We start from the raw sequence: 201,912 nt of genomic DNA, 5'->3' as shown, positions 1-201,912 counted from the left end.
TCTCACCTGTGACAACTATATTTTGTGTTGCGTTTCACACTTACATGAGATAATAATAACAAAGAATACGATCTGAATAGTGATTTTGGTTATCTGTCGAATTTACATCGGGAAAATTTCGTTCCTAATTTGTGGATTTACAATCGTAGGTAAGCATGGTGAATACTACTTGCTTCGAAATGGTGTTTGCCTGATTAGTCATGTATGTATGTCCATTATGAAATGGCAGTGTTCATATCACAGAAAATGATAACTGTTTTCCTTTTCCAAAAGCTGGGTTGGTATCACTTTCTCAATATATGGATAAATAAATTCTTATAACAAACAAGATAAAGCATCGTTTACCGAATGGGCAACACTTTTTGACAATATCACAGAATTCTTAAATCGTTCTCCGATCACGGTGTGTAGAAACTTTGCAGTTCAAGTCGGGACATTACAGTATCTAGCTTCACCCAATTTTTAGACTGGTTGTAAAGGTCTGAAAAATAAGATTAACCTTCTACAAAAGGATATACTGATTTTCAATAGTTTAAATATTTGGCCATTTCACGTGAAATAAGTAAATTGTTACTTGCCCATTCCTGTATGTCATGACAACGCTCAACCTTTTTTCTGCATGATTGCTTAAAATATGTATTTGAAAGCACAAAATACTTTTCGAAATAATGCAAATAATGTTAAGAACAGTAGATTAAATGTAGCAATGCATTGTAATCATAAGGATAGTAAATGGAGCAATATATTGTAACTGTATTCACATTACATGTATTAACACACTGTAACCATATCAACATTATATGCAGCAATACATTATAGTCATACTGTTATTAAATCTAGCAAGCCATTGTACCCGCATTAATATTAAATGCAAGACATTGCAGTCATTTTAATGTTACGTTCAACTAGACATTGTGACCGTATTAACATTACATGTAATAAGGCATCATAACCATCTTAAAATTAAATGTAACAAGATATTGTAATCATCTTAGCCTTCAATGTAGCAAGACATCGTTATCATATAAACATTGATTGTAGCAGAACACTGTATTCATTATTAATATTAAATGTAGCAAGGCATTAGTAGCATATTAACATTAGGTGCAGCAATACATTGCAGTTATATACGTATTAAATGTGACAAGACATTGTAGTCAGACTAATATTAAATATAGCAAGACACTGTAGTCATATCAATATTAAATGTAGCAAGACACTGAAAGTAAATTAATATTAAATGTAGCAAGACATTGTAATCATATTAATATTAAATGTAGCAAGAACCTGTAATCATATTAGCATTAAATGTAGGAAGACATATTAATAACATTAAATGTAGGAAGACATTGTAATCATATTAACGTTAAATAAACAAGACATTGTAATCATCTTAACATTATATGTAGCAATACATCGTTTTCTTATTAACGTTAAGTGTTGCAAGAAAATGTAATCATATTAATGACAAACGTAGCAAGACATTATATTCGTATTGATATTAAAAGTAGCGAGATATTGTAATCATATTAAAATTAAACGTAGCAAGACACTATAATCATTTTGATATTAAAAGTAGCAAGATATTGTAATCATATTAAAATCAAATGTAGCAAGATGTTGTAATTATATTGATAGTAAATGTAGCAAGACACTATAATCATATTGATATTAAAAGTAGCAAGATACTGTAATCATATTTAAATTAAATGTAGCAAGTCAATGTAATCATTTTGATATTAAATGTAGCAAGTCACTGTAATCATTTTGGTATTAAATGTAGCAAGATATTGTAATCATATTGATAATAAATGTAGCAAGACACTATAATCATTTTGATATTAAATGTAGCAAGACATTGGAATCATATTAACAGTAAATGTAGCAAGACATTGTTATACTAACGGGATGAAATATTGTTATACGTTGATCCATATTACTCGAGAATAGAGACAAATATGCACTTGATATTAACACATTATTTCGTTTGCTTTCTAGATTAGGACCTCAAGTATGCACTTATTCACCAGGTACATCTGCTGATCACATTGAAAAACATATTCGTGACTTTCCTTTATATTACCACTGTACATAATACATTGTTTAGAAACGTGCCCTCTTTCTATGTATAGTACTAAATCCGCTTTGTTTTCGTAACGGTATCCTATTAACATTCCTCATGCAAAAAAGTATACTTTATATACAACCATTAAACAAACGTCTGAAAACTAAATTACCTCAAACTGGAAAATTGATTTTGTTATATAATTATTTTTGTAGCGTCCTGTGATAAAATGGTGCTTTTGAAAACAGAGAAAATCCATTTGAGTCGTTTGTTTGATTATAACAATTAGCCATGACCTTGTTCACCTAGTCAATATACATGTAAGTTTCTGATTTCCCTTGTGATATTCAGATTTCTTTTTCATAATGGACAGTGTTGTGTGTATGGCGCAGGAAAGTTTACACATAGGATTGTGCTTAAGTGTAGGAAAAGCCATCTCTTGCACAAACGTCAGTTCACTTCAAAGGGTATTTATTTTCTGCCACTTCATATTCTGACAATTTATTGCTGGGTTTCGTTTTATTCAGTGGCACTATCAGTAGCATTAAAAAACAAACTGTTTATTTCTGTATGTGAAAATGACCTAAGTCTACATTCAAAATTTGTTTTAAACTCGGGTAATGAAAAGACATTCTCCAACCATTAGCTTTTGCCCGTCTCTAAACACCATGTATGCGGTTTGCACGTAATAGATGCTTCTCGATAAGGTCACTAGCAGACGATATTCTGCCTATTTTACCCGGACGAAGGTCAACCTAGCAGTTTCTCCTATATGCGATCGCTAAAATTTACCATTTTCAACAACATGCACTGAAGCAAAGGCAACGCAGAAATCACAAATATAGATACTAACAGAAAGGTTGATTTGCCTTCTGTTTATGTATGTAATTTTCATAAAAGAATCTTGAGATTCAATGAATTTATTTCAACTTTCAAACACCATGTAAAGTCAAAGGTAAATCTGCCTGCTAACCACAAATATGGCTGCTGCTGACGTCATTCGGGAACTATCTATGGCTAGACGGCATACGAATGCGTTTCATTCAAAGATTGAAAACGCGAAAATATTAAAAATAATATTGTCGACATTTCTAGATTCTAAACGTCAATATCGATTTTGAGTGTAAATACTTAACATTTACATTGTCAAAGAATGTTTTAGAATCGCCCCAGTAACTATACGGTATTATTTTGATCAGAGGTGCTTAGAGTGATTGTCTTACAGCTGTAATGAATTACGGACACGGTTATTTGTACTGCTTTCTGAATTGCCAAGTTTAAATGGGTTCTTGAAGCATCAGTTAAACCGATATCGATGATCATGGGTCCTTGCAGCATCAATTATACCGGTATCAATGATCATGGGTTCTGGCAGCATCAGTTATACCGGTATCAATGAGCATGGGTTCTGGCAGCATCAGTTATACCGGTATCAATGAGCATGGGTTCTGGCAGCATCAATTATACCGGTATCAATGAGCATGGGTTCTGGCAGCATCAATTATACCGGTATCAATGATCATGTGTTCTGGCAGCATCAATTATACCGGTATCAATGATCATGGGTTCTGGCAGCATCAGTTATACCGGTATCAATGATCATGGATTCTGGCAGCATCAATTATGCCGGTATCAATGATCATGGGTTCTGGCAGCATCAATTATACCGGTATCAATAATCATGGGTTCTGGCAGCATCAGTTATACCGGTATCAATGATCATGGGTTCTGGCAGCATCAGTTATACCGATATCAATGATCATGGGTCCTGGCAGCATCAATTATACCGATATCATTGAGCATGGGTCCTGACAGCATCAGTTATACTGATATCAATGATCATGGGTCCTGGCAGCACCAGTTATACCGATATCAATGATCATGGGTTCTGGCAACATAAGTTATACCGATATCAATGATGATGGGTCCTGGCAGCATCAGTTATACCGGTATCAATGATCATGGGTCCTGGCAGCATCAGGTATACCGATATCAATGATCATGGTTCCTGGCAGCATCAATTATACCGATATCAATGAGCATGGATCCTAGCAGCATCAGTTAAACCGGTACCAATAATGATCATGGTCAATACCATTGGAAAGAATGCTCTTCTTGATACTGATGGTAGGAAACTGTATAAAGTACACGTAGCTTCTTTCTTATTCCTTGTGGGTCATCAGGTTAACAATGAAAAAGAGCTAATATGTATTTTCTGCTTCTGGAACACAATGCAATGAATATATACGTCATTTGAGGCTTGAATCAAGCACCTTCCAAGTCTAGACAAATAAGCACTAGTACATTTTCTCTGTCATAGAATAGGACCTAACTCTGTGGGGCACACATGTTTCAAACACATCCAGTAACTTGTCTGGCTCATAATGTTTTCTCTATACATCAAGAACGTGTCTATACTGATAAATACAGGTTTGATCATGAGCATTTAAGAAATTTTTTTTGTAGTTTCATGGTGTTTGCATAGGTTTATTATGGGAGCTGAATTAGTGCCGTGTGTCCAATATCATCTTGCTACAGTTAACTACACATTTGTTATTATTACCACTGTATAAAACCTTCCCAATAATATTGGCACAACATGCAACTATGTTGGCAACTCTAAAGTATTCAGTAACAATAACATTGACCTTAACACATGACGGTTGAGAATGATCGAAAGATTTCAGATCATTGACATTTTCCCATGTACACAGTTGCATATAACTTTAATCAGTATGTCTCTGTATCCACATAGCTGGGGCCCCGGTTGACCGAGTGGTCTAAAACGCTCGACATTATCGATCACGGCCATCTATTCTCTGTCTGCTTGGGTTCGAATCTCGGACTTTACCAATTTGGGTATGTTAGAAAACTGTAAGTAGTTTCCATTGGGTAGGTGGTTCTTACAGGGATTTTCTCAGGTTCTTCCTCAACCAGTTATATTGGCCACCATACATAGCCGATATTGCGCTGAGAAATGGCGTTAAACTCCACAACCACAACAACAATAAATACATTGCTAAATAATTTACAAAATAAACAACCTGGGCTTATATTTGGTGATTACAATCTAAAAATTAATGAGCTGTTTACAGTCTTAGTATTAATGAGCTGTTTACGGTCTACACACGAATGAGCTGTTTACAGTATAAACATTAATGAACTGTTTACAGTCTAACCATTAATGAACTGTTTACGGTCTACACATTAGTGAGCTGTTTACAGTCTAAACATAAACGAGCTGTTTACAGTCTAAACATTAATGAGCTGTTTACGTCTGTCTAACAGTTAATGAGTTGTTTACAGTCTTAACATTAATGAGTTGTTTAATGTCTAAACATTAATGAGCTGTTTACGGTCTAAACTTATTGAGCTGTTTACGGGTTAAACATTAAGGTGTTTATAGTCTAAACATTATTGAGCTGTTTACGGTCTACGCATTAATGAGCTGTTTACAGTCTAAAAATTATCGAGCTATTTACGGTCTAAACATTAAGGAGGTGTTAACAGTCTGAACATTATTGAGCTGTTTACGGTTTAAAAAGTAATGAGCTGTTTAAGGTCTACAAATTAATGAGCCGTTTACAGTCTAAACATTAATGAGATGTATACGGTCTAAAAATAATGATCTGTTTACGGTCTACACATTAATGAGCTGTTTACGGTCTAACCATTAATGAGCTGTTAACGGCCTACACATTAATGAACTGCTTATGGGCTACACATTAATGGGCCGTTTACGGTCTACACATTAATGACCTGTTTACAGCCTAAACATTAATGACCTGTTTATGGTCTAAAAATAATGAGCTGATTACGGTCTATACATTAGTGATCTGTTTACGGTCTAAACGTTAATGAGCTGTTTACGGTGTACACATTAATGAGCTGTTTACGGTCTACACATTAATGAGCTGTTTACAGCCTAAACATCTATGACCTGTTTACGGTTTAAAAAGTAATGAGCTGTTTACTGTCTACACATTAATGAGCTGTTTATAGTCTAAATGTCAACAAATGGGGTTAAAATGTACCAAGAATTGTTTACGGTCAAAACATGAACCAACTGGATTCAGTATGGTGAAGAATTATTTGCTGTTTCAACATGAATGATTAATGTTCGAATTTGTGACAAGTTGCTTACGGTTTAATATTAACGAGCTGGTTTTAGTTTTCTAAAGTGTTGTTTGAGGCCTAAGCATAAATAATTGGGGCTCAAATATTGTAAAAGTTGTTTCCCGCCTAGACACAAACTACTGGGTCTTAATTTTGAGAAGAGTTGCTTACAATCGATGCATAATCGATTTCAAGTCAACATATGCTTCAGACTTCTAAAGAGTTATTTATAGTCTAAATTTGAACTATCGGAGTTAGTAAAGAGTTCTTAAGGTCTAATCAAAAATTTGTGTAGATCTACTTATGGTCCCAGCATAAACGATTGGGGTCCAACATTTGTGAAGAATTGCTGCGTTCTAAGTATGAGCGACTTATATTAAAATTTCTAAAGTGTTGCGGAATTAGGAATATTCTTAAAGCTACCAATGTTTCTACTATTGAAAGTGACAAGGACGAAGATGGCTTAATACCGGCCATTATACCCCTAGCTAACGAGGTTCAAAATAACGTAGCTGACATTAACCAGCTTCGTATCAGCATTTACATGTCATTAAAATACATCATTTTGACAGTTTCATCGGATAGTAAAATGTTTAATGTAGGTATCTATCGACATGAACATATGCAAAGACATTTTGAAAAGTAAACGAAGACTTCGGATAAAACGTTGATCTGTTAAAACCTTAGAAATTCCAGTCCTCTATGAAACTTAATATATATATATATATATATATATATATATATATATATATATATATATATATATATATATATATATATATATTATTGTCTACACAAGTCACTCCTTGTACTTGTAAGTTGTAATATTCGCATAGGCTGTATGTGCTGCGGCTTACAGCGTAGTTCCTAAAACGTTTACGCTTAATTTAGTTTGATGATCAACATGACATCCGGCTTGTATATTTTGGAGGAATTGAATTTCCGATGAAATGATTATGTTCCTTGTTACCAATACATCTTGGAGATTTTGAATTTCCGATAAAATAATGTTCTTTCTTGCTACCAATACATTTTCGTTTAGTTAATGCTTCCCTTACCAATTATTACCCAGATCCAAAAAGAACGGCGGATATCAGGGATCGCCGAACACGTGGTAGAACTATTATTTAGTTATAGTTTTTTTCCTGCTGATAAAATAGATTTCCGTTCACGTTAACTTCACATCTCTTATTACATTTACACAACACATTGTCAAACAAGAAAGTATACTTAAAAAAAAAGTTTTATATCATAACACGTTTCTGTGAAGACATCAAGAATGTATTGTTGAGACATTAATTGCAGTCTCTCACAGCATACGGGTTACTGCGGGGGGAGTGGAAATTTAATACTTACTAAAGGGATTTGATTATAGAATATTATTTACTCTTGTAAAAGCGAACGTCCTTATCAAGAGGGCGACAACGACTATGTGTTAATAAGACTGTTTAATGTGTCTTGAAAAAATGGCATATTGATTATATTTATTGTCTGCAAAGATTTGCAATATTTGCCAAATGTGATGTGCATATGACAGACTAGAAATAAAAACATGGATAGTAATGACAAAATTTAAGTAAAGTACTTAAAATGTAGACAATCAGAGGTAGAATATTGGTTATTGAAATGATAATTATGTATGAATATCCACTTAAAATATTTATACATGTTTACTCAATTTTCTAAGCTCTTAAATACAGCTGCTTCCCTATATTAATAGCTAAACGTAGATGTTTGAAGTCCATGAAGTGATTATATTTTTGTTTTCTTCTTGTGGACAGAATCTGAACTGTCATTGCATTTGCCTTTGTTAAACTGCTTTTTGGCAAACCTTGTGAAAATATAGTTTAAAAGCATTGAGTAATTCAAAAAGATATTGAGCGTAAGGGAATAGGCGACGGACGACGGAAATACATGTACATCACAATGGTACAGTCGGTACATCACTCAGCCATTTCTGTCAAAACAAGTAATAACATAGTATGTACGTCTAGAAATGTACGTAAATATGAAGGGTTTGGTGATTGTCCTCTAGAAACCAAGTATATTGCAAGAGAACAGGCCGATAATGTTTTAATTGTGACTTTGTCTCTTTTCGTCCCTATATTGTGTAGAATGACAAACTTTATATCAAATATTGTTCCAATTGTCGCGATTTACAGCAACGGTTTCTTACTCGACTTGACGAAGAAGACGATAATGTTCCGATTATTGGACCCGCGCGGATGACGTCTCTGAGTTGCGCGACACAGACTGTTGAACGAAACGAAATATTATGTTAACTGTAAACTCAAGAACTCGAACAATCCAAACTCTGACAGAAGCTTTTGGGCCCTCACCATCCTGTTATCTTAGTCTTGCTGATATGATATTTACTGTTTGTCTTTTCAGATAAAAGTAAAAGAATGATAGTATGTTCAGCCCTGAGGATGGCCCTGTCTCTGTGGAGTAAAGAAAGTTATACAGCCATGTATTTCTATTTGTTAATGGGACTAGCTTTCACACAAACAGCAGGTAGGCAGAACACTAATTCTTTTGCTAGCATTATTGGTATATAGAATTAGAACCGACTTAATATAATTTGCGCAAACTAGTACTAGGGAAACTACATATATTGTGAACAGAAAACTGCACTCACCACAGAGCTCTGTTTTGGTACCATCGTGATTCTGGGAATGGGGGAATGACAAAAGCATTAGAAATTTTAAACTGCTGATCGCACTGATATTTTATTCCTAAAAGATTTCAATATTTCATACAGCCAAGGAGTTGGGACTCTTTTACTTTTATTTTGTTAGAACAATTCATTAATTTCAATTTACGTTTCGTAGGTGTTGAGTATCATTGATCAAGGTACTCACAAGCTTTTTCCAAGTCAGAAAAATTAAAACAATAACCAGCTTTCAAATCGGATCTCTACATTTAAGAATTAATCAAAGAGTTATATATTTAATGCAGTTTAATGGCAAGGCTATTCTAAATTTAGCTAACACTACTACTACTACTACTACTACTGATGCTTGTTTGATGGAACTCTTTGCCACTTTAGGTGTGCCCAGCCTATGTAATGTTTTCATATTGTTTATTGTCTAGCTGGGTAATAGGCAATTTTAGCTGTGCCTAGCAGAGCAACATTTTTGACTCCGATGTGATAAATATGATCAGTACGTATTGAGCTAGTATTGATTTCTTCCGGAATAACATCAGATGTGATATGATGTTTATTGTAAATTGTTCTATTGCTTAACATGTCATTTAAACTGATCAAATGTTTACACTCTCCATAACATCCACCTTAAACCCACTCCTACGTGACAAAACTAAATAACTAATTGCTATAAACCATAGGTAAGTGCCCAATCGCACTTTTTCAAAAACTAGTATCCACTCCAACACGAAAAAACAATTTATATGTATACCAGACCAACCGCATAATACCTTTTTCATTGTTGAAAACACTCACCCTTATCTCAGCAACAAAAATAAAGTACAAACACCATGAACCGAATGTCACTTCCAAGTCTTTGTTTTAAAAACCAACAACCATAGAAAGTGATAAATTTTCCTTTGTATGTATATATCATAGCTCGAATGGTCACACTCCAGTTTCAAAATGAAAACAAAGCAGAATACGTAGTAGATATACTGATACGGATGGTACAACCCTTTCTATATAAATAAATAAGCCCTAACATTTTCTGTCTTGTGCGTGCAAAGCCAGCCACACATACCACTAGTCGCTCTTTGATTCTGATACTCCTATTGTTTTAATCGATGAACCAGAGTAAATAAAATATATTTGCCACCATCTCTGAGGCAATAACTATCTGTTATAATTAGCGTATCAAACATATAACAATAAATACAAATTCCTTGTGACTGTTGTGTGTGTGTATATATATATATATATATATATATATATATATATATATATATATATATATATATATATATATATAGGTTCGATGTATGAATATAATTTTATAAACCAAAAACAAACACGAGTTAATGTTGGAGAAAGATAAGCAAATCCAATATTATCCATTTATTCAGACGAAAAATGTATCTATTATAGAATGGAACTCTTAAAACGAGAATGTAGAAATATTTCACTTAAAATGAAACCAGAAAATGGGTTGACATTGCATCATGGTAATTGATGGATATGAGAATACTGAACACAGAATCAATTGTTATGCTATGAATGAACGCCAGTGTCCCTTCAAATAACTATAAAGAATGGATGTGCAACTTTCTCGAAGGCTCAAGTCGTATGAGCGATTTTTAGAGCCAAGCCAAAATAATGCCAATAAGTGGATAAAACCAGGCTCGGACGTAGGTTAGACACATCTCGTCTAAGCTATGACTTAACTTTGCGTATCTGATTACTAATACATATGCAACAAATAGCTGGATTGATTAGAATCTCAGGACTAGTGACTACAAACAATGTTACAGTTTTGGTTTTACACGAATGAATATAAAGGTATCAGGGTTTTTAATGATCTTTATATGGCGTTTCAATATAAGAATTGTGTTGTAGAAATCAGCAGTGTGCTTTTAGAACTGACAAAGATGAAAAGAGGGTATGCAATGGTAATTTTAGAAACAAATCTGTAAATAAAGTGATTATGTAATGGTAATAAAATTTAGTAATAATAGAGATTATGCAATAGTAATAAAAGTATTACTTGAAGTGAGTATGCAAATAGTAACGAAAATTAGCGATTTCAAAGATTATGAAATAGTAATAAAAATGTCAGTAATTAAAGAAATTATTCAAGAATATTAAACAAACAGCATTTAAAAAGAATCTAAAATTTTGAATATATAAAAGTTGATTTTTAACCAAACTATTAAAAACTAAGAGATGAATTTGATTAAGTCCAGCTGTCATAAAATATGCAAAATTATGTTAGATACAGTTGAATTAAGCTGTTATGAGGATAAGAGATATATAGTATATAAGAACAACACACTTTCATATGGTTACTTTGCTACCTATCCAATAAAACGTATATTCCAATCTAATAAGCAGCTTAATTCTTTTACTGTCTTTTTTATTTTGTCTTTTATTATATTCCCCAAACACATGTTCTAAATTATATAGACTTTTGTTTTACTTTTTAGCAAAAGACTAGTTTAAACCTAATATCTTCGCTATGATTGCTTATGAAATGATGGGCCTTTTGTTTTGCACCATCGACCATACATATATTTAATAATGCCTACAATAGTTTCTCGTGTCTCAAAAAGAAAGTATCACTTCCCTTTTATACATTAAGTCATTCTGACGATGTGTGTAATATATTACCATAATCAATTATAATTGTATTGTCGTCTGTATAACCTCAGTTTCATTTTAGGTCATATTGTAACAAATGTTAGATAATGACAACAATGTAAAAATAGGTCCCTAATCCGTATCAACCTAATGCAAGTTGTCTTTCCTTAATTTGGAAAACCGCATATAATCATATTATGAGGTACACTCATTTAAACACCGCCTGTTCTTTAAATGCAAGATATAATGTGCATGTGAGTATCAAACTTCGAGTTGATTTATCTTGCCTTTGTAAGTGACATATATGTGACATAAACGTTGTTATTGCATTTGTAATATACTTAATTATTTCATAAGGACACAGCTTGGTAGATGTCGACTCATCATATTTTAAGGTGAATAAATGTGTTGTTGACTTCTGAAGATTTTTTTTTCTTGCTACTTTAACACATAAGAAAACCTTTTTCACTAAATCTTTAATACATTCCAAATATCATGCATGAAACTCAATCATCATCCTTTTGTAAGAACTGTAACTTGATTAATAACTTTAATACTATCTTGACTGTCTACCTGAGTATCACATACAAAAAGAAAATATATTTTGTGAACATTTAACTTTTCTTTTCTCTAATCATCTGCACATTTGTTCCCTATGGAATATTAGTTAATTTACAACCGGTTCCATGTAATCTATTATCATATGCGCTTCCTGGATAAAGCCATAAACAATGTTGTTCCGGTTACAAATTATTAACACTTATGTGGCTAATTGAAAGGAAAAACAAAGAGGAGATACTAAACATTTTTATCATTTATGGAGGTAAATAATATGCGAATAATGATTTGGTACCTTAATAAGTCGTCAAGTACACAAATATGCAAACGTACTCTTCCATCTGACCAAAGATATCAATATCACTGTTGTCGAGAAAGACATAAGTCTCCATACAATATTTGCTGATATCTGACCAAAGATATCAATATCACTGTTGTCGAGAAGGACATAAGTCTCCATACAATATTTGCTGATATCTGACCAAAGATATCAATATCACTGTTGTCGAGAAGGACATAAATCTCCATACAATATTTGCTGATATCTGACCAAAGATATCAATATCACTGTTGTCGAGAAGGACATAAATCTCCATACAATATTTACTGATATAACTAAATGTATTTCCGCGACAAACTGCGTGTGAAAATTAAACAAAACAAAGAGATACCGGTTGTCTACTGGATTTTTGGATGATGTAAGATGTATGCAAATAGAGTCAACATGTAACTGAAAGTACTTATTTTACGTTTTTTGTTCATATGCAATATTGATTATGTCTGTGACATCAGTTACCTTGGTTGCAACTGTGGCAAAATATTATTGGCATTTACAACTTTATAGATCCAGTTTTAAAGTCATCAACAAAGGTTGTAAACCATTTAGATCCAGTTTTAAAGTCATCAACAAAGGTTGTAAACCATTATTTTCTTCTCATTCATTAGTTTATTTTGTACTTCTTGAAGTGAGATTAACAAGTATTCTAATTGTTTAGAGACGTTTAAATTTTTTCTGCGTCAGTCGTTAAGGCGGATGTTTCAGCATTTATGCTTTTTAAAATAGCATTGTTTGTTTAGTATTCTCTCTCTCTCTCTCGCTAGTACTCATTCATGGACTTAATTATTTTGTCTTGTACTAACCTTTTTGTTAAAGCTACGTTAAAAATCCAAATCACACACACACACACACACACACACACACACACACACACACACACACACGTACACGCACTCTTTTGCTATATGATAATCAGGTATAAGCTGAGATAATAATTTTTGTTTAGGAATAATGAACATGGTGACGTCGTCCAACATCCATGATTTTGGTGATTGTTTGCAAATTGTAAATGTCTTCTTTTGAAGAATTGGATTGTTAACTGTAAGAGTTGAATTTAAGTTATGCAAGTGTTAATTATGGAGACTGCCTCTCTTACCCTTAAGTTATGTATCAATTCAATCATTTTTGGAAATGTATTTGTCTGTTCTCTTGTACAACTGGCTACCACCTGTTATTTTTATCCACTTAAAAGTGTACAATGGCTAAAGCAGGTAGAGTGCAATTTGACATTTCTGTTCACGATCTGGATTATTGTGGGGACTTGATGACAAAGAAGAATATGAGGATGAAACTATGGATGTAAGAATTGGCAAATTTTATGCTGATAAATTATCCATAGGCTTTGAACTCTTCAACAATAACCAATAAAATATTGTCTAAGAATACAAAGAGAAAGAACACCTTGATAAACATAGACAATAACTAAATCTCATTAACGCATCCGAGGCTGAACACTGTAAAACTATGAATTAGAGAAATAATATACATTTCTTAATTGGTTAATCAAGGTAAATGTTTTCCACCTAACTATATAACTACATAAAAACATAAATTGATTTTCTCAAGCCTTTTGGTTGGAAATTAAAGATACATTTGGAAGACCTCAAACAAAATTAACGTTCCAGAAAACATAACGATTCAAGCAATTATAACTAATGAACCAAAAGATACAGAAGTTTGATAATGTAAGTGAATGAGCATTCTGATCTTAACAAATGATAGTTTATTGTAAGAATAAAATTGATAAACTAATACAGAATTTTTAAAAAGGGGTATTCTCAGGAAGGAAATGTTAATATAGTATTTAATCTACAAGAAGGAAATGTTAACATAGTATTTAATCCACTTGAGGAAAGAGAAGCAAGAGAAAATGTAATGCCGTTCATTTAGTAAATAAAAGAAATAATGTAAATGAAATCAGACATTGAAATGTACCGCATGAAAATAGTTAAATTATATATATATATATATATATATATATATATATATATATATATATATATATATATATATATATATATATATATATATATATATCAGCAATATAAACGATATTATGCCGTTCTGATTAAACTGAACAATAGGGTAGGTAGGTCGGTACAAACTTGTTTTTTGTTGTCCAGACAGATTGAAATGAAGGATAAGGTAGCAAAATCCGGGGCTATTGCATCGTGAATTTAATGTCAATCACAGTTTGATTCCTTTGTAAAACATATTTGCCAACTTTTATTTTTCGTTTTCCAAATTTTGTTACACCCAAGATGTAGTATCGGCATGAAAAATTAGGTTTGGTCGGATAACCAGAAACACATATACTGTTTTATTCTTGGCCCAATGAACGTAAAAGATAGCTACACGCTAAGCATGTGCCAAATTGACAAAATACCTTTAGAGAAAATCTTACCACCATTGATTCAAAGATCAAAGAAATATTACCAATAATAGAAAAACCATTTAAAGAAAAGGTGTAACAATTGCTATGCTTTTAACACCTACTGGTTTGGATAGTGTCAACTCTTGGTATAATCATAGCAAATTGCATAAAATGTTTGACACGTTGAGGCGGATGAACAAGCTATTGGTGGGGATGACAAAAGTAGTACAAACACACTGACAAAGTTAGTGTAAGAATACAAAATATTTTCAACTATTATTCGTAATAGCTAAAAGAGTAGTATCATTGCCTAGTGTTATTGGCCTAGTAATGAGCTAATAGTTTACATCAGCTGAAAAAGTTTCAATGAAGATATAATAATATTTTGATATTTATGGTATTAGTTAGATTTTTCTTTGTAATTGTACTTAAAAATTTGAATTTGATAAACAAAATGATCAGAACGAAAAATGACAACATGAAATGTACCACAAAAAGTTAATAAACCCCCAAAACAGAACCCCGAAAATGTACTGTTTCAAAAGTAAATTACACCAGCTCTTACAGCCATTGTGATACTGATAAGCACTTGTTTATTTGTTTCATATCCTATATCTTTCAAATCATTATCAGTTTCGGTTGTATGTATTGCATTCATCTTATTTTCTTTTTTTTTTTTTTTTGATTATCTATATGTTGTCGAATTATTCCATACATAAGCTTGTGGAATTTCATTTCATACCAACTGAGTGTTAATAGCAGTATTCGTTTTAAAATTAAATGTATCTGATTAGTTTTGTAAATTGCTATTATAACTGACCATAGCACTTATTTTCATCGCCATCATTTGGGCTTAAAATTTGACTATACTAGACCATACTCACGTCATCACTCGGGCTAACAAAACTGCACCATTCTCACCTCATCACTCGGGCTAACAAAACTGTACCATACTCACCTCATCACTTGAGCTAACAAAACTGCACCATACTCACCTCATCACTCGGGCTAACAAAACTGTACCATACTCATCATAAGCATATTTTAACCCAACTTTTGAATCTGAAATATATTGCTGAAATCTTATGGTATTGTTTATCTCTGAGTTGTAGCCTTGATGATCTAAATTTATATTTACACCTACCGTTCCGACAGTGTCTTGTACAGTACGAACAGAGTGCTTAGAAGATGCTGTTTTAGTTTATGACCATCTAGAATTTATATCACGTTCAAAATTATATTTATTTAGCCTACATATTCTCTCTTCTGTTAGCCGTTTGTCATCGACATGGATATATGGAGTCCATCCTATATTTTTTCACTTCAAAACACATTTGTCTAGTGTACCCATGTGTTCGAGCTCTGTTTGCAGATAATGCAAAATTGTTTTAGGCCTATACGTTTTGTTGTCTGATTAGAATCATGTTCAACAAAGATTTTTTTTTATATATTCTGACAATCGTTTTCTTTGACACCAAGCGTATATGTTAGTTTTGGTAACTTGATATGCTAAATGACAATAATGTCATCCTTGTGTTGCCATTGTTATGTAGATTTAATGTGTAATTGTTACTTTTTTCGCATTGATTATAGGTTAAGTTATAATTGATCTTGCCAATGTATAATTGATTTTGTCCAAATTAAAGTTCACTATGCATCTGACTATAGACCTTTAAGTGTTTTTTTTTTTTGTAAACAAATAATGCATAGTTATTTTTTCTCCAGGAATGTGGGTTATTCACTCTTGCGATTACGTCAGAAGCATAATCATTTATATTGTTGTGTTCATTTTTTTATTTGGGTGGAATTATGTATTCAAGGTATTGTTCTTTGGAACTACAAAGTGTTCAACAATATTCCTGCAGAGACAGATTAGTGTGGAACTATAGTGGATTCTGATAAGGACATATTGGATTATGGTATTGTGATTAATTGGAAGACTGTTAACGAATCATCACACTTCAGGCCACTGGTACATTAGTACATCTAAGATTTCAACAGAATCAATACAGACTTATTCCAAATACTCTTATTTCTAAGATGCCATGGTCACATTTATGTATTCAAAGCAATTACACTTGTTGGTTCAAACAAAGCCCAGCCTTATTTTATTATGGAGTAGTATGAGCCATCATGTCGAACGGTTCTGTATCACTCATTATTGATTCTGTCAATTATATCCCTATTAAAATTTTAAGCGACACACGAGCTTCTCAGAATCTTTAATTATCAGGTAGTTTGCCTTTTTTGCCTTTTTCTACGTAGCCTTTTTCTAATAAGAGAGTTATTATTTCGGGAGTATAGTGCGACTTTGCTAATGTTTCCCTCCACTGTGTAACTTTGACACCAGACTTTGTCTCAGGACCATGGCGGCCGGATCAGCATCGTCGTTGCCTATTCATTTATTACTAGGCAATGACCTACCTGAAGATAATGTGGTTAATCCACTTGTAACAAACAAGCCATGATTAGATGAGAAAGTTGATCTGATTGAAAAATAAATCCCTGATTTATTCCCAGCTTGTGCAGTTGCTAGAGCTATGGAAAGAAAGCGTTTGAGAATGAGGTTGATCAGGAACATATTCCTTTAGCTGACACATATATTGGACGGGCTTTTGCTCCTCTCTTGGATCCATCAACAGTTATTGATCACAATAATTGAAAGCAATAAATTTATAGGGTGAAACAAACCCAAGTTTGATTTTATTATGGAGAATTACGAGCCATTCATGTCTAACGGTTCTATATCGCGTATTAGTAATTCTGCTAATCCTATTCAGATTTGAATTTTAAGGAACACAGGAACTGCTAGTCTTAAATCAATGATTTTTCCTTTTTCTAAGACTCTTCTTGTAGCGAAAGTATTCTTATTCAGGGTGTAGAGTGCTGCTTTGTTAATATTCCTCTTCATTGTGTAGCTTTTACATAAGATTTAGGTTCAGAATTGTGACTATCGGGACAGTGTCGTATTTTACCAATATAGGGTATTCATTATTTTACTAGGCATAAACCTAGCTGGAGATAACGTTGTGGTAAATTTACTTTTAACTGACAAGCCTTGTTTGGATCAGAAAATTGATCATATTGTAAATGAAATCGCTGATGTATACCCAGCTTGTGCAGTTACCACTGCTATAGCAAAGACCGCTCTTGAGAATGTTGTAGATTTGGAAATTATTCCTTTTGGTGACATGTGTATTTGTCAGGCCTTTGATGAGATCACTTTTGCTACTGGTATGGATCCATCAAAATGTATTATTCACAGTGACCCTCCTTCTGTTCCTCCTTTTCTTTATTCTAATGAGGATGACAAAGGACAATGACTCATTGTCAAAGTGAGACAAAAAAGATCCTGAGATATCCCATTTGTTTCAGAGGGATATTAACGAAACTGAAGTCACAGAGGTACATGTTTGCTATTTCATTGGAGATCACCTGATGTACCCACTGGTGTCGAGTGGACAGTGATCTATCAAATTGTTGTTTCAAAGTCTATATACAGGAAATTATTAGCCTAGCCCAGGAAATTCCTTTGGCTGGTCATTTTAGGGTCAATACGACTTATCACAAGATCCTGAATCAATTTTATGGCTTAAAATCAAAAAATGATATTTGTAAATACTGTAGATCTTGTCACATTTATCATATGGTAGGACAACATAATAGGAAGATGCCTAAGGCTCATCTTCAGCTTGCTCCTGCATATGACGAACCATTTAGTAGAAGATTGTTAGACTGTGTCAGTCTCTTACCTATGACCAAATCAGGGAACCAACACTTTTTGACAATAATGTGTACATAAACACGATTTACAGAAGCAATTCCTTCGAGAAATATTAAAACTAAAACCATAGTAAAAATATTGACAAAGAATTTTTTTTACAACATTTGGCTCAACTCTGTCCAATCTTACCAGGGAACTATTTTTTTAAAACTGGAATTTAACAACAAGTTATGCAATAATTAGGCGTTCTGCAATTTAAGTCTTCTCCCTGTCACCATGACAGCCGAGGGGCTTTAGAAAAATTTCATCAAACTTTGAAAAATATGATTTTGTCATATTGTTTCGCTACCATAAAAGATTGTGACGAATTTGTTCATGTAATATTTATTTTGCCGTTAGGGAGTCAGTTCAATAATTTTTAGATTGAACTAGTTCTCATACTTAGACCATCGAAGCTTTAAATGGGGAAACGTCTTTCAAATGAAGATTCATAAATTAATATTCTCGACTATGTTTCTTATTTCAAATATAAGTTGTCAAACGTTTGTGAAGTTGCAGGAAGCAATCTTCATTCTGCTCAGTCAGAATAAGGGCCCCCGAGTGGCCGAGTGGTTTAAAGCGCTCTCCGTTACGGATCACTGCCATCTCACCTCTGTCTGCGCCGGTTCGAGACTCAGATTCAGCCAATGTGGGTATGTGAGAAAGCTTGCCAGTAGCTTCTCGTGGGTCGGTGGTTCTTTCCGGGGTTTTCCCGGGTTCTTCCTCCATCAATAATACTGGCCGCCATGTATAGCCTATCGTGTGCTGAAAAATGGCGTTAAACCCTACAACAACAACAACAACAACAGTCAGAATAAAAATAAGGTACGACAAAAATGCAAAGGAAATGAGTTTTCAGCCTGGTGATAAGAGTTATGACTCTCTTGCCCTTACCTCAAATTCCTCTCCATGTTATTTACTATGGTAGTCATACAGTTCAAAAGAAAGAAAGTGATTTGAAATTTATCATTTATACTCCTGGAAGGCGAGAACAAAAGCAACGTTGCCAAATAAATATGTTAATGGAGTATGTTGATACAGATAGCTTTTTTAAGCACGCAGTAAATTTAGCTGTGCCTACCCCACGCTGTGAGGGTTAAAGAGATGGAATGCAGTCGGACTGTAGTAACTTTACATTATGGGACATATTGCTCCAATTGTTCCGTAACTTGTGAATTTGTTGAGTTGGAAAACCATGTTTCGTTGGTCTGACAAATTTCAGGAGGCTTTTGTTAAGTTAAAGGTCATACTTAAGAGTACACCAGTTCCTTCAGCTCCAAATTTCAGACAATCATTTAAAATGTCTGCATATGCAATGATATTGAGGTTTGTGGAGTATGTTTCAAGGAGACAAAAACAGTGCAGATCATCCAATGTGCTTTCTTGCTACAAAAATTAAGTTAGCACCAGAGAAATTATTCCACAGTGGGTAAGGAATGTTTAGCTTAGATACTGGCTTTGCAACACTTTGAAGTATTTTCAAAGTCAGTTCCTTCTCCAATTATTGTATTTAATGATCACAATCCCTTTACTTTCATTGCTAAGATGAACAATAATAATAATAATAATAATAGTAATGAGGACTTTGTATAGCGCATAATCTTTAGAAGCTCTAAGCGCTTTACAACATTAGACAACACCTATAAGATATAAAAAACATATAATAATATTATTACAAAAACAAACACCATGAAATTAAAAAAAACACATTAAAAATAAAAAACATGCTGAGAATATTTCAGGTAGGAAACATTATTAGATCTTTAAGTTTGTTCTTGCAGTCAAAATAAGTGAGTTTTGAGAGCCCTCTTCAATGTGATCACTGTGTCTTTGTGTCTAAGTTCAGTGGGCAATTCATTCCACGTTGCTGGGCCTTGGTATGCAAAAGAACGCTGTCCATATGACTTTGTTTTCATAGTGGGAATAATGAGTATACGATTGTCAGAAGAGGAGCGTAAGTATTTTGCTGGTGTGTACACATGGGTGAGATCGGATAGGTACTTGAAGGCACTAATGAACACACAAGTGTTATAGTAGCATCAAGTGAAAGATATTTGCGAACTGAGCTGATACGTCTCAGCTCAAGATATGCAGCCTTGCATATGTTCATGATATGTTGGTGCAATGTGAGAGTACTGTCCAGAGTAACGCTTTGGTTTCGTACTGATTGTGTGAATTTAATGTTGGCGTTGCTGATATTTATTGTTTGAGGTAAAGGATGTGAATGAGAAAGTCTTTGTGCTGTGATCAGAATGGCCTCAGTTTTATCATCATTCATCTGCAGCTTGTTACATGTCATCCATGATTTCACATCAGAAATGCACCTCTCTACACCTTGGATGGTAGCATCAGCTTCAGTTGGGTGGCTAGATTTGTATATTTGGGTGTCATCAGCGTACAATTGGTGAGACACTGGATGATGATCTATGACACTTGAGAGCGGATGAGTGTACAGAATGAAGAGAACAGGTCCAAGAACAAACCCTTGTGGAACACCACAATATAGATCAACTTTGCTGGAGTGTATTCCATTTGCAGATACAATTTGTGTCCTGTTGACCAAGTAGGACTTGAACTACAGTAAGGCTGTATCATGAATGCCAAATACATGCTGGAGACGGTGAAGTAATATATCATGGTCTATTGTGTCAAATGCTGCAGACGAATCAAGGAGGTTGAGGACTGTAATCTTTCCGCTGTCCAAATCAGAGAAAATGTCATTAACTACTTTTAGAAGAGTAGTTTCAGTACTGTGGTTAGGGCGATATGCAGATTGTACATTGCTAAAAAGACTATTTGAATTTAGATGAGATACAAGCTGGGATAGAACAACTTTTCTAAGATTTTTTTTATATGAAACTGGGCGGTAGTTCTTTAAATCGTTATGGTCTAGTATTGGTTTCTTCAGCAGAGGCTTTACAATGGCAGTTTTGAAAAATGATGGGAATTCCCCGGATGAGAGAGAGATAATAATAACATCAGTTAGTGAAGGCAATACTAGATGTAAGCACTCAAGCAGCAGTGATGTTGTAATTGGATCAAGTTCACATGACTTTGGTGCACTCTTCATCAGGATTGTACGTACAAAATCCATAGAGACAGGTTCAAATGCTGCTAATGGTAATCAGAGAGTTGGGTTAAACTACACAAATCAGAGATTATTATAGTGGAGTTTGATGTTGCAGGAAAATAATGTTGACATCAGACACATCAAAGGAACGATATTCTAGATCCAGATGCACTATCAGCTGTATAGAAACATTGTATTGCTTCATTTATAGTTTGGTCATTCATAAAACTTTAACTTATGTAATTGGTATCACGTGTTTATTTGACTGATAGTTCCAAGAAAAAGGTAGTGAATAATTCTTTCTTTTTTGAGAGGAGCAGTGTTATGTATACTAATTTGTACTGGTTAGCTTATCTCCATTTAGATTATATATAATTGTATTTTTGGACTGGACCTTGTCCAAAATAAAGTTCACTGTTGTACCTGACCTGTGAAATTATAATTGTTTTTATTTTGGAAACAAATAATACATATTTAATAGTTCTCAACGGGTTGATTAAATATTTTAGGATCATTATCATAAAGACAAACGTTTGTTTGGGTCTGTGTCTAGGATATTGGAGTTCCCCCATGAAGAACATGCTATACTTGATGCTTTCCATGTTCTTTATGCAAAATTTAGTAACATGTTTTCTGTGTTCACAACTTAGACCTTTCTAGAAATGAACTTTGGACCTAGCTCTACTTTTGTGTCTAAGTTTGTTGTGTTTTTCTTTATCTAACCTTGTTTATTTGACAAAATTATTCATTCTTGTGTTAACTTCAGAAACAGAAATCTTTTGTATTGTCGTGTTCATTTTTTTTTTAATTCTCCGGAAATACAAAGGGCTCAATAATATTCATGGACCGAAACAGTAGTTTTGTAACTAGAGTGAATTAAAATAACGACATCTTGGATTCGATTATTGTGATTAATTGGAAGACTGTTAGCAGATCATCACACGTCGGGTAACTAGTACATTAGGACATACAAAACTAAAGGCACATAAACACCTTCAGCGGAGGATCTTAATTTGAACACCATTGGAATTTAATTAGAACTTAATTCATTAGAACTGGTGATAGAACCTTTTGGATTATTTGGGATTAATTTCGCAATACTGTAAGTTCTTTTAAATTTCTACATTGTGCTCTAGGGAAATAAATTATTTGTTGAACTTAAAAAATTTCTTGAATTTTGCTCTTTTCTGTTATTTATTATGAAACAGAATAGTCGTAGTCTTAACAATACGGCTGAGTTTAAATGTTCTTGCTATCGTCAATATCAAAATTCAAAGTGTATGTATAAACCAAGGGTGTACAGCTTTTCTCGACCAAGGGATATAATGTATTTTCTTAGACCATTCTGTGCTGTTTTAATTTGCTCTGAGGGCCGGACAGAACACGCTCGCGGGCCTGATCCAGACAGCGGGCGTGGGGTTGCGCACCCCTGTTATAAACATATTTAATGCTCTGTGCGTAAAATAGTCATTTTCTGCGTAATATAATTTCAATGCGTTTCGCATGTTATCCTGGACAAGGCTAGTTTGTCGACTTCATGTGTTAAACAGTCTTGCTAGATATCGGTAAGACGGTTCTTGTTAGTTTTTTAATCGTAAGTCCATAATTTGTTTTTCTTAAACTTTAATTTTGTTTTTGTTATGAAAACGCTATAAATGTGAAAACATAAAATAACTGGTGGTAGTCATGTATAACCAAAACATTATACCGTGATGGCTTATGGGTTAATACCCTGCTAGCAAAATGAATTTTAAATTAAAGTGTGACCGGACGGAATCAGCCTCACATTTGCAAGTTCATGGCGCTTAGATTGAAGTATGACTTATTTTTTAAATGTTATCTTAAGAAAGTTCTTACCTCGGAGTACATTGTTATTTATTTATTGTTATTTATTTACTGAGTTACTGATTAGAACTTTATTAATATCTTAACTGTAGATCTAAGAAGTTTTTGCGACTCGCTTTGTGCGTACCAAGGGGGGGGGAGTGGACAAGAGAAGATAGCACGATGGCAAGGTCATCTCAACGGAAGCAGCGGCGACAAGACATGACCAGCGAGATGTCCGCACCATTGCCAAGATTCTGAATCGTGAATGAAATCCCCAGTGCCCACAAATTATAAATAATTCTCGGAATGTCATTAAGATTCAGGAAAGAAGGTGCTAGCGCTGAGATGGCCATCTTGGTGAAATCCTAATCGACCTTCACCGCATGTGGGTGACTCAATTGTTGATGATTTCAGCATCAGGATATTGACCAAGCTATGCGTCTCCATCCAACCGTTTATCGAGACTGAGTTGGACAAAGTTGTTCGCAAGCTGAATAAAGGAATACCACTGCACTGATGCTAACAGCAGGTGGACGGGCGTTGACCATTTAGCTCACACCACTTCTCAACCGTGTCTGGCGTGGTGAGGTTATTAATGACTGGACAAGGGGCATCAAAATAAGAACTTTTACAGTCTAACTCTCATCTCTATGATGAGCAAGGTCATTTCTCTTTGTATTCTGGAGCTCGCCATGGTCGCTATAGAGCACAGGCAAAGAGACAATCGAGCTGGTTTGAGCCCCAAACACACATGTCCAGACAAGATTTTCACGCTACGAATAATCACAGAGAGTTCATTTGAATTTCAGAAGCCGCTTCTTTTGAACGTCATCGACTTTAGGAAAACTTTTGACTCTGTCGGAATTATTGGGCACCGAAGAAAGGAAAATAACCACAGTTTATCAACTTCCATCATAGCTGCCGTCAAAAGATTATGCATATGAAACCGAATCACGATGAAACAAAAAGTGGAGTGCCGCTAGGAGCCGTGATCTGGGTTCTATACAGAGGAAAGAAACGGAGAGTTAGAAAAAATGACTAGAAATTTAATAGGAATTGACATTACCTGGTGAACGGCCGAGGTCAATTGTTAAGACAGAGACAGCTGGTGTACATTTGTGTCTTGGTGCACCACACTGGTGTAAAAGGTTCGATGATGATGATGGTGATGATGATTTATTCTATAAAAAGTCTTCAGAGAATACCTCATTGTATTCATGTACAAAAGTAAAAAATCTGAATATACAGTCTTCTTCCATGAAAGTAGATCGACAACTTGTTCCATGACGTTGCATTTGTAATACAGTTTTGATCAATGGTCCCTAAATATTCACCATAGCGTAAATTGTCATGTAAAGCATCATTTGACGTTCATTGTGCAATGCAAAACTTATCACAGCTATTTACCAATCATAAATCTATTTTTCATGATCTGGAAAAATAATTTATTCGTACGTTTTCTTGTGCTTTTCCGATTCCATGAAGATGTGCGACTCCTTTACCTTCGGTGATCAATGCATTATAAAGCAGCGCAACTAGGAACATTTGTCATAAAAGGATCCATGATATTAGTGCCCATTTTTAGGATTTTTTCAAAGAACGATTAAATTTTTACGGACAAGATTTTAAGTCGCGACTTTGAGAAATACACACACATACACACAAATACACACACAAAACACACACACAGACAAAAACAAATGGGGTTTCAAAATATCTCATGGGGTTTCAAAATCTCTCATGAAAAAACTGTGGCAATCATATTCACCCTCAAACGAAATAACAACTTAGTTTATCCAAACTTATATATACAAAATCAATTAATCAAATACGTAACAGTAGTAAAATTCCTTGGAATGTTCTTCGACAACCACCTCACATGGAAACACCACATTGAACAGCTCACCAAGAATTGTAAGTAACATCTCAATTTGCTCAGGAACATCACAGGTACTAACTGGGGATCCAACCAGGAAACCCTCCTCACGATATATAAAACCCTAATTAGATAAAAACTGGATTACGGTTGCCTGGCATATAACTCGACTAATCACCCTGTACTACAAACACTTGACACTATCCAGAGAAAAGCCTTGCTATTATGCACAGGAACACTCCCCTCAACATCATTAGAAGAACTACAAACACTAACAGGAGAACTACCCTTAAAATTACGTAGGCAAGAACTGCTCCTCCGATACTCCATTCGATTAGATACCCACCCAGACAACCATCCCACCAAAATAGCTATAAATAAGTGTAAAGTTGTCTTCAAACCCAAAATCATACCTATCACACCAAGTGGCAAAGTAATCCTTGAACTAAGAGAAAAGATACCTCTACTAAAAAAACAGGTAACAAACAATACAGACCAGAACAAATCACCATGGTTACAAATACCACCAAGGATTAACATTGAAGCTACCAAATTAGGCAATAAAGAAGGACAAGAAAACTTACTAAAACCTGTACTGGTAAACGAAATCAACCAAAAATACCCGGACTCTGTTAAAATATATACCGATGGATCAAAAACAAACAACCCACCAAGAACAGCAGCAGCAATAGTCATCCCTGAATTCAATATACAAACGGGATCCAGATTACCTGACTATTGCTCCATTTACACCACTGAATTCTGGTCTATACTTGAATCACTACAATGGATCAAAGACAACCAAATACCTAAAGCAGTCATTATAAGCGATTCCTTAAGCGTTATCAAATCGATCCAAAATCGCAATACACACTCTAGGGAACAATTCCTCGACAGAGCATGCCAATTAATGGACGATATCACCACAGCACATCAATTAGTCGAGCTCATGTGGATACCGTCGCACATTGGAATCTCTGGCAACGAAACAGCAGACAAAGTTGCAAAAACCAAACTAGGAGATCAAAACTCTATCAAGCTTAACTATAGCTCTACAGAAGCAATAAGCTTCGCACAAACATACATAGACCAAACATGGCAAGATTTTTGGAACTCCTCCACAAAAGGTAAAAAGCACCATGAAATCCCCCAAAAAGTAGATAGGAACATACAGCTACCTAAGAGTACCTATTTAGAACAGAAAACCATAAACAGGATAATAACTGGAAAAACAAAACTAGCAAGCAGTTCTGGAAGGTTTATAGGACCCAAACCAGCAACCATTAACAGCTCTAACTGCCACATCACCGAAGATCTGCACCACGTATTCAATATATGCCCAAAATATCAACCCGCTCGGAAAATATTTATCAAAAACCAAAAAGAGATTGGATCACCACACACATACCCAGAGTTACTTATGGACTCTAATAAAAATAAACAATCAGCATATAAAAATATAAATCAATTCATAGACTCAGCAGGACTTAGGAACAAAATATAATTACTATCCCCACAAAACCAAAAGACCCAGTAACTAGCTAAATAAATTTAGAAGCCACCACATAAAAAAACCATAACATATCATTCAATTTTATAAAAGTATTAATAAATAATTCACTTACGAAGCACCTATAAAAAACTAAGGAAACCGCAAAATCGGATGTCCTAGATGTCCTTAACGAACCGAGTAATCAGCTAGAATTCCTGTCCTAGATGTCCTTAACGAACCGTGTAATCGGCTAGGACTCCGGTCTCTTGCTAAATAAAGTATAAATAACATTCAATCTCTAAAAACATCAATTAATAAATAACTTAAAGAGGTAATATCTAAAAACTTATAAATAAAATAACGTAGGAAACACACCCTAAACACCTCGACTAGTAATACCATAATAACCTTGAAAATCTCTCATCATGCATGATATCTACTAAGAACCTCTATAAACAGCATAGAACATCCCCCCTCGTTTTAGAACATTTTGAAGAAGAAAAAAAAATCTCGAAAAAAAACCCCCCAAAAAGCCACCAGGCAAATGCAACAAGAAACCAGAGATGTAAAGCAAGCAGGACCGTTCCCGAGCTCTCCTTCCCACTAATGACAGCCAACCATTCAAATGTAGGGACCTTTATGGACCCACAGATTGAGGCCAAATTATCAGGGTTCCTTGAATCCATAAAAGCCTGGGGGAGGTGGCACCATCCCCTTCCCCAGGAACAACTAGCAGGCTGCAGTGCAGTCAGAAAAAAGTAGCACATGCACAATTGTGAGAACGCTACTATAATTAAACTCAACAACAAAACAACGACAAAAACAAAGGATGAAAGAAATCAGTGCTTTGAAGAATATCAAAGAAATAAATATAAAAAAACAGGAACAAAACTAAATGTAAATATTTTGCATTCAGTACTTGAAACCGTGCGGCTATATAATGGATCGCGTTTGAGCGCAATTAAGTATAAATAAAACTGATAATATTGTTTAAACAGATTTCGATTTTTAAATCTGTAAAGTACATAATAAGCAAGACATGTTCATGAAGCACGAAAGCCCTGCCGCTTTTCTGAAGACTGACCTAAACGCGAACCGTGACCGTGTTTGATTGACGGACGGACAAAGATAACTGTAGGTGTGACTGATGGACAGACAATGGTAATAATGGGTGTGAGTGACGGACGGACAAAGGTAACAATAGGTGACTGACGAACAGACAAAGATAATAATAGGTGTCTCTGACGGACGGACAAAGGTGACAATATGTGACTGACGGACAAAGGTAACAATAGGTGACTGACGAACAGGCAAAGATAATAATAGGTGTCTCTGACGGACGGACAAAGGTGCCAATAGGCGTCTCTGACGGACGGACAAAGGTGCCAATTAGTGGCTGCCCAGGAGATATTTTGCTGATGAATTAAAACCCGCTTTGGTTTGGAATGTTCCATCTAAAATCAAAACTAAAATGTGCATATGTATTTATAAAATTCTGTTTTCATTCTTCATTCGCAAAAATGTTAGCCAAGTACAGATCTGAAAATTGATCTTCCCGTTATGCATGCATACATACATACATACATACATACATACATACATACATACTGAACTCTTAGTGTACATTATCGCTAAACTTGTTTTATAAAGATTACATCAGATGAAAGTTCATACCATATTACTTTTCTATATCTGTACTAATTGCAGTATTAGATATGCAGTATTAAGGCTCCTCAACTATTTCGACAAAAGAGACAGACTTATTAAACATTCTCTCTCTCTCTCTCTCTCTCTCTCTCTCTGGATAAAATTGGAACAAATTAAGTACCATATTTGAAAATATTCTGCATCAACTTAGTTATCATTTTGTTTGTCTAAATTGCAGGCTACGTCGTAGCAAGCCATGGCGAGGCAAAGGGAGACATGACAGACATGCAGGGAATGCTAAATGGCTCTTTGGATCATCTTTACTTTGAATCACTCTCAGTGCAGAACGAGAATGCAGGAGACAAACTGTCTCGCCATAAACGAGATTTAGCATGGAGTGATATTGAAAAGTTTTATGCAGACAAGAACAATTTTGCTATGTATCTTGTTCTCCCATTAATTGTTCTTGTATATGGCGGATGTGCTGTTATTTACTGCATTGCACGGCTCCGACGATTTCTGAAAAATAAGAAGAAGAAGCGTGACCAAGAGGATTTCTCTGAAGATGCGGTGAAAAATGAAGCAGTTCCACCAAGTGACCAGCAGTCGGTCATCAGTACAATAAGCAGCAACAACAATAATAGTCAACCGAACTCCATGCAGCGGGAGAGGGCGAAGACGTCATCAGAAGTAAGCATATCTTTGGATCATTCGGAAACACCGCTGCCTTGGCAAGTCCCAGATGAAAAGGAACCGCTCTTCGCCAAAGGAACCACGACGAGTGCAAGAGAGATGAGAGCAGCGGCCATGAAGAAAACGACGGAAGAACAGCAACAACCTTTGCCACAGCCTGGATACACCAATAAAGGCTTTGATGAGGACAGTATGCACTCAAGATCGAGTCCCCCTCCTTACGAGGCTCGACCAGTCTCCAAGCCTCCACCATACAGGCGGGATTCCGTGGATGAGATCATAACACTAAATGAATCTGAACCACAGAATAAGGATCGAAAGCGGAAACGTCCCAGTTCGCGCTCTGAAAAAGTCAGCACCCCCCTTGACGATGATGTAAGAGAACGCGCAAGACGTCTTGTGCGAGGCGATACTTCGAGGTACTTGCCGCCAGCATCAAACTCTGGACTTCAAAATCGAAAATCCCCAACACCAACCTTCAACCTTCAGACTAGGGCACTGAGCCCTAAATATCAGCCGCCTAAGGAAGACACTAGCTTCGATTCTGTGGCAATGGCCAAACAAGCTGCTCAAATTCTCCGACTGGATCACAACGGAAATCAAGGAGGTGGTAAAAAAACCAAGCGGCTCGTTTTTGTAGCGGAATAGTTATCCGATCAACAAAGATCGTCAGACAAGACTGATAGTGGAATCAACCGATTATTTTTACCCGATGTCACGTCGGTCCATGTATACCAAGAGTTGTTGTTTTTCATCTTCTTTTTGTCATTTTCAAGTAAGGCATGGAAACAGTACCAGAAGTAGTAGTAATATTAATAATAATAATATTGATAATAATAATAATAATAATAATAATAATAATAATAATACACGAAGGCCGTTTGGGCTCGAACTCACCATCGTCTGATACAGATATATTTATGGGTGACGTCATTACAAAGGACAATTCTTCTGACTCATGACCGACTGCATATACAATGTGCCTTTTATTCTCTTTTCTTGAAACCGGAGTCTTTTTTTATAAGAAAAAATCTCATCTATTATTTTGTCGATTGATTCATATAAAGTTTATTATATCGGTCCGTTTAATATCGACAGTAAACAATGAACAGTGTGTGTAATCAGAAAACAGAGGTTGTCTCAGATTATGGCTGAACAACGTGGTGATTCAGAATACTTTTTGCATTGTTGCGAATTCATTTGTTTGGGTTTATAGTTTTGTTTGTTCTTGTCAAAAGCAATTACATTTTTGTCCTTGCTTAATTTCTTGAACTCCGAGCTTCCACAGAAAAATAATGCGCTTTAGGATTTTTGAATTGGTGTAGCAACCACGAAATCCATGGATATTGCTCCCCATCCCACCCACAGAAATTAGTGAATTCACAGTATTTACAATAATGAAGAATAACCACGATCATATTTTTCAGCATGTCTATATTTTTTTCGGCAGGATCTCAGGGCAAAAAGAATTAAAATTAGCCTAATTGCTCAGATTACACATGTAATTAAATCAAACTCAATACCTCCCCCAATGTCCTACCCCCTCCCGCCTCCTCCACTATCAAAGGTGTACAGTTGATCGAAAGAAAGTATTGCCCGAAAGACCTTTATATATTTTTAACACAGCGGGTGCATTATACACATATCAAATTATCATAAAAAAATGATCGTCAACATCCATTTATCCAATGGAAATGGTTTTAAGAAATCAGACAGCATATTGTTGTACATAATACATGGTGTCAACTGAAATCAGATGAATTACTTTTTTTATGTAACTTTCTTGCAAACTTTGCTATGTATTATATTTAAACCTAAAATTATAATTATAAAATATCTTTTCTTGATTTCTATTTTCATAATATCCTTTGATTCTTTATTAGCTAACACAGTGTGACATTTCAGGTTGCAAAATATTTTTGGTATGTATTGCATTTATTAGATTATCTATTTGTTGACATTCGGAGAATTTGAGCTTTTCACCTATATTTCGTTCGGTTCATGTCGGAAGAAGAACATTTGTTACTTATTTATATTGATTTTCATTTATAGAGTCTATATCTCTTGTGATAACATCATAATTCTATGTTTGGTATTAGAAATAAAGTCTTTTAATTAAACAGTTCATTAGTCAATAATTTATAAGTATAATATACACAGTTCATTGCCATTTAGATACGACCATTGCTACAAATTATGCGGAAAAGAAGGAACTGCTTATACACGCACCAACACATGTATGGATGGATGGATGGATGGATGCATGCATGCATGTATGCATGTATGTATGTATGCATGCATGTATGTATGTATATATGTATGTATATGTATGTGTGTATGCGTTCGTGTGTGTGTGCGTGCGTGCATGTGTATGTATGCATGCAAGCTTTGTAAACTTCAAACTACAATTATTTCCCTAAACTATAAAATGGAAAATTCAAATATCCTTACCGTATGGTAAATGAAATCCTAAATAGTTATATCACCAATCCAAAATTATCGGGTAATCCAAATGAGTTCCAGTGGTAATCTGAATGAAGTTTACCCTGTTGAGCTGATATGCAAAATAGTCCTGATACATCACAATGATATAATCTTAAATGTCTCTAAACTAATTCACAGTAGCTCCAATACAGCTACTAAATCAGAGAATATGAGCACTCTGTAATTCTGATGAATAATCGAAGTCAATAAAATTCTCTCAAAATGATCACAACAATATTACTTCTCTGTGACTTATGTTTAATTTTCAGTAAATCATCTCTTATACAGAACACTAAGACAGGTTTTAAACCAGAAAAAGAGTCGAATATTTGTTTTAGGTCAATCTTATCTTGTCAACAAGATCAAGTATTTTAACAGCCAGCCAGTCAGGAACTAGATCATCCTGGCCTTCAAAGAAAACACAAGGCCTGAACTCGAGTCACATCGACATGTTTATGTCAATAAGAGTACATCTCACTATTTTGAAATGGCCCCATCGTAAAGTACAAATCCACGATCATAGAAAAATTTAGTGTTGAATATGTGATTGACATAATTTCCCTTACAATCTATAATCATGAAAAGTAACACGCATAAGAATATACATAACTCTGTCTGAGGTATTTATCTGTTTTGATCTTAGTGCATACACCTATATGCTGAGATCACTCACATCTCCATCCACGTGGGTTCGAGTCTCTGGCGAGAACAACGTGGGTCTGTGAGAAAGCTTGCCTCTAGCTTCCCGTTGATTAATAGATGCGCTATACGTTTCTGAGAAAAATACAAGAGATAGTCATAATCTTCAAAAACTCGTCTTTCTAAATCTAATACGTGTTGATGAAGAAAATGCAAGCAATATTGTTAAAACAGTATCGGATCCTTTTAATCTGACGTTATTGTATCGAGTCAATCTAGCATTGCTACTCGTAAAGTCAGTGATGTCGTCTTGCAGAAAAAATAATCCATAGAAATAAAAAGTTCGCACTTGTATCATTGTGAAAGTAGAAGACTACACAATAGGTTCCTGGACGATGAAGTTCATCTTTTGCACACACGAAAGGATTTCAAGAAGCTGTACACGAACTGTGAGTCAAAAAGTAATGCCAGGCCTCATATTTGTTTTTTTTTTTTTTTTTTACAGATAATGATAAGTCATCAATTCACACCCGACTTTTTCCTTGAAAATATCTGTCAAGTAAGTCGATGAAACATGGGTAGTATCTGTACTCTAATGGAAGAGAGCTTATAACCGTATGGTCTCCAGAGAAGTCAGTGGAGGTACGGAATAGTCACGCATGTCTTTATACCACTTTCTGAAACTTTTCTCTACGGATATGACCTCTCTTCCAGACACTCTTGCAACTTTTTCTCTTGATGCATTATGTTACATCATTTTGTCGTGTTGTGTCTGAATAGGATGATCTATTTGAAATCCATGACAATGTTCTCTGATGAGACCTGTAATTTGTTTAGCTAAGTCAGTAGCAAAACAGGAGATCAAATGTTGTTTTTGTTCTGGCCATCTTAACATCATACTGTATTTTTTTGTCTTTTATTTGGATGAAAAACTTCCTCATCAGCTCGGCTTCCAGAATATTGCTAATTCTACATGAAAGATGACGTTCGCTGTGTTGGCAAGAGCTATTGCAAACTGAAATTCCACGAAGCATATCCTTCTGTACGAAATACAGTGGTGCTATTGGTAACCAACTTTCATGTGGCTTCAAAAAGTGTCAGGTAAGATCTCAAGTATTTTTCTGGGCAAAGTTAGGTTCAAAGGGTCTGGTACACAACGTTTGGCAATCTCGAGTGACTTCTACCTTGGACACGTTGAAGTGTTGAAACTCGAAAGTATTTTGATCTATGGTGCCAGTGAGTAAACCTTTTTATACATGTGTATGGAAAACATGTTATCCAATCTTAGGATCAAAATGACAAAGATAAAGTTTTCATTTGCACTCGTCGTAACGGATACATGGCTGTAGTTCAGCTCAAAATTTGACAGATGTCTCGTTTAAAACTTTCTGGTGAAATAGTTGAAGACGTTAAAATACTTGGCTGCACCTTTGCAATTTTTGTCTGTTTTTTATTTACAAATCGGTTCTGTCCATCAACGATTGTAATTCTTCTTGTAAGCATGACATCTTTGTTAGAATAATATTCGGAGGCACATGATGTATATGTTGTTCGTACCAACGATGAAGTTATATCCATCGTTTGTATGGAATTAAAGTGGATTTGTATCCTTCTGTATGATTCAAAGGAAGAAGTATGATGTCTGTCCTATGTATTTTCTTTTTCTTCATACTTATTTCAAAACTCCTCCTAAATAGTCAATCAATCGACCCTAACAAGGGGTGGTCACTTTAAGCAAGCGGCCTATCAACACTGGTTTGAAATACTCCATCATTTTTTTCTTCTTGGACTGATGGGTATTTGTGTTCACCATTCGGCGATCAACGTTCCGATGTTTTCCTAATAGTAGTTTCTCTATCTAGGACAAAGGTACCGTTAGTTTCAAATCATTCAAGCAAAATTCACATACGGTATCAATGGTTTCTTTGGATACTTTTTGAATGATTTGTTTTTGCATCGGAGGACTGAATGTAGTCAGTATCGACGAAGCAATCAATGTTTAGCTTAACACCTAGGGGCTTTCTTTCCTTTCCCTTTTTATAGAAGGTTGTGCCTGATTCGGACGAGGAGAAGGATGGTGTGAACGTTCTGGCGACATCTTTTGTTTCAAGAGCCAAAACATTGAAGTGAATCGTATCTATCATTTCCTTAATATACTGGAATTAATCTCCAACTATCACCGGCACGCCATATCAACTTAATGATGGGCAGCACTTGAGAATGGTGTGTTTTAAAATTTGACAGAAAGATGATATTGAAAGATGTATTAAATACCGTTTGAAAGAAAAAGGTGTATGATGTTTTTATAGTATTTTTTTTTGCACTTCAGATAGACGTCAAAAGAGACGTGCAAATAACAAGACATCCTTCTTGACGCCAATGATGAAACAATTTTTTTTTGAAATCTCAGATAATAAGGTTGTGTTTTTTAAGATAAAAATCGATGTGTAAATATGCATGAGGTGTTTAAGTGACAAAGGCTTAAGGCAGTTAAAGTTGATTGCTTAAACTCACCCCTACACCAAAAAAGGCCCTTTTCAGGGCCACCCACGTCTCTCGAAAAGAAATAGACTTTCAATTGCCAACATCCATTCAAACTCAAAAAATATAACCCATTTTACCCCTATAGTACGTGTCTGTGTATGAGTGTGTGAGTGTACGTTCTTATTTTAAAATCAAAACCCAAAGACACTTACCTTTTTATACCTAATTTATTCTTTTATAAATATTTACAATCCAATTCACAATTCACAACTGAGTACTTTAAAAATTTCATAGACTTCTTCTGTCTCATTGTTTAGTCTCTCTGTTTTTTGAAGTTCTTCACCGTCACAGTCTTTTTCTCCTCTTCCTCCTCACTTTCTTCCTTTCTTCTTTTCTTCTCCTGTTTCTTTTTCTTCACCTGTCTGCTTTCTTCCTCCTCTTCTTCCTCTTCTTCCTCTGAAGAATCCCTCTCTTCTTCTGACTCCCCTTGTTTCTTTTTTGGGCAATCTGGAGACCAATGTCCTTTTTCTTGAAAATAATAACAGGTATCTTGACTTTTGTCTTTCCTAACATCTTTTTTTCTTTTTTGACGGTCTGGACACTCTGAAGACCAATGTCCTTTCTTCTGACAGATATAGCAAGTATCTTGACTTTTATCTCGCAAGGAAGGAGAGTAGTCTGTCGGCTGGTTTGAAGAGAATTTGCTAATGACTCCTCGCAAAGCTCTGATGAAACGTTCGATTTGTGTAGTCTATTCCATCGTTGTGCTCGGTTTGAGAGTGAAATGAATAGTGAAAGGACAAGACACACACCCTTTTATATACGCTGGTCTGCCACGACTATAAATTAGTCCATGGTGTTTAAACTTTAGTCATTTGACGTTTTGCTATCAAGATGAAACGATCTTATTCATTCGAGAAGAAAGAAGAAGAAAGTAAGAGGCAGAAACGTGATCTATCGCCTCGTACCAGAGCTGAAGTCTTGGCACAAATTCATGCCAGTGATTTTGAAGAGGACATGAGTGAACCAGAATCCAAACCCTCTAAACAAAGTTCACCACCCTTAGTCAACCCTGAAAACTACTATTCCATTCAAGGGAAGGAAAAGCGACCCTCTAGAAAATTTAGAACCACGGCTTACAAATACACGGTGAAGTTTAAAGAGTTGAAGTCCGAAGTACCGTTAGAGAAAGCAGAAGGGTTCATCACCGACATATGGGAATATTTGCTCACCACACTCAAGCGACAATGTCAACCCAAAGAAGACGATCGTTTAAGACTTTCCATACAACACGACGGTTTGAAATCCCCTGTTTGGATCGAGTTTAGTAGCCCTGCAGAATTGACCGCTTCCAAAGTCATGGACAAGATTCAACACGTGCAACAATCCAATGACCAGTTTGACATCACCGATGGAAAAGCCACACTGGACATGACCCACGTCTCTCCTCCTCCGAATTAACAACCCTCAAGACCAGATGTGTTTAGCCAGGGCTAACGTGGTGGGACGAACCTATGTCGACAAAAACGACACGGTAGAATGGAAAAGAGCCTGGGAGAACATTCGAAAATTGGACCGAGCCAAACAACGAAACGAACCAGAACTCCTGTTGAAACAAGCCGACTTGCCCAAAGACAAACCCTGTGGCATTCCTGAGATGCAAAAATTGTAAGATGCCCTAGCTCCACGCTACACCTTGAAAGTGTACCCTCAAGAAGTGCGCGGACCTCTGTTGTTTCGAGGCCAAGACTTTAAGGACGGAAAATACATTCATGTCTATTATCACGATGAACATTTCGATACTATTACCAGTATCACTGGATTCCTGGTTACAGATATTATTGTGAGAAATGTGACTATGGTTATAACAATCGAGAGCAACACAAGCATTGTGGATCGAAATGCTCAGGATGTTTGGCCTATCAACCCTGTCTGAGCGAAGGGCAAGAACCAGTGCATTGTTCAACTTGTCAGCGCACGTTTGTCAGCCCTGCCTGTTGCCAACAACATTTGAAGACGCAAGGTTCACAGAAGCAATGTGCTTGTCAGCTCCTGAGACTGTGCCCTACGTGTGGCCAAGGCATACGTACCAATAATGCCAAGGCACACGTATGTTCAGGAAAGAAAAAATGTCACATTTGTCACCACATCGTGGACTTGGAACACCAATGCTACGTGCAAAAATATCAATCGCAACCAGAGAAAAAGGATGGACACAAGAAGAAAGGCAATTTCATCTTTTTCGATTTCGAATGCATGCAAGAGACAGGTATTCACATTCCTAATTTCTGCGTGGCTCAGCGAGCGTGCGAGAAGTGCATTCAAGAACCTATCTTCAGTCATTGCCTTCACTGCAGCAAGATTCCCGGAGGGCGTGAAAAAATCTTTCGGGGACCGAACACGCTAGCCGATTTCGCTCGATGGGTCTTAGACCCTGTCGACAAGACGTGGAGCCAAGAGGACATCGAACGTTACGGAGATTGTCATCGTCATGCCACGGTGATGGCTCACAATTTCTCCGGATACGATGGACAGTTTCTTTTGAGATACTATACGGAACAAGGCACCGAGCGTCCTAAAGTCACTTTGAACGGAGCCAAAATCATTTTCATGCAAGTGGGACAATTACAGTTTAAAGATTCGATGAGTTACTTGGCCATGCCTTTGAGCCGAATGCCTAAAACATTTGGAATGACAGAAATGGCTAAAGGGTATTTTCCTCACTTTTTCAATACGGAAGCAAATCAACACGCCGTTCTATCCCATTTACCTAAGGCTCACTATTACGACCCTGACAACATGCATACCGAACAACGAGAAGCTTTCTACGCTTGGTACCAGGTCCATGCCTCCGACCCTTTCGACTTTCAGGAAGAAATGTTATAGTACTGTCGTTCCGACGTGGACAATGCTGTGGAAAATTTCGAGAACTGTTCATGGAACACGGAGGGGTGGATCCTTTGAAAGAAGCTTGCACCATTGCCAAAGCGTGTTCCTTCGTGTACAGACAACGATTCATGCCTGAAAACACAGTGGCTGTCATCAGTCATCAAACGACCAACTATGTCAAACGTCAATACTCGGTCAAAGCCCTACGCTGGTTACATTACTTGTGCGACAAGGAAGACAAATGGATTCAGCATGCCCGCAACGGAGGTGGCGAAAAGACCATTGGAACACATTAGGTCGATGGCTGGGACTTAGAAAACCCCAAGATTGTGTACGAGTTTAACGGTTGCTTATTTCACGGATGTCCCGTCTGTTACCCTGACCGTGGCACTAAAAATCAGTTTTTACAACGAACCATGGAAGACTTGTACCAGGCCACTTGTCAGCGACGCCTAAATTTAGAACAGGAAGGATACCAAGTGGTGGAAATGTGGGAACACGAATACGATCACCGTTTGAAAACTGATCCCGAATTTAAACACCTCGTGGAAAGTTACCAGTTCATGGACCCGCTGAACCCAAGGGATAGTTTGTACGGAGGAAGGACCAATGCCACCTGTTTGCTGTACCAAGCCGACGAAGAGAAAGGAGAAGAAATCAAACACTTGGACGTGTGTTCGCTGTATCCCTACGTATGCAAATATTGTAGCTTTCCTGCATGGCACCCACAATTGTTAACGGAACACATCGACCTGAAAAACATTCGACAATACGAAGGTTTGATCAAGTGCAAAGTTTTGCCTCCCACCGATTTGTACCATCTCGTGTTACCTCATCATTGTCAAGGCAAACTGATGTTTTCTTTGTGCCGTACTTGTGCCGAAACGTGCAACCAAGACCAGCCTTGTCAGCACACCCAGGAAGAACGCACCTTGACAGGAACCTGGGTCAGCATAGAATTGTTCAAAGCTCTGGACATGGGATACCAACTGTTAGAAGTGTACGAAATTTGCCACTTTCCCAAGACACAACAATACCACAAGGGTGACCCCACGCAGAAAGGCACTTTCGCAGACTACGTGGATGCCTTTTTGAAACTGAAGCAAGAAGCCAGTGGCTATCCTTCCTGGTGTCACACTCCCGAAAACCAAAAGGCATTTAAAGAGAAATACTGGGCACAAGAAGGTATCACTTTAGATCACATCGAGAAAAACGAAGGCAGGCGATCGTTTGCCAAAGTGATGTTAAATTGCTTGTGGGGTAAAATGGCACAACGTCCGTGTTTACTCAAGACGGAGTATTTGACAGAACCTTCCCGCTACTTTCAGATGATTCACGACAAAACCAAATTCATGAAACACGTGGACGTCGTTCGCGAAAATTTGATCTCAGTCAATTACGAAGAAGATCTGGACTTTGTACAAGACGACCCTTTTGGAAATGTCATCATTGCGGCTTACGTGACAGCTCATGCTCGCTTAAAATTGTACGAAGCTTTAGAACTGTTAGGGGAACGTGTCCTGTACTTTGACATTGACAGTTGCATTTATATTCATCACCCGAGTCAACAGCACCCTGACATCGAAGGAGACCGTTTAGGAGCCTGGACAGACGAGCACCCCGACGACAAGATTCTAAGTTTCGCCAGTGGTGGTCCTAACAATTACGGTTACGAATCCTGGGACAAACAAGGAGAAGTGCACACGCAGTGCAAAGTGAAAGGATTGACTCTGAATTATCGTACCAGTCGAGTGGTGAACTTTGGGGTATTGAAAGAAGCCTTGCAGTCTAGAGAAGATGAACACTTTAAAGTGACCACCTATGAGCCCAACAAGATTGTACGTTTACCCACTCACCACATCGTCAGTCGACCCTTGGAAAAGGTCTATCAAATCGTGTACCAGAAGCGAGTGCGACTGCCCAACCACTTTACTTTGCCGTATGGACATGTCGGTATAAAACATTGGCTGTAAGATGATAGCCACCAGAAGGATGACTTCACCACAATAAGAATCGAGTGAGAAATCCAGTGAGAACTCCAAGTTCAAACCCTACCATTTTCCGGTCTTCTTACCTGACTATTGTGATTGTGCCCGTCGATTGGACACGTTTCAAAAATGGCCTACGGATAGGAAAGGATTACCTTCTTCGCATGTTTTAGCTAGAACAGGATTTGTCTACTTGGGACCTGAGTCAGGATTAGGATACGAAGTACAGTGTTTCGCTTACGGACTGAAGTTACGAATGGATCTATGCATCTATAAAGATTCAGCTATTCTGGAACATACTCGATGGTCTCCGCACTGCCCTTACCTTTTTATGGCCTTTCCACCCATGACATTACGATACAATGATGACGGTACCTTAGAGACGATACGTTCCAAAACTAGACATAAAAAAGGAACGATGTACAAGCTTGAGACTGCATTGCGACTAGTATAAAAAGGGGCTATGGTCAAGATCGATAGTTCATTGTGACTACCAAGACCAAGTGAACAAGATGAATACTTTCAGAGAAGCACAAAACAAGTTCAGACAGGCACAATTGAAGTTTGGGGGCTCTGAAGTGGAATGCGATTGTGAGCCTTGCGATGGGAACGATGCTGTACGCTGTGATGCTGTAAAGCATCATGGGAACTTTGTTCTCAATACCCCTATCATGGAAAGTGATGCTGTACGTGTCAAACCTGAGGGATGCGAAAGCGATGCCGCTCGTTCTCTTGGACACTTTACTGGGTTTCGTTTTAAAGGTGGATGTTCACCTTCACGTCTACCCCCCTACGGATGTCATCCAGCCCTGAGCAAACTCCTGTCCATGTCACCCAACCCTCATCGAAACGAACCTGTGAAAGACGAATATTCGTTTCCTGTGCGTTTGTCGGAATACTGCGACTTTGAAAATCGTTTTCAATCGTTCAAAGGAAAATGGCCTAAGTATCTGGGAGGACCAACCCCCGAAGAATTAGCCAGAGCCGGATTGTTCTACTTGGGCGAAGGAGATAAAGTCAAGTGCTTCAGTTGCGGTGTGTCACTTCACCACTGGGAACCGCAAGATTCGGCCTACGTAGAACATGCTCGATGGTCACCAAATTGTCATTACTTACCATTAGTGGGACCGAGACATTGAAGTAACTTACCATGTCGTTGACGAAGAAGAAACCGGATTGGTTAGGAGTCAAATGTTGGACATCACCGAGATCAGTATTAAAACTTCATTTTAAAAACGATATTGAATCATTACCTAAAGAACTGCAAGAGAAGATTTACAAGGATGCTTGGCAGGGACTTGCCAGAGTGAAATCTCAATGGGTGACTGTAGAACTTTTGTGTCGAGAAATTCATAAGAGGAAAGTGAAAAAAGTCAACCAGTGTGTTAGATTTCTTTGGGTCAAGGGTGCATTCGTCCTATTATATTACTCTAGACCGTTTACATCAAAAGAGTTCAGTGAGATTCTTGGACGTTACCCTGAATGGCAATGGTCAGAAATGACTCACTATGTGGATTACTTTTGCTCTAGGAGAAGATTGTGAATTGTACTGACTGACCTATTCATGAATACCTTTCAAGAGAACATTCGTGCTTTGCCTGTGGAGTTGAGAGAACGCATTTACCGAGAGCTGGTCAAAATACAAGTCAATCGTAAAGAACAATTGCATCCGTTACGTCACCAGATCTTTAACCACTGGTACCTGAATGGTATAAGAGGACTGATTCGTCAGAAATTGTTTCAGTGGTCAGACCTTGTTCAAAATTTTCAGTTAGTGAATGAACTAAACGTTCATCATTTTGGTTACTTCGAGATTCACCTAGAGCAACGCATTGAAGAAGACGAGTTAAAGGATTACCAAAATATTTTACGTGGAATCTGCTTAGCGGAAGACGAAACATCTAAACAAACTCTGAAGTGTAGGTTACAGTATGCAAGATTTAGATTCCTCACTGGAGAACGAAGATGTCTAGTTAGAAAGTACCTTTATTGCTTCCGAAATAAAGAGAATATAAAATCAGGAATCCATGCCACGGCTTATGTCACAAGTGATTGAACAGATTCCGTGGAAGGAATTCAATGACTCTATTCAAACCGTGGATCATTACCATCAATTATTACGAGAACTGTATCCGTTCAATTTGGGACGACGCATAGTGTGTGTCTTAGTGACTTGTTTTCTGGGTTTTCGTTTACCAGCCGATTCCTTGTGGACCCTTTACGAACAGTATTTACCACCCCATTCAACATGAAAGTGGTGCCTTTAAATGTTCACGAGAGACTCATTTTGCTCAAAGCCTTACGTTTTCATCTGGATACTTCTCGACCTCTACGGGAAAAAAAGATTCGTCAACTTTTAGCTACCCAAGACGTGTATGACGATGTGTGTGTAGCTTGTGACTTACACCCCCACTGGACAGATGTCCGTGCCTGGAAAAAATGTCATTTTGAGGCTTGGACCTAAGAAGTGGCCCAGTATGCACGAGAGTTGTGATCCTTCCTTTCAACGTCCAAAGAAAAATGTTACTTTTCAACCTGTGTTAGTGACGGTGCCAGAAGAAGAACCCGTCACCCAGGACAGGACTGTCGTGGACATGCCTGAAAGACCCTTTCGGGAGGACACTTGTGTGACCTTACCCCCTATAGAACTGGTCAGAACATTACCCAAAACATGTTGTACAGACACTTGTTTTTATTCCACGTTGATGGTTATCATGTGCCTTTTATCGTTGTACTTAAGCCTTTGGCTTTTATGTATTTTTGTCTTTCGTGTTCATGTTTAAAACATTCAATAAACGTGTCCTGAAAAAAGTATGTAAACTCTTGTCTTGTTTGTTTTCGTGTCACAAGTGACATTCCTAACACTTTGGCTACCTCTGCTCTCTCTGCTCCCTCTTCCTCCACTGTCAAAGTCATCGACGAACACTTAGATCGTGCCAGTTGGGAGGCTTTGTATCTTCGCCATCCCTTTAACATGCTCATTGCTGGACCTAGCGGTTCAGGCAAAACCGAATTCGTCAAACGTTTGATCGAACATAAACATCATTTGATCGATCGTCCACCTCAACGCATCGTGTGGTGTTACAAAGAGTGGCAATCGGCCTACAGCCTCTTGCGAGAAAGTCAAGGCGATTCCATCGTGTTTGTGGAAGGCATTCCTAAAGAAGACGACGGCATCGTCTCTGACTCCCGTCAAACCCATTTGGTCATTGTTGACGACATGTTAGGAGAAGACGAAGAAGAAATTAAACTGTGGTTCACGCGCAAAGGGCATCACCGTAATGCCAGTGTCGTTTACATCACCCAAAATTTGTTTCAACAAAGTAAAACCCATCGCACCATCAGTCTCAATGCGCATTACGTGGTCTTGTTTAAAAGCCATCGAGATAAATCGCAAGTACAAGTCTTAGCCAAACAGTTAGGGACACCTTGGCTGACTCAGGCGTACGACGATGCCACCCAAACACCACACGCCTATTTACTCGTCGATTTGAAACCTACGACCCCCGATGATTTGCGATTTCGTACCCACTTGTTTCACCACTGGGGCCAAGACGGAGGGCCTGTCCTGTACACGTCTCCGTCCTCGACTTAATTTCACTCCAAAGAAAAGAAAATCTATAAAAACCTCAGACACTTTTCGTCTGTCTCACACAGTTTGAACATGACGTCCCTTCAGTCACATCTTCCCGTCAAATTGATTCGTGCCTTGTATGACATCAGTCGAGAAAAATATCCACAAATACGAGCTCGTGTCTTAGAAGCTAGTCTCAAAGAAGTCTTACGATGGTTCACGGTGACAGCACGTCAACTACTCCAAGGGATCATTCAGATTCCTCATCAAACCAAACGCTTTTTTGATCGAAACAAAGTCGCTTTGACCCAACTGGCCGATCCCCGCATCGACACTCAAACCAAAAAACAAATCATTTTGAAACCTGGAGGGAGCGGTACTCTAGGAGGGGTCATCATTCGCTCTCTCTTAAGATGGGATCCTAATACTCCCAAAGTTATTCCCAAGAAAAAGAAGTCAAACGAAGCTCGAAGAAGAAGAAAAAGAGCCACGGTGGCAAGACCAGGTTCCCAAGGAAAAAAGTGTCTCTAAGAACTTCTCCAGTGGCGGGACGCTCCTCTTACCAGACACCACCCCGCAAAACGAAAAGCCCCCAGAAAAAGAAACAGAGAAAAAGTCCCCAGAAAAAGAAAAGCCCACAGAAGAAAACTAGTCGCAAGAGAGGCACTTCAACCAGGACGCATCCTTACACTCGCAAACCACGACCTGTCACGACGGTGACCGCGTCTCCGGTAGCCTCAGGTTCAGTCACGTCTCCGTTGATGACACCAAGAACTGAAAAGTACTTGGAGACGTTGATCACACCAAGAACGTCTCCGTTGATGACCCCAAGAACTTCCCCAGTGGCAGGACCCTCCAATTTAGCGGCAGTGGCCGCTGCTCACAAAGTACCTTCTCCCAAAATCAAAGTCCAAGAGAGATCGGGCATGTTACAAAGTTTACTGGATTTGTCCAAGCAAGAACTGGCTCGATTTAGTCCGTTGCGTACCCCTGCACGACGTGTCATGCCTGTCCTCAAGTTGATACGACGTACAGAGAATCAGCGGCGACGCGTTCCAGTATAAAAAAAGTCTTTGACTAGGTAGGGGTATCAGTGTTTTTGGTGCTGAAGACTCAAAGAAGTCACCCTCCAGAAAACATCCCTCTTCTAAAACCCAAGGAAAGAAAAGGAAAGGACTGTCTCCTCGTTTAGTCAAACATGGGGACATGTTATCTGTCCTGTCCAAAGCTTCTCCACCCCTACGAAAAAGAAATCATCCAATCAGCCTCCAAAGAGGTCATCGATACCGTGTGCGAATGTTGTTTGAACGTGTTGAAAGGCACGATCCCTTTGTCCAAACACCAGAAACAATACTTAGGCAAATATCGTCACGTTCTTCGCCAAATGGTTCAAAAGAAAATTCCCATTCGTAAAAAAAGACGATGTTGGTCCAACGTGGAGGAATTTTACCCCTCTTGCTAGGCCCATTGCTGAAAGGAGTCTTGGGAACCATGTTGGGAGGACTGGTGGGAGCAAGATAAAAAGGCCCTCTGAAGTCTCAAGATCTCAGAATCGACCCATGACATCCCATGGAAGGACGAAAACTAGCTTTTAGTGCCTTACAAACGATGAATGGAATACCATCGTTGGCAAGAACAACGCACCCCACATTTACCTCCCAATCCCAATTTGAGCGAAATGTCTCAGTTACAAAACGAATTGCAGTCCTTGATGGATCGCCAAGATTTGTCCGAAACAGAAAAATCGCAAAAGTACGGTCAACTCTTGCAACGACTGCAACTCTTTCACCAGAAAGCTTTAGACGAAACAGCTCTACCCACTCTGAAAATTTTTAAGACCTTGATGAAAAGTCCAGCACCATCACCAGTACCACTAACACCACTACCAGTGACCAAGACAGAAAAAGGAGAAGAAGAGGAAGGGTTTCAAACTCCACCAGAAAAAGTACGCAAGTTAAGAACACCATCTACCTCCAGAATTGGATGGATTAAAAAGATGATGACCACCCCTTCTTCATCAGAAGAGGAAAAAAAGGTGAAGACAGAAGTGAAACAAGAAAAAATATCCCCTGTTCAGACATCCTCCTCCTCCTCCTCGACACCTATTGCCGGCCGCACACGCAAAGCATTACAATCCAAGAAAGTACCCCAAGAGAAAAAGAGTAGCATCTTCCAAGAGTGGGTGCCTTATTAACAAACAAACCAACAAATGGAAAAAGTCTTAGCCAGCATTTACTACGATCCCTCCCATCCTGCAGGTTACGCAGGAGTTCAAAAATTGTATCGTGCTGCCAAAACTCGACTGAAAAGTCTCCGTTTACCTCAAGTGGAACGATGGTTACAAGAACAAGCTACCTACCCTTTACACAAACCCATTCGACGCAAGTTTTCCGGAAGTCGCACCCGAATGGAAGGCATCGATCATCAATGGCAAGCCGATTTAGCCGATGTCTCTCATTTGGCCAGCTACAATCGCGGGTACAAATATTTGTTTTGTGTCATCGACGTCTTTTCCAAATTTGCCTGGGTCGTGCCGTTGACTTCCAAATCGAGCAGCGAGTTAGTGCGAGCCCTGAAACGGGTGTTGAAACAAAGCGGTCGTCACCCTCTTCGATGGCAAACGGACAAAGGTACCGAATTTCTGAACCAAGCTTTCCAAAAAGAATTAAAGAAACGTGACATTCATTTTTCTACCAGCGAGAATCATGAAACCAAAGCCAGCATCGTGGAACGTTTTCAACGCACTTTGAAAGAACGCATGTGGAAATATTTTACGCATCACCACACTCTGAAGTACATCGACATCTTACCACACCTGGTGCAAGCGTACAACCAATCTTACCATCGAAGCATTGGACGTGCCCCGCAAGAAGTGACTCCCGAAAACGAAGTGCTGATGTTTGAGCGCCTGTTTGGTGCGTCCCCGACGAGGGCTGTCCCCAAGAAAAGTGGAGTGTTGGACGTAGGAGATTGGGTACGCATTGGCAAAACCAAACGCACTTTCGACAAAGGTTACTTACCTAACTGGACCACCGAATTGTTTCGTGTCACTGGACGAGTGCATGGTCGTCATACTGCCGTCTATAAATTGGAAGACATGAACGGAGAAGTGCTCAAAGGAACGTTTTATTTGCCCGAGTTACAACGTGTGAATAAAAAAGAAGACGACGTGTACGACATCGAAAGGATTCTGGAACGCAGAACCCGTAAAGTGGGCAAACGACGTGTCAAAGAAGTCAAAGTACGTTGGAAAGGATATCCGCCCAGTTTTGATTCTTGGATCGACGCTTCGCAAGTCATCGACTATAAAAAGAAGTGACCATCATGCCCTTTCACACAGACGCAGCAACGTCGACCACTCCTTCACCCAGTTCTTCTCTGCAAGATTTACAGAAACAACCCTTGTGGGTGTGGTGTGGAGAACGTGTGTCTAAAACGCAAATCGTCTTTTTCTGCCAAATCTTCGTGGTGTATTGTGTCATCGGGGCAGCCATTGCCAATTTGAGTTTGCAACAAGGAGACAAACAATTGTGGACCATTTTATCAAGCAGTTGCATCGGCTACCTGCTTCCCAATCTCTCCCTGAAATTCACCTCGAACGGGAACCACGGGAACCTTGTGTCCAGTGCCAGTGTCAGTTACCACTCCAACAACAATAACAACCCCATTTTGGGCGGAGACACTCCCCTGACGTCCAGTAACCCCTCGGACAGCCACAGAACTCTGGAATTATGAACAATAACAAACAATTTTACTTAACCTTACCCAGTGACAGTTCCATAGAGGTGTTTCCCAACAACACGTTGTGCTGTTACACGGCCAAATTACCTCAGGCCATCCGATTAGATCACGAAGCCCATTGGGAAATGGCTTTAGTAGAAATGATTCACCAGACTCAAGTCCTCAATATCCTTCCCAATCAAAATGTTTTTGATGTGGAAGTTCATGACGAACCATTGCAACAGTACTTGGATACCTATGGAAAATATGACAAGAAAACCCCTGGCACAAAAAATCAAAAGTACACCACCTATCACTTGTTCATTCCCCCACTCTATTATTTTAGTGGTCAACATTTGGTCAGCACCATAGCCTCCAGGTTTAATGTCGTGTTTATGAAAGCTTTGGAAAGTGTCAAAAAAAGTGTCACAATGAAATACCACAAAGCAGCTCGTCGCTTCTTGATGAAATTTGACGGGAGTAAAATCGTGTCCATTTTATTTTGTCCTGAATTGTTTGACATGTTGGGCGGAGACATGGACATGAGAATGGCCATGATCATGGAAAAGGAATTACCAATCATTTATGACAACGAGTCTTTTACCAAGTTATTTCGTACCCCGGTAGAACTGAACCAAGGACTGAATTTGATGTTTGTGTACTCCAATGTGGTGGAGTATAACGTGGTGGGACACACCTCTGTGCCGTTACTGCGTGTCATTCCTTTCAAAGTGGATTCTGCCACGAACGCTGACGAGGAAGGTGGAAACACTTACCACGTTCACCGCGAATTTATACATCCTCACTATTTACCTGTCAGTAAGTCGTATTTGGACACGGTCAACATTGCTATAAAAGGAGATCTGGGACAAAATATTCTATTCACTAAAGGAAAAGTCGCGGTGAAACTCCATTTTCGAAAACGGTTCTCTCACGACTCGTAAGTCATGTATCCAGTGTACCGAGGGGTTGCTCGACAGCGAGGACACGGTTTAGGAGATATGTTAAAATCGGCCTTTCGTTCGGTGGCCCCGGTGTTGAAACCGATGGTGACACGCGGATTGCACGCCTTGAAAGATGCGTCATTGACGCAATGCAAATAATTTCTCCAAAATGTCATCATCAACAAACAAAACCCTAAAGAAGCCTTCATGAGGGCAGGCACAAATGTCTTGTTGCAAACGGGCAAAGACCTTTTGGGCCGACGAGAAACACCTATAAATGCCCTGCAGGGTACCGAGTCAGGCATTCATCAAGGACAAGGCAGAAAGAGACGACGAAGAAAACACCCTTTCACCAGACTTCACACTTCTTTAGCTAGAAAGGCAAAGAAAAGAAAAACCGTTCGGGACTTAGACGTTTTCGATTATTGAAAAAACAGAAAAAAATGATACACCGAGAGTCTTGCGCCTGTTCCAAGTCGGAACTGGATCTGTTTGCCATGCCCCCCACCATGATGACCATGCAAGAATGCCAGTGGGTGGAATTTCATCCCGTCTCCTCTTTGACGGATTCCGCTCCCATCGAGTTTGAAATCAAAGGACAACCCGAAGATTACATCGATCTGAATAGCAGTTACCTGTACTTGAAAGTGAAAGTGATCAAAACGGACAACACCAATCCAGGAGACGATGCTAGAGTAGCTCCTGTCAACAATTTCATGCATTACTTGTTCAGCGAAGTGGACTTGTACTTGAAAAACAAACTGGTCAGCAGCAGCATGGATACTTACCCATATCGTGCCTACCTGGAAAATCTCTTGACGTACGGAAAAGAAGCCAAGAATACTCATCTGCATGCTTGCGTGGTATGGAAACCTGACACGGCAGGTGTAGCCACGTTTAGCGACACAGTCCTAACAGAAGATGACAATCCTCACAATGTGGAGTTTAACGACCGTCGTAAGAAAATTCTGCAAGGGCGAAGTTTAGAACTGATGGATCGTTTGCATTTGGACATGTGGTTACAAGAAAAGTATTTGTTGAACGGGGTGGATATCCGTCTGAGACTGAATCGTAGCAGTGCCGCTTTCCATTTGATGGCCCATGCCAATGAATACAAAACTATCATTCAAGAAGCCCGACTTTACGTGCGTCGTGTGGAAGTGTTGCCTAAAGTGGGAAACGACGTCAGTCATACGTTGAGCAGAACGACCGCCAAGCATCCGATACGACGCGTAGAAGTGAAAACGTTCACCATTCCCGCTGGACAGCGATCTATGATCGAAGATCATCTGTTCCAAGGACAGTTACCCAAGCGTTTGATTGTTGGTATCGTCAGGAATTCAGCCTTCAACGGAACCCACGATCAAAATCCTTTTGAGTTTCAACATTACAATGTGTCCAAGATCGAAGTCAGTCGCGACGGCAAGACCTTGTGTACCCGACCCTTTGAGCCTAACTTTGGTGTCGCGAAGAATTATTTGAGATCGTACTTGTCCCTGTACGAAGCCACCGGACAGTTAGGAACCAACACCAGTCACGGTATTTCGTACTACGATTATGCAGGAGGCTATGCTTTGTGGGGTTTTGATTTCACTCCAGACCAAGGCAGCGACGAGGGACATTTCCACCCTATAAAATCCGGTCAGATTCGTGTGGAACTTCAGTTTGCAAATCCACCTCCAGATCAAACAGTGAACGTCCTCCTGTATGCAGAATTTGACAATACCATAGAAATCAACAGTTTGAGAGAAGTCATTCTAGACTATTAGAAGCCATGGAAGACTGTTATCCCTCTTTACCTAGTGGAGAAACTTTGGAGATGGAATGTGAGGAGACCGGGGAAGAAGAATCTCAAGACAAAGACGAAGAAGTTATCATGATGAAGTCGAGATGGCCAGAACAAGAAGCCCATTTAGTCTCCTGTTTTGATACATTCCTGGCAGATATAATGAAAGAATTGATCCAGGAAGAGTGTTATGGATGTCACAACGATCATCCCAGTCAAATTCAACACGACAAATGTCTGATATTAAGTCAAGAAGAAAAATTGGACGAATATCTGGACAAAGCTTGGGATCACATCGAAATAGAATTCGTGTTGAACGAGTGGTATAAAGGCCTGGATAAACATTGTTGTCCTCCATTAACGTCTCTGGAGTGCCGTCGCATCGAATCTCTCTTGGACCAGAGTAAGAAGTCGGAGCTAAACGCCTTTTACTTGTCAGACATTTTCAAGCAAAAAGTCAGGATCGAATTGATCACTTATCATTACCTGTGAAGAAAAAAACACACAAATCAATGGATACCTGGGAACTTTATTACCTTTTGAACCACAGCTCGTACACGGCTTCTTGGAATCCTGTCGTCTGTGCTAAAGATGAACTCCCTCATCGTAAACCTCAAGACCATCTAGCGTATGTCATCAACACGGACGACAGTCATCTCCCAGGAACCCACTGGGTAGCCGCCTACTTTCCTCAAGAAGGATGTGTGGAATATTTCGATTCGTATGGATTGCCTCCTTTGGAAGACGATATCATTGACTTTATGAGAAGAAATGCTCAGACCACCCGATTAAATAAATTTCAAGGCACAGATTCCTTGGTATGTGGACAATATTGTGTGTATTTTCTGCATCATCGCAGCCTGGGCTAGTCCTTAGAACATTTAGTGACTCATTTTGATCCTCGTTCTTCTTCTAGAAACGATGTAAAAGTAGATCGATGGTTTTGTGACCATTATGCTTATCTTTTGTCTCAAGCTAGGAAACGTAGTGTCCATCAATGGCCTAATGACTTCCAACAGTGGAAATCACAATTTCATTCACAACGTTGTCAGCCTTGTCCAAAATAATGTGTTAGTTGGAAAAAAAATATTTGTCATTTAAAAAAAAATGTTTGATGTTATATTGTTGGATTATTGTTAAAAATGTTAGAGCTGTTTGTTAGTGTTAAGTGATTTTGAATAAAAAATGTTGTTTTGAAAAAAAAATGCCTTTGTCTTTTTGTTTGGCTATAAGAATTTTGATTCATGCTCTTTGACTTCTTACTATCCCTCTTATGACACTCATTGAACGTTCCGACTCTAAAACCGTGTAGGGATGTTTTCCTTCACGTCCGCGCTTTGACATTAAAAACCGGGGTAGTTTCCAGTCTAACTATCCATTGCCGACTCATCCTCCTACGAAGATGTGCTCCAAACTAGCTAAGCTAAACGAAGCCTACGTGAATTTGCATAGGGTCAGACACAGTCTGATACCGAAGCCAGAAGAGATAGAGAATGTAAGAATGTTAAAAGTCACTGAAGACCTGATAGAAGAGCTCTTCAGAGAAGAAGTGAACAGGGAGAAAGAAGAATGGACAGAGAAGTACAGACTTCAGAAACAGCAGAGAGAGCAGCAACAGCAGCAACAACAGCAGCAGCAGCAGCAACCAGAATCTGACAGAGGCTTTGTCGATTGTCGTATCGACACCAAAGATTTCTTCTTCTCTTTCCGAAGAAGCAGACCTATCGTCAGAAAGTCTGTCGTCAGAGGACATCGCATTCTTAGAAACTAAAAGATCGCCCTAGCTTCAACTTCGCACACAAAAAACAGCCCTTTTGAGGGCTACCCAATACTCTAGAAAAGAAATAACAATCGATTTGTCAATGTGTGTATGTAGAGTAGTGTGAATATAAACACTGACTCTTTTGTGGTGTGAGTGTATGTGTTTGTGTGGATAGCAGATAATGATCATGTTTTTTTTTTGCTGTTTGACGTGCGTGGAGGGTAGATTTGGGGTTTGATTTGATTGCTTTGCGTATGTGGATAGTATATTGAAGTGATTAATGAAAATTTTTAAATTAGTAATGGGTAGTATAAAAAAGTGACTGTTTCTTTTAGGTCCGCGCGTTGTTTGGTCATGATCTCGGTAAGATAACTTTTGTCTTGGGGGGATGTTTTCCTTCACGTCCGTGCTTTCACTATAAATTAAAAATCGCTCGGCAGTCTAGCTACCCTTGTTGACTGATCAACAATAAAAATGAGTAGGAGACTTGAAAAATTTTTTGAACTCCAGATGCACCTGGAATATGCCAGATGCCTCCTGAACGAGCTGGCTGCAGAGGCCCTTGTGGAAGAAGCCAGGATAGAACAGGAGGAGGAATAGAGAAAAATGAAAGAAGAGGAGGAAAGAAAGAGAAAGATCAGGTGTCACCCTATGATGAACCCTGTGTGCAAGGTGACACCTGAGGCAAGGACATCTCCCCAACCTGTAGCTGCACCACAGTTACAACAGGAGGTAAGGATGCCGATTCATCCTAGAATTAGAAATAGAAGAAGAGAAAGGGAAGTCTTCACTATTCCAGAGACAGAAGATTGGAATAGTGAAGCCACTCAACCCGCCTCTGCGCTTACAGCAACAAGGGTGAATTGGCAAGGAGACTGGAGTCGAAGATGCGTGTGCGGTGCCAGACCAGGAAGGTACCAGCATTAGATAGGTGCATCTGAAGTTTAAAAAAAACAGCCCTTTTCAGGGCTACCCCAATCTCTAGAAAAGATATAGTAATCCATTTGCCAATGTGTGTGTGTAGAGTAGCGTGAATATAAACACTGACTCTTTTTAAATAGTGTGAGTGTATGTGTTTGTGTTTGTAAGAGCTCGCGTACGTTTGTGTGGATAGTAGATTATTGGGCTTTGTAAGTGATCACGTATGTTTGTGTGGATAGTAAATTTGGGGTTTCATTTTAATGCTTTGCGTGTGTGGATAGTAGATTTGGTGTTTGTTTATTGCTGCTTCACATATGTGGATAGTAGAGCATATGAAATGAGAAAAGTAGGGGATGTTTTCCTTCACGTCCGCGCGTTTTAAGTGATGATCTAGGTAATATAATTTTTGGGCTTTAGGGGGATGTTTTCCATCACGTCCGCGCTTTCACTATAAGAACCCACAGTATTCGTCGTTCACACCATTCTACAAAGAATAAAAAAGAAGATGGCTTCGAACCACCTTGATAAAATGAAAAAATTGCAAGACGTCCTGGACAATTTGGGCATGATGGAGCAAATGTTAGTTAGGCTAAACGAGGATCACTATTCTTACAGTCCCCAACGAGTGAAGATGGAGATTAACAACTTACGAAAACTAAAGGAAATCATGAGTGATCTGTTGAAAGAAATAAAGAAGGAGAAGGAGGATGAAGAGGAAAGGATAAGGATGAGAGCATGGAACGAAAAAATTGAAAAAGAAGAAGAAAATGAGAAGAGGAAGAAAGAAGAGGAGGAGAAGCAGAAAGAAGAGAAAAAGAAGAAAAAGGAGGAAGAAAAGAAAGAAAAGAAGAGAAAAAGTGTAGGACAGAAAATAAGAAGCTGGCGGAGAAATAGAAGAAATTAGAAGAAGAAGAAGAAAACCAAAGGCCCTTTTCAGGGCCACTCATAGGTCTCGAAAAGATCTTGACTTTCAATTGCCTAGCCCATTTTAAAAAAAAAAATCCCATGTTAAATTCCCCTTGTCCCTAAAGTAGTTTTTTTCTCCCATGTTAAATTCCCCTTGTCCCTAGACAAGCCCAAACTCTATTCCCATGTTAAATTCCCATTGTCCCTAGACAAGCCCAAACTCTATTCCCCATGTTAAATTCCCATTGTCCCTAGAGTGGCCCAGCAATTTTCCCCATGTTAAATTTACATAGTCCCCAGAGTGGCCCAGGGGTGTTTTTAATGGTAATTCCCATTGTCCCTAGGCAGTGGCGTAGCGAGGATATTTGGCGCCCAGGGCAAAACACCCAAATTTGCCCCCCCCCCCCCCCCGGCCCCGGCTGCCCGTCGCGCAGTTATATTACCTTGTTTCCAAAGTAAACATAATCATTATCAGTCATAATATAATTATTAAATTATTACAATTTAATCGCTAGCAAAAGTATAGCATAGGCTATAAAGCAATATTAGCCTGCTTAGAAAAAATAATATCCAAATAGTTAAGTATGTCAATCGGAGATTGCAAATATACATTACTTTACAAGTAGCGTTTTATGAAAGATTTATTTTCCTGGCCTTCACTGCTGAAAACTGATCAATAACATCATCAAAGTCAATTGTTTCTAGTGTCTCTCTCTCTACACTGAGCAGTGCTAGATTGCACAAACGGTCTTGTCCCATCGACGCTCGCAAGTATGACAGGATCAGTTTCAACTTGCTGAAGGAGCGTTCGCAGCTTGCTATTGACACAGAAATTGTTAGGAGAATTTGCAAGGCAATGCGTAAATTTGGAAAAACATCGTCACCATATGACACAATAAAAGAAAGAAGATCCAAAGGAGACAATGGTAAAGTATCTCTGTTAGCATCCAGCAGCATCTTACAATCGCAAATCTCAGTGCACAGTTCTTCCCCGTCAACATCAGTGGCATAAAAGTTTCCAAAATCTAAGCATTTTTGACGGAGGACATGCTGGACATCCAAATCATCACTCCTAAGAAGAGTTTGTGTGTCGAGCAGAAATCCAAATTTTGAATTCAGATCGTTCAATCTAGTGAATCGGGTTGTTGCTTCTTGTTGGAAACGATCTAAAACAGATTTCATGACACGCACAAGCTCTTCCTCTGCTGAAAGACCCGAGCCTTGTGCCAATTCTCCCGGCATTCTTCGCCTTCGTCGGATTCGTCTTTCAACTTCGATCCCCCATTCTGCACACCTTTTCTTGGCATTCTCAATAGCATCTCTGCACAGGTCTTCTCGAATTTTCTTAAATTTATTTTCCAGTGATTCAATATCTAATGCTGCATCTTTGAAGTTCATGGTGGGATCCTGTAGCCTTTTCTGAACACGTTCAATTTTTCCGAGAAAGTACTGCCAAAAGTGGAGTAAAGTTATGAAGTTAAAGCTTAGCATGTTTCGCAGTAAAATCTCTGCATCAGTTCTCGTATCGTTGGTCTGGCTCTCATCATCAGATAGCTTTTCAAGCAGCTCCACTAGTTCATCGAGTCCTTCATAAATTGCTTTAACAGCTTCTGATCTTGAACTCCATCGAGTTTCACATTCACGTTTAACTGTGATAGAAACTGCATTCTTTAATTATTCCCATCGAAGAGTTGAACCAGAGAAAAAATTATAAATGGTCTCGATCGTATCAAAAAATGTAATGACAAGAGGTTCATGTTTGGCTGAGTGAACTCCAGCCAAGTTTAAACTATGATTGTCACAATTGACGAACAATGCTCGTGGATTTCTGGCACAAATCCTTTGTTGAGGGACTGATATATGCCCACTCATTACAGATGCATTATCATAGCATTGAGATCTACAATCAGCAAGAGGTAAATTGTCAGATTCAAGTTGTTCCACCCTGACTTTTTCAAGGGTGGCCGCATCTTTGGCGTGTATTTCAATATAACCCAGGAATGACTCTTTGATGACTACTTTCTTCGTCACAAAATCAACATCAACAAATCGTATGACCTCCGACAACTGTTCCCGATGTCCTAGATCAGGTGTTGAATCAATTAGAATTCCATAATATTTATTGATTTTGATATCACTCAGTAACTTTTTTCTGAGAGTAGAAGCTAGAAGACATATAAATTCATTTTGGATTTCCGGTGATAGATATGAAACAGATCTTGGATTTTCTCAAATTTTGAGATGCTAAGAACTTTATGCAAGTAAGCACTCGTTTCAAGACATCTCGCCATCTTTGTTTTTCAGACTGTATTTGATGGCCTATATACCACGGACTAGATACGCGGTATGTGTTCAATTAAATCGTTTAACCAGTAGACCGCCCGCACGACTGTAATCCAGTCAACAGCTATATAACAGACGTTGGCCAAAACAGCATCGTTTGTATTGTGTTACTTAAAATAAGTGTGCATTCCAGTTTCACTAATGGGTTCAATATATAATCCAACAAATCCATCGTTGATACTTTGGGCCGCTTTGGGCGCCCCTTTGGCGCCCCCCCAGCCATTGGCGCCCGGGGCGAATGCCCCATCTGCCCTCCCCTCGCTACGCCACTGAGTGGCCCACTTCACTACTCTTGAGGTTGGTCTCTTGGACGTGTAAACATGACCACAGAATAGTCATGAAAACGGACGGTGATATGTGCTTTACAGTGCTAAAAATAAATGTTGTGTAATGTAAATCATACTGGCATTATTATGATTTTTGTATGTAAACCAAAGTTTATTTTTTCTTCGTATAGAACAACAAGTTGTGTTGGACTAAAGTCAGGCTTGATTACATCCTGTTCGCGATGATTGCCTTCTGCAAACAAAATGGATTATTCTTTACTTTTTTAAGTAAAGTGTAAACCGATTGCCACTCTTTGTAACATCGCATGATAAGTTTGGGTGGATCAAACCTTTGACAAATTTGGTTGTATCTAAATTTGTCCAGTAGTCAACATGTTAAAGGGATGGCAAAGATACAAGGATGATACAGTCATATATTTGGTGTTGAGAATTCTGAGATGACCATCGATGCTATGAATATCTGTATCATCGATTAATTTATAATATAGTTTATATAAGTCATTTGGGTTTATGGCATTTGTATTTCGATTTATTTAATTAATAAAAAAATAAATAAAATATTGGAAAACATCAAAATCAGAGGTTGGTATTGGAGCATCATTAAGAGGAAACAAGCAGGTACAATTATGTAATAACATCATGTCAGTGTTGACTCTTATAACTAATTATTAACTGAGTATATTACCATTGTAGAAAAGTGGGGGGGGGGTGTAGTGGAGTGGGAAGCTCATTGGATACCGTATTTGATATTTCGAGATCATGGTAGTGGTTATAACGTCAGTGTGGATTTTTTTTTTCATTCTGCAAGTTACGCAATTTCAAGTTTTGATTTTGTAAGGCCACAATTATCATGTGCCTACCCGGTAGGAGAATCTTAAATGAGGTAACTTTTAGCGAGAAATAGATTTTATTTCCCATTTAGTTCTATAAATTACGTGCATTAGACACATATTTAAAAACAAAAACAAAATGATCAAGAAGGAATGAAAAGTTCAGAAACTGTCCTTTTGACATGACATAATGCTTGGGGCATAAAATCACACGACCTACTTTTACGTCATCTATGACAGGATACCAAGGCTAGAGTTATCAATTCACAACATGTCGTTATATGTCATCAATTACAGGACATCAAGGCTTGGGTTATCAATTCACAACATGTCGTTACGTGTCATCAATTACATGACACCAAGGCTTGGGTTATCAATTCACAACATGTGGTTACGTGTCATCAATTACATGACACCAAGGCTTGGGTTATCAAATCAAAACATGTCGTTATATGTCATCAATTACATGACACCAAGGCTTGGGTTATCAAATCAAAACATGTCGTTATATGTCATCAATTACAGGACACCAAGGCTTGGGTTATCAATTCACAACATGTCGTTATATGTCATCAATTACAGGACACCAAGGCTTGGGTTATCAATTCACAACATGTCGTTACGTGTCATCAATTACATGACACCAAGGCTTGGGTTATCAAATCACAACATGTCGTTATATGTCATCAATTACAGGACACCAAGGCTTGGGTTATCAAATCAAAACATGTCGTTATATGTCATCAATTACAGGACACCAAGGCTTGGGTTATCAATTCACAACATGTCGTTACGTGTCATCAATTACATGACACCAAGGCTTGGGTTATCAAATCACAACATATCGTTATATGTCATCAATTACAGGACACCAAGGCTTGGGTTATCAAATCAAAACATGTCGTTATATGTCATCAATTACAGGACACCAAGGCTTGGGTTATCAATTCACAACATGTCGTTACGTGTCATCAATTACATGACACCAAGGCTTGGGTTATCAAATCACAACATGTCGTTATATGTCATCAATTACAGGACACCAAGGCTTGGGTTATCAATTCACAACATGTCGTTATATGTCATCAATTACAGGACACCAAGACTTGGGTTATCAAATCACAACATATCGTTATATGTCATTAATAACAGGACACCAAGGTTTGGGTTATCAAATCACATCATATATTTTTATGTCATCAACTTTCAAATATATGAGTTCATATACAGTTGAAGGTTAAATGTAATGTTCATACTTTTTTTTTTAAACGTCGTTGCTTACTGCGTGAAATCGGTCATTGAAAGTTTGAATTCTATTTAGCAACGGGTTTATACAGTTTTGATAATGGCTTTCATTGATTACATGTGATGATAACCTCAAGATAAATCTGTGCACTTGAACTTCGTTTTACACTAAAACTGATTTGTTTTTATTTTAGTTGATTCTTGCTATAAAACATCTTTATAAGATAGTTTTCTCGTACTGGAAGAAATAAAAAAATATATACGAATTTGAAGAAAACTCGTTTCCTACCATTTTTGGACTAGCCTCCGTCAGCAGGAAATCCTTGTTAAGTCCAGCCTCAGTTATTGACACTTAGTACAGATTTATACTCTTCATAGCTGGTGTAAATCGCATGAGTGTGTTTGTACGTACTTCTGTGTTTTCATGCATGAATATGTACGTATGTGTATGCGTGTATGTGCGTGTGTGTTACGTTATTGTGTATAAAAATATTCCATATTATCTCGTATATATGTATATAACATATCGCGTCGATGTAGATGAGTTCTTATTTATGTCTGAGTTATACTCTTTACATACATTTATTATTATTATTATTATTATTAACAAGATACATTTGATTTCCTTTTCATTCATATTTGTTTGCAACATACTTGAATAAATTTTTATTTGCGTTATATATTAACTGCTTTTCCCACTTAAATGGATAAGTTCAATTAATTTAATGTTTGTGTTCTTTAACTCGTGCCTGATTCTTGTTTTTTTTTTTTAACTTGAGAAATGAAACTGCAATATAAACCATTTTATTTTCGATCAGATTACATATTATAACGTGTTTGTATCATCCAGATTTAATAAAGTCATCTATCTATTTCACTTTATCTTTACAGTCCACAATAGAATGCACAAGTTTTGAACGAGATGCGGCAGCATTGTACTGTAAAATTTTGCATATGCGCTGTACCAGCTTTTAATACTAATCTTTCAATGGAGGCTCACGGTTTGCAACGGTTCTCCGTTATTATTATAAGGGACCAATATCATCATAACCAGACGACTTTTATCCAATCAAAATATTTCAGGATCGTCAGCTCGAAGAATGCGCGGGTTTTCTTTTCTTAACATTGTATTTAGTCGAGTAACTGTATCAGTGTAAACAGAAAACTTACCGGGATTCAGAGAGGACCTTTATATGCATTTAAATATTCAAATACTAACTTAAAAATCGGAAAACAGGGTAAGTTTCAGTTATGAAACGTTTCAATGGAGAAAGAAAAGTTTCCCTTGTTCCTGTGATTGGGAACGTATCTTCGTATAGTCCTTCAATGTAAGTGTCAAGAAGCTGACACTGATATTTACGATGGGAAGGTCGCCCCATTTCCCTCATAAATATCAGGGTGGACGTCTTATATTGTTGGACTAATCTTTTTGCGTATTTGTCATTACCACGGGCTTGTCAGGCCTAGAATTTTAAGAAATTTTGTTAAATTTTAGCCTGAAAAGAGTACATCGAGAAATTTACTTAGTACTATCACAGGAGTCTGACGTTTATCAATAAAGTACTTCGAAATTTCTGACAATAGCCGATTTTGCTAGAAAGGGATTTTGATCGTAGTGGTGAAAATAAAGGTTAATTCACCGGATTGGATTCAGGACATGGTCATTTAAGAGATATGCGTTGGTACGTTATTGTCTTTTGAATGTATATGTGTAGTTTTTCAGTCTTCTTGCGATTCTGAAGCGATAAAAGACGCGTGAGAAAAAGTCGAATAGAGCGAAGGGTTGTCATCACGCTTGCACTCTTTGTGTTTATTTATCGATAAGGGGATTTCATATTGTAAGAGAATTCGCCGTACTTTATTGATAAAACGTCAGACTCCTGTGGTACTACTAGTACCCCGCTTCTGTTTATTTTTACCCCCCTCCCCATTTTAAGAAACGAAAAGCATGGAGGATGCGAAAAGTGTACAATACTTAGTCATTTCTTGCAAACCAAACGGATGCAGTTGATTTAAACATGAAGGCAAAGTGCTCACTCCTTTTCTGGTTACTAGAACAGCCCATTTCAACAAAAAGTCGTCTGCATACAATATTTGCATTGTCTAGTTTTAATGTTTAGAAGATAAAAATGAACAAATATAAAGGAGGAAACTCTTAAATGCATGTGTTCAAAGATGTGCAAATCTTAAATTTAAGGAATGATTGAGATTATCAAAAAAATGATGAGCTGTTTGGCATTTGTTGCTTGAAATGATGACATCCAGAATATTTGTAAAATAATGCACATTGTTTACTTTTTGTTTCAAACTTTTCAGAGATTATAAATTGACGAATGAAATGACTAGGTTTTGGTGTACTTATACTGATAGAGAGATACTGTCTGGTTGTATTTATGTTTGCATGTGTTTGGTAATTATTTGTACAGTATGAAGTCCACCAAGAATTTTGGGTTTTTTAAGTACCCTACCGTAGTGAAAAACCCAGGCATTGAGAATGAATGATGAGTACCCGTTCACAAAAATAATTTGTCGACAACACTATCAGAATATCATATATCATCAGCAGTATGCTAGTCTGAGTTGCAGCTCCAGTCTATATTTAGGAGTAGGACCACCTGTTATGCGTCAGCGGCCCAATAAACGGCTGCTGCACGCTGGGCTTTGTAAACGGCTTCACAGTTCAAAACAATACTAATATAAACATGTAGACTATGCTTGTTAACATATCACTTACTCATCAGTCAGTGAACGACTGGCAAGCTGTGGCTGACTGACTGACTGGGGGGAGGGTGGAAGGGCCAACTAATCTACTGCTGCTGTAAGCACAGCTTATACTACAGACTCCCAAAGCCAGTCGATATGTTGGCTTTTTTAAGCAGAAACTGGAAATTTTGCAGGGGACAATGATCATGTACTTGTATACTAGGACAGACTGTTATTATTTAAATTCTTTCTTAGTTCATTCATATTTTAGTTTTTAATTCATAAAAATATTCAAAAAACGTATTTTTATTCTTGTTTGAAATTTTAATATTGTAATGTTTTGCTTACTTAAGTGTAAACCTCCTTTAATATTCAAGTTCTCAACCATAAGTTGACTTTCACCGCCATTTGCCGTGAGTAATAAATAACATGAACGCTGTGGAAGTTGTTGGAAGTTTATTAATAAGTGAAACAACATTGTAATATTAATTCATTATTATTGACAAAGCAAACAAAATATTATAGCACAATTTTTAAGACAATTTGAAGTACAACAGGAAAACAAATTATCTCTGTTGACAGACTATCATCTGTCTCGCATTTGGTGTGCGTAAAATGCAAAAGTGTGAAAAAGAGAATGCAAAATAGTGGATAAAGTGATGTAAACAATGTGCAAAATGATGTAATAAGATCGTTTGTTTCATCACCCAACAACAATCCAGGTTTGTGAAAATTTGCCATTGGGATAACTAGGGTTGTACATGTCTTTCATGTTCTAACGGTTACCCCTTAAATGGCTCAATGGGTACCTGGGTGAAGTTTTCCATGGTTTTTGACAGCCCTATTATTACTTAAGAAAAACAGATGCATTTTTTTTAAAATCAAATTTGAATTTCCAATTTTTTTTATTGGCTATATGTAAAGATAACTTATTCTTAAATGGACGTCACTTTTTTCTGGTCACTTGCAAACCCCCCTCCCCCCTTCCATCCTTTGTAACCTGTAGACACTTTCTGAATCTCAAACCCATTCCCTGACACTGACTGGGAATTATACATGCCAGTGGATACTAGGGTACCTGCCCATTGATAATAACCCTGGTAATAAAATGAGCCTTCGGACACCTGTTGACAAACCTTACTTGCTTATAAGTGTTATGACTCAAGGGTCATAAACTAAGTAATAGAAAGAAGCAAAACCAACAAGTTTTGTAAAACTTAACAGATAATTTAATTATCAAAGTTATAAATGAAATTATGAGAGAACTTAAAGTATTATGAAGTAATTTCAAAATAATGCTGAAAAAGTTATATTGAAGTCCAAAAGAATGAAATGTTCCATGTACATATCAGATCTGGAAATGTACTGGTCCTGCCAAGAATCATGACATAACAATGGTGTTGTTGGGAACTCTTTTGAATAATTCACAATACAACTCTCCCCTGATATAACTGCTTTGCGGTAATGCGATTACAGATATAACATGGTAATGCTCTAAACCCCAAAAACAAAATTATACAATTTATATTGTAAAAGAAAAATTGAAATAATTTTTGACATCTATCTGCTGAAACCTTTGCATCAAAACTACTTTACTTACCGATGTCTGTAATTAGTCCTAATTATGCTTGGTTAATATCAGCTGTTGTATTTGGCTAAAGTACCACAACTGTTGAATTTGGCTTTATCACTAAAGCTACCCCAGCAGACATGATCTTTGTAAATATTGCTCACCAGAGGTCTTGGAAACATTTAATCATGCAAATTTGGACACAATTTATTTATCTGGGACACAGAAAATCACTTAGTCGAGAGTCCTTTGTATGCATTTAATACCATATATGTTGGGACACCATAAATTAATTTTAGAAGTAATTTTTTTTGTGCACCATGTATTTTGGGACACATCTTTTTTTGTTTTAGTCTTAAGATGTGAGACACTTTTTAAATCATTCAAAACTTAGTCAGAAAATGTACTCCAACTGAAATTTTATTTTAAGAAACATAAAACTGTACTTGAGGTAAAACAATTTAATCCACTGCAGCAGCATCTCATCAATACAACCCTTCGGTACATGAATATGTTTTTTAGCTTTCTCATACCGTTAAAAATTGTTAGAGGCAACACATCACCTGAAGTGGAAACTGCAATGACTAAAGTCAGATTTTTTCAAATCTACACGAGTCTTGCTAATTCTTACACTTTTGACCCCCATTTTATCATCAGTCCATCTAGGAATGCGTTCAAAGTGCACTAGAATTTCGTCCATGATAATGATCATATTGTCGGTGAAATCATCTGCTTCTCTTCTACCCTTTATCAATTCATCACATGATTTTATTTGACAGATCTTCTGGGTGATGCTGGGTCATCGATATTCGTGCACGAAGCGCTATGTTGTATTACTTTAAAAATTGTTAAAAAAGTTAGCTTTCATATCTCGGCCATCTTTGTATATTCAAAAAATGTTTTTGAATGAATTCACAATAATCCCCAGATAGTGTCTTAATTCAAAATGTCGGTGGGCACTTTGTAATTCCAATGTTTTTTCCTTTCAAATTATATCTGAACACACATAAAAGTAATTTCACAAAGACTGATATTAAAATGGAATAAAAATTTTTGTTTACTTCAGAACCTTATATAAAACCTAAGACACAATAAAATGACTAGGATGTGGGTCATTTTTCTATCAAATTCATAAATGAGGTCAGTTCTGTTTACTGAACTGAACTGTTAGCAAACAACCTGACATAAAGCAGGTAGACGATATAGTTTTCAATGGAAAACCAATGTCCTGAACTCAAATCCAAGTAAACGTATTTTAACACATTAACCCCTGGAGGTTTTTGTCGTTTTGCCTGAAATTCGAGTAGGAAACACATTTTGAAAGCTATTTCTGAATAGATCCGAAAACACCAAATCCCAGGTGATCGTTCAGTAACATACCGCCTAGTTGTGTTAGAAACATTGTTTTTCATTGGCTATTTGGCTCGCACATGAGCAGAAGGGTAAAAGTTGGATTTTTTAAAATTATTATTTTTTTGCTAAATGAAGCCATTATTTTTGTATTGAGACCACTTTTTATTCCAAATACCCATCTGCAAAGGTTCATCTGTCTGTCTGCAGTTCATACCGGTTTGCCTTAGATATGAGACCAAAAAGTCGAATATCCAGACACAAAATCGAATTCCGACCATGGGTGAACTTTGGGTAGAAAAAAATCGGGTCCAAAAAATGAGGTTTTTCCCTCTGTATTTTGTAGTGAAACTAGAAATTCTAGATTATTTGGTATCATTGTAGAGCTACATCTGTCCTCCTTTCTTTGCATACCGGGGCCCAGCAACGTGGAATGAATTGCACACTGAACTTAGACACAAAGACACAATGATCACATTCAAGATGGCTCTCAAAACTTACTTATTTTGACTGCAAGAACAAACTTAAAGACCTAATAATGTTTCCTACCTTAAATATTTTCAGCATGTTTTTTTAATGTTTTTTAATTTCATGGTGTTTGTTTTTGTAATCATATCATTATATGTTTTTTATCTTATAGGTGTTGTCTAATGTTGTAAAGCGCTTAGAGCTTCTAAAGATTAGGCGCTATACAAAGTCCTTGTTATTATTATAATACCACCCACTTTAATGTATTATGCATGATCATGACGCTACAGAGCTCAGCAGTAGGCTACTACCTCCTGCCACGTAAACTTGTCGCTAGGGGTTAATGTGTTACAATGATGACATTAGTCATGTAGACTCAAACTCATTTCCTTGTTTTTGTGTTGAACAGATATGCATTGTAAACAGCTTTTAGTCATAGGTATGTATCCTTTCCATTTATTGTGTTTAATGGACATGCCTTTTGCAAACAGCCTGGAATTATAGCCACTGTATTCTTCCTTGTTTTAATGTTGTTGGGATATGCCTTGTGATTAGAGTGGAAGATAATGCTTGCTTGTATTATATTCTTGAATTATTACACTCTAGCAATGCTGCCAAAACTTTTTACTGTATATATTATGTTAACATACCATATAATTTACAAATAATATCTGCCAGATACTGAGTTTTGTGCTGAATTCACCTTTGAAAACAGAAAAAAGTTACCATAAAATATTGCTAAACTGCAATTTGTCTTTTCAGAGGAACAAATATGTCTAACTCTACACCTTCTGGCTCAAGTACACCCAAATCTGTTGATGACATTGATTTTGAGCGGTTCTGTCATGATCTTGGTCTTGTAGATGATGTCAAGAAGAGAGCACAGATTTTGTTTGCAGCCTTAACAAATGTAGAGGAATACAAGGTAAGAATAGATGACGAGAATGAGTCCAAATTTTTAAAAGTTTTCCTTTAAGAAAGACTACCAGAGAATGAAATTTAAAGATTAATCTATTAGCATGGAATCTAGATAAAGAAACCTATAAATATTGTGAGTAATTTTTCTTAGTTGTAATGAGGATTTACACATTGTTTTCCTAACAATACAATTTACATTGACCAGAGAGATTGCAGGTTGAATAGTTCTTGAACGGGAAATGTAGATATAAATTGCAAGTTGTATTGGTCTCTTCATGGGGAATGTAGGTGAAAATTCTAGACCCTAGATGTGGGTCTGGATGACCTGATCTTTTGGGTCAAGTACACTGGAAATTTCAAAGGATACACCCTTTCTCCCAGTAATACATCCCTGTGACACACCTCATTTTACTTCGGACACTCCCTTTTTTATATTTTGGTCAGCTATGGCTGATCTGCAGAATAATGTAATGCTAGACTTAAGTAAACAAACATAAAGCCAGTGTGACTAATTAACATTTTATCCATATCTCAATAATTAACTGCGAAAAGGGTTGTCTCTCTGAAAGCTTCACTTCAGATTTATGGCGTATGTAAGCACCTGCAGCAGCTAGGGAGGTAAACGTTGCTGTTTTTAGTGTTATGGTATTTAAATTAGTGACAATGCATATGAAAATCATGAAAGTAATCAAAGCTATTGCTGAGTTTGATTTTGGAGAATGTTGATCTCAAGGGCAGATGACAATGTATACCCTTCCCTCCAGATCAGGGGGTCACATTATTTTCGAGGAACAAATGAAAATATTACATCAAGCACTACTAGTATTATACATGGGAGATAATCTTGTTTGCTTTGACAGTGTTGCCACCATAACTTTGTGAACTGCACTGTACTATCATATCTCCCTCAAACACTTAATTGTTGCAGTGAAAGTTTTATCACAGCTGCAGTAACTCATTAGGATAAATGTGAACCTATGATGAGCTGCACGATAGATATTGCTCATTTAACTTATAGTGCACACATTATCTGCCAGCATTTATTATGATAATTACCTACATTTTCTGATATTTCTTCTTAACTAATGAATCATTACAGTACTTAAATGATAAATTGTGTATCTATGTAAATTTAGTCTCTTTAATAATTATTTCAACCTCAAAATAAATTAGATCTTTCTTGCTCACTTTATCCTCAAAAAATGTGTTACACTAACAGCTGTCAAACACTTTACATTGCATCTTGGCATTCTACCACAAACTTTGGATGCTTTCATTCTCTGATACATTGTTTTAAAATATATATTAATTACAATGCAACAATTTCATCAGCTTATGTGACTGGAAAATACTTGTGCCAGCAGAGACTTGGGTGGTCATCCAGTAATGAAAGGTTATAGGCTGATACTTTTTCAGTACTTTTTGGTGATGAAAAATTGTGCCAGGATGTGTGCACTGGGTGAAATTTTTGGAGTTCTGAGACCAGAGATTGCAGGAAACACATGAGTTGGCTTATTGTTCAACATTCTTGTCAAAATATTCCATAATAATAATAAATGCCTTTAAAAATGTACGCTTTTGATTTGGTCACTATAGTCTCAGTTGACACTTAAAAGAGTAGCAGTGATGGTGATGAACCTGTTTTTTGTGGAAGTTTTAAGGGTCCATTTTTAAAATCAAGGCTTTAAAAAAATGTTGGGATCTTATATCAAAAATGCTGATCCGAGCCTTGTATCCACTGCAGACACATCTGGGGTGATGTCCACAGGTGCAAAGGAAGGGGAGCCGGGGTACAAGCCCCCTGATTTGTGTTTTAAATTAACTGACTTATCAAAGTAGTAATAGGTAATGAGTATCTCTAGAAATATACATTACAATTGCTCAGGCATATCGCTATGTTTACTGATATTTTGACGGTTTCATGTAGTACATTTTAGTATATAATCTATGTGTTAATGTGTGACATGTAATTAAATCATTGATTTAATAATAATAATGAGTGATTCTGCGCTAACTATGGAATTGTGTACAGCTAAGCTAGCTCGACAACAACTAGAGGTAATTAAGAAATATCTCCCCATCCGTGGTAATGTCAAACAGCAACTACAGCATTTTTATGAAGCTGAAGTAGAATTTACAGAAGGTACAGATCATTTATTTAAACCAACGGCCAAACCAACCAAAAAAGTTGTTATAGCAACTGAGGCAACATAATAAAAAAAACTCTTGAAGTATTATTACCTGCTGATATTGCTGGTCCTCTTCAACCCGCTCAACCACCAACACAGCAACCTCCTCAACCACAGCTCGAAGTTCGACCACTGCCAGCACCAAAAGTTAGAACTAATTTAATAGATCAATTTATTGTGGGATGTATTGCAGCTATCAGGGATAAAGACCAGATATTTGATTTTGCCATCTTTGTATACGGTCATAGAGATAAATATGTAAAACCGGGTTATGTTTACACTCTAAAATCTGCCAGTTGGGATACACTCTGAAATATGCCGATTGGAACGAAGATGTATATCGCATTGCTATTAATATTCAGCAAATAAAATCTAAGGTATTAATGATCTTGGAATCTTGATTTTGCCACGTTTGGATACAGTTGTAGAGATAAATATGTAAAACCTGGTTCTGTTTACACTAAAAAATCTGCCAGTTGGGATACACTAAGAAATCTGCTTATTGTAACAAAGATTATATCGCGTTGCTATTAGTATTCAGCAAATAAAATCTAAGATATTAATGATTTTGGAATCTTTAACCAAGCAGTGGAGGAGTATGCTGCAAGAGCACTACTGGAAAACAGGGAAAAAACCTGGAAGAAATGAAGAAAAAATTCTGCATAAAAGTAGATATGAATTAAGGTTGGACATACATGTATAACACATTGCTTTTAATATTCAGCAAATAAACTCTAAGATATTATTGATTTTGGAATCTTGATTTTGCCGCTTATGGACACACTCGTACAGATAAATATGTAAAATATGATATGAAATAAGGTTGGAAGAAGAAGCTGTGTCAAGGGCACTCAAGCTACAAGCTCTGGAGCCATAACCAGACTTACATCACAATTCGCCACCTGAAGAAAAAATCGGAGAGGGATTAACCCTTTGTGGTCCTCACAAACAAGTTGTTAATGTAATCCCTGAATTGCTGGAGATTCGCATTAACTTTGTCCCAATAACTGCCTCGCTGATGTTGTTCGATTAGATATTCTGTTTGGTGGAAGTCGTCTGGCAATAATTTCCCTGAAATCATCAATGAAGCAGCCGTGATTTGCAAGTGTCATGGACAGCAGCATTTATTGGGCACTTAACAATGAAATTATTGATGATCACTATAGCGATTGATCAATTTGATTGATGGTAACAAAATGTCATGTTTATACACAATGCCCAACATGGACCTGTAATGGTCAGGGTGGTATATTCATGATTACCAGTATATAAAGTTCGTTGTTTACAGAGATGGAATTGTTGTTCAAGGTCGATTCAGAATGGTAGCTTCAAAGGTAATCCCAACTGCAAGCACTTAGGATTTAAAGCCATGTAAGTTGTTCATGATAAAGCTGTTGGTGATGTTGCTTGTAAAGTATTCTCAGCAGTCAGAGACAGACTCACATGATTAAAAATGTGTCAGTAATATATCAAGCTGCAAATGAACATTTGAAAGAATTAGCTGGCATGCCACTGATAAAACAAACTGCTGAGAGAGAAAAAAATATAACAGAAGTCTGATAGCAGTAAGTGGCCTGGTTTGCCGACAGTTTAAACCAGAAAGAATATAATAAAATGTTCCTGCATATATCCCATATTTGACATGGACTCTCCCATCTTCAGATATGAATCAGTGCATAATTGTAAGTACTGTCCTTATGCTGTAGGTGTACCTGACACGAATAGATAAATCAGACTACAAGATAAGGATATAATTAGATATTTCTTGCCCACTGAAGCATTATTGAGATCATATGTCAACTTCTGAACGCAGATGATAAGCATACAGAATAGATGATAGAGTTGGTTTTGTTAACAATGGTCGTATGGCATTGTTAACAGTGCCATACACAGGATTGATGGAAAGAATATTGAATCGTGATGAATTCAAAACTGTTGGCATTGCTACAATGATACTGGGTCTCACAATATTCCAGTGATTATTCAAGATCTGCTTGTCTGTCGATATTTGCCAAAGATGTCACTGATCAACCTGAGAGCCGTAGTATAGCAAAGAACGCAGCTGGAGATGCAGTAGCTTATAAATGATCCTAGTGTACCTCAGAGAAAGCATTCCCTGAAGAGCTCTCTGGTTATATTGTGTTGAATGCAGACACTTATCGAACTTGATTATATGAAGCAGAATGCACAAATCCTATATTCTATAATCAAATATCTGCACTGCACTCAACCTCGTTTGTAACAGTAAATGTTCATTACAGTTTCTAAAAGTGTTATTTTAAGTGGAGAATTACTTGTAAAATATTTCCTTATGATTTAATTAATTCCAAATAACAATATAAATACTGAACTCTGTTTTAATACTTAACCACTACTAAATGAACTGCAAAGTTCAAAACAGATCTTTTGGTTTTATAGGGAAACTTGCCATCAGTGATTTATTATAAGGCCAAGTAAAAAACAGTATATGTTGTGCTGGTTACCCGACTGACCCTATTTTTTTTCCTGCTGACCTAAAAAAAAGGTTTGAAAAAATTTGAAGAAAAAGAAAACAAATTCAGGAGCACAAAATTAACAAGGGGATGTAATGATGATCAAAGTTAAATTTACGATGCAAGTAACTTTTTCTAGTTTATTCTTCACTTAAACCCACCCTGACCCTCAAACCCCTCCCTCCACTTTTGTAATGACCTGCTTACCCTTAAATTTTCTTTCAGAGTAAAATCTTTTTTTATTTGGTTAAGTCTGCAAATGAACCTTCCTGCCAATAATGTGTTGTTGTTTGTTTTTTTTTTTCGTTGTTGGTTGTTTCAGTTGCTAAACAGCCTGAATGTAACATCCCCTATTGAGCCAAATTATTATATGATTAAATGATCATGGTTGGGTATTTATCGATGTGTAAATTTTACCTAATGACTCACAAAGTAAATAAAGTCTGAAGGACTTTATGTTAACAGGAATAACAGGATACAGGAATAACATTTAATATCATTGTCAACAGTGTTAATATTTGTGAAGACCCGTTCAGTGATCTAATGTCAAATGAAATGTGACTACTGTCAGTTACTTTTATTCGCAACGTCATACTTTACATCTTAGGCAATCGCTACCCATCGTGTCAGCACATTTCTTTTCATATAAAAAGATAACGTTCTTTTTTAATTTTAGTATGACCTATACAGGAATAACATTTTATCTTTTTCATCAGCATTAATACTTAACAAGACCCTTTCTGTTATCTATGTGAAATTAAAAGTGCAGTTGTTAAATGTAGAGTTGCTCGCAAAACCTGCCATATGTTGTTTTTTGTGGTTGCTATGTGGAGTGCTGGAAAGAATTAATGGCTACACATCCAAAATAATTAAATTAGCAAAACAATCACCTTTATGGAATATATATATATATTTTCTTAATGGTGTTAAGTCACATTGATGGAGATGATAGTTTCACCATTTGAAAACTTGATTCATTCTTTGAATAATAGTCTTATAAATCTTTGTTTTTACTTTTGTGTAAGTGGTCATATTCAGACCATGCCACCAACACCCACACACGTTTTTTAAAATAAGTAAACAAAATTAAAATTTAAAAAAAAATTACAATTGAAAATGCCAATGCTCCATTTTGTGTTTTGTTTAGTAGCCTCCAAGTATTGATTTATTTCAATAGCTTTTTAAGTCCTCCTCAGATAATTTCTTGTTTCATAGTTTATATCCCTCCGCGGCCTCAAAATTTACTGGCCCAGTTCCCATGCTATCATTGTTGTTGTGTATGGCTAGCGTGACTGAGGACATGGGATGCTTATGTGAGGGAATTTATCAATCTCTGTTTCATTTTCAGCATTTGTAACATCCATTGCATTATCGCCAAATCCATCTTCATCTGCTTCAATCGCTGCTATTTTTTATTTTAACTCCTTGTTGTCTACATGTTAAAATAAAACTCTGCAGAAAATTGCAATGAAATATTACCGTAATCTGCCAGTTTGCACGACTATGTAGCAAATGAACGCCAAATGCATTTCAATCAAAGAATATTTGTAAAAGTGTAAAAAGGGTATAATTTATATTTATTTGCTGAATAAAAAATTGTAAAGATGAAACAATCTTTTTGCAATGAGCAATGTTTATTTATATAGCAAACAGTACAAACACCGAAAGTAGTCTCAGAATTTATCGATGTGTAGAAGATTCCAGATCACTATCACATGATCATTTACAGCCAATCATAATGCAGAAAATCCATTTCATTGATAAAATTTGGAATTATATATGTATCATCTCATCTTGGACATAGTTAACTACAGTACTAACTGAAATAATTAAATTTGGCACTATTATGTTTACATAATTATATTAGTTACCCCCTCCCATCAATAATACATGTTGAAATTACTTGTCATATATGATATACAGAAGAACCTGTCTTGAAAGACCACCTTTTTTGCCAAAAAAATTATGGTCTCTCAGAATAGGTGGTCTCTCATAACCGGTCACAATGTGATCAGTTTGTGCATTGAGAGTGTGGTCTGTCAAAACAGGTAGTCTCACATAGCAGTGGTCTTTCAAGGCAGCTTTTACTGTATTATTCATCACAGCATAATCAACAGGTGAGTCATTGCATTCAAGGGAAACTATTATTGGTTGTAGTGTATTAAGATATAAATTGATTGAACAATCATCTTCATTTACATCATGATGCAATCAAACTTCTAATGTAACATCAACATGTAACATGATATTGTCATTTAGCATTAGATTTATCTGATTCAACGACATTCATGATAAATTTGATTTTGCCTTGGATATTAAAGACTAATGCTAGAGATATGCTGCTTATGTGGATATGAAGGTACGTGTATATTTTATGCCTCTGCCATATCAATTAAGGGGACATGTTTTAATTGTGTCTGTCCTGTCTCATCACAACTTCTGACAGACTTGCATTTAGAAGACCAAGGTCCAGTTTCATTTCACTCTTTTCTGCCATAATTGATGGCATGGTAGTCAGTTTGGCTTTGAACTTTAATTACATCTATTAACTGGTCATATGTATATTACATTTCTAGTTGTGTATTATGACAATAAGTAGCAGGGTTCAAATTAGTGGGTGTACATAGGACAAAATTTGCATTTTTTGAGTAATTTCCACATTCTTAATTGATTTGGAGATGACCCCAGTGAAACATTGCTTTCAGTCATACCTTCTTACTCCTGACTGCGGTTTCTCATATATCTGAAATCCCTGAGTTTCTGGAGAATCTTTTCTAAGTTTTAACACACAGGTGAACATCCCGCAAAATCTACACCATATAGAACATTCTTTGCTGGTACTGAGACATATTTCTCATTATCTGTTATCTTTAATTAGTCTCATTTGAAGCTGTGCTGAAAATTCAATCATTTACCAGCTTGTCCCATTACATAATTGCTTTGCATGTTTTATGTTGCAAGTTGACTTGACAACACATGATTAATTTGGATAGATTACTATTGATTTTAATTACATTTTTCCAAAATGTGGGAGGTGTCAAAATTTGTGTGGTGAAAAGTAAGACAAATGCAAAGCTAGAATCCAAGGTATTCCAAATAGGGAAGGTATTGTTTTTGCTTTGAGTTAACAGTTGTAATTGATTCCAGAATTATGTACAAGAGAAACTATTTATTGCAAAGCTAAGTCAAATAAATAAATAACTTCTGATACTTTTGCAAATATTTTGTGAAAATATTGATTTTAAAAATTGTCTACATCATAAAGGTAATATGCACTAACTGATGTCTGAGCTATGAAGGTGGGGTTAGTCACATATTAACTGTCTCAGGTCTGTAAGCTTGCACAAAAAGTATGTTAATATATTAATTAAAACAGTTATTTTCCACTGACACGTGAAGTTGGTATTTTCCACTCGTACATTATTTGTGAATCTGTTTCTGTGGGATGTGGGGTTTGTCTAGAATGTTGATATTTGAGTGATTGCCTGTTTTTCACTGCTATCAGTAAATTACCTTTTTTAGCAAGACATTATAAAATAAATTTTCAGCACTGTAATCCTTAATTACAAAACATCGGTGGAGCATTCTGATGTGAATTAACGGAATATTCAGCCAACAGAAGTGGAATCTCCTGGCAGGTGATGTTACAGTTTCCGTGTTCCGTGACTGTCAGAAGGATATTGTCCCATTCTTCTTCATGGAAGGTGATCTTGTAGCCTGCAACAAGATCAATGGTGTGATGGCAGCACTCAACATTGTTCATGATCCAGATGGGTGGAGACTGCTCTTTGATCCATTGGAGACAAGTCTTAAATCTGTTTTGCTGCATATTGGCAGTGTTTTGCCATCAAATCCAGTTGGTCATGCTGTTCATATGAAGGAAACCTATGAAAACATGAAAAAACTTTTGACGTGCATAAACTATGACCAACATCAGTGGCAGCTTTGTGGCGATTTGAAGGTTCTTGCTGTCTTGCTTGATCTGCAGACTGGATGCACAAATTACTGTTGTTTTCTCTGCAAATGGGATCACTGTGCGAGAGATTCCCACTACATCAAGAGAGATTGGCCATTATGACAGTCATTGGAGACTGGGAGGAAATGTTTTCAGCATCCAGCACTTGTTGAATCAAGGAAGATTATCTTACCACCCTTGCACATCAAGCTGGGTCTGTTGAACATTGTCAAGGCCATGGACAGAACACAAGCAGCTTTCATGACTTATGGTACTAATCCAGTTCCCATAGTAAACCTATGCAAGCACCATGATATTAAAAATTCAATAACTTAAAATTTCTGAGTGCTCATGATCAAACCTATATTTATCAGTATAGATGAAACCTGGATGTCAGCTTCTTTGTAGAGGAAAGGATATGAGCTGCAGCATTTTTTTGACCTGGGTGTGTTTGAAACATGTGCTTTCAATTCCGCACCAAAGAGTAGGGTGTTCATTTTTGTAATGAGTGTTCCAAATTGAAGACTGTTAAAGCACTGAAAGTCCATCAATAAAACAATGTATCTATATAAAAAATCACTTAGACCTAGCATAAGGTCTCAAAAGATTCTTTTTCCTAAAACATAACTAACATTATTAACCAATCCTGGTCAGCCAAACCCATATATACTTTATGTTCACCTATTTCCAGGCTGGTTCCCATTTTTTCATATTACTACTGTGTCCTATATATACCCTTGATTTTCTTGACAGTCCTAGGAATAGTTGTAGTTCAATACATAATTAAGCAATGTGCTTTAGTTCTGCTTGACAAAGATTACATTAGTGAATAAATTATATTGCAAGTTCATGTTCACCAAAGAACAATGGTGCATCTCAGGCAACATTTAAACATTTGAGCTTTATTTAAAAGAAATCAGGGGAAAAAATATTAAAATAAAACTCTCATAAGAATCGTCTTTTTTAATATGACTATTTATTGCTTTTCAAATTAATACTGAAACAGATTACCAGCCTTGTCATATTACGTAATTAACAAGTAAACGGTCAAGGTATATGTACATGTATTCTTACAGAAAAAGAGATTTAAATGACAAAAATTACCTAAAATTCCTCCCAGAAGACACATAATTTAAAACTAATGTAAGGTAGACATAAATCCATTAAAATGCAAACTATTAACTTTCAATGCATTCATTGAAAGGAATTATTGGGATGGAAAGTCATGAGAGGTCATCACCATTAAGCATGGTGGAAGAGAGCTAAGTGATCGTATCTGAAGCATTGTTTCAAAACACAACTTGGAAATATCATATAGCTTACTATAATTACTCTATAAATGGTAAATTATATAAATTTTATATATGTATTGCTTAGATATAAACCAAAGTGCAGAACACTCCACCTAACATAGTGTTTAATATCCCGCTGAAAGTCACTATGTGGTTTGCAGAAAGTATTAATTTTGCTTGTTATGCACAAATAGAACCATATGATTGCATTTGTAGTGAAGTTAATTGCACTTGCTTATGTGGAGTCACTCAATTGCTGTGGCTGACTGTAGGACTCAGAGTACTAATTCGTTTCCCATTGTAAACCTATGCAAACACCATGATAATAAAAATTCAATAACTTAAAATTTCTGAGCGCTCATGATCAAACCTATATTTATCAGTATAGATGAAACCTGGATGTCAGCTTCTGTGTAGAGGAAAGGATATGAGCTGCAGCATTTTTTTGACCTGCGTGTTTGAAATGTGTGCTTTCAATTTTGCATCAAAGTGTCGGGTGTTCATTTTTGTAATGAGTGTTCCAAACTCTGGACTGTTAAAGCACTGAAAGTCCATCAATAAAACAATGTATCTATATATAAAAATCACTTAGACCTAGCATAAGCTCTCAAAAGATTCTTTTTCCTAAAACATAACTGACATTATTAACCAATCCTGGTCAGCCAAACCCATATATACTTTATGTTCACCTATTTCCAGGCTGGTTCCCATTTTTTCATATTACTACTGTGTCCTATATCTACCCTTAATTTTCTTGACAGCCCTAGGAATAGTAGTAGTTCAATACATAATTAAGCAATGTGCATTAGTTCTGCTTGACAAAGATTACATTAGTGAATATTAGATTATATTGCAAGTTCATGTTCACCAAAGAGCAATGGTGCATTTCAGGCAACATTTAAACATTTGAGCTTTATTTTAAAAAAATCAAGAAAAAAATATTAAAATAGAACTGTTTCATAAGAATCATCTTTTTTAATATGACTATTTATTGCTTTTCAAATTAATACTGAAACAGATTACCAGCCTTGTCATATTATGTAATTAGTGAGTAAACGGTCAAGGTATATGTACATGTATTATTACAGAAAAAGAGATTTAAATGACAAAAATTACCTAAAATTCTTCCCAGAAGACACATAATTTAAAACTAATGTAAGGTAGACACAAATCCATTAAAATGCAAAATATTAACTTTCAAAGCATTCACTGAAAGGAATTAGTTTGATGCGAAGTCGTGAGAGGTCATCACCATTAAGCAAGGTGGAAGAGAGCTAAGTGATCATATCTGAAGCATTGTTTCAAAACACAACTAGGAAATATCATATAGCTTACTATAATTACTCTATAAATGGTAAATTGTATAAATGTTATGTATGTATTGCTTAGATATAAACCAAAGTGCAGAACACTTCACCTAACATAATCAAATCTACACACTGTTCCCCATTCCCCCTTCATGTCAACAGTTGATGTATCTGAATGTGTTTAATATCCTACCGAAAGTCACTCTGTGGTTTACAAAAAGTATTAATTTTGTTTGTTATGCACAAATACACAAAGTGGGTGTGGGAAAACAACGCGCTGACAGAGCACACCAAGGTCCGAGTCTACCAGGCCTGCGTTCTCAGCACCCTTCTATATGGAAGTGAGACGTGGAGTACCTACATGAGGCAAGAACGCCGGCTCAACTCCTTCCATATACGGTGCCTAAAACGCATCCTGAAAATCAGCTGGCAAGACCGTGTTCCACACAGCGAGATCCTGCAGCGTGCAAGAACCCCCAGCATGTACTCCCTGCTAATTAAACGCCGCCTTCGATGGCTGGGTCACGTCCAACGCATGGAGGATGGAAGGCTGCCAAAGGACATCTTATATGGACAGCTGGCCACTGGCATGAGAAGAGTCGGATGCCCCTCACTCCGTTTCAAAGATGTGTGCAAGAGGGACATGAAGGCATGCAACATTTCACCCGATGGCTGGGAAGAGCTGGCTGAGGACCGAGGCACCTGGAGACTGATGGTAAACAATGGCATATCAGTCGCTGATGCGAGGAGAGGCCAGTTGGTGGCAGAGAAACGTAAGAGAAAGAAGAACGCAACAGCAACCACAGTAATGCAGACTTCCCAGTATGTCTGCACCAACTGCAGTAGGGACTGTCACTCACGTATAGGCCTGCACAGCCACAGCAGACGTTGCCAACAGAGACAGGCAACACCCCAAGGGCGCTATTCGCATGGTCTTTCGAGACCGAGTCGCCAATGATGATGATGATGATGATGATGATGATGATGCACAAATAGAATCATATGATTGCATTTGTAGTAAAGTTAATTGCACTTGCTTATGTGGAGTCACTCTGTTGCTGTGGCTGTCTGTAGGACTCAACGGTACTAATTCATTTCCCATTGTAAACCTATGCAAACACCATGATAATAAAAATTCAGTAACTTAAAATTTCTGAGTGATCATGAACAAACCCTTTATTTATCAGTATAGATGAAACCTGGATGTCAGCTTCTTTGTTGAGGAAAGGATATGAGCTGCAGCATTTTCTGGATCTGCGCATGTTTGAAACGTGTTTTCAATTCTGCATCAAAGAGTCAGATGCTAATTTTAGTACTGAGTTTTCCAAACTCAAGACTGTTATAGAACTGAAATTCCATCAGTAAACAATGTCTCTGTTTTTTCACTTACAACTTGGAGAAGCTCTCAAAATAATCTTTTCCTTAAACATAACTTACATTATTAACCAATCCTGGTCAGCCAAACCCATATATACTATATTTTATTTTCACACATTTCCAGGCTGGTTCATATTTTTCCATATCATTGGTTCTGTGTGTCCTTCAAGTATCTCTAGGGAAAATTTCCAAGGTCAAGTAAAGCTAAGATAAAGGAAGGTGTCTTAGTTGGTCCTCAGATTCTTGAACTTCACTGAGATGATGCATTTGACCATGCACTGCGTGGCAAGGAAAAGATGGCATGGAAAGCCTTCCAGTTAGTGGCAACACATTTTCTCGGAAACAAAAAGGCAGACAACTACAGGGAGTTGGTGGTAAACCTCCGCAAAGCATAGAAAAGCCTTGGTTGCAACATGTCACTAAAGATACATTTTTTGCACTCTCATCTTTATTTTTTTCCAAATAACTGCAGATCAGTGAGTGATGAGCATGGTGAGCTATTTCACCATAACATTGCAACAATGGAGAACTGCATTCAGGGCAAATGGAGCCCATAAGTTCTTGCAAGCTATTGCTCTGCATTGTGACAAGAGATGTTCCATTTAATGAATACAAGAGACAAGTCAAGAAGAATGAGTAGACACTGAAGTAGGACTAAACTATGTACTTATATTTACATAATAGTTGTTTGCCTTTTGTTTCATAATACATTTTATTTATATCTCCCTTTTGCTGTGTTTTTAAAGTGTTACATAAACAGGACAGGTGAAATATTATTATGTAAAGCAACCATGAAAAAAAGCAAGGTTTACAATTTGTAATTAAAACTCGGCTGTCTACACAATATACATAGACATAAAATCTAAAAACTTAACTTTCTTGTAAACAGTAGCCAATTAGTTGTCATATTTGAATTCAGCACATCAAAATCCATAATAAATCCATAATAAATAGCACATTTTATCTCTGAAGCAGATCACTTCTAAAATATGTAGACCAGTGTAAGAGTCTAACTAAAACAAGTAGTTTACTCCCAGGTTTAGAACTTGTTGTGTGTTTAAAAAAATTAATGAATGCCATTAAATAAAATTTATGCTGCTTGACTGAGTAATAACTATTAAGATATTAATCGTGCCTTTTTGAATATGTCAAATGGTTTTGTGACCTAACTAATTCAGGTTATGTTTGATTATATCGGTCTGCTTGAGTGTTCTCATAGTGATCATGCACTACCACTTCAAACATGTAAAGAACATCAGGAACTTGGACCATTATCACAACTGATATTGATTGAGTGTGCCATTATAAAATATTGACTCTGCTAATGGCTGGAACAATAGGCTATTAGCTGTTGACTAATTGCTTCACAGTTTTAGTCAGAATGTATGTGTAAAACATGCAGATGCACCCATCACAATAGACAAGTGAACATTTTGTGGCTTCTCAATTAGTTGAGCCCCAAAATGTGTTATTGTACAGCTTTGTAAACAAATTTTCTGTTGTTTCAGATTGAAGATCCCAAGTCTGAATTGCTAACATGTATGGTGTTTACAGCTATCATAGATACCAGGTAACACATTTTTGATCACCTTAGCTGAGATATTGACAGCTTATCTTATTGTTAGTACAAGGAAAAAATATCAGTCTGATATTTTTAAGAAATCAAGGGGCTTCTGACCCCAACCCCACTAGTTTTGGACTTGAATAAGGGATTTGTCAAACTTTATTTAAGCCCGTTTGACCAGCCTTTCTGCCAGCATATGTGGGCATTGTTTGACAGAGCTCTTTAAATGAAACGCTTTACAAGAATTTTGGATCTTGTGTTAACTTTCATATTGTGCTTCAGTATTCACAGATTTTTTAGTAGAAGGTAATTAGTTGTATTAAACCAATTGAGTTACCCTCTTTAAATAAAGATATTATTAGTATTATTTATTATTATTATTATTATTATTTAAGATATAGACGAATTCTTAAGTATTGGTTCAAATTATAAAGCTGACAGATGATAGATTCACAAAACAAAGTTACAATGTAGAATTTACATGGGGCAAACGCTGCTTGTTGGGTGAATAAAATTAAAAATCTTTTTTCATCTGGAATGGGAGAAGTTTGGTTTTATCAAGGGGTGGGTGATGAGGAACTCTTTCATTATGTTTAAACAGCATTGTAAAGATTGTTTTCAACAAGAACTAAATGGCAAATTAAATTCAACTCAGTAAGAACTAAATGGCAAGTTAAATTCAATTCAGCAAGAACTAAATGGCAAGTTAAATTCAATTCAGCAAGAACTAAATGGCAAATTAAATTCAATTCAGCAAGAACTAAATGGCAAGTTAAATTCAATTCAGCAAGAACTAAATGGCAAGATTAATTCAACTGGGCAAGAACTAAATGGCAAGATTAATTCAACTCAGCAAGAACTAAATGCCAAGATTAATTCAACTAGGCAAGAAATAAATGGTAAGATTAATTCAACTCAGCAAGAACTAAATGGCAAGTTAAATTCAGTGGATAGATTATGATGCTATTAAAGCAGAAATGATCTGGATTGTCAATACTATATATATTGTTTGAACTTTTTACACAGTGTTAGCTTGCTATGCATGGTCAGAAATGGAACCTTTCCCATAATGGCAAATATAAATAGGTATAAAATTATCCAGTATGTTAAAAGACTGCTCTTTTGTGCAGGTATATGTCCCATGTATCGTAACATGAGAAAGGTACCTTGATATATTGTAAAGCAAATTACATCAATTTTTATAACTTTATCCAGAAAATCAATAACAATATTAATATCCTACATAATTTCACTATTTATCCAGCAAAACGGATAGAAGTTGGAGAGTCGGTGTGTTCATCCAAGAATTCTTGTGTGGTTGTACTATTATTTTAATACATGCATATAATTTGTGTTAGTGGCCTATGTTTCAAATAAAGATTATTATTATTATTATCATTATTTATATTATTATTATACAGATGCATTTACATTCAGATGTCATTTTTATATATACTGCATCATATATTCATACCCTTTTGTTTGGCCAGCATAGTTTTTTTTTTTTTAATCAGTTTTTAGGCACAAATATCATCTCAAATTTTTATCAAACATGGAAAAAATTAGCTATTTAACATGTTGCTTATAAATGACTCTTGCAATCTACAGTCATGGAGGAAAGTTAAACACACCATAGGGGCCCCGAGTGGTCTAAAGCGCTCTCCGTTACGGATCACTGCCATCTCACCTCTGTCTGCATGGGTTCGAGTCTCGGATTCAGCCTATGTAGGTATGTGAGAAAGCTTGCCAGTAGCTTCTTGTGGGTCGGTGGTTCTTTCCGGGGTTTTCCCGGGTTCTTCCTCCACCATTAATACTGGCCGCCATGTATAGCCTATCGCATGCTGAAAAATGGCGTTAAACCATACAACAACAACAACAATAAACACACAATATAGATATACATTACAGTATTGTTTATCATATTGATTACGATAATTGTTACAAGTTGATGTGAACATTTTGTTGCCAAAGAACACCAACCAAATGTGTATTTGTTCAGGGTTTAACCAATTAGGCGAACCACGTGAAGTTATTGAAATTATGTCTTTAATTGCCCATGCAGCACTGAATCTTTGTGAACCGAAACTACTTGTAAATGTCTTCTCAGCGTCACACGAACAAATTTTGACTAGCTGAATCCATAATGTGTGTACTGTACCATATTACTTTAATTGTGTTAAGTGTACCATATTTTATCATGTTAATGTTCTATATTACTTTAATCCTGTTAATGTTACATATTACCGTAATTGTTTAATGTACCATATTACCTGGTGTTTAATGCACCTTATTATTTTAGGTCCCCCCGCCAAAAAAAAAATGACTGTCCATTTTATATTGCTGACCCTAGCACTTCCTCCCCCCCCCCACCCGCCCAATAAATAAAATAAAAACAAAAAATAATGATAATAAAGTTCCAGAAATTGATTTGTGCATCTAATTGAACTGGTTTTACCCAGTACTTTAAGTGCTTAGTACATTATACGGAGATGCTCCTAGGGCGAACAGTTGCAGGATTCATTCAAAATTTGTACTATCGTATTTACTGTATTTGATAGGGCACCATAAATTAATTTCTAAAGTAATTTTTTGTGCATTGTATGTTCTGGAACACATACTTTTTTGCACTGTAAGTTGTCGGACACCTATTAAATCATTCAAAAATTACATATCAGAAAATGCACTCAAAGTGAAACTTTAATTTTAAAAATATAAAATTGTGTGCTTGAGATAAAACTCTTGAATCCACTGCTGCATCATCTTGTCAACACAACACTTCTCTTGCACATGTACAGTCCATTCTTTTGGTAGATGAATATTCCTTTTAGCTTTCTCATGCAGTGAAAAATTATCATTAGAGGCAACACATCTTCTGAAGCAGAACCTGTAAGGACTTAAAAAAAGTCAGATTTTTGGGAACTCTGCACCAGTCCTGCTAATTCTCACACTTTTAACCCCGATCTTATCGTCAGTCTATCCAGAATGAGATCAGAGTACACCGGAATTTCATCCATGTTAATGATCATATTGTCAGTGAAGCTATCGTCTATTCTGATCATCAGATGATTTTATTTTCTCCAGACCTTCTTGGCAAAGCTGGGTCATCTGTGTCTGTGCACGTCAAGCACTATATTGAGGTCACTTTAAAAATTGTTCCATTGTTTCAGTTTACTTTCAAAATTCCCGTGCATACTGGTGAAAAGGGACCAAAGTTAGCTTCCATATCTTGGCCGACTTTGTATATTCCCCAAAAATAAAAACAAAAAATATTTTAAAAAACCCGCACACTTAAAAGAATCCAAAGACTGCTTTTAGGTCAGCATGCTTTGTAATAAAATAACCATTGTATTGGTATCCTAAAAGTATCCAAGGTTGGCTTTCTTTGTAATAAAAATAACCTTTGTTTCTGTTCTCCTGTTGATAAGTTCACACATTGAACTGCCAGTTGTGCTTTTTCATCATCTGGACTTCTGTTTGCTTGACATCTGTAGCTACAATTAATATAAATGGGCATTTATGTTTGCAGATAAATTGTATACACAGCCATAACTTGCTTTAATAATAATTTTTGTAATCCATACTAGTGAAAAGATTGTTACTTGCACTCAAGTGAAGTTATTTTCAAATAATGATTTTTATTTGTGAGATACTGTCCTATAGTTGACCTGGATATAATTCAATACTGGTTAATTTGCACCTTACACTGTTATGTGTGAATGGCATTTATCATAAGAAGTCAGTTGATTATTTCCATCTTGTTTTCTATTTTGTTGGATTCAGTTTTCAGTCAGATAACATTATTCAAACTTTTGAGTACAACCAAACATGATTTGTTTCTCAATGTTCATGTCAATTTTACAATGTGTCACATGTTACCAGCAAATATACAGTACAGTATGTATGGCTACGCTACATTATACAGAGTTTGTATATATATATTTTATTCTTTAATGCTCGTGATGAAAAAAAGGAATAAATTATAACAATACAAGGTTAGTTTCTTTAGTTTTATTATCAAATAAGTATTTTTTTGATCTATTTTATTGCAACATGTGGAGGGGGGGCACAAATTGAACACTTATTTATTTTGTTTCTTAAGTCTTGGGACATATGGCCTTGGTGAAGAAAAAAATGTCTCCATATTTTCTGGGACAGGATACAAACAATTATTTGATAGTGTCCCAATATGTATAGTAAATATGGTAATTTGTTTACTTGGAAAGTGAAAGTGGTTATGTGCAAGAACCCCCAACAATTAGTTTCAAGTTATGTATATGAAAATGAACTCTGCATAGTACCGTATTTACCGCATATGTTGGGACACGATAAAATAATTTTTTTCCTGTCCCAGAACTTATGGTGAAACATTTTTTCACTTTGGTCATATGTCGCAAGACTTAAGAAACGAAATAAATTTGTATTGCATTTGTGCTTGCCCCCCCCCCCCCTGCATGTTGCAATGAAATAGATAAATAAAACACTTAATTGATAATAAAAACAAAGAAACTAACCTTGTGTTGTTATCATTTATTCCTTTTTTCAACATGAGCATTAAGGAATAAAATATTTCCACGAAATCCGTATAAGTGGCGTAGGCTTCCATACTGTAGCTTGTAACAATTATGTCCAATACCACACACCATGTTGTTCATTGACATGAACATTGAGAAACAATTGTGTGTGGTTGTGCTCAAAGGTTTGAACATGTTATCTGACTGAAAACTGGAGCCAGCAAAATCGCAAACAAGAGGAATTTAGTCAGCCAATATCTTGAAGACGCCATACACGCATGACACTGTGTTGGGTGGAAAATAGTCAAGATTGAATTAAATCCATGTCTACTGTATGACAGTATGTTGCAAATAAAAATCGTCATTTGAAAACATATTCACTTGTACAAGTGACAATCTTTTCACCAGCTCGGGTTACAAAATTATCGTACTATTTACCCGCAGACATCAATGCTCCTTTGTATTAATTGTAAGCACATAGAAGCCCTGGTGGTGAATAAACAAAACTGGCAGCAAGCAGTTAACTCATTCTTTGAACCTACCGACAGAACATCAAAGACTAATGGTTATTTTTATTACAAAGCAAGCTGATCTCAGAAGCCGACTTTGGTTACTTTTTTTGTAAAGGATATCAATACAAAGGTTATTTTATTACAAAGCAAGCCGATATCGGAAGCTAACTATGGATTATGTGAAGTGAGCAGATTTTAAAAAAGAATTTTTTTTTGAATATACAAAGACGATAGATATGGAAGTAAACTTGGGTTCATTTTGAACTGTATTCATGGGAATTTTGAAAATAAATTGAAACACTGGAGCAAATGTTAAAGTGACACAATATAGTGCTTTGTGCACAGATGTCTATGACCCAGCAATATTTGGAGAAAATAAAATCATGTGATGAATTTGTGAAGGCCAGAAGAGAAGCAAATGATTTTACAAACGATAGGGAAATAATCAACCGATATATTGAAGACAACTGCCATTCATGCATGGCATGGTGTTAGGTGCAAAGTAGCCAAGATTAATTTATATCCAGGTCTATTGTATGACAGTATCTCACAAATAAAAATCATTATTTGAAAACACATTCACTTGAGTGCATTACTATTTACCTGCAGACACCAGTGCACCTTTGTATTAATTATTACTACAGATGTCAAGCACATAGAAGCCCTGGTGGTAAATAAACACAACTGGCAGCAGCAGTAAACTTCTTCTTTGAACTTACCGACAGGACATCAAAGACAAAGGTTATTTTTATTACAAAGCCAACCGACTTTGGACTCGGAAGCCGAATTTTTTTTAAAGGATATCAATACAAAGGTAATTTTATTGCAAAGCAAGCTGACCTCGGAAGCCAACTATGGATTCTTTTAAGTGTGCCGATTTTTTTATTTTTTTAGCTTTGAATATACAAAGACTGTCGAGATATGGAAGCTAACTTTGGTTCCTTTTCACCACTATTCACATAAATGTTGAAAATAAAGTGAAACAATGGAACAGTTTTTAAAGTTACACAATATAGTGCTTTGTGCGCGAACATCGATGACCCAGCATCATCCAGAAGATTTGGAGAAAATAAAAACGTGACGAATTCTTGAAGGCTAGGAAAGAAACATGATTTTGCTGACAGTATGATCTTTAACATGGATGAAACTCTAGTATACTTTGATCGCATTCCTGGATGGACTGATGATAAGATGGGCGTCAAAAGTGTGAGAATTAGCAAGACTAGTGCAGATTTTTAAAAAAATGTGACTTTTATCCTTGCAGTTTCCACTTCAGGTGGTGTGTTGCCTCTAACAATTTTTCACGGTATGAGAAAGCTAAAACAAATATTCATGTACCAAAAGAATAGATCATACGTGTGCAGGAGAAGGGTTGTGTTGATGCTGCTGCAGTGGATTAAAGACTTTTATCTCAAGTACACAGTTTTATATTTTTTTAAATAAAATTTCAGCTGTAGTGCAATTTCCGACATGTAATTTTCGAATGATTTAAAGGGTGTCCCGCAACTTACAACTCTAAAAAAACGATGTGTCCCAGAACATACAGTGCACAAAAAAATTACTTTTAAAATTAATTTATGGTGTCCCAACAAAAACGGTGTCCCAACATATACAGTATACCATTTTATTCAGCAGTTCACCATTTAAAGTGCTTGTCAAGATGTGTATATTTTTGTAACTAATTATACATCTGGTTTCTTTGGCTTGACATGAATGGTTGTTGAACTCAGCTTGATTTGCACATTGATCCCTGTAATAAGCATTCTGTCATAGTTTGAACCTTGCATCAAGGAGGTTTTACAAATGTTCTCTTATAATACGGGCTATCTGGAAGACCCAGAATGGCTACGTCCCAGCATGTTCATCTGCTGGCTGGTCATACTGATAAAGGCAATTTTCCTTTAAAAGTTGCGAAGAATATCAGCTTTTTAAGATTGGGAAATTATTAAGGGAGATACTTTTGAATCCGAAAATGGCATTAAATATAAGTCTGATGTACATGCTGGATGGACAGAAATAGACAGCATGATGGTCAGCCTCTCATTTCTGAGGTATTACAAAATTAAATGTAGAAAAGGCTACTTGACAAATTAAAATATATACAATTTTAAAGTAGATTGCACTTTTCATTTCTTTTCTTCTCAAAATTTAGCCCTGTGGGACCATGTGCTACAAAACCACAGCCCTAGCAGAAAGGTTACAATAAATCGAATAAATAATAATCTAAAAATGAAATTAAGAAGTAAAACTATTTATTTGATCAAAATACCTGTTTGAACAAGTAGACTATGGCATTAATGGACTTAAAAATCCTAATGCAGCATTATGGAAACTTATATCTGGCATAGTAGACAGAAGATTGCTAATTCAAGAAAGTTAAACATTGGAAAAACTTATGTTAGTGCAAAATCTTATTTTTGGAGCTGAAAAGACAATGTAAGTTATTCCAGCTTGCTGTGTATATGCCCCTTCAGACAGCAAACTGAGAAAGTGTTTTCTCAGTAAAGAAAAAATATTCATACACAGATAAGAAACAGATTAAGGTGAGAAACAACAGGTTAATGCTTGTAGAACTAGAGCAAACATCTTTTAACACATTAACCCCTAGCGACGAGTTAACGTGGCAAGAGGTAATAGTCTACTGCCGAGCTCTGTAGCGTCATGGTCATGTATGATACACTAAAGTGGGTGGTATTATAGAAAGGTAGATAGATGTAGCTCTACATTGATACCAAATAATCTGGAATATCTAGTTGCACTACCAAATACAGATTTAAAAAACCCTCATTTTTGGACCCAACTTTTTTCTACCCAAAATTTTCCTGTGGTCGGAATCCAATTTTGTGTCCGGATTTGAGACTTTTTGGTCTCAGATCTAAGGCAAACCGGTATGAACTGCAAACAGATAGATGAGCATTTGCAAACAGTAGGATAAGATGGGCATTTGGAATAAAGAGTGGTCTCGATACAAAAATAATGGCTCTGTTTAGCAAGAATAAAATAAAAAAAGAACTTTTACCCTTCTGCTCATGCACGAGCCAAATAGTCAATGAAAAACGATGCTTCTAACACAGTAGGCAGTATGTTATTGAAAGATCACCTGGGATTTGGTGTTTTCGGATCTGTTTAGAAATAGCATTCAAAATGTGTTTCCTACTCGATTTTCAGGCAAAAATGACGAAAATCTCCACAGGTTAATGTGTTAAAGATTTTGATTTCAATTGGGGTCTTACAGAGTGGAGCAGGAAGTGTTATGTGAATATTGAACTATGGCCTTTTTTTCCCCAACTGCTCCCTTATTTTTTATGACAAGGGGGAAATTGCCCCCTAATGTTAAAATCCTGTGAGCCTCTGCATTATGTATGCTAATCATTAATACGTATGTATGTACAGACACCCTTAGCAAGCATCCTGATCAGCTGTAAACAAACTCTGATTGGTTACATGATTTTTTTTGCAATAGGACAGCAAGTGTGCTGTATGCAAACTGAATGTCAAGTGCAACTGTTCGGGTTTTTTGTAAAAATAGATCCCTAAATTTTACTCAAGTAACCTTGATAGTGGACAGACAAAGACAGTTTGTCTAAAACTTCGATAATTTGTCAAATGTTGAAGATATAAAAGTATTTAAGTTTTCTTTACTCAAACACAATATAAAATGACTCCACAATGAACATCTTACTATTTTATTTACTAAGCGTATTATAACAGGATAAGTCATTGCACATCATATAACTGGATGGACAGACACATCTCAAGTAACAGATTGGTGATAAAAATTACATTTTTCTGTATTATTTTTCCAATCACCAAGACAATTTTTACAGGTTAGAAATCAGAATACTCAAGTTTGTATCAAACACCCAGTTTTATATACTTACAATGATAAAGAAAAAGCTATTCTAATTTTTTATTTAGACCAGTAATGTCACATTTTGATCTGTTTAGAATGTATTGTTTTAATAAACAACAGGAAAATAATAATTAACAAACATTATGTATCCAGACTATCTTTATTTTCACAGTAGCACATGAACATATATAATAAGTAATATTTATGAGCAATTAAAGTCTGAAATGCTTGTCGGGGCCTGTGTTTGACAAACACTAGTATAGGACAGTAGACTGTACACACAGCCACATATAATGAGCTTCTGTTTAACAAACACTAGCATATGACAGTAGACTGTACACACAGCTATGTATAATGAGCCTCTGTTAAACAATAGCATATGACACTTGACTGTACACACAGCTACGTATAATGAGCCTCTGTTAAACAATAGCATATGACACTTGACTGTACACACAGCCACATATAATGAGCTTCTGTTTAACAAACACTTGCATATGACATTAGACTGTACACACAGCCACATACAATGTACTGAGCACTTCAAGTACTGGGCAAAACTGGATCATTTAGATGCAGAAATCAGTTTCAGGATTTAAAACCTAAATTTTATCCTGGGGGAAAAGTGCTAGAGTCAACAGTGAAAAACTGGGACAGTCAGCCAATAGGAACACAGAGGGTTATTTTTGTTACTTTAGTCATGTTTAGTGTACCATGTTATTTTAATTGTGCTTAATGTACCAGATTACTTTATTATTTTTAATGAACCATATTACTCTAATCATCCAGGCCATTCTCAGTACTTTGTTTTTCTTTCATTTTTTTCTGTAGAATGCCTTATGGACCCAAGGATCCACATTTACAAAATGGTAACCTGACTCCTCCAGTTATTACTGTAACTGAGCTTTTGAAACATGGAAAGTTAAAGTAAGAATAGAATTTAAAACATACTGTAGGTACTGCATTTTATGATCTTCTTTTACATTTCTCTTATTGGAGGTTATCATAAATCTTGTTAATCTTGGGACATGAAAAAAATCAATCAATTTTGTGTCCCAAGACTTGTATGCATGTAAAAGATTTATCATTTTCAGTGTCTCAAAAAAACTTATAAACATAAAAAATGTCAAGACAAAACAGCAGTGACCAGCTTTTTAAAGTACCATGTCACTAAACTGTTATGAACTATTACAGGTAAACCACCAATTTTCCGGCATCCTTTGTTTCCAAAGTGCCAGATTAACAGTTGTACCAGACCAACTGAGGTTATGCATCACCAGTATAATGCAGTTTCATCTGCATTATACACCTGCTCAGGACTGAGGTGCTCATCAACTACAAGCTTCTGAAATTTGTCCACATACTCGGCAGCTCCTTTGTGGTCTGTAGACCGTTTTTCCCCACACACTTTATGCACGAAATTCTATGACACTTCTTGAACCTTTGAAGCCATCCTTCACTATAGTCGCACTCATGTCCATTACCATCCTGCCCTACAAAACCACTCTGTCACTCTGACGTCGAAACTATTCCACCATCACTCGGTCATGCTCAGTACTCTCACCATCTTTCATAGTTTTTCTAATGTTTATTTGCTTCTTGCAATCATTGTCTGAATAAAATTTCTCAATTTTGTCCGTCTGCTTCTTTATATCGTAAACAGTTAATGAACCAGTACCATATGCGTCACACAGCTTTCGCATGGAAACACCACGGTCCATGACTCCAGTTTTTTCAACAGTTCTACTTGTATTGATATTGACTGGTGTTTACTTTTGACTCCACCACTGACACTTGCATCTTTCATAGAAGCCATAGCTATTGTTAAATGTAAGTAAAATAAGCTAAGAATCGCACAAAATACACGTATCACCAACAACTGCAGTGTAAACCAAGCGAGTGTGCACCCTGTGAACTAATTTGGCAGTGTCTGGAATTTCAAGTACCCGCTCGTAATTTTGTCCTGATTAAAAGAGGTGCCAGACCATCCATTGCCGGAAAATCGGTGGTTTACCTGTATGATTGTTTTTATTATTTTTCATGTGGATATTTTCTGATCTTTCCAAAATGAAATAAATTGAAGGTAAAAAAAAGACTTCATAATTCATGGGCCATTTAGAGTTTATTGGGGAGATCTATACTATAAAGTACTTTACTTACACAGTGCAAATCATGCTTATTGCAACTTATATCCTTGTTTATTCCCAAAAATAATAGATACAGATTTGCTTTATTCAATCTTTTTACCAGACTGCATTTTTTTCAGATGACATTTCAGCTTGTCATACATAGCAGGTTTATATACTTTGATCAATACACTCACAAATTACTGTCTTTCAATGATATGTGAAAAGGTACAAACATTTAATTGTATAAGCCATATAAACTATTTGCTCTTCAGCCACTCTGATGGGACAGATACCCCAAGATTTTAAATGTTTCATTTTCACATGAAATTAGTTGTGAATCAATGATCTAGTATCCTATCTTCAATAAAATAACTGTTGGAAGTTAACCGTTAATTTTCTTTTCAAAATATTGCTTGTCAGATCATTGCAGTCATTTATTTGTAACTTGCATAACAGGATGGAATAATTAGATATGTAACTGATGATTTCTTTTATTATCTGGATAATAATTAACATAAATCTATTATAACTACATAATGGATAAAATCAACATTATCGTCAGCATCTGTAAGGTTATTATGTATTATAAAATGTCAATTTATCATGTACTTATAATCTGTAATTACAACTTCAAACATCACATTAGGATTATACAAGTAATTCTCATGTTAAACATTTTCTTGCTATCTTAAAAAAAGATAATAATGACCGTTTACAATTAGCACAAAACAACAAAAGATGTATCATTGTTTCATGTTCCATTAAATTTGTATTAAAGCTTTATTAGGGTAGAAATTTTAATTCGTGTAACAAGGACATCAAACAAAATTATATTTCTCTAGTTAAAATTCATAAAATATTTGGAAGTCAGCAATTGACAGGTTTGGTGCAAGAAGTGCACCACATCTTTTGATAATTTTTTGTAGCCCCTTTATTTGCCAACATTTTGTAAACATTTGGCTGCCAATGGTAATTCAGATGTAATCTAAAACAGAAATATTAATATACAGTGTATTAATTATTTATATGTTGGGTCTGTAATATGTTAGTACATATATGTACTTGAAAATATTGATTTAGTCCTATATTTATATTTTGTTACATTGTGTTCATTTGCAATAAATAATACTGATTCTTTATGCACCACTTGGCATTTATGTATACTCTGTCGCATGCCTACTTGCTTATGCACACAGGTTGGTCAGAAATAAAAACATTTGATTCTAACTGCAAAAAGACCAAATGTCAATATTATTGCTAGTTTCAGGCACGTCAGATAGATAGATTGGTATAGGATTTCAGTCAGGTTTATTAACATTACAGATGTTTTATGTACAACACCATAACCCTTTTACAGTCCATAAATGTTACACGAGGCTGGTTTCAATGTATGTCATAAACGAACATCTCATGAGTGTAGAGAAAATACCGGTGTTCCCTCACTGAATTCTTTCATTGTAATGGTCATCATGTATTTTTGATTAAAGATAAACAATTTATGTTAGGTCTACTTGCTTACTGTTTAAAGAGTTTTCTTATTTTGTTACATGTCACTTAACTTACCACCTCACACAACAGTCACATAACAGAAGTAAGAGTAAATGGGATTTCTGGCTCAGAGACCATAAGAAGCGTCCAAACAAATACACAGACGACGTTTTGGCCTCTGGGACATATATCTCAGGATATATCTGATTAAAAAATTTAAAATTGTATTAGGGATGACAACATTTGGGGCTTTATTACAGAAGTATTTGTTTGGATGCTTTTTAGGGTCTCTGATCCAGAAACCTCCCTTTATTCTTAGTACTGAAAATATTTATCTATTAAATTACTTTTTCACCAGTTATTAAATTATCAACAGTAGCTGTTATGAATATCTCGTCATCGTGATGGTAAAGACAGAACTTAATTCTTCCCCTAACTCGATGACAACTCAAATGGATCTCTCATTGTGTTCTTACTGGTCTGTACTTGCTACCAGCAGCAAAAACTTTTGAGCGATCAAGATCAATGGTAAGTTTAGTGTATATTTGTTGACTGATCGGATCATGGAAGTTGTTGAACCTTGCTAATAGTTCCTGACATAACAGATCAAGATAATTGAAATTAAAATATTACTTATCTCAGCATGGTAAAAAAGGACAAATCTTGATAGTGGTGAACTACGACATGGAAGGATAAAAATTTGCAAATGGTCAGTCATGATAGACTACTTGGTGTTCTGGTAGATAATAACCTATCATGGACTGAACATATCAAACATATCAGTAAAAAAAAGTCAATTCAAGTTTATGGCTTCTCAGTAGGATAAGACATTTTTTCCCTGAAAGGCACAGAAAACTATTTTATAACAGTTACATATCATCCTATTTAGACTACTGTAATACAGTATGGGGTAATTCAAATGATAAAAACATAGCAAAGCTGGCACATCTTCAAAAAAGAGCATTAGGGCTAATAACAATCCAGAAAGAAAGCAAGGAAAATTTAGCTAGTAAGTTAAAAATACTACCTAATTAAATACCGAATCTGTTTGAGAAAAGCCAAATTAATGTACAGGATATCCCATAATAGTGCTCCTGAATATTTACAATCACTATTCCAGTATAGGCTACCTGGTAATACTCCCCACTTGTGATCCATGTCTACCAAACAGTATAAAGTTTCCAATACTCTGGAACTCTGCTCTGGAATAATATTCCAGTTGAGATTAGAAATGCCCACTCTGTTTCCTTCTACCAAACCCAGTATATCCAGTGGCTTCAGAAATGCAGCTAAAATAAATAAATTCCTTTGTATGAGGGCCTCAGGGTAGATTACTTCTTAGCTAATTGTGTTACCCACTTTAAATAAGGACATTATTATTAATATTATTATTATTATTGGTATTATTATTAAATATGCTGAATCACATGATCTTATAAGTGAAAGTTTTAGTTTGTTGATGATGGAAAATCCATTGCCAAATCATATTCCGGAAATTTCATTGTTAATTTCAACTGTCAACGGTTTATTGTCATTCATCAGATTTTTAATTTTTCTGCTATTGTCATTTGTAATTATTAATTTTTCGAACATTATTTCTAAAGTTTAGAGAACATTTATTTAGATAAATTTAGTTAGAAAAGATAAAATCAAGTATATCAAACTTCATCGTCGTACTATAATGATCGAGTGCAAGTGTATCTATTCTATTTTCACAGCATCATTTTCCATCAAAATTTGACAATGCACATTTTATAATAATGTCAGTCTCAATTTTATGATGATTTGTTCTAATTGCCATTTTTTAAATAAAACTAATACCATGACCTTGTGCATAAAATAATCAATAAAATTTATAAACGTTTTAAGAAATTCTTTTGGTATTCCTTTGGCTTTTTAAATACTTTATTATTAGCTAATCGAACTGCATACAATTTTGAATGTAATCCAATAAACTCTGCTATTATAGCAAAATTCCTTTCATCTTTAAACGTACCAATAAGTTTTTTGTTTGTATTATCCTGAAGTCTTCTGTTGCAAGGATAATCTGACAGATCAAATAGTTGTTGATTATCATCACACTCAGTTTCATAAACGAGCAAATCTGTATCAGTGACAAGTAATTTACTTGATGGCCGCTTTATTTTGACAAAAATTATAGTGAAAATCGTACATGAGCCTTTTGGATAAATCAAGTACGGCAGCTCCAACGTCACTTGGTTTATTCAACTTCAAATTTGTTTTTCTACATTGAACTGCAACGAGATTTTCATTAAAGATTTTTTATACTGACAAAATCATCGTCGGAAACTAACTTATTTCTGCAATTGATATAATTTAATAATTTCAGTATTAACTCATTTCTGAATATTTTCCATTGTCTTGGCAAAAACAGAATTGTTCATCAGCTTGAAGAATTTTTTTTCAAAGTCAGTGACAGTGACTGTTCATCTGCAAGAGTTTGAAATTATATAACTACTCATCCACTGCGAATGATTGAATTTTAGCACATGATAAACTTTCCTTAGCACATGTTCGGCATCAGCTGCTTGATTAAGCAATTTTTATAATATATAACATAATTTCTTATGCCAAGCAAATTTGGAACAAGCTTACTTACCATTGAATTTTTTTTAATCGTCTGCCATCACACGTTCTTGCGATAAAAAACTATAATCGATTACCATAGATTCTGCACAAAATAGATAGTTGTTGTGAAGATTATATAACGAAATAGGATAATCCAAATCTACTTCAACAAAATAACTAACATTGTCATGTATATCTTTTTCTGTTTCCACCAGATTTTTCCAGAGATATCCAACAAAATCTGCCATATGGCATTAGCTCTGACATAGCATATCCATACAAATTTTGTGTCGGCTTAGATATTGTATTTCAAAGGAAACTTTTTATTGTAGTTCAACATGTACTTGTTGTTTGCTGATGAATATTTTTTTGTAATAACCGAAATTCCACCACATATTCCCTTTTCAATAAAATTCACATCGGTCAGCAACTCCAACTTTTCCTTACTAAATTTCAATAGAGCATCCCATGATAAACCAGGTGGAGAATAATACCAACATGGATCTAGTCCGTAATTGTTATAGCTGACCGTACGAAAACTTTCAAATACATCTGATAACAATAATACATCAATTTTCAATTATAAATCAAAATAATCACCAAATGTTTTACAGCTAAATTTATTCCAAATATCAAGCATGTACTTGTATTCATCATTGGATATATTTTCATTTTTTAGTGCAGAATAAAATTTATCTCTGTTAGGTTTCGTCAGACTTAGTCCAGTCGTTGAGATATTCATGTGGAAATATTCCTTTTTTGTTAGTAAGCTTGCCTTGTCTCCAAAACTTTCATTAAGATTTTTAAATTCACTACAGCCACAAATGTGCTCATCCAATGACACTGCCATAAACTGCAGGCTGTCAGTAAGTCACAGCTTACGTAAAGTAACATACTTTTCAAATTATTTGAAATACATTTGATTGTGTTTTCAAGTTTTAAACACGCCTTCTACTATAATATGACTGTCATATCCTCAGAAATTGTGAAGAACAACTGGAATGAAATCAGGAGCATGAAAATTTGAATTACATGTGTCATGTGCTGGGCCACAGTATTGTCCTGTGAAATGGCAATGATCTCGCACACAATCGGTTTCTGACAGTTGTAATTCCCAAATATAACAATTTTCTGCATTTTCAAATTCAGTTTTTATTGTTGTGACGTCAACTTTTTGATTGGAACAGTTCGCTTTTTTAACTGATTGAAAATAACATCAACTTTGCTGATTAACTGCTTGAGTAGCCAAATTGCTGGACTCTCCTTACCATGGTAAAGTTTTTCCAAGTAAAACGCATTTAGATTTTGTTCCAAGGTATGGATCATCGATTTCTTTGTCACTGTTGACACATAATTTTGACAGTATAACATGATATTGTTCTAGAAATTTTAATCCTTTATGTGCCTCAAGTTCACGTTTTACTGTTGGTTGAAGCAAATGAAAAAGATTTGTTAATGTAAAATTTTCTAGTACCTTTTGGTTATCAAATCAGTAGCTATTGTCAGATCCAGCGAAAGCTGTTGCAGTTTTCATTGGGGTTCCTATCAAGCTCTTTTTAGCAATATCTCAACTTAAACACGTTTTAGAAATTTCTAATTGATTTCTCAAAATACGTACAGTTAGAGATATAAAAAGTATTAGTAGTGACAAAAAATGTGATGATGGTAAGAGCAAATGACCAAGAATACTATTACATTCATACCAGGTACAATTGTTATGTGGTAAATATACTAGGGTCAGTATAAGGATAAATTCAAAAGTTCCTGTGGTAGGCCAACACTGGTCGGTTATAAAATATTGGTAAAATCGGAAGGTATATGGAAATGTTTCAGAAAGATTTCATTTTTTTTGTGATGAAATTCCGGAAGGACAACGTGTCTATCTGCCATGTTAATGATTCAGTTAGCGATGATAATATTGTCAATTTATCTTTGCAAAATGAATAATCAACTTCATCCAGTACTTAATCTTTTACGAGTCTCATGACCAAGGAATTGTTCGAAATCGAAAAACAAAAAAATCATTGGGAAATTGGCAGAATAGCAGATAATTGCTTGTTGTTGTTTGTGGTAGTAATACAAATTTTGTTGTTTATCTTTCACATCGCTTTATCTACAAAATTTTGAATGGTCCTATTCCAGATGGTTTAGTAGTCAACCACATTAAAACAGACAATTTCATTGAAAATCTCAAACTTGTCACATCAAAAGAAAACAACAAAATGCAGACAAGGACATGATGGATCTAATTTAAAAAATCATGCTAGACAAAAAACATCAGTTAATATAGAAACAGAAGAAAAAAATCAAGTTTATGTCAATCTATGTTGCATCAAAATATTTTCTGAATAATCCTGGCACAATTAGTTTTTTTGCTGATGCTAAGACAAATTCAGCAGAATCACAAACAGTGTTTGAAAGAATAATCTTTCAATACGGCAATTAATTATCAGTTAATATTCGTATTAGTTAATGTCGGCTAATGTAAAAATAACATTAAATCATGATGTAATTTTTGGTATATTTTATCGCATATATAAAATGTTCTTTTGACACTTTTTTTTCTCCGTCTGCTTTTTAAAAAAACCTGTCATTGTTTTCTTCATTGTCAAAAACAACTGATTCTCAGTTGTTATCTAAAATGGCTTTTCAAATTGCCTCATCTAGTTCATTTTTGTATAGCTCAGGGTGAGACCCTAAAAAAAAAAGAAATGGGCAAAAAAACCCAAGATTTTTACTCTAAAAGTACAGTAAAAATTGGTCAAAAACATGTTTAAGAAAAGATTTTTGTTAATTTTTTTTAAAGTCAGAAATTGCTTATAATTATTATTTTTTGGGGAGAAAATATTTTTAATCATTGACCAAAATAACCTTATTGCCTGACTCTGTCAGGATCGGAATTATATCAACACCTAATCCACTTTGTGGATCACCTTCTCTTATTATTTGTTTGGGTAAAAACTTTTTTTTTTTCTGCTGCACATTGCACAAATACTTTTTAGCATCATTCTGTTTTTTTTTTTTTTTGTTCACTCCAATCCACTTTGTGGTTCTGTTTTAGTTTTGCATTTGAGATAGTATGTTGTCATTGATGACGTTTTCATGGTATTTACATTTGTCACACAAAATTATGTTCAACGTTCTTTAAATGTCGAGAACATCAATGCTCATGCATCATTGTCCGCACTTGGGTACTTGTCAAACTGTAGAATAAACTTTAAAAAGTTAAGATCTTTTATCATCTGTGTAACAAACATGACACAATAATAACCACAAGCGGAAGTTCCTACTGTTTGTAATTGATTAGATGAATAATTTATTTTTTATATTTTCTCTGAATTTATTTATAAATAACATCACTTGGATGTAGTCCAAATGAGTCAAATTAATTATTGCCATAAACTGATACCCAGTGAGTGCTGGATCCATTGTTGAAATTTTGTATGTTGATTACACACGATCCTTCTGCGACCATGCTTGATAATTCGTCTTTGGAATATACTCTCTGATGTTTTGATACTGTATTCAATTTGTCAAGTATGTCAAAATTACTTGACGGTGATGTTCTTTGAACATTTATCGTTCCGTTCCTGGCAGCATCAGACTGTGACCCTGACAATTGAGGCCCCTCCTCACCCAGCTGATCCCTAACAGATTTGGTGGGAGACTGCCTGCTATCCCCTCTAACAGTAGACCTACATATCCACCTTGCATTTGTTTATCTTGGTGCACACTTTGTGGTTGTCTTTTTTCGATGACTTTGTCATTGCTGGTGATTTTCGCTTTGAGTTTTTTGTCTTTATTCATTGTGGCATATTGTTTGTTTGTAGTTGTCACATAAAACTAACATTTGTGTCCCACTGGTTTTTTTTTGTTCGTTCTGGTCCATGTTAAACAATAACCATCAATTAGAAATTAATGTAGCATATATTCTGCATGATAAACAGGAAGTATCATTTGGCAAAGCAGCAAAGAAACTTTGTGCAGAAGTGGTCAGTATTTGATCTGTCAAGTCCTTGACCCATTTCATCCTGTTTACCAATTTCAACCTCAGATTAATTTTGGTGTTAAAACATCAGTTCTAAAAAATTATGGTTTTTCCTCTATATTTTGTAAATGCAGCCTTATGATTTTACACCAAAATTTCGCCAGTTGTAAGAACTGGATTTTAGACGTTTTTGGGCCTGAGATCTAAGGCAGACCAGTCTGAATTGCACACGGACGGGTGAACCTTTGCAAAAAGTAGGATAGGTTTGAGATTTGGTGGACAAAGTGGCCAAGACACAAAAATGATGGGTCCAAATAAACCACACAAAAAAAAATGCAACTTTTACCCTTCTAAACTTGCATGAGCACATTAGTCAATAATAAAAAAACCAATGCTTCTAGCTCAACTAGGCATCTGGCTAACAAAATCTCTTGAAAGCAGATGTATTTGGATGTATTCAGAAGTTACCCCCAAATTTGCTTTCCTGCTCCCATTTCAGGCAAATATGAGAAAAGTCTACAGGGGATTGACGGGGGTTAGTGAGTTAAAACATTTAATATTGTAACTTAATAATTTCTAATTTATTTCAGAACTACTAATACAGGTTGTAACTTTCCAAAGATTTCACTTTGTGATGACAACTTGGATTTGTGAACAATAATGGCTTCTGAAAACTGCTTTATATACTTGCCTATGACTGATCCAGCTGCAAACAACATAGACCATGATCTGCAGTCACATAATGTGTAGACAGATCAGGGTCAAGGTTGATTGATCAGCTGATTACTCTTAACAGACTGCATAGACCCAGGTCTTCTTGCACATTAAGTGATGGCAGATTTGGGTCTTTGCAGTTGCATTTGGACTTGGCTTTATAATTGTGTATATACAGTATTATGTAGAGTAATATTATTTATGTGGACTATCTAAGGTCAATAATTTGATGCTTCTTAATTATTCAATCATTCTAATGACATATCTTTTTATATCACTTTTGCATGTTTTCTGACAATTATAATGATGGATTTGACCAAACAGATTTGGTGGTGTCTACTTAAAATATCTTGGATGATTTCAGTGATCAGTAATACTTTTCATGGAGATAAATAATTTTTGTTGGCAAATAAAGATCAGTATTTCCAATGAGTTTTGAGGAACGCTTACTCATCTTAAAGTGCATTTGTAGAGTTTTAGAGAATACCAAAGTTTTATGTATTACAACTTGATTTGTTTTTCAGTGTGATCACTTTCTTTGAGCGGATGAGGGTGATCAGGGACTCCATCTCTCTCAGTGAAGCTGTTAAATGCTGTCTGATCAACCTGGAAAGAAAATTCTGCATTGTCTCACCACTTTTCAACCGCTTTGAAAGGTGGGTCGAACAAATAGTCTTGGACCATGTGTCTGTGTGGGGGTGTTTGCTTTTATTTGGGAAATACCTGTTCAAATGTGCAGAAAGGGTTTTCTTTTGTACCCCCACCATTCAGTCTGGCTCATGTTTTTTGGCACATAAAATGCTGTTGATAAGGAATCAGGAAATGAGTTGACTAAAATGAAAATGCAAACCCCTCTCCAACAAACCTGGATGATACACTGGTTGGTGCATAACTAGTGCCTGCTGTGTATCAGTTTTATCAGTTTGATTGCAGTTTCTTGGACAGAGATATCATGCTTGGTCATGTTAGGGGATAATAATGAAAGCTAAAGTTGTCCATCGTTTTCTGTGACAATATAAAATATTTTCCAGCATCCGCAACAAGTTGAAATAAACTAGTTGAAACAATAAATTTAAAGGTTTCATTCCTGTTGAAAAGTCATGTAAAGTTTTGCAAACACAATGGTTTTTCTGTTTGTCTTGTCTGTTTTGTATTTGCCTTTGAAAAAGACTTGTTAAGAGTTGAAAGTGCTTAGGCTAGTTAGATACTAGTTTTGCACTGTACTTTGTCAGTTTATTGCATTTTATTTAATCAATCCCTGACACACATGATTCCTTGCTGGATCCAGTGCACTTGTAAGGACTGTTATTCACCATATGATATGTATTCTTTATATATATATATATATATATATATATATATATATATATATATATATATATATATATATATATATATATATATATATATATATATCTGTGTGTGTGTGTGTATTATATCCAGATCTCATGACATTTGGTTAAGGGATACATCTTGATGAGTACAGTTTGTGAAACTACTGGAGGCAATTAAGGTTCAAATAAACTTCACAAACTTGAAGACGAAGTTTGCTGTCACTGTATCAGTTTTGAACATACAATGTGTGTGTATGTATGCGAAACAAAAATTCACTAATCGATTGATTGTCTAATGTATGGCAACATTGCCAAGCCATGTGCATGTTTTATTGACATTTAAAAAATGTTTCTATATAAATGATGCCCAATAATTTCATCAGTCTTGAGCAGGGAGACTTTGATGATGAACAATTATTTAATTATGTAGATAAATTAATTCATGTATAAATTCAGGTGAATTTTTAATTTTGAACAAGCTATGGTATAAATTTGGTGCATGATTGTGTATGCTATTTGATTGGGAAAGAATCAGTTGGCTATTTATTTACCCTGGATTGAGCAACAATTGAACAAAGGATGCATTAAAAACGTAAATGCACACACAATAAAGATTTTATTACTTTATTGTTAATGGTTCAGTAATAATTAGATTGGCATTTATCAGCTTTTTAAATTGCTTCTTTAAAAAATGTAACAAAGTGCTTGACTGACTAATGACAGTGGAAATTAAATTTCACAGAAAATGTGGTATTCAAGAAATATTATGGTGTAACATTTTGGGAGACAACATGTTATATCAAAATTCATGTTACAGCGAAGTGTTTTATATCAACATTTTCATGTTCTCTTGTCTAGAATTGTGAAATTTGGTGAGGAAAATTTTTGTATCTGATGTTTTTTTCTCAGGCAATGTTCATTCTACAGTCGGGGTCAGATATTTGGATTCATGATGGATTGCTGTTAGTGTTATTATTAGAAATATGACGAGTCATCAGATCTGTGGTAGGCAATTTAAATATGGAATTTAGGCTGTCAAAATTTCATGATTAAACCAGAGATCCTAACATTGCTGCATTTACCAGACATATCTAACAGATGAGCTCAAAGCTGTGAAATGACCGTAGGCCAGCATTTAATGTCAGACATTGGACAGCATGTTCATAATTATCTCATGGATTTGTTTGGTAGTTATGTTTGTTTTGTTGTTGAAACATGCCGTAGTCACAAATCTTGAAACAAAAGAGGTCTGTAAGCCTGACTCCTAACATTATCAGAAACCTTATGTTTGGATAATTATCCCTGGGTCATTTCTACAGACATTGAAGCAGTGTGGTTTTTAACTATATTGTATCAGAGGGTATAAGTGGATCAGACCATATGAAAAACAATGTGTCAGAAATGCCCGAATATACATCCCCAACCATATTAGCAATAACAATCTGCTTGTATTGTCAACCTCCGAGACGTGTTTGGGGACCTCTCAACTACACCATTCAACTTACTGGAAGTGCTAGCCAGTTGTTATGTAGCCTTTTGGCATTAAATATGCTTGTTGTCAGTTAATAATTAATTTTAGAAAGCAGTTGAAAGGAATAAAATATTAGTATTGTTGGTTGAAATTCTATAGTATGGATCATGAATAATAAATTATACATTGTAGGATTGTTTATCAATGTTTTATGTTTTCACAACTTGTTATACCATATTCAGTTTACAAATATGTAGCAAATTGAAACTAATACAGTGGTGTCCCACCCCATCCATGACTTGACAAGTTGTTTTTCAAAAGTACCCCTAGGATGGTCGCCTCTCCAACATGACAGCCATGTTCATATTCAGTGCAGAAACTTAACAAACTCTTGTAATGTCACATAATTGGGTTTTAGAGACAGAAATATAACAGTATTCATTGATATTGACAGTTGTTCCAACATGTTGATAGTTGCCATATATACTAGCTTGAATGATGAATCCAACTCAGAACTGCACAGACCCAGATCTGCCATCGTATAATGCATGGACAGATCTGAATCTGTGCAGTTTGTTAGGAGTAATCAGTAGAATGAAGAACACAGACCCTGATCTGCAGGCACATTATTCTATGACAGATCTGGCTCTTTGTTGTTTGCAATTTGAGTCACTTAGAAGTGAGGATGTATGGTAACTTTAATACATACAGAGAGGTAAGTAATCTGACTAGACTTACTAATGTGAGCTTGCTAGATGTTAGGTTTTGTCACCTTCATAATTACTGGCTTATTATGGCCACTTGTAATTATCAAGGTGACAAAAGCTAACTGGAATAATGAAGCGCAGCATTGTTTGCTTAAATCGGCATGACATCTGGTCATGATAAAGTAAAGGTATCTTAGCCATTGTGGATTATTTCTCATAGACCACAAATTGTACTTGAAAGTGTACAAGACTAAAAAAAAAACAGTTGATCATGTGAGAAGCTCCCTTTGTAGACAGTGAATATTGTGTATAATGACTACAAATTGCTAAAGAAGGAATGAGTTGCTGCAAAATGTCATAAGGCATTCTCAGTTTAGAAGGAAAACAAAAATGATTTGACTAAAAGAAAAGAGGGAGAGTCCTTTGATCATTGCGGTGAAATTTAGTTGACAGATACATTCAGGTAAACCTAGGCAGTTTTGACGCCTTATGTAGAAGTGGGAAAGTTGGAATGGTCAAACAGTGATACTTACTGATAGATGTTTGTGCCCAGATTTTATTGACAAGGTGGTTTTGAATTAAAGTTGTTGATTATTCATTTTGATTTTAAATAAAATCTGTTTAAATATTATCACACTTGTTCTGTGTCTTTAAAAAAAATGAAGGTGTCATTTAAATTTTTTTAATTTCTTTTATATTTTATATGTAATTATTACTTACAGTTGTGACAAGGAAAGGCCACCCTTATACGGTCACTTTTCTGCTGTAAACATGGTGGTCATATAAAAGGGAGACCACTGTATCAAATCAGTGTTGAATGTTTACTTTTGGTTGTTTAATGTTGGTTTGTTGAAAATTATACAACTTTTTCAGAGAATGGAACAAGATATTCAGAGAAGAAAGGATGAGTGGAGTTGAAATGTATGTATTTGTCCCTTTTTCTTACCAACAATTGACATAAAGTGGTGAATTTACATAGTACACTAGAATTTGATAAGCAATGTATTGTAACTATTTATAGATTTATAATTCATCTAAATATGTACTATTCTATGTGCCTGCCCAAAGACATCATATAATGTTGTGATATCCATTCATCTTTATATATACCCATCTGTTTCCTTTCTCTTAACACATAATGACTTTAATTTTACACTATCAGCCATTGCCAGGCCTTGTAGTTGGCTTACATTTGGGGTAATAAATAAGTTGATTGATTTTGGAGTCAAAAGGTTTAAGGGTCCGGACAAAGTCTTGATTTAGGGGTTGAAAGCAAGCCTGCCAACCCTTTTGCCTTGAGTCTTATGAAAATGACCCATAAAATAATGACTTTTTAAAAAGAGAGCAAAAATTATGGGAAAACAATTGTTGCCAAAATATCCAGATAATTAATTCATCCGTGTTTGATTTGGATCTGGGTTTCATATTAGAAGTAGTAGAGCTAGTTAGGGAACCAGACTAACATTATAGCAGTACCTCAGATGTTTTAAACTGCACATATTCTTTCATGCAAAGTGTCTGCATGATCAAACTGTTGAATATAGAATCCAGCAAGCGATGCATATTGAAGACAAAAGGGAAAGTAAGGGTCTTAAAAAGTGTTAGTAATCAGCACAGAAGAATGAAAAGGAATGTTCAGATTCTTATGAATTAAAGTAGGAAGGGTTGTTATGTGTCAGTTTGATTATGTCTCATTGCAGGAGATATGATTGCCATTGTCATGTGAAATGGAAAAAATGTTCAGGAATTACAACAAGATGAGAGTTAGCAACAAGCCATTGAGCTGCATAGGGTTTGGAACTGAAGTTTGTGCAACTGTACTAATAGTAAATAAGGTCTACAAGTACTTTACAAACTTTTCAGTTGAACACAATGTTTACCATCGCTGCATGTTTCAAATACAGAACTTTTAATGTTTTCCTGTTTTACAATAGGAGTTTATGATATTTTGTTACATCTTATTGAAAACTGGTCAAATGTACAAAAAAGAATGAACTTCCTTACTGAGACAGCCTCATTGGAGTTGGCAGGTCTGCAAAAGGTCCATTGTCAGGGTCATTCATTGAAGAAGGTTTGAGGTGAAATTCACTCTAACTGAAAGATGACAAGCAGTTTATGCACAAAACTTAAGCTCTTGACCATTTACCATGACAAAAGATTTTAATAGCTTGCTCTTTGAAGAAGAAGCCTATTGATTGTGGGGTCAGAAGGTCAAAGGTAAATGCTGCTGACTGAAAGAAGTGCAGTGTCTGTTGCAGAAGTTTAGTTCTAAACCAGATACCTTGGCTAAAGTTTGTAGATGGCTTGCACTAAACATGGTTGAGGACTATCAATTTAGTGTTCAGAGGTCAAAGTCATTGTGACTCAAAGAAAAATGTGTTTTTCACAGTAACATTTGTTTTGGATTAAGTTCCTTGACCAAAGTTTGTAGATAGTTTGCACATAGGGTTGAAAATAATAGATCATGGTAAGTTATTCAGACCAAGGACATAGAGACTCTTTCATTCAGTGTTCTCAGTCAACCATGCTCTATCAGTGTTGATATAGAAGACATAGTACTTATTTTTTCTTGCATGTTACTTACTGCTGTTATTAATCATAATGCAGTTTAGCTAAATAATAGTGACCCAGAAAATGCCAGACCTGAAAATTATTTGAGTCAAAAAGTATCTTAATTCTGTAACTTTGCTAGGTTTAAATGTGATCACTTAAATGTAGCCAGTTACTGCTTTATTTTGTTAAAACTTTGTTAAATACAGATCTGATCAGGTTATTGATTTCAGAGGCAGAGAACACAGTAGTCCTTTCCATCAGTTATCTTAACTTAATCAGTAAACAGTTCTTAAGCAAATGATATTATAACTTGTGCCAGTGCATAGCGTTTATATGATCATACATTAAGGCACATTCACTAACACATGAAGCCAGTAAACTTTGTTGATATTTTGAAAACTAAAATTCAGTGATTTTTATTTATGTCGGTAATGGTCATCCCACCATTAGGCAGAACATATTATGTTATGATGTTGTCCATCTGTCAGTCCATTTGTTATCAGTTTTGTTTCTGGACAAACTCCAATATCAACAGGTTAATGGCTTGCAGTTGGTTTCAGGAAGAACCCTTTTGATTTCAGGGTAAAACATTCAGTGGTGAAGGTCTTTTTGACTGAACAAAGAAAAATTGTTTGCACACAATGATTTGAGTTCTCTACCATCAACAGTTACCAAAACTTTGTGGATGGCTTGCACTGTACATCAAGAAGAACCTGGTAATTTCAGGGTCAGTAAGTCTTAGGTAACAGTCACTGTGACTGGAAGAAAAATGGTTTCCGTAACTTGAGTTAGCTCCATGTGTTGCATTTGGGGTATAAAGAACCTTATTAATTTCAGGTTCAAAAGATCTCAGGTCAAGGTCAATGTGACTAAAAGAAGAAGACTGGTTTCCAAACAATAACTTTGATTCACCATCTCCAGTTATCAAACTTTATGAATGTGTTGCACTTGGGGTAAAACCAAAGCCTAACGATTTTGGAGTCAAATGCCAAGGTCACTGTGGTTGGAAAAAAAGATAGTTTCTGAACTATTGCATTAGTTCCACATGACATACTGAGGACCAGCTTTCTGGATGGCCTACATTTGTGGTAAGGATGCAGCAAGTTGATTTTTGGGTTGAAAGCTAAAAGTCAGTCACTGAAAGAAGAACAGTGGTTTCTGCACAGATATTTCAGTTTTGTACATTCACGATTATTAAACATTGAGTGGGCATTGAATTTGCCATTTATGATACTCTTGGTCATCAGCTGCAATCTGGCCAGATCATACAGTTATATTGTCTAAAGGTTATCTCCCATTTCCTCAACATGACAAAGCTAACTTGAAGATTGGCAACATACTCTGTTAAGTGCTACAGAAAAATTTGTCCTGAGAGACCATCCTATCTGCCAGCAAATAATGAAGACAGATGTTCTCAATGAACGATGTCCTGAGATAAACATGATGCTCTTCTGAAAAGATGAAAACATTTGTTGGTATATTATACTGATGAAGGGAAGCAACTCTTACAGGTTAACTCTCCTTTCTACCATCTAAGTGGTTACTGTTATATCCAAATGTATTAGTTTTTATTTTCACAGTTGTGCTGTAAAGATGTCTTCTTTAGAATCCCTTTTTTCTTGTACTTAAATTACATCTTTTATTTCAATGGTGATCAATTATGATATGTACAACATTTTGTTAATTCCAGGTAATTTGTTAATAATTCTTTAATTATTGAACCATTCATTAGTGATTTTGATAGGTAACATTCTGTTTCATTGTGAAATGTTTGGGTACTGTATTGGTCAGCTATTACACTTCTAATTTGTTTTGATAATACAGTTTTCTCTATTTCAAATTATGTGTATTTGTTACATGCACTTCTTTGTTTCGAATCTTCATTACAGAGATGACAGCCAATTACAAGATGTGCAAACAATTGAAGGTCCTGTGGGATGGGCACAAGACAAGTCCTCGCTTACAATTGCTTGCTGGTACACACCTGTGGTTTGAGGGCTGCAGAAATAAGCATACTCACATGTAGATGCAGAAACAGTGCCAGAACATGCTGTGAATACAGTAGAATCATTGGGTGATGTCTAGATGGCCTACCCTATGAAGACTTACACTGCCAGAATATCACTGATTAGTCCCATGGGTGATGTCGAGATGCCCTCTTCATCACACCCCCACACGCCCTGCAAGTGCAGAAACATTTCAGAACATGATGCTGTACCCGTAAATACAGCGGAAAGCACAGGCGATGCCAGTCAAGCATCGGGATCACATATAATCATTTTAACTTGAAAGGCTTTGTTCACGATTGGTCATTGAGGTGAAGTGGTGTTTATATATTGTAATTCCACTGTAGATAACCCCATGACCCTGCAGGCTTGATGACTCCAACAAATAAGACCATGCCAATTAGGCATGAGGGCTTGCAGTCTGTATAATCTGGCCTGAGACATGAGGGTTTGCAGTCAAACTTGTCTCGGCATCTGAGACATTAGTGTGTACAAGTATCATCTACCATATCTGTGGAAGAAAATATTAAGAAAACAAGCTCAACTGGAAGGTATGTAATTTGAAAAATACAGAACCAGCCAGTCCAACCACAAGGCATATATTGTCTTTGCTATGTTCTGACTGCTGAGCAACCAATCCAGCCATATGAATGAGCTATGTATAATTACATTGGTTAATTGTCTGTCTTCTGTTGGTGAGCTATCTGTCCAGAAGGACTGCATGTGTGGCCACTTTTACCAACCATACCTCACCATCTGGCCAGACAGTATGGCACATACCATCTTTGGTATGAAATTCCAACTGCTGACCAACCAGACCAGCCTTAAGAATGAGCTATGTATGTCTAATGGGGCCATGAGTATGTTATCTCTGACTGGACACATCACATAGCTGACCAATTGACTTAATTGGCCATTTCTGTGTAATTCATAGTGAGCCGACATCACTTATGTAGCCGTTCATTCAAACCAATCTCGCTGTGGTAGACCAGCAGTACAGAATGTAACTACTACTGTCCTTGTATTCAATGGACAAAATGATGCTGCATGCTGATGATACTTCATCATCATTTCCATATGGAAGGTGGTATCCATGGACATGGGGTGCACAGAAAAAGGAAAATCCCTATGTTAATAAACACCCATTCCCAGACAGTGAACTTCTTTCTCTTTGAAGACAAGAAATTAGCTTCTGTTATGACCATGGGGTATTGTTCCATGATCTCAAACATGTTCAGACTTCTTTGGATTTTGGCTGCAACAAAGTAATATCCAACTTGCAGTCTAATTCTGACATATCCAGGCCACATTCACTCACATTATTCCCTATGGAATCTGTGCAGGGTTTTTGCATGGCCAAACTCATCTAAGTTTGAGTAATTGTTTTCACCCACATACCCCACATGACTTGCCATTTATGATAATGCTCACTTCACCATGCAGAGCAAGTAAGCTGCATACGATATTCACAGATATGTACTGGTACAGTCATTCTTATGACACATCCAGGTTTCCTTCCTAGGGACAGGTTGCCATCACAAGTCAACCAGCATTAACTGTTTGCTCACTAATTGATTGAAACAATGCTGCAGAACCCTGTGTGTACTCTCAGATATTACCTAAGAGGCATTGACAATATCCACATCAACTTTTAAAAAAAAACTATTATTAACTCTTCTAACTGCACAAGCACTGGCCGCTAAGATAAAGGGAGTTATTAAATCAGTGTAATGTGAACTCTCATAGGTTTAGGTACATTGATGAAGGTTTCAGCTCACAAAATATGAGTGACTCCCATGACCCTGGCCTTAAACAGAATGTCTCTAGCTTCCATTTGCATGACCTGGCCTTGCCAAGAAAAGAGCTGAATCTTGTTGGGTTAGTGGTCTCTGCACAGATAGTGAGTACTCCCCATTCATGAAAGCAGTATTTGACCCAGACATGAATTACGCCACTTCTTGCAAGATTTGCCTGGGAAGCTTTGATGATGAGACAATAATCAAGTGTAGAATTCCACTGGGATCTCCCTCACAAATTGTCTCTTTTTGTGCTAAACAAACACCATGAAAAATTCATCCTTGTAGTAGAGCAGTTATTCTAATTGTAGTAGGATGCTCAGCATTTATTCTTCCTTGTACCTAATGCAATGTGGTCAGGTAATGTCTTTGATGGAGAAAGATAAGGTTTTAATAAATTAAGTTGCCTAGATAGTACTTACCTGATCAAATTAAAAATAATCCCTCCCACCTTTGAGGTTTTGTTCAAATAGAAATTGACGACCAAGTGTGTAGAAAGGGGAGTTAACTGATAAGAATTGTTTCCCTTAGACTAAACAAGTGTATGTGTATAGAGAGAGAGACAGACAGACACACACACACAGAAAGGTCTTTTTCGTCATTCTAGGAGGGCTGGATTTAGAAGTAGGAGGGATCGTTATCCTATTCTAATGTGATCAGGTAAACATTATTGAAGATGTGCTTTCTTACTGTTATTATTTTTTCAGGCCTGATGATTCCGTGCCTTTCTCTCAAATAGAAAGTACTGATGTTAAGAAAGAACTTTGCTGGATTCTTTTTATTTATGCTAAAGGTACAGTTTTAGTTTTTTTTAAAATTGTTTTTGTCTTGAATTTGGCACTGTGCAAAGAAAGGGGGTATATATTTTTTAGATACACCTCTCCATTGATAACTTGCATATAATAGAGACCAAAACAGACTGTCTGTCAATAACTTTGACACACAATTGGAACTAAAAACAGACTGCAACATGAAGAAAGGTGCAAGTTATTGCTGAAGAAAAAAGTAACTGATATCAACAGTGTGAAGAGGGAGAAGATTATTGGAGGTGGAGTTTAACACTCATTTTATAATCGTCTTGGAAATAATTGTAAATAAACAGCTTTTTTTCTAATGAAGTTAACTTTTATGTGTATGTTACCTTTATTTTCAAGATGACCAATCTTTGAAAGATTGTTAACAACATGACTCCAGATCACAGTCGAGGTAGACTTGAATTTTAGGGAAATGTGAAATGTGTATAAAAATTATATGAATTGTATTTTGGCAATATGACTTTAAAAGAGCACAGTAGAAGCTATATATTGTGATGAATTTTAACTGATAGCAGTACACCATTCCCTCAATAACTTGCACCCTGATAACTCATGGACCCACTTATAACGCGAGTCTGGCATGGACTCCATTTTTTAAATCAGAAAATACAACAAAATGATCCCTATTTGTTGAACTTGAAGAAAATCATGATCAAAATTGGTATTGGAGATATATTGCTCATTTTATCTTCAAAAATGGTTGATAGGACCTGGAAATTTTAATCATGAAATATCAGCCTTTAATAAGAAGTCATATAATTTGTTACATTTTCTTTACAACTGACATTCTTAGTACACTGTAATTAATGATAGTCAAAACATTTTGATCAATGAAAATGCCATGTCTAGTGGCAGAAGTACTATAATAAATAAATACCAATTAAAGAATTTTTTATCAAATTTGTGTTCTAGTTTATCTTTTTAGTTTCTTTTAAGTGTAATCATCATGAATGCAATTAGTCTTCCTGTAAATAAACCTAATGTGTGTCAATCTACCATAACAGCTATGTCGCCAAACTTTTCTTTGAAAACCTAATTAAGTGCCAACCGTGTTTGGATATCGGACTTGCTAAAGCATTTATTGTATTATTGCACTGAATTAAAAGCTGGCCTCCTTTGAATTATAATGTTAATTAGATCTTTTGAATCAGATAAAGGAGGTGGGATAAAAAAAAAGTTAAAAATCATGCAGATCCTACATGCTTAAGATCTAGCGGCCTCAGTCATTTGTTGGGTGAACTAATTTCAATGGATCAATTGAACACTGATATAAATATTATTGTGTATGTAATCTAATTAAACTACCTTAAACTAACCTACTCAATCATAGCTGTGATCAAAGACAGCAAGGCAACCAAGCAAAATGAATACTTCATACAGTAAAGAGCATTGTTTCTTAGATACTGACCATTGTGGGGAAAACAAGTTTCTGAGAATTCCTGAATTGACACTTTTAGATATCCTCAGGGATGATAAGAAGTTTCACTATTACTGTCAGTGAAATCACAGCATCAATCTCTTACTAATTGAACAATACCAGAATTAGGTTTTGATGTAGACAAATGTCTCATGAAATAGATGTTGCATGCTTTTGAAAGAAAGGAATCATCTTCAGTCATATATTAACAGTTAATCAGGTTTCCTCCTCTGTAGACTCTGTTTTACACAATATTATAACATAACACTCCTGGGAACCAGACTAATCAACAAAACAAAAAGTTGTGTTGTAGAAACCAGATGAAATAATCAGGGTGTTGTTGAAACCAGATGAAATAATCAGGGTCAGTAGGGGACCTTGAAAAGCCTTGAAAAATGAATTGTTCCCACAAGGGCTTGAAAGCACCATGAAAATTGACAATATGGTCTGGGTACCTTGTAAAGCCTTGATTTTCATGAAATCAAAATGATTTAATAGTTTTCATATTACAGAATTAAATAAATAGGAAAGGGGGGGGGGAATCTCTTAAGTTTGTGCCAGAATGGAAATTTTTCCACAACTGGCCACTGTGCAGTCGTACATTTTGAACTTCCAATTGTATGAAGCCTGAATGTAGCATTGGTCTAAATTTGAATCAATCGCTTCGATGTGGCTGGCTGCCGATTCCAACTTTGGTGGCTAGATGAAGAAAAATATAAAGTTTGGATTATGAGTTCTTTCTCAGAGACCTTTGCAAAATGCAAATTATGCCAGAAGGATATTGATTTGCATGCAATGGGAGAGAGTGCTTCATGGTCACATGCAGCTGTAACAAACCCTAAGTACTTGTAACAGTGCTTAATACAGGCAAAAGAAGAAGCTTTCAGCATGAAATCATTCTTGATGAAAGAGGTGTGTCTGTGTACACAGTGATTCAAATTTTAAAATAGAAACTGCATAGTCTTAATTTGGAATTGAGTGGAAATAGGACAGACAATTATTGCAATGAGCACAATAAATCTAAAAATATAGAATAGAACTAACCTGAGAGAAATCTTATACTCCAGCGATGTATTATTGCAGGCTGTATATTACCACGGCAAACAGGATTTTCTGGTTAATTTTGGACACATGCCGTCTAGTGGTTGTTTACAGATGTAAAGCTGTAGCCAGTAAGGACGCAAATATCTTACAGCACAATTTCCTCTAAAATGTCAACATTTTTTTATAAGTTTACAATGAAAAATAATGAACATAACTTTTTTGTAAGGTGCATGTAATTACATTGATCATCATGTAAAAAACACGTCGAACTTGCTATACCTGCATTGGCTTTGATTACGAAATAAATTCAGTGTATCGTCTGAAGTTTGATGATTATAGGTGATATACTGATGGTGACATACATGCCCTTATAAGGTTACGGTTGCAATTTGATCTCATGGTAGCCATAATGGACCAAAATATACAAAATGTTACTTATGATCATACTTCTCGAAGGTAAATAAGAATAAGAGTTAAACTTTCTTGAAATAAGTAATATTTCAATAATATTAATAATGATAATAATAATAATAATAATAAAAATAATATTAATAATAATTGTTATATATATACATTTTGTTTCCCACAATACATTTAAAATCCATATAAAGTTCAATAATAATTGCTTTTAATTTGTGATGTTGTTATTCGTGGATTTACACTTGTATGTTTGATTTTATTATTGAATCCTTTCATTTATTGTGGAAATATTGTGCCAGTACAAGCATGTACATTTATTCTCATAGGTAAGTTGTATTTTATATTTATCATAATACCTGTGTGCTACCATACGTAAGTTAGGCAAATACCGCGATAATATAGAGTTGTTTCCCCATTGTATGCAACTCTGTGTCAGCCACCATATGCTGTTTTATTTACATGTACATGCTTTGATTGACAAAGATTTTTTATAGGAATAGAGAGAGGGAAAGTTGTTGAAACTTTACACATTATAAGTAAGCAGCAATAGCAAAACAGTTTTAATACGTACCGATAACAACATTAAGGACTGTGATAATACAGCATTCCAGGCTAATATATCTAATATGAAATAGTTTTTTAGTATCCATATGCAGTTTCAAAATAAGTGATGATATAAAAAAACATATCTTTACTTGTTTTTAATTATGGGGATGAGTGAAGAAGAAAGGAAGGTACTGAAAAAAGACATTGAGACAATGACAGCTGCTGTTGATGACTATGCAATGAAAACAAAGATTCCTAGGAAAATTTCCTTCATCACGACATCAAAATAATTTGACGAAAAGTGAAAAGGACAAAATTGCTAAACTTGGAGCTCTTGAAAACAGCTTGATGACAAGCTACAAGAACTGAAAAATTCACTCCAAAATATTTTGGACTTCGTAAATAGTGTAGTGTAGACAGAGTAAAATGAACTTTGTTCAGTGACTACCTTATTGTAATACCCAGATGTAGGGTGTTTATTATTAATGGGACAGATATCAATGATCAAACTATTGACTTCATGTTGAATTAATTTTTTTCTAAAATAAGTTTGAAAGAAATGTTTCTCTTCTGGAATAATAGTAAGTATTAACTTGTGTTTACATACATTTTCATTTATGTATCCTTTAAAATTAATGTAATAATGCATCTTGAAAAACATGATTTTTAACCTTGAAAAACCTTGAAAAAAACCTTGAAAATTTCAAAAGAAATATGCTACTAACTCTGAATAATGTTAACGATATTTCAGATGTTGGACATTTTGAAAATAAATGTAATTTATACAGAAAAAGAGCTTTATTGACAATTACTTTCCACACGAATATAAAACAACAATTCAGTCATTAAACAGCCAAGTTCTCACCTCTCCCCAATCCCCACGGTTTTCTGGATGTTGAGTGGAATTTTTATAGTTCCTCCAGTAATTTGCGCCCTTGCTTATAGTGCGAATGATTTGAATATTTCTTTAAAATATTTGCACAATGGTTTTTGAAAAAAGACTGTCAAGTAAAGTGATACTTTCCAGACATAGTGATGTCAGCCATTATTTCTCCATGACAGGTTCACTTAAGGTTTCAAACTGATTTTATGAAGAAAAAATGGACACATAGCACTTAAAATCTTTAGATCACTAATTTTATTCTTAAAACACAAATTGATATTTGCATAATATTGTTTAACTTTTGAAACACAGGTTTGTATATTTTTATCTTCAAATGATAACTTGCAGTAGTCTGAGGGTGATGGCTACTAACTTACTTGGGAATGGGTTAATGGTCAGTCAGCCGTAAAACACATGCCTGTGAATGTGTAAGAGTTTGATAACACAATTGATAGCAACAGCATTTGATGGCTTGATGCCTACATTTTGCCCTGAGCTACAACACAACCACTGGAACTACCCGGCCAGGATATGGGATGGTCATGAAAACAGTTATCTCATTGTACATCTAAAAAGTCACAGGGCAAAATTGTTTAAACTTTCTTAACAGAAGAATATAAAGTTTTTTAAAAATTTAGGCAACTTGTTTGTTCACTTGGTAGTGTGACCCCTTCTCAGAGACTTTCAATACATATCACTTTTTAGCAGTGACATGATTCGTTAATTTAAAGCAGGTCTACTTTTAATAGCTTGTAACATTGCAACAAACACTTCTACTAATAGCAAATTAAAACACAGTTGACTTCTAATTTTGGTTCTCATGGAAATAGTTGCTGTCATTGCTGTGATGATTGGTTTCACATTTAATATAAGAGAACATGTAACATTTATGATGACTACACTGAAGCAGAATTTAAAGATAAAACTGAAACAGTAATTTTATGTCACAAGACTATTTATTTCTTAAATTGTTGACATCAGTAGTTTCTTCAACCTTTTCATTGATCAATATTTTGTATGTATTGGAAATGAAACCACTTAAAGGAAATCACAATTTTAATTTTTGTTGCAGACAAGATACTCTCAGAGAATCAAATGTTAGTGTGTGCCGTTCATTTATTGTTGTGCTGTTTGGAATATATTTTGAGATCTACACCCTCTTTCCAGCTGCAGCCTCCATTTGGTAAGTAAAGAATGGATGATTTTGATTCCTCTGTGTGGCTGGATTTCAAAGGCTACATTGTGACTTTTTAATTCTTAAGTCAGCATTTTGGGATTTCTATATCTACTTGTATTGCAAGTTTAGTTTTTAGATTATTATCTCTATCTATTTGATGTATGAATTTTGATGTCTTGTGTACATGGATCTTTTAGATTCCTATGACCTAGTCATGGTAAGGAACATCTGGATTTTTGAGTCTTTCGTTTAAATTTCTTTTGTTGCTATGCTATTAGTGTATTGTTAAAGATTATAATTTCTGTTTAAGACTCTGACATCCATCCTGAGTAGTACACGTTTTTATGCTCTCATCTTATCCTGTGATTTCCTATACCACTACATGCTATGTTGTTTCCATCTCATCCTGTGCTGTCCCATACCATTCCATCTAGTGCTATCCCATAGTATATCATCCTGTGCCATCCAATCCCATTTTGTGCTATCCCATCCCATTCCATCCTGTCCTTTGCAAATTTCTATTTTGCATGATAACTTTTCAAAGATTTGAAACCGAATTTGTTGTACAGCTTAACATTAAGAAGACCAATGTCAAGTACAGTTTTCCCCATACTTTGTGCAAAATTTTCATTTGCATCGTATTTCCAGTGGCATATGGCTCGTATCTGCACATTTGTAGTTTCAATTATCTTGGACAAATATCGAGATTGCTAACATTATAGTAATTAGGCATCTTTGGTTTTCTTCTCTCTGCTTTACTTGACACCAAAATTTGCGCTTGGTTTTGTTTACTTGGTAATATCTACCTGCCCAGAGTTTTTATTACATCTTACATTTTATTATTGAGGAAATATGGAAGAGTCACATTTGGCCAAAGGTTAAGGTTACAGTTGGGCTTCCTGTGAAGATTTGATATTTGTGGTCAGTGAAACTTTAATTTTTTGAATTTTATTGACTTGGAAGCTGAAAAATATTGTCAAAACTGTAGCCATGAGGACATTTGAAATTTGTGTGTTTAAACAGAATTTTATTATGATTAATTATTTGTATTAATTTAAATTTTTATTTTGCTATATACAGAGGTTCACCAAGAAAAATGTTGGATGGTATGGAATGCCAGGCCTCTGCTTGTCTCCATATTCCAGAATTCTCACTTTGAGAATTCCAGTCCACATATTCCATTATTTCTCATATTGAGAACTCTACTCCAGTCAATATATTTCAGTATTTTTCATATTGAGAACTCTAGTCAATATATTCTATTATGTCTCACTTTGAGAACTCCAGTCAACATACTCCATTATTTTTCACTCTGAGAATCCCTTCATTCATTTAAGGATGATTTCTGTAGAAATGTTGGATTATTTAACTCTATTAAAAATAAAAATATATTTTTTACATTCAGTAGTGAAGGATGGATCCAACAATGAGAAAACAAATAATTACAAACTGTTGTACATTTTTATGTGCTAGAGTTCACTGCAGACCTGCCAACCCTACTGAAAAGATTGGGAATATCCCAATTTATGGACCTATTTCTCGATTCCCCAACTTTTAAGAAAAATCCTGATTATTCAACTCCCAGAGGAAAAAAAATGTATATTTTTTAAAAAACAAAAAAACATCATATTCCGTTTCCCTGTTTCTGTTTCGTTTTTTTTCTGTGTCTGTTATGTTTCCTAGTACTTTACCATATTTGGCTTGATTTCCAGTTTTCATCCGCCAATACAAATAGATTGTCTCACAGTGTGGTTCTCTTTATCCAACCCCATCAGCAAATGTCAGCATTATAATGAATAAGTTTCTCAGCAAGAATCGAAAAATAAAGAAGAAAAGGAAGGAACTGATGACTTTTCACCAGGCTCCCCCACCCATAAATGAATAAAAAAATATAGGAGTGATTGGTAGAAGCAGTTTGCTTTGATTCATCCATCGACTAGCGGGGCCTTTCATACAATCAGCCACTGATGATCGGCTCTTTCCACATTCAGTTCTGCGTCAGAATTTGTAGATTTGGTAAAGCTGAAACTCTAGGCAAATCATCAGTGTTTTTTCCTTCCATTCGTTGGAGAAAAAGGCCAGGTCCTTAAATGATACTACAGATTGTTTAGACACATCTGCAATGCTTTCATGAATAAGTAAGTCATCCTTTAGTGGGTTGTTGTCAGGAAAAAAGGATGGATCGGCCAACTGTTGTTTCCAACACTTGGGAGAGTTATGCTATCAATACTTTCAATACTGCACAGCAACGACAAAGCTGAGTGAGCATTCTCATTGGTCAGAAAAAAACAGAACCAGCCAGAGAGAACCAGCCTGTCAGCATCCACTCTGGAAGCTATTCTTGTTAGCAAATTTGGCACTCATGGACAACTAAATGATGAACTTTTGCAGAAATGCAAATCTCCAATGTACCGTGGACTGAAATAACAAAAGTAAACATCTTTATCATGATATACACCTTACCCTTGTACCTCCTGTTTTTTTATCCTGCCTTCTGATTTTTAATGGTCATTTGGGGGCAAATTCCAGATTTTGATTTTTTTCAGTGTTGGCAGGTCTGTCACTGAAAGGTATCACACAGAAAAAGCATAAGATCACCACAAATCACTAAACTGAAGACCAAAGGAATAATGACATTTTTAAAAAAAAATTGCAATGGTTAAAGATCATTGAAATCTCTGTATGATACATAGGAAAAAGCATACTGTAAACAGCTCCATATATTCGTAATCCTACAGAAACATAATTTGCTTATACAATCTGGAAGAAAGTATTATGTACTCTTGGCTGTCTGGTCACAGTGGTATTTTGGCAGTGAAGGGCAGATAAAGCAGCCAAAGCTGCACACCAGCCACCTGTTTATGACTAGAAAATTCCATGTAATAACTTGAAATATTTCATATGTGGTTTGTTCTGTATCCTTTGCAAAACATCGGGCATAAAACAACAACATGCCAGCTTCAGAACATCAAGCCCATTAGTTTAGATTGGAATCCTCCCTATGGAACAGATGACAGATGAAGTGGTCTGTTCTGCTTTTCACATATAGGATACATACCTGACCCAGTCATTCGTCCTGAAGGGTGAGCTGTGGTCAGGGTGCATACTTTGCCAGTGTCTACTGACGGCAGAACACATTCTTATTTAGTTCAATTGTCATCCATCCTGTGCAATAGAATTTTGTCTGATGTGGACTAGAGTAAGAATCAATCTGGCACTTTTAAAAAGTATTTGGTTTATATAACAGATTTTGATGTTACATATTATAGATTTTACCTTCATATGTTAACATATTTACCTTTTTTTCATTTAGGACAATATTTGCATTTATTTTGAAGGTTTCATCTTCCTAAGTTTTTGAAACTTTTGCGTTAACATTTGTAGAACGTGACATTAGTCAGTACTATTTAGCCAGGATTGTGCTGGTGTGCCATTAAGTTACATACCAACACAGATACGTACTTACCTACCGTAATCTTTGTCACTCCCTTTTGCTTCAGATGTTCTTCACTTGAAGGTAACAGAAAACTTGGACCAGAATGGATTGAATGTGGCAGTCCTACAAAAACTTGCTGAAATGTTTCATACTAATGTTGATGAGGTAATTTTAACAGTGTAGTATTCCTTCTAGCAGCTGTTATTAGTCTACCATTCCAACTATGGGTTGGTAACTTAACATAGAAATCATTACAAATACTAGAGGTTGGTGACATCAACACAGAAATCATTACAAGTACCTGGGTTTAGTAATTTCAACACAGAAATTATTGCAAGTACTTGTGATTGGTAACATCAACACAGAAATCAATACAGCTACCTGGGTTTCATAATTTTTACACAGAAATTATTACAACATTTTGGGTTCGAAAATTTCAGCACAGAAATCCATGCAGCTACCTGGGTTTGGTGATGTCAACACAGAAATCATTACAGTATCTGGGGTTGGTAGCTTCAGCACAGACATGCAGATTTCTAAAACATTTGCTCGTAGTTGCATGTTTTATGTTCCTACAGACCCTTCAACATTTCAGTGCCTATTTAAGATTCATGTTTTGTATTCCTACAGACCCTTCAACATTTCAGTGCCTATTTAAGATGCATATATTGTGTTCCTACAGACCCAGAAATTAAAGTACCTCATTAGAATGTAAACTGAATAATGAACCAGTGGTAAAGGAATGCATAACTATCAATGAATTCAGAATGAATGGTGTATGTCAAAAGCTACTTGTTGCAGGCAACAAATGCTGAACGATAAGCGATAACTAATGAACAATAAACCATAATTATGATTTTGTTTGGAGTTATTTCTTTTGTGTAGTTTCTTAGAGACACTTGCAAATGCATTGTTAAAGGCATATCAGTGAAAATGCATAGAATGAGAGACAATGAACAGTAAAGAAAATAAAGAATTAATGGAATGTTGCTGCAGACCAAATACATTTTTGGGGCACATAAGTGTTCTAGAACCAATACAGTGCAGAACTTCGGGCTCGTGAAACAAAGCATGAAAAATAATAATGTTGATCTATCAACAAATATGGTAGCCGTTTCCAAAATCTTCAAATAGCAAAAATGTTGATAGGATATTTTGTGGCTGGGGCATATTATGTTACATTTATCTATCACACCTGAGATGATTCTGTTTGGTATATTTAGGTTAATGTTCTTGATTGTGTTTTTTGATACACTATTGAAAGTAGGCATAGTATAGTTGTTTTTTCGATGACTTTAACTATGTATAGGGGGCCCCAAGTGGCTCTATGTTGCGGATCACTGCCATCTCACTCTTTCTGCGTGGGTTCAAGTCTCGGATTCAGCCAATGTGGGTACGTGAGAAAGCTTGCTAGTAGTTTCTCGTGGATTGGTGGTTCTTTCCGGGGTTTTCTTGGGTTCTTCCTCCACCATTAATACTGGCTGCCATGTATAGCCTTTTGTGTGCTGAAAAATGGCATTAAACCCTACAACAACAACAACTATGTATAGGAAGTTAACATTCATTTACTTACCCTTCACCAACATAACTCCCATCACAATCAAGGGCTACTATTTGATGATCTGAAAAATTTCATGCTCAAGGAAGGGAGAATATTGGCCAGAATAAAGACCTCTGCCGTTAACGACAACATGACTTGTCTCTACCAAAGGCTCTGACTCTTGTCCAAATGGAAACTCTTGTGGTTTCTCTCATGATTAATTAAGGCACCCCATGAGCCTTCTTGACCTTCCTTTAAGACATGCTTCCCAGTCACCTAACAGCATGCAGATCCAGTGAAAGCATAAGCCTATCTGGTCAGCCTGAATTATCTGCAGTTTTGCCACAGAAGTTTGATTACTCTGTCATGTGATCATAATATAAAGAAATGCACATAGTTGCATGTTTTGTGTTCTTAATTCGTTGATAGTTCTACATTCCTTTACTGTCATGTGATCAACCCTGTCATTGCTCATGTTCATGTTGAATCGACTCTTTGTCTTGACAGTAGATTTCTTTTACCTGAAGTGAAATGAGCTTGTCAAAGTAGGTAGAACTTGCTTGTTCATACCACTCAAAGAAGGGATAATGTTTATGCTCATGCTTTGTCATCCAAGATCTGCTCAGCCTCCAAGGACCAAACCCAAGTTTGCTGAATTTCTAAACAATATTGGCTAACAAGGTTAGGCAAGTTGCTGCTAGCACACCATTCAGATGTAATGGTTCTCTGACTGACATCATCTGAGCCATAGCACTCACAGACCTTTACTGCAGAGGCTGAGTTTACCAGCAACACAACAGGCTACATTCCCAGGTCTTTCAGCAGCTTCATAATGATGTGGTTACTTTACTTCTCTGGATTTACTTGAGTGACAATACTTTTTGAAACACTGTTCATGTATGAACCAAGCACTAACCCCAGCCTGTATATCACAAGAGTCTTGAAGCAGATTTTCATGTTAGGAAACCAAAGACAGGACAACGCACATGTAATGTGATGTATGTTTTACTTGTTTTAATATATTATGATCAGAGAGAAAAATAAATGTGTTGTTTGTTTTTCTTTTCAAAATACCTGGTCGTAATATGGACACAAGTCAACCATGCTGTTACATCCATGGGAGAAACATGTACATCCACTCCATTGTTAACTGACAATGGGATTTGGTGACTATCCCTTTGTCCAGGGAGACCACTCTAGTCTAAATTCCACATTGGCAACCAGATGGCCTTTTCACATGGCTGCTGCTACAACAAGCCAAAAGAAAGGGCAAATGTTTATTTTTTTATTAAACCTTAGGAGGGCTGAGGTAATGGACATACTCATAATATCAGGGTTTTCCTTATTAGATGGGCGCTGGGTGATTTACCTGGCTGCTTTTAAAGAAAAAAGCCTGTTTCCCTGTTGGAGGAGGTCCCCCAAATTCTCAACTAATTTGGCAACACTCCCTCCCACTTTAATTGAATGGAAAGCGTTGATTATGATAGGTAAGTGTCTTTGTAGAAACTGATTTTACTCTTGAACTTTTTATGGCTTATTAATATTAGGGTTGAAGTTTCCAATCTCATTAATTTTCCCAAGTGAATAATACTGTGTATGATTTTTGTGGTTTGTACTTTTCAATTCTTGATTTGCAGGTAGTTTCCTTTTGGTTTATTTTAGTCTGAGGATACATTAAACAAAAATCATTTTATTTCTTTGGTAATTCATGTTTAAATGACATTTGTATCCTCTCTGTTTCCATCATAGCTTCGCTGTATGCAAAATGCCACAGAGCCTTTCTTCCAGGGTCTTCCACACAATGGATCCGAGATAGATGTAAGTATTATGTAAAACAATTGAATAGTAAACATCATTTGCAGATTTGGCTTTACTGATTACTGTACTGAAGAAGAGATGATTGCGAAACGAATACAGCCTATGATTGTAGGTCATTTTGACATTTTGCAAGGTTTTATAGGGAGACAAAGGGGGTCAAGTTCTTTTTAGAAGTGCATGCTCTTGCCCATAAAAGTAGAGGAGAAAAGTTGGCATTTCGCTTTGTCTCTTCTCCTTAATGACATTGAATGAAAACTTGTTGTACTCAATACTTATGACATCGAATGAAAACTTTTTTACTCAATACTTAATGACATTGAATAAAAACGTTTTTACTCAATCACTTGCTGTTGTTTCATTGAGGTTTTGGAGACTTGGTTTACCACAGAGTCACTTTGTTTCAGTACAAATTCCAAATTAGAAATTAGCAACTTCATTTGGAAACAATTTGAAAAGGCAGCTGAAAGAAAACAAATTTAAAGCACAGATTATTTGCTTATGGTCCAAAAATCCTGGTTACAGTTATAATATAATTTAAAATCTGTGAGTGCAAAGTACTTTGCATGACCTCTTACACATGTTGGTAAAATTTAGGAACAAATGCTTCATGCAAGTTTGGTAGCATTTGGTATGTCTTAGCTTTCTTCTTCAACAAGGTCACCACATGCAGTTACAAAATTGACAATTTTTTTAAAATTTCATTTTTTTTTATAAAGGGCATGAACAGGTGCAGCTTGGTATAATTATGGACAAGGACATATTATCTGCTTTTTACATTCAAGCATAACAAAAGACTCCTGTTTTATTTGTGATTTTTCTTATTTTGTCCATGAATGTGATAATCTGCCTCATCTACTTTTGGAGGTTACTTTTATATTTTTCTGTTAGCTGTTTTCTCTTCATATTATTTGTAGTTCAAGTTTTAAAAAAAATAAAATAATTTGATCTACACAAACAACCATACAGAACATGACTGGAAAATTAAATGTATAGGCACAACAACTTTGTAGACATTACTAGAACAGTCTAATTTATAAACATAAACAGCTATAAATAAACTATTGTGAAAACACTAAAAGTTATAGACACAGTAACTATACAGAATATTATAATATCAGAATGTATAGACACAAGCAACTATGCAAACATTACTAGAAAATTAAAATGTATAGACACAAGCAACTATGCAAACATTACTAGAAAATTAAAATGTATAGACACAAGCAACTATGCAAACATTACTAGAAAATTAAAATGTATAGGCACAAGCAACTATGCAAACGTTACTAGAAAATTAAAATGTATAGACACAAGCAACTATGCAAACATTACTAGAAAATTAAAATGTATAGTCACAAGCAACTATGCAAACGTTACTAGAAAATTAAAATGTATAGACACAAGCAACTATGCAAACATTACTAGAAAATTAAAATGTATAGACACAAGCAACTATGCAAACATTACTAGAACATTACAATTTATAGACACGAATGACTATACACAAACATTACTTGAACACTAAAATTTATAGACACTTCTATAGAAAACATCATTAGGGCTGTTCCACAAAAACATACATGGGACTTAGGAAAGGCACTTTTAATACAGAATATATCACCCATAGATGCATTTAGAATTTTGTATTGTTTTCACATGAACTCTTTGGGTTATCTGCGTACACTAGGATATATTTTTAATAAAGTGCCTTCCCTGGCTGCCATGTATGTTTAAATGGAATAGCCCTTAGAACATTAAAATTGAATTTAAAGAAATTACATGAGCAGCCTAAACATGTGCCAGCTGAATCCAACTTTAATGCAAATTTGCCCTGAAAATATTGCCTAGTTTTGAGTTTAAGTTTTCAGACCAAGTTGTGGCACTTGCAGTTACATTTTTGAAATGCAGATTAAAGATGTTAATAAAATTAGCTTCTTTTACTGAAAATGTTAAAGTATGGATTTAGTAAAGAACTTGTACTATAATTATGTAATGACTCATTTTTGGATGAATACGTATGTCTTTGATGCAACAAAAAAAGCTTGAATTTGATATTTTTTTACTGATGTCTTTTCATCACATCATTATATGGGTGATATATTTTTATTGTTTTTTTTCTTTACTTTTTTATGTATAAATTTCATCGTATTATAAACTCCAAATGAGTGATATGGTGAAAATAGGTTTCACCATTATGTTTTGTCTTGTTTTGTAAGCATTTTTGTTTCCAGGTTAAAACTTTAACACCCATTCAAGGTATCTATGTGAAATTTTTGTTCACATATTGGTCAGTGGGTCCAGATGTGCCATTTTGGTTATTCACAATTTGTCATTTTCTGTAATTTTTGGTTTTGTCTATTTTGTTGTCCATGCAGTCATTATCCACACTTTTGTTCCTGGAGTAATGCTCTCAGAATTTTCAAGGTATGATTGTGAAACCTCTGGACAGTGGTCCAGGTGTACATTCTGTTCAAGGGATTGTTATGAAACATCATGCACTTATTAGACAGTGGTCCAGGTCATTCATTCTGTTCAAGGGATTGTTATGAAACAACATACACTTATTGGATAGTGGTCCAGATGTACATTCTATTCAAGGGATTGTTATGTAACAACATACACTTATTGGATAGTGGTCCAGATGTATATTATGTCCAAGGGATTGTTATGTAACATCATACACTTATTGGACTATTATTCCAGATGTATATTTTTGTTCAAAATGTCATTATAAAACTTTGGATACATATTGGAATTGTAGTCCAGATCTGCATTTTGTTCAAGGTGTCATTATAAAAAATCATGCACACATTGGTCCAGATGTACATTCTTTTCAAGGGTTTACTATTAAGTTTCATACAGATATTAAAGCAGTTTGTAAACCCATGAAAAGTTTTGTTTCCAGAGCATAATTTTCAAACTTAGTTGAAGTGTCTTTGGATATTTGCAATTGATGTGTTCTGTATCTTATATGTTACCATGGAAATAAAGTAAAGCATAAGTATATAAATTGAGAGAGAGGGTAAAACTAGCACATGTAGTATAACAATTGATTGAAAGTGTTGTAATATAGGGTAATGGCCGAGTTGTCTAAAGCGCTCTCCGTTACGGATCACTGCCATCTCACCTCTGTCTGCATGGGTTCGAGTCTAGGATTCGGCTAATATGGGTACGTGAGAAAGCTTGCCAGTAGCTTCTCGTGGGTCGGTGGTTCTTCCTGGGGTTTTCCCAGGTTCTTCCTCCACCATTAATACTGGCCGCCATGCATAGCCTATCGTGTGCTGAAAAATGGCGTTAAACCCCACAACAACAACAACAATAGGGTAATGGAATAATTAGTATATAAATTGTTGGTGATAGACCATTGATTAGTTCAGTAGGAATCTTGATATAGGTGGGTGATTAGGATGGGTAATATGTTAAAGTCTGTAAATAACTGACAGACCAAATCATCAATAGACTGAAGTTATGGGTTGATATACTGTTCCATTGCAGTTGGTCAGATTGAAGCAGTTGTATCAAGTGCAGTACAGGGCAGAGGGGGAATTGGATGAATCTCTTTTCCTGTCTCATGATGTTCACCTCTTACCAGAAAATACCAGGTACAGTCTATAGTCCTTGACTATTAGGCTTTTTTGCATACTACTCATAATGTACACATTCTAGCATTAGAAAAGTGCAGCCCAATGACTCTTACTAGTTGAATGGGGGTGGGTTTGCAAATTCTCATACTCTTTATTGTTTAAATTCATATTATCATAGGCACTTGCTTCATGGATTTATTAATTTTGACAATTAATACTCAGTTTTTCAGCAGTATGTGTTTTTTCAGCAGTATATGATTTTTTGGTTTTACTCAACAATGATTGAAAGTGTTTAATGCTGAAAAAGTGAATATTGCAGAAATTCATAAATCCATGATTATTAGTAGCCTCCCCTGTTGTGAGCCTTCCACTTTGGGGTTTGAATTCCACATGCATGATTAACCATTCTCCTTTAGAATATTTTGGGACATTTCAGTTGTAAAAAATTTTTTGTGTACACTACTTTAGAAATAAACATGACACTCTTTTTTCAGATCCTGACAGTGATCAGTGATGTACTTCTAATTTGCACCCAAGCTAACAAAAAATTAATATGGACCATTCTATTAAACATACATGGCATGCAGCAAAGGGACTGTTTTAAAAATGTGAAAATAGTACCAGATTCTAAATTGCATCTATGGGTGTCTACTTCTCAGTAAAAGTGCCTTCCCTGGGTCCCAAGTATATTTTACTGGAACAGTCCTAATATATTTCAGTCAGCCAATCAGATTATCTTATGATTCTTTGGCAGTAAGACTACAGTTATGTTTTATGATCATATTTTAGTACATTGATAGCCTTGCTTTTTATACATGTTGATGTGGTGGCTATATAGGAATCTTCATGTCAGTTTGCCTGTCCATGATGCATTATTGTAAATGCAACTAGTCCCTCAGTTTCTTTATGGATTTCCACTGGTAAATCTTATGGTCACTTATTGTTTACTTTGTTCTCTGAATTTGTAAGAGTTATTGCCCATTTTGCCTTGTAGCACTACGTACAATTGAATCTTGTTAATGCAACTAGTCTCAAATCACCATAAAACTGTTATGGTCATCATGTGAAGATGTGTATATCAACAAGCAGCTGTCGACCTGTGATTTTTAGCTAACCTGGCTGAAAGGCCAGATGGATTTAAGGCATGATCTTTTGTCTGTTGTAAATCATAAATCAACACATTTTTATCTTCTGATCAATACAATGGAACCAAATTTCACAGGTAGCATTCTTGCATGAGTCTCTGTCACTTCTTTACAAATAACCACAATCTGCCATTAAATACAACTGCCATTACCAAATATGATGACAGTTTGCCATAAAATACAACCACTATCATGGCTTGTGTCTTGCAATATGCAGTAGAGCTGTGAACAGTACTAGAGAAAAGTTATTCACTCTCAAATATTTATGACAGTCATTTACAGCACATGACATCATGTATCAAAATGATGTAACCTGTAAACATAGCAGTATTTGTGTAACAAAATATTGAGACATATGACTAGAAAATGGTTGGACATCTTTTTTGATTGGGAAGAGCAATGGAGTGATCGTGTTCCTCAAAACACATGATGTGTACTATTGCAAAAAAGTAGTATATTCAACTTATCAGAAACTGTTCAACAAAATTTGACCAACTATGACGAATCATTCAGGCTTAAAGCCGATCCACATGAAATATGGCTTTCATTATTAATAAATAAAGCTGATGTGCTGTCAGCTATGGTCATCCATTAAAAGAAAAGGAAAACTTGAAACAACACAGCTCAATGGAACTTGACCAAGTTTGAAAGAACACATCCTGGCATAATTTTTTTTTTTTAATTTTTTTTTGATGGTATATAGCCACCATTACTGATAATTAGAAAATCTTTAAATGGTTTCTCCTTTAAAATAGATAGGCAGAATTTAACCAAATTTGACAGAAAGGATCTAGCAGGGTTTGCACAGGTATGAAAAGTGCATGAATTGTCAACTTCTGGATGAAAAGTGCTTAGGTTTTAAAGATTCTCTTGAAAAATGCTTATTTTAAATGCCTGGGTGAAAAATTGCTTTTAAAGAGTTTGAAAATGAACAAAATTCCTTTAATAACAGGTACTTGAATTTTAAGAAAATAAAATAGAAAAAGAAGTTGTATAAAGAAAAATTTCAGAAAATGTCCAATTGACTATATGTGCTTTAGTTCTGTGTTTTTGTTAGTATCTAAGGACAGGGAGATTACTGAATATTTCCATGTAGCAGCATTGCAGGAACATCAATATGGTGGCTTTCGCATTCTTACCTCACACTGTATGGCCTTGTTTTGAAGAAAAGCATATGATGGAACAGAAAGGTGATTGATTTCTATATGAAAAAGGAGAGAGTGTTTTTGATAATTGAGATTTGATAGGCTACTGTAAGTGAGTTAAGGAGACCCAGGATAGACGTTAAGCTTTGTATGCAATAGAGCTATATCTTTTGCGGCTTGTTAAGGAGAAATTTGGAATTATGAAGGTATTTGCAATAAGCTGGATGTTAACACCAAGGAGCTGAAGAGAAATTAAGTACAGAGGTTAAACTTGTAAATCAACATTTTGTTAGTTTGACTTTTTGTTTATTATATCTATGTTAGTGAACTTTATTTGGAAATTGTAGTAACATGAGCTACAGGTCAGTCTAAAAGTTATTCCAAATGTTGATATCTGTGGCAAGTTCAGCTGTAAGTCTCTTGAAAATCATCGAAAAGCGCTTGAGAAGTCCATGAATTTTGTCTTATTTTACCTGTATGAACCCTGTACAGGCATAAAGAGCCTTCAAACTGTACAAATTATGGTAATTCATCATGATAATAAGGCCATTGTTAGTAAAAGTGGACAAACATTTGAACAACTTCATCTCAATAAATGCTGAACAGAATTTGATGAAATTTGTAGAAAGCATACTGGCAGGAAGGGCTTTCCATTTGGTACAGCCGATGCAGATCAGTCATCAAATATTGATTCCATTACAAAAGTAGAAAAAACCCATTAAATTAATTTTGAAAAATGGTTGAACAGAATTATGCCAACTCTGACAAAAAGCAAGCGGGAATAAAGGCCTTTAAATATTGGACAAATGATGCTGATTTGCTTTCAAAATATGCATGAAGATATTAAAATTAGAGAGACACTGAAATAACTGGTTTCATTACATAATCAATCAAAAGAATTAGATGCACTTTTTACAGAATGCACCCTGCTGATGAAGATTTCTTGGCCAATTGTTCTTCTATTTGTTAGGATGATGTCACCCAGGTGAGTGATCTAATGGCCCGCATGGACCTCCTATTAATTCATTGGGTCAGTACAGTACCTCAACTTTTGATATCTTTGAAAAGAATGTTTTTAGTGTTGAGTTACTCTTATGGATTGTCATGGTAAGCATTTCATAGGTAAAGATAATTGTTGATTAAATTTATCTTCAGGAACAGAAACTTTCAATAATAATTTTTTATTTTATGCAACTATACAGTATAGAACATTACCAAATGAAAATTTTAATTCTTTGATTTTTTTCCATTTATTACTTTCTTTCAGGACTCAGTCTTCACTTTGTTCAGGGAATTCCCATGCCCCTCACACACCAGTCAGGTAACACTGAACCTTCTTCATGGATTGATATTACATTTTATTTTGAGTTTTGGCTTGGTATGTTTACACGATAGTGCAACAGAAAACCAAATTTCTCTCTGTCCAGTTATGCTTCAATTCTTCCAGTTGTCCATCACTCCATCAATATGTTTGGCCAACGTTTGATCCATCAGCAACAAGTAACTAGTATATGTCACCAAGATAAGTCTATTTTAAGACCTGCCTTTTTTTATGGTTTCTTCAGTTTTTGCTTTATTTGGCAAAGTTGTGGCCCTTTTCAACAAGTGTTGGATCTTTATTAATGGTTATTTTAAATTCACAAAATTCTTTAACTATTCAACATATTTTGTTGCTTTTTCTTTATAAAAAAGAAGACATTGTTTATTGCAAGCAATATATTTCTTTGTCTCATTTAAGTTGTAATAATGACCCTTGAAGATGGAATTATTTGATATCCATATTTGTTGCTTATTAGCATTGCTTTGTGACCATTCATCATATTTTGAAGCCTGTTTGATATATAATCATAGATATGCCCCTTGAAGGATTTGTCTCTCAATCTTCAGAATTATGGATTGATTTAAATGTTTATATCTTGTATATGTTTAGCTCAGATTTAGTTAGATATAGTGTGTCCCATTACACTCATTTGTGTATCAGAGGCCCCCACCTTTATAATTTGACACCCAGTTCTGAAACCAAGGTTTCATTTTCACTCAAACTGTTTCCCAGTTTTGACACCATGGCAATATTTTACTCTTGTCTAGCACCCCTATATCTTTTTGCTTTATCTACAGTCTTTCATCCATTTATCCATTGGCCATTTGAATGTTCTTTTGATAGCCACATTTGTTGCATATTAGCCCTTGAAAACCCCAATTACAGTTAGCATTGCTTTTATTTTGGTTTTACAATTGCATCATGTGGGTGCCAAGGTACAGTAATTTATGCATAGCCTGAATATTGTTAAGTTATTTGGATTTCTTTGAAGTCATGTGTGTGCATGTTAAATGTCAAAAAAAAGGTTACAAGTAATAATAGTTTACAATTCCTATGATGATGGAGTTAATAGGTACATGTAGGTATGGACTTGGGCTCACACAGTCTTGAAAACTGCTTGTATTTTAGTTATTACCTTGAAAAAGTGCTTGATGTTGGATGTAAATGTATTGGTAAAGTGTTTGAAACACTCACTGGTCCTCAAGAAGTGCTTGAATTTTGAAATATTTCATTCATAGGCAATAATTTACTTATTTAACTTCTCACCTCTGTCTGCGTCCATTTGAGTCTCGGATTCAACCAATGTGGGTATGTGAGAAAGCTTGCCAGTAGCTTCTCGTGGGTTGGTGGTTCTTTCCGGGTCTTTCCGGGTTCTTCTTCCACCATTAATACTGGCTGCCATGTATAGCCTATCGTGTGCTGAAAAATGGCATTAAACCCCACAACAGCAACAACAACTTATTTAACTATGAAGGAAAGAAATTAGATAACTTTAAAATTATATCATCCTGGAATTATGCTTTCATGTTGGGTTGTTTACATGTTCAGTAAGACCCCCTGATTAGTCATCAGTCTGTTTAAGATGGTAACCCACTCCTAATGTTCAAAGGAATGGATACATTGTTGATTGGGTTGTAACAATTTTCTATTGTTCAAATTAATGATATTTTGTTGTTGATTGAGTTGTAACAATTTTCTATTGTTCAAATTAATGATTTTTTGTTGTTGATTGAGTTGTAACCATCTCCTAATGTTTAATGAACAGATTCATTTTTGACTGGGTTGTTTAAATGAGTGGATACTTTGTTGACTGGGTTGTTAAAGTGATCAAATATTGTGAGGTACTCAGCAATTGGAATATATTCAAGTGTAATTGTCATGAGTGCTATATATAGGTATGGAGGCCAGGCAATAAGCAGAGCTGTCTTGTTTGCTGACGAGTGCACTCTGTTCAGTAAGCCATTTTTGGGTGTATTCAATTCAGCTTAGAATCATCTGTAATTATATTTTATCTTTATTTTCTGGGATCTTCCTTAGTGCAGTAGAGGCAACATCCTTGCATAAAAGACGAAAAGTATTGGTCATTAGAGTAACGAGGCAGCCAAAAATAAACTCTTTAACAATAACTCAAGAACAACTATGAAATTTTAAAAAAAATAGTTATCAGTTTTGTGTTTTTGCATAGAATATAACGTTGTTGTCTTCTTACTTTATTGATAAAGTAATTCCTATTATCTTCACAGATGGATCATTGATTGTTGGACATTCGAGTTTGTTTTGTACATGCAAAATATTGCTTAAAATTGATGCATAACAAATTATAGTGAATTCATTCTGTAGGAATAACATGACTGCAACATGTTTGAATTAGATTTATATGTTTTTACATATACCATTTTGTATTTTCTTACTTTTAGGGCTGCCTTGAAAACCATTCAACAGTTACAAAACATATTATCAGTCTCAAGTGATGAACCAAGTTCTGTGTTGAAGAGCTTCTTTGAGGTACTGTAGTAAATTGTGTCTTTGTTATTTTAGCAAAAGTGATATAACATCTCATCTACAATGTGATTTAAACATGTCATTTCTAGCAACATCATTTTGTGCTATCATTTAAAGGTTTGATTACCTAATGGTCCTACTTTTTGTTGTATAAGGGATTATGTTTAGTTCTATTTTTTTGTCCTACATTGTGGTTGTAGAAAAGATTAAGATTAGTTCTGATTTGGGCCCAATGATTTGCTTGTATAAGAGATTAAGATCAGTTCTGATTAGGGCCCTGGGATTTGCTTGTATAAGAGATTAAGATCATTTCTAATTAGAGCCCCATGATTTGCTTGTATAAGAGATTAAGATCATTTCTAATTAGGGCCCAATGATTTGCTTGTATAAGAGATTAAGATCATTTCTGATTAGGGCCACATGATTTGCTTGTATAAGAGATTAAGATCATTTCTAATTAGGGCCCCATGATTTGCCAGTATAAGAGATTAAGATCAGTTCTGATTAGGGCCCTGTGATTTGCTTGTATAAGAGATTAAGATCATTTCTAATTAGAGCCCCATGATTTGCTTGTATAAGAGATTAAGATCATTTCTAATTAGAGCCCCATGATTTGCCAGTATAAGAGATTAAGATTATTTCTAATTAGGGCCCCATGATTTGCTTGTATTATAGATTAATATCAGTTCTAACTAGGACCCAATGATTTGCTTATAGAATAGATTAAGATCAGTTCTAATTAGGGCTCCATGATTTGCCTGTAAAAGAGATCACGATCAGTTCTTATTAGGGACGCATGATTTGCTTATAGAAGAGATTAAGATCAGTTCTAATTAGGGACCCATGATTTGTTTAAGGGACCCCGAGTCGCCGAGTGGTCCAAACCGCTCTGCGTTACGGATCACTGCCATCTCACCTCTGTCTGCATGGGTTTGAGTCTAGGATTTGGCCAATGTGGGTATGTGAGAAAGTTTGCCAGTAGCTTCTCGTGGGTCAGTGGTTCTTCCCGGGGTTTTCCCGGGTTCTTCCTCCACCATTAATACTGGCCGTCATGCATAGCCTATCGTGTGCTGAAAAATGGCATTAAACCCCACAATGATTTGTTTGTGTAAGAGATTAAGAACAGTTCTAATTAGGACCCAATGGTTGGCTTGTATAAGAAATTAAAATCAGTTCTAATTAGGAACCAATGTTTTGATTGCAGAAAAGATTAATATCAGTCCTAATTAGGGACCAGTGTTTTGATTGTAGAAAAGATAATGATCAGTTCTAATAAGGGCCCTAGTGGTTGGCTTGTAGAAGAGATTAAGATTAGTCTTTTTTAAGGCCCTTTGATTTGCTTTGTGAAAGAGATTATGATCAGTTCTAATTAGGGCTCTCCTTTTTACCTCTGTAAGAGAATGAGTTCACTTCTAACTAGGGCCCTGCTTAATGATGTCAGCCCTATAATAAGCATGTTGTTCTGCAGTCAACAGTTTGGTTTCCACAAGACAATTTTATCGGGTGTTGTTGGATTTAGACCAAATTTGTGATGCCTCATTATTTTGATGAGGCCTTTCCCGCATTGTGTCCTTATTTAGAGGAGGTATGGCTCTTCGTTTTTCATCCTCCTAATATTTGTCTCAGTATTTTACTTATAATTTTTTTTTCTTCAACCAAATTCCCTAGGCAGCTCCATGTTAATGAGATTTTGGATGAGTTTGATTTAAATGTTTGACATCATTTATACTGCCTATATATATTGATGAGGTCTTGGATGAGTTTGATTTTAGGTGTTTTATATCATTTATACTACCTATATATATTGATGAGGTCATGGATGAGTAGGATTTTAAATGTTTGAAAGCATTTATGCCACACGTAGCTATATTGACGAGATCTTGGAAAAGTTTGATTTTAAGTAATTTACATGATTTATAAAGAATTATGCCTCCTAATTGTTCATCTTCTTACTTTGCAATGCAGCTTTATTTTGATGATGCCTATAAAATTGAATTGTATTTCCAGGTTTCCACTTATAGGCCCCAAAAATATATGCATGCGTTTCTGGTTGAATGACCCTCCCTGTTTCTCATTGCTGACCCTAGCACTCCCCTCCCCCCATGGTTAACAAAAATAAAAAAATAAAAAATATTAAAAAATAATGCTAAAACAAAATCTGAAATTGACTTGTGCATCTAATTGAAGTAGTTTTGCCCAGTACTAGGATGTGCTTAGTACAATAAATATACCAATCATTATATATATAATGTTTAAACAATTTTTTTATTTGCTTATATTTCCTAAACCCTGTGGTAGATTCTTGTCATCAATCATTATGAAGCTTTCTTTGACATGCTTTCATGCCTCTTTTGCAGTAAGGTTTTATTATCATTTTTTCTTTCTTCATGTGCAGATATTTCCAAAATCCCTTGATGGATTCATACATGTCATAAATCATTATCAAGCTAAGTCAATTCATTCTGTGACTCGCTTGCTGCTGTGACCTTGACCTTTTGGTTACATTGAAAGTAAATTTGTGTGAAGGTTTGACTAATATTGTTGTTTGCTTATATTTCCATACATGCCAACTATTACACTTGTTTTTGTCATTTTTTTTATCATTTATTCAATTCCTCTCATAAATTTGAGATTAATCTTAAATTTTTTAAAAGACTGCTGCGTAAGAATAGCGTAAGAGTACTTTTTTATTTTCTATTTATTTCACTCATTCCAAGAAAACAGAGGGGTTTCTTTAAAGATGAACTTTTCCTCACAGATTCATTACAATCATTGAGCTAGATAGTTAGCAAACAAATCTGTACTTTTAAAATGGTTTTAGATGTTATGTGAAATGCTTTGCTGTGTAAGTTATGGATATTATATGGTGGAAGATTTTAGAGGAAATGGATTTTTTCAAACTTCATAATAGGAGAGTACAGCACTGAGCACATGATTATGCTTATTGCAGAATTCCAGTTAAGAATTATTCAGTGAAAGTTACACAAGTAGACTTGTTAAAGCAAGTGCTGGATATAAATAAGATTTCAGTATATTTTTATATATTTTTTATTCTGAATCTAATCTATATGATCTTTTGTGACAAGAATTTTAAATAGCTGCAAAACAAGGGTAGTAGCAAAAATGAATATATTTTTTATACGTGTTGTGATTCTGGCATGCAATATATAGATTTGCCCAGATTATGCTTTTTTGACATGTATCTATTTCCTTAACACCTTGATGGATTTTCTTACTTCAGTGAAACATTGTGAGCTAAGACAATTCATCCTGCAACATACGCTTTCTATCCATTGATCTCTGAGATCAGAGAAAATGTACCTTAATGGTTTGGTTAATTTTTTCAATTTGCCTTTATACTTCCTAAGTTTTTTGTTGGCTTTCATTATATTTTGAAAATCATCATTATAAAGCTGAGAAAGTTCATTCTGTATTATGTTCACTGTACCTTTGGACCTCTGAGTCAAGATTACATAGTGCATAGCAATGCTTTCATCATGTGCTTGACATGCTGGCTCGTGTGTTCTTGTTTATAAAACCGAGTTCCAAGATAGTATATTGTTGTTGTTGTTGTAGGGTTTAACGCCATTTTTCAGCACACGATAGGCTATACATGGCGGCTAGTATTCATGGTGGAGGAAGAACCCAGGAAAACCCCGGAAATAACCACCGACCCATGAGAAGCAACTGGCAAGCTTTCTCACATACCCACATTGGCTGAATCTGAGACTCGAACTCACGCAGACAGCGGTGAGATGGTAGTGATCCGTAACGGACAGCGCTTTAGACCACTCAGCCACTCGGGGCCCCTCCAAGATAGTATACAGATCATTGTTGATATATTGCCTTTTGATTTTAGAGATGTTCCCGCAGTCCAGAGGCCTCTATAAGCTCACATTTAGCCAGCTATAGGGTTAATTTTGTGGATGAATTTGTGAAATTGGCAGGAAGTAGTCTCAAGTCTACTGGTGAGCAGAGATACAAGCAGGCAACAAGATTGTACTACAGAGTTATGGAGGGGCTCCTCAACATGGTGAGTACAAGCATTTTTTGTGGTAAGACTTGAGTTTACATTGCCACACTTTTTTTGAAGAAAATGCAAGTACTAGGTGATCCAACGAGTCTTGCATTTTCTTAGTGTGTTTATGCTATATTCTGTGAAGTCCTTCCTAAGCTATGGAAAATAGAAAGCTAAGTTTTGGGGTATACTTAGTGGTCAACATATCTATGCTTGTGGTAGAGGTGGTTTTGGATGTGCAAATTACTTTTTTCAGGGCTGAAATTTGCATTGACCAGTATAAATGCAGATAAAAACATACACACGCATGTTCACACATGCACACACCTTTTTGGGCTGTTCATTTAGTATGTACATATAAAGACGGATGGGGGTTAACCCAAATGCATACACTTGTGTATGAATGGGGTCTGCTGATAATGTATGTACGCATAGGAAATGGCAGGTGGGGTAAACCTCGATAATTTGTATAATAAGTAACCTGTTCATTCGGCGTTTGAATTTTAGCAGACACTAGACAGACTTTTTAAAGTTATGCAGCTTATTTCTTTTTTTGATGTAGTCAGACATTCTACTTCTGTGGACTATCAGTTTTATTAAACACGTTAAGATTATTAATCCTTGATCGTTTCTGCATGGATTAAATTTAGGCTGTTCTATAGAATTTGGGGGAGGGGGTTAAGCTTACTTAAATAGGTGGGAGGTGTTTTAAAAAGTATGCATGTCTACAGGGAGGGGAGAGGGGTCAAGCTTTGCCAGATTTTTGCATACATACTAAATGGATGGCCCCTTATATAATGTGCACCCTGATTGTATCTCAACAATTCTTACTTCCTAGGTGTGATAAATAAAGTTCTATGGCTGCGTTTTCTACAATCAGATGAGAACATAGTTAACTTTAATACCCCCTGCCTTTAGCATATTTAAGGCTAAGACTAATTTTGTAAGACTGGGACACAGAAACATAGGGACCACAATGCTAAAATTCAGATGTAAGGCATTAGAGACTTAAACAGATACATCTTGGTTTTTTGATTTGTCTTAAAGGTGTTTAGATATGCAGTGGTCTTTAGGGAAATGAGAACCAAATAATAATAAAAATATCTTTTTGGTCGATCTTAGTTTCTAAGGTAAATGGTGTGGGACATGGGTAGCTTATTTAAAAGTACAGGAATCATTTTGTTTTTGGTTTCACATTTTTTGTATAGAATATATTTACATTTTGCTTCACAAACATACACATACTTATGATCACCTGATCTAAATTTACACTTAACTGGTTTGGTTTACTTTTGCATACAGTAGCTAATTATGTTTTAATTTTAGGAAAAGGAAAGACTTGGTATAAGTGACTTCAGTAATCTTCTGAACAATGAAACATTTCACAGATCCCTTTTAGCCTGCTCTACTGAGGTTATACTGATGACGTATGGCGTTTCATGTAAGTATTCTTAATTGAAGAGGTCATGATGTTGACCTTTTAATGTTTTGTCTAATGCCTTTTTGAAAATGACAAGAGAACATGGAACGTGCCGTATATACACTTGATTATAAGTTGACCCCCTCCCCCTGTTAGCCAAGTTCTCCTTAACCCATCATTTGTACTTTGTAAGGGTTGACGTTTATTCAGTAAGAGTTTCTATTTGAAAAATGAAACAAGATAGACTGACAGACAGATGAATAGATGCAGCAGGAAATAAAGACAAAACCAGTATGAAATTAAAATAATTTTATTAATGAGTGGAAGATGTCAGAGATGACAACTTCTACTTTGTACATCTTTGTGTTGTAATATCCACAGAAAAGCATAATGCTTGATATTTTTAATTCCATTTAGATGATAAATCCATGAATTCTATTACAAGTCACATACCAATATAAAAATATCCCATATGTTAATTGTGTATGTCTTACAAATAAAGAACCAAAGTAAAGTCAGCTCTTTTATGATTTACAGTATCATATCCATTAATCAATTTCTTATCAATGTTTTTATTTCTGCACAATCGCTCAAGTTATCTATCAGCTACAGTTACCAAACTTGGGGTAGAGAAGAACCCTGTTGATTTCTGGATCAAATGCTCATAAGTTATGATCACTGACTGAAAAAAGACAGATGGTTTCTGTGCAGTAAACTGAATTTTTCACTATCTACAGTTAGAAACTGTGTATGACATGTGTTTGGGGCAAAATGGGTGGCTTGCTTGTGGGATAAAGAAGAAACCTGTTGGTATGGTGCCAAAGGGTGTGAGGTCATGGTTACATTATAAGAAGAAAAATAGTTTCTGCACAGTAACTTGTTGTCCATCATTTAAAGTTGGCTTGTGCTTTGGGTAAGGTAGAGCTGTTGATTTCAGGGTGAATGGTTGAGGTCACTGGCTGAAATTAGAAAACTGGTTTCCACACAATAACTGAATTGTCTTTCTTATTTTGAAAACCAAACTTCACATGGTGTAAGGAAGAAGTTTATAATATTTGTGTCAGAGATCAAATCGCTGTGATTAAAAGAAATAATTTAATTAAGTCTTACATCAGATATGTGGAGCAGAGTTTTTGAGAGGTCAAATTAACTTACTGATAAAGAGAATGGTTTCTACACAGTAACTAGACTTCTCCAGCATCTACAGCCAGCGGACTTTGTGGACAGCGTGCACGTGGGGTAAGAACCCTATACATTTTTTAAATCAACAGGTAAATGGTCATTGTCATTGTGATTGACCGCTTATTTCTTCATCATATATATGCCTTTTAAGATATATTTGGACCAGTGTTTGTTTTTGACATGTACTTGTGAAGAAGAAGAAGCCTGTTGTGTTTTGGATTTAAATGTCAAGGTCACTGTGACCAAAAGAGAATAATGGTTTATGCGAAGTAACATACGCTTTACATCACAGATTTCGACCAGAGTATGTGAAATGCTTTCACTTGGTGTAAGGAAAAACCTATTGATTTGAGGGTCAGAGTGAGAGTCATTGTAACTGACAAAACCAAGTGGATTAAGCACACAATTTTTCAGTTATCTACATACAGGACAGTTAAATATTGGATGGGGAACACATTATATAATACTCTTGTTATTTTGAGTGAGTTACATACATATTTATGAGGTGATCTTGTATCTCATATGGAGAGGGTTTTAAATCATATTTAGTAAATAGGCCTTTATCATCAGCCTCTTGGTTGAATATGATTATGAATGAAATTCATGTATAATAATGACGTGACCTTGCTTCTGATTGGCTGAGCTTGTCAACGATCCAGAAACAATATTTGTGATCAGATTGTGATTAGACTTGTTAAATAGTCTTATATTTTCAAGATGATGGAAGATTTTAATTATGAACATGATGGGTGCATATTTGTTAAGTGATCTTGCATCTGATTGGCAGTGTTTGCTACCACCCTGTCAGAATTTGTTCACCGTAAGCATATATTATCAGTCAGAGTTTCTGTAATAAGTGAGACTCGTAAATATTATTGAGATACTTGTCTAAATCTAAGTCTGCATTCCTCGTCTAAATAGTATTTATCATTTCTTACAGGGAACTCTGCAAATGGTTCTGTGGGAACTGAAGTGAATAGTTTCTCATTTCCATGGATTCTGAAAGTTTTTAATTTGTCTGCATATGATTTCTTCAAAGTTCTGGAGAGCTTTGTTAAAGCAGAACTAATGCTGACAAGGGATATAGTCCATGTAAGATTTTTTTACCATCTTCCTCTCACAACATTATTTGGTTGACTACATAATCTTATTATTATGATTTAGCTACTGCATTTCAAGTATTGTTACAGTTTTTAATCTGCTGTTTTAATATCTACCATGTATTGACTTTTGTACATGAATTCCAATGCTAGTTTCATTTTTATTCTACTATTCTACTACTGGCTTTGTCACTGAGTGTATTGTGCTCTGACCCTTTCTGTCTATTGAACATTTCCTATTTTGCATGATAATTTCAGTTAAACAGCACATGCCTACACAAAACTTTATTTAGAGTAAGGAAGAATAAAAAATGGTTTATAAAAAAATAACTTTTGTTCTCTTACACCCAGAGCCAGCAGACTTGGTAGATGTCTTTTTCACTTGGGGTATTAAAGAACCTTGTTGATTTTTGGGTCAAAGATCATTTGTACTGAAAGTAGAAAAATGGGTTCCACACAATAACTCAACTTTCCCACTGTCAGCAGTAACAAATAATAGATGGCTTACACTCGGGGTAAGGTATAAGCCAGTTTATTTAATGGTCAAAGAATGAGGTCACTGTAATGAAGGAAGGAAAAAGGCTTCTGCATAATATCTTGCATTCCCCATTGTCCACAGTTACCCTATTTTATGGATGACTTGCATTTGCAATAAGGCATAAGCCTATTGATTTGGGGTCAAGGTCACTGAGAAAAGAAGAAAAATGGTTTTGGGATAGTATCTTTATGCCTGGACCTTGAAACCGTTTCAGATTTAGTACTTGGTTTCCACTTAAGGTGTGAAAGAGGTCATTGGCACTCAAAGAAAAAGGGACTTTAAAGAATTACCTTTATTCTGGCAAAAGTTCCTTGACCAATGCTTGCAAAATCCAATAGCCTGAAGCCAGGGGCCCCTCTAATTTCAGATTGGGCGTCCTCCTATATTCTAAGTGAGGTGCCCATTGAACTTATCAAACAAAATTCTAATTTGCTGAGAAAACTTTGTGCTGATGAAATGTGGAAATTTATTTTCAAGACTGATGATGTTTAAAGACTAGTAAATTTTAATATTTATCCCACTATATGCCCTTAAACTCTACGAAGAAGATCATCTACCTGTCATACTTCTTTCGAAAGTTGCAAACTTTGTGTAAAAATGATTTATGGATGGGGAACAAATTGCCTACTTTATTATAATTGTGCTTACATGGCTTTAACATAAACATGATTCTAAAATACCATTTTGGATATTTATGTGTCTAAGACCAGCCAGAACCAGTCTAGTGGGTACCAGAATGTTCCAGTACTTGGTGCCATTGGTTCAGTGATTAGTGGCCGCTTAATGTTTCTGAGGTTATCGTGTATACACAAGATGTTACTTTATTACTTTATTGGAGAGTTTATGCCAAATGCTGGATGTTTTAAGAGGTATTATAAGTAATAAAGCGATCAAATGTGGTCATGTTGACTTCGGAGTCATTGATTAAAAATCAACCATCCTTCGGCTGAGTTGAGATGAAAAGAAAGCCCGTCTAAAAGTGATTTCTGCAAAACCACTTGAGTAAGTATTTTTTATGGTCTTGTTTGATTGCTATTTTATTAATCAAACTGTTTAAGTTAAAGTTTAATGAAAAATAATTAATCTTTTCCTTTCTCTTGCTTACACTATTGTAATGAAACATTTATTAAACATATTAAGTGGCATCTATGAACAACAGAAGTATAAACAGAAACTATAAATCAAGACATGATTTCAGATGCTAATGAGCTTAGACACTGTTGATCCAATGAGTAAAAACGAAAACACTGCTTTATGTGAAATGTTTTTGAGATCCAAATAAAACTTTAGACAATTTAATATGTTTTTATTTTCATCTTTTCATATTTGAAGTGTAGCAATCACAACATTTGTGACAAATAATATTAAAAGTGGGCAGTTTTGGGCATATGGAAATTGGAGTCCTGGCTTGTGGAATTTGAGTCGGGACTTTTTCTCTTTTTTTTTAGACACCAGCCCTGGGCCAGTGTCTAAATGTTTTTCTTTGATTCAAGACTGCATACACTGAACAGAGTTTCAGATCATTAAGTCAATAATCGTCTGAGTCAGGCATGTCCTACTAATTCCTACTTACAGGACAATTAAACATCGGTGGATGTATAATGTACCATTCCTAGTACTCTAGCATTGTCTCCTTAATTTGATAATAATTCTAGGAAAATGGATGCACTTTCTTCATTGCATTAAGATATGTATATGCATACTTTCCAGGTGTCATGTGGTCGTAAAGTGATAGAAAGATTTCATAAAGAAAGAAAAAGAAACAATGCTAATAGTGAAGTTCAACTGTCTAGGTTGAATTCTTATGATTTATGGAAACTTTATTTAAAGATAAAGAACATGGTAATTTAAGCAAACCTGGTTAAAATAAGATTACTGTATTTGAGTTTGTTCTTTCAAACTTCATTTGGCAGTTGGACTCAACTTATAAGTCAGTATATATTTAATTTGGTGAATTGTGAAGATCAGTGGCCCTGCTTGCCAATTGAAGGCAAACACCGTTTAAGTTGTTTAGCAGATATAATGAAATATTTTTGTGTTCAGTACATGTCAATTGTCTTGGCTCTTAGAAAGTACATTTTGTTTTCTTCTCTTTCAGCATCTTCAGTTAGCAGAGAACCAAATCCTTGACAGCTTAGCTTGGAAAGAGGTAGGAGTAAACCAGGCTTCGTAATCTGAAAACTGTTTACGTACAAAACTTGTATGAGATATAATCCATGGAGCATATCTTTCGTTTGAATTTAGCATGCTAACAAAGGAAATGAACTTTAAAAAGATTTTTGAATGTTTCATGAGTCTAACTAAACTCTATAATTTACAGAATGTTAGAATTTTAGGATTTTGAGTAACGGCTTGAGTTTGGTGTTCAGCAAACTATGTCAAAATGGGACCCATACTATTGCAGTGTTTCTGATTCATGTAAAAAGATTTGTTATGTTGGCATTGGTAAACAAGAGCTGTATGACTTGTTACAGATCAAACCGCCAGTATTTGTCAGAAGCCACGGTTGCTTGAATGGTCGAAACTGCTTGTGTTTACTGATCACCTCTATGTGTATGGTCGAATCTTGGGCTATACAAATGTGGGTATTTGAGAAAGCTGCCAGTAGCCTCCCGTGGGTCGGTGGTTCTTACCAGGGTTTTCTCAGGTTCTTCCTGCTCCAGTTATACTGGCTGCCTTGTACAGCATATCTTGCACTGAGAAAAAGCATTAAACCTAAAACAATCCATAATAAAACAGTATGTGTATGATACGGGTAGCAACTAAAGATTCTAATAGGGTGAGTTTTATGTTACATCATGCCATTGGTAGCCTGGGCATATGGTGTTAAAAGTGTGTATCACAGCATGGTAAAAATTTTACATCTTGGTCAGGCACTTTGTTTGGATTTATAGTACAAGTCACATGGGTCATGTATGCACATTTACTCATTTTAAATTAAATATAAATCATTCTTTTAAAATTTAACACTAATTTTCTTTAACCAAAGTCTATTCAGTCCTGATCATTGAATGCTCTGCACCTTAACTGTCATCAAGAATCTTCCAGGCGAAAATTATCTTTTGCTATGGACTTTTACATCGGTGGCCATCGACTAAACTTGGGTCAAAATAAGAACACGTTGATTGGAATCATCACAATTGAGGGTAGTACAATTTTGTTTATCAAAATGCATAGCTTTCATTGTGACATCAGAGCGTGACATTAAATCTGCATTGTACTAAATCACACTTTTAGGTTTATTTTGTCCAAAAATGTATACATACATTAACAATGATTTTGCTATATGCACCTCTTGGGGCATATAAATAATGACCTTCCAAAAGAATATGGATATATACAAATCCAAATGAAGTGAATACTTGCCACTTAAAGGTATGTAAAATCAAATTCTACAAAATTACACCCATTACTGAAATAGTCAGTGTTAAATACCTACATGAACTCTGACTTGTACTATAGGTATAAGAACTGGTGTTAGACATTCAGAATTAAATAACATAAGGACTTGCTTTAAAAGGCTTAGAAAAATCTTGTGCTTGCCAGAATACATTTCTTATTGATGTCAGGACATTTTCTTTGCTTTAATGGCATTTGAATATATTTCACAAAATATAATAATTAATAAGCTTAATAGGATAAAAACCAGTATGAAAGCAATTAAGGTTCATATTAAAGTGTCTATTCTTTACTTCAGAATTTTGGCTTAGCTACTATCTGATTATGAAATTGCTGGCCGTCCAACGCAATTATATTTTCTGTTTTCATTTTGGTTTAAACAATTTAACATGCATGCATTTGTAGGTGAAATGATGGTTATACATACAGGCTTATCTTTATTTTAGGGGTCTCCTTTGTTTGAGGCTTTGTCCAGATCCGATGTAATCCCACAAGGCCTTCTTTCACCTACAAGAAAAAATTCGCCAAACTCACAGGCAACCGTCCCTACTGCTGAATTGTAAGTAATTAGGAAAATGTTTTCATTAGAAGATCTCATGTGAACTACAAAATTAAGGATGCTGGAGGTCGTGGGTTCGATCCTCGGCTGAATCATATCAGCCACTTATAAAAATGGTACTAACAGCTGCCTCGCTTGTAGATTAGCATTAAGAGGTTAGTGTTGGGATTGGTCGGCCTGGTGTCAGGATAATGTGACTGGGTGGGACATAATGCTACATGTCTGCAGCATCACGCTGCAGACATTGTAGCAATATGACTGAAAAAATGTTAAAGCTATGTTAAAATTCCATATCACACACACACACATTAAGGTGAATAGTTGTTACAAGCAGTAGGATATTATAATATTCCATTAGTTTAAATGTTTGTGAGATTCTATTTATCGCACAACTACATAGTATAGGTACAACTGTACAATTACTATGCAACATTCTCAGATGTTCTGTGATAGTACTTTATACAACATTCCTAGATGTTACGTGATGGTGCTTTATGCAACATTCCTATATGTTATGTGATGGTGCTTTATGCAATATTTGTAGATGTGATGGTGTTTTATGCAATATTTCTAGATGTGATGGTGCTTTATGCAATATTTCTAGATGTGATGGTGCTTTATGCAATACTTCTAGATGTGATGGTGCTTTATGCAATACTTCTAGATGCGATGGTGCTTTATGCAATACTTCTAGATGCGATGGTGCTTTATGCAATACTTCTAGATGTGATGGTGCTTTATGCAATACTTCTAGATGTGATGGTGCTTTATGCAATACTTCTAGATGTGATGGTGCTTTATGCAATACTTCTAGATGCGATGGTGCTTTATGCAATACTTCTAGATGTGATGGTGCTTTATGCAATATTTCTAGATGCAATGGTGCTTTATGCAATACTTCTAGATGCGATGGTGCTTTATGCAATATTTCTTGATGTGATGGTGCTTTATGCAATATTTCTAGATGTGATGGTGCTTTATGCAATATTTCTAGATGTGATGGTGCTTTATGCAATATTTCTAGATGCGATGGTGCTTTATGCAATACTTCTAGATGCGATGGTGCTTTATGCAATATTTCTTGATGTGATGGTGCTTTATGCAATATTTCTAGATGTGATGGTGTTTTATGCAATATTTCTAGATGTGATGGTGCTTTATGCAATATTTCTAGATGTGATGGTGCTTTATGCAATACTTCTAGATGCGATGGTGCTTTATGCAATACTTCTAGATGCGATGGTGCTTTATGCAATATTTCTTGATGTGATGGTGCTTTATGCAATATTTCTAGATGTGATGGTGTTTTATGCAATATTTCTAGATGTGATGGTGCTTTATGCAATATTTCTAGATGCGATGGTGCTTTATGCAATACTTCTAGATGTGATGGTGCTTTATGCAATATTTCTAGATGTGATGGTGCTTTATGCAATACTTCTAGATGCGATGGTGCTTTATGCAATATTTCTTGATGTGATGGTGCTTTATGCAATATTTCTAGATGTGATGGTGCTTTATGCAATATTTCTAGATGTGATGGTGCTTTATGCAATATTTCTAGATGCGATGGTGCTTTATGCAATATTTCTAGATGTGATGGTGCTTTATGCAATATTTCTAGATGCAATATTTTTAGATGTTATGTGATCATGCTTTTTGCAATATTTTTAGATATGATGGTGCCTTATGCCATATCACATCTAGAAATGTTGCGTAAAACATTAGTTATCACCTGAAAACCCCAAACAGTTTTGCCAATTTGTCATGTTTCTTCAAAGCATGCTCACACAAATCAAAAATGTTTTCTCGGTTTAATCGACTGTTAGTTCTGGTAATGAAAGAACACTTGTAACTTTGCCATTCTGACACAGAGGGTGTGCAACTTTTTGTTGTCATAAACAGTACTCCCATCTGTGGCAATACTAAACAGAATTTTCATGCCTTCTTCTGTTTTATGTGAAGTTCTAAGCTAAACACCGGGCAATATTAGATGATTTTGCTCTTGCATGTGCATATCTTTCTGTAATTTTGGAATCTGGACACATCCGTTTGATCAAAGGACCAACAAGGTCTGCTGTCACTCTGAGTAGTCCATGTTTTGTTTAAGAACTTTGTAAATAACACCTCTACATTATTCATGCATGTCCATACTTGAGTTCAGCTGTTAAATAGAAGTTACCTTAGTACTGGAATTAGTGAGATGAGCAAATTCAATGTGCTTCTTTGTTTTCAAGCATATTTCCTAATCAAATTTACCTCCATGACATGGGGGCCCTGAGTGGCCGAGTGGTCTAAAGCACTCTTCATTACGGATCACTGCCATCTCACCTCTGTTTGCGGCAGTTCGAGTCTAGGATTCGGCCAATGTGGGTATGTGAGAAAGCTTGCCAGTAGCTTCTCGTGGGTTGGTGGTTCTTTCTGGGGTTTAACCGGGTTCTTCCTCCACCATTAATACTGGCCGCCATGTATAGCCTATCATGTGCTGAAAAATGGCGTTAAACCCCATAACAACAACAACAACAACAACAACCTCCATGACCAGTATTAAAGTCTCTTCCATGCAACCTAGTATGGGTGTGATGCTACACCAGACTGGAATGCTGTATTATGTCATTCATGTATTGATGTTTGAATCTATTTTTAAAAATTTCTTTAAGATACACATTGACTGGAATCCATTCGACTTGACTTTTAGTGCTAAATAAATAGAGACTGGTTTTGTAGCAAATATGAATCAGAATAATGAATCAGAGAGCAAAGATTCTAAAGTAGAAAACCAGTCTATTTTCTTTGAAATATGCCATATAGCTGCTGTAAATCAAATACAATGATAGTGTTAGGAAAGTATGTGTAGATGCGGGTATATTGTACTCTGACATGACTTTTAGCACTCTGTAGACTGATTCTCTAACAAATATGAATCAACAATGAATCAGAGGTCAAAGGTTTGGAAGTTGAAAACCAATGTTTCTTGGAAATAGGATGGCTGCTATAAATAGAACATATTAATACTGTTAGGAAAGTGCATGCAAGTCTTCAGACTAGGTTACTCTCATGCTGTAGTGATGTAGAAGCTGTCTTTTCTAGGATATGATTTGTGGGATTAATTAATTCTTTATTGATTTTGCATGTGTGTTTGTACGAGAGGGAGCAAATGACTCAGCTTTGTGCCTTATTGCAGGAAAAGGAAGTTTCAGTTTTTAATGATTCCAGATGAATATAAAATAAAGGCAAAGTGGTAAATATTATATTAGTGTTGTCAGTGTTATTAGCTATTTTGTCTAGGTTTTCATTCAAGTTTTGTTTACATTTGCGCATAGGCTCAACATATAGGCATTGTTCTTTGTGTTCTAGTTCAAAGATGGCTGGTTTGTTTGAGTAGCAGGATTTGCATGTTATTTTAATCCAGTTGATTAGAGGGAGATGGCTTGTGAAGCTTATATCTTACCTGAATAAATATTCATTACTCAAACAAGACTTTTATCTGGATTGTTGCAGGTACTTGTCTCCCAAGCCAGGAAGTGTTGTGAACAGCAATGCCAGTAGCTCCTCATCACAAGTTTCAGCCATTTCAAGGCCTAGATCTCAGTCTCTCAATATGTTTCTCAATAAAGGTCAGTATCAGTATAGTATTAAGCAATTCTCTTAGCCCACATCACAGTGCTCATCCATTCCAAGACCAAGATCTTGGTCTGTCAGTGTTTCTCAATAAAGGCCAGTATTAGTGTTGTTAGTAGTGTGACTAGCTTCTTATCAGTGCTTATCCATTCTAAGGCCTAGATCTTGGTCTGTCACTGTTTCTCAGTAAAGGTCAGTATCAGTGTTGTGAGTAGTAATGTGACTAGCTCCACATCACAGTGCTCATCCATTCCAAAGCCAAGATCTTGGTCTGTCGGTGTTTTTCAACACTGGATTTTATTAGTGATGTGAAAACTTGAAAATTTTATGTCATCTTGTCAGTATTACTTGTTCTTTACTGGCTGCCATGTAAAGCCTATCTTGTGCTGAAAAATGGCGTTAAACCCTAGAATAACAACAACAACAACAACTTGTTCTTTGTGAGAATATTTTATGGTGCAATTTTTTTGTAACAAGTACACTATTTCTATTTACCAAGAAGTTTGTTACTTTTGTCAGTGAAGAAATTATTAGAATTGTAGTGCTTGAGAGATGATAAGAAAGGACATTTAGAGATACAAAGTAATATATCATTTTGATTTTATTCAAAAAATAATACTTGTCCTTTTATATATAAATATACATGTAAATTCAGTCCAATAAGTGGGTATCATCAGGAAATATGACTCTTCTATTGTGAAACAAAAGTACATGCTAGTCTGCCTCTATACCACTTTATAATGTCTGTGCTGCTCAGCTTTTGTTGTAGCAAAGAACTAAATATTTTCCAGATGGTCTGAGCTGAAGTTTTGATATGGTAATGATTGTATAGGATTTATCAGTCCCTATGGTTCTTTAAATTACTATCATCTGATAACTTATTTTCTCTGATCTGTTTGAATGACAATGACTGAGAAACTTGGACACTGTTGATAATTTACAGTTGAATGATCGATTGTTTGCACTTGCATTTCACTTGCCATGTGGGCCATGCTTTTTACAAACAAGATGGCAGGAAGTAAATATACTTAGAACTAAGGTTGCAGTGTAGACACATGTAAATGGCTTAGTTTTGTTACTGCCTGTAAACATTAAAATAAACTACTAAAAGTGTAAATGAAGATCTATATAGCTAGCTGTTGGGGATGCAGGAACTCTACAGTCCAACTAAATGAAGATCTATATAGCTGTTGGGAATGTAAGAACTCTACAGTTCAACTAAATGAAGATCTATGTAGCTGTTGGGAATGAAGGAACTCTACAGTCCAAGTAAATGAAATATTTTTATATCTTTAAGAAGACAGGAAATTTCTGTTCATTCATTTCTTTGAGTAGTTATGATTTTCGCATCAAATGTGGCATCAATAGGAAAAAGACAAAAGTTGCTGAAAATTGGTTGTGATGTATTATACAACATGGCTCAACAAGTTGATTTACTGATAAAACTGATACAAATTATTTAAATTGCATTACTTACCTTTTAAAAAGATGCTTTGGTAAAGAATAAATGATTATATATTCAAGAAAGTGTTTAAAATTTGTAAGTCACCATATGGCTTCTTAGTCATAATAGATGCTGCAAAATGATCCCAGATGCATATCCGCAAAGTATATCTGATTGCATTTATCAATTTTTTCAACATATTGAATCATGTCATAATGAGAGATAAAAGACGTATATCGTATGAAACAATCACAAGTTGAGCAAAGTGATTATGAACATTACATTAGCAGATGGATACACAGTTGGCCCAAGTCTAATGGGTCGATAGGACAGGTTGCGTTTCTGATTGTTTTGATTAAACATGGTCATTTGTTTGTTGTAAACCAGGTTACACATTTAGAAATTTTGGTAAGCATTGCAGCCTTACCTCCAAGTGACTTTAATTCCTGCCAGTGATCTGAACTTATTTTCTGTATTTGGCATGTTTTAACCACATTCAGACCTATTTTTTAATACTTGTGTTTTGCATGGTGGTAACATGTGCCAAGATGTTGTAAAATATTAGGCTACTTAATATGATCAGGGTATTTGAGTTTGATCAGGAGTGGCATCTGTCTATAATGAGGAGTTCTTATGTAAACCAGTTGATTTGTTTCAGTTGTTCTTTATGTGTATTATCGAATTGCACATTATATATAAACCATGTGGATCGATCTGCCATTTTGTAAAATTAAATAAATTAGGACATGCATTAAATTATGCCATACAATAGACAGGAAACATTGAAACATAATTTTTTATTTTTCGTACGAGCACAATAGAACCATCTACCCAGTGGTGGGTGGCTTGTTAGAAGTTAGTATTGTAATGCAATTTTTTAAATATCTATCAGTAGTGAATGTTGTATTTTAGAGGCTGTTCCATTTAAATGCTTTGATGTCAGAGGGAATTGACCTTTTATTTTCAGTCGTTTGAGTGGGGACTGAAACTAGTTTTTTTGGGGGTTTCTCTATAATTTTAAATCTTCATTAGGGGTGGCATCCATGTAAAAAGTGGAATTCCCTTATCTCTAGTTAGGTTTAACTGGAACAGCCCTAATGTTCATTATCATTTGATTATATTTCAGTATGCAGACTGGGATATCACAGATTGAAAGCTTTGTGTGATAAGTTGTTGGTGCCTGGCGAAGTGGTAAGAATCTGCATTGAGATTTTGCTAGGCCAATGTTTGAGTTGAATTCCAGTCTCCCATAGGCTAATGTAAGAATACTGGTGTCATTCCCATAGGCTAATGTAAGAATACTGGTCCCATTCCCATAGGCCAATGTAAGAATACTGGTCCCATTCCCATAGGCCTATGTTAGAATACTGGTCCCATTCCTATGGGCTAATGTAAGAATACTGGTCCCATTCCCATAGGCCTATGTTAGAATACTGGTCCCATTCCCATAGGCCAATGTTAGAATACTGGTCCCATTCCCATAGGCTTATGTTAGAATACTAGTCCTATTCCCATAGGCCATTGTTAGAATACTGGTCCCATTCCCATAGGCCTATGTTAGAATACTGGTCCCATTCCCATGGGCTAATGTTAGGGCTGAAAACTGGGCCCATTCCCATGGGCTAATGTTAGGGCATAATACTGGTCCCATTCCCAGAGGCTAATGTTTGGGACCAATGCTGATCCCATTCTAAACCAAAAATAATGTGACATGGTGATGAAATTATTTTATGATTATATAACAAAGAAGGCAGGATAATAATAATAATGTTTTCCCTTGCATGATATCATTTGGCATGTAAAATAAACAGGTACATGTGACAGTTATTGGTAAAAGACTCAAAGCTAATCATTGGGATTATTTAATTATAATTTTGCAGAGATGGTGACAGGAATCATGGTAATTAAAAAAAAAATTACAATTTTATTTGGATAAAGGTTCATCAAGGAGCTAGGATCCAGTGAAATCCTATGGCATTAAATGCCTGTAGCTTTCTGTATGGTGGAAGCTTTTTTCCTCATTCATGTGCTTGCATGTTGATGTTAGTCATTAATTGCAGTTTTAGTTATTGCACATTCATATGGAATAAAGGTTTAGATAAACTATAGTTAATTTACTCCAACAAACTAGTTATTTTTTAGGAATGTCAAATTTAAGTGAAATTGCAGATATTGATTATTGATGAAAATAAATAAAATGAGTCTAGTCTGTATGCAATGGCAGCATTGTCACAAGAAACTATTTTAGCCAGCTGTGCTTTTTTAATGACTGTGACTCAGTGCCATTGTGCTTTTTTTATTTCTCTTTTATTCTGTCCAATTCATTTTATTTAAATTTTTTAAGGCAATGCCTGTAATTAAATACAAGAAATAATTTTGTGATTAATATTTCTAGATTTTATTTGTGACTTTAGATTTGAAGTTCAATGTTTAAAATTGCTCTTAAATGTAATTTCCCAGTTATTTCTGCAGACTGCTCTGGTGGCCTGGTTGTTAGAGAATCTGCCTCAGATGCGAGAGTTTGTGGTTCATGGGTTCAAACCCCAGCCTAGTCAAACCAAAGACTTATAAAAATGGTACAAACAGGTGCCTTGCTAGGTGCTCAACATAAGAGGTTAGTGTTAGGACTGGTCAGCATGATGTCAGGATAATATGACTACATGTCTGGCATGATGCCCCAGTGCTAGACATCACTATAAACTGCAACACTACAGACATTGTAGCAATATGACTGCATAATTGTTAAAGCTACATTCAAAGTCCAACTCACTCATACACACACACATGCACATTTCCACTGCATTTTCCTGATTTCCCAAAATGTCATATCAGCTATAGCTGTGATGGATTGTACTACTGGGAATGTGAAGTAGAGTCAGTTTTCTATTCTTCAAAATTCTGCTATTCATATGATGTACTTGACTTCCCAGGTATTTAATTTGGGTCAGCAAAATGATGTTTCATAATTCCATCCATCAAATTTAAATTGAATATCCCCTTGTGAACTTGATGCATCTGGTAAAATACTCTTGAAATTAATATCAACAGAAAAGAATAAGCAATTTTCTTAATTTCGTTGATTAATTGATGCATTTTTATTTTAGCAACAGAAGATCTGGTCATGTTTTGATCACTGCATAACCTGCAAACCTGAGTTGTTGAAAAATCGGCATATTGACCAGGTAAAGCATGTCTTTTATCTTATGTATATTTATGAAGTTGTATACTTTTGCAATTTCAACTAATTCAAAGATGCCATTCATTCCATATTATGTGAAAATGAAAATTTACATTGCAAATTATAATTGCAAGTTAAAAAATATGATCTTATGGGATAAATTATTGAACAGGACTATTTATTTGGATACAGGTAAAAGAAAAAGTACCAGAGTACCCATATGATTTACTGCTCCCTTAAATATAGTTTCTGAATGTGGAAAACTGATGCACTGAACAAAAAAAACAGTAAACCATAAAATAGGTAAAAAGGGTGTCAGAAATGAAGAGAATAGAAAGACTTGGATGATTTAAGAGGAAAACTAGTGTTTATAGTTTTTTTTTTCCCCCCCCCAACAATGTTGAAGGTATTCAGGCATCAGAAATTTAAGGAATGGATACACGGTTTCTTATTAGTACCTCTGTACATTGAATTGATAGACTATTTGTCATTAGTACCTTCGTCCATGGAATGGATACATCATTTCTCATTAGTACCTCAGTTCTTAATTACTGTATGCCTGTATGTGTAGACTCTAGTCTGTCTCTGGTCCAAATTGGATTGTAGTGTACCTGTCTTCAGAAGACAAATAATGGCTGATATTTTTTTAATCATATTTTTACTTGGAAATTTAATTAGATTTTGAAATAAATAGTTTTAGTAATGGTAGTTTTTATGTTTATCAGACATTTACACATTATTTAGTACTTTGTTTTTGAAATGACGACAATAATAGTAATAGTGTCAACACTAGATATTTTTTTGAAGGCTAATCAGCATGCTTTAATGCTGTAAGCCATCTAAATATGAAATTGAACATGTTTCTGTCATTAAGACACTAATGTTTATTCAGAATTTTTGTGGAATGTATAGCATATATAAAAACGATAAAGATCTATAATTTTTATATATGGCGTAATTATGATTTTATATATGGCATAATTATGATTTAGAGATTTATTATAGTGGTAGTCATTAAATTGGTAGGTATTTTACATGGCGTATGCAGTATAGGTCTGTGTCATAACTGCACATTACAGTTATCAGCCATTACTTTAAAGTATTATTTCTGTTTTATTGTATTCATTATTGATTTAAATATTGTCATCTGATCATTTTTATTATTACTTTAAATGTAGTCAAAGCACTAATATTTAAATAGCTGGGTTGCGCTAATGCAGGGTTTTATACGATTTTACTTTTTTCAGAGAACAACGCATTGACACAATACGTTTATTCATGTCTAATGTATATCATTAATAGGGTATCAACACCATTTACTATTGTGCCATCGTGGCCTGCAATTCATCCATAATGCGTTTAATTCCATTGAAAAATTGCACACAGATTTAAAATATATAATTTTGTCACAGATCATTGTGTCTGAATTCAACATCTAATATATAGCATGAGCAGAATATTAACACCGTTTATTTACCGTCTGATATCGCACTGTCGTGGCATGCAGTTAATCCATAATACATGTAATTCCATTGCAAAAATTCCATACATATTTAAGCTATTCAGTAATTTTGTCAGAGATCATTATGTGTCTGAATTCTTTGGGAAAAATTAACAGCAAAATTAGGTTAAGAAAAACGAAGCACATGTACGGTTCATTATGTTCCAGAGTTATGAACGTTGTCTGTACAAATTGCATACTGCTAAATTTTCTCATGCGTTTCCATGTACCTTTATCCATTGTAAATTCCCAATAATTAACACTTGTATGCCTATTCATTTGAATGACTACAGCAAGAATAATTAACAAATAACACATGCTTTCAGTATGCATATAACCTTTATATCGAAAGAAACATGTGAAAAATACTTTTATAAAGATTTTTAAGCTGAACGCATGTACAATTTCATACCCTTTAAATTTCCAGCTAATAAAGTGGACATTATTTACTGGTCAACTGATTGCATCTAATAACGCCATCAAGCCAACATGTTGGGGGCTTTTATTTATGTTTATTAAATTGTGAGAATCTTATCAGCCACTGCATTGTCTGCTGTTTGGTTGTGTATGCGGTTAAAGAAGAAACACATGTTGGCTATTGTTTGAGCAACGATTGTATACAGAATTAATTGAAGACAATCACAAAGATGACTTACTGGCTTTACTAATGGATCAGTAATATGTAACATTTCTGATAATGTTTATTTTGGCATAACACTTCAAGAATCTGGTGAAATTGTACGATCATATTATATTCGAATTCATACGCGAACTCTTCCCCCAAATGATAATAAACATTTTACACACTATTTCTTGTACTTAAATTTTTTTTCCTTCCTGGTTCGAGAAAAATACACATACATGTATTTAAAATTTCAGGAACCATGCCACGATCATATTATATTCAATTTCATACACGATCTCTTCCCCAAAATGATAATAAATGAATATATGAAATTTGGGAGCCACACCACAACCACAGTATATCTGAATTGGCGTTATCATGGAGCGTGTTATAGCGGGGTAGCACTGTAATTACAAACTTTATAAAAAAAACATTGGTCTTTTTTATTCATACTGCATTATCATGGAATGTTTGGCATGTGATTAACAAAAGAAAATGATAAAGTCTGTATTCTACTGATGTTATGTATTTATGACTCATATAATTTTGCCACTATAGTTTTAGCCCCTTTTTACAGATGTACCTGTTACAATGGTTGTCATCTTGCACATTGTGTACAGTATATATATACTGACTAATATATTTACCTGTGCAAGTAATTGCATCACAACCCTGCAGCTTACAATGTACATTGGGTTGCTCTTTCTATTAAAATAGCATTTCTTTAACATTGTATTCATCATTGACATATTTATTTTTCCAAATTACAAACGTTTATGTTGACAGAACAAGGTTTGGTTTGCAATTTGTAAAGTTTGAATTAAATAATCCTCAGTAATGTTTGTAAATGTGTCAGGTAAATACATTTGAAGACAGGAGGTGAGGTACAGTTAATAATGAACTGGTGACAGACTATAGGAAGATAAGGTATGATTGTATAGCTTATGGCAAATAAGGGATAATTATATTATAAGGTACCTTTTTTTTAGTAATAAGCATGACATATCTGAAGAAAATAGCCATGCAGGTCACTTCTTTAAGTAATAATCTGGAATAGCATGGCATGTTGATAATGCAGCCATAATTTCATGATCGATAAAAAAATAATGACAGTGCGTCCATGTTGACCAGGTTGATAAGTAAAGGGATATTCCAGATTTTAACATAGCATGTTATTTGTCTGCCTGATGTGACAAACCCACGGAATCAAAGTTACACTAGTCACCATTTCTCTGTAGGTTTCCCTAGAAAATCTTTCTTCATACTTCACAGTTATTTTGCAAAATAGAAGTATATGAAGTATATATACAATCACTTACACAAGGTTCATACAATCTTCAAAAATCTTTTAGTTTAATGGGTTACTTTGAAAAGTGCTTGAATTTTGAAAAAGGTTTTTTTCTTCTTCATTTCATTAAATAATAAATACTTAAGTGGGATAAAATTGTTTGCAAGAAGTGATGCAAAACAAGGGTACTTATTAGATGATCACTTGCTAATGTGTTATTTCCTCTATAATTGTACCTACTTATGCAGTTGTAAACAAAGTAACATGTTGGATTGTAAATCTGATCTGCAAAATGTCTGACTTTGTTCCTACCCATCATTTAATTCACTTAGGTTTGGAATTTCTAACCCATGATGATGTCCTTTGTATTCCTTCCTTACACATAGACCAAATTATTCTAGAATCTCAACAGACCTCTTCCAAAAAGATTATTATGAGTTTCTTCAACTCCTTGATGTCTTCAGTGTGGTGGCAGATCTTGTAAGCACAGGTCACCTTTAAACTTGCCCCAGCAGATAGCACTCTTTCAATGGCACCCAGTATCTGCACTGCTGAATTACTGCATGGTGATATTGGACCTCAAACATTTTCCTGTCTCAGTGGCAAAACAGGGAATGGATTGCAGTGGAAATCCCATTCAAGTTCCCACAACCAGAGTTTACAATCTGCGCAGACACCAGTTTGTCCAGTGGGGGAGGGGGCACACTTTATTCCAGACTTCTGACAGTCAACTTGCTGGCTAGAAATCTAGGCTATTCTCCATGCTTACCTCTCTTAGTGGGTTGTATTCATATACTGTCTTGGTTTTGTTGGTCAGCTTGATATTGGTGACTTGCCTCCGCAAAGAAGCGGAAGAAAGTTACTGGATCTTTGCTTTCTGATAGTGCAATACCTCCATTGGTGTGCCCATCAGCTGATCACCACTAAGGTCTGACATTCCTATGTCTAGGCTGATGTTCTATCAAGGAGAGGCCAGATGCTTCATGTGAGTGTTGTCTTCATTTCATCCATCTATCTTCGATCAAGACTTCAGCTCGTGGGATGATTGATGGTGGATTTGTTTGAAACAAGGTGGAACAACACACTGCCCACTGTTGTCATACCCTTCCCAGACCCGTCTGGGGGACATTGATGTTCTAGCAACCAACTCTACAGGAATTTGGGCCGATGCTTTCCTTCCATCAGTTGTAACTCTGAAATTGAATTATAAGAATTTGAATGGCACAAATTGATTCAGATTGTGGTAAAAGACCTACTCACTCAGGCAATTTATCATTCAAGTTTCAATGTCATGATTTTGTCAGAGAGGAAATTTATAGGTTTTTAGATTGATAAAATATGTTGTTGTTGTTGTAGGGTTTAACGCCATTTTGCAGCACACGATAGGCTATACATGATTTCCAGTATTAATGGTGGAGGAAGAACCTGGGAAAACCCCAGAGAGAACCACCAACCCACGAGAAGCTACTGGCAAGCTTTCTCACATACCCATATTGGCTGAATCCGAGACTCGAACCCATGCAGACAGAGGTGAGATGGCTGTGATCCTTAACGGACAGCGCTTTAGACCACTCGGCCACTCGGGGCCCCTGATAAAATATAACAACCTAACAAAAATATTAAGAAAAAATCCAGTTTGGAAAGCTTGAGAAAATTGGAAGACACAAGTCTTAGCTGAACAAATAAAAAGATATCTGTTGTAACAAGCAAGAATAATTTGGTCAGATAAGCTGAAAGGAAAGAAAATAATTGTTGGATTGAACCAAGCAAAAAATTTCAAACAAAGTCATTGTTTAGACCAAAATACTTGTATTGCAAATGTTTAAGACCATTTATGTATATTAAAGAAAAATGCACAGCCTTAACATTAAATAATAAATGTTGTCATTTTACTTAAAACAAGAAAATCTGTTATGCCTTTATTAGGTTTAACTTTGACAATCCAAGGTAGAATAATAACATTTCCAGGTTTTTACAATTGTAAATTTAAAAAATTGAAAGCATGAAAACATGTAATTTTCTAATAATTTTTACAAATTCTAGGAAGGATTTGGTTGCCATGGCAACTGATCATTCCTTTCATAGTGAAGTAAACATAGATCTATATGTTTATAACAAATTACCCACTTTAAAAAAAACAATTATTCCTCATGTTTTTATTGGTTACCATATTTACTGTTAATGTTGGGACACCATATTTACTGGGACATTATAAATTAATTTTGAAAGTAATTTCTGTGTGCACTGTATGTTCTGGAATACATTGTTTTTGCGAGTCGTGAGTTGTGGGACACATTTTAAATCATTAAAAGAGTATATTATTAAAGGTTGGCTTACTTTTTAAAAAAAATAACCTTTGTCTTTGATGTCCTGCTGGTAAGTTCAAACTGAGCTTACTGCTCGCTGCAAGTTGTGTTTATTCACCACCCAGGCTTCTGCGTGCCAAATCTATAGTTATAATTCATACAAACTTGCCTTGATGCTTGATGGTAAATATTATACTCAGTAATAACTTGCCTTAATGATACTTTTGTAATCTGTGCTAACAAAATGATTATCACTTGACTCAAGTGAATGTGTTTTCAAATAATGATTTTTATTTGTGAGATGCTATCATATAGTTGACCAGGATAAAATTCAATCTTTGTTATTTTGCACCTAACATCCTGTCATACGTGTACGGCAGTGGTCTTCAAGATATCTGTTATTTCTGTCATTTGCAAAATCATCTGCTTCTATTCTGGCCTTCATGAATTCATTAAATGACTTTATTTTCCCCAAATCTTCTGGGCAACGCTGGTTCATCTGTGTCCATGCACAAAGCACTATATTGTGTCACTTTAAAATTTGTTCCATTGTTTCAATTTATTTTCACAGTTCCCATGAATACTGGTGAAAAGGAACCAAAGTTATCTCGGCCATCTTTGTATCTTCAAAAATATAAAATAAAATCAGCACACTTAAATGAATCCAAGGTTGGCTTCCAAGGTTGGCTTTCTTTACAATAAAAACACCTTCGTATTGCTGTCCTTTAAAAACATAAAAACCCACTTCAAAACATGCAAAGTCGGCTTCTGAGGTCAGCATCCTTTGTAATAAAAATAACCTTTGTCTTTGATGTCCTGTTGGTAAGTTCAAAAAATGAGTTTGCTGCTCACTGCAAGTTGTGTTTATTCACCACCTGGGCTTCTATTTGCTTGGCATCTGTAGTTATGATACAAACGGGCCTTCATGTCTGCAGGTAAATAATATACACAGCAACTCACTTTAATGATACTTTTGTAACCCGTGCTAGGGAAAAGATTGTCACTTGCTCTCATGTGAATGTGTTGTCATATAATGATTTTTATTTGTGATATACTGTCATATAGTTGACCTGGATATAATTCAGTCTTGGTTATTTTGCACTTAACACTGTGTCATGTGTAAATGACAGTTGTCTTCAGAATACTGGTTGATTAGTTCTCTCACATTTGCAATTTTGTTGGATCCAGTTTTCAGTTGGATAACATATTCAAACCTTTGAGCACAACCAAACATGATTTGATTCTCATTGTTTATGTCAATGAACATGTCTTGTGTTATCAAACATAAGCGATACATGCTACAGTATGGAAGCCTACACTGCATATTCAGAGTTCATGGATATATTTTATTCTTTAGTGCTCACGATGAAGACAAAAAAGGAATAAATTATAACAATACAAGGTTGGTTTCTTTCTTTTTAATATCATATAAGCATTTTGCTTATCTATTTTATTGCAATGTGTGTGGTGGGGGGGCACAAATTTAATGTTTTATTTCCTTTCTTAAGTTTTGGGACATATGACGTAGGTGGAAAAAAGTTTCAACATAAGTTCTGGGACAGGAAAAAAACAATTACTTTATTGTATCCGAATATATTTGGTAAATACAGTATCTCTGGTTGCATAAATATTTTAGTTTTCACTTGCTTTGACCATGGTATGACTTTAATTGGTCAGTCAGGCAGCCATTATTGTTGAACTGTTGTTATGTGATATTAACATAGTTTTTATAAGGATGTGCATACATTTGTACATATTACTAATTATCTTTAATTACTAATTATGTATAGTTTTTCTTTGTTCATTACATTTATTTTGTACTCATTAACAACTACTTGTGTCATAGAGCATAGTTCACAGTGGGGTCATAGAGCACAGTTCACAGTGCGGTATTAGGAATCATGATCCATTACAATCGTTTGCATATTACACTTAAAGAAATTGCTGTACATTTATTTGTTTAATATTTTTTAAAATATGAATTATTATCATTTGAACATTTAAAGATGTATTTAATCCAGTTAATGCACGAAGGTGTATAAATATGTATAAAATTGTGACTTGCTGTTGGTGAGTATGCATGCTGAATCTTATTAATTCCACATGTTTCTCACTGTACGTCAATTAATTCATAGAAAACATGAAAATACGCAGTCATTATGATAAAGTGACTTTATTTATTGTTAAGTATTATAATTTTTCAGTATTTTGGGAAATAATTTCTATATTGCAATAAGTTTTGGATCAAAATCATGTTAACACCCTACCCAGATTTACCAGTGCCTAATGTACTGACAGATCAGAGTCTGTTCTGCTTACTCTGCACCTAATTGAATGTAAACAGATTAAACCCAAAACTGCTGTTACACAGTGAGTCAACATATCAGGGTCTGTGGTGCTTATTTATGTTATAATTTGAAGTGAACAGCTTAATCCCAAAGCTGCCATTACATGATGTGTCAACATATCAGGGTCTGTGGTGCTTAATTATGTTATAATTTAAAGTGAACAGCTTAATCCCAAAACTGCCATTACATAATGTGTCAACAGATCAGGGTATGTGCTATTGTTTCACATAATTATGTTTTAAGTGTTTCATGCCATTATTTGATTTTTTACAACTTTTTAAGATACCTAAGCATACATTTATAGTAAAAGCCATACAGATCATGTAGGCGTTCAGAACCAACTATTTCAGGAATGTGTATCAAGTTTTAGAATTTGATTACACATATTTTTAACTGGTGATTATGCATCGTTTGAATCCTGATACATCCATATTCATCTAGACGGTCATTTACATGCCATGAGAAATACATAACAGCAAAACCAGTGTTAAATTATGTTGATACTTTTTGGACAATGTCAACTTAAAGGTGTGATCTTGTATAAACTGGATTGACTATCATGCATTGTGATATTACATTGAAAGCAGCTCGTGTTGAAAACAAATTCGTAGTACCCTGTTATTTTTTAGGATAAATCTGATGTTCTATTTTTATGACCCAGTTTAGTACCTTACAACGTTTCTAAAAGTTCATAGTGATCAGTATTTTTCATCTGGAGGTTTTTTGATGACAATTAAGGTGCAGGGCATTCAACAATCAAGATTGCATAGACTTTCGTTAAACTATTTTAATATGAAATTTTTAAACAATAATGAAAATCTGAGTAAATATGCCAACACAACCACATTGTAATATACTTAAACAGTGTAGACACTGCTCTGCCCCTGTAGTATGTGGTGAAACATTTCGGAACAAATGAACATGTTTTTGTGGTTCAGTTTATTGCAGGACTCCAAAATTCTTAAAATTACTCATTATTCTGTATGACATTTACATGATAAGTTATTGTGTGATTGTACACAACTGATGATGTGATTATAAAATGTATATGTTACACAATGTATATTTTCGATCATTATTGTCTTAATTGTGATATTGAGTTGATACAGCAATGATTGCTCTATTCCAGCTCATGATGTGTTCCCTGTACGGAATCTGCAAAGTTACCGAAAATGAAATAAAATTCAAAAACATTGTCCAGGTGTATAGCATGCTTCCCCATGCAGAACAACAGGTAAGATGTTAACAGAATAAGGAAAATGAACAATTTGTTGTTAAAATTTGAAAATAGTTTTGGATACATAAACTTGATGATAGTGGGCATTTCTGAGTAATATTCAGCCTTGTTTTAAAAGATGAAATGCAGAAAGGGTCAGATTTTGTTTTTCTTGTTTTTCCTAATCTTTTGTTTAAAAAAATATTGTCATTTTTAGAGATATATTAATGGGAAGTCAGTTGTGATCATATTATCTGATTATGCCCATTATCTTGAATTTTGCATTTGTTCCAAATTAGGCAATTAAGACCTTTTAGAGTGCTTTGCTTTGAAAGGAAAGAATCAACAAGGCACATACATGAATTTAAATACCCCTAAAGGAAGTATCCTTTTATTTTTTTACAAATTGTTTTTCAAAAATCTGAAAAATTGATACCCTAAAACATAAATGAATGGCAGTTGGAAAAAGAAATCCCAAACTCTACATCAGCATGGTCTAAAAGATACACCATTCCAGTTTTCTGAAAAAAGTAGTTGGCCATAATTCCTATCAGTTGGTAATCGGGTGGATACAAATTCAACCAGGAATGAGTCAGCTGTCAGAGCAAACAACTTTGAGTTACTGATAAATAGTTGTGTAACAGTGCTTTTTATTGGATGCAACTGTGGATCTAATATTATAAGCTAATCAATTTATTGCTTTCATTTTCTCTAAATCATTTGATTGGTAGTACTTCAGTCATAGTAATGACAGACCTGACAACTCTTACGATTTTGCCGTAAGTCTTACGAATATTACCCTTAAAATACTGACTTATGGCATACAAGCAAAAACTATGGGAAAATGATCATTGCTGAAAAATCCCGATAATTGGTTCATCCGTGTTTTATTGGGATCTGGGCTTCATCTTAGAATTAGTGAAATTAGTCAGGGAACCAGACTAACTTTACAGCAGCACCCCAGACATTTTAAACTGTACCTATTTGTTCATGCCAAGTGTCTGCATGATCAAACAGTTGATTATATAATTTTAAAAAATGCCACCCAGAAAGCAATGCATGTTTAAGATGAAAAGGAAAATAAGCTTATAGAAAAGTGTTAATAATCAACACAGAAGAATAAAAAGGAGTATTAAGATTCTTGTGAATAAAAGCTCAGAAGGACACAGTAACGTTTATTGGACATCACATGCCAATTTGATTGTCTCATGGCAGGAGATATGATTGCTGTCATCATGTGAAATGGAAAAGAATTTCCAAGAATTATGTCGAGTTGAGAGGTAGCATTAAGCCATTGAGCTGCATAGGGTTTGGAACTAAAGTTTATACAACTGTACTAGTGGTAAATAAAGTCTTCGCTTACTTTACAAACTTTTCAGTTGAAGATAATGTTTATCGTCGATGCGTCAAACTTTTAATTACGTTTTCCAGGTTTACAATAGCAGTTATTGATATTTTGTTACACCTTACTGAAAACTGGTGATTTCTTATGGAGATGGACTCACCAAGGTTCGCAGTTCTAAGCATCTTTTGTTTCCTCACAACTGAAGAAAATGAAATCAGTTGAAAATAATAATGTAACTCAAAAAAATAATAAGATGCTACACAATCGGGCTAAACCAAATGAAGGTAGTATTGAGAGTAAATCAGATCAGAGGAGAAAGTTCCATGATGAATGGTTGAAAGATTTTCTGTGGTTGGCATATGATTCCGAAGAGAAAAAATCATGATGTGTTTGTCTCTCTATAAAGCATAGAAAGCTCCAATAACACCAATTTCAGAAAAGGTACACTGACCTGAATTGCAGCAAGCAGTGACCACAAGGCTTCAATTATTGCTGATTCGATGGTTGGGGAATTCCAGAAAGTGGTGAATAAATTTGCCAATGAAAAGAAGGCCAGCTGTCTAGTTGCTGTGAAAGTTATTTTTTGGATAGAGGGTATTTCTATTACCAAACAAGAAAGTTCATTGAAGTTACTTGAGGAGCTAGCGGACCTGCCAACTGTTACAATTTTAACATAAGTCTTACGAACATTACCCTTAAAAAGTGGACTTCGGCATAAAAGCAAAAACTATGAGAAAATGATCATTGCTGAAAAATCTGGAAAATTTGTTTATCCTTGTTTTATTTAGATCCGGAATTCATATTAGAAGTAGTGAAATTGGTCAGGGAACCAGACTAACTTTACAGCAGCACATCAGATGCTTTAAGCTGCACCTATTTCAGCAAGCGTTGCGTGTCAGACGAAAGGGAAAATAAGCCTCCTGAAAAGTGTTAATAATCATCACAGGAAATATAAAAAGGAATATTCAAATTCTAGTGACTAAAAGCCAGAAGGGACACACTTACGTTTATTGGACATCACGTAACAATTTGAGTATGACTTGTGACTGGAAATATGATTGCTGTTGTCATGTGAAATGGAAAAAGAATTTCCAGGAATTACGTCAAGTTGAGAGACAGCAAGAACCCATTGAGCTGCATAGGGTTTGGAACTAAAATTTGTGCACTGTACTAATGGTAAATAAAGTCTACGTGTACTTTACAAACTTTTCAGTTGAACATAATGTTTATCTTTGCTGCATGTTCTGAATACCGAACTTTTATTTACGTTTTCCAGCTTTACAGTGGCAGTTTATGACAGTTCGTTTCACCTTACTGAAAACTGGTCAAACTTATGGAAAAAAATCAACTGCCTTACTGAGACAGACTCGTCAGGGTCGGCAGGTCTGAGCTAGATTATCCCAATGTTATTGTTCAGATAAGTCAAAAGTAAACATATTAAATGAAAACTAGCACATTATACAGGATTATGCTCTTACTTTTTATTTTACTAGCATATGTACTTCAATAGATAAAAATCTATGCAAATAAGACAATTACATTGTTGACCCCACATCATTTTTATAAATGGCCCCATTGTTTTGATACTTAAGGGGCTGAATGGTCCCTTTGGGTGTCATTTCTTGGCAGTACACTGTATGTGTGTGTGTGTATATATATATATATATATATATATATATATATATATATATATATATATATATATATATATATATTGGTGCTAATTGTCTTGGCAGGAATGTATTCATTGCACTCTATACTCTGATTGTAATTGTACATTTTGTTTTGTATCTTCAGACATACAAGACTGTGTTGATCGAGGGTTCAGAGACAGACTCCATCATTGTTTTTTACAACAAGGTCTACATGCCAAATATGAAAACTTTCATTCTACAGTTTGCCAGTTCAAAAATGACAGTAAGTACCACTGCAAAATGAGTAAGTATTAATAGTTAAATCCTGTCAGTTAATCTTCATACTATTTCCTGTGACTGATAGAAAGTCTCCTAGTGGATGCCTGACTTGAGTGGTACATAGTATTATGTAATACTGTTGCATGGATTTGCATTTGGGACCACAAACCAACATGGTCTTCTAAAATACTGTAATATAGGTTAGGTTATGGGACCACAAACCAACATGGTCTTATAAAATATTGTAATACAGATTAGATTTTGGGACCACAAACTGACATGGTCTTCTAAAATATTGTAATACAGGTTAGCTTTTGGGACCACAAACCGATGTGTTCTAACATACTGTATTATTATATGCTCATTTTTTTCCCCGTTAACTTTACATTGTCAAAATTGTGCAGTATTACTTGATATTGAATCCATGCGACAATACACATATAGCATTCACGTGCATAAAGGAACTACTTTCTATTGTAAACAAACAAAGGATGCAGATGCCAGCACTTTTGATTTGTAAACAAATCATGTACACTCGTGTAAGATGCTCTTTATGTTGTGGTTGTTTAAATTTGTTTCTGGATGAACTAAAACAGATGTTTCGTGGACTGCCACATACCAGCTGCTTTGGCACATTCCACGTTGATACAATGTTACTGATTTAGGCTAGCTACAGTATATAACAGACACAAGATAAGGTCCTTACAAATAACATACAAGTGACAAGTCATATACTCTCTTCTTTAGCAGGTGATAAGAATGGCAAAATAAAATATACTTAGTTTTACATCCTGAATTTCCTCAGAATGTATTTTGTTAATTCTGCAGATCTGAATTACATGAGCCATGTCATAGATTTTCAATCTGGATTACACATTTTGAAATTTTGCTGTAATTTCGATGATAAGTGCAATTGCATCCTCCTTACTGCACTCAAAATGAAATAAGCATTAAATTCCATAGCGTCTTTTTGATAATTGCAATTGAAAGACTTCATATTTTTCCCACATTATGATTTCAAACATTCAGTGACAGAAACAGAAACACAATTGCAGATGTCAACACGCTTCTCCCTAGCTGCTTCAATCTCATGTATTTCATGTGGAATTGTCACATACAAATCCAGCCCATAATCACAAAATTTCCTAGAATCGAGGAAAATACCAGAATCTATTCATTCAAGGTCAAATGGAAAAGTTGTTGCAATGCACATTCATTCACAATACGACTCCAAATTTCAATTTTAACTAGACACACCATTTTCTTTCGAAAGTTATGTCAAGCACATGATTAAGTTCAGATTTATCTGGGTGGAGTTATGTGCGCAGTAATACTGTTGATTTGTGTAACAATGAAAGTTGCGCTTGTGTATTTAGTTTGGAATGCGGCATACATTCAGTTACTTTGTTCTTGTAGTGTAATTTTGTTTATATAATTAAATCTTAGGTAGAATAAAAAAATGAGCATATAATAAAAAGGTTACTGCATTTGTATGGGAAAATATGAATGCGTTTTGTCGGAAGGATATACTGCACTCCCAAGGTTGTGCAGTATTCCTTCCAAAAACTTTCATATTTTCCCATACAAATGCAGTAACCTATAAATACAGGTTAGCTTTTGGGACCACAAACCGAATGACCCTTTAAAATACTGTAATACAGGTTAGCTATTGGGACCACAAACTGACATGGTTCTACAAAATACATCACAGGTTAGCTTTTGGGACCACAAATCGACATGGTTTTTTAAAATACTGTAATACAGGTTAGCATTTGGGACCACAAATTGACATGGTTCTGTAAACTGCTGTATCACAGGTTAACTTTTGGGATCACAAACTGACATGGTTCCTTCTGACCCTTGCTGCCCCACATTTTGATATTTGGACATTTTTGTTGTGTGTAGGGTCAGAGCCAATTGCCTATTGAAAAGTTATAATTTGGTAGCTGCTTACTAGCTGGACTAGCAAACTTAGGTGCCCTTACATTAAGCTATACCAGCATGATTCTGTATGTCTTGAATCTGTTGACACACGAGATAAAACTAGTGTTGATGAAATTTTACCTGGAACTCGCAGTTTGCATTGCTAGTCACATGCCATAAACGGTTGTTAAACTAAATTAGATAGGAATATTGTGCTCTGCAGACCTGCCAACCCTCACATGAATTTCACAACTCTCAATAGCAATTCACAGATTCATGCCGCATGCAAAAGAATCTCAAATTCCCAAATTCTCAATTGACATAAATCATGAATAAAATATTGTATCTCATTAACTGCAAGTCAAAATAGCAGCAATGGTCACTCATAGCCATAACAGTCCTGTATTGCTAGATGCTACGTTAGTAAAACTATATTCATTTGTTACAGTTTTTGCCCAGTAGCAAGCATTGTAAAGTATATAATCTATATTTAGAACAGAAGTTTTCCAATTACTCTTGAAGAAAACTGGTGCCCAACTGATTTTTTTAAAGTGGCACATGTATATACTCATAGCAAGAATTGTTTCTAAAAATCAAAAACCAAATGACAGCTTTTTGAGTGTAGGATTTTTTCAGATATTAAAAGATTAATATGTGTCATAATTTGCAAGAGTTCATATTTTTCTGTACATATGCTGAAACCACTAATTGCTAATCATTTGGCCTTTCATCTTACGGATTAATACCATTTCATAATTTAAGTTACACAACAGTTAAAATGTTTTCACCACCATGGAAAAAGATATGTATTCCACAAAAAAAGTGAAATATAGATTGGAGTACACCAAAAACTGGCCTTGCATTCAGCCATCAAACATTGATGTACATTATGCTTGTCATACAGTAAGTATGCTGCAAATTTTAGAATTGGGAATGTGCAAAGAGGCTGATATCGTTGCTTACAATTTAGTTGTCATACATGTATTATATAATAATACTATTATACAGTACATGTGTGACAGATAAATTGTAAACAACAATACGAACCCCTTTGGGCATGTGGCAGGACGATGTAAAAAAGCACACAGCTTGCAAAAAGTACATATATATTGGAAAAATGAAGAGCACCCAGCAAATTTCAGCTCTGGAATACTTTAAGCCACCTACTCAAGTCTTGCAAGCTACTAATGCTGAAGCATTGTTTGTGAGTTTTTTTGTTGAATACAACCTGCCTTTCTCAGTTGGAGATCAGCTACAGTGACAGTGAAATAGCAATTCCTGTTGTAAGGAAAAATTAGACAAACTTTAGTGCATCCTTGGGTGCTGAAAATTGCAACAGTTTTAGTCACCAAGATTAAATGGAAGGGAAGAGGCCCAAACTGTTTTAAAACAAATTTACCATAGCCCAATTGATGAAGTTAAAGTTTGTCACAGCATCATACCATGACATATAGTGTGAAGTTTGTGTATATCAGTAAATTTGGCTGCAGAAAATGTGTACTTGTAATCAGTGTAAATAATGTGGTTTATTTTTATTTTGGGATTTTCGTATAATGCAGAACTAACCATCAGAGTGGATGGAGCTAGTGTCATGTTATAATTTGTCACTAAATGTGTTCAAAATTCACTAATTTTTATCACTCTTTTCACAAATTGGAAGGTTGTCAGCTCTTTATGTCGTAATTTGAAGTTGCATCAAGGAGGTTTACAAATATATGTTTTAAATACAGGTACCTAGAAAGCCCAAAATGGCTGAATCCCATTGTGGTTCATTGTTAGATGAGGATTACATTCTGCAAATACTGGCTGATGATAGTTATGATGACAATACTTTTTAAAGTTAGGAAGTATATCAGATTATTGGAGCTGATAAAAGTGTTGATGGAGATACCAGTGGGTGATTTTGAACCTGAAAATAGTGTCAAATGTGAGTCTGATGGACAAAATAGATGGCATCCCAGTCAATCACCCTTTCAACAAAGGTAGAATAGGAAGAATACCAAACCAAATTAATATAAGTTCAGTTGAAAAATACAATGCAATTTTAATTTCTTTTCTCAAAAACTATTTATCCCTGTGGTATCATGTGCAACAGAACTAGATATCCCTATTGGGGTTATGATAAATAAATAAGAATTAACAAAAATGAAATTAAGAAGTAAAGATATTTTGATCAAATACCTCTGTTTTGTGGCTAAAATGAGTCCTGCTGTGGATTGTGAATCATATTGACACATGGCACAGGCATATCATTACACCCCTAATCAAAGGTTAGGTTTTGAGACCACAAACTGACATGGTTCTACAAACTAGGCTAAAAGATAAAGAAAGTCAAGTAAAAATTTGAATGACTCAATAAATATCTTATCTTGCTTGGTGAGACAGCTATCACTTTTCCATTTGTGATAGTATCACAATAATTGAAGCTAAATTTTGTGAACCAGAAATATTGGTCTAGAAATGCAGGTGAGACACCATGTTGAGGGCTGTTCCATTTAAACATACATGGTACTCGGGAAGGCAGTTTTTAAAAATATATCCAGGGTACTTTGATTGTTATAGAATTCATGTTAAAATGGTAAGAAAATTCAAAACCGCATCTATTGGTCAGTACCACACATTAAATGTGCCTTCCCTGGGTCCCAGGTGTGCTTTACTGGAATATCCCTGAGCAGAAGACTTATTTTTTGATGTATTTTTCATCATGTAATATTTAGATTGTACTTTTTATGCAAAAATACTTAATTTTTGCCACTTGTAATAGCAAAAAGTATGCTTATACCTCTCTCAAGGTTGGCATGCATTGGAATTTATTCTGGATGTGCAAAGATCCAGCTTACAGGGTTACCATTCAGGTCTGGAATTCTGAAAAATGTAGCATTAAAATTGAAAAATGCTTTTCCAAGTCTTAAAAATGTTTGGAAAAATTGGAGAATGACAAAAAAGTTTTGAAATAGTTCTAAATTGTCATTATTACATAAATCGGTAACATGACTGATTTTGCATTTGGGACAAATAAACACATAAGTGAACATATCTTTTATTTTCTAAACATTTACACTGACGAGCTGCCAGCTGCAACTTGCTCTTTGTTCAAATTATTTGATGTCACCACAAGAACAAAGGGACATTTGTTTTGGTTCTCCATAGTTGGCCTTTGGTGGCAAGTTCAATAACATGTGTACCCTTCATCAAAGCAAGCCATCCACAGTCTTCAGTATAACTTACAAGCAATTCACCTATCATCAAAGGAAGTTAGCTTTATTCAAGATCAGATTCTAGTATGTCCATTATTTCAGTGTTTTGGATGAAAGCCTCTTACCATTTGGGTGTCTCCCTGAAAACAGCTCCATTACGTACATTGTTGGGTCTGGAAATTGTTATATTTTGGTCTGGAAAATTTCTGGAATCTTTATTTAAATTTGTCGCAGGAACCCTGAGCTTAGATTTTATGGAATGAGTCATAATAACCAGGTACATTCCAATCTCACCGACTCTGAGATGTTTAAATTATGAATTTAGGATTGATTGAATTTAAGTTAGAAATATCGATATTTTGTAAATATGAAGATTATTCGAACAGCTTAATCTGGATATGTTGAACTTGAGTTTTCAGTCCCTAACATGGTAATTTAATCGAATTAGCACACAAGGAGATGCCTTTTAAATCTTGGTGTACCAGTGTGCACTGCAGCAGCCAGATGAGTAACATCATTCACTCATTTTTCAGATGTTTTGTACAAGACCACCTAGGAAGTGAAATTAATGCTTTTTCTTACCTCTAAGTTGTTGACAGATAGGGTGTTGATTTCACGTGGCAATCACTTTGGTATCTAAATGCATCTCTAACTACCCTGTAGTATCCTCAGTGTTAAAGTGTTTTACTTTACTTTTGTACCATTTTCCACTACCACTTCATATCTTGTATATTGCTTAGGGACATGGATGACATGCAGGCCATGGACAGTTTCATCTTTATAGTACACATGATAAGGGACATGGATGACATGCAGGCCATAGACAGTTTCATCTTTATAGTAGACATGATAAGGGACACGGATGACATACAGGCCATGGACAGTTTCATCTTTATAGTACACATGATAAGGGACATTGATGACATACAGGCCATAGACAGTTTCATCTTTATTGTACACATGATAAGGGACATGGATGACATACAGGCAATAGACAGTTTCATCTTTATAGTACACATGATAAGGGACATGGATGACATGCAGGCAATAGACAGTTTCATCTTTATAGTAGACATGATAAGGGACATGGATGACATACAGGCCATAGACAGTTTCATCTTTATAGTAGACATGATAAGGGACATGGATGACATGCAGGCAATAGACAGTTTCATCTTTATAGTACACATGATAAGGGACATGGATGACATACAGGCCATGGACAGTTTCATCTTTATAGTACACATGATAAGGGACATGGATGACATGCAGGCCATAGACAGTTTCATCTTTATAGTAGACATGATAAGGGACACGGATGACATACAGGCCATGGACAGTTTCATCTTTACAGTACACATGATAAGGGACATTGATGACATACAGGCCATAGACAGTTTCATCTTTATTGTACACATGATAAGGGACACGGATGACATACAGGCAATAGACAGTTTCATCTTTATAGTAGACATGATAAGGGACATGGATGACATACAGGCCATAGACAGTTTCATCTTTATAGTACACATGGTAAGGGACATGGATGACATGCAGGCAATAGACAGTTTCATCTTTATAGTACACATGATAAGGGACATGGATGACATACAGGCCATGGACAGTTTCATCTTTATAGTACACATGATAAGGGACACAGATGACATACAGGCCATGGACAGTTTCATCTTTATAGTAGACATGATAAGGGACATGGATGACATACAGGCCATAGACAGTTTCATCTTTATAGTACACATGATAAGGGACATGGATGACATGCAGGCAATAGACAGTTTCATCTTTATAATACACATGATAAGGGACATGGATGACATACCGGCCATAGACAGTTTCATCTTTATAGTACACATGATAAGGGACATGGATGACATACAGGCAATAGACAGTTTCATCTTTATAGTACACATGATAAGGGACATGGATGACATACAGGCCATAGACAGTTTCATCTTTATAGTACACATGATAAGGGACATGGATGACATACCGGCCATGGACAGTTTCATCTTTATAGTACACATGATAAGGGACATGGATGACATACAGGCCATAGACAGTTTCATCTTTATAGTACACATGATAAGGGACATGGATGACATACAGGCAATAGACAGTTTCATCTTTATAGTACACATGATAAGGGACATGGATGACATACAAGCCTTAGACAGTTTCATCTTTATAGTACACATGATAAGGGACATGGATGACATACAGGCCATAGACAGTTTCATCTTTATAGTACACATGATAAGGGACATGGATGACATACAGGCCATAGACAGTTTCATCTTTATAGTACACATGATAAGGGACATGGATGACATACAGGCCATGGACAGTTTCATCTTTATAGTACACATGATAAGGGACACAGATGACATACAGGCCATGGACAGTTTCATCTTTATAGTACACATGATAAGGGACATGGATGACATACAGGCCATAGACAGTTTCATCTTTATAGTACACATGATAAGGGACATGGATGACATACAGGCCATAGACAGTTTCATCTTTATAGTACACATGATAAGGGACATGGATGACATGCAGGCCATGGACAGTTTCATCTTTATAGTACACATGATAAGGGACATGGATGACATACAGGCAATAGACAGTTTCATCTTTATAGTACACATGATAAGGGACATGGATGACATACAGGCCAGAGACAGTTTCATCTTTATAGTACACATGATAAGGGACATGAATGACATACAGGCCATAGACAGTTTCATCTTTATAGTACACATGATAAGGGACATGAATGACATACAGGCCATAGACAGTTTCATCTTTATAGTACACATGATAAGGGACATGAATGACATACAGGCCATAGACAGTTTCATCTTTATAGTACACATGATAAGGGACATGGATGACATACAGGCCATAGACAGTTTCATCTTTATAGTACACATGATAAGGGACATGGATGACATACCGGCCATAGACAGTTTCATCTTTATAGTACACATGATAAGGGACATGGATGACATACAGGCCATGGACAGTTTCATCTTTATAGTACACATGATAAGGGACATGGATGACATACAGGCCATGGACAGTTTCATCTTTATAGTACACATGATAAGGGACATGAATGACATACAGGCCATAGACAGTTTCATCTTTATAGTACACATGATAAGGGACATGAATGACATACAGGCCATAGACAGTTTCATCTTTATAGTACACATGATAAGGGGCATGGATGACATACAGGCCATGGACAGTTTCATCTTTATAGTACACATGATAAGGGACATGAATGACATACAGGCCATAGACAGTTTCATCTTTATAGTACACATGATTGTTTTAATCTGCTCAAAGATAGCAATTTCTGTATAACTCGGACTGCCAGTTGCTGAAGCAGGTTCCATTTTAACTAGTTTATTTTGTTTCTAATCATGAAAATTTTAATTTATGTATATTTAGGACTCAGAAATGTAGTGATGGGATAATCATTTCTTTCTTTCTTACAGCAGCCAAATTTGTCTCCCATTCCCAGATCAGTTTCGTCATCTCATGGTGCTGTCCCAAGCTACAGGTATAATTTACACAGTGCTTCATGGCTTTTTGATACTTTTGTACCCAAAAAAGTGTTCACAGCCTTTCCGATATTTTTGTAGCAAAAATAAGTGCAGTGTAGCTTCTGATGGCTGTTTATTTATTTTGTTTAATCGTGAAATATCCTTTTTGTTTTGTTGATTATGTTTTTAATCCAAGCCCTGGGTGACTGAGTGGCCTAAGGTGCACACCTTTAAATGTCATTCCCATATCTCACCTGTGTCCACACGTGTTAATTCTCAGTGGACCAATGAATATATGAGAAAGCTTGCCAGTAGATTCCCATAGGTCATGGTTCTTTCTGGGGTTTTCATTAAATACAAGAGATCAGTTGAAAAACGAATGGAGATCCTATGTCTCTGGATTTAAGTCCTGCTCTTCTGTGAAGTTGATATGGAATATTGGCAACAAAAAGCAGCTGTGTCAGCCATTTATAGATGGAAACAGTCACAACCATACTAGAAATTTAAAATACACTAGTTGAAATACTCTTGAAAAATTCCTCATAAGAGAATTATTCTCAAATCTTCCACCATCTCAATGACTTCAAAGCAAAAGTTCTGCTGAATTCATAATCTGCTACTGCTGAAGATTACAATAAACCTTAAAATTTTAACTGCGAGAGCTAAAAGCATCTCCAGAGCATGACACTTCAACAGGATATTTACTACCAACTTTTCAAACACTTAGGTGACACAGCTCATAATACATTGCTAAACATTTGTAAGAAAATTTGAGGCAGCAGTTTTGATGAGGAACAACATAGACACAAGTACCCAAGCCTGGGAAGGGCCAAACTGACCCTTGCAGTTATCATCCCATAGCATTAACAAGCTGTGTTTGCAAAACCATGGAATGGATGATAAAGGATAGGCTACTATGAGGCATTCATTCAAGAGAAGTACAGCAGACATTTTGTCAGAATTAGAGCATTCATTGTAGTCATTTTCATAAAGAAAGAACATTATAGTTGCCATCTTTTTTTAACTTGAATAAAACTTATGACACACATGAAAGTATGTCATAATGAATGACCTATTGAACCATATGACACCACATATAAGTATGGCATAATGAATGACATATTGAACCTAGGTATAAGGGACTGCCTGACTTTATCTCCAATTTAAAAAAAAGAAGATATTTCATAGGTAGGCAGTACCATTTCTGAAAGCTGTTTTAAGGAGGTGTACCCCAGGGCAGCATATTGTCAGCCACTATATTCAACATCAGAATCAACAGCATAGAGAAATGTCTTAATCTAGGAACTGACTGCTGATTGTATGTTGATGACTTTTTGATCTGCTGCAAACAACAGTGTGTTCATACTAGTAAATGTCAAGTACAGATGAGCATTAGCAAAGTTCAGAAATGGGCAGAAGAAAATGAGTTTGGTTTTGTAAAATCAGAAACTAACTGCATGCATATTTGCTGATTAAATTTTATTCATGATGATCCAGAGGTCTATCTTGACAGTTTCACATTCTTATTGTGGTGAAGACTAAATTTTAAATGGTTGTTTTTGATGTGAATTAACTTTTTTTTTACATATGCTAGATGCCTAAGGGACAAATGTGAAGAAAAAACCCTACAGATTGAGCAGCAGATTGGAATGTATTGCACCAGCCACACAGTTGACTGTGGCTCAGTTGTGTACAGATCAGTTGCGTACAGATCAGTTGTGTACAGATCAGTTGTTTGCAGATCAGTTGTGTACAGATCAGTTTACAGATCTTACCTGCAGATGCCTGATCCAATACAGTCAGTGACTTAGACTCGAAATGCATTAGAACTTCTCCTTCAGAAAGGCTCAGTTTTGAGGCTTATGAATAGTCATATTTTTGAACTAAATTTAGTGAAATCAGCTTCCTATCATAGGCCTATAGTCCCTATATAAAAACAGTTTGATAGATTGAGACAGTTGGAGCTGCCACTGAAACACCTCATAGTACCATCTTGAGCCAGTCATAAGTCTTGCAGAATCTTAAATATGACAATCTCTTATTAGCCTGGATCATACAAAATTATGATCTCATGAGATGTATGAAGAGTATTATGTACTGTTGAGGGGCCCTGGGTATATGAGTAGACTAAAGCACTCACCTTTGCCCATCATTGCCATCTCACCTCTGACAATGTAGGTTTGAGTCTCGAGCTTGACCTAATTGTGTGTGAAAAAGCTTGCCAGTAGCTTTTTGTGTGTCACTGATTCTTACCAGGAGAATGATACTGATCTGGCCTACACTTTGCCACTTTGGAAATCTTATTATCACTACTCCTTAATGAATGTCTTAGTGACATGGGGTTTTCACCGAAAGATTTCCTATAATGCCTTGTCCTAAATTAACCAGTCTAACATCCAACATGTCCACCCTGGCATCCATCTTTAAAATCCTGTTATCACAATTCCTCCTAAATGTAATGTTAAATCAACATGGTCTTTAAACCAAAAGATCTTGTACGATGTCCGGTTTGCCCTGAATGAAAATGATGCCAATCTGGCATACAATATGGCCACCATCTTGAAGAACTTATTATCAGTACTCCTTCTAAAGGAAAAGTCATATTTACATTGAATTTTCACCAAATATATCTTACAGTATCTAGTTGGTTCTAAATGAAAAATGGTGCAGATCTGACATCTAGTATGGCCACTGTGGCAGATGTCTTGAAAATCTTGTTGTTACAACTTGACTGTATTATCATATCAGCATTGGGTTTTCACCATAAAACTTCTTATGGTATCTAGTTGGTCATTAATGAACACGGTATAGCTATTGCATCCAATATGGCCACCATTTTGAAAATCTTATTTCTACTGCTGTTGAATTCATGGTCATGTTAGCATCAGGGTTCCCACGCTACCGGGAAATCGGGAGAAATGATAAATTTTTTTCCGACTAGGAAAAGTCCTTGATTTTTGCAAATGCAAATATTGATGAAAGTCGGAAAAAAACCCGGGAATTTTCCCCCACAACTTGGCGCCCGAACCAATTATGCAGTTGAGTCGTAACTGAACTGATCGTGAGTTAAGTTTAACGAGTTCTAACCAGAATATTAGGAGCTTGCAGTGTGGATCATTTTGGTGCTTGCCATAAACATATTTATTGAGACAGTCCAAATGCTCAGTGGATTAGATTCATCTGGTAGACTTTTTGTTTTACAGACAATTCGATATCCGTATCTGTTTTTAATTGGGAGGTATGAAAACCAGTCTAGAATCACAAGAGGCCAACATGGTGGCATTAAAGCATATATAGCCACTTTACGGATGGGCTAGCAAACATTGTTAAATCAAGTTATACCTTCATGAAATCAATATGAAAATTATTTTCTTTCTCAGAAATTGTGAGTATTAAAATTGTTGTCTTTAATCTGCTGAAAGGCAATAAAACTAATGCATTGATGAAATTTGAGTTGGTACTAGCGATTTTGATTCCTAGTCACAAGAGCACACATAATCTCACCACCGTCATTTTGAAATATTGTAGAAAAAAATATTACATAATAGTCTTATACTGGTTGTAATAAAAATACAAAAACGAAAGAGCACAAAATTCCCTATATTTTTTTCCGAGACCAACTTCTGGAGTTGTTTCACATGACCACTTCGTTGACGTGCTCTCTCACGCAGGGAGCATACAAAGCAGGGAACCAGACTACTCTGTGTGAAGAATCAGACTGGCCAAGCTTCTTGTAGTTGTTCTTGAAATAAATATGTTGAGAATTATATGTTCTTTCTGGGTTTTTACAAAAGGTATCAGACTTTTATTTAGCATAATTGAAATTTTGTACGACGACATTAAAAAGGAGTTGTTGATATCACACGACTGTTGGACTTCTGATGTCGTTGTGTGAGAGTTGTGAAGTCTTGTGATTATTAACACAGATGGCGAGTACCGGGCACAAGCACATGATTCTGGGGTAAACTAATCATGTGTACACTCACCAATTAATGTGTTAATTGGTGAGTGTACACATGATTAGTTTACCCCTGAATCAACTGCCTGTCTTACTGGGTCAGGTTTCATCTATGCCGAGTTTTGTCTAGTCTATCAGCGAATTAAGGACATGACGATTATAATACTTGCCAATTTTGAGAAAATAAATTTCCTATCGATTTCATGCAGGTATATGTCGATATAACATAGTTTAAATTTGCTAGGCCCGCTGGTAAGCTATCTTATGGTGGCAGCAGATTCCAAATTTTTTATGTGTAATTGCTGTAAACCCACACTCCATCCTAAATGTCCAAATGTGAAAAATGGGGTTGGAATATTCGGAGGAAACACAATTAGAAAATTTTGAATCTCTGAGACGAACTTTGGTGCAAAACTATTACATTGTGACATGTAGCTTGAAGCATTGGTTTCAGATCTTAAATAGAACTCAGGAGAAATGGGAAATTGTCATCCCTTTTATTATATATTAAGAAACGATAAGAGCCCATGTATCAGTACAGATTTTGGGACTGGTTTAATGAACTACAAAAAGACAAGTTGATTTTACAGAAAATTCAGTCCTTGTTTATACAATAATATATAATTTTGAAGGTCTTTTGTCAAAATTTAAATCAACCCTTTTGTAAATGTCTTTAGATGATGGAATTTTTAACCAAATCATCTTAAGGAGTTTAGATTGGTTGAAAAATCTTGTTTGAGATTTTATTGGCACACATAAATTCAGGGTTAAACTTTTTTCTTTACAAGATAAGATTCCAATACTTGGCATTTATTGGGTTTTTTCATACTGCGATAGGAAATGGTTACTTTGTATGACATGCAGATATATTGCTCTAGAATTCTTTGGAATTAAAGGCTTGAAAGGAAACAAAATAATTTATGCTCATTATGTTGTTTCCATGTAGCAACATAATGCAGGTAAGCAAAGTAAGGTTAGAATTTGTATTCTGTACATTGAAATGGCTTTAAATACCTATTTATAGTGATATAATCAGATTTGTTTTTCGTGTTACTCATTTTGTGGTTTTGTACATAATCATCTTTTCTGACATATATGTTTTTATGTTTTGGAGAGCCTTGAAAGAGAAACATCTTGAGATTTGGAAAATGCATGTTTTATAATCCAAAATGTTCTTTAATTCCATTCAGTAATGGTTATATGTTAACCTTGGAAAAATTAATTTCATCCTGGAAAAGACCTGGAAATTTATATTTAGAAAAGTGTGGGAACCATGTAGCATAAGGGTTTTGGTAAGAGACTGGTGTGATATCTGGTTTGCCGTAAATGAAAATGGTGCTGATATTAGATCCAGTATGGCTAATATAATTTTGTTGTTGTTGCTCATCCTGAATGGATGGTTATATCGACATAGGAAAGCCAAGAATATCAGCTGGTTGGAACACTCAGGTGTTAATATTTCAGGGGATCCAATAGGTCAATGGTTTTTAATGCAGGTACATGTTTGCATCCTCTTGGATAATACAATTGCTATATCAAAGTGATTACAGTGAAAATGATTTTATGATTGGTTGAAAATGTCAGGTTTTGCAATTAGGTAATTAGCCTTTTGCTCATGTATAAGTGAGGTTTTTATCTTACAGATATATTTTTTGTTACTGCTGCAAGCAAAGTATTGGGATTGGGAATACTGAGTCGGCTTCTCAATCCAACACACTTTGTTTACTTATTAATGCTCAAACGATGGGAATTATGTTCATGAAACTTTGAATGTTTTTGTATCAAGATGTATTATCTTATAAAAAAGGATGGAGTTTATGTGAACATAATTTGAACAATTTCCCTGTGTTTATTACAAATTAGCTATACATCATGCTCTTTATGAGTTGATATTTCCAGAACAATTTGAGAAACCTGGTATGATTTGTATCATGACATGAGACTGAGACCTATATACAATCTGGCTTTGTGAAATTATTACCTTCAGAATTACAAACCCATTTTAAAAAAATTGTATTTGCACTTTTTAATGGGTCTATTCCGTAAGCACTCGCTTACCAACAGTTCTAGTACTGACTCTTATGTTAATGTGTTAAACAGTAGTTATTGCATATTGTCAAGAAAACTGTATCGTGTCTAGAGTTGATTTACATTTTTATTTCTCTCCAGTGTCATTATAGAAGAATTGATATATTTTATAAATTTTGCCAGTTAGCAAGACAGTTAACTAATTTACTCTAATGTATTATCTTGATGCAGTGTTCCTGGTCGCAAAAATTTCTACGTATCACCACTGAGGAATTCACCATTCAAGGCACCAGTCCATTCACCAGGTCAGATGACTCCTAGAACCCACCAACTCTACAGCTTTGGAGAAGTGCTTGGGGTGCGAGTTCTCAATTTTATAATTTTATTATGTTCTAGAGATGGGGACACCGATAGCTATGTTGATGAAGGTGTGCCTTTTGGTTAATGTTTTTTTTTCTTTTGATTCAGCTCATGCAATCTGTTATTGCAGAATTGTTTCACTTCATATTTGGAAAAAGACTTATTGCAAACTTCCCTTTTCCATTTCCTACATGTGCCCATGAGTCACATCTCAAAGTGGATTTATGGGTTGAAGATAATGGATACTGCATTTTAAAAAAACATAAAGTTTGCTTCAAGCACTTGAATTATGATAATCCTTGATATTGGATTAAATTTTTTTTATATTGTATACTTCTGCATACCTCAGCACAGTTGACTGGGACTGAACTTCACAGAATTTGCATGTGTATGACAAAAATGCTTGTCCTTCGGATTGTGCAATGCATGTTAGATATTTCTTATAGCAGTTAAAATCTCTTTATTGTACACAGACTTTATGATGCGTACTGCATCTGGACAGCATAACAATGAACATTATAGATTTATGTAAACTCCAATCCAGTGAAATTATCTCATTTCCAAGCTGCATGCTCTTCGGTTACAAAAGAGATTAAAAAACAAAGAGCAACATTTGTATGCTGAATTTACAACTACTATATGTGCTAATCCCAAAAGCATTGTTTATCAACAGTAACACATAACTGCCTTAATGCACTACTTTGGAGTCAGATAAATCCTGACATAATAGGTTTCATATGATGTGTTTTTTTTTTATAAAGACGATGTAACTTTTCACAGCATGCTTGAAGCTTGCAGTTTGTACTGAAAATCACATACTTTTATTAATTAGTTAAACAATGAAATGTGCACAGATTTTGTTTATTTTAATGGCAATTTAGCTACAGTATAATATCCTGAAGGTAATTTATGTAAATTAAGTGAAGGGGGTGCTTCATGATTCATGAACAGTTTTTAAAGAATTAATTGGCAAAGTGAAGAAGTACAACATGATTTGTGATCAGCTGTGATTTTTAATTGCTTTTGATTTTGTTTTTGGGTTTTTTTCACAAAAGAAAACAAATGTAGCAAGTTTTCTTGCATTAGTAATAGAATTTATTTAAGAGTCGGTGTTTAAAACAAATGTCAGTATGTTTTAATCTGTAATTTTTCAGTCAGCTGAAAAGTTGAAAAATATCAATGAGACTGTGTCAAAGTTGAAGGATTCAAAGCAAACTCCGAAAAGTCTAAAGAGGCTGAATTTTGACCAAATGGAAGGTGTTGAACAAAGGTCAGTATAATGAATTTCATGCTTATCTCAACTTTGACATACATTCAGCTAGAGTGTTGTTAGTCATATATAATTGCTATCAAATTGCAGTTTTTCCCTAAATTCTTCATTTTCACAACCTTTGAGATTCCTACAGATGTCATTCTGTCACAAGAGGCTAAAATGACCACCTTGAAGTGAAGCAGTAATGTCGTGTCACCTTCCGTTAGGGCTGTTCCATATAAACATACATGGTACCCAGGGAAGGTCCTTTGAAAAAAATATGTATATACTAGGGTACTCAGATTACCGAAAGAGTTCATATGAAAAACAGTGTAAAATTCTAAATTGCATCTATATGGGTGACTATTCTATATTAAAAGTGCCTTCCTGGGGTCTCATGTATATTTTACTGGAACAGCCCTTATCATGTATTGACTTCATGGAATGAATTAACATACTTTACAATAAATAAATAATTAGCTTTCGTGGAATAGAGTATAAATAAATTATTAATGTATATAAAATGCACTCGTTTTATCAGATTTCATGCTTTCAGGTAGATGCATACTTTACAAAAAAAAAAGTTTTTTCCAGGTCAATCTGACAAAAGCATCAAGGCACTAAAGCTGCTTACCTGTTAGGTTCACTATTTGTGAATTATTAAATCTGTTACTCGGTTGATTACTAGCCTTATTTAGATGCTGAAATAATACTTACAGACCTTCATAGTCTTGTTCTTTCATTTGATATATGTTGATAAACTCGTTCATTTCGCATCATTTGAATTAAATGTACTTACAACTAATGTTCTATTGTCACATTTCTCCTTCAAGTATGTTCCCCAAACACATCACATTAGGAATATTAGCCTTCTACCTTGCGAATCCAGCCATGTGTCACTACTTTCTAGCTTTGCTGCTGTACTGATAATAAACAGTTTACCTCCGACAATCCAAGACATTTTTGTGTTCAAATGGAACCATTCAGCATTTGTGCTACTGCAGGTTGTATACATGATTTTTACAGTTTCTGCCAAATGTTTGTGATTTTGTCACCTTTTTGGACATCGTCCCTATGAAAGGAAGCCTCAAACCTGATATAAAATGGACTGAAATTTATCTATTGTTACATCAGACCTGCCAACTCTAACGATTTTGTCGTAAGTCTTAAGAAAATTACCCTTAAAATACTAACTTAGGGCATAAAACCTCAAACCTCATACCCTCACTTTATGAGCAACCCCATTGCTGTTGCTTTTTGGAGGAAGAATCGAAGGAGTTTGGAGGCAGGTAGCTCAAGAGCTGTCCCTCCAACTAGTCGCTCAAGCCACACAATCATTTGGAATGACTCAGCCCCCGCCAGTGTTAAGGTATGTTAAACAGCCATACATTTGTACAGAGGCGGCATGAAACTAAATTTCTCTGTCTTCGAGCCTCAATACTGTAAACATTGACCAACTCTTTCCACTGCCTGCAGACAGCCTACCTGTGGACGGTCAGTTCTTACTATTTTAGGCTTACTGGATCTCCCTCTTCCCTCAGAACATTTGGGTGACCCAGGTCATTTTGGAGGGGCTTCAGGTTTCATTTATCCAACCCCTTTCCATTTCCTCCTCTCCCTTCTTCATGGAGGTATCATGAGATCAGGAGAAAAGATGCATTTCTACAACAGGAGATACAGTCGCTCATCAAGAAATAGGCATTGAAGATTCTGCAATGACTGGTCTCCAGGGTTTTATTCAAGGCTTTTTCTTATTCACTTGACTTAAAGACTTGTGTCACCTCAACAAATTCAGTGCACCTCTGAAATTCAAGATGGAGATGTCTCTTCATCTGACGGATGAGTATGCTGTCAGCTATGATCTGACTGATGCATATTTTCATCCACCCCACATCATGATAATTTCTCAATTTTGCTTACTGTGATGGAGCTTATCAGTTCAAAAAATTTTCTTTTGGCCTCAACATTAGCTCTTGAACATTTACCAAGATTATGGATTCCGTTGTCACCCTATTCCAATTGATGTCATCTGTAACAACGGCAGCACACCTGGATGACATCTTCCTGAAATGCATGATAAATTCTATACTACTCCAAGGCAGGAATGATCTCCTGTCTCTTAGATCATCTAGGCTTTCTAGTGAATTGGTGAAAATGCCATGAATTTTAGCCATCTGGGTATGGAGTTTTTAATCAACCTGAATCTGGTGTGTCTTCCTCGTGTTTTGCATAATCAGAATTGTCGAATTCATCAAGTCTGTTTCCAACAGGATTTGCATTTCAGCAAGAGAGTTATTGCAACTCTTCTGATTATTCATTGCAGCAGTGGACTTGATCCCTCTCGGCCATCTTTCTCTGTGCCCCTTACAAATGTTGTTACTAGCACAAGGTACTCGTTTCAAGTCCCCTCGATAAAACAGTCACAATCACACCCGAGATAGGATCATTACTGTGTCATTGGCATAACGCAGGTTGACTGACCATGGAAATCCTGCTGGGGAAGCCCCAAGCAGAAATTACAGTATGTGCCAATGCCGATACATACAGTTTGGGTGCCCACCTGTTGCCGAACTTCACTACTGTCAGCAACATGGGAGCCAGGGAGCAGCTTCTTCGCATCAACTTTCTAGAAATGAAGGCTGTCATCAATGCCTTTCATTTCTGGAAATATTGATTCTCAGGCAAAATGGTCCTCATTATGTCCAGCTCTATGATTGTGACTTATCTCCTGAAACGGTGGGGGGACACCAAATCACCTGTTCTCAGTGTTCTGATTTATTGTGGCAGTTTCTACATTTATGCAACAATCTTCGTATCAGTTGCAAATCAAACACTTTCCTGGAAGTCTCAGTGTTTTGGCCAACCATCTAACCAGCGGAGGTCAAGTCCTTCACACATAATGGTGTCTCCATCAATCGGTCTTCATTCAGATCTGCGCACTTTGGGGTCATCTGATGATCAATCTTTTTATGATAGGTGGAATCACAAGTTACCCACCTTTGTCTCTTCAGTCTCAGACCCAGAAATGTAGGCCATGGGTTCACTGTCAGTCAGTTTTGAGGGGTTGTGGGCATTTGCCTACTTACGGGGTCAGAAATGCAAGATGATTCTGGTAGCCCCTCTAGTGATAGATCTACCCAGGAAAATACTGGCCAACCTGAATCTTCCCAAGCAACTTCATTCATGGGGTTCCATCCCTGCATGGACCATATTCTTCTGCACACTTGGATTTTACCAGGGCAACCTTGCAAGACAAAGAATTGAAATCTTCAGTTGTGGAAAGAATCTCAAGAACAAGAAGGCCCTCCATTGAAGGCTTACGAGGGAATGTGGCATGCTTTCAGTGGCTGGTGTCATACCAATAACATTGTCCATCTGAATGCCTCAATCCCTCAACAGGATGACTTTTTTCTCTGGCTTTTTGAGGAGAAGTAGTTGGCCTCAATTATTATCAAACGCTACCACTTCATGATATTGGACAGATTTCAGCATCATGGTATGCATGATATTGGGCTTGATAATGACCTGTTTAGCCAATTTTGATCTCAACTTTTTTTCCGAAATGGAATCTGTCCTGGATTTTAACATGGATCAATTTTAATAAATTCCAGCCTCTAGCCCCCACTTAGCTAAAGTTACTATCATTCCGCATGTATAGTAAGTGAGTTACATGCCCTTTGTTCAGATCAGACCGGGTGGCTCGGTGGTCCTCTTGACACAACCAGGCTTTGTAATTCAGTTGGTAACCAAAGAATCATCATTCGTTCACTCTCTTCCATAGACAAGTCAGTAGCAGTGGCCATGCAACATCCTGTTCGCGCATTCATGCACTACTTGAAATGCACAGAGACAAGTTGTGGCATATCCTAAAAGCCTCTTCCTTCCATTGAAAGCCAGGAACTTGATATCACCATTCAAGCCCTTGCATCGCTGAAATGGGTTATATGCTAGCGTACTCTTAAAGTTTTGAAAGATCAGATTCACTGCATGAATATTACCATTCATGTTATTTGTCCCATCTCAGCAAGCATCTCATTTGAATGTAATGCATCCAAGCTCCCTGCAAGCATCTCATTTGAATGTAACGCATCAATCTGAGATGTAATAAAAACTGTTGGCTGACATGCAGAATGAACCTTCTTGAGTTTTTATATCAGAGATTTAGCTTTTCAGAGGCAAACCTTTCAATCTGGTAGGTCCACTGGCAGCAGCACAGATGGCCATCAGACCAACTTAAAACAACACTGCGTATCAGTGTTGCTGGATTCGCCAGTGAAATTTTGTAGGTAAGAAGATTTTAAAATGTATCCTCTTTGCTGTATGTAAGGGTCACACATCAAGTGACCCTAGGTTGTGTTGCTTATGTAATTAGGAGAATGGGTTATTGTTTGCAAAGGGAAGCCAGTCCTCATTCCCTAGAAGGATGCTCAAGGTAGAGGTCAGATGCTCGGCATTCCCTATTACCTAGTCTCCTAATGTAATGTGATTGAGGAATCTATTTGAAGGAGAAAGCAAATTTTTCAGTAAATTGATTCTTTTAGAGAATAATTACTCAGTCACATTACTTAATAACCCTCCCAACCATGCCGTCATACAAACATCCTCATTAGTGTATTTCTCAGCTAAAAACTTGTGACAACTGGTTGAGGAAGAGGGGAGGTAATGTCCAAGAGCTATTACTCTTTGACAGCATGAGATAGACAAGACATTTTTCATCATTTAGCACGGCCAGATTGTATGGTAGGAGACTAATATTAATAATTTAATGTGAATGAATTAGTATTCTTGGAGAAACATAATTTACTGAAAGATTTGCTTTATGTTGAATCAGAAGAGCACTGCATTGCATTAAAGCAAATATTATTACCTAAAATATTCAGTTACTATTAATATAATTTTATTTCTCCATTTATAATATACTTTATACATGGTTGAATTGAAGTATAATGTTTAGAATTCAAGCAGTGTTAATTTTCTCAAAAGAGATACATGATGGGGACAGCTTTTTTCATGACTACTCCTTGTTATGATAGCATTGACACATGCTGTGAAACAAAAAAAAAATGGTGTGTCAACTTGGCAAATACTTTTCTTGGAAAAATGAACTTGGTTTTTTGTTTTATTTCTCAAGTCTAAGTATTCGGTATTTGTTCATGAGTGTACAGTAATCAGTCTGGCTAGACACTGCAGTCTTGTGATGGTGATTAGTGATGGCTTTGAGGTACTAAACATAATTACATTGTGTTGCCCAGGTAAATGTGCGTTTTATTTACTTTCCATCTGAAAATAAAATGGGGTCTTTGTTTTGTTTGTATCTTAAACTTCACTATTTGATACTTCTTAACACAATACCCTGATCAATTTTAAATGACTCAGCTTGGCATTTTTTAATGGTGATCATTCAGCTAAAGTTTTGATGTGCCAGATATAATTATGATGCATTGTCTAATAGACAGGGGCATCATGATAGTCCAAATAAGTATTAATACCAGACCTGAATTTTCAAATGGCATCTTGTGTTCAGTCTTGAATCTGAACAAATATAGTTAAATAAGGTACCAACATGGGCAGTATAAGAAATGTGTACATGTAAAAGACCAGTTTCCTGTCATTGCCTCTGCTGAAGCACATGGTAACAGATTTTTGGACGAAGTTCGTGTAGGAGAGTTTTCAGTTAAGGAGTGAATAAGACTGACAGATGAGGGTATAAAGTGATTTTTGTTAAGAGGGACATAGAAAAAGGAATTTGAGGGATTTGTTGCAACAGTCTGAACTCCATGAAAAAGTCAATTTAAAATGGCCCTTTTATGGGCCAAAAGAAATCAAAAAGATTAAAAAATGTCAATATTGAAAGTAAAATTTAATAGGCTAGACAGGACATTCCTTGTAACCCTTATCATTACCTAAATCTCCTCATCTGATAATAAAGTCATAAATGTTAATTCTCTTTCTGATTGTATTATTTTACTACTTTCAGTGAAAGTCCAGCATTAGGAAAGCAGACACCCATAATAGTAAAGAAGAAGAAACCAACACCTCTCTTTGTTACAACTATAAAGGAAGAGCCTGCTGGGTAATATTGAGGAAAACATTACACTTTATTTGTTACAACTTTGCATCTATGTTGCATTATCACATATATCTTACATTTCTGCCATTTGTTTATTCAGATTCTGTTGTGTTTTTTTTTTAATTGTGAAAATAGCCATGGAATTTGTAAAGAAATGAAGAAAAAATGGATTGCTGGAATTTTTCTTGGTTGATTTGTAATTGATAGACCCCCACATAAGGGAAGGAGTTAAGTTGGAAAAGCAATTTGTAACCTCAGCTGATTTATCTCACAATTCACCCTACCAAGCAAAGATGTTCACCAATTCTTTTATCTAGTTTGAGCAACATAAGTGTTAGTCGTTTGCCAAGGTGGACGTCAGACCAGAATTGTCTCCCCATGTATAGAATCTTTGGCAGCAATTCCCATTGGTCATTAGTTACTACTTGAGAAAACCAACAAATTTGAAACATGCTTTCTATCTCATCAGTTTTCTAAATGGGTTATATTTTTTCAACAATAGCATCTCGAGCATGAAAAGTTATGTGTGAGTTGGATTTTTTTAACGTAGCTTTAACAATTTTTCAGTCATATCGCTATGATGTCTGCAGTGTGACAGTTTCTAGTGATGTCTAGCACTGGGGCATCATGCCGCAGACATGTAACATGATGTGCCACCCAGTCAAATTATCCTGATAACGAAGCCGACCAGTCCTAACACAAACCTCTTAATGCTGAGCGCCAAGCGAGGCAGCTGTTAGTACCATTTTTGTAAGTCTTTGGTATGACTTGGCTAGGGACTGAACCCACGACCTCCGGCATCTGAGGTGGATGCTCTAACCACTAGGCCATTGGAGTGGTCTGAAAAGTCGGCAAGGCAGGCAACACCAGCATGGTGAAGTATGATACAGCATGGACAAACTTCCAGTCTTGTTCTTCCAACAAATTTGATTCACCAGACAAGTCACACTACATTTACAGGAGATGTCTTTGACACCTCACTCTTTCAGATATGAAGACATGAGTGTCTTCTTCCTTCCTCAGTCTAATGATATCGAGAAAAGACAGCCTTCCTTGTATCAGTACAATAAATCTTCCAGTATCTGCCTCCAGAGTTCTGTCATCCACCTGCTGATTCAGTGGCCTCTGTCAGAATTCTTGTATCTTTAAAGCTCTTGAAAGATCATCCTTTTTTTCTGCAAACAGCCCCTATCATCTGCTCAAGTTGCTGACATTTTACACAGCTTTGAATGGCAAATCATTGATCCATGTGACAATAGATCTGTCTTTTCACAGTGGTGATAAGCCTTGAACTTCAGCCAGGCCTTTCTTTGAGTTACACATTTTGGTTACACTGATGTCTCATTTGTTGGCAGTCATTGCAATTGAAAACTAAATCTGTATGGACTGGAAATGATTCCTAGACTTCAAATGGTTTGCAGTGGCATGGCACTAGAATCTATGCTCAGCTTTGTCTTGATGACTGCATATAAGGAATCTAAGTACTGATTTGACTATCATGTCAAGGATCCCATTGACAAGTGCACTGGGAAGTCATTCTCACACATGGCTCATGGAATTAATGGAGCTAGCTAAGCATGAAATTTTCACTACCACATTATTGTCTATGAACCCACAGCTCAAAGAATGAGATGCATTCATACTCATATCCATTATACTGAAATACCAGCAAATGGCAATCCTGAGATTGAAACCAATATCTTTTTATTCTGTGGCCACATAGAGGAGGCTAAAAAACAAGCAGTGACCCAGTTATCCATACCTCGGCCTAGTTTCCAAGCACAGAATAGAGAAGTAGGAATGACCCATGTGAAGCATACCAGATGGGGAAATACTCCTCCAAGCTCTTCTCTTCAGTGAGAATCCAGTTTGAGGGAAGTCGCTAATTCACCTCAGCTTTTCTCCCCTTCAGCCTCTCCAGAGAAAATGATGCCATGCTAGTGCCTTCTTTTTCTAGTATCTTGGTGGGGTGTTGGCAGTGGGGTCAGTTTTAACAATTTACCATGGAATAGGAGAAACTTGGGGTCAGAGCTTCCAGATCATGTTAAGTTTTTTTAAAAAACTTTCTGAATATGATCCTTATATCCAGTTGGTGACTGAAACTACAAGGTCTCCTCTCAGCAAATGGGAGGACTTGATTTGGTTTACAACGGGTATTGAACATAGCAAATTCTGATTTGCACAGATGCCAACACAACATTCTTTGGCTGGCCAGTGCCTGCTTTCATTCCAAGTAGATATCATGGCTTCCCTTCCTCCCATAAGAGTGCTCTCGTACATCAGTCTCCTTGATATGAAGGTCACAGTGCAGGGGTCAAGCAGGACTTGAAATTTAGGGAGAAGTGACTTCTCCTTTTGCACAGAAAGAGATGTGGATGCAAAGCAAGAAATGCAATATATATGTGTGTATATATATATACATTTAACATTGGACTTAGCAATACTTTTCAAGACAGTTTTCAGAGTTATTTTCGCCATATGACTTCAAAAAAGAATAATAGAAACTACATCGTAACAAATTTTAACTGATTAACCAGAGTACATGTTTGTAATTGCAAGTTAGTAAAAATGCTTTATCAACTACTGTTAATCAATTTTTTTATAAATACCTTCTAAAACTTCACAATAATGGCACTTTGAAAGATTCCTAAAAGCATTGGAATCAACCCCTGTACATGTACATAAGATCAAATGCACACATGTCTTCAGATCATACCGTTCATCCTCATTTCTTTGTTGTGGAAAAAACATTACTGTAAATATTCATACATATCACACTATAATGCATAAAATAATAGACATGGCTCCATTATAGTTGGTATATGAACTAAATCCTTCTTTCCAATCAAATCAAATCAGACATTTGAGTGCTTCTATTTTTAGAAGGATGGGTTTTTGTAATGTTACTACTCACTTAAAAAACTTCATTTCAGCAGTCCATTGACAGAATTGCAAATTTGTTTTATTCGTGTATGTACTTGTAGTAATTTTATGCATTAGTGAAATAGCATCTGCCTCGCTGCTTCTTTTTTGTATTTTCACAAATGCGAGTCAAGTCAGAAAACAACTTAAACATTACAGCACTTCTCGCGAATTCCAGAACATAGTATTGTCCCATACATTTCTGACCTACTTAATTGCATTTTAAAGTTAAATCTTAAATAACATAATACTTTGGCTTTGCTTTCTAAGAATTGTATATTTTTCTGAATATATTTGCATGATGATTTACGAAAACAGAAAATCCAATAAACTGGTACTTCCCACACACAGAGTTGTATTTTTCCCTGTTACTGGTTTATTTACAGTTTCAAACTAATATTTTGACAAAATAGTGTACAAGAGGCACGTTAAATATCCAGATCACTAATTCTGTTCTTAAAACACAAACTGCTATTTACATACTATTGTTATTGTTTCAAAACACAAGTTTGTATGTTTTTATTATCAAAGGAAAACATGCAGAAATCAGGCAGTGATAGTTGCTAACTTACTCTGCAAAGGGTTCATGGTCAGTCAGCTATCAAAACAAATGCTTGTGAATGTGCAGGAGTTTGTCAGCATAATTGTTATCAAAACTAGGCGTAGCTGCTGATGGCTTGATGAATACATTTCGCTACAACACAACCCTAGAATTAATCCGTAAGGGGCATCTGAATGTACCTCAAAAAATATCACAGGGTAAGGTTGTTTTCTCTTTCCTAACAGGAGAAGGCAAAGTTTACATTTTTTAGGTGACTTAGTCACCCACTTACCCTGGTAGCAACACCCATGATAGTGAATGCCTTTTGATTATGGCAGTAAACATATAGAAAAGGCATCTTCATTCTGCCTGACAAATCAACTGTGATCATTTAGAAGATATGGGAGAACCAAGTTTCCAGACCTCAGCCATCAGTAGGGTTTCAGAACAAACATAGATTGTTAGCTTCTGTCACATATGCTGAGCACTTTTGTCTGTTGGAAAACAAAAATATGGTTGTATCTTGTAAATATTTTAGTATATACAATTAAGCCATCATAATCTGATTTCGATCATGACTTTCCCAGCTTTCATTGCCAAGATCAGGCAGAGTTAATGCACCCACCACTAGCATAGAATTTAAGTACCACTGTTCCCTAACCAATATAATTCTAGTCATGGGATGGACGTAACAGACAACATTCTCCAGAAAGTATCTTTTCATCTGAGTACCGTATTTTCCGGCCTACAAGTCGATGCGGAGTATAAGTCAATAACTTGGCTTTGTATTTTATACTAGTAACTTCCGGTTGCATGAATATTGATGATATCGTTGTATGATATTCCATATTACCGGCAATCGTGAAATGCATTACCGATGCTAACATGCTTGTGATTTTACTTCTGAACTGCTATATTTTGTTATCAATTGACACAGCTGAATAAACAGTCCATGCTTGTTTTATTATAATTGAAAGCACATCCATGTTGTAGTTCATTTTATTACCTGTAGTTACGAACGTAACTTATACAAACTTGTCATTTTCTATCGTAAGTTTGAAAGTCAAGGACTCCGTTAAATCGATTCGTATATATATATATATATATATATATATATACACACACACCGGTATACTATTTTTTAAGTGTTTGTTCTGTTTGGACTTGGATATAATTAACATTTTATTACTAATCTATTCAATGATATACCCCACTATTATCTTTATCGGCTAGTTCGAATACAGAGTAATGGGTATGATCTCTTGTCCTTATAACAAATTTTATATGGACAATGACTTCAATAAAATGTTGACAGATTTTCATTTCCCTAAAAAAAGCCTCATTTCCCTACTGGCAGCCTCGCTGATTTGACCTATTCTGTCGATTCTTGCCCTCAATCTGGTTTCAATTATAGCCAAAGCGCTAAGCATGTTTAATTACCGTGTAAATAACACTGCATAGCCATGTGGTTGTTGTGACAATGTACATTGTAATTAAAACAAAAATGAATTGTTGATTTAGAGGTGTTTATTGATAATGGAATATAGTAGGCTCGTAATACATGAGGATTATCACAATCGTCAGGGAACTCAAAATACCGTCTTTTTTCTCTTTGCAAAAGCTACAAATAAAATCCGCCTTGAATAAAGGAACGATCTTGTACACGGACAATTTTTTTCATCTCTCACTCTCTCTCTCTCTCTCGTGCGCACACACACAAGCACGCGCGCTCTCACAATATATCTGATTTTAGTTTAGTTTAAACCATATTTGTTTTAATTATGATATCCATTGCAACAAGAGCCTTCTCGTGGGTCGGTGGTTCTTTCCGGGTTTTTTCCCGGGTTCTTCCTCCACCATTAATACTGGCCGCCATGTATAGCCTATCGTGTGCTGAAAAATGGCGTTAAGCCCCAAAACAACAACAGCAACAAGAGCTATGTGGCTGTTCATGCTATGATTATTCCTTCCAGTTGAAACCAGTCTTGAGTGCAAGATTCAACAGATGAGATAAACTCAGTGAGGCTAACAATAGGGAAATAAGGCAGTTCATAGGGAAATCAGAAATGTGAAGAAAATGAGGAAACAGAAAACAAAAGTTGCAAACAAAAAATAAATAAAAATACTTTTTATTATACTTTAACATATATGTGAAATGCAGTATCAAATTTACACAAATGTACGGTTTTATAATACATATTATTAAGAAAATAAAATTAACCATCTCCAATATCTGAAAATCCCTCGAAGTCTTCGTCTTCCGTATCGGAATGAAAATTGGCAGCTATATTGGGGCTCATATCATTAGAAATGTTCTCATTATCGTCTGTCTCCATCTCATCATCCTCATCTGGCTCATCATCCTCATCTGGCTTCTCTATCCTGCTCACAATTTCTGCTTTAGCAAAGCCATTCACAATAGCCAATTCAGGAACCCTGTCCCATGCATCCTTAACCCAATGCGCAACCTGGCAATATGTAGCGCGCCGCATAAGTCCTGTGTTTGTGAAGCCGTGGTCGCCTGCCGTCATCCAATGTTCCCACAACTTCCGAAGCTCAGCCTTGAAACATTGATCAACGGAAATGTCTAGTGGTTGTAATAACTTTGTCATACCACCTGGGATGATGCCTAACGATGTGTTCTTGGTTTTAATCTTCAACTTTGTCTCGGCACTGATGTGTGTACGCATAGAATCCATAATGAGGAGAGACTTCTTAGTTTGGAAAAATCCACCAACTCGATGTGCGAAACATTTATCTAACCACTTCCCCATCATGGTATTGTCCATCCATCCTTTTGGATTTACTTCAATCATTATTCCACTGGGGAATTTCTCCTTTGGCATAGTTTTTCTTTTAAAAATCAGCATTGGGGGCAACTTTCCGCTATCGGCAGTACATGAGAGAACTACAGTGAAGTTTGACTTCTCATGACCTGTTGTCCTAATAGTAACAGTCTTAGATCCTTTAAGCTCAACTGTTCTGTTCATTGGAATGTCAAATGTTAACGGCACTTCGTCCATGTTTATCACGTTAGACATTTCAAAATTGTCAGTCTTAATCTTGTCTTGGACATACTCACAGAAATTGTTCAATTTTTCCAGAAAGTCTACTGGTAGTTTCTGTGCCATAGTAGTGCGTTGTCTTATACTAAGTCCCCTTCTTTGCATGAACCTATAACACCATGACACACTTCCACTAAAACTTTCAATTCCTAATTCAGTTGCGATTTCCTTTGCCTTGAGTCTGAGATGAAGAGAGTTCATTCCACGACACGCGGCACGTTGTGTCAAAACATATTCTTCTAATTTATCCTCAATATTAATCCATCTTGCTTTGCAGCCTCGATTTGCTTTCTTTGTTTTTTTTTGTAGCGCATAATGCAACCTTAGCTTTACGCCAATCCCAGACACATTTTTCACTTACACCATATTTCCTGTGAGCAGCCATATTCCCACCTTTCTCTTCAGCGAACTTTACAACTTCCAGCTAAAAAGCCACTGTGTAAGACTTGCATGATTTGATGGGAGGCATTGTGAGATAAGTTGTATGATTTGTACGTGGATATTTATATGAATGATTATGACTGAAAAGATTGATCAGAATATACCGAACTCATTAAAATGTGCCCGTACTATAGCAATGAAAACAACGCCCATGGCTAAATTCATTATTTACATCTAGAGAAGGGAGTGGGCATCATTTCCTGTTGTACTTAATCCCATTGATATTAAAAACAGGTAGCGTAATTGATGCGGATTAATGATAAAGAACAATGGGGTACCGGCAATATGGTAACTAGTATCGGTAGCTAAAGCCAATATCAAGGTCTAAACAATTGCGGCAACTGGCTTTGATTGTTGTTGGAAACCAAAGACCAATTTATCAACAACCGGTATAATCAAAGAGAGACACCGAATCGTCAGCTGGTTAAGAATGAATATAGGTGAAGTGTTGACATTACAATTTGCTTTAAACTGAATTGCGAAACTAAAAATCATGGATCACTGATGATCTATGAGTACTGGTAGTCCATCTTTATATCTGATTTTAGTGTAGTTTAAACCTAATTTATTTGAGAAACTTTGTCAAATACAATTAGAAACATATGATTTGGGGGATTCAGTAGAATGCATGATCTACATTATTTTATAAATAATCATAGAACGCTCGAGTTAATATGGATTACATCCCTTTGTAGGATCAATTGGATCAGTGAAAAAGCTATGCCGGTAATTGCTCACGTGTGTCCAACATTATACTGGAAAATCAAATATTAATGGACCAGTTATTTCATATCTTTTTTTTTTAGGAACAAGCAATATGCTTTGAATTAGTACAGTACACTATAGAGTATAGACCGTAAGTGTGCTATGCGGCCCGGTGAAGTTTTTACCGGTACGGTAAATTGTTTTCTTTTATTTTATGTTTGAGAAATAAGAAAAAACACGCAGAATGCAAAATAAATAATGACAAAACTTACAAATATAAACGCAGTCATATTAGTTTATGACAATTTATTGACATAGTAATTTAACATGAATTTGTACTTCTATGTGACCTGTTTTCGATTATGCCGATTATAGAGCAATGTCAATAGCATACCGGATACTGTAATCCATATATAAGTCGATGCAATTTCAATGACACAATCCATATATAAGTCGATTCGGAGTATAAGATGAAGACCGAACTTTCAAGTCAAAAAGTATCGACTTATACGCCAGAAAATACGGTAGGCTGAATTTGACCTGGTGGGCCCTATACCAACAGCAGGTTACATTTTCTGTGATGATTCAGCAGATTTTTACTCTATACTTAACTGTATTTGTGGGAGTAATTTTTTTCTCACAAGACCATCTCAATGCATTGACCATGTGTGAACTCGGGCCCATTTCTCACACAAGTCTTGAAGCTGTTTAACATAGATCAGGAGACCAAAGGCCGAGACAACACATGGGTGGGTGGATATAACCCTGTCTACCAGTTCTCATAATATACATTGATCAGGTACTGTATTTGAGGAAGAAATAAAATATTTTAATAAAATGTTTCTCTGACAATACTTAGCTGGTCATACTGCAGGCACACTCTTCCAAGCTAGACAACTACAATCCTTGAAGAGCATGCACATACACTGACAAGAGAAGATCACTGAGTTTTCTGCCATCAGATGACTTGTAAGCACGTTGTTTGTTAAAACAAGACAAAAGAAAAGGTGCAAGTCTTTTTTAGCTTGGGAATGGTTAGAGTTATGAGGTATGACTCTTCTTTCAACATAATATGGTTGAGAAGTAACATATTATACTCCAAGCATTTGTTTTCAAGTTGATAAAACTAATTTCTGAGTTCTGTAAAATTCTAATTTGACAGTTCTTTGCCTCTCCAATTATTTTATTCCATTCTTCAAGGTTGGATTTTTGTAATTTATGATCAGTTGCAATAATTACAAACACAGAATCATTAGGAAATGTCCTGTGTTTATGATTTGTGTAAACTTTATATTGCAAATATTCTCAGGCTGGAAATATCACAAAATTAAACATCACCATATTCAGTGTAACAATCACATGTGTCTTAATAAATGTGGATGCCTTTGTTGAGTCAAAACTTGCCTCTTGTAATCTCATGTGACCCAATCCTGGAGCTTAAAGTGTTTTAATGGGTGAGATCATACAGATGATGAACCTGTCAAGAGGAGAATTCCTGACAAATAAAGAGAGCTAACTCTTGTTTGGACACGCTAGATATTCTGTATTTGATATCATTATTTTGATGTGACTGAACCTTATGAAATGTACACAGATAATGCTAAAACACATTGTGGATATTATAGTATGTATGATATGTACACCTAGCAGTGGTAATGTATATTATCTTACCTTTAGAAGAAAACAATTATGTACAGTGTTTATGAACGTTTTTCACTGCTACCTCAATGGCATGAGCATAGATCATTCCTTTTTCCATCGTTTCAGGACACCTGAAGAGGAAAAGGATTCAGCCTGCAAAGAAAGCAATTCATCAGGACCTCAGGGATGACGGAATTAGTAATAATGAGCTCAGTACAATTTTCATTTTTTACATATGACAAAATCCTTTGGAAAACCACAAGAACCCAGTATTAACCATAGTTCACACACATTTATTATTGATTGGCAGAAACTTGATGTAATATTGTATTCTGTCAGGAAAGGAAATAATTTCATTAGATTATATCAGTATAATAACCAACAAGACCCTCTTCTAAATTCATGGAATGCCTTTATATCTATATTCAACTTGGAATTTATCTTCATAAGTTCTGTTGAAAAATATGGTATGGGTTTACCAGGGTGAGCTAGTGTTGTAATCTTCAAGACTATATTTGCTTGGCATTGTTAGCAGGAACAAATTACTATAAATATATTTTGGTATTATGGTTGATCTAAATCATATCATGTGCAAAATTCATGTGGCCTGGTGTGACAGTTGATCTCATTCATATTGTATGCAGTTCATGCATTTTTGGCCTGCTATGACAGTTTATCCCATTCATATCATCTGTGAGCAATTCATGCGTTCACTTATATTTATTTTTTAGTTGGACTAAGTCCTAATAGACATGACATTAAAAGGTCTAAGTATTAGATCATTCTTTCGAAGGTAATTTGGCAGTCTAATAAATCTTGCTGATTATTTTCACAAATTGGTGACCAACGAAATTAGAAACTAAATTTGATTCTAATCATGTAAAATGCAGATCCACTTTTCTCCAAAAATGTCAAAGTTCTTTTAAATGCTTTGAAAAGACTCTTTGAAAAATTCAATTGTATTTAAATTTTCTAAAAAAAATTGTTAATTTGGGTATTTATTGGCCATCTGACTTACAATGTTAGATGTTGTTTATTTATATTTTGTATTTTGTATATATACTGGTTCAAGCTTATTATTTTAGCAATATATTATAGTTAAATCATGTACATATATAATATAATTGTTATGCTGTTATTTTTTATATTAGATAGCAGAGCATTAAAAATAGGTTGAATTTAGGTCAAGTGTCTGAACAGTATTAGCTTAGTATGTCGTTTAAAGATGAGTGTCAATGGCTTTCAGATTGTTTTTTTCCCGGCAAAGCCGTCAACTGGTTTATCAGATATCCACTAATTTTTGGACCTGAGATAACTCATGGGGATAGTAGTTTGCATAAAATTTTAATTTTTTTCTCCTGAATGTTTCACCTGTTATATTTATAAAAGAACAATGTTCATTTGTTGGTGAAAATTGCAAGAAAAATATTATGAAAATTGATTCGGTTATAAACATCTTGGGTAGCATGTTTTTGTAAAATGGATGCTTGTTAAACAGCATGAAATGATGTAATGGTTATATAATGACAGCATGGATACGACATAATTTTTAGCATAGGTGTATATTGATACTGTGAACTTGTGAATATATGGGACATAAAATTATGCAGTTGTGACTTTTGTATTTTAATTATGTACAAAATTATGGTAATACAACATTAATAATTGCATTGATAGTATTGTGAAAGAAAGTTATCAGGTCAACAAAAAGAATACAAAATCCTTAGAAAATCTTGAGCAACTTAGTCTTTCATAAATTGACCATGTCGGCTTTTTGTTGTGGAAAACTGATGAAATCATTTGTTGTGCCATAGTAAAACAATTAAGCCAACAACCTACATCTTTCTTTGTGCATTTAATAAGAGGTTGTTTATAATCTTTAACCAGTGAAAGTTTGATGAATTTGAAATACTCATTTAAATATTTTGAGGAAAGTTAGTGGAATTTCTGTATAATGTAATGTTCGTGATAGCATAATTTTTCCCGTAACTTTCTATGTAATGACCTATACTTGAAGGTAGATATTTAACTTACAGTGGTGCAGTGAGAGCGCCCCTTGTACAATCAATATGGCTGTTATGGTGGCCATCTTGAAAATCCTATTATTGTTGATGCTGATTTTGATTTTTGCAGTTTAATGCCATTTTTAACACATGATACACTATACATAATGGCCAGTATATTTAGTGGAGGAAGAGCCTGGGTAGAACAACCAACCCATGGGAAGCTTCTATTTAGTTAAAGATTTCTCATAATGCCTATTAGGTTCTAAATGAAAAAATTGCTGATTTGAGATGCAATCCATCTTGAAATATTTTTTTATCCCTTCTCCAAAACAGATTGTTGTATCAACATAAGGTTTTCACTGTAGAACTTCCAAAGATGTTGTTTTGGCCTTAAATGAAAAATGGTGCTTATCTGACATTTTGAAAATCTTCTTTTACTAGTTCTTTAAAACAGATTGTCATATTAACATAGGATTTGGATTTTCACTCGAAGACGGTGTGTTATATTTTTATACCCTAAATATGAAAATGGTGCCAATGTGATGTTTAATATGGTCACCATATTAATAATTTTATCACTACTTCATCTGACCAGATAGTTAAATATCCACAGGATTTTCACAGAAAGACTTTTTATGGTATCTAATATGTCCTTAAAAAACATGGTGACCATTAGACATCCAGTACAGCTACTATGGTCACCATCTGTAAAACCTTGTTATTGCTCCTGAATAAATCATCATACCAAAGTCCAGGTCTTATGATTTGTAATTGTTCTGAGAGAAAAAAATGGTTTTGATCAGACCTCAGATATTGTCACCCTGTTGGCCATCCTGAAAACCCTGTTACAGTTACTTATCCTGATGGTCAGATAGACATTTGGTTTTCACTGAAAGTCACATTATGTTATCTCACTGGCTTAAATCAGTTTCTTTTAATGTCATTTGGGATAGCATCCATAGAAATCATTTTAAGAGTTGAATACATTTTGAGATTACTGCTGTGTTATGTGAAAGCAGTTGAGAAGTAATAGGCCCTTTAGGGTCTTTTGTTTGTATTTTTAATTCTAAATATTGAATTTTACAAAGTTGTTGTCATTAGTCACCATTTGCATTCAGAACATTGTTATCATTGCACAGAAATGAAATTTTTATTTCTTATTCTAATAAATATGTTTACTTAACATGTCTTTTGTTTTCATTTTGTACCCTAAACAAGGGCTGCTTTATTTGCTTGCTTCATTGTTTGCAAGAGTTCATGGTTTAATAAACATTAAAGTCTCACTTCTGAACTGATTTTTGCCCCACCACTTGTATTGGGCAGTTCTTTTAGTTTTCTTCTTGTCATGTTCATCTCTCTGTACCACCTCACTTTGTTTGTCCACTTGTTAAACCCACATGCCACATTTATGCATCATGAGGTTGTACCCTCCTACCGATCTCTGTACCGTTAACGTCATTTACAATACTCAGGGAGTGGGTAGTATTACACAAATTATTCATAAAATATAAGGTGGAAAAACCTCATTTTTGAGAGCTGATTTATTTTTCAGGTCAAACGTTTTTGGCTTTTGGAATCGAAGTTTATCTGGATTTTAGATTTTAGATTTTTTGGCCTGAGTAAAATGTCGCCAGAACATAAATATCATGGGTCCACTAAGCACAAAAGTTCCAATTGTTTATTCTTCTGCACATGAATTAGTGAAATAGATAAATGAAAACATATTTATACACCTAGGAATCCGGTCAAATGAAAATCTCTCAGAACATGTTTTCACAAGTAACCCCCAAAATGCAATTTCTACACCGATTAAAGGCAAAAGTGAAAAGAATCTGTAAGAGTTAATTGCTAAATTTTAATAACGTCTCCAAATTTGAATATTCCGTGCATATTTAATGATTTGTGCATTAATATTGTACAGAAATTACAAAAATAGTCATTCCTTGATAATTTCTAAGAAATTTCTAATAAACCTGTTAACTTGTTAACCCATCATGTCTCATTTATGTCACATAAGGTTGTATCCTACTTCTGAGCGCTACCATCATCATCATTTATGATATTCTAAAGTGTTATTACAGAAAAGCTGGCAGATACAGCTCTACAATGATACCAAATAATGTAGACTTGACTCACATTTTAGCTGGAAAAACCTCATTATTGAGAGATGGTTTTTTAGTCCACAACTTAACAGCTTTGCAAACTGGAGTTTGTGTCCAAATTTAGGACATATGGCCTGAGATCCAAAGCAGATCAGTCCAAACTACACACCAAAAGGTGAATCTTTGAAAAAAGTTGGATAAGTTTGAGATTTGGAGTAAAAAGTGGCTAGAACACAAAAATCATGGGTTCATTATATAAAAATAAAAGTCCACAATTTTACCCTTCTGAACATGCACAAGCAAAATAGCGAATCAAAAGCAATGTCTTTTATACACCCAGGCATCCAGCTAATGCAAATCAGTTAGAAACTGATGTATTTAGATTTATTCAAAAGTAACCCCAAAAATGTTTTCTACCCCATTCTCAGGTGAAAATAAAAAGAATCTCCAGCAGTTAATAAGTATAATAACAAGATTGTGCAAAAACATTTCAATTTTTTGCATGCACAGGAGTGTTCATAATTTCATATGTAGATATGCCATTTCAATTTTCAGTCCACTTTAAGAAATTGGCCTTTTCTAATGCATTCTTTTATACATTTTCAATCAATGGGGTTCCCAATAAATTTCAAAACTGAAATCAGTTATACCCTTGACCCAATACTCTCGGGATTTCAAAATGAAACTCGAGAGTTCAAACAGAAATCTTGGTAATTAAGATGGACATGTCCGTTCCTGACTTTTGTATAAGTGTTTCTAATTACATATGACTATATTTATAATTTTAACACATCATTTTAAGTCAAATGGCCTTACAACTGTGAAAGATTTGTATATTTATAAATTAGATAATCAATTTCAATATCATGAATGTTTAGTTTGATCGTCATGCTTCAAAACAATATCATCATGGCAAACCCAGTTTTATCAAGGATGAACACCACAGTTGCTGACTTTGTATACTCTGAAGTCATCTGTCAACAGAACATGTCAGTTAATTACATCCTTCTATGTTTACTCTTTACAAACTTTTCAACAAGCCTCTCTTCACCAAAGTCTGAATGTTCAACCTTGTAATTTAACTGATCTAATGTAACAAAATTATTTCATCTTGTCATCTCCAGGAATTACAAAGCATGAAATAAATCACTTAGTTGACATTCAGGAAGTGTTACTGAATGATTTATTAGGTATGTAAAACACATGAAGTTTTAAATTCTTCACCAATTGAAGCAAATTATTTGCCAATAAAACAGTTTCCATTTTGATTTTGCAAGCCTCAGTATGTTCATTATAAATTAATGGGCATTCAAACAAAAGCCAGTATTTGAACAAAGTTAGTCCAAGCAAATCATATTTGATTCTGTCTTCCTTTATCATAAATGTCAAATATAATCTGTAAACAGTCTAACTTTGATTCAGTACTGCCCACGTAATTGTGAGAGTAGTGACCAGTTAACTCTGCCCAGTTGGTTAAATTTTACATTGGTGTGATATCATTGGCTGATAAGATGTAAACAGTTCTTTTGTGCTAATGTTGATCACTAATGCAAAAGTATATTTGTTAATAGACAGTACATGCTTAATAG

General features: G+C 35.5%; 3 protein-coding genes across 3 annotated transcripts in view; 2 read left to right on the top strand and 1 right to left on the bottom strand.

The window, feature by feature from the left end:
• LOC149799884 (uncharacterized) overlaps positions 1-31,224 on the top strand; it is a 31,262-nt gene extending 38 nt beyond the window's left edge. Inside the window, exons 1-3 of the mRNA XM_089957140.1 lie at positions 1-149; positions 8,573-8,695; positions 28,648-31,224. The exon at positions 1-149 is cut by the window's left edge and continues 38 nt beyond it. Of these exons, the coding sequence (XP_089813266.1) occupies positions 8,587-8,695; positions 28,648-29,750 (1,212 nt within the window). The 5' untranslated portion in view covers positions 1-149; positions 8,573-8,586 and the 3' untranslated portion in view covers positions 29,751-31,224. The remainder of the gene's footprint in view (positions 150-8,572; positions 8,696-28,647) is intronic.
• A 22,605-nt stretch (positions 31,225-53,829) lies between these two features.
• Positions 53,830-54,690, bottom strand: LOC149799883 (uncharacterized). Its single transcript, XM_089958297.1, has one exon. The coding sequence runs from the start codon at positions 54,688-54,690 to the stop codon at positions 53,830-53,832; it is 861 nt and encodes a 286-aa protein (XP_089814423.1).
• A 4,309-nt stretch (positions 54,691-58,999) lies between these two features.
• LOC149799882 (retinoblastoma-associated protein-like) lies at positions 59,000-199,404 on the top strand. The gene is made up of 28 exons (XM_089959327.1): positions 59,000-59,142; positions 64,758-64,920; positions 79,034-79,095; positions 88,797-88,892; positions 99,398-99,529; positions 103,259-103,306; positions 109,448-109,533; positions 114,938-115,048; positions 118,543-118,643; positions 121,768-121,836; positions 125,332-125,438; positions 128,978-129,031; positions 131,449-131,536; positions 135,393-135,566; positions 136,878-136,992; positions 139,094-139,245; positions 141,890-141,940; positions 143,637-143,749; positions 147,251-147,366; positions 149,941-150,005; positions 151,919-151,996; positions 161,190-161,294; positions 164,419-164,538; positions 173,185-173,249; positions 179,450-179,576; positions 180,733-180,848; positions 186,808-186,903; positions 196,342-199,404. Exons 2-28 carry the CDS (start codon positions 64,768-64,770, stop codon positions 196,403-196,405), a joined length of 2,664 nt encoding a protein of 887 aa, XP_089815453.1. The 5' UTR covers positions 59,000-59,142; positions 64,758-64,767; the 3' UTR covers positions 196,406-199,404.
• The last annotated feature ends 2,508 nt before the right edge of the window (positions 199,405-201,912 follow it).

This window comes from Sinohyriopsis cumingii, chromosome 5 (genome assembly GCF_028554795.1).
Source record: "Sinohyriopsis cumingii isolate HCF-2022 chromosome 5, ASM2855479v2, whole genome shotgun sequence".
Taxonomy (NCBI): Eukaryota; Metazoa; Mollusca; class Bivalvia; order Unionida; family Unionidae; genus Sinohyriopsis; species Sinohyriopsis cumingii.
Note: the sequence above shows the minus strand (reverse complement) of the source record. Positions and strands in the feature narration are given on the sequence as shown.

Excerpts from the sequence above, each read along its gene's own strand:
- LOC149799883 (XM_089958297.1), bottom strand. The coding sequence starts at position 54,690 with ATGCTAAGCTTTAACTTCATAACTTTACTCCACTTTTGGCAGTACTTT.
- LOC149799882 (XM_089959327.1), top strand. The coding sequence starts at position 64,768 with ATGTCTAACTCTACACCTTCTGGCTCAAGTACACCCAAATCTGTTGAT. Across the intron at positions 79,096-88,796 it reads ACAGCTATCATAGATACCAG|AATGCCTTATGGACCCAAGG; the intron begins GTAACACATTTT and ends TTTTTTCTGTAG. Across the intron at positions 115,049-118,542 it reads CCAGCTGCAGCCTCCATTTG|ATGTTCTTCACTTGAAGGTA; the intron begins GTAAGTAAAGAA and ends CTTTTGCTTCAG.